At 37.1% G+C, this 268,936-nt stretch overlaps 1 protein-coding gene, 2 long non-coding RNA genes, 1 other non-coding gene and 2 pseudogenes across 12 annotated transcripts; 2 read left to right on the forward strand and 4 right to left on the reverse strand.

Moving 5' to 3' along the window:
• Positions 1-3,676: 3,676 nt before the first annotated feature.
• LOC101926519 (ATP-binding cassette sub-family A member 10) lies at positions 3,677-84,416 on the reverse strand. Its single transcript, XR_010581961.2, has 39 exons — positions 84,319-84,416; positions 82,567-82,709; positions 80,747-80,951; positions 77,980-78,144; positions 77,203-77,306; positions 74,625-74,851; positions 71,335-71,476; positions 70,942-71,127; positions 69,841-69,978; positions 58,202-58,370; positions 53,495-53,553; positions 52,312-52,422; positions 51,743-51,918; positions 51,424-51,543; positions 50,573-50,711; positions 49,681-49,771; positions 48,377-48,516; positions 48,017-48,136; positions 45,391-45,589; positions 43,187-43,353; positions 40,459-40,592; positions 39,899-40,036; positions 32,859-32,966; positions 32,057-32,227; positions 31,731-31,844; positions 22,177-22,278; positions 21,261-21,347; positions 13,726-13,817; positions 12,675-12,795; positions 11,887-12,004; positions 10,775-10,866; positions 10,371-10,549; positions 10,011-10,086; positions 9,845-9,939; positions 8,903-9,022; positions 8,583-8,723; positions 6,507-6,586; positions 5,537-5,592; positions 3,677-5,429 (listed from the first exon to the last, which is right to left on the reverse strand). It is a non-coding gene; the product is annotated as an ATP-binding cassette sub-family A member 10 (transcript).
• An 11,228-nt stretch (positions 84,417-95,644) lies between these two features.
• LOC141408850 (uncharacterized) lies at positions 95,645-99,160 on the reverse strand. Its single transcript, XR_012426077.1, has 3 exons — positions 99,096-99,160; positions 98,128-98,193; positions 95,645-95,779 (listed from the first exon to the last, which is right to left on the reverse strand). It is a non-coding gene; the product is annotated as an uncharacterized lncRNA (long non-coding RNA).
• Positions 99,161-99,322: 162 nt separating this feature from the next.
• Positions 99,323-179,204, reverse strand: ABCA5 (ATP binding cassette subfamily A member 5). 9 transcript variants are annotated; one of them, XR_012426074.1, is made up of 39 exons: positions 178,678-178,968; positions 166,251-166,367; positions 165,034-165,238; positions 161,086-161,247; positions 160,084-160,172; positions 158,535-158,764; positions 156,395-156,536; positions 154,520-154,708; positions 152,939-153,086; positions 149,187-149,355; positions 146,673-146,731; positions 142,956-143,066; positions 141,610-141,785; positions 140,915-141,034; positions 139,230-139,368; positions 137,852-137,942; positions 137,529-137,668; positions 135,605-135,724; positions 131,549-131,750; positions 127,896-128,065; positions 125,121-125,248; positions 124,578-124,715; positions 121,905-122,018; positions 118,867-119,037; positions 115,771-115,884; positions 115,252-115,386; positions 114,466-114,540; positions 113,836-113,927; positions 110,039-110,165; positions 109,609-109,730; positions 109,423-109,514; positions 107,893-108,068; positions 107,379-107,454; positions 107,156-107,250; positions 105,320-105,439; positions 104,055-104,204; positions 103,495-103,574; positions 101,810-101,865; positions 99,323-101,221 (listed from the first exon to the last, which is right to left on the reverse strand). XR_012426074.1 is itself a non-coding variant. In XM_065531907.2 (39 exons), exons 2-39 carry the CDS (start codon positions 166,350-166,352, stop codon positions 101,114-101,116), a joined length of 4,929 nt encoding a protein of 1,642 aa, XP_065387979.1. In that variant the 5' UTR covers positions 166,353-166,367; positions 179,080-179,204; the 3' UTR covers positions 99,323-101,113. The 9 variants fall into 9 exon arrangements, 6 of the variants coding, with proteins under 6 accessions (XP_065387979.1, XP_005584857.3, XP_065387981.1 ...); XM_065531907.2 differs by lacking the exon at positions 178,678-178,968 and adding an exon at positions 179,080-179,204 and having other exon boundaries at positions 109,613-109,730; XM_005584800.5 differs by having other exon boundaries at positions 109,613-109,730; positions 178,678-178,967.
• LOC135967754 (small nuclear ribonucleoprotein G pseudogene) lies at positions 170,564-170,916 on the forward strand (annotated as a pseudogene).
• Positions 179,205-182,285: 3,081 nt separating the features above from the next.
• Positions 182,286-209,618, forward strand: LOC102129388 (uncharacterized). The gene is made up of 4 exons (XR_010581962.2): positions 182,286-182,489; positions 184,203-184,265; positions 187,550-187,666; positions 209,573-209,618. It is a non-coding gene; the product is annotated as an uncharacterized lncRNA (long non-coding RNA).
• Positions 209,619-210,958: 1,340 nt separating this feature from the next.
• LOC123569631 (small nucleolar RNA SNORA40) lies at positions 210,959-211,047 on the reverse strand (annotated as a pseudogene).
• Positions 211,048-268,936: the final 57,889 nt, after the last annotated feature.

A 268,936-nucleotide genomic window follows, 5' to 3' on the forward strand; every position in this document is an offset into this window, starting at 1 on the left:
TTGTTGTTATCATTGTTTTAGACCCTTTATACTTTATTTTAGGAATCATTTTCATTCTACCATTCTTATAATTGTATTAAAATTCACAGCTACAGTATCAATGATAATTATTTAGATCAAATATATTTATTAGTTTCATTTCTTACCATTGTTTCTTGTGTATGCTTTCTCTTCCTTTTTCTTGACCTGTTTCCTCTTATTTATTTTCATTTTGGGAGGCCATTCTCCTTATGTAATGTAACAATTTCCCCACAAATAGTGACCTAATATATACTCAAGTGCCCAGCCTCCAGCTAGAAGGGCATGGAAATGGTGGATAACATAGATCCCCAAATTGAATTTCCAATATATAGTCAAATTCAAAAAAGGAAGAAAAAAGATGAAGAATGTAAACAACAATGGAAGAAACAAACAAACAAACAAACAAAGACAGAAAGACAGGTTTCCAGGTGTTAAAACTGAGAAGGAATTTAAAGTTTCCCTAAAGTTGTGAGTGGCATTTCAGATACTCCAGCAGTTGAAGGATATATTGGACTGAAAATCAAACCTCAGGTGTTTTAATGACCCTCTGTCCTGAACTTGGTCCTTGAAACGTTGGTAAGCTGGAGTTCATATTCCTGGGAATCCAGAGGGTTTATAGGACTGTCCAGTGCTAAAAACAGACTAGGAAAATTTCACCTACAACTTCAGGGAAGAGTAAAGCTGTATTCTCTGCCCAATTTCTGTAAGACAGACAGACAGACAGACAGACAGACAGACAGATAGATAGATAGATAGATAGATAGATAGATAGATAGAAGATAGATAGTAGATAGATAGATAGACAGACAGATAATTGCCCATAGAAAATGAAACCCCAAAGTATGTAGAGCATGTATCAGGTACAAGAGACAGGAGAAGAATCTGAATTTATTCTCCCAGCATAATAACATGTCCAGAGATGTATTATAGGCGTTAGTGTATACACTCTGGAGCCGAACTTGTGTTCAAATTCTGACTCTGCCATGTACTAGCTGTGTGACCTTGCACAATCCATTTAACTCTTACCCCCTCAGGTTTTTCTACCCCCAAAAAGTGGAAAAACAACAGTATTAATATATATATGTATATGGTTATTATAGGGGTTAAATTCATCTATGTAAGTACATAGAACAATGAGGGAAAATTATAAAAGCTCAAAAAATGTTATGTGCTGCTACTTCCCCTTCTCCTCCCTCCTTCTCCTCCTCTTACTATCCTGGAGTGTCACAGAGAAAACACAAAAAATTCCATAAAGATACATCCAAATTTCAGAACACAAAGCAACAGTGGTAAAATAAATATTCCTCCCACTAGATAAAGTCATAATCAAGAGTCTACCATGAAAACAAATCAGTAGGACAAACAAATGAGACTATTAGAAAACTCAAGAACTAAGGAAGAAATTATTGTGAGCTAAGCAAGCTCTCTCAAATGTGACTAATACAAAATTCTAAGTAGTAGTATTTTTAAGATCTTCCCTTTTTTTTTTTATAATTATGTGTGTTTCTTTGGGAACTTTGCTGATTGTTGCACTTGGATTTAATCATTCCATAGTCTTAAATTTTCTCATCTGGCCAATGATTTTTTCCCATTAATGACCCATATTAAAGAAGACTAGATTCATCAGAGTGCTGGTTGGACTCTGCTGGCAATTAATTAGGTCAGTAATTGTTTTCTTTTCTTTTCTTTTTTCTTTTCTTTTCTTTTCTTTCTTTCCTTCCTTCCTTTTCTTCTTTTTCCTTTTTTTTTTTTTTCCTGACAAGCTAACCCCTTTTTTTCCTTCCCCTTCATTTCTCTCTGTAAGACAGACACAAGATTCACCAGAAACAAAAGTCCTCTTCACTTCAGTTACTGCCACAGCCTGGAGATGGTGTTGGCTGTGTAGCTAGGGTTCTTGGTAAGACTTTTTTCTTTCTGGGTGACCCCCTCCGCTGGTTACAAGTGAAAAAAACACAACAACAAAATGAAACCACATGGTAGAATGATCATGAGGCTGAGCATTTTCTTCCTTGACTAAACTCTCTGTTCTGTTCAGTGATATAACAAGCTTTCCCTTAGCTGGATCATGATTTCATAAGTCCCCTAGCAAGGTCGAAGAACGTAATATGGGCTTTCAAATTTCTCTTCACTTTCCACCTTTCCCAATCTAATCACAGATGTGCTAGCTCCTGGCATCTTTCTTTCGTCTAGCAAATAATTATTTGGGATGCTAACAATATTATAATAAAAGCCTGGGACCGTTCTTGGTTCCATGTTAGCTGTATATTTCTGCCCTCTTTTTTTGTTTATGGAAATGGGCACTTCACTTGGCATTACTGCCAACAGTCTCTAATTCCTTCCTTTCTGGGTAAAATTCTGGACTGCTAGGGATGGAAAGGATTGGTACAACTCCACACAATGACCCAGATATTCTAGGAATATATTTGAAGTGATTATATAGATAATTGCTGTAATGGTTAATACAGAGTGTCAACTTGATTGGATTAAAAGACACGAAGTACTGATCCTGGGTGTGTCTGTAAGGTTGTTGCCAAAGGAGATTAACACTTGAGTCAGTGGTCTGGGAAGGGCAGACCCACTCTTAATCTGGGTAGGCACCATCTAATCAGCTGCCAGCTCGGCCAGAATAAAAAGCAGGCAGAAAAACATAAAAAGGCTAGACTGGCTTAGCCTCACAGCCTACATCTTTCTCCTGTGCTGGATGCTTCCTGCCCTCAAATATGGAACTCCAAGTTTCTTCAGCTTTGGGACTCAGACTGGCTTCCTTGCTCCTCAGCTTGAAGACAGCCTATTGTGGGACCTTGTGATTGTATGAGTTAATACTACTAAATAAACTCATATACATATATATACATATATATATGGAATTATATATATATGGAATAATGTTGCATGTATATGTTTGGCAGGGTTCTCTAGAGGGACAGAACTTCTGCAGCATTGTTTCTAACAGGAAAACTGAGAAACAATCTGTATATCTTTCAATTTATTCTTAACTAAAAAGTTTTGGTACATCCAAACACTGAAATACTAGATACGCACTGCAAAAAAAAAAAACAAAAAACAAAAAACAAACAAAAAAAAAAAACTGACTTAAACTGACATAGGTATACAATAAACTAGGAAAGTGTGATGTTCATAGTATGATGTTAAGTATTTATATAATAGTAGATATAATATTATCCTGTGTGTATATGATAGAAAAACGTATTAGCTAAGAAAGAGTATTTTCCAGTTTAGATTGTATAAACACTATAATTTTTATGGCAAAACATATAAGAATTTAAAAATTTTTATTTTTTAAAATTAAATGAATTATCCACTTTGACAATTTTTAAGTGTACAATTCAGTGACATTAATTGCATTCACAAAATTGTGCAACCATCGCCACTGTCTAGTTCTCAGATTGTTCGTCAACCCAAACAGGAATTCTGTAACCATTAAGTGATAACTCCCACTCTCTCCTCCCCCGAGCCACTAGTAATCTTTAATTTCTTTCTGCCTCAGGGAATGTGCCTAATCTATAAATAGATATTCCATATGAGTGTAAGCATACAATATTTTTCCTTCTGTGTCTGATTTATTTCAAGCAAATTTTGTTTTATTATATCTTTGCCACAATAAAAAAAATTAAATGGATTGAGACACTAAGACTTTATGGGCAAAAAATGTATATTCATTTTATTTGCAACAGGTTTTTTTTTTTTAATTTTTTTTTTTTTTTTTACCCAACACAATCCTGCTAAATTTTCTGATTCATTTGCTTCTGTATTCATCCAATCAATGTTTCTTATTGCTCTGCTGCAAACGCTGCTTGTTGGAAGCATGTGAAAGTCAGCAACCGCATGTCAGCTCTGCTTTCACCAGGCCTATCTTCTTACCGCCACTTCTGACTTCAGGGTGGTTTCTGTGGCAGTGGTCCTCCTGTCGCTTTGGAACAAGACACATTTTCCACTGAAGTTGTTGCTTGCCTTACGTCCTATCTTCCTAGGTGTTTCACAGGACACTTTTAGGCTGACTCTTTCAGTTGGGATTCTGAAACCACAGGTTGTACAAGAAGCGTGGTGCCAACATCTACATCTGGTGAGGCCTCACACTGCTTCGACTTGTCAGAGGTGAAGTGGGGCCAGCATGTGCAAAGATCACATGGTGAGAGAGACAGAGAGAGGGAGAAGGAGATGCCGGGCTCTTTTTAACTACCAGTTCCCCTGAGAACTAACAGAGTGAGAACTCACTCATAATTGCAAGGACAGCACCAAGCAATTCATGAGGGATACATTCTCCTATGACCCAAACACCTCCCACTAGGCCCCCACCTCCAACACTGGGAATCAAATTTCAACAAGAGATTCAGAGGGTCAAATACCCAAACGACAACAGATGGATAATAACTTTTTCTACAGGTCAGAGAATAATATGAATCTTACAGAAGAGAGAGAACCATCAGTTGATATCTGAACCACTTACCTTAAGACTGTAGTAAACAAAACATAAGAAAAGTCCATCAAAGTTTTATTTCTAAGAAGTAAATTTGCATATAACCCAAACTTAATAACTCTGGTATTACATCACTACAGCTCTAACATTAATGCAGCAATTATATAACACAAAAGTGTTATAATGACATGGGAAATGTTCGTGAACTGTGAGGTGAAAAGATACAGAAAATGACTATGCCTACTGATATTACCTTTGAAAAAGGACTCATAAAAAATACATTGAATATAAGTTGGCTAAATAAAATATTAACTGTGGTACTTTCTTACAGATTATGGTTATCTTCTTCCATATAATTTCAATATGTACTAAAATTCACATGTATTTATTTTATAATCAGAATATGTCATTTTAATGTTATGTTGTGCCATTTCATCAGATCTTCTTATAGTCAATGTCACATTAATTAGAATCTGAGTAACTAATGTTTAAAAATAGCTAATACATTTGAAGTTCAGGCTAAAAAAACTCATATTTTTATTTGTAAAATGTGCTCAGTGTTAGCTTTATTGATGATAACCAAAAACCAACCTAATATTACATGATTTTTAAATTATTTTTAAGCCCCAAATAGACCACGTTGGAGAGGAATAACATGTCTGATTTTGTTAATTTTTTCTACTGCTTTTCCCTATATTTCCTTGTTTCCTTCATCCTAAAACTTTTAAAAATGAAAACTTCAATCATTACTGAATGTTTAAACTATTGAATATTTTCTTTTGTTAACTGAAGTAAAAGGAAACATTCTTGTAGAATTATGGAAACTAACAATGTAGTGGGACCTAAAATGAATGTTAGGAGGTTCTTCGTTTTAAGGGTCTTCCTGTGGGAGAAGTTTCCATTGAACTGTTGTATCAATTTTATCATCAACATTTCCCATCTCCTGCTCTTTACAGAGTTCTAAGAATACCTAAGTAAGAGAAAATAAAAAAGATACAAAAAAGTCAGGGTGTTTCTGAAAGACTGATTTACACAGAGGTTATCTGGATGGTGCTCACTTGTTCAATGAAAACCCACCTGTTCCAAGGTAGCCTGAGAGAAGCTGTATTCCTCCAGGTTGAAGGTCTGTTTCACTACATTTAAAGAGACTGACATTAGTGGCTTATATATTTTTCACCAAGTGTTTGTAAAGTCATACAACAGAGACAATAACTTCAAATTGTTTAGATACTGTAAGATACAGGCCAAATAATTACATTTCCTTGAAGGATAAATTAAACAAGAGTGCTGATATGGCTAATAAAAGATAGCCATGCATGAACATATTCAGTTTCCTATAAACTCTCTCTAAAAAGCTCCTTGTGTCCTATTTTAGTATTATCCTTTTGATTCTTTACATGTATGCTTTGGACTCCAAATCAGCTGTCGAGAATAACTTATTCTATATTTATAAATCTATAGAGGAGTCTACTCCATGCTGGCTCCCTTTTAACAAACCCCACATTTGTACATTCTGCATCAATAGCCATAAATATGCAGTGTCTCTGGAACTAGTTCAGAAGCCCCGCCTCAATTGTGACTTGTTACACCTCACCCTTCTGTGTTTTCTTTTGCTGACCTTCACTCAGTCCTCCAATTGTTACCCCTGTACATTTGCTCCTGGGACCTTGGCTTTTAGAAACATAGAGACCCCAAAATCTCCTCTTGGTATTCTTTGGGACAACATTCTCATAATTATCCTTCAATTCTATGCACTGTTGTCATGGTAAGAAACAGCCCTGGTACCCCAATTCAATCCTGCAGGATGGAGTAACCTGACTGACTTGTGGCTGGGCTTCCTGGTCAGCACAGGAAGAATCAGGTGGAGCAAACCCACATCTAGGACCACCACTTCACTTCCTTTGAGACTGTTATGACTATCCTGGTAGGGATTTTTCAAGTTTTGATTGACTATTTAATTGTTCTACTTGAAATTACATAGTCTATATTTGACATAAAAATAATGCAAACAATACACAAAGTCTTATTTATATATATCCAAACTTACCTGCCTCTAATTTGAAAAAGGCCCGAGACAGAGGGTGGACATCCTCCACAGGTAACTTATACGCCATAAAAGAGGAATATCTGTCAGGAAGAAGAGTGAGATTGATCACTGAGTTCCAGTGTGATAACACTGGGGAGGAATTAACAGGCAAAGTAAAATAATTTTTCAAAGTGTTCTTTAAATAAAAATGTCTCACTTGATACAGCATGAATCGATGTGAAATAACATATTCAACCATAAAAAATGTTATAACAACAAACATCTAGTTGCTTCTAATTTTATGTTGAAGATAAATTCTGAGAAATGGCTTTGATCAAGAATCTTTCCCACTCAGCCTGCACTTTCTTATTGTGCTATATTTCTTACTCTCAAAAAGCAACCTTTCTAGAACATTTGTGTTACTTTCCCTTCTCTCATAGGAGAGATTGAGATTTAATTTTCAATCTCTCCTATAAGAATTAAAATATGTTGAACCCTCTCCTGCTAAAAAAAAATTCTTTCTTGACCTTCAGACCCCCTTTCATGTGCACAATCCAATAAACACTCTTCAATCCTCATTCTGCAGATTTCTCAAAAGCATTATATAAAATTGTACACACCCTCCTTAAAACAAACCTACTCTTTCTCTCTTAGCTTCTGAGACAACCACACTTATTATTTTCCTTCTAATTCTCTAGGCCTGCACTGCTTAATAGAGTAGCTATTAACTCCATGTGGCTATTTACATTTAAAGTAATTAAAATAAATAAAATTGAAAATTCAACTCCTCATTCACACTAGCCACATCTGAAGTACTCAGTAGCTACATATGTGTGTTGACTACCATCCTGGACAGCACAGATAGGACATTTTCATTATTCCAAAAATTCTACTGGCCAGTGCTGTTCTAGATAATCCTCAGTATTTGTTGGTATGGTTGCGGTGGTACTGTCCACACAGGAGGATTTATTTTCTTCCTCAATCCCATCTCAAAGCTGAGAGCTCCTGGGGTTCATCCTAGACCCTCTTGACTTCCTATCTCTCTTGTTGGCCTCAACATTCTCCTAGTTTAGTGGTCTTCTATATGGTTAAAAAATCCCCCACTTTGTTTGTTGCCAGGCTGGATCTCAATGACCTCTTCCTCCTCTTGTGAGCCACAGGTCTACATCTCTGTATTTTGTCATCTCCACTTGAATATCCCTTTACACATCAACTATATGAGCTTTTGTTTCATCCTTCACATTTGTAGAATTCATTCTTGACCTAAGTTCTTTAAACGAGCTGTTTCCTGGAAACAGTGTCTGTTACTCCCACTTTTCAGCTGACCGAACCCTGCTCAGTCTTAAAGCCCTACTTCAATGTCATATCCTCATTTATTTGTATCTTCATTTGCTTAATATCCTCAGCTCCAAAAGAGAAGAACCTTGTCTATTTTGTTGACTATTCAATACATAGCCTGCAGCAGATAATAGGTGTTCAATAAATATAATAAATATTATAAAAATAAATGAATAGAAATGGTATACAAGAAAATTCTGTTCATCTTTCAATTAAATTCAGCCTTATTCTGCTATTCACAAAGATTTGATTATCATTACTTGTAACCCATGGCTGACCACATACAACTTTAAAAGAAACATTGGGAGGATCAACTGATTTATAACTGAATAATATAGGATAGAGTCAATCCTTCTCAAGCATGGAAGTCTGTGTTATGGAACTTTCGATGTGATTTATATTCAGCAAAATCCTGTAGGTGAAAGCATTGTTTTCATTGTTTATTTTTTAAAAATTATTTAAAAGTTGATAGTTTAATTTGTCTGAACTTTGTTCTTAATCTCCAAGCCATTCCACCATTTACACACATACATATGAATGCACACACACACACAACATTCACCTTTTCTGAGGTCTACAACACTCACTAAAAATAACTGTTTAGTTTTTGTAATGCATCCTAGCAATCCTCAAACAGCTCGTTATGTAATGAATAAGTCCACTCTGCCTTTCTCTTCCTGTTTAGACTAGCACAAAACTAATTGATGCTAATACTGGAAAACACTCATACTTGTCACTCAAACCAAAAACATCTTTTACCTTTCCTGCCGAGCAGCCTGTGGGAAAAGCTTCAAAATCTCTGTGTGGAGAGCTTTCACCTGAGTAGGTTCTTTCATTTTTATTTCTAGCAAATAATCTTTACCAAACTTGTTTTTCAGATGTTGAATGGAACCAATACACCTAGTTCAGGGGAAATAAAGAAAAAATACTTGTCTCTTAATTTATTCCTTGGTTCTCACTGTAGAGGAAGGTGTTTAATTATAGGTTAGGGAGCTGTAGAGCATCAGCTGTTCATAGCAAACTGAAACTCTCTCTATAAGAACATGTTAGTCTCATGCTGGCTCAGGACAGGCACCCACCTTAGCGTTCCTGAAACCATGATGGCCACACGGTCACACACAGCCTCAGCCTCCGACATGTAATGGGTGGTCAAGAGGGCGCCCCTCTCCTTGTTTTTAACGGTAGCCTGAAGTATCTGCCTAAAGATAAAGTAAGGGATTGTTTACATTTAGAAAGTAATTTGGGAAAATAGATAAATAGAAAAAAGCAGGAAATCTAAAGAGAAGATGTTATGTTTGGATGCAAGAAGCCTGTGCAAAATGGTGAAACCCCATCTCCACAAAAAATTTAAAAATAAGCCAGGCATGGTGGCACATGCCTGTGGTCCCAGCTACTTGAGAGGCTGCGATGAGCGGATCGCTTAAGCCCAGAAGGTTGAGGCTGCAGTGAGCTGTGATCACACCACTGCATTCCAGCCTGGGAGATGGAGCAAGACTCTGTGTCAAGTAATACAATAAAATAACAAATAAATAAATAAATAGATAGATAAATAAGGCTACGAGAGAAAATCCTTGCCATAGAGAAAAAGAACAAAAATTGTGCTACATTACCTAATGATAGTACCATATTAATAGGCTTCATAAAAAGAAGAGTATTGGTAAAATAATGCACTATTGGAGAAGAAAAGTAGAAAAGTTGGAGTAAAAAATAGAGAAACATCACACTATGTGACTTTCAATAATTGAAAAATGAAATGGAAAAATAAAAAGATAGGGGGAAGAGGAATAAGAGAAGAAAAATCCAAACAAACATAATCAAGAGTCTATTTGGGTCTTAAAATATCTATTTTTTCCTTCCTGGAGGAATTTTGAATGCTGTATTAGGTTTCACTGAATTACAAAATAGAAGATGTGCCTGTCAAAGGTTAATGGAGCAAAATGTAACAAAGAAACATACAAAAAATAAAATAAAAACCTAGATGTATTCTATTGACTCTGACACTTAATATTCGCTCTCCTTACCACATTTGCTGCTGCCCCTCGGGGTCCATCCCAGTAAACGGCTCGTCTAGAAGCACCACTGATGGGTTCCCCAGGATGCTCAGCACAAAGCACAGCTGCAATGGGAGGAACAGCCCATGGGCACCCAGCCAAGGGTGCACAGAGCAACGCCGAGCCCGGCCCATACCTTTCTCTTTATTCCCTCTGATAGAGTTTTCACGGGAACCTTAAGTTGCTCCTGGAGCTTGAGAGCTTCCACCAATCTGACAAAAAACAGTGTGATTATACATGAAGTATATGGCAAATGGACCTATCCAAAACAACTATAGGAAACTCTAAGCACTGTTATTCTAGATAGTAAATTTAAGCTTCCTTAACATTTTCATACATGCTAAATCTTATGATTTGGTTCTTATGCAGGTAGTTCGATCATTTTATTTGCATGAAAATTTAAAGACACTGTTTATAATTTCCTTTTTATATACAATGAAGAAATGACATATTTTTCCCTTCCTCCAGCTACAGATTGTGAGACTTCTCTCTGTACCGTGAAATACTAAGAGCAGCATCTTCTTTGCCCAGTCCTTTCACGGCTGCATACAACTCCAGGTGCTCTTTCATTGTAAGCTTGGGCCACAGTGAGTTCTCCTGAGGGCAGTACCCCAAGAACTTGAGACTGTTGTCATGCTGTTGCCTTACCGATGTTCTGCTGTCTTGTAACACCACCTACAGAAGACAATGAATGTCAGATCCACCTTTGGTTTTTGCTCCAATCCCCTTTCTACTAAAGGAGATAGAAGTGGCCATTAAGCTACAATATTTTTTGAATATGCAAGAGAAATTTTATAAATTATTTCACCTATTTTTTTAAAAGATATTTGATTTACTGATAGGAATAATAGAAGGATGTCATCAATATTTAAAATAAAATTTCCTTCACATATCACATACCACTCCTGCACATGGCTTTGTATATCCAGTTATCATTTTGATGGAAGTACTTTTACCAGCTCCATTGTGTCCTAGTAATCCCAAAACTTCACCTGGAAGAAAGAGTCACCATCAATATTTGAATTTTCTCTTCTTTTTTATTTTTTAAAGGGTTTTTTTTTTTTTTTTTTTTTTAAGACAAAGTCTGGCTCTGTCGCCCAGGCTGGGAGCGCAGTGGTGCGATCTCGGCTCACTGCAACCTCCGCCTCCCGGGTTCACACCATTCTCCTGCCTCAGCCTCTCGAATAGCTGTGATCCAGTAGTCCGCCACCACACCCGGCTAATTTTTTGTATTTTTAGTAGAAAGGGGGTTTCACCGTCTTAGCCAGGATGGTCTCGATCTCCTGATCTTGTGATCTACCCGCCTCGGCCTCCCAAAGTGCAGGGATTACAGGCGTGAGCCACCGCGTCCGGCCAGTATTTGAATTTTCAAGGTTGACTAATCCAGAATTGCTTGGTTGGTTCCAAAACATTTTGAAACAAAAGGCCTTTTTTTTTTCAGAGACAGAGTCTTGCTCTTTCGCCTAGGCTGGAGTGCAGTGGTATAATCATTGCCTGCTGCACCCTCGATCTCCTGGGCTCAAGAGATCTTCCTGCATCAATCTCCCAGCTGGCTAGAACTACATGCATGCACCACCACACCCAGTTAATTTTAAAATTTTTTGTAGAGATGGAGTCTCACTATGTTACCCAGGCTGGTCTCGAAATCTTGGCCTCAAGCCTCCCGTCTCAGCCTCCCAAAGCACTGGGATTAGAGGCACAAGCCACCATGGCCACCCCAAAATAACATTTCTGAAACAAAAGCTTAGTTAGCACCTTGAAAAATCTCCTGTATTACAACATTAATACAGAGAATTGGGGTCTTCTTTATCCGAGATTGAGTTTCTTGCCATTTGAATTGGGATATGATTTTGAAGTAGAAGACTTATCTACTGACATGTGAACTTTTATAATTACACATTAACCAGGATATATGAACAGCCTCAAAGAATTAAAAAGTTGTCCCCTTCATAGTCTTAAATCTAGAGAATAAGAAACATTATAATAATAATAAAAGAAGCAATTATTCAAACCTTTTTTAACACAAAAGGAAACATTTCTGATGGCTATTTTCTTCTTTCTTGTTGAAAAGCAACTTTTCTTTGTGTCATAATATTCCTTGTGTAAACAGCTTGCAATTATGACTGGCTCCTGAAAAACATGACAAAGCATGATTTCCCTGTTAAATTTCAGATACTTTATGAATTAATGTTTTATTTTCCATTCCCTAGTCTATAAACCGAACTAAATTTTATGTCAGGCTGAAGAGCTTTAGCCTCTTTTTTCAAATGAAATGCCCAAATGTATGTTCATAAATAAGGGCTACTTAATCAACTACTAATAAAATTAATTCCTAATCAAATACATTCCCTTTGCATTATGCTAGCATCTATCCTTGCTCTTTCCACTAATTTCATTCCTACTTTATTCCTTATTGATTTCCATGCATTGTAAATTCATTTGTTCTTGTTCATATGCTATTCAGTTATTAATATTACAAGTAAACTATAATACAAAATGAAATTGCAATTCTTGAGAAACGTGCGATTTTGTTAAAATTGATTTAAAAAATCAGAGAACTTGTTGATTACACTGATGAATGAGGAGCTGGAAGATTAAGACTCACAGAAAACTGAAGAAGAAAAAATTAAAAGAATGAGAACAGGGTAGTTACTTTTAAAGAGAATAATTTGAATATAAGCTATAAATAGAAATGTTAAAGAAACAAAAGCAGCTTTTCAAAATAAAAACCAACATCTCATCCATTCTACAGCACAAACTATCTGAGCATTTTATTAAGGGTCTAATCACTGTTGTCCACCTCCGTCAAGTTTGGAGTAGTGAGTGTATTTGCTGCTTGGACTCTTTCAGCTTGAACATCTTCATCTTCTTCTTCGGGCTCTTCTGGATTGGGATGAGTTTCTCTACTCCGTGGAGAGATTCTACAGAAGAAACAAAATAACATAGAAATGCAATTTTGGCTTACAACAACTGTTAATAAAATGTAAACGCCTATAATTAAACTATTATCCTTTTTAAAAAAGATTATCACATGATTAATTTATTACCTACAAGATTCTTCTTGACAGTAATAACACCTCCAGTAGCCAAGTCTCTTGAAATCTTCTTTGACTATTTCTTCTCTTTAAAACATTGTATCCTATCTGTCAAATGGCTCTGTCCCTTCACTTCGTTCTTTTAAGTCACTCAAATGTAGACATACGAGTCTTTTAGTCTGTCACCAGCCAGATCATGACCACTTTCCTCATAAAAGATCATTCTAATTGGTTTTATATGGAACCAGTTTTTACTGTACCTTCTCCTTAGGGACCCATAAAGGCTATAACCAGGAGAAAAGCAAGCTTTGATGCTTAAACACTACTGACAGAGATGTACAGGACAAAAACTCATCTTGCCTAAAATCAGAATCTAGAATCTATGACTTAGAAACTAAATATCCCTGCATCCAATCTAATTGTTTTCTTTTTCTGAAAATAGCACTGTACAACGTGCTTAGCCAAGTGTTGGGTAGTAAATCCATTTCAATAAACTGATGTTAAATGTACTGCAATAAAGACTAAATATTTAAGATCACGACAGGAGGATTATTTGAGGCCAGGGATTTGAGACCAATCTGAGCAATATAGCAAGATCCTGTTTCTACTTTCAAAAATAAAAACAAATAAAATTATAAATTTAAAAAGATTAAATATTTAAATTACATTCAGATCTCAATTAGTATTCTCCCAACCTGAAACCCTGTCTCTATTTTCAAAAATAAAAACAAATAAATAAACAAATAAATGAAATTACAAATTTAAAAAGACTAAACATTTAAATTACATTCAGGTTTCAATTAATATTTTCCCAACCTGAAAACTGGGTCTTTATTCATTATTTCATTTCCATACTTCATTTCCAGACATCTTATGACAAAAAGGAAAATAAGACTCTGAAGGTATGGCTAAAAGAAAAGAAAAATAATTAGAATTAGCATCACGATGGCACTCATACTCAATGGTCAATATTTGTCCATTTTTTGTCACAGAAGATTCAATCATTTTCTTATAAATTTGACAAAAAACTTGTAAAATACTTCTCATGTGGAAGAAAGGTTTATTCAAACTCACCCTCCCACTGAGAAGGAATTAAAAATTCCACATTAATTTTTTTTAAACTTTAAAAAAGTATAGAAGAGCTAATAAAATAATATGGACTTTTTAAGCCAAATCTAAGTGAATACAGGAGATAGGGTTAGCCCCGAAGCTATCTTGTCCTAGAGTTACTCTTTATCCTTGAAATACTCAAACTTCCATTTTCATGCCATGTCCAGGGGCAGAAGACAGAAGAAACTGTTGAAGCACAGAGTCTTCCCCAAGCAAGGAGTAGATAGGTCACTCTTTCTCTAATAAAGGATGGACCTCAAAGGGTTATACTTTTAGTGAGGGGTGAAAAGAACCCTCAGGATATTGCTAACATCATTGCCTTGAGTGCTCATCATGAAAAGAGAAAGTGAAGGTGGAAATACAAGCCAGCTTTTACACAGACTTGGAACCCAAATTCACATCACTGGATGGTCGAAACAAAACCTCAAGCCTAGAACGTGGTTTAACGTGGTACCAGACTGGTAGTGTACCTATGAACTTGACAAAAGCAAACAAAATGGAATAGTTATCCCAGAAACAGACTCTACATATATAGATATCTGATATATGAACAGAAGTAGCTCTATCAATGGGAAAGGTACAGATTTTTCAATAAACAGTTGTCTCAACTGCTGGGACAACTGGACATCCTTAAAGATAGAAATAAAACAAGCCCACAGGAAAAAAAAATGAATTTTAGATGATTGAAGATACAAATGTGAAAGGGAAATACAAATATTTTAGAAAATAATATAAAATAATATCTTCTTGACCTTAGGGAGGCGGATTTCTTAAACATTACAGAATATAAAATAAAATTTATTAATTTTTAATGGTTTTATTTAAAATAAATTGATCATTCTTAACAGAGGCTCATAGGCTTTGAGAAGATTCTAGATTCATTCTTCATAAATACTAGAAACAAACAAAAGACAAAAGCTCTCAGTAATCCAGGAATTGAGGGATTTAGTGAGATAAATAGTTTATATTTTTAAAAGTTACTATAATGCTAATGGTTAAGCACTAAGAAAATTCTCAGTAAAATCAGAAACAATGTAAGGATGTCTTCTTGCAACAGTATTAGTGGACGATTTTTAGAGATTCAAGCCAATGTCATAAAGCAAGAATATATAATGCAGTATATATTTTCAAAATAAAAAGATAATTATTTCATGATAACATGGTTGTTTCACAAGAAAAGGCAAGATAAGCATCTGAAAAAAAAATTGGAAATAAGAAAATTCAGTAAGGTAAACTGATATAAGATAATTGTACAAGAATTTTATATTTTTGTATAGAAACCTACCTAGAATGTGCACTGGGAAAAAAAAATTTATGGCAAACAAATAAATACATAAATAAATGTAACTGAATATACACAAAACAGAAATAAAGTAAAAATATCAAATAAAATATTAAAGTATATAAAATAAACCTTAAATGCAGATAAACCTTTAAACATAAATATTTTCAACTCACAAATACTGTTCTAGCAAAATAAACATTAACAATAATGTCCATAAAAGTCTACATACCAGTTTCTGGCACTTGACTGCATTCTAATTTTCATCAATAAAATTGAGTAGGAAAATAGAAAAGTTTTGAAAAATTAATCCTATTGATGATAGGACATACGTATCATTTTGAATTGAGCAAAATATATAAACCTACTATAATTAAAACAATGTATTCCTGACACTGATGTAAACAAATGGATCAATGGGGAGAATATCAACACAATCAGTCCATAAATACAAGCAAATGTAATGCTGATAAAGATGTCATTTCATGTTAGAAGACATAAAATGGAGTATTCATAAATGGCATTGAGATAACTAAATGCCCTTTTTTGGAAAAACTTAAAAAATGAAGATTAGTCTATATCTAAAAACAAAAGATAAAATATATCCAGAGGATTAAACATTTAAGAACTTTAAGAAACAGCAAAAATTATGAAACAGAAAAGGGTAACCCACATTCAGAAAAAAAAAATCAGTTAATAGAAAGTGTTTTTGAGTGTTATCAAAGATGTACAAAAGCTACTGTACATTCACTTTGGTCATATTTCAAAAATTAAAGTAAAATATAACTCAAATACAGACTTTCTATCATATAATTGATCTGAAGAACAGACAGAAAAATGATGAACTATAAATAAACAGAGCCTCAAAGATTATCAAGCATACCAAATATATGTAATAGGAGTTCCAAAAATATAGGGGAGAGAGAAAGAACAGAAAAACGTTTTTAAGAAATGATGGCCCCAAAGCTTCCAAAATTTATTTTAAAAAATATTTATATAAGCTGGGCGCGGTGGCTCACGCCTGTAATCCCAGCACTTTGGGAGGCCGAGGCGGGCGGATTACAAGGTCAGGAGATCGAGACCACGGTGAAACCCCGTCTCTACTAAAAATACAAAAAATTAGCCAGGCGCTGTGGCGGGCCCCTGTAGTCCCAGCTAGTCAGGAGGCTGAGGCAGGAGAATGGCGTGAACCCGGGAGGCGGAGCTTGCAGTGAGCCGAGATCGCGCCGCTGCACTCCAGCCTGGGGGACAGAGCGAGACTCTGCCTAAAAAAAAAAAAAAAAAAAAAAAAAAAAAAAAAAAAAAAAAAAAAAAAAAAAAAAAAAAATTTATATATACGTTCAAGGAGCTTAACACATCATAGGTAGGATAATTATAAGTTCCATATCTAGGTAAAACAGTCAGATTGCTGAAAATCAAAGGCAGAGAAAACAGGAAGGGGGAGAGGACTCATCACTCAAAGAGAAGTAACAATACAATTTATTCTCTTCAGAAACAATGGAGGCCAGGAGAAAGTGTAATGATGTATTCAAAGAGCTGAAAGAAAAAAATTTATCCAAAAATTGTATATCCAGTAAAATAATTTTTCAAAATAAAATCACCCCCAAGTTGTTCCAAATTGACTTAGTGCGGCCATCATTACATTGAAAAGGGAGACAAGAAAATAAAGAAATAAATCAGCTATACAACTTTTATTTTAAAATAGACCAATAGAATAGAATAGAGAGCCCAGAAATAAACCCTCCCATATATGCTCAAATAATCTTCAACAAGGGTGCCAAGACCACTCAATAGCAAAAAGACAATCTCTTCAACAAATAGTGCTAAGAAAACTAATGCCAATATGTAAAAGAATGAAGTGGGGGCCTTATATTATATACAAATCAAACTTGCAGAAAAAAACTCCATAAAATTTGACTAGACAGCGATTTATTCAATACGACACTAAAAACACAAACAACAAAACTAAAAATAGGCAAATGTGTTTGCATCAAACTAAAATCTTCTGTGCATCAAAGGACACAACTGACATGGTGAAAAGATAACCTACAGAATACAAGAAAACATTTTCAAATCATATATCTGATAAGGAATTAATATTCAGAATAATTTTTAAAACTCCTACAACTCAACAACAACAAAAAATTCAAATAACCCAATTTAAAAATGGGCAAATAATGGCCGGGCACAGTGGCTCATGCCTGCAATCCCAGCACTTTGGGAGGCTGAGGCGGGTGAATCACGAAGTCAGGAGATTGAGACCATCCTGGCCAACATGGTGAAACCCCTCTCTACTAAAAACAAAACAATTAGCTGGGTGTGGTGGCGTGCACCCATAGTCCCAGCAACTCAGGAGGCTGAGGCAGGAGAATCACTTGAACCCAGGAGATGGATGTTGCAGAGACACAAGATCATGCCACTGCACTCCAGCCTGGTGACAGAGCAAGACTCCAAAAAATAAAAAAGTTTTTTAAAAAATTTAAAAAAAGCAAATAACTTGAATAAATATTTCTCCAAAGAAGATATATAAATGGGCAACTTTAAAGGTCAATGAAATGCATATGAAAACCACAATGGTATACCACCTCACATCCATTAGGATGGCTACTATATAAAAAAATACGTGTTGGCAAGGATGTGGAGAAATTGGAAATCTCGTACACTGTTGGTGAGGCTGCAAAATGGGGCAATTGCTATGGAAAACAGTATGGAGATTCCTCAAAAAATACAACTAGAACTATCATATAATTCAGCACTCCCACTTCTGGGTATATATCCAAAAGCATTGAAAGTAGCATCTTGAAGAGAGATTTACACACCCACGTTCATAGCTTGGCTTTTCACAATAGCCAAGAGGTAGAAGCAATAAAAATGTTCATTGACAGAATGAATAGATTTTTAAAATTATGGTATATATATACAATTCAATATTATTCAACCTTAAGAAGGAGTGAAATCTTGTCATACATCTCAACATGGATAAACCTTGAGAACGTTATGCAGAGGAAATAAGCTAGTCACAAAAAAGACAGATACTTTATGATTTCATGTATATAAGATATATAAAGTAGTAAAATTCATAGGAACAGAAAGTAGAATGGTGATTACTGGTTTGGGCAAAGGGGAAAAGGGAAATTGTTTAATGGCTATAGAGTTTCAGATTTACAAGATTAAAAATTCTGGAGATTCTTTTCACAACAATGTGAATATGCTTAAAAACCTGAACTATACGTTTAAAAATCATAAGGATGGTAAATTTTATGTTACTTTTTTTACTATAATTTGAAAAGCTGGAAAAACTTATATGTAAAAAATAACTGCAGTTGTTTTTTTCCACCACAGGTCACTGACTAAAAGCAAATAGGTAAGTAGCCATGAAGTAAAATGTGGTGGGATGTGACGAAAGCCGCTTCTAGGCCCGGCCCTTAAAACGAGGGGACTTCAAAAATATCATGAAAAATGCATATGATGAAAAATCTATGTGTGGATTTCAAACTTGGGGGGCAACAAAATAAACTTATCCTAACTTCTTATAACATGTTTGAACAGGATCTGGTTTGAGGTACTAAGAAGGGTACATTCATTTGAAAAGAGCCCTTATCAGAACATGAATTCTGCTAAAACTGAAGCAAGAACAAACATCAAATGTATGGAGAAGCTTGGAAGGAAGAATGGTCAAATCATCGATGATGTAAAGAAGTTTATGAGGGCAATGGCCCAAAGAAATTCGCAACTTACAAATGGTTAAGAGGTTTTAAGAAAGAACAAGACAATATTGAAAATAAGTCCTATAGCAGCAGACCATCTACATCAATTTGAGAGGAAAAAATTTATCTCGTTCATCTCCTAATTGAAGAGGACTGACAATTAACAGCAGAAACAATAGTCAACATCATAGACATCTCAACTGATTCAACTCACATAATTCTGACTGAAAAATTAAAGTTAATCAAACTTTCTACTCAGTGCGGGCCTAAACTGTTGTGCCCAGGTTAGCAGCAGACAAGAGCAGAGCATTCAATGGAGATTTTAAACACATGGGATCGATATTCTGAAGCATTTTTTTTAAAATAATTGTTTACAGGAAATAAAACATGGCTTTACCAGTATGATTCTGAAGACAAATCACAATCAAAACAATGGCTACCAAAAGGTGGAAGTGAGTCCAGTTAAAGCAAAAGTGAATTAGTCAAGAGCAAAGGTCATGGCAACAGTTTTTTGGATGCTTAGGGCATTTTGTTTGTTGATTTTCTGGAGGGACAAAGAATGATAACATCTGCTTATTATGAGAGTGTTTTGAGAAAGTTAGACAAATATCCAGGAAATCTTTACTAGAAGGTCCTTCTCCATCATGGCAACATTCCTGCTCATTTCTCATCAAACAAGGGCAATTCTGTGAGAGTTCCTTTGGGAAATTATTGAGGGGTATCCACCTACAGTTCTGATTTGGCTCCTTCTGAATTCTTTTTGTTTCCTAATCTTAAAATATATGTAAATGGCACCCATTTTTGTTCAGTTAGTAATGTAAAAAATACTTCAATGACAAGGTTAAATTCCTAGGATCCTCAATTTTGTAGGAATGGACTAAATGATTGGTATCATTGCTTACAAAAGTGTCCTGACTTTGATGGAGTTTATGTTGAAAAAATTACATATATACATATATATGTATTTATATATATGTATGTATATATGTGTATGTGTATATATGTATGTGTGTGTATATGTATGTCTGTATTTGAGACGGAGTCTTTCTCTCTTGCCCAGGCTGGAGTGCAATGGCATAATCTCAGCTCACTGCAACCTCCACCTCCTGGGCTCAAGCGATTCTCCTGCCTCAGCCTCCCGAGTAGCTGGAATTACAGGCACGTGCCACCACACCCAGCTAATTTTTGTATTTTTAGTAGAGATGGGGTTTCACCATGTTGCCCAGGCTGGTCTTGAACTCCTGGTCTCAGGTGATCCACGCTTCTCAGCTTCCCAAATTGCTGGGATTACAGGCGTGAGCCACCGCGCCTGGCCAAAATTTATATTTTTTTATTTTCAACTTTTAGTTCCATTTTTCCATGAGGTTTTTGGAGTCCCATCTTGTCTAATGTTCTAACCTTTTCTTCCACTGCAGAGGCAACCCTGAAGATTGAGGGGTTTCAAAAAGCACAGCCACCAAATGGAGGTGGGCAGCCAAATATACAATAGAATTTATTTGAAAAATCCATATTAAGTCTTGAAGGTTCCAGGGTTTGTTTGCTGTGTCAGAGTTGCATACTTAAATGAACATATTCCCCAGTTGGAGAATTGTATGCCTTTAGAATTCAATGGTCAATTAAAATGACTATATATGGGACATCTCTGCAGGTATTTACAAAACAGGAAAGATATACATTCATTATACAAAGACCCAGATAAAAATGTATAAAAATTTATGAATCAAAACAAATTTAGAGGTTTCTTCCTTGATAAACTGCTGTTCTGCTATTAAAGAGGAAACAAGAGGTGTGCAAACAAGAATATGTTTCCTCCTTCTGTCTCATTTACCATAATAGACAGAAATAACATTTATATTTTGTTTCATTATCTTTCCCCACTATAAAATTTCATTTAATTTCTCTCCTTTCCTCCTCATTATTCAAATTAGTTGTTAATACATATTTACTTGATTTTGAGCCATACACCGTATGCTGCATTTCTTACATACTGCCTCAAATTGTCTTTGGATGCATATCAACAATGTCTATCACAATAATAGCAACCAAGCCTTTAAATGTTCTAGTATGTATTATATTATCTGTGACTCTATTTTAAAAATATCTTTAGTTTTTACTACCATTATATTGGAATGGAAAATATAGGAAGAGTGGGTATTTTAAGACATTTAAATTTGGCATACCTTGAATAAGATTTCACAGGCTATGAATCTTATGCAACATATATATATATTTAGGCAGAAAATGTTTCTTACTATTAAGGTTGTTAAAAGAATGGTTTTATTGACTTCATTTATTCTACTGTCCAGACTGTCCAAGTTTCTCATATACATCAAGGAGAACTGAAAAAAAACACACCAAGAGTTAAATGCAAGTTTCTCTATAAATATAAAACTTACACATTAAATAAAACCACGTTGTAATTGTACTTGACGTTCTATGGGACAACAGTAGGTATTCCATGAATTGAGATAAGAAGAGTTGTTTTCTGATGCTAAAGTCTATTGATGACCTGACATCTTTCTTTAATTATGACTTCCAACACTGTTTATTTTCCAATTGTATGTAACAGGGATTTCCAACTTTCTTTTTAGTGGGAGTGACAAAGTACAGAACTATGAATTAGGCAAGATTTGTCCACAGTTCCCCAAAATTCTCAGTGGTCTTTAGTTTCCGTCAGAAGTGGTTAATAGAATCATGTTTTCCTTCCTTCACTTGCAAGTCATACACTCCAAAAGCAATTTATTGATGCTAAGCAGTATGCAATCAATAAGCCCAACAAGATTTTAGACATTGATCAACATTGAAATGAAAAACTTCTATCCCCTGGCAAGATTGATTCACCACAAGAGAGCATGTTTTATAGCAATGGAAAAAGTTTTAGTCTTGTCTCAGTATCTCCTCTGGAATTCATAAACCATGGTTGGGCTTCCTGCTGCATTTCTGCATGGATTGACCCTCTTCCTGCTAGTATGAGTAGTGATCTCAGCAAATTGGACAGCTTTCAATTTTATACAGCTTTAAAATCTTATTTTTAGAATTTATCAGCATTGAATAACTTCAAAATTTTATAAATGCACCTGTTCCAACAATGGGTAAGGATTTTATTAATAGGCTACAGGGTCAAGACCAGAGACACAGTAGGTATCACTGCTTACCTGGATCAAAAACATATCCCAGCAAAGTGAAGGAAGGTATGAAAATCATGCACAAAATTAAGTTGGGTGTTTCATATTGAGTTGATACCAGAATTGTGGATACACATATTAAGATCTAGAAAAAAAATCCAGAGGTATTATAATTTTCTTAGTTATATTTGATATCTTAAGATATTTCCTATGAATAACCTGTTTTCCTGGGAGATACTGCCATTTTCAACTTTCACCTCACAGATAGAAATATTCTTAGGATATCCTCTTTAGGAAGTATCAAACTTTCACTGCAACTAAAACATAGGATTACAATAAGTTCTGACATAAATGTCATAAAGATTTTGCACTACCCAGTAGGGATAAACAACAACAATAAAAGAAGGTGATATAACATTATTTATTGTGTCTATTATAATAAATCTTAATATGTTTTCAGTATAAGGATACAGTGAAGAATTAACTGATGATATGACTTGGGAACTTAAAAGGCAAAATAAACTTTGAGGTTGGTGTTTATCGTCATATCTAAGCAGTCAGAGAAATGTAGGAATTATCAGTCTTCATATCCGAGGTAGGAATATTGAACAGTTTAGAACATTCTCAGAGGTAAATTATATGGATGTCACTTTAAAGGGTAGCCCATATCCCCACTCAGACTGTTCGTAGTTTCCTAAAATGGCTCCCTGGCTCCAGTTCTTCTGCCATTCAAAATTCACACAACATTCCGAAGAGTATATACAGTTGGCGTTGAACAACATTAGTTTATTATACGTGGATTTTTTTCAATAAATATGTTAGAAATTTGGGAGCAGATTTGTGACAATTTGAAAACCTCACAGATGAACCACATGGTCTAGACATATTGAAAAAAATTAAAGAAAAGTTAAGTATATCATGAATGCATAAAATATATGTAGATATTAGTCTATTTTGTCATTTACTACTGTAACCTATAAACGAATCTATTATTAAAAGTTAAACTGTAGCAAAACACACAGAGAAACTCTTACATACCACACATGTTGCCATTAGCAATCAAGAAAAACATGAACATAAAGATGCAGAATTAAATTGTGACTGCATAAAATTAACTGTAGAACACGCTGTACTACTGTAATAATTTTGTAGTCACCTCCTGTTGCTACTGTGATGAGCTCAAGTGTTGTGAATATTCCCTTAAAATGCTGTGTGAGTCTAATCATCTCCTTACTCTCAAGCAAATGGCATATCACAGTAAAAAGTGGCCTTTCCTGGTTCTTGCAGATCTTTCACTGTGTTTAGTGCAATACCATAAACTTTGAATAATATCATAGGACCAGGCCGGGCGCGGTGGCTCACGCCTGTAATCCCAGCACTTTGGGAGGCCGAGACAGGCGGATCACGAGGTCAGGAGATCGAGACCATCCTGGCTAACACGGTGAAACCCCGTCTCTACTAAAAATACATTTTAAAAAAATGAGCCGGGCGTGGTGGTGGGTGCCTGTAGTCCCAGCTACACAGGAGGCTGAGGCAGGAGAATGGTGTGAACCCGGGAAGTGGAGCTTGCAGTGAGTGGAGATCGCGCCACTGCACTCCAGCCTGGGTGACAAAGCAAGACTCCATCTCAAAAAAAAAAAATCATAGGACCTATAGGAATTGCCACTAGTGATTCTGGAAGTTCTCCCAAGAAGCAGAGAAAAAGTCATGACATTACAAGAAAAAAGGTGAATTGTTTGATATGTACCATAGATTGGGGTCTGCAGTTGCAGCTGCCTGCATTTCAAAATAAATAAATCCAGTGAAAGGACCATTGTAAAAATAAGAAAAGGATGTTTATGCATCTGCCACTGTAGCCACACAAGCAGGCCCAAAAACCTTGCACTTTTTTTGAAATACCTTTTTATCTCCTATTGATGATCCAACTTTTATACCTATAGGCTTTAATACAATTTGAGAAAAAGTGAAGTCATTATATGACAACTTAAAGTAAAGGTTAAAGATTTAAAGCTGGAGAATGTAATGCCCTCAAAGGATGCTTTGATAATTTTAGAAAGAGGTTTAACTTTAAAAATGTCAAGATAACAGAGAAAGCAGCTTCTGCCAATCGAGAGGCAGCAGACAAGCTCCCAGTTGCTATTAATAAAATCATTGAAGAGTAAGTATATTTGCCTGAATGCGTTTTTAATACAGATGGAAGTACCCTATTCTCGGGGGAAAAAATGCCACAAAGGACAGTGATTATTAGAAAAGAGAATCAAGCACCAGGATTTAAGAGAGAAAAGGATAGGCTATTTGTGCAAATGCAGTTGGGTTGATGATCAGTACTGCCATTATCTATAAAGCTGCTAACACTGAAGCCTTGAAGGGAAAAGATAAACACCAACTGTTAGTCTTTTGGTTATACAACAAGAAGGTCTGGACAATGAGAACTCTTTTTCTGTATTGGTTCCATCGAGGCTTTGTCCCAAAAGTCAGCAAGTACCTTGCTAATAAGGAACTGCCTTTTAAAGTTATTTTGCTATTGGTCAGCACCCTTGGTAACCCAGAACAACATGAGTTCAACACTGACAGTAACAAAGTGGTCTGCTTGCTCCCAAACACAGCATCTCTAATCCAACCTCTAGATCGGGGTCATAAGAACTTTTAAGGCTCATTACACACAGTACTGTAAGGAAAGGATTGTCAAAACTATAGAAGAGAACCCCAATAGAGAGAACATCATGAAAGTCTGGAAGGATTCCACCACTGAGGACACCATTGTTATAGAAAGAGCTGTGAAAGCCATCAAGCCTGAAACAATAAATTGCTGCTGAAGAAAATTGTGTCCAGATGTTGTGCATGACTTCACAGGATTTACAATAGAACTAATCAAGGAAATAAAAAAGAGATTGTAAATAGGGCAAATAGGGTGGGGAGTGAAGGGTTTCAAGATCTGGATCTTGGAGAAATTCAATAACTAATAGATACCACACCAGAGAAATTAACAGAAGACAATTTGATGGAAAGGAGGGTTTCCATTGCCAGATGATGAGAAAGAAGATGTAGAAGAAGCAGTGCCAGAAAAAAGAACTGACAATCTGAAAATTAGACAATCTGAACGAAGGATTCTGATTATTCAAGGCTCATTTTGACTTATTTTCTGACATGGAATCTTCTATGATACAGGCACTGAAACTAAAGCAGTATAAAAAGGATTGGAGCTATATGGAGATATTTTTGGAGAAATAAAAAAGCAAAAAGACAGAAATTATAATATATTTCTGTAAAGTTACAACAGGTGTGTCTGTATGTCTCTCCCACCTCCCCTTCAACCTCTTCCACCTCCTTCACTGACATCCCTAAGACAGCAAGTCCAACTCCTGCTCTACCTTCTCTTCCTCCTTGGCCTACTTAAAATGAAGACAACAAGAATGAAGACCAAGAATGATAATCCATCTCTACTTAATGAATAGTAAATATATATTTCTTATGACTTTCTTAATAATATTTTCTTTTCTCTAGCTTACTTTATAGTGAGAATACAGTATATAATAAATATACAAAATACATGTTAAGCAACTATGTTACCAGTAAGATTTCAGTCAACAATAGGCTATAAGTTTTAGAGAGTCAAAAGTTACACATGAATTTTCAATTGCATGGGGCAGGGGGTTGGTGCCTCTTACTCCGACATTGTTCAGGGGTCAAATATATTTTTATTTGAACAGGAATCATTCTCTTTTATATTCCATTGAATGTAAGTACCCTGATTGCAGAAAATTTGCTTTGTTCATGGTTATATCCCAAGCAAAGTATCTGGCACATAGGAAGATACAATCAATATGAATGAATGAATAAATATTGGGAAGGACAAAGAATAAGGAGGATTTCTATTTTTCTGTTTTTATTCACCAAATAATCAAAAAATATGCATATTAAGAGCCCAGCTTATTCAAAACATTTTGTTAAATAGTTACTGTAGTTACAGGAATAAACTTGGAGGAAGAAAAGGAAGATGACATGGTTTGACTCTGTGTCCCCACCCAAATCTCATCTTGTAGCTCCCATAATTCCCATGTGTTATGGGAGGGACCCAGGGGGAGATGACTGAGTTATGAGGGCAGGTCTTTCTTGTGCTGTTCTCATGATAGTGGATGGGACCAACAAGATCTGATGGTTTTCAAAACAGGAGTTGCCCTGCACAAGCTCTCTCTTTGCCTACTGCCATCCATGTAAGATGGACTTGCTCCTCCTTGCCTTCTGCCATGATTGTGAGGCTTCCCCAGCCACATAGAACTGTGAGTTCTCCATTAAGTCTCTTTGTAAATTGCCTGGTCTTAGGTATATGTTTATCAGCAGTGTGAAAACAGACTAATACAGAAGAGGATAATAATTCCTCATGAACATTTACTATTTATCAAATATTTTAATGAGCAGTTTACCAGCACTGTAATAGTTTATGCTCTTTTAAAATCTCAATCCTAAAACACTAAAAGTACTACTGTTATTATACATATATTCTGATGTTTAAATAACTGAAACTCAAAAGAACTGAAATAATGTGTTCAATTTCTTATAGCTATTAAGTGCCAGACCATTAAGGATTAAAACCTGGGGCTATCTGACGCTACAGCCAAAATTCTTAATCACTATACTTTCCTAAGGAGCTATTGTATCAGTCAACTGTCCATACATCAAGTCAATATATAATGTGTTGGATACCAGGAACTTATATATACAAAACAGATGTTTTTAAAGCCTAAAATGGAGAAGCAGACAATGTTTGTGAACTGGAAGATTCACTATGTAAAGATATCATTTCTCCCTCAAAGTAATTTATAGATTCAATGCAATCCCAATTAATATCACTTCTTGTGGAATTTGACAAGCAGTTTCTAAAAAGCGCATGAAAATGCAAAGCATCAAAAATAGCTGAGATACTTCAAAATGAACAAGGTGGGAAGGTTTGCTCTCTCAAATAAAGCTACCATAATAAAGACAGCATGGTATTGATGTATAAATAGAAAAACAGATTAATGGAAGAAACCAGAAAGGCCAGAATAGTCTTGATTGATAAACCAAGGTAGCACTGCAAAGCAGTGAGATAATGGTATGAACAAGTGGATATATAAATATGATACATATCAAAAAGGCATATAAACAGTGTTTCTTCCATATTTCTGAAGGAATAAACAATATAAACTGAAATAAGTTCAGGGTTTCATCAGCTTATTTTGTAAACATTGTGTATATTTCAGAATCTCCTCAAAGATTTAAAGGCCATAGTATTTGTAATTATTGAAGTTATTGCTCTAACAAAATATATGGCAATATATCTTCAGTATTGTGTAAAAATTAAGTTAGATTTTCTGGCCGGGCGTGGTGGCTCACTCCTGTAATTCTAACTCTTCGGGAGGCCAAGGCACAGATCATCTGAGGTCAGGAGTTCGAGACCAGCTTGGCCAAGATGGTAAAACTCCATCTCTACTAAAAACAAAAAAATTAGCTGGGCGTGGTGGCACATGCCTATAGTCCCAGCTACTCGGGAAGCTGAGGCAGGAGAATCGCTTGAACCCGGGAGGTGGAGGTTGCAGTGAACCGAGATCACCCCATTGCACTCCAGCCTGGGTAACAGAGTGAGACTCCATTTCAAAAAAAAAAAAAAAAATTAAGTTAGATTTTCTAAATCTAACAATGCAAGTGAAGAATGTATCTTTGACCATCTTGCTTCTTTCATCTTTATTCCATTCCTTTTTGTCATCTTACTACACTAATTACCTCATCTATATTGTTTTACTCATCCAAAAAAAAAAAAAAAAAGAAGTCTTCATTAACCATTCCTTCTGGCAAGCAATGATAGCAACAACAATGCCTTGTAAGGAGTAATTAAACACTTCCTGTTTCTGCTTCTGCATTCTATATTTATTCTTCCATCTGTTACAAACTGTATTCTACATTCACTGCTTTATAAAACTGCAGTCTCAAAGTTAGTTTTAGACATCTGTATGTAGAGATATGGTATAACAGATACCCTAAAGGGTCTTATCCATACTATACAATTAAATTTGGGGAAATTGAAACAACTGTCCCTTAAATACACTGCTAATTTCGGGGGGGGAAAAAGTGAGGAAATTCTTTAAGGACAAAAACAAAGCCTGAAACCCAACTTGGGCCATTAAGTCAACACAATATCTGCTTGGGCTGAGGACAAGTTCCCATACCAGCCCATGGGTTAGGAAGATATGATTTGGGTTCTCTTTAAAGTCATTCCCTGCAAAGAACTTTAAGAGATTCAAATGAACCCTCTTGATGGGAGCTCCTTGTAAATCCCATATTGAAGCATGAAACTCTAAGTTGGCTTATACAATCTTAGATGGATTCTATACTGCACTTCTCACAAAAATAATTGAAAATCTTTTGAAGACGAAACATCTCTAATAGAGTCTTGGGAGTTCCACACTTTAAGGTCAACCAAGAATGAGCTCCTCTCCTTTACAAAAAAAATTATCAAACATACAAGGCAATAAGCACTAGACGACTTTTGAGACTAGAATTGTCAACAAGTAGAAATATTGTTTTCAATGAAATGTTGAAATAAATCAAATATGAAATATAAAATAATAGCAAGTAACAAAAGATTATGAGAAATAACTAAGCATATTTTAAAGAGAACCAAAAAGAGTTTTGGAAAATAAAATGGAAATTTTAAGTAGTCAATGAGTAAAGATAATTTAGATGCAGATGAATTTAAAACAAGTGAATTGAAAGAAACTTCTGAAGCTTTCCCCAGAAGGCAGCAAGGACAAGGACATGGAAAATTTGAATGAAGTGCTACCAGATGTAGAGAATAGTATGAAAAGCTAATATTATCTCAGTAGAGACTTAAAGTCAGAGAGGCAATATTTGAAGTGGTATTGGCTGAGAATTTTCCTAAACTGAAGACAGAAATGAATTCCAGGCAGCAGAATTTATACAAAAATAAAGATAAATAGAAAATCACACCTAGAAACATTGTAATGAAAGCTAAAGTCAAAGGTTAGTCAATGAGAGAGCCCCTGTGAAGGATAGCAACTGACTGATAGCAGACATCTGAACAGTTAAAATGTAAGCAATAAAAGAGTGAATTTTCAAAGTGGTAAGAGAAAAGGATTGTCAACCTAGAAATGCATAAGCAGCTAAATTATGTTTTAAGAATGAGGGTGAAAAAGTTTTTTTTAAACTACGAGAGTTTATAGCTAACTGACCTGCTTAAAAGAATATATAAATGATGCATTTTGGGAAACAAACAAAAAAATATGATCTCAAAAGGGAGGAGAAAAAGACTAAAATCCTATTATGATTAGTGAACAAATGGATTGATTTAAAATGTACACAAATCTTTTTTAAGTTCTTAAAATGTTAATAAAAATGCTTATTTGAGGGATTAAAAAAAGAAAACCAAAACACTAGACAACAGCATGTAAGTAGGGTAAGAAATTATTAATAATAAAATCCCCAAAATACGGTGTTGGAAGTAGGATATTTATTAACTTTAGGCTTTGTTAAGTTTACCATGTAAAAAAATTTTCAGGGGTGTTATGGGCTGAGTTTTGCCTCCCCAAAATATATATGTTTAAATTTTAACCCCCAGTAGCTCAGAACATGACTATATTTAGAAATAGTCTCTAAATGGGTAATTAAGTTTAAAGGATGCCATTGCAGGAGTCCCTAACCCAACATGGCTATTGTCCTTGTAAGAAGGGGAGATTAGGACAGGGACACATCTGAAGGGAAGACCATGAGAAGACACTGGAAGAAGATGGCCCTCTATAAGCCAATGGGAGAGGCCTCAGAAGAAATCGACCTTGCCGATAACTTGACCTTGGAGTTCTGACCTCTAGAATTGTGAGAAAATAATTCTGTTCCTTAAGCCTCCTAGTCTGTAGTACTTTATTTTGGCAGCCCTAGCAAATTAATACAAAGTAATAAAATATAGATTTTGACTTTCAAACCAGAAAAAAGAAAAATATGGAATAAAAACAAAATCAAATCAAACAAACAAAATCAAAAATCAAACAAAAAAGGGAAGAAAGAAGAGAAATCACACACACAAAGCAAAAAGTAAAATAGTGTAACTTCAAGAATATCAAAAATCACAATAAACTCACTAAATTAAAAGCAGGTTGTCAGACTGAATTAAAAAACAAATAAAATCCAACTATATTTCTTTTACAAGAGACAGGCATTAAAGCATAACAACAATGAAAGTTAAAAGTAAACACACGTGGCAAAAAAGATTTATCAAGCAAATACTGAACAAAAGAAATCTGGTGTACCTATATTAATATGAGATACATTTGACTTTATGACCAAAAACTGTAAGAATAAATAGGGTTGGTGTATAAGAATTCCAGACTTCAATGCACCAAACAAAATAGTCTCAAAATATACAAAGCAAAATTGGATTAAATTAAAAAGTGAAACTGACAAGCCTACCTTTATAATGGAATTAGAAGAGAAAAAAAGTAAAGATCAATGACTAATATCGATGGTTTAGAAGACATTACTCTTGGTTATGACATTTGACCATTGCAGGACAGCCACTGATAAAACTGGCCCAAGGAATTATGTGATTAGCTGTCACAGGGATGAGATTTGGAAGCTTAGAAGCAATTTAGTAGCCTTTAGGATTTCTGCTGGCATGCTGAATTCTACAACTGGTTGTATTTGTGATATTCCTGTTTATACTAAATCCAACTTTTAGATACTACTCACAAAGGTCAACCAATGTAACTGTAACAGCTCTAGTGAAGTTAAACTTTGGTCCCTTTACCCTAATCCCTCCACCCTGTCCACAGAAAGAGAAAGGAAAAATCCAGAAGAAAATAAAAAACAGAGTCAAAGTGTAGACCTTGCTTTCTCACCGCTGATCCCCAAACTAAGGGCATGCCTAAGATGAGCCTGGGGAGAGAGTTTTATACTGCTTAAGAAAGTTATGATTTGGATTGACCAATCTTTTAGATTTTTTTTTAGTTCTTTAAGTGAATTGTACTTAACAAATTGGAAAGTTTGAAATGGTCAAAAAGCTATAAGTAACTGCTCAAGAAGATATCAGCTAGTGATAGGGAAGGAGATGCAGTAGCATATGCCTGAAGTAATAAGTAAATTATTAAGAAAACAGTTTCTTATTTATTTTATTAGTCTATATAGTCACCTATAATGCTTGTTGTTTGTTTGTTTTTAAGTCAGGAGAATTATTTAAGAGAAAAACCTCACTGAGTTGAGCAGCCTGGGTTTAAGTCTGATTCTTTTCAGTTTTTCCCACTCTGTAAAATGAAGAAACCGTCCCAAATGATCTAGTCTTTCAGCTGTGACATGCCATGGTTTCTACAAATATTTTACCTCTTTCCAAACAAACAGAGTTCTGAAAGAGAAACCTCAAAGAACACATGGAAAATAAAGGAAATAAAATGAACAAAACATTCTGAACCCATAAACATGGTACAACAATAATGAAAGTACAAAAGAAAAACAAAAAACCATTCTCTTCTAGGCAAAGTATTTATACTTAAATTTGCATTTTAAAAAACTTTAAGAAAATTTAATATAAATGTGCATGTATGTATATATACTTACAATAAAAAAGCCAAAAGACCAAAAGCCATTTTTTTTTCTCCACTTGCGAAAGATGAATGAAAGCACGTATGTGAGGAATATAAGAGAAGCTGCACAACCAATTATGCATACCACCTGCAAAGAATAAGGATCAATGGCAAGATTAGAAATGGCAGGTCATAGAGGGAAAGAGGAGAGGAGAGAATCATGTCATAAAGCTGTCTAAGGCAATGTTCTTATTTTCTTGCATATTACATGCCTTTTGCTAATGAGAAAACATTCATGAAAATGAATTTTCATTTTGATTCTACTATCATAATTGGCCTGGGGAAAAAGTGATCACTTACCAAAACAAACACGAGTTCCCATGAAAGCTGGAATCCCAGAAAGATGAAGTAGTAAATTAAATGTATTGAAAGGAGAATCAAGAAGTATAATGGAATGTCCACCAGAGCCTGTCCACACTAGTATGCTGAAGGCCAGAGGCCTGAAATCCATAACTGGGATTGAACTTTTTTCTGACAAAGAAATAGAAGGGATAGAGGAAGGGATCTTAGTTTGAAAAGATTTTATGGTTATGTAAAAAAAAAAAATGTTTAATAAATTTTAGATATAGTGTGATATAGTGTCTGTGTGACAAAAAGCATCCTCCTAAGTGTCTAGCATCCCCAATGGAAATGTGTAGTTATTGGTTCAACATGAAAGTCTCAGCTATTTTTAAAGCTCATTTACCCATTGGTACAGATTAACGAAGATGACTACACTATATATTTTTAAAGTCCAGTTTATTAAAGCATAGTTAAATAATTGGAAACATTGTATGTCTGACATTTCATGCCATAGTTAAAAATCTAAATTCCCTTTGGAACTGTGAAATAACTGCATGGATCAAAAAGTACCACATCTTCATCCCTGAAGTTTATTTAGCATGGTTTCCCTTACAGCTGAGGCAATTTTATTGTGCTAAATGGTAAACTTTCTACCTCTTTGAAATCATGTGTTTACTACAATCTATAATGATATTAGATTTTAATGTATGTGTAAACACATTAACCAAAGTACAACCCTGTGTGTATAAAACAATAAAATTCCAATTACTAAAGTCAGATAAAATCAATCTCAATCTCTCTAATTTCCTCTCTCTCTTACTTTATAATCGTTGATGCTGCTCATGCCGATAAAAGGAGAAATGCAGTTTGTGATCAACAACAAAAATACGGACCCATCTATAAAACCAAGATCCAGCACTATGTCATCCTGAAAGATGAAAACACATCAGTAAGTTGTTGCAATTGTTACAAATTATACAAACATTATACGATACGCTTCTGGGAAATAATGAAAAACTCTGGAAGCATTCAACTGATTTAAGAAGCAAAGAGACAAGCAAACATGTTTTGTTAACCTTAGTGGCAGGTTCCATTCCCAGGAACAGGATGATATAAAAGAAATTCAAAATCTCAATTTTATATGTATATACGGTAGTCTTCTGTTTCCACAGGGGATATATTCTGAGACTCCAAGTGAATGTCTGAAACCTCAATAGTACCAAACCCTATACATATTATGGTTTTTTAATCTGATAACTGAAATGGCTACTAAGTGACTAATGGGTAACATATACAGTGTGGACACACCAAACAAAGGGATGATTCACTTCCTGGGTGTGAAGCAGGAAGGGCAAGATTTCATCGTGCTACTCAAAACAGCAAGCAATTTAAAACATATGAATTGTTTATTTCTGGAATTTTCCGTTTAATATTCTAGAACTACAGTTGACCAAAGGGAAATGAAACATCAGAAAGCAAAATCACTGTGAAGGGGGTCTACTGTACTTACAGGGCATGAGCAGTTTCTCTTTTACATTTGCATCTGATACTTTAGGGAGCTACAGTTATCATCTCTGAAGCACTGAGTTAAGTTGTCATTTGTTCCAGTTCCCTATTTCCAAGTTGGCCTCTAATAGTAACTGTTGTGAAGCTGGACTTATGTTTAGGCATTATGCCTACCTACGTGCAAGATGTAATTAGAAGAGAGCAAATCTTCCCTGCCTAAACAATTTGACTTCTAGAATTGTTTAAATTAAACAATTGTCAAGGCATTGAGGGGTCTTTAAGTTTTTTTCCAGATGCTGTAATTTATTATTATTATGCCAAAAAAAAGAAAAAAAACTAAAGAAAAGGAGTGCAGAAAAGATAAGTTTTTGTCATAAATGCAGGTGCAGGTGGAAGTGCAAAAAAGCAGCAATGAAAAGGTTGTTCTAAGAGTATTAGTAAAGACGTGGGAAGAACCAGATTACCAGGGGCTAAACAAATGCACAATCATCAGTGTAAGGGAAGGGGAGCACTAGAAACTCCATATCCCTGCTTCCCAGTATCACCCCTGGGAAGTGGTATTTCCCATCTTGTTGATCCTGTTGCCTGATGTCAAATGAGCCAATGTCATTGGTTGATGCACATATCTGTTTTCCTCTCTGAGAATGGGACAAGAACTCAGAACCGTGTGCAATTTAAAACTGATAAATTGTTTATTTCTAGAATTTTCTATTTAATATTTTTCAACCATGGTTGACCAACGGTAACTGAAACCACAGAAAGCAAAATCATGGATAAGGGGTCTACTGTACTTAGAGTGTACAAGCAGTTTGGGTCCAACTAAATAGATACATTTTTCCTCCTTTATATCCTGTACTCTCTACTTGGGGGTACAGCTTAATTTGCTACCCTAAATCTCTGCTTTTCTTTGCTCCCCCATCTCTCTTCTGCGTATCCTCTACTTCATCCTAATGATTCCCAAAGTATGCATCATCTCCATCTACTTCTCTGGGTTCCTTGCTTTTAAAATATTCCACATAAAGTATCTATTTGGGTATACTCTGCTTTATCTAATATACTAAGTCAAAAACTAATACTAGCATCTCCTCCAAATAAACTTTCCTCTTCCACTTCCCCATTTCTATCAGTTTTGTTACTGTTTCAATTTCCTAAGCTACAAAATTGTCTTCTTACATGCATAATTCTTTTTTACACTTCTTTCAATCTGCCATTTAATGCTACTATTCTATGAAATTCACATGAGTTTTTCTTTTGTCACTTACTCCTCTTCCTGTATGCTGGTCCAGACACTTTTGTTAGTTTCTGTTGGTCCTTGACTGGCATTTGAATATTAATATATGATAGGAAGATCAGGGGGTCCAGATACACAGAAGGTCAGAGCTAACCAATGAAAGTCATTATTAGGCAGAGTTCTAATATAGGCATTGGAATCCTTCATCATTCAGATTCCAATGCCACATTAGAACTTGACTTGTGAATGTCCAATTACATTCCTTAGTATATTTCTATTTGCAACTTAAGTATACCAACTTCAGAGGCATTAGTGAGGACTAAATGAAATAATGTATAGTGAGGCCAGATGCAGTGTCTCACACCTGTAATCCCAGCACTTTGAGAGGGTGAGGTGGGTGGATCACCTGAGGTCAGGAGTTTGAGACCAGCCTGGCCAACGTGGTGAAACCCCATCTCTACTAAAAATACAAAAAAATTAGCTGGGCGTGGTGGTGCATGCCTGTAATTCCAGCTACTTGGGAAGCTGAGGCAGGAGAATCACTTGAACCCAGGAGGCAGAGGTTTCAGTGAGCCGAGATCTTGCCACTGCATGCCAGCCTGGGTGACAGAGTGAGACTCTGTCTCAAAAATAAAATATATATATATATGTATATATATATATATATATGTATGTATATAGTGAAATAATATTTTTATTTGCTACATGTAGCATTTGCTATATGGGAGGTGTTCAATAACTAAGAAGAGTCGTTTTTAAGATGAAAGCAAGGACGAAAGCACTAGAATTGAAAACAGACCAGGAAGCAATATCAGGCAAGAACTAACAAGTAGCTAAGGAACAGATGACAGCTTAGTGAAGCACACATTTCAAAGTCTAGAAGGATAATAAGAAATAAAAATGGCATAATTTTAAAATAGTGTGAAAATGAGGTTATTAAAAGAAGTCATGACAGCTTTAGAAGAACACCTGCAGCAATCAGAGGCAATGTACAGCCAAATCGAGAGGAACGTGAGCCTCACAGAATTGTGGAGCTAGTGACTCTTCTATGCTAGTGGTTCTCTAAGTGTGGTCCCAGACCAGCAGCATCAACGTCACCTGCGTACTCACTGGAAATGCGAGTTCTCAGACCTCACTAAATCAGAATCTCTGGGGATGGTGTCCAGGAATCTGTTTTAACAAGCCCAGCAGGTGATACTAGTGTATGTTAAAGTGGAAGCACCTCCGGTCTATGATTTCTGCTGGGATATAAATCAGCCCCAAGATTCGAGGTGTCCCTGAGAAAGGAGGTTATTAAATCTGAGTAAAAGGGAAATTATGACTGAAAATAAAAATAAATTATCCTCCACAGTGGGTGAGCAATAAAATATACTATACTAATCCCTATTCTTACTATAATTGATTATTTTGTTTGGCTATGCATGAGTAAAAGAATGAATAATTATGGTTTTCTTTCAAAAGAAAATACCTGTTTCTGGCAAAAATGCAACAACTAGAAAAAGACTGAAATTCTTAACTTTCCTAAAGAAACATAATTTCCATTTGAATATTTTAAAAGTTATTCATAAGGGACTAAGAGAGAACTCAGCTTCCCTGGATCCACAGGAGACAATTTAATATCCAAATTGCTTCCTTGACAAGCCCTCCTAACATTAATTTTGTCTAGATTGATATACATTGCAAGAGAAGAAGGTTATGTATCTAAATTGTCTCCTCTGTCTTCTGATTCGGTTTAGCAAAAAAGTAAATTAAAGAGCTCTATCTGTTGAACCCCGGAAGCAGAGGTTGCAGTGAGTCGAGATCACACCATTGCACTCCAGCTTGGGTGACAAGAGCAAAACTCCATCTCAAAAAAAAATAAAAAAGAAAAAAAGAAAGAGAGAGAGCTCTACCTGAACCTCGTCAAAAGGGAAGAATAAGAACCCCATGTAAGAGACCTACCTAACATGTTGGAGCAATCAACAATGAATGTATTTGATGTCTGGAGGTAATATGCTAAGACAAATATTCTGTGAGTTCATGAGTAATAATCTTAGTAAGCACATTCGGAAACTAAACTCAGGTAACTTGTGGGTCCCTATGGGGCCCACTGGCCACTTGAGACCCATTCAGCTCTGTGCAGGGTGAAAGTCTACTTGGAAAAGATAAATGTGTGTCTCATTGCATCTGAAGCAAAAGCCTCCACAGTAACTTCCTTCCTCAGCTCCATTTCTATTTACTCCATCTAAGGATTAACATAACATTCCCCAAAACACTGGGAAAAAGAAAGGAAGAAGGAAGAAGCAGAAGCAGAAGAGTCAGAAGGAAAGGTACCCTCTATCAGACTGCAGGTGATAAGGAGGGTCAACCCAGGCTACTTTCTGCAGGAGGAGAATTTCTTTTCTTTGGAGTGCAGTGGCGCAATCTCGGTTTACTGCAAGCTCCGCCTCCCGGGTTCACGCCATTCTCCTGTCTCAGTCTCCCAAGTAGCTGGGACTACAGGCGCCCGCCACCGCTCCCGACTAATTTTTGTATTTTTAGTAGGGACGGGGTTTCACCATGGTCTCGATCTCCTGACCTCGTGATCCGCCCGCCTCGGCCTCCCAAAGTGTTGGGATTACAGGCGTGCGCCACCGCGCCCGGCCACATAATTTCTTTATCTTGATATTCTCTATGGAATTCTCTTTGGCAGCGCCCAGAGGCCCCGGCAAGCTTCCTGCTACCATTGAGGGGAAAACGCGACATACCATCTTTCTTCCTCCAGAGCTGTCTCATGCTCAGCCAGACCTACTTTCCCTACAGAAAGGGAAAGTTTTTTTATTAAATGCAGGGTGCACTACAGCGGTTTGCACTCAGTAAACCCAGAATACATTTAATTCTGAAAAATCCAAAAACTCTTTATATAATATTACTTAAAAGCTGCAAGATAATTTTTATGTCTTTACAGTAATGGAGTGAAGAGTTTGTCTGACAAAGACTAACTGTAACATGCTTCACAGTAATGATAATAATGTCTCATGGTTGTGTGATACATTAAACACTTTTGAAAATAATATCTTAGTTGAATGTTACATCTACTTTATGAGGTAGAAAAAGCAAGTATTAAAATAAAAATTTTTTTTAAATAGGACTATTACAGATTATCCGCTTGCAGTTCCCATCTTGCAGAAGAGAAAGCTGTGCCATAATGGTAATAAACGGTGCACAGCATGACTGGTTATCCAGTCTACCCACTCATTCATCCATTCAACAAACACTTATAGAGCTTCTGCTCCGTACAATGCATCATCTTTTGTGCTAGAAATAAGTCAAGTATAATTATTGCTCTCAAGAAGTTCATATTTGAAAAACAATGACAAACTCAGTCTGAACTCAGTTCCACTGAAAAATAAATTAGGAGGGTCTTTAAACATTAAAGCATCTGCTGAAAAGTCCTGGAGGAAGTTAGAAGGAGGCTGACTAAAAAATAAAAAATAAAAAAAAAAGGCGAGACAACATTGATTCTGTATTAAAAGTAAACAAGGCTAAATACAGGCACGATTAACTCTGGAAGTATTGGGAAATAGATGAAATTATATTAGATCTCACTCTTGAGGAATTACTAGAACTAAGTTTTGATTGTATTTTTCCTATTTTTGCTCTGAACTGGTAGCACATTGCTATTACCATCTAGAGAGACAGTGTATTGTTTTATATTAGATAGTTTCTCTACTTACAATTAAATCACCCTATCTCATTTGCAGAAAACTAGAGTTTGTATTATACAGTATTAATTTCTTATTATGCAATTTTCCAATAAAATTTCGTTATCTAAAACCACTATGCATATTTTCACTAACATCCACATGATTTCTATAATTTTTTCCCTTTTTTATCTATCATAATCAAACACATCAGTTAGGAATTATTTGACAATTTAGAAAGGATAACCAAATTGCATCTGATCAAAAATTGCACTTCACATCCTAAGTTGTAAAACATAAAGAAGCCAAACCCAAAAAGGCACTGCAGAATTTAAAATGATGAAAAACAATAGAACTGTCAAAAAATCATAATTTTAGGATTGGACTATATTTTATCATAAATCCCTTTGTGCTGGAGATATACATATACATATGTGGGTGTCTATACACAAATTCACACTTTTGCATTTGCATTAATCAGTGTATATGTCTTATATTCATCTAATTCTCCAGAGAAATCTGACAATCTGACATAAAATTAAGGATTTAGGTTTAAGGTATCTCTGGTATTCTTCATTTCCAGGCAAATCCATTCATTGATTTCAGTAAATATGCATTAAGTACCTAGTAAGTTGTATATGGTAAACCAAAGTCAAAATTATGAGTTTTCAACAGTCCTGTGATTTTTTTTTCTCTTTTATTTTAAATTCTGCAGTGTCCTTTTGGATCTTGGCTCTTCTAATACCATGTTGGGCTGTAATTCTTGATCAGACAAGATTTTAAACTAGAGGGTTAAGGCCAGCCATAAAACATAACTCTACAGAATACCAAGTCTTAATAAATGTAATGAAAAAAATAGATCAAGATAAGGCCTAGGAAGTGATAGGTTACATCTAATTTACTAAGTAAAGAATTACATATTTAAATTTTTCCATAAAACTTTTGAATTTTAAAAATTTAATTAGACTAAACATAAAAGTACTTGAAAGATTCTTGATCTTTCAGAATAAGTAATAGCAAACATGTATTTGAATGTTTCCTCTTTCCTTTACAGGAATGTAAGCTCCGTGTGGGTGAGATTTTTGTCTATTCTGTTCATGCTGTATTCTCAACATCCAGAAGTACCAGAAAATAGTACACTCGGGAAGTAGTTATTGAATAAATTTAAATTGGTATATATATTTATACATATATGTGTGTATATATATACACACACACATATATATATGCCATGCTATGTTCTAGGTACTCAGTAAATTCATTTAATCTTCATAATAATTCTATAAAGTAGGTACTATTACACTCCCTATTTTGCAGATGAAGACACAAAGGCAAGGAGTAGCTAACAAACTTGCTGTTAAGTGGCAGAAGCAGGATTTGAACTCACGTGGTAGACTCTAGAGCCCTCATCCTTTATCCCTCTGCTGTGTTGCCTCTAATATAAATCAATACTCTACTTACATGAGAAAATGAGGTGCTCTCCATTTGAATAAGCTCCGTGAAGTTAAAAATTCCAATAAGGGCATTGCTAACAATTCCCATAAGAACAGGAAAACAATTCAATTTCTTGGTATTACATGCAACTGAAAATCTGTAATCCTTAAAAAAAAGTACACAAATATAAGTTCTAAATTCTTAGAGTAAATATATTTATTATATACTTTGTATATAACCAGAGTGGAATTAGAGTGAGGAGACTATTAATTTTTCTTTGACGCTTCTGCCTTCTTTGAATTGGGACAAGGACGCATTATTTTTGTAATTCAAGTGACTTGTTTTGTAAATGAAATGGATTAACATTTACTAACACGAAAAGATGTCAAATATTTACATTTTATGTGACAAAGAAAGTTTCAAGCCTCCTCTAATATGATGCCAATTTGGAAAACATATTTAAATTTCCTATAGTTCAAAGTATTAGAATGTGGCAAAAAAACAAAAACAAAAACAAAACAAAAAAAACCACAAAACAACAACAAAAAAACCACTCATGATAAAACAGTGCATGGAAGCAAACATACCTTCTGGTCACCAGACACTATGATGGCCCCATTGTAGGAGGGATCATCTGAGCCATTTCTGTTTCTAAAGTCATCTATTTCCAAAACTATATCCTGACGCTTCAGTGAATGCACGAGGTCTTCAATATTCGATCCTAATGTAGTGGAAGGAAGGCAACAGGAAAAAAAAAAAAAGGCAAGAAAATCAAAGTCAAACCTTAAAATAATAATGATTTCCAATCTTGTTAAGAAAAACCCAGAATAGCTTAGTAAAGAGCCTTGCTCTTTAGGAGTACAATACTATTCATTCTGATGCTACAACATTAAGTTCCATTTACCATCTTCAGAGTGACGGGCTCCTTTATTCTTTTCAGAAATATATTCGTTTATCTTATAATTCTCACCAGGTGAAAAGAGTTTACGAAAATAAGATTGCAATTCTCACAGGAAGAAAATTTGCTAGTAGTGACTTTTATAAACTTTACCAGAACCGTGTAATGTTTGTAATTATGAATAATACATGCAAAATATACCTCACCACCCAGGCTTGTCCTAGTGATCCTATCAACCTTAAATGGCACTAACCTTGCCGTGATATTTAAAGTACTAGTAACCCATTCAAAACATCTTTGCAAAATTAAGTTAACTTGATATTTGCCATTGTGCCCATTAAGTTTTGTGACTTGACTTCCATCATAGATGGAAAGGAAGTCACATTGGTCAGAGGGAGAAGTCAAGCTATGATGCAGCCTCCACATCTGAATCAACCACCTGCCACCAAGGGAGCTCTGGATTTAAAATGACCCATCAGGGAGAGAATCCACAGACCCTTTGAAAGAGGCGGCTTGCAGCTGCAGGCTCCATGAGACAGCTGAAAAACTGAGTGTCCTAGGTGAGAAAGGGGAATGCCCACCCCCAAACACACATCCTCACTGGGGAACCTGAAGGTCCAGATCATGGGAGGATTTTACCTTACCTGGAGCTACGATAAATTTAGAAAGCCAAGCGAAATATAGCGGGAGAGGAAGCAGTGGGAAGAACCCTGTGGGCACTCTCAGTCCCCAGGGAAGCCATTTTTGACTTTGTCTCAGAAGGGTCCTTGGGGAGGGCTGCCAGTGGAATTGGGGAAAGACCACAGGGAGAAGGAAACTTCCAGCTGAATTTTGTAACAATTTCAACCAAATGCATAGTTTCCTGGACAGAATCTTGGGGGAGGGCATCATCAGGGAGTGCAGATACGAGCACAGAAGCCATGGCAGGGGGAAGGCACATAACCCGAGAGCCCTGCTTGCTTTCTCAAAGGGAGTCTTGTAGCGTGGGGTGAATTCTCAGTCCTGCTCACCAGCTACCTGGAAACAAACTCAGTTCTGTTATAGGGGCATTGAGACCACCTTGTGGGCTGTGTGGGAACTGGATGAGACTTGTCACTGCCAGCTTTCCCCCACTTCCCTGGCAACCTATACGATGCAGCAGAAGCAGCCATAATCTCCATGGGATCATAACTCCATCCGCCACGCCCCACAGGAGCTGCAGCAAGCCCCATCCAAGTATGGTCCAAGCTCAGACATGCCTAACCCTACCCTCACCTGCTGGTCTTTCTCCACCCACTCTGGTAGACATAATCTCTTGGAAGTTCTATCACCCTGACCCACCCCACCTGAGAAACCTGAATACTTATCCAGGCGACCCTAGGGGAAGCTTGCATCCTCCCTATACTACCATAGTTGATGCTCTCTTGAAATTGCCACCTCCAGGCTGGAGGCTGACCAATACCAGCACACTACACAAAACTACAACCAAGGACCCTCACAGAGTCCACTTCACTTCCCTGCTACCTCCACCAGAACAGGTGCTGGTACACACGGCTGCGAGACCTGAAGATGGATCAAAAAATAATAGATGTTGGCATGGATGTGATAAAAAGGGAACACTTTTACACTGTTGGTGGGAATGTCAACTAGTAAAACCACTATGAAAAACAATGTAGAGATTCCTTAAAGAACTACAAGTAAGTCTACCAATTGATCCAGCAATCCCACTTCTGGGTATCTATCAAGAGGAAAAGAAGTCATTATATGAAAAAGATACTTGCACACACATGTTTATAGCAGCACAATTCACAACTGTGAAAATATGGAACAAGTCCAAGTGCCTATCAATCAATAAGTGGATTTAAAAAGTTATAAACATACACACACACACCCACACACCCACACACACACCTTAGAATACTACTAATCCATAAAACGAAATGAAATAATGACATTTGCAGCAACCTGGATGGAGTTGGAGACCATCATTCTAAGTGAAGTAGCTCAGGAATTGAAAACCAAACATCGTATGTTCTCACTCATAAGTGGGAGCTAAGCTATGAAGGCACAAAGTGATAAGAATGATACAATGGATTTTGGGGACTCGGGAAAGGGTGGGACAGGGTTGAGGGATAAAAGACTACACATTGAGTACAGTGTACACTGCTCAGGTGATGAGTCCACCAAAATTTCAGAAATCACCATTAAAGAACTTATACATGTAACCAAACACCACCTGTTTCCCACAAACCTATTGAAATAAAGATAATACAAAATAAAAAATATTTTAAAAGAAAATTAACCCATCAGTTTCCTTCACTTGAAAATGGAGCAAGCTGGACAGACACCATTTTTGTTTTCAATTGTCTCTCAGGTATGTGCTTTCCAAAGATCTTTGATGATAAAAATTGACACTATATTTCAGCCCTGTTTCTCACCTGTATTATTAATGATTAATAGGCTGGTAAGAGGCGTCTTCGGGATTTGTTCCAGAGAAAGGAAATACATACTGGGTGAAAACTCCCAACAATGAGTTTCACGAATTACTTTATACATTATCTTCTCTAGAATGATGGGGATAAAAGCAACTCCAAGTACTAGTGACCTAAGTAAAACAAAATTTTATAACATGAGTCTGAAGCAATTTTCCTCTGATTATTTAAGTCACAAAGATGCTATATAAGTGCTAACTATGGAAATTCCACATGCATGTGTGGTGTTTAGTTTGATAAAATGAAACATACAGTGGCAGTAATCTGAGAATTGGCACAAAAAAATTACATAATTTGTATCACATTGGAAGATATTCAAGGGTAACAGAGCATCAAGAGAAAAGGTGGAACCCAGGGGCAATCCTCTGTCAGTATGCTGGTTTACCAGGACAACACAGGATATGATTTTATGAGATAACAGGGGACTCAAATTGCCTGCTTCGGTACTTTTGATGAGAAAGAAGCCCTATTATACACTGCAGCCTCAAGCTTGCTATGTGCACAATTGCAAGTAACATTTTAACTTTCTTCAATTGTTAGTTTACAAATATTTTAATTTTCATGAAACTAAATGCAACATTTAAAACACTATTTTTATATCTAGAAGTCATCCCACCAATTCAAATTGCAAGTGAAATGTTTCCAAGCAATCTTTGTTTCTCTAATAAGCATATGAGTCCACTCTGCAATGACTACTTTCCCATCAGACTTCAGACTCTACCTTCTTCTCCCTATCAGCCTTATATTTCATAGAAAAAAAAAAAAGGAGTCTATAGGACAGAAACTCCTTCATCTTATTGCTGCCAAAAGAAAAGAAAACATCCACAGATTCAGTCATCCTCTCATTCTTTTATTCTGTTGAAGTACATAATAGATCTTTGCTCCTAACAAAGAGGTCAGTCCTTGTCAATATTGTAACGAATCCAAACTCTCCACCCTCCGTGTATCTCTCATTCATTATAAAATCAACTTTCCTCCCGACTTCGTGTTGCCTTTTAGCTTCTGCTCTTTCTACTCCCCTCCATAGTCAAGCACTGCAAAAGAGTTGCCTACTTTCAGACCTCTTGATAAAACCTTTAATAATTTCCAATTTGCCAAATTCAATGGATGCTTTTGTTTCTCAACTGTTATTAGCCCTCCATATTTTCTAATCTTGGCTCAAATGTAACAATTTCAATAAGACCAACGCCAACAAATCTATTTAGAATTGTAATGTACCTCCAACTCCTGTCATCCCTTCCTATCCCCTTTTCTACTCTATTTTGTATAACCTGGCATATAAGTTATTTAGTTTTATATTCAGTATTTTTCATCTTTTCCACCCAACCAAATGTGAACACCATGAGAGTAGAAATCTGTGCCATCTGTATTCACTAATATAACCGAACTCCTAGAACAATGCCTAGTGTACTACAGCAGGCTTCAATAAAGATTTGTGATATAACTGAATAAGTTTAAAGGCCTTATCAATTTTGTTTACTACAGCAGTAAAACTGTGCCCCAAAGAGTTAAAGAAACCAGTGACTAGCAGAAATCATAGAGTTTGTAGGGTGTCAGATTGAAAGAACAACAACAAAAAAAAAAACAAGAAACAATTTGCTGAAACACTGAAACTCCCTCAGCTTGTAAGATAATAAAACTGGCTGAAATCCGCTGGAACCAATATGGCCAATTACAGTCTGTCCAGAATCATCCAGCTGACTTCACAGTCTGAATTTCCACCATATATTTCATACCAACTGCACTTGAATTTGCACAAGGGTACATGAGGAGGCGTGAAGAGATATCTGTGCATGCCTGAGGACTTTCCAGACCTCTCCTTTTCTTCTATCATGCTTAATTCCAGAATCCACTCTCTAAACCTTTTCTAATAAAATCACTGCCTTAAAGTCAGCACAGGGAGACAGATTTGAGCTGACCTCCTGTCTCCTTGTGAGTCAACTTGCAATAAAAATCTTTTCTCAAAAATCCAGTGTCATAGTATTGACTTCTAGCACATGAGGCAGTGACATTTTCCTGAGTAACAGTAGGATAGGTAAAGATATTTAAAAACTGTTAAATGAATGAATAAATTAATATATTTATTTTCTTAATATTTGAATGTTTTTTCATATATTGATGAAATAGATATAAAGTAATCTGATACTCACAAACACAAAAGAACTCTCCTTTCACGCCGTAACTTTAAGAAGCGAAGTGTTGCCACCGCATAGATTTGTCGTCTCCAGAGAGTTGCACTACTGACAGCCTTTCTTGTTTCAGGAAGAGAACAAAGAACCTGTTCCATTTCAGACTCATTTCCAGTATTTCTTGTCACATATATTTTCTTTTGTTTCCCAATGTCAAAATCTACAATCATGTAATAAAACATTTTAATAGGCTATGTTATCTGCACTTTCTCTTTAAAAACTTTGAAAATGATGTTCGACTATTTGAAACAGCACTTCTAACAAGTTGAGCTACTGATATCCACAATCAAAATTTACATTAAAAATCTTTCCTTCAAACATATGTAATGGATTCAATTCCAATGAGACAGTAAATTAATTTTTGAGGATGATTGAGGCTTCCTAACAAGCATTTATTCTTTCATACCAATAACAGCAGCTCTTCACTAAGGGATACTTTTGCAGAGCAAGTTTTACGCGGAAGCACAAAGACAAATTTATGTAGCTGAGTTTCCAAAAGGCCTCCTCTGTCATCTGGAATTTCCCCTGCAGGATTAGTTCAACACTGATGATTGACATCTCAGTAATGAGTTCAAGACATTGTGCTTTCAAACGATGGAAAGTTCATGGAAAGGCCTCCTGTTTGAGTCCCACATACACCACACTTTAACTGTACAATTTTGGCTAATGACACAACTTCAAATATCAGTTTTCTCATGGGCAGCTTGTTGTTATTATGGGAATTAAAAACAACATAATTCAAGAACTGAGCACAATGGCTGGTATATAGTAGTCTCCTAAATTCTTTTTGTTTTTTCTTTCCAATTTTTATTTTTGGTGCAGGCTTGTTACATGGGTAAACTGTGTGTCATGGGGATTTGGAGGTTTGGTGTACAGACAATTTTGTCATCCAGATAATCAGCATAATACCCACGAGGTCATTTTTCAATTCTCATCCTCCACACTTAAGTAGGCCCTGGTGTCTGTTTTTCTCTTCTTCGCATTCGTGTGTACTCAATGTTTACTTCTCACTTATAAGTGAGAATATATGGTATTTGGTTTTCTGTTCCTGTGTTAATTTCTTTAGGATAATGGCTTCCAGCTTACTCCATGTTGCTGCAAAGGACATGAGCACATTCTTTATGGTTGCGTGGTATTACATAGTGTACACATAACACATTTTCTTTAACCAGTCCACCACTGATGGGCATCTAGGTTGATTCTGTGTCTTTGCTATTGTGAATAGTGCTGCAATGAACATATCTGTATATGTCTTTAGGGTAGAATAATTTATATACCTTTGGCTATATACTCAGTAATGGGATTGCTGGGTCGAATGATAGTTCTATTTAAAGTTCTTTGAGAAATCTCCAGACTGCTTTCTACAGTGGCTGAACTAATTTACATTCCCACCAACAGAGCATAATCATTCCCTTTCCTCCACAACCTCATCAGCATTTGTTATTTTTTTACTTTTTAATAATAGCCATTTTGACTGGTGTGAGATAGTATCTCATGGTTTTGATCTGCATTTCCCTATTCATTCATGATATGGAGCATTTTTTCATATGCTTGTTGGTTGTATGTATGTATTCTTCTGAGAAGTATCTGTTCATGTCCTTTGTCCATTTTTTAATGGGGTTGTTTTTGGCTTATTGATTTGTTTAAGCTCCTTACTGATTCTGGATATTACACCTTTGTTGGATGCATAGTTTGCAAATAATTTCTCCCATTCTGTAGGTTATCTGTTTGCTCTATTGATAGTTTCTTTTGCTGTGCAGATGCTCTTTAGTTTAATTAGGACTCACTTGTCAATTTTTCTTTTTGTTACAATTGCTTTCGGAGTCTTCATCATGAAGTCTTTGCCAGAACCAATGTCCAGAATGGTATTTTGTAGGTTTTCTTCTCAGGTTTTTATAGTCTTAGGTTTTACATTTAAGTATTTAATCCATCTTGAGTTTATTTCTGTATAGAGTGAAAGGTAGGGCTCTGGTTTCAATCTTCTGCCTGTGGTTAGCCAGTTATCCCAGCACCATTTATTGAACAGGAAGTCATTTCCCCATTGTTTGTTTTTACTGGCTTTGTTGAATATCAGATGATTGTAGGTGTGTGACTTTATTGCTGTGTTCTCTAACTTGTTCCATTGGTCTATGTATAGTAGCCTCCTAATTCTTCTAATTATTATTACAAAGTAAACTAAGGAAATAACATTTTATTACTTCTTATTAATACATTAATTATAATTAGTTTATTAGCTAATTAAGAGCACATTTTTATAAGGAATGGCAAGTAAGAGGCAGTATCAGAACTCATCACTATAGCAGAGAGTTTTGATGATAAGGAAGAAGTGGTCATTGCAAAGAGATGTGTCTGTCACTGACATGGGAAGCAGACAGATGTTGGAAAGCAATTTGCCTAGCACCAAGACTGATTATATTCGATATAAAATGATTATAATACTTTTAAAAGTGGACAATGCTATTTTCTGTCTAATGCATATTATAGGTAGAAATCCACATAAAAATCTACAAACATGAATTAGAACATCATCTTTTTCTCTTCTCTTTTTTTTTCTTCTTAATTTTCTGCTAGACACACATTTTTATACCTGGTTCATTGATTGCTGATTTTCCTTCTAGGTTCAAGAATACTTCATTCAGAGTTGTCATTGAAACACCATAATTCCTTATGCCCTGGTCAGAACACTTATCAAGGTCACTGTAAAGATCTAAAAAGCCAATAATAATAAATCAATGCAATTAAAAGTATCAATGAGTACATCAAAATACTAATGTCTAAATGTTACTCAAAATAGATGTCTACAAATGTTTTCATATTAAAGCAATCACCATAATCCAAGGAAACCTTTTCTATAAGCTTTAGAACTCGATTCATAGAACAACAGAAAATGCAATCAGCATAATCATGAACACTTACATATATTCCATGTGATTACACAGTAAGTTACCTGGAAATCTGTTCGTTTTTTCCAAAGGCAAACTATATACAAGCTTTTCTTCACTTTCTGTTGAAACTTGGCATCAGGAATGTGCTGTTTAATAAGGGATGTGATTTTTCTCTGTGTCACACATTTCATTCCTGTGTAAACTATTATTCAAAAGAGCCATAAGTCTCTTGAATTCTTTTCCAACACCACTACTCATGAAAAGATAGTTTTTTATTAAACAGTTTGTATGTATTACAGACATATTCTACTTAACTGTAGTAACTGGTTCCTTCAAATCACATACTCCACTTCAAATTGCTAATTCAACTTCAAAGTGCTAATTGGTAGCCTATTTTGCATTATTTTAAATGGAAAAATCATAGTACATATCAACACCAATATGTATATATATATACACACATATATATGTGTATATATACATATATAAAACTATCACGATTGTGCTATGTGTGTGATACATATAAAAAAATCATGATAGGATATAAGATACATGAAACATTGCTTCTTAATAAATGGAAAATTAATAAGGTTTTTAATAAACAGTTGTTTTCTATGCAGTAAGTGGTTTCTCTTAATGTCAACAACTTCTATTTGCAGAGCTTGTTTGTGAGTATTTGATGCTTTCTAAAATGTTCCCATGTGATATTCTGCCATTCTATCAATGAGATTTGGAATATAACTACAGAATTCTAGTGCAAAGTGTTTTGCTAAAATTAATCAATGGCTTATTGAGGACATAAAGATAATTTTTTCTATACAAATATTGGCTTTAAAATGTTGTACAGGCCGGGCACGGTGGCTCCGCCTGTAATCCCAGCACTTTGGAAGGCCGAGGCGGGTGGATCACGAGGTCAGGAGATCAAAACCATCCTGGCCAACACGGTGAAACCCGGTCTCTACTAAAATTACAAAAAATTAGCTGGGTGTGGTGGTGCATGCCTGTAATCCCAACTATTCAGGAAGTTGAGGCAGGAGAATCCCTTGAACCAGGGAGAAGTTGCAGCCACTGCACTGCAGCCTGGCGACAGAGTGAAACTCCATCTTCAAAAACAAACAAACAAACAAACAAACAAACAAAAACGTTGTATTGAGAAGAAGTATACTTTGTTTTTTAATTAGCGTGCTTAAAACCAAGAGATAACCAACAAAGGAAATGTTAATGAGGGAGACATTTTGGGCTGTTTATTGCAACACAATTTCTACCAAAAGTTAACTTGCCTTTCTTACATTTCTAAAGGCTTCTATAAAATGTCACCCTCATATTAATATGCTCATTTAGAAATAAACACACCTAGAATACATACCTTAAATGATATCCAATACCCCACTTTCGCTTCAGAAACAAAGATGATCCTGCACATTTCAACTTCCCTTTAGACAGAAATACTTTCCTATCTGAGTAGAAAGGAAGATTCAAAATATTATGTGAAGAATAATTCCTTACATGGTATATTCTCTACTTTGGATACCAAAACACTGAATGAAATTTGTAAGATCAATACAACTGTAATGTCATTAAGCCCCTGGGTGCAATATCATTTCTAATCCCCATGCCTATTGTGAAACAGGCCTCAGAAATTCACTGCATTCCCCGTAGCTAATCAAGTGCCACAAAACTTTCCAAGGATGGCCTGATTCTTCACCTCTTCCTTTGTCTACATACTTTGCTATGTAACTTGGCAGGGTTACACCCCATGTGACTTGTAGTCAATGACATGTGGAGGCTTGAAATGTTTTATTTTGCAAATAAACTGCAAACAAGATTTTCTTCTTTTGAAAACAGGCTATTAAAAATAACTCTCAGCCGGGCACAGTGGCTCAAGCCTGTAATCCCAGCACTTTGGGAGGCTGAGACGGGCGGATCACAAGGTCAGGAGATCGAGACCATCCTGGCTAACACGGTGAAACCCCGTCTCTACTAAAAAATACAAAAAACTAGCCGGGCGAGGTGGCGGGCGCCTGTGGTCCCAGCTACTCCGGAGGCTGAGGCAGGAGAATGGCGTAAACCCGGGAGGCGGAGCTTGCAGTGAGCTGAGATCCGGCCACTGCACTCCAGCCTGGGCGACAGAGCCAGACTCAGTCTCAAAAAAAAAAATAAAAAAATAAAAATAAAAATAAAAATAAATAAAAAAAATAAAAATAACTCTCATGTTAAATCCTTAAATAACTAGTTGGAATAAAGAAGCCAAGAATCACCAGCCAAGATGTCAGCCTCATCCATGAATTGGGTACTAAAGAGGATAACCCGGTCTACTTTATGCTCCTTCAGGAGGCTCCACACTCAGTGCCTTGAAAAGGGATCCAATCCAGCAGTTGGTTCATCTAGTAGCAAAACCTACAGAGGAGGAAACGTATGAAAGCATCTTCCTCTTCACAGTGAGGATCTTCAGAAAGCACCATGAAAACTAGTATGATTTCTAGACTCAAATACAGTCCTCCACCAGATCCCTAATGTCAGGCCTCTGAGCCCAAGCCAAGCCATCCCATCCCCCGTGACTTGCAAGTATATACATCCAGATGGCCTGAAGTAACTGAAGAATCACAAAAGAAGTGAAAATGCCCTGCCCCGCCTTAACTGATGACATTCCACCATAAAAGAAATGAAAATGGTCAGTCCTTGCCTTAAGTGATGACATTACCTTGTGAAAGTCCTTTTCCTGGCTCATCCTGGCTCAAAAAGCTCCCCCACTGATCACCTTGTGACCCCCCCACTCCTGTCCACCAGAAAACAACCCCCCTTTGACTGGGGTTGGTAAATTTCCTTTACCTACCCAAATCCTATAAAACAGCCCCACCCTTATCTCCCTTCGCTGACTCTCTTTTCAGACTCAGCCCACCTGCACCCAGGTGATTAAAAAGCTTTATTGCTCACACAAAGCCTGTTTGGTGGTCTCTTCACATGGATGCACATGACACCTAACAAGCTTGATTGGTACTTTATTATAAATTTTCCCTCACATTTGGTAATTACACTAGAAGTTGGACTTTAATAATAGTTGTATATCCTCCAATCTAAATTAACTGTAAAAATACATTTTTTCTCTCACCTGAGGATCTCCTAAGATGGCAATCCCTAATGTTAGCTTTCTCTTCTGCCCACCACTTAATTTTTTAGCAATAATGTCTTGAATGCTTTGCATATCTAATTCTATTATAATTCTTTTTACCTATCAAAAAAAACTCTGTGTTAGCAATACCAAATATTTTACTTTAAGCAGTTTTTACTCTCTAAAAATGAAAAGAATTTATTGTAGAACTTCATTGATTAAGCTTTATCTATCAAAGAGTAAAGTAATAGCTGAACAAAAAAAATATAGTCAAAAGTAAATTATTTCCAAAGCCATCAATTTTAATGTATTCCTCTACCTCTTGTTCCACTTCCTTTGGCTGAATCCCTTTTATTTTAGCAAATACCCTGAGGTTTTCTCTCACAGTGAGGAAGTCAAATTGAAAATTGAACTGTGGACAAAATCCAATGTTCTGTCTAATTTCTTCCACGGCAGTTATTTCAGAGAGTTGGGTATTATAAATAGTGGTTGATCCTATAAATAGAAATTTAAAAGGCTTTACTGCCAGAATGTTAATTCTATGCAGAGTGATAATATATGTCAATATTTAGATTTTGTTCAAAAAACTTGTTTTTATTAAAGAAACTTCACATTTTCCAATTGCATAATTAATACAATGAATAATTCAGATTACTCTTAACATAAATATGTGTCCACAGCAATGCAAAATACACATGGAATGTCAAATAATAGTGGAATAGAGATACAAATGTTTTCATGAATTTATGTACATATGACATAAATATTTCCTGTTCTAAATTATTCAACTGTGTAACAAGTCCAATATACAGAAATAATTTTTACACAATCAAATCAATTTACAACTTGCTTTTTCAGCCAGCTTACTTTGTAAAACTATTTTCTCACCTTCTGTAGAAACAGACAATCCACTAAGAATGTTTAGCAGTGTTGATTTACCAGCTCCATTATGCCCAAGTATTGCAGTGATCTGTCCTTCATATATGTCAAAAAATATGCCTGTTTTAGAATAAAATGTGGAAATTAGATTTTGGATTATATGCAGATGGAATGGACCTTAAAATTGGAAAAGTAAAATATATGTCAGCATTTCATTTCATTGGTATCTTAATACATCCCCTATTAAATTATACATTTAATTGTATAAGTGATGTATTCATGAAGACAAAGCTTCAATTTGTCTGGAGAAATTGGATCAAGACTGGGAATATAAATTCCTACCTTCTTGCTTCCTTCAAATCCTTTGACTGTCAAAGAATCTATACATTTAATATTTAATAAAGCAAAGACTACTAGGAATAAAAACAAAACAGTTTATTTGCTTCCAAGGCAAAGGAAAGCAGTGTGGCTTAAGAAATTGTCTCCCTGAGGCTTGCAGAGCTAGAAACAGAAAGTCTGGGTGTAGAGAAAAGGGGGAGAGTTTATTTCATATTTGGAGGGAGGTAGAATTGGTAAGGAGAACATTGGTGAAGTATCTCCTGGTATTGGTCATCATTCTGTTTTATATCACAAAAGTATGGGCATGATATTTAGAAATATCTGCTGGGATCTAAGACATGTCACAGGCATTTTCACATATATGTGCCTAAGGCTTGACAACTTTTTCTTTAATGTTTGAAAACTTAACTCCATCAGAAAACAAGAATTCAGTTAGCATGCCAGAAATTTTAAGAGATTCTCTGAAGACAGAAAACAGAGGGAATTAGATTGTCAGAGAGTCACAAATCAGGCAAACCACAGCCCAAAACAGATGATGAAGAGTTCTATGAAAGTAAAACCAATTTCACTGATACTTCAAGCTTAGTTTGAGAAAGTCAGGTCAAAGATTATAAACTGGTATAAACCGTGCATTCCTATTTTTGAAAAAATATTTTATATATAAATGTATATATAGAAAAAAGATAATATATTATTGGTGATTATCCTTCATGGTACAAACATATTTTTACTTTTTTTGTTTTCTCCATATTTATTCTCTAATGTTCCACAATAATTATTTATATTTTCAGATCACAAAAATGTCTGTGTTTTAATTTAAAACATTATCAAGCAATGAGGTTTTTCTTTTTACCTTGCAATGCTTCTACTTTTCCAGTCTTTCCATTATATTCTTTTCTAACATTTCTGATTCTGAAAGAAGATGAAGTAATTTGGAGGTAAATGCATTTTCTAATATTAATAACATAGATTACAGTTCATAACTAAGTCGGGGAACTTCACAGTAAAGGGTATCACTCTCATTGGGACCTAAGGAGGGCAGTAGAAAAAGCCCTCCCCTCACCACTCCCAAAAGAGATTTACACAGACTTGCTAATACTCTTACAAAGCTTGGCATTTCATATATTCCAGCTATTTCTCTAAGTTATCAAATGAATAAGGGAAAGCTAAAATTGAAAAAAAAAAAAAAAAGAAGAAGAAGAAGGCAAGAAGGGAGAGAAAGAAAAAAAGGGAGAGAGGCTTTCCCTCAATCTTGAAACCCTCTCAATCATTATCTTTCACAGGTAAATTTGTCAAAATAATAATCTTTACTCCCTATTTCCATTTCTTTATCCCACATTTATTTCCAAGCCTAAGACAATATAGCTTCTCACCTTACCACTCCACAAAAAACTATTCTCAATGAAATTCATCAATGACCATTCTAGTTATCAAATCTAATGAACACTTTTTAGTCCTTATTTGATATCCCTCATCACTGTTTTAAACTATTACTCACTCTTTTCGTAAGTCTCTACTTCCCTGGCTTCTACACTTTGGCTTCCACATCTTCCTCTTACTATTCCGTTTTGGCATACTTTATGGACTCCTTAAATTGGATTCTATACTTGACCAATTATTTTTCTTATTCTCAAACTTTTGCCATACAATCTTACCCATTCTCATGGCTTCAACTGCTACCTAAATTCTGATGATTCCCAAATTTGTGTTTTAGAGATTTCTTCAAAGTTTCAGATATTCTGCTTTTTACTATATATGTGCACTTGGATATCAAACTGAATGCATTGTATTTTCCTCTAAACCGGCCCACTTCCATTCTCTATCTCAGTTAGCATTTCTACTATCTACCCAGGAACTCAAGCTAAGAGCCTGAGAGGCATCCTTAACTCTCTCTCTCCCTTTTTCACCCCATCCTGTGACCTACAAAATTATTACAATTTAACTTCAAGAATTTATGAATTTAATTTTATCTCTTTACCACTTTTCTTTTACCTTCTTGCCCAGGCTCTTTTCATCTTTCACCTCAACCAGGGCTATGACCTCTGTGCTGGATTTTTAATTATCCCCTGAGACGGAGTCTCGCTTTGTCGCCCAGGCTGGAGTGCGGTGGCGCGATCTCGGCTCACTGCAAGCTCCGCCTCCCGGGTTCACGCCATTCTCCTGCCTCAGCCTCCCAAGCAGCTGGGACTACAGGCGCCCGCCACCTCGCCCGGCTAGTTTTTTGTATTTTTAGTAGAGACGGGTTTTCACCGTGTTAGCCAGGATGGTCTTGATCTCCTAACCTCGTGATCCGCCCGCCTCGGCCTCCCAAAGTGCTGGGATTACAGGCGTGAGCCACCGCGCCTGGCCAATTATCCCTTTTCTATCAGCAACAATCTCTTTTCTTCTGCAATGCAGAGGACATACCAGGGACTAGATTTCACAGAACCCTCTTTTCAGTATCAGATTTTGCTAATGAGAAGGACATGGGCAAGATTTGGAGAGAAGAAATAAAGCAAGGTCATTATTCTCGGTTCAAGTGAGCCAAGCATATTTGCAGGTTCAAGGTTTGCAACAGCTTCTCAGATTTCTTGACAAGTACTGTTTTGCTACTGCAGATTAAGATAACTGGTGAGAGATTTCCCAGAAAATCCCTGACATTTGCGGCAGTATACCGACAAACTTCTTGAAAAACACCCATTTCTGTGCATCAGGGTAAGGTCCTCAGTGGCTATTTCCCGACTTTCTGGCTGTAACTCAACCTTCTCTCCTCTAACTCTTGTATATTTGTGAATCCCTAGTCCCTGTATTAAACCACTTTGCTCCCACAATATTTTCAGCAACTCACTTTTCCTGACCAGACCTAGACTGATAAAATACCCTAAATATTTCTATTTCTTCAGTTGCATCACCCTCAAATCCATTCTTCATAAAGCTGCCAAAGTGATCTATCAAAGTTCTGGTTACCTAATTTGCCTCCTTAAAAATCATTCAGTGATTCCCCACACTATACAGGATAGCCTAATCTCCTTACCTTGGCAAGCAAAATCTTCCATGATCTGATTTGATCCCTACATCTTAAAGTTTACCTCTCTCTTTTCTTGTACTTTAAGGTCAGAAATGTCAGTTCCTTGTGTTCCCTAGACATACACACTGTCTCTTGCTCTACTAGGTGGCTTATGCCATATTCTATGTATGGAAGGACCTTCACATACTTTATATGACCAAGACCCTTCTCTTTCATAAGACTCACCTTAAGAGTCACCTCCTTTTGACCTTCCCCACTATACTACACTGGGTTGGATGATCCTTCTTTATTTCTTCTAATTATCTGTGTCCATCTCTACTACTTCTTTTATCAGTTATCTATTTTAGTGTCTATTTCCCTAGACTCTGCACTTCCTGAGGCTAAAGACTATCATTAATCTCTGTATCCTAATTCTAGGAGAGGGGTTGATTAATGATGAATAAATTAACAAAGTAATTAATTTGTCAGCAGTAACAGTCTGGTCCAGAATGATCAAAGAGTTGCTGGCTTCAGGTATGTTAGGCCACTTCCTATAGGATGTTCCCTGTATCTCTAGGTACAGACAGGGGGAACATCAAGGTAGATGACACTGTATGCAGGTTTAGACAGGCTAGAACTGTCACATTTACCTGGAAGTATACTCAATTCACATTAACGTCATAAGGGCAAATTAGACCTAAGACCACTGAATAGGATGGCTAACATCAACCACTTAGGAGACCCAAATAACCTCTCTTCACACCATACAACCACACCATCTCCATTGTTCACTGGATGAATATGGATCAAACTCATGATTCTGGGTATTTATTGAACCATGCCCTAAAAGATGAGCTTTTGGCCTGACAAAGGAGGAAATAATATAATTTAGTCCTAATTTAATTTGTTATGTGCAACAACACTAAATTTTCTGTTGTCAATGTAATTACTATCAGAATTAATAGCAAAGAAAGTGATAAACTATAGCTACAGAATAACTATAAAAGTCTTCATGCAGGAGATAGGACTTGAAAGACTACTAAAAATTATAGAATTTGAGAAATTTCCTCAACTCCGGGGAATAGAGAACTTTCACCTTGATCTTTTCATGTTAGGTTATAGTATTCTCCTTCTCCTGTTGTCTCCTTCCTCATTTCCCACTGCTCCCAGATACTTTCACCAATCACCTACATATCTGTTTCAAAATAAGGTGAATTGATATTGGTCTAACTGATTTAGTATATTTGGGATATTCCTAATAGCTAATATTTATTGAATACCTAGCAATGAGCCATGTAAAAGCTTTACATGTGATAGCTCATTGACTTTATGACAAATTGTGTATTATTGTTATGCTCATTTTTAAGATGAAGAAACTGATGCAAAGGAGGTTAATACTTTAGCTGAAATTAATAAGGGGCAAAGCCAGGATTCAAACCAGTTGGTTTAAATCTACAGACTACATCATAATCACTATGATCTACTGTCTCCTGAAAAAATACTTTTAAAAAGATACCTTTACATAAATAGAATGCCACTTAAGAATATTGCCCAAAAATCTTGAATAAAATATGCAAACACCTAGGGAAGTATGCACTAAATTATAGCAGAATCTTTTACTGATGGTTCTCCCTGCATTATTTCTTATTTGTATACTTTCAGTCAATCAAACCAGTTTGAATGTACAACTAACATTTATGCAATCCCTATTATGTAACAGGCATATATGCTAAATTGTCTTATTATTTATATTATTAAAGATGAAAGAGAGGCATTATATTTTATTTATTTATTTATTTATTTATTATTTTTGAGACAGGGTCTGGGTCTGTCGCCCAGGCTGGAGCGCAAGTGGTACCATATTGGCTCAAACTCCACCTCTTAGGCTCAAGCCATCCTCCCACGGTCAGCCTCCCCAGTAGCTGGGACTACAGGCACGCACCACCATACCTGGCTAATTTTTGTATTTTTTGTAAAGACAGAGTTTCGTCATGTTGCTCAGACTTGTCTCAAACTCCTGAGTTCAAGTGATCCGCCCACCTGGGTCTACCAAAGTACTGGGATTATAGGTGTGAGCCACTGCACCTGGCCATATATTCTTAGAAATGAATGAAAAAGAAGCTTAGATGGCTCATATAGTTTAACTGAAAGTCACAAAGCTATTAAATTGTGAAGAGACCTTTTGACTTCAAATTTCAGTCCCTATACTCCCTAAAGGAAGATAGCCTAAGTTTGAAACACATGTATAATATATACTTATATACTGCATATGTATACATATACATAACAGAGATGTGTGTGTTAGAAGACAAAGCAGAGAGGGAGTATAAGTGGTGGGAGATGATAAGATGGAAGACAGAAGATGAGAGGCAAGAAAATGATAGGTCTCTTAAATTTTACTGTTGATAGTATCAACAGTTTTTACTTTGAAAATGGTGAATGAGAGGAATTTAAGATGATGGCAGAGAATAATAAAAAGAAAAGAACACATCATCTGTATCAACATTTGACCTGCAGCTTCATTTATTAAGCTTTTACCAATAAGTGTACATGGTCACATAATTTCTTAGTTACCTTATGGCTTCTTTTCCATGGAACTCTGGAGAAACCGGTTCAAAAGAGTCATCAGAGGAATGCTCAGAATTTATTTCATTCTCAAAGATTTCATGATGAGTATTTTGATGTTTGGACCAAAAGGAAGACTTAAGGAAAAATAATGGAGAATCCCCATGGCCATCTTTATCTAATAAATAAAGATACAATTACATATTGCATCAATTAAACCACACTAATAAAAAGGAACATCTGTCCTTTACTTGCTATCAATTTTGAACTTAATTTATTACCTTGGGCATTTACATTTATAATGTTCAAAATAAACCATTACAGGTGCATTAAAGTTAAGACAGAGCTGTGGCTTTCAATAAGTTATCAGCGGTGATTGAGAAAAGTAAAAGCGCTCATGAGAGGGAATACAGTTCTAGCTGTAGGGAATCATATCAAACATCAAGAACATCATTTTTTGGATTTCCAGACATTTGGATGCTAAAAAAAGAGATGTGTAAGCTGATCCTGCCATAGCATATGCAGACATATTATTTTGATAATATAGAAAAAATATTGAAAATAGTGAGTATATAATTCATCGTAAATTAAAAGAGACCTTTTTTCCGAGTCCTAAGAATACAACAAAAGCACAAAAATGAACATCTTAAGAATGTAAAGGTAGACATATGGCTGGAGAACTTTTGTCAAATAGGAAAAAGACATAGAAAGGAAGAAAATTAAAATTAAAGGATCATATGTAAGAGGCATGGGAAATATTTTTAATTCATTAGAAAAATTAAACACAGATTAAATTGTTTCTGCCATAAGTCTTCTTATGTTTTATTTTATATAAATTTTTTCAACCAGATACATAGATAATTCTTTGACTTTTTATGACCTGGAATTATACAGGGATCTGTATCAAGAGATAGTTCATATCATTCCCCAGTAGAAGGGGCTCTACGTATAATCAAGTAAAAATGGCTTGACAGTTAAATGGACTTTTATCTATTAGAGTAGAAACTACAGCTGCAGATCTAAAGAAGGAAAGAGAATAATATGAGATGGTGTTTTAATGATATATCCACAAAATAGGAATTTATTGGTGGTAAGAGGAGGAAATTTAAAAGATTTTTCAGAAACTATAGGATAATTAAAAGAATACAGAATTTTCAAAGGTAATATTTTACTGCAAGCTGTTACTGAAAGTTAATATAATGTAGGGGGATGAAGCTGAGCAAAAGAAGAGCTAAAGAAGAGACAGAACATATAAACTTCTTGATATATGAAAGCAAAAGATGCTGATGACATGTAGAAAAATGTATGGGAAAGAATGGACAAGTTATAGATAGAAATTCTTTGACAAGAGAAATGAAAATAGTATTGTGGTTTTAGAGATATTATGTGGGAGAGAAGAAATGTTCAAAAACGAAAATATGGGCCGGGCGCGGTGGCTCAAGCCTGTAATCCCAGCACTTTGGGAGGCGGAGATGGGTGGATCACGAGGTCAGGAGATCGAGACCATCCTGGCTAACACGGTGAAACCCCGTCTCTACTAAGAAATACAAAAAACTAGCCGGGCGCAGTGGCGGCGCCTGTAGTCCCAGCTACTCGGGAGGCTGAGGCAGGAGAATGGCGGGAACCCGGGAGGCGGAGCTTGCAGTGAGCTGAGATCTGGCCACTGCACTCCAGCCTGGGCGACAGAGCGAGACTCCGTCTCAAAAAAACAAACAAACAAACAAACAAAAAAAAAACGAAAATATGTAAACACATCTAGAGTTGAACTAGCCAAAAAGAGAAATTATACTATGAAAAAACAAAGCAAAAATTTTAGAAGGGGAAACAAATTAAAATTCAAAAATGAATTCATTTTATTCATAGAAACTATAGTATTTTTAAAAACATATCAAAAATCAAACTAATGTTTTATATTCTTGTTTTGCTACTACTGTAGTTGTTGCCTGTCCTCGTTAGTGCCTCACCTCTAGTAGCCAAAGCCAGAAACCAGTGAGCCATCCTCACCTCTTTTCCCTCTCTCTCACTTCCCCCAACTTCTATATAATTAACCACCAAATCAGATTGTTTCTATTACCTAAGAATTTCGTGAATCTGTTCTCCCCTCTACATTACAATGACATCTTAATTTGATACTCTCAAACAGATTAGTATCCACCTGCTTTCAGCCCATTCTTCATGCAGCTGCCAGAGAGAGCTTCCTAAAATGCAAATCTCACCAGTGAAAGAGCCTACATACACTACTACTTCAGTCTCTCTCCATTTTTTGCATCAGTTGTTCTAACGTTTTTGGATTTTGTATACAAACAATATTTCAAGACACAAATACATTGTGTTAAGGATAGTTTAAAAGCCTATCTGTTATGCTATAACCATCACTGCAAAAATGAAATATTTTCACTACAAAATACAGATAGAGAAAAGCTATGATCTCACAATAGAGAAGACAACTTCAAATTAAAGAATTAAGATATATAAATAAATTTCACATTCTTTCTCTTATCTGACAAGGTGAAAATTTTGTCAGAGATCATCACCAATACTTGAGTTGCCCAAGTGGACACAATCCAAAATTCTGTACATGCCATATCAAGTGAAAATTATGACCAGGTACCTATAGAGGGGCTTATTGGAGATAAGCCTCAGAATCTCAGGGATCTTTACATGCTATAGTGTAATGTGCACAAGCATGTGCATCTGGAAAAATCTCCCAGTAATTCTTGTACACTGGTTAATAATTTTTACATCACAGACTCCTACTATGCACGAACTCTGCCAAACAATTTTTAATTTCCCTTATGATATACTATTTCACATTGCTGAGCATACTTGCTGTTGACTCTATGGCTGGATAACTGCTGTCAAATAGGAAAGGATATAGAAAGGAAGAAAATTAAAATGCATTGCTGAGCATACATGCTGTTGACAATATGACTGTAGACAAAATGTGTTTTCAAGATTCTTTCAGATGATTTGTTTTTAAGACTCTTCTCCACAAGATAAACTTACTTATCCTCTAAATGCAATTTGAGGTGTTTCCTCCATGCCTTTTCTAATTTGACAACCCTAGAACTTACCCTCTCATGGAACCCTGTGGTATCCTCTCTTATTACACTTCTTACACTACATTTAACTACTAATTTACATAAGTATTTCCAATGCTAACTGCAAAAGCCTTGAAGACTCAGACTGTTAACCCATCGTAGGCTTCAATAAGCATTACATTTTAAATGGATAAGTAGATTAAATCTGATGTCTAATTGGTATAGATATCATTAGCAATTCTTGGCTTGTTTTGGTTCAGTAAAAGAATTATAAATGTAAAAACATTTACATATAACCTCATCTAAAAATAAAGATTTGAAAGATGCTTATAAAAATTTAGATTGACCAGGCACAGTGGCTCACGCCTGTAATCCCAGCACTTTGGGAGGCCAAGGCAGCTAAATGGCTTGAGGCCAGGAGTTTGAGACCAGCCTGGATAACATGAGCATTAGGTCAGAGTTTCAAAGTTCTAGTCCAAATTCTGCTAAATGTATTCTTGGCCAGTCATATAACTTCTCTAGATCACTGTTTCGGCACCTCTAAGATGCGTGTTCTGGATTAAATAATGAACTGAAAGTTGATTATTAAAAGCATAGATTATACAAACAGGAATTGAAAGGAAAAAGTCAAATTCAGTTTTCCCAGGTTTAAAGATTACTTGTGCTTCTGGGCAGTGAGGCTGGGGGAATATTGGAAAAGAAAAACAAGATGACTATGAATAAGTGAAGGACTTAAAGAAACATGAAAATGTTGCCTATTAAAATGCTAATTAAATTCTAGAGATGAGGAATTTGTGTTACCATATTAATGATCAAAAAGCTCTCAGTTGCATGTAAAACTTGTAATTCTAATCACAACAGAAGATCATGAAGGGGAAATGGTAAAAGCACAAATGTAATATTGCTAGAATTATAAGTCTGGAGTTTCTATCTTTATATCTAACTGTTATAACTGAGCTTCATAGTAGATGGGATTTGAGCATACAATGTCTGTGAACAAAGAACATTATTGTTTTTATTAAAGCTTAAAAACCCATCATCGTGTTGTAGAAACTTACCTTAAATTTAGGACCTCCAGACATTAGGTAGATACAAATGATACAGAAAATGTGATTCTAGAATAATACTTTTCTTTTAAACAAAACATCCTATGTAAAATTTGTCCCCTGACATGCTCAGAGGTATCATTTAAATGAAAAAAAAAATGAAGTTGGTATAGCAGACATCAACAAGGTGTGTAATGGGACTTCCCAGCACTTGTTCCCTAGCAGAAACATTAACTTGAAACAACTATCCACTCAAAAATACCTTCACAAGTGCTAAGAAAACCAGGTGACCGAGTACAGCACCTGAGTGTAGTAACTCAGAAATAAGAAAAGGTACATTGAAGAGGGCAGAAAAGACAGTTTTGCAAAACCTGTGCCACCCCTTCCCAACCTGTCAGGCAGCACAACGTGAAAACAGATACCTGCCACTTGAGGAAATGAGAGATTGTTTCGTGTCTGTGTAAAAGCATTTTAGTTTGATGTAGACTCTGTCTCACACCATATACAAATTGATCCCAACTTGTAAAGCTTCAGCTTATAATTTTTCAACTTTACAATGGGTTTATTGGGATGAAATCCCATTGTAAGTTGAGGAATATCTGTACAAAAATCAATTCAAAATGAAGTAAAGACTTAAAAGTAAAACCCTAAACTGTAAAACTACTAGAAGGAAATGGGGATGGGGGTGGGGGAGGAGGCGGAGCTTCATGACATTAGTCTGGGCAATGATTTTTTTTGGATAGGACCCCAGAAATGAATAACAAAACAAAAGTAGACACATGAGATTACATCAAACTAAAAAGCTTTTGCATAGCCAGGAAAGCAATCAACAGAGTAAATAGAAAATATTTGCAAATGATACATCTGATAAGAGGTTAATATACAAAATATGCAGCAAACTCAACAGTAAGAAAAAAATAACCCAATTTGAAAATGAGCAAAGGACCTGAATAAACATTTCTGAAAAGAAGACTTACAAATGGCCAACAAGAATATGAAAAAGTACTCAACATCACTAATCATCAAGGAAATGCAAATTAAAACCACAATGTGATAGCACCTCTCATCTGTTAGAAAGGATGCTATGGAAAAGATGAAAGGTAGAAAGTGTTGGCAAGGATGTGGAGAAAAGGGAAGCCTTGCCACTGTTGGTGAAAATGTAAATTAGTACAACCGTTATGAAAAACATGATAGAGGTTCCCAAAAAGGTAAAAATAGAACTACCATATGATTGAGCAATTACACTTCTGGTACACATCCTAAGGAAATGAAAGCATTACATTGAAGAGATATCTGCACTCCCATATTCATTGCAGCATTATTCACAATAGTCAAGATATGAAAAAACAAACTGAGTGTCCATCAAAGGATAAATGGAGAAATAAATTGTGGTATATATATATACACACACACAATAGAATACTATTTAGCTTGTAAAAGGAAGGAAATTTTGTCATTTGTGACAACATGCATGAATCTGGAGATACATCATGTTAAGTAAAATAAGCCAGATACAGAAATATAAATACCACATAACCTCACTTATATGTAGAATCTAAAATGTGGAACGAACTGAAATAGAGAATAGAATCTTGGCTACCAGCGCCTGGCAGGGGGTGGGGAGAGGGCAGGGGTTGGAGAGGTTGGAAAGATGTTTGTTAGTCAAAGGATATAAAATTTTAGTTAGGTAGGAGGAATAAATTCAAGAGACCCATTGTACAACATGGTGACTATACTTAATAACAATGTATTTTGAAAACTGCTAAGAGAGTAGATTTTAAGTGTTCTCACCACAAAAAATAAGTATATGAGGTAATGGATATGTTAATTAGATATGGCTAAGTTCACAATGTATATTATTTCAAAACATCATGTGTACATGGTAAATATATCAAGTTTTTGGCAATTAAATTAATTATTTTTAAAAAGGTTTTGTGGTCAGTAAAGTATAGAGACAGTGAATTACTAATTAAATTTTATAAGAATGTATTAGGAAAAACATTATGTTTACTACAGAAAACCAAAAATTTAGTAAAGGGGAAATATGGAATATGGCACAGAATTGTAAAACAGAAAAAATTTTAACCTTGGCAATAATACAGCTTATTTCTTCCTCTACCTACTACAAAGAATTCCAATTTTGTCTGCTAGGTTCCCGGGTTTTGGGGGATAAAGAAAATTAATTTGATTTATATTACAAAGGGTAACGAATGATGGACAAAGGCTAAAACAAGAGATTCCAAAAGGAAGAAAGCAATGAGAAAATAGAGCAGAGCCTAAACCAATTAGTTAAAGGACACTTTTAAGAATTTAGATGCCAGGCACAGTGGCTCACATTTGTAATCCCAGCACTTTAGGTGGCCAAGGTGGGAGGATCGCTTGAGGCCAGGAGTTTGAGACCAGCCTGGGCAATACAGCAAGACCCAACCTCTACGAAAAAATTAAAAAAAAATAATTAGTCTGGTGTGGTGGCAATGTCTGTGGTCCCAGCTACGGAGGAGGCTGAGGTGGAAGGATAGTTTGAACCTGGGAGGTTAAGGCTGCACTGAGCTATGATGGCACCACTCCACTTCAGCCTGGGTAACAGGGAGACCCTGTCTTCAAAAAAAAAAAAGAATTTAGAGAACAGGGTGTTTTTAATGCTCTTGCCATATGTATAAGTGACAGAATGAGTGCATACAGAAGTAGACAAGCTTTAGGATTTGAAGTTCCATTTTGCCTGTTTGAAAAATAACAATAAAGTAATTTTTAAAATTATCAAATATGAGAGTGCTTTCACTGTGACCTGTATCAAGTTAGGGCAACATGTTAAGATAGTTTTATATGGGTTATGTATGCTACATGCTGCTCTTTAGTCAAAAGAAGAAACTTTATCTAATTAGAGAATTCATTTCTTCACAGGAATAATTTTTCAAAGTAATTTTGAAGCCAATTTGCTACATACATAAGAAATTACTCACATGAAAATGATACATCATGAAATTGAAAAAGAAAATTGTATTATTTGCCAGGAAGAAACATAGGGACTAAACTGTAAATGATAGTATAATAAAGATTAACCTAACAAAACAAGTCTAGAAGAAAGCCATAAATATTTTTCAAATAAAATACCTGATTTAGAAACCAGATGAATATACTAAAATAAGTAGCGTTTGAAATGACAGTAATAGATTCTGACATGTAAGAAATTATGTGTGAGGAAAACATGGATTTTTTATAGAGCTAAATAAGTACAGTCATGTGTCCTGAATGATGGGGATACCTTCTGAGAAATGTGTGATTTTGTCATTGTGCAAACACCATAGAGTGTACTCTATAAACCTAAATGATATAGTCTACTACACACCTAGGCTATATGGTGGTAGTCCACGGCTCCTAGACTACAAACCTGTACAGCATGTTACTGTACTGTATACTGTAGGAAATTGTAACACAATGGTATCTCTATCTTATCACATCTAAACATAGAAAAGGTACAGTAAAAATATGGGATTATGATCTTATGTGACCACTGTGGTACCTGTAACTCCATCACTGACCAAAACATCATTATGCAGCACATGACTGTACGTTAGTTTTTAGGATTATATGTGTACACACTATCTACAAATTTTATAGTCATTTAAAAGCCATCTGTAGAGCTTATGCTATTACTTTATTATTATTATTATTATTATTGTTTCAATATTTTGGGGGAACAGGTGATGTTTGGTTACATGGATAAGTTATTTAGTGGTTATTTCTGAGATTTCGGTGTACACATCACCCGAGCAGTGTACACTGCATCCAATGTGTAGTCTTTTATCCTTCAACCCCTCATCCTTCCCTCCAAGTCCCCAAAGTTCATTATATTATTCACATGCTTTTGCATCCTCATAGCTTAGCTCCCACTTATAAGCAAGAGCATATGATGTTTGGTTTTCCATTCCTGAGTTAACTTCACTTAGAATAATGGTCTCTGACTCCATCCAGGTTGCTGCAAATGCCATTATTTCATTCCTTCTATGGCTGAGTAGTATTTTATTTATATATATATAAAATAAATATTTAATAAATACATATATACACACACTCATATAATGATACATATATATGCCACATTTTCTTTACCCACTCATTGATTGATGGGCATTTGGGCTCGTCCCATATTTTTGCAATACCACCTTACTCCTGCAAAATGGCCATAATTTAAAAAATAAAAAAAGAATAGATGTTGGCACAGATGTCATGAGAAGGGAACACATTTACATGGCTCGTGGGAACGTAAACTTGTACAACCACTATGGAGATTCCTTAAAGAGCTAAAAGTGGAACTACCCTTTGATCCAGCAGTCCCACTACTAGTTATCTACCCAGAGGAAAAGAAATCACTACATGAAAAAGACACTTGCATATGAATGTTTATTGCAGCACAATTTGCAATTGCAAAAATAGGGAACCAGCCTTAAATAATGCCATTATTTTATTCCTCTTTAATGGCTGAGTAGTATCCTATGGTATATATATATCATATATATATACACATCATATATATCAAATATATGTATGATCTATATATATACACACACCGCATTTTCTTTATCCACTTGTTGGTTGAGAGCATCTAATGTTCATCAGAGATATTGGTCTGTAGTTTTCTTTTTTTGTTATGTCCTTTCCTGGTTTTGGTATTAGGGTGATCCTGGCTTCACAGAATGATTTAGGGAGGATTCCCTCTTTCTCTATCTTTTGAAATAGTGTCAATAGGATAGGTACCAAGTCTTCTTTGAGTGTCTGACAGAATTCAGCTATGAATTCATCTTTTTGAGGGGGGAATATTTTAATTACCACTTCAATCTCACTGCTTGTTATTGATCTGTTCAGAGTTTCTATTTCTTCCTGGTTTAATCTAGAAGGGTTGTATATTTCCAGGAATTTATCCATCTCCTCTAGGTTTCATAGTTTTTGCACATAAAGGTGTCCATAGTGGCCTTGAATGATCTTTTGTACTTCTGTGTTATCAGTTGTAATATCTCTCATTTCATTCCAAATTGAGCATATTTGGATCTTCTCTCTTGGTGAATCTTGCTAGTGGTCTATCGATTTTGTTAAACTTTTCAAATAACCAGCTTTTTGTTTCATTTATTTTTTGTATTTTTTGTTTCAATTTCATTTAGTTCTGCCCTGATCTTGGTGATTTCTTTTCTTCTGCTGGGTTTGGGTTTGGTTTGTTTTTGTTTCTCTGGTTCCTTGAGGTGTGACCTTAGATTGTCTATTTGTGCTCTTTCAGACTTTTTGATGTAGGTATATTATGCTATGAACTTTCTTATTAGCACTGCTTTCGCTGTATCGCAGGGGTTTTGATAGGTTGTGTCACTATTATCATTAGGTTGAAATAATTTTTAAATTTCTGTTTTTATTTCATTGTTGACCCAACAATCATTCAGGAGCAGGTTATTTAATTTCCATGTATTTGCATGGTTCTGAGGATTCCTTTTGGAGTTGATTTTCAATTTTGTTCCATTGTGGTCTGAGACAGTACTTGATATAGTGTTGATTTATTGAGACTTGTTTTGTTGCTTATCATATGGTTTACCTTGGAGAAGGTTCCATGTGCTGATGAACAGAATGTATATTCTGCAGTTGTTGGGTAGAATATTCTGTAAATATTTGTTAAGTTCGTTTGTTCTAGGGTATACCTTAAGACCATTGTTTCTTTGTTAACTTTCTATCTTGATGACCTGTTTAGTGCTATTGGTGGAGTACTGAAGTCCCCCACTATCATCATGTTGCCATTTATCTCATTTCTTAGGTCTAGTAATAATTGTTTTTATAAATTTGGGAGCTCCAGTATTAGGTGCACATAGATTTAGGATTGTGATATTTTCCTGTTGGACTAGTCCTTTTATTATTATATAATGTCCCTCTTTGTCTTTTTTTTTTTTTTTTTTTTTGAGACGGAGTCTCACTCTGTCGCCGGGGCTGGAGTACAGTGGCCGGATCTCAGCTCACTGCAAGCTCCGCCTCCCGGGTTCACGCCATTCTCCTGCCTCAGCCTCCCGAGTAGCTGGGACTACAGGCGCCCGCCACCTCGCCCGGCTAGTTTTTTGTATTTTTTTAGTAGAGACGGGGTTTCACTGTGTTAGCCAGGATGGTCTCAATCTCCTGGCCTCGTAATCCGCCCGTCTCGGCCTCCCAAAGTGCTGGGATTACAGGCTTGAGCCACCGCGCCCGGCCCCTCTTTGTCTTTTTTAACAGTTGTTGCTTTAAAGTCTGTTTTGTCTGATATAAGAATAGCTACTCCTGTGTCCATTTGTATGGAATATCTATTCCCACCACTTTACCTTAAGTTTATGTGAGTCCTTATGTGTTGGGTGAGTCTCCTGAAGAGAGACCAGTGGGGTAAAAGAAAAACCATCAGGTGGGGGCAGGGTTAGGCATGTCTGAGCTCAGACTTTCCTTGGGTGGGGTTTGCTTTGACCACTGTGGGGGACAGGTTTGCCGGGGGTGGTTCTCAGACCAATGGAATTATGTTCCCAGGGAAATTATGGCTACTTCTTCTGTATCATACAGATAGCCAGGAAAGTGGGGGAAAGCCAGGAGTGACAGGCCTCACCCAGATCCCACACAGTCAGCAAGGCCAGTCTCACTCCCGCTGTGCCCCCACAACAGCACTGAGTTTATATTCAGGCAGCCAGTGAGCTAGGCTGAGATCTTGCCCCAGGCTATAAGCCTCCCCGCTGAGAAAGCAAGCAGGGCTCTCAGGCCTGGCTGGGCCCTCCCCACCTGCCCACATCTTTGGCTGTGGCTTCTGTGCTAGTGTTGACACTTTCTGTTCAACCCCCTAACCAACTCCCACCCTGGCCCCTTCCGATTCTGCTCAAGATAATTCATGCTCAGTCAAAGTTACTACAAAGTTCGGCTAGGAGTTTCCTTCACTCTGTGGTCCCTCCCCTATTTTATTACTTTTAATAACACTATAGAAAGCACTCTTATTGGGCTGATGTTTCCACAAAAGGGAGAGACTTGCTTTAAAGTCTGTTTTGTCTGATATAAGAATAGCTACTCCTGTGTCCATTTGCATGGAATATCTATTCCCACCCGTTTACAGACCACAGTGGAACAAAATCAAATCCACTAACTTCATATTGTGTTTCCTTCTTCATAGTTTTGAGATTCAGAAGAACAAGTATACTTGAGCCAAATATTAGCAAGAACCAATTAATGAACTATTTTACATAAGTGAGTTCAACTGAAGCACTCAAAAGCATCATTATTCCATAGCTGATTTAAGTGTTTCCCTCCCTCTCTCCAACCAAAACACACACCGACACATATATCCTACCTTTACGAAAGACAAAAACCAAAATAAACACAGTTCTTTTTAATTAAAATTATGTTTAAAAATAATTCAGTTCATACCATTACACAGTAAAATGGAAATGAGGAAATTCTATTGTTTTGAAAATTTTTCTTCTCTACTATCAGAAATGCTTCTTAAATTACAAATAAACAGGTATTAATATATGTTTTAAGAAAGAGAATTGCTTTAAATTTAACTTTAACCACACTATTAACTTACCAGGTAAAACTCGCTCAAAATACAATGTTAATATCAAATAGAAAAGAGCATCAAATGCCAAAATGAAGAAAGTGGCTATCATTATGTACGAATCCCCAGAGGGATAACACCACTTAAGTAATTATCCAGGTGTGTAATCTGAGATTTAAAAGAAAAAATAAAATGTTAGATGAACTTATAAAACTATATAAAACAATGTATTTTTTTAAAAAGGTGGTACCTAGACATATGTAATTAATATTTTAATACCTTTTCAAATATGCATAGTAAAGGTGCTACTAGTATTGCTGCTTTTTAAAAATAGAAGTATTCTCACAAAACTGTAAAATGCTATATATGAAAGTAAAACAAAAAAGAGAAGTGTAACTGTATCATTAATCATGGGTATTTTGACAAAGAAAATATGGAGAAGTGGACAAGAAACCAAATATAACATACTTTGGAAGGAAAACTTGAAGTGGGCAACATAATTGGAGCCCATTTAAAGAAACATAAAAATTCTAAGTATAAGATATTACAGAAACATTCAATTATTAAATAAATATTGAAGACTTGAAGAAAAAACTAGAAAGATAATAATGATAATAGTTAACACTTAGATAGTATGTATCTGACACTGTACTAGTGCTATATGTATATAATAGCACAATTAATCTTAAAAATTTACCCCCATGAGGTGGGTTCTACTGACATCCTCATTCTGCAGAAGACAGGCTAAAGGGATTAAGTGACTTGCCCAATGTCACCAGCTGGTAGGCAACAGAGATGAGACCCTCATCCATGCCATCTGGCTTCACTCGTTATTCATAACCTCACATTTTACTGCCTCTTTAAATGGTGATGCAAACCAGAAATTTCTCAGTGGTCAGATAATGGGCAATTATTTTTCTTCTTTAAATTTGCTAGGATTTTACAAATGATCTGCCTGCTTTGTTTATCCATTTGATAAAATTTTGTTGTTGTTCTTATTTAGTTTCTCAACAGCAGAATTTCTTAAAACGCAGAGTGGCTGAGTATTAAATTTCATGAGGCACCAAATTCTTGAATAAGAACATATTTTGAAAATCTAATAATAAAATCTTGAAATAATTATGTTCTTACCTGGGCCATTCCAGCAATGAAGGCAAAAGGGCTAAGAAGACTTAATACCCATCCCAAAGACAAAGGAAGTTGTCTATATAACACAGTGAATCCCAGACATCCCCAAAATACAGTGAAGAGAAATCCAGCCAAACCAGCGAGCATAGGTTTCCTTATTAACACACTCATGAGGAAAGCCAATGCTATCTGAAGGAAGAAAGAGTTCCAATTGGTATACTTTTTCTTGAAGAGTCATGAATTCATCAATTTCTCACATTGTCAAAAATTTTCTCAAAACATATAGAAAATAGGATAGAAAATATAGTGACTACACTAATATCCCAAAGAAACATTATTTGCTCATATATTTGTAATCTGAAACAAGTTAAGAGGTAATATGTTTTACCAACTCACCAAAGAAAGGCCGTATAAGCTAAAGAGTGTGAATATCACCATGAAGCCAGTATGAAATATAATTGGGATTGATGTTATGATCAGAGCCATAAAAATGGACATAACAAAGATGAAGCAAACATAGGTCAATCCCCAGGAGAGCCTATGGTAGAAACAAGGTGTTAGTTCAACATGTCACACACATAAATGTTTGGAGAGGTAATATGCAAAATGGTTAAGAGCACAAGCTCTAAAATCAGGGCTAAATTTATTCTAAACGGGTAGCCATGCACATTTTCTGACTATTGGCAAGTTACTTATCTTCTCTCACTCTCATCTGTAAAATGGAGTTTTTCATGGTATTCATATGGTTGTTCTGAGAAATAAATGAGATAATGCTTTTGAAGATGTTAGTTTAGCATGTGGCATAGAAAGTAGCCATTATTATAATTATCTTTATAGCTGTAGAACAAATTTTATATTTAATATAATTAAATATACTTTTATTCTTTCAGTTAAATGACTACATAAAATGTCAGTGGAAAAACAGTGACAGTCTCCCCTTTAAAAATACTAAAGCTTTCTAAGGTATACAATTCTTCTGAATGTTTAACAGAAATCTTTCCAATTTAAGTAAAGCTCATTTCATTTTTTATCCTTGTATGTCTGTGGACATTAGACAATGTATTATTTTTAAGAATCAGAATACCATAGTGCTACTACAAAATGTGAAACCAAAATAAAGTGAAAGGTATCATGATGCCGGGCACGGTGGCTCACGCCTATAATCCCAGCACTTTGGGAGGCTGAGGCAGGTGGATCGCCTGAGTCAGGAGTTTGAGATCAGCCTGGCCAACATAGTAAAACCCCATCTCTACTAAAAATACAAAAAATTAGCTGGGTGTGGTGGTGGGCGCCTGTAATACCAACTACTTTGGAGGCTGAAGCAGGAAGATCGCCACCCCGGAGGTGGAGGTTGCAGTGAGAAGAGACCATGCCATTGCACTCCAACCTGGGCAACAAGAGTGAAACTCCATCTCAAAAACAAAAAACAAGGTATCATGATGATTATAGTTGTACAACTGTGATTGAATGTCAAAGTAGCCAAAACATTGTTGCTTTTGAAAATCTCTGGAAGTAGATGGAAAGGTACATTTTAAACAACCACCATATGATCCAGCAAATATACCACTGAGTATTTTTCCCAGAAAAATTAAAACTTATGTTCATACAAAAACTGTATGAACATGAATGTTCATAACAGCTTTGTTCATAAGCGCCAAAAACTAGAAACAACCTGTATCTCCTCCAAAGGCTGAAGAATTAAACAAACTGAAATACATCCATACCATGGATTTTATTACTCAATAATAAAACAAACAAACAAACAAACAAAAAACCAAGCTATTGATAAATGAGAATTTGGCATACTTGAGCCTTATTTGGGCAAAGTAGTATCATCTACTGAGCTAAGTAGTAAATTTGTGCCTGATCAGATAGAAAGTAGAAGAAGGGATAATATAGAAGAAGTGTGAGGGCTTTACAAGAAATATAGCAGTTTTACCTCAATACCTGGGATACTTGCATTTGGCAATGGGTTCTTATAAAAATTTAAAGAACAAAATTTGCAAAGCTATATTTTTTTAAGAAAATTATATCATTTTATTATTTAAAAATCTATTTTCCTTGTCTTTGAAAAGAGGACAAAGAGCTTGTCCAAGACACCCTCTCCAATAACAGATGCAACATATCAACTAATAAAAAAAATTATATCCAACACAAAATCTGGTATCTTGTACCCTTGTACAGTTTTATATCAGGGAAGAATCATTCAGAAATTTAGATCCAATGTTTGAGGTGATGGATATCCCAATTATTCTGATTTGATCATTATACACTGTATATATGTATCAAGATGCCACACATACCCCACAGTATATACAATTATGATGCATCAATTCAAAATAGCAAAAAAATGACCAAAAAATCTGAATCCAAACTTAATACTTATCTACTGTAAAGCTAATAATATGGTAGGGATTTCTGTAGTCCAGTTTCACAAAAGGCTTTTTCTATCTCCTTTTCCCCCTTGTCATTAAATTCATTTTATTAATATTTTTGAGTTTTGTAGCACAGTCTCTGAAAGAGTGCTGTTTTCTTAGGCTTGATTCCTGGCTTTATTGCTTATAAGTTACAGGTTTTAGGGAAAAATCTTAACTTTTCTCTACTTTAGTTCTCTTACCTGTAAAATGTGGATAACAGTTCTATCATCCCTAGAACATGGTAAAGTACTTAAACAATATTATTATTTCTATAATTATTAGACTATAATACCTCATTATTATTAAATATTTACTTTATTACTATAATTGTATACTATCTCAAAGTCTAGGGGGAAAAGGACATGGATGAATGAATGCATAGATTCATCTATGGATGAATGCATAGATACATACATAAATGCATAGGCTAGATAGATGGAGAGAGATGCCTTTCACCAGGCACTAACAAGCACCGAACATTCTGCTGTGTGATTTAAACATATTGCTTCATTTAATCCTGAGACTGTTTGATCAATTCCACCCAAATAACATTTTTACAGACTGTGACCTGGCCCCAGTGACACTGTGGTAAATTCATTTATTGTCCAAAATTTTTTGAACCTTTTTCTGCTCCTCACTGTTACGAAAAGCAGCATAATTTCCCATGTCACTAAATGTGAGACTGTCACTTTGACTTGCTTTGATCTCATGGTGGGCAGAACATACTTCTTTCCCTCTTGACTTTAGTTTTGTCCATGTGACTTACTTTAATGAGATTTTATTATATATTATGTGAGCAGGAGCTTGAAATGTGCTTGCACAGAGACTTGCCCCCTTGTGTTTCTGTGGTTGAATGAGAAGACCATGACCAGCTAGCCTACTGGCCCAAGAAGGAAGTGAGTCACAGGAATAACACGTGGATCTAATCTGTACCTTGAATCCAAGTCTGGCCAAGCCCAGACTAGATCTGCCATACTGCAGACAAATGAGAAAGAATAAATAATTGTTGCTTGAGGTTGCGGGGTTTGGGGTGGTTTTTATGCAGCATTTTTCTGGCAATATGTAATGATCATACATTTTTCTTCAACTCAGGGAAACATAAACACAATCCTTACTTATTTTCTACTGCAAGCATCTTAAACTCTAATGCAAGTAAGGTGATTAAATTGAATACATGCAAGAAAACTTGTGAGTACATTCAATTTTTTAAGAACCTAGTTTCTTTAATGATTAATGTATGATATACAATAAAGTAGCAACTTAACTTACCAGAATGCTGACTCTCGGAGACCCATTACTGTCATCAGTTTCTTAAACTCTCCTCTTTCCCTTGCAACATTTAATGATGCAAAATATATAAAAGAAGAGAAAGAAACTAAGCAAGTAAAAAGAAACCATTCATTCATAATTTCTCCCTTAGAAATGAAAGGTAGCATCTTCATATTTATTCCAATAACTGATGTCAACTCCTCCATTACAGAATGATTTGTTGTGACCTAAATTGGGACATTAACAAATTTATTATGTTAACTATAGACAAAATGTATTAGAAAACCACATACTTTTTATTTTCAATTTCAGTATTTACATATTCTCATCATTTTAAAGTATGGTGAACTATTAATATCAGAACAATCTTAATAACTTCTGGTACCAACTGACATGAATTATAAGAATCATTTGAGAAATTACTGAAGGTCTATCATGCATAATATGCTGTGCTAGGTGATGGGGAAATAGCAGCAATTCAGACAGAAACACTCTTCATTCTCATAGAGCTTTACATTTTGTAGCACAGCAGCAGAAGAAAGGAGAGGTATTAAATAAATCGTTGTATGATAAATTGTTTAGTTACAATTGAGCAACTATGTTAAACGAAAAGTAAAGGAAAATCAAGAAAGGCTTCCCGGCCGGGCGCGGTGGCTCAAGCCTGTAATCCCAGCACTTTGGGAGGCCGAGACGGGCGGATCACGAGGTCAGGAGATCGAGACCATCCTGGCTAACAAGGTGAAACCCCACCTCAACTAAAAAATACAAAAAATAACTAGCCGGGCGAGGTGGCGGGCGCCTGTAGTCCCAGCTACTCGGGAGGCTGAGGCAGGAGAATGGCGTAAACCCGGGAGGCGGAGCTTGCAGTGAGCTGAGATCCGGCCACTGCATCCCAGCCTGGGCGACAGAGCGAGACTCCCTCTCAAAAAAAAAAAAAAAAAGAAAGAAAGGCTTCCCTAAAAAAGTGACATTTTTACTGAGTGTTGAAGGTTGTGATCTTTCCTAAACAAAGACTGTGCGGAGAGGATTGAGGATGGAGAAGAAAACTCTGAGCAGAGTAAACAGTATATGAAAAGGAAAGAAGGTATATAGTGCATTGGAGCACATAAAAGAGGCTCCTGCCACAAAAAAAAAAATAAATAAATAGACTGTAGATAAGGCTAAAGAAATGAACCACTCCCATAGTTTAGGCAAGATATGATAATGATGTGGCCTTGTGCAGGTGGCAGAACTGAAGTACATAGATTTGAGCTTAGAAATAAGAGGCCAGGTAAAAGATTGGATATGATGAGTGAGACAGAGAAAATTTTCTCTGATAATTCCCCAGTCCCTTTTGGTCAACTAGGTGGTTTTAGCATTCACTGAGATAGGGAAAATTTTATAAGACTCAGTCATATTCACAGAAAAACATTCACATTCAGTTTTCAGCATACTAAGTTTGAATTGCTTGAGACATCAAAGTAGAGGTATCCAGCAGACAGTCAGATACATGGAGCTAGAGCAGAGGTCTAGCTCTTTTAGTCCCTAGCTCCTTTAGAAGTCAGCAAACTTCAGTTCCCAGACCAAATCTGACCCACCACATGTCTTGTATATAACATTTTATTGAACACAGGCACACTCATTTGTTTGTGTTATCTATAGCAGCTTTCATACTAACAGCAGAGGTGAATAGTCACAACACATTTGGCTCCCAGAGCCTAAAATATTTACTGTGCGGTCCTTTATAGAAAAATGTTGCTATTCTACAAGTTAGAGTTCTTGGAGTTATCAGCATATAAATTATAATTAGAAGTATGGGGATGAATGAGACCATCCAGAGAAAACATATAGGATAGAAAGAGATGCCTGGGATAGAACTTTGTGGAACTACAGATAGAAAGATGTAGGAGTGTAAGGGGAGATAAGTTGGTAAGAAGACTGAGAGGGAAAGGCTAGAAACAGAGAAGGAAAATCAGGTGAGTCCTATGTTATTTAGTTGAGAAATCAAGTAAGATGAGGAATGAAAAAGTTGTTAATTGACATGGGAGTTGTTATTTACCTTAGAAAAAGCTTTTTTGATGGTATGGTAGGGATAGATAATATTGACTTGAGTTGAGTCAAAGGAGGACAACCCTTTCAAGAAACTTATCCCTTAATAGAAGGAAGTTAAGGTAGTCGTGTGAAGAGGAAAGTGGATAAAGGAGGGTCTCAACCATAAGTGAAGAACTTAATTTTAAATCCTGAAGAGACGAATCTAGCAGAAAGGCAGAGATTGAAAAGAGGAGACAGAAACAAAAGTCCACAGTTGAACTTTGCTGATGAAGTTGGGAGGAATGGGATCCAGACTACGAACTGAGGAAAGACATTAGGGATGAAGACAGAGAAGGAAAAGAATGGGTGTAGAGGGTTGTAGGTCTGCAGTTTTATAGGGTTTATGTTAGTTAAGAGACATTCCCGTCTGACAGCTTTTATTTTCTCTGAGGATGAGAGGCAAAGTATTACCTCCTAAGAGTGTATGAGTAGGGTAGGGGATGAGGCAGATATTTAAAAAGAGAGAAAAATACAGATTTAAAATATAGCTTTGAAGTTAGGCACTTACTTCTATAATTGCAGCATTAATTGCAGCTTGAAAAGCTACAAACCCATTTAGCCAGTACTTTGCCAAGTAACAAAAAATTTCACCATGCATGGCCCAACAGTGTTCTTTAAGGAAGAAGAAAAACATGTCCATAGTTATATAATGGAGTCAATTGCTGGAATCAAAACTTTAACTTTGGCTCAAAAATAAAAATATCTAAATGTTAGCTCAAAGCCTATGATTATATGATATAGAGGATTTTTAAAGTACTCTACAAAATTGGAGAAAAAAGAATATATGATGCCAGGCGCAGTGGCTCATGCCTGTAATCCCACCACTTTGGGAGGCCAAGGCAGGTGGATCATTTGAGATCAGGAGTTCGAGACCAGCCTGACCAACATGGTGAAACCCCATCTCTACCAAAAATACAAAAAAATTAGCTGAGTGTGGTGGTGTGTGCCTGTACTCCCAGCTACTTCAGAGGCTTAGACAGGAGAATCACTTGAACTAGGGAGGCAGAGGTTCCAGTGAGCCAAGATTGCACCACTGCACTCCAGCCAGGGTGACAGAGGGAGACTCCGTCTCAAAAAAAAAAAAAAAAAGGGACATATGAATAGTTGCCAAAATAATGAGACTCATCCTAAGTTAAAGACTGATGATTAAGTTCAGGGGGAAATGTATATTAATTATTTACATGGTTGTATTAATATGGTTGTATTAATATTCCTAGCAGCCATTCCAAACAGGGGATTCTGTGAAGTACCAAAAAAAAATTATAATCAGTTTTCATACAGTTACCTGTGTTTTCAGTGTGTTCCTTTATAGCTGGGATTCTATATCCCCAATTAAACTTCAGCTGATATGAGAAAGTATCACGAAATATAACTCCCACTACTTCATGGTACTTTTTTGGAAGTACTATATCCATGGTCTCTTCGTCTGGTGTCCCAATGACTGTTCTTCCTACCATGTATGAAAAATATAAATAAATAATCATGTAAACTTATTACTGGAGGACACAAAAACAAAATACAATTGCTTATTTTATATAAAATTAGTGGTATTACATATTATTTCCGGATAGTTGCCTCTTAGTAAAAGGCTGAGTGAAACTCAATTGTTTTAATTTCAGTGTAAATACATGAAAAGACACAAAGGATATATTGTCTTTTAAAAATTTGTAGCATATTGTTTTTAGTGTGATCTCATTTTGGTAAAGAAAAACTGAATTTGTGTGCCTATGTAAGCATAGAAACATATTCTATATATGACCATGTGCATATTTGCCTTAAAAGATACACACAATTTGAATGAGAGGTAGGGGAGGAGAGGAAGCAGTGGTGAAGACGAAAGGAAAAGCTCTCATATTTTTGCTTCATACAAGTTTGTACTATTCAACTTTTTTTAAAAGTAGATATTACTTTAGTAACTAAAATAATTTAGGAATTAAAAGGAAAAATATTTAAGGTAAGCAATACAAATACTAAGAATTTCCTGTTTTCTTTTTTTCTGCCGAGATTATAAACTGGTATCTATCACATGAAAATAGTATACTAGAAGTAAATTGTATACAAAGAATCAGAGTACAAAAACCAAAAAGTATAGTCTACCTACAGATTCTCTGAGGTCAAGAACACTCTCTAGGAATTAAGTTTATAGTAATCAGTGCATAATGAATGAGTTTACCATCTGCAGGAGTAATCCACCCAATAAGTGTTTAATCTATTACTAACAGAAGCTTTGAAAAATCACTGAAGTCCAGTTAGTGTCTCCTTTTTTACATGTTTATGTATTATGTTCTCAAAATTTTATTAATTTTAAATTTCACTCAGGGTGAAGTCTACATTAAGATGAAAAAGCTGTTTATTTTATGCTGTAGCCATACCTTTCAAAACTCCTCATCCTTCCAAATATAGAGTCAGGTGGTAAAACTTTTATGAGGACAATGCTAACATCACTGATTTTTTTCTAGAGGTATAAAAAATACTGTCAAGGCCAAACCATGAATACTTATGCTAAAAAGCAAGAGTTAGATAAATGTAGAGTAAGACAGTGAGAGAGGAGCTGTGGTTGGAACAGGCCAGCATGGTAGCTGGAATGAAGTACTTTATATAAGAAAGAGGCAGAGTCCAATGGTCCATAAGGCTAAGACAGAAAGTGGCAATTAGCTTACACTGTGCATACAGTAAGAATAGTCCCTGAGGGTTCAGTAAATGCTTCATGAGTTCAGAACAAATGAGTTAAATGACAACACAAAGGAAGTGAGTAGAGACAGATCAGGGCAGAATCAACACTGTGGTGAGGCAGAACATGTAAACAATGCAAGTAAGGGAGGCCGACCGAAGTCAAAGCTCCAGAAACTGCAATGAAGAATTACAAAACAGGGTAAAGCAGCCAGGGATAACAATACCCATTCCAAAGCTTGCATAAAATAATTAAAATTCAGAATTTGGAGGTGTCCCTTGGCATGGCAATCCAGACACCAAAAAACTAAAGAAAAGTTTCAGAAAGACAAGAAAAAGCAGTGATTAGAGCTGAGATATTAACAGATTGGATAAAATATACAAAAGGATGAAATGGTCAATGTTCAGAACACTAGCAGAATGAGAGTTAACAACAAGAGAAATTTGATGGTAGGCTAAGATTACTGAAGAAAAGAACATTTTATCCTGATACCTTCTCTATGCAGGAGCAAAGGCCTCTATGGAGCAGGCCAGAGACCACAGCTGACAGCCCGTAGTTACTCCTAATGGCAGTAGAGATATAAAGGATGGTAGGCAAAGGTCTCACACAGTAAGTATGACTCTCAGATGTTCTTATTTCTTTATAAGATGCATACATCAAATTAATGCAGCAGCCTACATAACATAGAGACATCTATTTTCTGAGTCCAGATATCCAGAAAAAGTCTTATGGGGGAAAAAAAAAAAAAGCCTCACTACTCTATGATCAAGGGCCGTGAATTTGTTGACGTTCAGTAGCCAATACCTGATTTGATTTTAAATAGATTTTACATGCCCTGAGCTATACATTTTAACTATTTTTATACACCAAACAGTAATGCTTTTTTAATGCCACTGCTAAGCTTGAGTTTGAATTTCAAACATCTTTGATTTATAATTCCTATATACTGGGAACTATATTTATTTCAATCTCAATTGAAAATAATTAAAAATCCTTTAAAATTTTTGAAACTCTTTAAATTATAGAATACCAACCCAAATAGAAAGTTTTTTAAGTTAAGTTTGGGAAAAGTGAAATCATCTAAAATGGGTCAAATATATTTTTTTTTCTTCCTACTGCAACAGCATGTTCTAGTATAAAGGGCAAACGGCATGTATGTCATTAAAAAAAGAAAAAAAGAAAAAAAAACCCAAGTAAATCTATTTCATGTCTTACCTACCTACCCTTAGCCTCACACCAACCCCTGTACTGTATATGTAATGAGAATCTTTGCCTCAGTTGAGAATGATTGACTCATAGCTAGGTAAGTAAATTCAACCTGCAAAAAGAACTTGCAAATTAAGTCACATAATACTGAAACATTGGTTATTGGACAACACACCTTTCATAAAGGAAGCCGAGGCCATCTTATTCATTATCCTTCGTGTTACGTTACTGACTGGTGTATATGCCACTACCAGGCCAGAGTCATTAAACTGATCCACACTTCCCAGGACTTTAGGAGGTTGTTCAGGAAAACGGGTAGCTCTGAAGTGTTCCGAAAAGATGCACAAATATAGCCCTAGAAACAATGTTATTGTCCATTCCTCCAGCACACAAAAGAGAAATGAGCCATGTTATAACGTGGTCCAGACCAGTGAGAAACATCCAAACACATTTTTAAGGCAAAATGTATTGTCATTGAGCATAGCTTCATTTCAGTCTGTAATTTTTTTCTGTCCCAATTAATATCTATCCTTTAAAAAAACAACACCTTTTCAAAAATACACAACTTTTGAGATAATATCAACAATTGTAATCAATCTTAACCCAGTGATTTAGCATTCCTATTAGTGGGACTGCCACTGATTTTATGTCCTCATATTTGAGCCAACGTAAGTATACGGCAGCACATAGAACACATTCTTGCCAAAAATATTTAGCCAGAATTGGATCCTGCTTTTAGAGCCAACTCACTGCTTACAAAAAATATAGATGATAAAGGGATGACTTAAATGACAACATGGACAGGCAATCAGATAAAAAGACAACATGGAATATTCAACAGGAAAACTAGTTTTGTCTCATTGGTTACTGAAGAAATCAACCTTAAAAGACATTTTGGGGGAAATCTGGAAAATTGAATTTGGCCATGGAACTAGATGATATGGAATTATTTTTAATTTTGTGTAGTGGGATAGTGGTGATGTAGGGAACCAGGTTCTTAATTTTTGGAGACACTAGCTAAAATATTTAGCCATTACATATATTTTGGGGAAGAAGAGGAGACAGAGAGATGAAGCAAAGCTGGCAAGATGTTAACAGCTGTCAAATCTGGATGGTGGATGTATAGGTGTTTATTGTACCAATATTTCCACATTTCTGGATTCATATTTTTTTTAATTCTAGTGAGTGATAAATATAGATGTAACCTTCTTCAGTATATGAACCAAAATGTTTGACTGAACTGCTTCAGAAGCTATTGCAGAGATTTAAAAGGACGATATGAATCCTGTTAGTTCCCACTGAAATGGTATTGACTATTTCTGAACAGACTGCAATCTCTACATGGTCAAGGCAGATCCAGTTATGTCTCATATTCATGTCAGCATACAATGTCTTAATATTCATGTCAGCATACAAGAAACTCAACAGAATGCAAAGGTATTGACAATCTGTGATCTTGTTCCATGAAACCACTCCATGTTGACAAAAAGCATGGCTTTGAAGAGATTCCAAAAATAGTTTGCAAATTTTTACTCAAAGATATTTTCCCAGTCTTACCAAATAACATGACATTAATCGAAATGTTCCCAAATAGTATCAGGGTTTGCCCATTTAAAAATCTATTTTATTTTGCCTAGCTTATCTTTCCCCTGGCTGTCCCTGCCCCCAACACAGAAGTTAGCTAAAGGGGTAAATCAGAATGACTCTGAGATTTGAATGCATTAATTATGTGGAAAACAGCTGGTTCTATTCTGCAACAGATTATTTTTCAGGAGCTGTCAGATGAGCTCTTTAGTTAATTTCACCTTTGACACAAATAGTATCCTATTTTGCAAAATATATCATTTTGCAGTATTTAGAATCTCAACTCAACTAGCCAGTATGATAATTAAAAATCAGAATTTATAAACAAGAAAAGTAATAAAAATGACATAATACTATATTATGGATTTTCACTTATTAACCACGAAAAAATATATATATAGTGAATCATACCAATAAAGTCTCTCTTTTTATTCTCCATTTTTTAAGAAAATTCTTGTACAGAAGAGCCTGAATTTGTTGACATACACTTATCTCTTTTTTAACCATTTTGTCCTGTTCATTAACAGGGTAAAGTAAATATTGTAGAGCAATAACTAGGGGAAAAAAGAAAAAAAGGAAAGTTCAGTTACAGAAAGCCTTTGAACATTTTGAAAGCATAATTTTCAGATGCACCAACTAAATGCCTTATATGACATTGTAGTAACATATTCAATCAGGATTTTAAAAAAGAATATAAAGTATTAGTGATTGTAAAATGTCTTCTCAGTTGCTATTTCTCTCCAGGCTTTTATGGCTATGAGGGAGATAAAGGCGATAGTATATAAGTCTTTTCTCCTTTTGTCTCAGGAGTCACTTTTTTTCTGTGAAATCTTTTTTTTTTTTTTTTTTTTTTTTTTTTGAGACAGTCTCTCGCTCTGTCGCCCAGGCTGGAGTGCCGTGGCCGGATCTCAGCTCACTGCAAGCTCCGCCTCCCGGGTTTTTACGCCATTCTCCTGCCTCAGCCTCCCGAGTAGCTGGGACTACAGGCGCCCGCCACCTCGCCCGGCTAGTTTTTTTGTATTTTTTAGTAGAGACAGGGTTTCACCTTATTAGCCAGGATAGTCTCGATCTCCTGACCTCGTGATCCGCCCGTCTCGGCCTCCCAAAGTGCTGGGATTACAGGCTTGAGCCACCGTGCCCGGCTCTGTGAAATCTTAACATTACATCCACCTAAAGTAAATCCCTCAATAAGATCTTAGCAATGTTTAGAATCCAAAAACCACTTTCTCTTTACTTGTTAAGAAAAATAAGTTTAACAGGAAGAAATCACTTTCTGTTCCTTGTCAGTCAGCAATTTGACCACAAGCAGTCTTATTTTGAATTGCACATTTGGCACATTTATTTGATATCTTGTTAACCACTGGGCAAAGCAAAGTCAAAAACACTATGGTCATTCTTAGAATCCCAAAAAGCTAATTCATTAAATCTCCATTTATGAAGTAAATATGTAAGATACATACAGATTAAAATCAAAAACATCAGCTAATATGACTAGAGTAATTGATTTGTAATAATGATTCTTATTCTTTGTTTTCAGTTTGAAAATCCAGAACTGATCATTTAGTATCACAACTACGACTATTGAAGTCCATTTGAATAAATGTTGATGTTATATACAAATTATAATGTTCGGAGAGAACTTGCTATATTTCCCTTTTTTCATAAAATAAAATGCAAAGCCAGCAAAACCCAATATAATCTCTACATTCTAACTTAAGAAAGTAGAAACATTAAGACACCAATCTTCACTTTATGGATGCAGAGGTCTACTTAAATAGCTCCATAAGCAAACCACAAAAACATTTTAAAAGAACAAAAGAACACAGAAAAAAGGAACTTGCTGTAATGCTCACACATTCTAAAGAAGTAAAACCTTACAAATTCTCCAAAGGATATTCAGAGCAGTGTCAGAGAGAGAATTTATTGTCTGATAATATTTATATACACCTCTGAATCCATCCATCTTTCATTTATCACACTAAAATGTTACATAAGTTTTTAAAATAAAATAATTCACTAGTACTATAACATAAAGCATAAAATAATTTAGAACATCTGAATAATATAATTTTAAAAATTTCAATCAATGTTTGGCATTGGCTATATACTTTATATCTTAATAATCTTCTGCAAAGTGAAAATGTAAAACAAATTTTAACTTACAGTTAAGAAAATAAGAGACAAGTATTTAGAAGCACTTGGATCCACTCGTCTCTTTTTGTCCAAGAAAACAATGAAGAATCCTTCAAGGACTCCTCTACAAATGGTTGTCTCTTTTAAAACTGTTTTTATTCAGTTTGGCTTCTGAAAAGCCATGGTCTGTGTGTAGAACATGCCAACAAATTCTGTTGGGTTTTTTTCCTATGTTTTTCTTCTTGTCCAGTTACTCTTCAGAGACCTGAATGAATTGTTGGCTGAGTGTGTCATGTGGTATTTGTTTATTGCTCTATCTTTTTGGCATACACACAAAAAAAGAGATCAAATTCAAAAAGAAAAACCCACATATTTACAATTGCATAGATAACTACATATTTACAATTGCATGACTTTTAATAATTAAAAATTTGATAGCCAAGCTAAAAAAGGAGCAAATTAAAGAGAAAGTTGAACAGAGAGAGAGAAAATGAGGATTACTCATCTTAGAAATCTGAATCATTCCAATGAGAAAGTTTTATCTGAAAGTTAACTACATTTCAGTTAAATGGTTCCTTGTATTCACTAATTCCTATGTACTAGAAAGTGTTCTAAGGGTTTAAATGAATTCTCCCATTTGATACTTAAAGCAAACCTACAAAGTTGGTACTCTATTTATATTTGTTAAACAAATTTGAAAGGTGGGGTTAACAGGTGAAGTTATTTGCAGATGTTTAAATAAGTGTGAAGCCAACAGATGAGTCCAGAATAGTGTTTGGACTCCAAGATCCCTTACTCTCAACTACCACTATGAAAATGGTACTAATCAAGACAATGATATCTAATACCCATTTTAAAAGTGTAGTGGTATAGACTAGACAGGCATAACTTCAATGATTTTGTTACTTTTTTTTCAGCTACAACTAAATTGGATATTCTCAGAATGGCAAATAACCCCTCTTTATCAACGCTGAAAATCTTATTATGTGATTTTAACTATAATAACATATTTCTTGGTATGGATACAGAAGCTAATGACCATTCATGAACATGACAAAGACAGAAAGGGTAAAGGACTCAGAGACTCTTCAAATTTTCATTAGGAATACAGAAATAAATGGTTCCTTTAATTGTAAATGTCACTAACAACAAAGGAAGCATACTTTAATTGCTTTCCTTTGTTGTTAGTGACATTTCTCTTCCTATTCAGGCAAAATCATTACTAGAAGTAAAAGTTCATGAAACAGACAACACGAAACTTAACCTGGTTCCAATCCCAGACATTAATGGTAATATTCAGTTAAATGGGTGGGAAAAACAACTACAATCATACTATGATACAGACATACACCCTTTCTAATCACCAAATTTTTAAAATATTTTTTATTTCCATAATTGCTGTGATTTGAATGTCTCCTCTAAAATTCATGTTAAAATTTAATTACCAATGAAACAGTATTGAGAAGTGTAGCCTTTAGAAGTGGTGATTAGGTCATGGGGGCTCCACCTTCATGAATAGATTAATACATTATCTTGGGAATGGACTCCTGATAAAAAGGATGAGTTAGGCCCAATTCTCTCTCTCTGCTTCATTCACCTTTCACCTTTCCACCGTGGGATGACCCTCACCAGAAACCAGTGCCATGCTCTTGGACTTCTCAGCTTCCAAAATTGTGAGAAATAAGTTTCTTTTCTTTATAAATTGCCCAGTCTGCTGGGTACAACTAAATCTGTGGTGTTCTATTGTAGCAATAAAAAACATGCTAAGACAATAATTTCAGGGATTTCAATCTCCAATATGGTACAGTCAGGAGTCTGAGACCTGCATTGCAGACCTGTCACTCATTGTCTGTGTCCCTTGGAGAGGTCATATAAAATCCTCAGGTCTCTGTTACACATTTATAATAGGATTTGGATCCTTTTCATTCTAAGCCTTTGTATATTTATAATTATACAGTTCTGCTACAGAGTCAGAATGTTGAAATACTCCAGATTTAGGCTTATGCACATCCACATAATATAATACCAACTAGCGCCTCCTCATCAAACTCTTCCTTACTCTTGAGTCCTTGACCCCTGAAAGCATGATAGCTTTCAGCAGGTAAATGTACTAATTAATGAACAATCAGAGGCAATTTAGCAGAAGTTGTCCTCCACATATCTCTACTTCATTCTAATTTCCCAGAGGAAACTGAGCCAATTTTTCTCTAAACTCAACACCGCTGCATAATCCTTCAATCAAATTCTATTACCTAATCTAAAAATCTGGCTCTCTTGGTTATCTCTTTTTATTTTATTGTTAACTTCTATTATAATCTCTCCTCTCCTTCAGCAGATTATAGCAGGGACTGCTCTAATCTCTTCTCTCCTTCCATCTTTCTTTAGATATGTCTGGCAATTACATATGAGAAAATATTGTCACTGCCAGCTTTCTTAAGCTACCTTATCTTATAAAGTATCTTATACATTAGCTCATCTTCTCACAATTACTGCCAAAATTTCCATTGTATTAATTTCCTAGGGCTGCCATAACAAAGTACCACAAACTGGGTACCTTAGAAATTGATTCGCTCAAAGTGTTAAAGTCTAGATGTCCAAAAATCATTGTCCTATCTGAAAAGCCATGCTCTCTCTCCCAGCTTCTGGTGATTGCCAGCAACCCTTGTCATTCCTTGACTTGCAGATATATAACTCTAATATCTGTGTTGTCATTACATGGCATTCTCTCTTCTGTGTGCCTGTGTCTTCAAATGGCATTCTCCTGTGCATTTGTCTCTTTCATTCTACCAATTTTGAGTTAGTTTGCTCCTGTTATTCTAGTTTCTCGAGTTGCCATTTTAGGTTATTTGAGATCTTTCTACTTTTTTGATGTAGGCAAATATTGCTATAAACTTCCCTCTTAAAACTGCTTTTGCTATATCCCATTGGTTCTAGTATATTGTGTTCCCCCTTTTTGACTCAAGAATTTTCTTAAAAATTTCCTTTTTAATTGCTCCATTGATCCATTAGTGGCTCACAAGGATGTTGTTTAACGTCCATGTATTTGTACCATTTCCAAAGTTCCTCCTGTTACTGATTTCTAGTTTTATTCCACTGTGGTCAGAAAAGCTACTTGATAAAATTTTGATTCTTTTAAACTTGTTGAGACTTGTTCTGTGGCCTAACATATGACCTTTCCTGGAGAATATTCCATGTGCTATTGAGAAGGATGTATATTCTGCTGCTGTTGGACAGAATGTTTTGTAAATGTCTGTTATGTCCATCTGGTCTAATGTGTGGTTTAATTATAATGTTTCCTTGTGGATTTTATGTCTGGATGATCTGTCTATTCCAGTTCCTTACAATTATTTATTGCAGTATATTTGTCCTTTTAGATCTATTTATATTTGCTTTATATATTTCAGTACTCTTGTGTTGGGTACATATGTATATATAATTATTATATCCCATTGCTGTACTGGCCTCTTTATCATTATATAATGGCTTCATCTCATTTTACAGTTTTGGTTATTTCATCAGATGTAAGTATAGTTACTCCTACTCCTTTTTTATTTCCACGTGCATAAAATATCTTTTTCCATCTCTTCACTTTCAATATGTGTGTGTCTTTACAAGTGTAGTGAGTCTTTTGTGGGCAGCAGATAGTTGGGTTTTGTTTTTTATTCAATCAGCCACTACTTTATGTCTTTTGATTGAAGAATTTATTTCATTTACATTCAAGTTAATTATTGATAGATAAGGGCTTACTGCTGCCATTTTGATACCTGCTTTCTAGTTGTTTTGTGGACGCTTTCTTCTCTTACAATCTTCCTTTGTGTGTAAATGATTTTCCCTAGTAGTATTTTGATTCCTTGCCTTTTATTTTTAATATATCTATTATAGGTTTTTGCTCTGTGGTTACCATAAGGCTGACAAAAAACATCTGATAGTTATGACATGTTATTATAAAATAACTTCTTAACTTTGATAGTAAAGACATAACAAAAAACTGTACACTTAATTGAATTCTCCTCCCATATTTTGAATTTTTGATGTCACAATTTTTATATTTTACATTTTATATTGCCTATTTCTTAACAAATAATTTCACTTATTTTTAATAGTTTTGTCTTTTATTCTTCATACTAAGGATATAAGTGGTTTATGCTCCACAATTACAGTATTAGAATAACAATCATGTTAGCATTCTTGTCTTTAGATTAGAACTCCCTTCAGCATTTCTTACGGGACAGGTCTGATAGTAATGAATTCCCCTCAGCTTTTGTGTGTCTAGTAAAGCCTTTATCTCTCCATTGCTGAAGGACAGCTTTGCTGGATACAGTATTCTTGGTTGGCAGTTTTATTGTCCTTCAGTACTCTGAATACATCATGCCCCACTCCATCCTGGCCTGTAAGGTTTCTGCTGGCAAAGTCTGTTGTCAGGTGTATTGGAGTTTCCTTATATGCTATTTGCTTCTTTTATTTCTCTATTTTCAGGGTGCTCTATTTGTCTTTGAACTTCCAAAGTTTGATTATAATATATTTTGGGGTATTTTTATTTGGGTTGAATCTGATTGATGAGCTTTCATCTCCAAGTTCCTGTATATTTATATCTTTCTCCAGGTTTGGAAACTTCTGTTATCATTTCTTTGAATAAACTTCACACTGCTTTGTCTTTCTCAACTCTCTCTTTAACTCCAACAACCAGAATATTTTCTCTTTTAATGTTGCCCCATCAATTCCATAAGCCTTTGTCACTGTCTTTTCATTCTTTTTTTTCCTCCTCTGATTATTTCCAAATAGCCTGTCTTTGAGTTCACTAATGTTTTTATTCTATTTGATCAGTTCTGCTCTTGATGGTCTCTATTTCATTTTTCATTATGTTCCCTGTATTTTTCAGCTCCAGCATGTTTGTGGTTTTTTAAATTATTATTTCAATCTTCATTACATTATCTGACAAATTTCTGAATTGTTTTTCTGTATATTCTTGAAGTTCATTGATCTTCCTTAAAACAGCTATTTTACATTTTTTGTCTGAAAGATCACAATCTCCATCACTTTAGGGTCAGTCCCTGCTGCCTCATTTTGTCCACTTGGTAAGGTCATATTTTCCTAAATGTTCCTGATGCTTGTGGATGTGTGACAATGTCTGCACATTGAAGGATTAGGCATTTATTCTAGTTTCCCCAATCTGGCTTTGTTTATGTCCATTCTTCTTCAGGAGATCTTCCACAGACTCTAAGGAGACTGACTGTTGTCTTTCCTGAGCCCAAGACCAGTATAGCTATCTCAGTATTAGAGCATTAAGGGGCATGCTAAACCCAGGTTTGCTGTGAGTCTTGTGAGAGCTCTGAGATTTATGCAGCTTTCTAGCCCAGATAGACCTGAGGAAGACCCAAGGAGGGTACCCAAGTTGTATGAAAAATCTGGCCAGAAACCCAAACCAAGAAGACTGTTCTGGTAGCTAAGATGGATGCCCATCTCCTACAGTCCCTGGACAGGTGAGGTAGTTCCTTGATTGCAGCAGGAGAGGCCAGGGCTGAGACTGGGGACCCTTGGATCTCCTGTAGAATGGCAGCTGGCAAGCCTATCTTATTGGCTCAGATGAGTGTGCATCTCCCAGCAGGTCTCTGCACAGATGGGCTAGTTCCCTGACGGCAGAGGGATCAGAACTGAGGCTGGTTTCCCTCAGGATCTATTATGGGACAGAGGCTGGAGAGTACGACATGGAAGTTCAGGCTCCCAGGATGCAAGATATGGGTGAGTCTCACTCTAGGTCCTTGTGTGAGCAGTTCTGAGCTGGGACTTCAGCAGAGATGGGCTGAAGTCAAGTCACAGGGCAACTTTCAGATTCATTGTCTGCAGTCAGATGAGGCTCTCTTTTGAGGCACTAGTGTACATGATTCTTTCTGGACTCCTTGGCAGATGGTTTTGGTTGCAGGCTCAAGACCAAATGGGTTTTTAGCCAAGCTCCTTGGGGAATGGAGCCATTTCCAGGCTTCAATCCAGAAGCAAAATCAGCAGATCAGCCACTAGGGTGCTAGTCTGCACTCTCAAAACAACTTCTAGGTTGTGGGATCCACTGGGGTTTCACAATCTTATACCTGAATCATGAGGCTCCTGCATAGAGACTTTGGTCTGTGGTGTTGCAGAATTACTGTTGTTATGCAGGGTGGAGGGGTAATGAGTGGGTTACCTTCTATTACGCCATCTTGCTGGCATCATTCTCCCCAGTTAATTTTGATGCTGCTCGTCAATGAAACAGTAGTCTACAAAATGTGCATAGAGCAATGAAACAATGGCTTTCACAGAGTAAACCTTCAATTAATGTTAATTACCATTTTTAATGCTTAGTTATTATACATCAAGTCTCTTTTAACAGTTGGAATTGTTTTACTTCTTAAATATCCCAATTAAAATGCCTCTTGTTTTTTGCTCATCTTGATGCTTTCTCCCAGTGGGAATTACCAATGAAATTCTTAAGTAATGATTTAAGGAAAAAAAATTACCTAATTTTTCTGAAGGATGTGACTATCACTGGTTTTACTTTTTGAAGCAAAAGAAGTGAGAAGTAAAAAATTAGATTTGAGACTATGGTTATACCTTTATTTAAAAAGAAGATACTCAAACAACACCATTTCTGGAGGTTTCCTTTAACCATCTCTGCCCATCTCCCTCCAAGTTATCCCAGTTAGAATAAAATTTACTTTCAATATTAGAGATAAGAAGATTCTGTGCCATTTGGAGAGTGCCTGAAACGTTTCCTATTTTGTGGCTCCTCAAAAAGACCAAAGGAAGGATTTATAACTGATGGTTACTATCTAACTCCAGGTTCTTGTCCTGTCCTTTCTAAGGACCATTCCTGTCCTTTTCAACCTCTAGCCGTTCTGCCTTCTTTAAGTTTGGTGAATGGCTAGGACTATCTTCTGGCTCACCCCTCTTACTCTTTGTTCTGACCTCTTGAACTCTGTTACTGCCTCACCAGTTCTCAAATGAACTAGCACTTGGGTGACTGGCTCAGAAGAGTTCAGTTCTGGCTTCTTAGTTCATTCAGCTCTGGCTTCTTAGACTGCCTTGCTGTCACTGCCACTGCTCAAGCGGCCTTACCCCACCCCTTTCTGGGACCAGAAACGTATCCCTTTGGCACAAGCCTCTGCTGCCATCTGGTGGTCACAGTTTCACTCTTTTTCTGCCCCATTTCTACTAGACATACTAACTAGGCACCCACCCACACCTTGCATTGTGCTGCTTCCACCTGGCAGGATTAGAAACTGTGTATCTCATGGTTACTGAGATTTAAACAAACAAACAAAAAACATTTAATTTTAAAGTGAGAGATACAATATTTTTAAATAATCTTGACATTGTCACATTTCAGTGTAAAATTCATTGTCCCCCAGCAGAGTTACAACTCTGAATTTAAATTGTACATTATAAATTCTTTTGAGCTTTAACTAGGCAAAAGAAAACTTTCAGTGGCTTTCTATATAATTCGGTTCTCAACTTCTGTCTCAGTTGTCTGCTGTATAGGTTTTACATCCTCAGCTGCATGAAAATAACCATGAGGACAAAGATAAGATCCTGGGTTTGCATCTTACAATAACTAGATAGGTAGATAGATAGATAGATAGATAGATAGATAGATAGATAGATAGATAGTAATAACTATATATAGTTATATATAATAGTAATATATAGTAGTAACTATATATAAAGTTATTGTAATAACTATATATATAATTATAACTTACAATAACTATATTCCCCATGGCCACAAGTCAAATAGTAATAGGATTTCTTGAAAAGATTATTTCTTTGAACTTCAAAATGTAAGCAAAGCTATTCAAACTTGTGGATCTGTCAAACTGTCTTCATAAACAGTTTATTTTTATCCAGGGCACCTACTTCTAATATTTATAATGCAGGCTTGTAAACAGTGATCCCCCCTGCCCAAAGTGAGTAGTCCCAAACTGGGAACCCCATTGAGAAATGACTTAAGAATAGCAAATAAATAACTTCACATGTAAGAAGACAGTTCAAAAAATATTCAAAGATAACCTAAGATTAACTCAAAACAGAACTTAAAGAAGACATGCATTCAAATATGCACAAAGACCTTGAGAATAAGTCTGCAGATAGAGCCTATAAAACTCTGATAGAAAGCATTTATTACAAGATTAGAATTGAAATTTTCTATCTACTACCTCAATCTGAGTGAACCAGAATCAAGAATCTACCTGCTTTGAGCACTGAGTATAAAACATTACTTGTGTATGGAAAAACTACAGAAAATCGTTAGAACTAACTTTTCCACTGACACCTCTGGATAAATGAATCTTTTTCCAACCCAAATCAATGCATTATATCAGTATTTTCAAATGGGAGTAATTTTGTCTTCCTCCCCGTACCCCCACCCCAACCCTCCCTCAGGAAATATTTGGCAAAGTGTGGAGACATTTTTGGTTGTCACTTGGGAGAGGGTGCTACTGGCATCTGGTGGGAAGAGGCTAGGAATGTTCCAAATGCCCTATTACACACAGGACAGCCTCTCACAACAAAAAAGTATCCAGCCCAAAATGTCAATAGTGCCAAGGTTAACATACCCTGTATTAAACAATAGCAAATCACTTTGGTGCAAAACACGTTTCCTAAGGAGAAATCCAGTATATTTTGGACAAAGGGGAGATGGCAAAAGTTATTATTTTCTGGTCAAATATTAATGGCACTGGATTTTGATATACTCCTTCTATAGCACAATGTTTAACCAAGGCTTTCAATGTACTAGCCACTTCTTACTCATTTAATCCACGATGTCATCAATGGAGTGGACAAGTGTCATGTTCTATGAAATGTCCAGCTGATCCGGGTCTCTTTTGGAATTTATTGGCAGAAAGAAGGAAACCCCTAAACAGAACCTAAGGCAAAGCAAAATGTATACTTTTGTACACTCCAGGTTAATTCAAAATGTTTCTGATTGGAATGGAAAATGAGCCATTTGCCAAATCAGTGGTTGTACACCATGTGACAGAAACTCTTCTTAATCAGCTCTGGCAAACATAGCACATCTGCTTAAGCTACGCAACTGAAGCCAACAGTTGTCTGAATTTGCTCTAGACTAATATCCTCCTCTAGAATTGAATTTTTGCAGGAGCAAGATTAGTGTACTAACATGGAAATATTATAAAGACCATCTCCCTCCCACTTGCATCTTTAGGTCTTTAAGGGTGGCACTAATTTCTTCCATTCCTTTCCCATTCCCTCTCCCAAATGGAAGGAAGTTAGGAGCAGATCCTGGAATGGGGCTTGTATTAGTTTGCTAAGGCTGCCCTAGGGAGTTGAAAACTGTGACCTGTTTTATGGTAGCACTCTCAGAGGCCAGAGAAATAAGTTCTGTATTTCTGAAGGGGAATACAGGCAGTTCATTTCAGCATCCACAGGAACCTGGAACAATGGCCCGTTCTATGGTCCTGGAATAGAAGAAATGAAGGGTTTGGAGTGGCTAACCTGGTTTCCAAACTAACACACTCTTCTGTGGGTACAGTGAAATGCAATTTAGCAAAAAGTACCATGTAGGGAGATTTTGGTGGTCTGTCTTCTGACTGTGATATTAACTTGTTTCTGTAGAACTCTTCAGCTGCCTGACTTCTCTACATCATCAAGCCTCCAAGGGATGGGCCCCTTCCAAAGTTGTCTTCCTCTTTCCCAGCAGTGCTTTCCCAAGAAATCAATCACAAACTCAATTTCACTTTACAATTTCCTCTTTTCAGTTATTCAGTAGCTAAGATTTGTGCCACTGGGTCTCAAATCTGTTCTCAGAATTTCCTTACTGTGGTCTAGGTAAGACCCCTTGCCTTCTGGCAGTGTGCCTCAGTTAACATTACCTATGTTTCACTATTGCTAGGGTCTTGCTGTACCATTCCATACCCCTTGACTCTCAGCTTGTGAGTGGGCTCCAAAACTAACCCTGCTCCCAATATTTATTTCCTTTGCTTACTGGACATCTCCACTTGGATGTCTAATGAGCATCTCAAACTTAACAAGTACAAAACTGACCTTTCCCTCAAATCCTCAAACCTGAACCTCCATGGTCTTCTTCATCCACTTGATGATACTAGTAGAAGACAGGTTCAGAGACATAACTGTTGATAATTCTACTCTTCCAGAGGCTCAGACAAAACAAAAAACAAAAACCCGGGTGTCATTGACTCTCTTTCTCCCATACCCCATGTACTATAATCTCCGCCCTCACAATATTCAGAATTAGACCACTTCTCATCACCTTCCTGATTCAACTCACCATGTCTTGCCTAATCAAATGCAACGGCCTCCTAACAGGTCTCTTGTGCTCTGCCCCCTCATATTTGATTTATTTTCAACACAGCAGCTAAATTGTTCCTTTCAAATATGCCTAATGTTGTCACGTCTCTACTCAAAACCCTCTAATGACTTCTGATCTCATTGAAGGTCAATAAAATGTCTATAAGGGCCCTTTGGTGTCTCTCCGATCCCGTCTTCCACTAGCGCCCCCTTGATCGGTTAGCTAAAGCTTCACTGGTCCCGTTTCTCTCTCAAATATGTCACTCACATCTTGCCTCAGAGCCTTTGTACTTTCAGTACCAACTCACCTTCTCAGTATAGTCTTGCCTACATGAGATCAGTGTGCTTTCATCTGCAGCACCAAGAGTCCTTATCTCCCTCCCCATCATCTAACATGTCATGCATTTTTTAAAGTAGGTAATTTGTCTTACTATAATAAAAGCTCAGTGAGGGCAGAGACTTTTCTCTATTGTTTCAATAATGTATATGTCTAGTACTTAGAAAAGGCTTGATTCTTAACTGACATACAATAAAACATTTGTGAATACTGAATAATACTGAAAAGCAGTCTTTCTTTGAACCTTAAAGACTTTATGCACCATCATAGATGGCTCTAAAAAGTATCTGGTGTCTTAATTTGGTGAAGGTAAATTCAAAGGCTACATACTTACTGAAGAATTAGAAGATACACATAAGGTCTTTCAAAATTAGCAGACAAGATAACACTAGAAGTTGAGATTTCTTACCAATTTGTAAAGCTTGATGTATAATTTTAATGTCATTCTATCACAAACTTGATTTCATGTACACTTATGTATGAGAATTTAAATGTAGTCAACAGAAAACAAATATCAACTACATATTAATCACATAACAATATCAATAGTATAATTTGGCCAAAGAAATTACTAGCCAAGGCCAGGCGCGGTGGCTCAAGCCTGTAATCCCAGCACTTTGGGAGGCCGAGACGGGCGGATCACGAGGTCAGGAGATCAAGACCATCCTGGCTAAAATGGTGAAACCCCGTCTCTACTAAAAAATACAAAAAACTAGCCGGGCGAGGTGGCGGGCGCCTGTAGTCCCAGCTACTCGGGAGGCTGAGGCAGGAGAATGGCGTAAACTTGGGCGGCGGAGCTTGCTGTGAGCTGAGATCCGGCCACTGCACTCCAGCCTGGGCGACAGAGCGAGACTCCGTCTCAAAAAAAAAAAAAAAAAAAAAAAGAAATTACTAGCCAATACATACACATCACAACTAGCACTCAACATCTTTTCCTACAACTATATGACAAAGATATATTAATAAACAAAAATTAGATAAGGTGAACCAAAATAATAATGGTATCATTCTGTCGGTAAAATGACCATAGTATTATGGTTAATTAGACACATAAGAATTACAAAACAGAAAGGAAAGTAAAATTGCAACCCAGGTGAGGAATTCATTTCCTTTCTTTCCTTTTTTCTTTTTTTTTTTCTTGAGACAGAGTCTCACTCTGCCGCCCAGGCTGGAGTGCAGCAGCACAATCTTGGCTCACTGCAAACTCTGCCTCCTGAGTTCAAGCAATCCTCCTACCTCAGCCTCCCAACTAACTGGGATTACAGACAGGCATGTGCCACCACATCCAGCTAATTTTATGTCTTTAGTAGAGACAGGGTTTCACCATGTTGGCCAGACTGGTCTCAAACTACTGACGCTAATCATCCACCCATCTCAGCCTCCCAAAGTGCTGGGATTACAGGGGTGGCCCACTGTACCCAGCCTGAGGAATTCATTTTCGTTAATTAAGCACATTATACTATAGTCACAACACAGAAATTGGAAAGTCCTATTATCATGAATTTGGATGAAACGTAATAATAAAACCTAAATAACATCTTGTTTTAAGGGAAAATACCGGGTTGCAAAAACCTGAAACTTAGATTGAGTGAACTCACAACTTAAAAGCTCAAAAATCAAAGCTTGAACATAAAAAAAGGGCCACCTCAACAGTTGCCGGCATAGTCTTAGAAGGCAGATCCAGGTTCTATGCTTATATCATTATTGAGTTTAGTTGATAGATACCCCTTGATCAGTCCCAATCATTAACTGAGAAACCTAATTAGCATCCATCTCTTGGTCTGAAATTATCAAAGGGATAAATTTTGACAGTGTGAACTCTTTTACTGACAAATGTGTAACTCTGCAAAGGTATATATGTAGACATGGTGAAAAAATTACTTCGGATTAGTGTACTGATACTGTATTTATTTGAGAATCTTGTACAGACATCATGTAACAACAGGAATATGTTCTGGGAAATGCATCATTAGGCAATTTTGTCACTGTGCTAAGGCAATAGCCTACTACACATCTAGGCTATATGATATAGCCTGCTGTTTCCTAGGCTGCAAACCTGGGCAGCATGCTACTATACTTAATACTGTAGGCAATTGTAACACAACAGTTAAGTATTTGTGTACACAGAAAAGACACAAGAAAAATACAGTATTATATTTTATAATCTTACTGGCCCATTTTTGACCAAATGTTGTTATGCAACACATTACTATATTTATCCAAGTGTGGTTGCAAGCCTTATAACCAGGAAGTTTTGTGTATATTGCCTATTTTTAAGATTCCTGAAGGCCAGGTACAGTGGTTCACACCTGTAATTCCAACACTTTGGGAGGCCAAGGCAGGTGGATCCCCTGAGCCCAGGAGTTAGAGACCAGCCTGGGCAACAGGGCAAAACCCCATTTCTACAAAAAATATGAAAATTAGCTGAGCGCAGTGGTGCATGCCTGTAGTCCCAGCTATTCAGGAGGCTGAGGTGGGAGGATCACCTGAGCCTGAGAGCTTGAGGCTGCAGTGAGCCGGGATTGTGCCACTGCACTCCAGCCTAGGCAGCAAAGTGAGACCTTATCTCAAAAATGAAAGAAACACCAAATGATGCTTGAAATTCTTGAGAACTTGATTTTCTTAATTTAAAAAGGTAATTTGATTTGCAAGAGTTGTTTAGGCACTTGGGAAGAATCTGTTCATTAAATTTAAAATATTGCCTAAGTGTTTGTATGAATCAATTTATTCAAAAATTCTAAGGAAAGTGATAAATATGTAAGTAGTGTTAAATATTTGAGAATAATTTAACCTGTTATATGTAATAACATGTAAGTTAAAGTGATTGCTTTCTATTTACAAAAAAATACATTCAAGACAAAAAGATCTATAAACATACCTAATTTATGTTTAAAATCTGAATGTAAATTAAAACACAAAGTAATTGTCAGTGTTCCTTCTGCACTTGAAAACTAGCCTCAGATACTTAAAAAAATTACTAACAATTTTAGTGCCAGGTTTTTGCATCATTTTTAATATGAGCTACTCATTATTCAATTATTAGCACTAAATAACAAAGAACTCACTTCAGTATACAAAATGATTTGTCTTAAATTTTCAACTCTTAAAGCTTATTATTAATATAATCATATTTATTTTTCGTAAAAAGCAGCATTGAGAATTGCTTACATACAACACATTATAAATAAAAATAATTAAACTTTTACCTTATAAGAATAGCTGATACAAAAATTATTCATCTGAGAATAAATTCTTTCATTTTAGGTAATATGCTATTTCAGGAAAGAAATTAAAAAATAAATGTTAGCAAATTAAAAATACATTAAGGATAAACATTTCTATTTCCCAAAAATTAATGCCTATTTACAAGTTACACAAAAATACGCTATGGTATTTTAACAAACTCAGGGCACAATTAGAATGAAATTTTGAGTGACCAACAGAACAACAATAAAAACAATGATAACAACACTTATTCTAAGTAAAATTAATTGTGCTCCTATAAAACATTGTTAGTACTACTAGCAAAGGATTTGTCATATTACAGCTAGTTATATAAAATAATAGCTAGTTATATAAGTTATATAATATATGTATTTTATGTAAGTTATATAAGTATCTATCTTATAGATCTCCAAGACCTTACAGGGCCAAAACTGATAGTCATCCTTCTCTCCAAAGAATCCATTTCTGGAAACATAATCACTTAAAATAGTTGAATTACATTACTCTAAACATGTTTTAATGATTAAAATGAAAATACTGACCTAAGATAATTTGTGCCAATTTAAAAGAAAAAAATATTTTAAAGAAAACCCACAGTCTTTACTGAGAACAAACTGGAAAAAAAAATTAAGAGCCCACAAAAGTAAGATGTAAACTACACTCATCATGTTTTTTCTTGCCTTATTAGTCAGCAAACACTCACTCAGTAAAGCTCAGCTTTTACTCTCCTTTTAAAATTTGGCCATGGATGGGAAATACAAGGTTGGTGAAGTTGCTTTTGCCTAACATGTATATTTATTTATTTATTTATCTGTATTTATATAGAAAAAAGTTTTGAGATCAGTAATTTAAGACATTTTAAAATTAATATGTTCAGAAACATGAACTATACACTGTAAATAAATATCATATTTGACTTTTTGTCTCCTTTGCTTTCCAGCTCACTTACCCTTGTTTTCCTAAGAATTAAGTTATATTACTCCTGAGTCAGATTTTGTTACTGTGAAAAAGGGAACATATAATTTAATTAATAACCAAAATATATTCTGAGTATATAAAAACTAAAAAAAAAAAAATTGAAAGTCTTTTAAAATTGTTTACAAGAGCATGTATTCATATACATTAAAAGCAAAGTAACTAAATGAACAAAATTAATAACATGATTGTGACTATCACTTTGCAGGAAAAAAATTTTACTTTGCACCAATTACACATTCACAAATGTAAAGTAAAAGTTACCAAATCTACATGCAAAAGCAGATAATTTTCTACATTAGTCATGCTCTATCTTCATTCTTAGGATGGTCAGGTTCTAAAAACACCTATATTTTTTCGTGACTGCCTTAGTAAACAATAGATATCATTTTGTGGCTTTTATTAAACTTAAGTATTCAAGGTTACACATAATTTCAAAAGCACATCCCAAAAAAGAGGTCCCTGGGTACTTATGCGAACATTATATATACTTTAGGAAAGTGTATAGCAACTGCCCCAGCAATGGGGGAAAATATCAGTCATGTACTTTGTACCAAGAAAGAACACTTTTAAATCCGCTGCTAGAGCCTAAAATCACAGATGTCTTATTACACAATAAAGCTAAAAGTTCATTAAATTTTGCCTGTATTAAAGAATTAATAATGCCATTGAAAGGGCTTGCTTATTTAAAGTAACTCAGTCCTTAATCCTTCTGTCATTGATGTTGTTGTTAAGTCTCTCTATACAATAATCACACTCCCAATATATTTGTTTTATGAAGTTAATACTTCCATTTGGTTGAAATGTAATGCCAACTAGCATTATTTACACTATTTTATACCTTTAGCCAATACATGGGTTCTACAAGGAAGTATTTCTAAGAAAATATTAGCCATGCCTTCAACTCTATCAAATAATGAAATTCTGGTTCTTATTAAAAAGAATTAGGTGCACTGCACTTACAATTCTTAATTTAACCCTTGAAAGAGTTTATTCATATCCCAACATGTTCCAAAGTCAATTAGGTAAGTTACTAAATAAATCTATACACTGATCTACTTAAAACTCTATAAAAGAGAAAGATATTCACTAAAGTTTATCAATAAAAATATCCAATAAAATATTTTATTGAAGAACAAAATTAAATGTGCCCTTTGCAAGGAAGATGACAAAAAATTTATATGTTCCAAGAGTGATGAGGGAAAAGGTATGGCTTAATTCTTCCACCTCCATAGATAACTGTCATTCTAGCCACAGAGTCAGAGTCAGACTATTACATAAGATTCTACACAGTCTTCCTTTAATTATAATAACTAAAACCTTCTGAATTTTACTTTAAATAAAAGAAATGTAGTTTCACATACCTAATTACCTATGTCTAAAATCATCTTAATAGAACAAGGTCTCATTTCATTTACTATGATCAATGACTGCCCCCTAGTGGATATCACTTTCCTCAAACCTCTATATCGAGATTTCCTAGTGCTTACTCTTTAGCTTTTACGGATGACAACCTCCATTCAGAGTGGGTATTTTAGAAATTAAAAAGGAGAAGCAAGAAACTTTCACATTGCTTTACGTATCTTTTCTATGCATTATTTATGAATTAGTTTTTTATTTAGATTGGAACATTACATACTTATTTAAGAAGATGGCATAAACTTAAAATAACTTCAAAACAAAACTATTCTATTACTATTCCTTTAAATCATAAATTCAGAAGCACTGTTTTTGAAAAGTGAAAAAGATGACATAAAAACTATATAGTTCAATATGCTTCAATACAAACATGCAGTTTCACTTAATTATACATAAGTTTTATTTAAAGAAAAGCAAAACACACAACCACAGCATTTCAGTGAAGGAGCTTAGAAAAATTTCAAGTGCGTTCATGGTTCTCCAGTTACCATTCCAAGAAAAAACTTTTTAAACCAAAGTTAAAATTAAGTGAAGAAGAAATAAGTCCCAGTAAGCAGACTGAACAACACACATTCAAAATACTACTCTGTCTTCTTGTGTTCGTTCCCACCAAAGTGTACTGTTTAAAGTTCCACAACTATTATCTTCCTCCTCTTGTTCTTTAGTGAGCTCTACAAAAACCTAGGTGAAAAGAAATAAATGAATACAGTATTCTATATCTCAAGTATCTCAAAGAACTTTTAGCTAAATCAGAAATGGTACACGGCTATATCTAGTTATTTTAACAAGTATCAAGAAATTTATTAACATTATTCAAACACAGTAAGTTATTTCCAAAAGTTACATGAAAAGATGAATACTACTTTAGATTAATAGATTTTTTAAAAAAATAATTCATAACTACTTAAACAGTGTAATTTCAAATACACTAATGTGAAATACCACCATCATGACACTTTCTTTACAAAACGAAAAAACAGATATTCAAAATAAGCAAATGGAAGTTAGCTTGATTTATCAAAACATCACACTGTACCTGATGAACGGTGTGATTTGCCAATTTAAAATAATATCAATTTAGAAAATAAAATTCAAAAAATTAGTAAGTGAAGAACCTATGGTTGATTAAAATTATACCAAGTTTAAGATTATCCTGTAACAATTTGTCGCTGGTTTACAATATCTCTCCCTCTCCAATATAAACCAAAACAATCAATATCAGATACTTTCTTCTATAAAATAATTTTTAAAAATTTAACTTTATAGTACCTGCTCCAGTGTTGCTTGAGAAAAGCTATATTCTTCAATGGCAAAAGCATGTTTAGCTATTAAAATACAAAAATGGTATTTTACTTATCAGTATTTGAAAAAATGGCCATACATACCAAAGTAGCTAACTATCTATTTTAAAATATCTCTGTCATCAACTCACTTAAAGTTGAAGCTGCCAAAACAAGTTATTTTTCCCTCTTACTTCCTTTCTCTTCCCCACACCTATAATTCCTCTATAGCCCTAATTACTATATGTTTAATGTTACTTGTCTTATTTCACTTTTTCTAAGTTCTCCTCCATTATCTTTTTCCTGGTGATTCTTTTCATGTCTTCTTTTGATCCCTGCTCTCTTATCTTCCATTCTCCAACTCCACTGTAGCCTATCCTGGCTTCTTGAACTAGATTCTGGATATTGGTCCTATCTCCATAAACCGTTTTTTGTTTGTTTGGTTTTGTTTTTAAGACAAGGTCTTGCTCTGCTGCCCAGGCTGGTATACAGTGGTCTGGGCAACAGAGCAAGTATACAGTCATGGCTCACTGCAGCCTCGACCTCCCAGGCTCAAACAATCCTCCCACCTCAGCCTCCTGAGTAGCTGGGCTGCAGGCACAAGCCACTATACCTGGGTAATTTTAAAAATTATTTTGTAAAAACAGGCTCTCACTATGTTGTTCAGGCTGGTCTCAAACCATGGGCTTAGGGGATCCTCCCACCTCAGCCTCCCAAAGTGCTGAGATTATAGGTGTGAACCATCATGCCCGGCCCATAAATTTTTCTGTATTTATTTCAGATTCCTTTGCAATATAAGTTAATACCAAATTTCTGTTATTCTATTCATTCCTTTAATTCTCCATAAGTAGTTCAGGTGTTCTCTTTGGTCATAAAGAAATCGCCAGGAAAGCAGAACTTTACCTGACTATGTGAATACATATATTACAGATACAAAAATAATTAGTGTTCTTTGCAAAAGAACACCCATTAATCCATAGCTGTGACAAGAATATATACAGTATCAGGAAATCGTTCTATATTCAGCAATCACATAAAGAATAATCATAAAAATCCTGTAGTTATTTTGACAATTATTAATAATAAACCTTACACATAAATATATGTTGTTTGACAGTTTACAAATGCCATAAAATAATCTGCATATGAATACCTGATTCTTCCAGGAGGTGATCTCCTTCAACTGTCACCAGCATATATATATTTATCCTACATACCACTAATTTTTAAAATGCCAAGATTCTATAAGCTTCCTTAAAATTTTGGGGACTGCCCACCCCTCCTACACTCGGAATTCTCTTTGCCACTGGAGTATTGATAGTGTGGCTACTTCTATGGGCCAGTATGAAGTAAAGATTCAAGAAACTCAGAGCTCTTGATGCTGGACTAATTCCGAAGACTCGATAATTAGGCTGACCCTTCTCATAGATGTAACGTGATAAACTGTGTCAATGCTCTCTAAAGATTGTAAAAGGGTTACATTACAACAGAGTTTATCAGCAAAATCCCTATGACATTAGTGTTTACCTGTGTCTTAGATTAAATGAATAAAAGGTTATCTTCTTATCTGCCATAGTTTCTAAAATAAACTGAGTCCCCAGTTTTAAACTTTTAAAATAAAATTCTTTCATAATTTGAAAGCTACAACATAAATGTTTTTCAAATACTACTTACCTTCTTCCAGCTTAAAAAAAGATTGTGAAAGGGACTGAACATCTTCCTTAGGAATTTTATAAGCCAAAATAGAAGAAAAACTGAAAACAAAGATAAAATATGGAAAAAAATTAAAAATTACTACTATTGTGTTCTAAAGCTAAAGTTCAACATGTTTAAAATTCAAAATTAAATGTAATAATTTATTTTGATATTTATTTGGATGAAAATTGTTTAAAATAACATATTTTCAAGCAAAACAACTCTCATTGCTACTAAAAATGTTAAAAAAATTTAAATACTACTGAATATTGAAAAGTCTAATACTAAGGCAGATATAAAACACCAGCCATCAGACTTCATTAGTCCAGTATTGGTGATAATACAGATACATATATATATATATAAATTATCTACAGACATATATTTCATATATATGAAATATATATATATATTCACACACACAGATATACATATATGGTCTATGAATAAAAAGATGATTTTTCACTTAATCCTTAATGTAAAAACTTTTTATAATCTTTGCTCTATAAAGAAATATAACCACATTTTTAAAATTTTACCTTTCCTGACGGCTTGCATTTGGGAAAATATACTGAATTTCTCTTTGAAGGCGGTCTACTTCTAGGTTTTCTATCCAGTCCTTCAATTTAATTTCCAAAAAGTAGCCTTTTCCAAATTTACTCTTTAGATGTTGTACTGTTCCAATACATCTGAAGTAATTTTTTAAAAGAAAGCTCAGATATAAAATGACAGCTTCAAACAATAATTTCTCACACATATGACTACATTTTTAAAAAATATACCTTTACATTTAGAGAAAAATTACAAAGAAAATACAGCATTCCCATACACTCTTCATCCAGTTTCAGTTTCCCTAATCTTATCATCTTATATTTCCATGGTAAATTCGTCACAACTGAGACACCAACATTGGTATATTCCTTGTCGCTGAACTCCATACTTTATTTAGATTTCACCAATTTTCTACTAGTGTCCTTTGTTTATTCCAGGTCTATCCGTATACCATAGTGTTCTTAGCTATCGTGTCACCTTAGTCTCTAACTGTGGGTGACAGTTTCTTATTCTTTCTTTCTTTTTCATTATTTTGACAGTTTTGAGAAGTACTGGTGTGGTAGAAGGTCCCTCAGTTTGGGTTAGTCTGATATTTTTCTCATGACTAGACTTGGGTTATGGGTTTTGGAGAGAATACCACACAGCTGTAGTACTTTTTCCATCATATCATATCAGTGAATACATGATATCTGCACAACATTGTTTAGTTAAGGTAGTATTTGCCAGCTTTCTCAACTATGAAGTTACTATTTTCCTTCTTCTGTAGTTTATTTTTTACAAGAAACTGGCTAAGTCCCATCCAGACCTGGGGGATAGGAGATTAAGCCCCCTCCCTTGAAGTGGTTATTATCTACATATATTATTTGGAGTTGTTCTGTAAGGAAGATACACCTCTTCTCTCACATTTATTTCTTTACTCAATTATTTATTTATGTAAGTAGAAACTCACATATTTATTCCACATTTGTGTTATATAATTAATCCAATATATAACAACTTTTTAAAATAACAAGTACTATGCCTAAAAATAATATTCCAAGTTATTGAAATATTAAGTAAATTCAAATTCAAAGTAGATAGCCACATTTTAAACAAATTCAACATACTTCCAAGTCAACCTATAAAAAGCTAACTCAAAAACTAAAATATTTAACATTTAAATTACTAACTATTGCCATGTTTTTGAAATGATGACATTCAAAATCCAGCCCCCACCCTCTTCCCCTAAATGGCATGCTATTTAGACATCGACCTTAACTGCCCAGACACCATGATAGCTACTCGATCACAGACAGCCTCTGCCTCCTCCATATAATGAGTGGTCAGAATAGCAGCCCGCTTTTTGTTTTTAAATGCAGTTCGAATCGCTCGCCTATAAAACATAAATGAAATAAAAAGAGAGGAACACATCTGCTTATTAAAAAACATGGGTTTTTAAAAATCCAACTGGTTGGTTAATTAAGTTAATTAAAACTTACCAAACATCAATTGCTATGGATATTACATTCTGCCCAACTGTGACTTTTATATTCTTTTTTTTCTTTTTGAGATCGAGTCTCGCTCTGTCCCCCAGGCTGGAGTGCAGTGGCACTACCTCGGCTCACTGCAAGCTCCACCTCCCGGATTCATACCATTCTCCTGCCTCAGCCTCCCAAGTAGCTGGGATTACAGGTGCCTGTCACCATGCCTGGCTAATTTTTATATTTTTAGTAGAGATGGGGTTTCACCATGTTGGCCAGGATGGTCTCTATCTCCTGACCTCGTGATCTGCCTGCCTTGGCCTCCCAAAGTGCTGGGATTACAGGCGTGAGCTACCGCGCCCAGCCATGACTTTTATATTCTAATTTATTTTCCCTTCATTTTGAAAGCCTATCAAATGGAAAAAAACTCTATGATTCCAAATGTTAATATGGGCTAAAAGTATGACAATAAATAAATTTTAAAATTGATGCCTTTTCTTGGTATAACCAAAACAGGCTTTGAATCATAAGAAAACTTTAACATGCATCCAAACCAAACCTTACAATTTATAGACATGGAAGTCGAGGCTTAAAGAGTTGTTCAAGACCAGGTGCTGTGGCTCATACCTGTAATCCCAGCACTTTGGGAGGATGAAGGGGCGGATCACCTGAGGTCAGGAGTTCAGGAACAGCCTGGCCAACATGGTGAAACCCTGTCTTTACTAAAAATACAAAAAGTTAGCTGGGCGTGGTGGCTCTTGCCTGTAGTCCCAGCTACTCGGAAGGCTGAGGCAGGAGAATTGCTTGAGCCGGGGAAGCAGAGGTTGCAGTGAGCCAAGATGGCACCACTGCACTCCAGCTTGGGCAACAGAACAACACTCTGTCTCAAAAAAAGTAAAAAGAAAAAAGAGTTGTTCAACTAATTAGTAATTTACATGCACTGCATAAATGACATTTCAGTCAATGATGAAACACATTTCCAACCACGATCCCGTAAGATTATAATACTGTATTTTTACTGTATCTTTTCCATGTTTAGATATGTCTAGATACACAAATACTTACCATTGTGTTACAACTGCCTACAATATTCAGTGCAGTGACATGCTCTACAGATTTATAGCCTAGGAGTAACAGGCTGTACCATATAGTCTAGGTGTGTAGTAGGTTATAACCACCCAGAGATTTATATAAGTACACTCTATTATGTTTGCACAATGACAAAAATGCCTTTCTCAGAATGTATCTCTGTCATTAGGCAATGTACGACTGTACTAGAAAGAGTCCCAACTTAAATTCAAGACACCATTATTATGGGAAAGATCATTTGTATGCTAAATGACCAGAAAAAAACTTAAAAACTATTCAGAACACTAGAACTCTTTATTTTAATAATGATTCATATGCTTATTTCTGTTTCGGAATATGTAAAATATTATGAACACTTCATGAAAAATACGGCAAAGTTTCAAAAGCTTAAGGAAATCTCTAAATCTAATTTTTAATTACTATTGTATCCTTTGAATAGGATTTAAAATCAAGATGTACATACAACATAAAACTAATATAATAAAAGAAACTGTTCTTTTCTGAAGTATGATGTACTGTGTCACAAGCACCATACTCACCACATATGTTGTTTGGCTTTGGGATCCATACCTGTAGATGGTTCATCTAGCAAAGTAATCTGAGGATTCCCTAGCATACTTAGAGCAAAACACAACTACATGGAAAGAAAAAGACGGGTGGGGAATTAACAAAGGTTCACTATAAGGAATCTATCAAGACAGTATCAGGTACTAAACTATCAATAAAAAAATACAGACATTATTTGGTGTTTAATGAAAGTACCTTTCGTTTGATTCCTGCAGGTAGTTTCTTTACAGTTTTCTGAAGATGTTCTTTTAAATCAAGTGCATTTGTTATTCTGCAAAATGAACATTACAAAATGAGAGCACCATGACATATATAAACACAAATATCAACTGGGTGTGATCCCTGATGTTGTTTTCTCTAGAATAGTTACTCAGTTGAAGCTTATTATAAGTAGGTAAGGGCAAAAGTCTCCAATTTACGTCATTTTAAATAAATTAATATCTTGATAAAATGGTTCACTTTCAATTAAAGTAAGTTTCATGACATCTACAGGTATATTCATCCTGTAACTAGAAATAGAAAAATGACCTTTTTATAACTATCATAATTTATAGCTATCAATATATTTTCATATATCATAAAGAATATATGAAAAATAAACATTTTCTATAAAAATCATTGTCCACAGAAATGCTTGTTATGAAATTTTAAAAATATGAAACGTAAACCTTTCTAAGTAACGAAAGGAATCTAAAGACAATTATTTTACCGACTTATGACTTCTTTCATGTCACTTGCACTCATTCCTTTTACAGCTCCATAAATTTCAAAATGTTCCTGCAATGTAGTATCTGGCCACAAAGGGTTTATCTGAGGACAGTAACCCATACACTTCAGTGAACCATCATCTTCATTTGTCTCTGAAGAATAATCTCCTAAAAATACCTATAGAAACACAAACCAATTTTTACTATTTTGCTTAATTTGCATTGTGAAGGGAGTGGCAAGTACATTAATTAAAACCCCTTCCTACAGCCAGAGTAATATCAAGTCAGATTTGTACTCCTTTATCATTATTATTATTATTATTATTATTGTTGTTGTTGTTGCTAAGTAACTGAGACTACAAACAAGTGCCACCATGCCAGGCTATTTTGTTTTCTTTTTTGAATTTAGCAGAGACAAGGTCTCACTGTGTTTCCCAGGCTAGTCTTGAATTCCTGAGCTCAAGCAATCCTCCTGCCTCAGCCTCCCGAAGTGCTGGGATTAAGTGAACCACAGAACCCAGTCAGATTTTTTACTCCTTTTTGATGTTTGATGATGGGAGGACATATATAGGTAAGTCAGAGTTCAGAGACATGGTCAGAAAGAGTAATACAGAGTTGGATGAAAAAGCAAAATGTAATTCTTTTTTTTTTTGAGACGGAGTCTCACTCAGTCGCCCAGGTTGGAGTGCAGTGGCGCGATCTCGGCTCACTGCAAGCTCCACCTCCCGGGTTCACATCATTCTCCTGCCTCAGCCTCCCGAGTAGGTGGGACTACAGGCGCCCGCCGCCACGCCCGGCTAATTTTTTTGCATTTTTAGTAGAGACGGGGTTTCACCATGTTAGCCAAGGATGGTCTTGATCTCCTGACCTTGTGACCCGCCCACCTTGGCCTCCCAAAGTGCTGGGATTACAGGCGTGAGCCCCGCGCCTGGCCTCAGCAAGATGTAATTCTAATGATCAGGGAGCTTCACTGGAAAGTGACAGTTGAGCCAAAGAGATAAGTGAATTTAGTATATATATTTCTAGGGTATAAGGAGGTATAGCCAAACAAAGGAAACATCTTGGGCAATATGCCGGGCATTTTCCAGGAAAGCAATGAGTTAGTGTGGCTGACACAAAGTAAGCAAGGGGAGAGAAGCAGGAAATGGGATCAAGGTAGTTTTTTGAAGTATCCACAAAGTGGTGAGTGACATGCTTATAATAAAAGACTAGCTGATGGCAGGTCAAAACAAGCTCCCACATCTCCTGCAGCTAATAAAATTGTTTTCCATTAAGTTGGCAAATAACTCATGCATATAAGCACTGCAAAAGCAGAAATACTGTATATATGTGTGTGTCTACATGTGTCTGAAAATTTCACCATGCACATTATTTTTACAGATAACCCAAAAGATCATAATTTGATCAAGCTGTATAAAAAATACTAAAAATATACATAAAAATTAAATATCAAATCCTAATTTGTCATTAAAGGTTTGTTAATTAAAAAGATAAATCACATTCAACATATCCTATACTCTTACATATCATACCTGGCCTGAAGTTGGTTCAGTATCACCAACCAGAATATTAATAATTGTGCTTTTGCCAGCACCATTTGGACCCAGCAGTCCTAAGATCTCTCCTAAAGGAATTGAAAGAAAAACAACTCATAATCCAATCATACTAAAAGTGGAAATTACTCTTCCAGAAAAGTTATGTAATAAAAAATTAAATACCAGCCTTTTTTCACACAGAAAGAGATGTATTTAGTTGCCACTTTCTTTACTTTTCTTGAAAGAAGAAAATCTTTCTTGTCATCATATTCTTTATGCAAATTGCTGACCATAATGGATGGTTTCTAATAAGAAAAATTGTATTTAAAAAGAAAGTTATAAAACCTATCATGAAATGACAGGCAGCACATACCTCATGTCCATATTACAAAAATTATATTGGCTAATAAGGGGATACTGTACAAATAAATATCCATTTGTGACTGAAATCCTGACTTATTCAAAAGTAAGTAAACAAAGTATTTTTTTTTCCAAGAAAGATTTTTTTCAGATTGCTTCATATGCAAAGAAAAATATTTTTCAGATTAATTTCTACATACTGGGAATTGATCATTTCATATTTACTATGACTTAGCCATAAAGAATAAATTACCTCCTCACAACACTGGCAACTCATCAGCTCTTTGACCTTTAGTCTTTCAGCTTTGACATCTTCATCTTCATCCTCATTGTTTGGTGGTTCTGGAAGCTTCCTATTTTTGGACTTCGTTGAAAGGTTTCTACATATATATAATAAATATATAAAGACAGTAGGTTTTCAAATAATTAAAATAGTAAGAAATTCAGATACTAGGTAGAGAAAAGACTGAAAAAATACACTAACATAAGATCTAGGATTATCTCTGAAAGGTGGAATTACAAGTGATATTTTTCCTTTTCTTTTTTTTTTTTTTTTTTTGAGACACGGTCTCACTCTGTTGCCCAGGCTGGAGTGAAGTGGTGAGATCTCAGCTCACTATAACCTCTGTCTCCTGGGTTCAGGCGATTCTCCTGCCTCAGCCTCCTGAGTAGCTAGGATTACAGGCATGCGCCACCACGCCCAGCTCATTTTTGTATTTTTAGTAGAGACAGGGTTTTACCATGTTGCCCAGGCTGGTCTCAAACTCCTGGCCTCAGGTGATCCACCTGCCTCGGCCTCCCAAAGTGCTGGGATTACAGGTTCAAGCCACCATGCCCAGCCACAAGCATTATTTTTGAATGACTGATAGCATTTGGATGATATTACCTAAACTCATTCATTTATTCAACAATATTATTTATGACTAGTAGGTGTCAGGTATTATTACACAGAAAGAAAGATGAAAAAACATGAACCTTGCCCTCAAAAAATTTACAACCCGAGTATAAATGAAATTGCCCAGAAAGGGTAGATGTAGAGGGTTGATGGCAGAACCCACAGTAACACCATCTTTAGGGATAGACAGTGTATGAAGTGCTTGCAAAGGCAATGTTGAAGTATAGAGGCAAACAGGAGAAGACATAATGGAAAACAAAGAATAAGAAAAATGTGGCTCCTGCCTGTAATCCAGGCACTTTAAGAGGCCAAGGCATGCAGATCAGTTGAGGTCAGGAGTTTGAGACCAGCCTAGCCACCATGGAGAAACCCTGTCTGTACTAAAAAAGAAAATAAAAAAGTAACCGGGTTTGGTGGCACATGCCTGTAATCCCAGCTACTTGGAAGGCTGAGGCAGGAGAATCGTTTGAACCTGGGAGGTGAAGGCTGCAGTGAGCTGAGATCACGACACTGCACTCCAGCCTGGATGACAGATTGAGATTCCATCTCAAAAAAAAAGAAAAGAAAAATGTGTAAGGAGAACAATGTCAATCATATTAAAGGCTGCAGATTAGTTAAATAAGTTGAGCCTATTAAACAATTAAAAGACAAAATCTTTAGTTATCTTATTGAAAATAGTATCAATGGAAAGGTAAGGGAAAATTCAGATTGCAGGGAGTTATAGGAGTAGATGGAAGGTGAGTAACTGGAAATAGAAGGATTTGGGCTATGAAAAGAGAGAGAGATATAGAATAGGAATTAGAGATGGATTCATGTTCAAATGAGATCCATGGGTTCTTTCATATATGGAAGAAAGGTGACCCTCCCCAACCCCACAAAAAATACACCATTGAGATCCAGAAAGGAAAGAGAAAAAGAGAAAAGGAAAATTGAGCAATATTCCAAGTATATAGAATAAATGAAGACCTGGATAACAGGATGGGCTGCTACTTCCTCTAGGATGGGGAAAAGGCAAAAATGATGGAAGATGTGAGTAAGTTTGTAGAAATTTATAACTTATAATTAAGTGCTTCTATTTTCTGAGATAAATGACAAGATTATTTACTGAGATGCAGGAAGGTGATTTGAGGAATATGAGGAATAAAGAGAAAGCTTTGGATAACTACTGAAAAGAAAGAGATAAGAAGGCACTAACTAGGAAAATGTGATATATTTCCAAACAGTATTAAAATATAACTACCATTCAACCCAGCAATCTTACTACTGAGTACATACCCAAAGGAAAAAAAAATCATTACATAAAAAAGACACCTGCACTCATATGTTCATCATGGTACTATTCACAATAGCAAAGTCATAGAACCAACCTAAGAGTCCATCAACAGTTGACTGGACAAAAAACATATGGTATATATACACCGTGGAATACTATACAGCCATAAAAAGAATGAAATTATGTTCTTTACAGCAACATAGATGGAACTGGAGGCCATTATCCTAAGTGAGGTAATTTGGAAACAGACAATCAAATACTACATGTTTTCACTTATAAGTAATCACTTATAAAAAGACAATCAAATACAACATGTTCTCACTTATCAGTGGATACACATGAACATAAACATGGAAACATCACAACTATGGACTTCAAAAGCGGGCAGGGATGAGGGTTGAAAAACTAACTATGAGGTACAATGTTCACTATTTGGGTAATGTTACACTAGAAGCCCAATTCCCATCAGTATGCAATATACCCAGCTAACAAACATGCACATTTACCCCCAGATCTAAAATCATTTTTTAAAAAAACCAGCTGAATTTATATGGAATAAATATGTAGTATTATTAAATGGAACTTTTATGTTATTTTTTCCAGCATATAATTAAATTCACCAATAATTATAATTTTTAGTGGACAGGTCAAAAAGACAAAAGTTGAGGATGCTGAAATGATAATAAAGTGATGAATCATATAAGCAAGGCTGGACAGAAGAAAAAGTAAAAACAAATTAGCTAATATATTTGGAAGAATATGTAAAAAAGACAAACAATAACAAGCATTGGCAAGGATGTGGAAAAAACAGAACCCTAAAACTTTCCTAGCGGCAGTGTAAAATGATATTACCACTTTAGAAACAGTCTGGCAATTCCTCAAATGACACAGCAATCCCATTTCTAGGTATCCACCCAAGAGAAATGAAAATATATGTCCAGGCCGGGCACGGTGGCTCACGCCTGTAATCCCAGCACTTTGGGAGGCAGAGGCGGGCGGATCACAAGGTCAGGAGATCAAGACCACGGTGAAACCCCGTCTCTACTAAAAATACAAAAAATTAGCCGGGCGCGGTTGTGGGCGCCTGTAGTCCCAGCTACTCGGGAGGCTGAGGCAGGAGAATGGCGTGAACCCGGGAGGCAGAGCTTGCAGTGAGCCGAGATCGCGCCACTGCACTCCAGCCTGGGCGACAGAGCGAGACTCCGTCTCAAAAAAAAAAAAGAAAATATATGTCCATACAAAAAGTTGTATACAAATGTTCATAGCAACATAGTTCATAATAGCTGAAAAGTAAAAGCAACTCATTGATATAAAGTGCAGTATTGACATATATAAAGTGCAGTGTACAATGTACATGCAATGTAATATTACTCAGAAAAAAATAAAAAGGTAATGAAGTACTGCTACACGCGACTACATGATGAACCTTCCAAACATTATACTAAGTGTAAAACCATATGCTAGATACTAATTATAGAGCCCAAATCCCAGCAATTTTTAAAAGATGTTATCTGGCAAATCTGATGATTTTCCAACATTAAAATAACATGCCAACCAACTATGGTAAAAAGCAAACAGATATAAAAGTTAAATGTAAGGATTTAAGAGTATCATTGGTCTTTTGACTGAAGTTTTCCAAAGCATATTTCCATAGTCCAGTTATATAAAGTGTTCAGAATAGGCCAATCTGACAGAAACAGAAAGTAGATTAGTAGTTACCTAAGTCTGGGGGCTATGGAAGTAGGGATAAGAAAGTGACTGTAAATGGGTACAAAGTTTCTTTTTGGAGTGCTGGAAATGTTCCAAAATTATGTTATGGTGATGATTACACAGTTCTGTAAATACACTAAAAACATTTAAAACTTTTAAAAAATCAACTGACCTGAAAAAGGGATCTTTTCTTATTGATCTGCCTCCATATTTTTTCTCATAGTATTGTAAGAGGAAAATCCACAGTACACACTGCAGGTAAGGCTAAAAGAAAAACACGTAGCAGCTCATGACTAAAAGATTTGTTGTAGTTTTTTCCTTTGCCAATGGAACTAAGACTATATACGTCAAGTTCCTTGCCATTACCAAAAGAAATAATCACAACCTTTTTCATACTTGACATGATAAAGATAATTAAAAATAAATTTTAATACAAACCAAAGCAGAATTATTTTTTAGCAAATTCTTCACTTATTTTCTATCTCTGTATCATTCATTTATTGTCAGCTTCATAAAATATAATCAAACACAAAAACTTTGTTTTTGCTTCTAAGAAAGACACAACTGTAATTAAATAGAATTAATAACATGTAAAAGGCTAAGTATATTAAAGTGAACACATTCAGTAAATGAAAGGTACTCCCCATTGAAATACAGATTAGCTAGCGTTAAGTAACATGCTTAACTTTTTATGCACCTTCTTTTTCATGCAACAGGATAAAAAACTAAACATAGTTAAAACCATAGGACCAAACTATTCTTAAGGTAACATGCTAACTCACAAAAACACTTTATTTCTTACCGATATAACAGCTACTGAAAGCCTATCCCATGGATTATAGGTGTCCACATTTTTTCGTACATTCTTCCAAGAAATCTAAGACAAAAAGTTTTGAAAATATGTAAGCTGCAATATGTAGAAATATTTGAATTAAAATGAAAAAATGTATTTTGTTTAGCAAACGTGTACTTTCTATAAATAAGTTAGCTATTCATATTAGTAAGTTATATTTTTTACTTAAAATCTTCCCTGTCCCAAAATATTTCTGAAGATCAATATAAATTAAACACATTGAACTGAGACCTAAAAAGGGAAGCAGGGGTAGTAAGATTAGTAAGTAGAATTAATTAGCAATTCTAAATCAAGAATTTATAACAATATTTTTCTAATCACATGGAAAGTTTTTCCAATTATCCAGCCTTAATAAAATGAATCTGGCTTTTGTCTCCATTTTTTCTTGTAGAAAATCTCTTACACTTTATTCTTTCTCATCCCTTTATAGTAAAATACATTATTTAATCACCGATAAACTCCTAAAAACAAATACTGACTGAAATCATGTCACACTTCTAATTATATACATCATTTTGAGCATCAGAGAACCTGTAATGAACATAGCCCTTTTCCTTTGAGAATTTACAGTTTAGCAAGAGCTTACAATAATTTATGTTGCATTAATAATATCTAAATCAAGCAGTAGCCATTAGCCTGATGCATTTTACTATTTTCTGTACAAGAACTAACATCCCCAATTCAGACCATATTTATTTATGTTTTTTAACATATTAAAATATTTAGCAGAATTACCTTTATGAAAGAAATCAGGCAACCTAGAAGTGGATAGATTGGAATGATGATACAAAAGGCATAATGAAGAATAGTTGCAATTGTGTATCCCATAAAGAAAGTTATTTCAGTGATTGCAACACAAGCCAACGCTGTCTAAAGAAAAAAATAAACAAGTGACGAAGTGCTTACAAACTTCATACAAACTGACTTACAAATTGGTGTCTAAGCATTAAACTATTTTTTCAATCCTCTAATAAAACATGAAACTAGAGACGATATTTAGCCAGCAAGCAACAAGAGTATCACTTGTTTGTAGCTAGTGTCCTTGATACACTAGTTGCTAAATGTCTTCCATATTGTTCCTAGGTGGAAAGGATGATTCAGAAGACAAATGTACACACAAAAAGAAGCTCCCAATTATCTACCTAAATTCTGCACTTACAAAAGACATGTAACATTTTTAGTATAATCAGGAAGAATTCGTGACTTTTAATTAAACTGCTATGGAAAGTTGAAATAATGTAAAATGTGACTTACCACAGAATAGACAAATGACCAAAATTCTTTGGTATTTAAAATTTTCTTAAAGGTGAAAGAAGCAATATAAGTGAACAGAATAAGTGATGGAACATAACCAATAAGGCAAAAAACCTGTAAATCAGAAATATGTTTCTATAAAAATATGAATAGCTTGCAATACACACGACATGAAATACTAGTCATATTAAAATATTAAGAAATAATTATTAATACAATCCTAAATAAATCATTTAAACTGAACACTATTTGTAGTTTTTTATACCAAGTAAAATACTATCTCTCATTATTACAAAAAGCAAGTATAGCTAGCTACAACTTACTCTCTCTCAAATATTAGCTACTATTTTAATATACAGCACTTTATTTTTTAAAGTTTAAGAAAAACATTATTTTATATGGCAGAAACTAACATATAAGGTCATTACGATCTCTGACAAAATCGGTAAGTTTAGTTTCAGCCTCACCTGAAACTAACCTTGATGATGAGGTTTAGTCATCAACCTCACCTAACTCTGTTTTCCCTTTTTCCTAATAAAGTATTCAATGAAAGGGCCTACTGTCCGTCATTTACATGTGAATCAGTCTCTTCTTTGATATTTTAAGCTATATTTTATTTTATTTTAAATAATTTCTAGTTTTACTTTACATTCAGGAGATACACGTGCAGGTTTGTTACACAGGTATACTGCCTGATGCTGAGGTTTGGGGTATGATTGGTTCTGTCACCTAAGTACTGGACATAGTACACAACAGTTAGTTTTTCAACCCTTGCTCCCCTTTCTCCTGCCCCCATCTAACAGTACCCAGCGTCTATTGTTGCCATTTTTATGTCCATGTTTACCCAATTGAGCTCCCACTTATAAGTGGGAACATGCAATAGTTGGTTTTCTGTTCCTTTGTTAATTCACTTAGAATAATGGCCTCCAACTGCATCTGTGCTGCCGCAACAGACATAATTTCATTCTTTTTTATGGCTGCACAGTATTCCGTGGTGTACATGTACCACACTTTCTTTATTCAATCACTGGTTGATGGGCTCCTAGGTTGATTCCATGTCTTTGCTATTGTGAAAAGTGCTGCAATGAACATACCAGCTCATGAGTCTTTTTGGTAGAATGATTTATTTTCTTTTGGATATATACTCAGTGATAGGGTTTCTGAGTTGTAAGGTAGTTTTAAGTTTTTTGAGAACTTTCCAAACTGCTTTCCATGGTTGCTGAAGTTTACATTCCCACCAAAAGTATATAAGCATTTCATTTTCTCTGCAGCCTTGCCAGCATCTGTTGGTTTTTGACTTTTTAATCATAGCCATTCTAACTGATGTGAGATGGTATCTCACTGTGGTTTTGATTTGCATTTCTCTGATGATTAGTGATGTAGAGCATTTTTTCATACATTTGTTGTCCACTTGCATGTCTTCTTTTGAGAAGTGTCTGTTCGTATCTTTTGCCCACTTTTTAATGGAGTTCGTTGTTTTTTGACTGTTGAATTGTTCAAGTGCCTTATAGATTATGGATACTAGGCCTTTGTTGGATGCATAGTTTGTATCTTCTCCCATTCTGTATGTTGTCCATTTACTCTGGTTATAGTTTCTTTTGCTGTGCAGAAGCTTTTTAGTTTAATTAGGTGCCACTTGTCAATTTTTATTTCTGTTGCAATTGCTTTTGAAGACTTATTTAGTCATAAATTCTTTCCCAATGTCTAGAATGTCCCAATATTTCCTAGGTTTTCTTGTAGAATTCTTAAAGTTTGATGTCTTACCTTAAATCTTTAATCCATCTTGAATTACTTTTTATATATGGTAAAAGGTGGAGGCCCAATTTCATTCTTCGGCATTTGGCTAGCCAGCTATCCCAGGACCATTTATTGAACACAGAGTCCTTTCCAATTGCTTATTTTTGTCAACTTTGTTGAAGATCAGATGGCTATAGATGTGTGGCTTTATTTCTGGGTCCTCTATTCTGTTTCATTGGTCTACATGTCTGTTTTCGTACCAGTATCATGCTGTTTTGGTCACTGGAACCTTATAGTATAGTTTGAAGTCAGGAAATGAAATGCCTCTGGCTTTGTTCTTTTTAGGTAGGATTCTTTTTTTTTTTTTCTTTTTCTTTTGAAATGGAGTCTCTCTCTGTTGCCCAGGCTGGAGTGCAGTGGCATGATCTCAGCTCACTGCAACCTCCACTTCCTGGGTTCAAGCGATTCTCCTGCCTCAGTCTCCTAAGTAGCTGGGACTACAGGCACATGCCACCACGCCCAGCTAATTTATTGTATTTTTAGTACAGATGGGGTTTCGCCATGTCAGCCAGGATGGTCTTGATTTCTTGACCTTGTGATCCACCCGCCTCGGCCTCCCAAAGTGCTGGGATTACAGGTGTGAGCCACTGCGCTCGGCTTACGTAAGATTCCTTCAGCCATTTGGGTTCTTTTGGGGTTCCATATGAATTTTAGAATAGCTATTTTAAATTCTGTGATGAATAATGTTGGTAGATTGATAGGAACAGTGTCGAATCTGTAGATTGCTTTGGGCAGTATGGCCAGTTTAACATATTGAGTCTTCTAATCATCTCTGAATTCCTTCAGCAATGTTTTATAGTTCTCCCTGTAGAGATCTTTCATCTCCTTTGTTAGATGTATTCCTAGGTATTTTAATTTTTTTGTGGCTATTATAAACGGGATTGTGTTCTTCATCTGGCTCACAGCTTGCCCATTATTGAGATATAGAAATATTAAGCTATGTTTTAAACTATGGAATAAAAGAGCTTATCCTTTGTGAAATTATTTTCAGGCATAAGTAAAATCAAGAAAGGCATTTTAAGGAAGGAATATATTAAAGCGTTCCTGATTACACCCAAGTAGGTGGTCTACATGAAAGATCATTTTAGTTTCAAGAAATTATTTTAAAATGGTGGTAAATTATTGTTTTAAAAGTCACTTATTATCATATAAAATGATTACATGTATTAAATACAATAGATACTTGCTCAATTTTCTTTAAAAAATAACCAAATTATTCAATAAGTCAATTGTTATGTTTATAAATAGTTTTTAAATAACATTGTATCTATAAATAGCATGAGTACAACACTAACTTACCACAGCAAGGAACTTTACAGTATAAAAATACAATCCATAATGAAATGCCAATAAGCTTCCTAGCATCAAAATAAGAATGATAAAAAATAAGGGGATATCAACAACAGCTTGTCCAATCCAATATGCAGATGGCAAAAGACCTGAAAGTTTAAGTTGAGTATAAGCTTTGATCTAAAAAAAAAGAAAAAAATTATAACTTTAGACACTTTAGAAACACACAAATAAATTAGTAAATTATCGCAGATCTCTTAATACTACATCAGCGAAACCAAAAAGGTCACATTCCAGGCTATAGGTAATAAAAGTCCCCCTCACACTAAATAAAAATTCCATTTAGCCTTTAATTTGGCTCACTATTTCTAAGTAGTAATAATTTCAACAAAATTTTTAAGAATCAGAAAACAGTAGTGCTAAGAAACTGAGATTAAAATAAAACAAAAAGTGTCACGGCAGTTGGGGTTAACAGCCATACAAAGAATAAATAGCCAAAACATTACAGCTTTTGAAATACTGTGGAAACAGATGGGAAGATAATGTTTACACAGAAAAAGAATTCTCATTTTTAAAAATGAACCTTTCATAAATAAAAACACTAATAAATTGCCAAGTATCCTTTGGATTTACATAAGGCTTTCAGCTTAAGTGAAAGCTTCTGAAATGTTCAAAGCCTTTTATGTACACTGGCATAGTATATAAATCCAAGGTGTTACTTATGTCACAGGTTTGTTAATCATAAACTTAAATGATCATAGTTTTCCTATCTCATGTTCTCATTTAATTTGAAATTTCTAAAATATTTCACAAATCCAAATACCTAACAACTTTATTTAGTTGATTTTTGTCATCTGTAAAAATATCTACTCCTAATAACTAAAGGTATTATATGAAAGAGCTGTCCACAGAGTGAGATAAAGGAAGCATGAAATATAAAGATTAGTTAAGAAGAGGAGAAATGAACAAAATTGGCAAGTTTTCTGTTCAATGAATTATGAGAACATGAGACACATGTAAATTCTAATACAAGAATAAAAACATAAGCCAAGGCAAATGCAATTATTTTGGATAATTCAAACTTCTGTCATTCACACATTGCTGGGAGGGATAATATAAAATGGAATATTCATCCTGGAAAATAATTTGGCAATTTCTTATAAAACTAAACATGTATGATTCAGCAATTACACTCTTGGGCATTTATCCCAGAGAAATGAAAACTTATGTTTACACAAAACCTGTATGCAAATGTTCACAGCAACTTTTTCACAATAGCCAAAAATGGAAAACAATCCAAATGTTTTTCAGCAGGCAAACGGTTAGAGAAAGTGTGATGTATCCATACCATTGAATATTACTCAGCAATAAAAAGGAATGGCTTATAGATACATACGAATTGGATGAATTTCAAAAAAAATGCTAGTTGATAAAAGCTAATCCCAAAAGAAAACTTATTGTGATGCCATTTTACATTTTTGAACTATCAAAATTCTAGAAATAAGAGAACAGAGTAGTGGTTGCCACAGGTCGGAGAGGCTAGGAAAGGGCAAAAAATGGGAATATTTTTGGTGACAGAAATGTTCTGTATCTTGACTGTATCAATGCCAATATCCTGTTATATTTTTCTATAATTTTACAAGATGTTATCATTGGGATAATGTGTAAAGAGTACACTGGCTCTGTCATTTCTAACAAACATGAGTATACAACTATCTCAAAATAAAAAGTTTAATTAAAAATGTTTCAGTTGAAACAAGAAAGAAAAATGCAAATGTCCAGTAAATTTTATTATCGTGCAGTAGGTTATGGATTTCTATATTCCTTATGCTTTTCTATAATTTATATATTACTATAATGAGTATATTTATGACAAAAATTGAATATTATTTTAAAAATAGAGATATGTGTTACTTTTATACTAAACAAATTAATAACAAAATTTCTATTAGAATTTATTTTATTTATTTATTCATTTATTTATTTATTTATGAGATAGAGATTTTGCTCTTGTTGCCCAGGCTGGAGTGCAATGGCATGATCTCGGCTCACTTCAACCTCTGCCTCTCAGATTTAAGTGATTCTCCTGCCTCAGCCTCCCGAGTAGCTGGTATTACAGGCATGCGCCACCACACCTGGCTAATATTTTTTGTAGTTTTAGTAGAGATGGGGTTTCTCCATGTTGGTCATGCTGGTCTCAAATTCCCAACCTCAGGTGATCCACCCACCTCGGCCTCCCAAAGTGCTGGGATTACAGGCATGGGCCACCATGCCTGGCCTAGAATTTACCTTTCTAGAATTTATTAAAATAATGAGTTCATTATTCATCACAGTCTGTAAGTTAATTTAGACAAATTGGTTTTTACTTAATTAAGATCATCTGTGAAAAAGATCAGAAGTTTTATTAGAGGAGTAAGATACAATCTCAGCAGAGTGAAAGAGTGGGAGACTTTGAACAGCCAAAGACTGTACAAGATCACTATATGCCTGAAGGAAAACAAAAGGGAAAGGCGCAAAAAGAAAGTGAAAGAATACCAAAGAACCTCTGTATACTTAGCAATTTCTCCAAGGCCCTAATGATGACAATCACTTTCACCTTTTTTTTTCCCCGTTAATAAGAATTTAGCACCTTGACTACTTAATACCCCTGTTAAAGGATAAAAGGGACAGGCATGTTAGTGTGCCAGTTAAGGACATAAAGATCATAGTCAGTTCCCAAGTCCACAATTTAAACAAGTTGAGTCAACCTGAGCAAGTCATATGAACAATCCCATCTTTGATTTCCTGATCTATAAGAAATCGGTAACAAAAAACTTACCTCACAATGTCGTGAGAATTAGAGAACATAATTTTTAAGGCATGTAGCAAGTCTCAAGTAATAAATATTAATTATCACTACTATTACAATAAGAAACTATAATAAATGTATTTATATTTCATTTACTTATTTCTAAAATAACAATTATAGTAAGCCTTGCAATCATGCAAATAGGTTATTTTTATACAACACTTATTAGCAAATTATATATTTTTAACTGAGTCATTACCTTATGATTCTCTGCATTTTCCATGGCAAAGTAAGGTGGCATTGCAGTAACAATGATTCCAAGCAAAGCTGCTTGAAAATACAGCTCAATTTTAAAAACTATGTCGGTAATTTCCTGAAAGACAACCACAGAATAACAAATGAAACTGAGAATCATTTTATGTCTTAAGATATATCTTAGGATATTTCTTATATCCTAAAAAAAAAAATCAAAACCTCAGAAAGAACATATTAGCATATCTAACCCAGGCATAGTCTACATGAAAGAATGAGTGGCAGACATATTAACAGGTGGTGGTGGACAATGTTACAAACTCTGCCACTTATTAATAACTATCTGATCCTGAGCAAATAATTTTACTTTCATTTTCCTGTCCAGAACACAGAATAATCTGGCATATAAACTAAACTTCGCAATTTAATAAAAATGAATGATGTATTTGAAAAGCAATTAGTATGGCCACCATAGTGGTCCTAAGCAATAATAATAAATATCTAAGAATGATATTTGTGGCTCTTTATTGTCTTTTCAATTGGCAAAATCTATATCCAAGCTCAGCTTCCTATGGAACCCGAACTTCTCCCAAGCAGAAGAGGACTTAACTCCCACAGGCCCCAATGTCGTTAGCTTCCCCAGGGATCCAGGTGCAGTCAGCTAACTTTCCCAGACAATCAATAAACAGCTAACACTTCAAATGCAGAATACCCAGGTCCAAGGATACTATATTATCATCCACCCTCACCAAGGTCAGTTTCCTCCCCTTGTTCTATAAGAATATGTACCCATGGGACAGAGAAGGTACTCTGCACTGGAATAAAATCCACAGTGCCTAGCAGATACCCTGGCACTGGCACAACCCTCCATGGGATGACACAGAGACAGAGTACATCACTGTCTTGTTGAAACCTAGCCTTCTGAGTTTTCCTATTTAGCAATAAAGTCAATTCCATAGTTTAGGTCATATGACACTGCAGAATTTGTCTGAAATTCTGGTAATATGACAGTGGAGGCCAAGAAAGAACCCACAAATATGTAGACTAGTAGTGCAAGAAGTGGAAATGAACGAGACTAGTTGGATCCAATCATACAGAATCTAATGAAGGAAGAAACAAATTTGAAATATTAATATGACTATACATATGAATAGTTAGCTTTAAAAACTCCCATTTATTTCTTTCAAAATATAATATGATTATATGTCAGTGTCTGATGAAAATTATAACTTGTAAAATCTTGTGTAATAGTTATGGATACAGACATATGTAGTAACATCATAAAAACATGTATGGGAATTACAAATTGTGAAACTGAATTGTGGTTACTTCTATGGGAGAGAAGGAAACAAGATTGGAGAAGGGTAACATGAGTTTTCACCTGTATCTTTAAAGTTTTATTAAAAACAAATATTATGCAATATTAGCATCTGAAATATTTGGATAGTAGGTGGTTCATTTTCTGTAGGTTTGAAATATTTCATAATAAGAGATACTTCTCCACAGACACTGTTGCTGGAAATGGAAAATGATGCAACCATTTTGGAAGGCAGTTTGGCAGTTCTTCAAGTGTTAAACATAGAGTTACTAGATGATCTAGCAATTCCACTCCTAGCTATACATTCAAGAGAAATAAAAACATATGCTCATACAAAATCTCGTACTAAAATATTCATAGCATTACTCATAATAGCCAAAAGGTGGAACTAACCCAAATGCCATCAACTGATGAATGGATAAACAGAATGTGGTATTTCACATAAACATTCCATACATTCCTCACAATGATTTAGTAGTAAAAATAAATGAAGCACTGATATGTGTTACAACATGGATGAATCTTCAAAGCAGTATGTTAAGAAAGCAGACAAAAAAGACTACATACTGTATGATTCCCCATTTATATAAAATGTCTAAAATAAGGAAATCCATAGACACAGAAAGTACATTAGTGGTTGCCTAGGGTTGGGAGTGGGTATGAGAGGAAATGAGTGATTACTAATGAGTATAAGGGTTATTTTTTGGGGGGCGGGGTGATGGTATATCTAAAACTGACTGTAGTAAGGACTGCACAACTCTACCAGCATAATAAAAAACACTGAAGTGTATACTTTAAATACTTTAAATAATGGTCAGGTTGATTGGGTATTATATTTCAATGAAGCTGTTTTTAAAAGTATGACAAGAGAAAATAGAAAATATTATTCCAGATATTTGTCCATTTATTTTTAGCATATGAAAATCAAAAGGATTAAGAGAAAAAATGTTGAATACTTTTCTGTAATCTTAAGTTGATTATGATATGCACAATCCAACAGTTCTATCTAGAGGAAAAATGGTTGTGTGGGTGACTTCTCGAGTTTTTTTCAATACCCCAATATCTGGATTTTGGGTAAAAAACATTCATTTAAAAATTATATTATATTCTATGATCAATACAGAACACACTTATTCCTTATACAAATATCAATACCAAAACAGAATCTCCTGTACCCTGACACACACACATACTGGGGAATCCTAAACCTTAATGTAAACCATTTCTCACTTGAGTTTTAAGAAGACTAAGAGGTCTCACAAGATAAACTTCTACATATTTAGTTACTTTTGCTTGTTTTTTTAACAGTTATTACATATATGACATGCATATAGAAATTTATTTGTATATACATTGGCTTACTTGAAAGAATGGGGTACTCCAGATCTGGATGGTTTCAGTCACATTTAAATGATAAAGATAGTAGTTACTAATGATATTCACTAATATAGGTAAAGAATAAACCATAGTACTGTTGAAAACAGCTGCAAAAACATAGTCCTACAATTAAAATAAAAGACACTTATTACATACTGTACATAAGTGGATATATTATTGCTATGTACCAAGCTTTTCTCACCAACAAAGCTAATTCTCATACTGAAAAACTGCTTCAACAACTCACAGAAATAATACTCAATGATAGATAAAGACATCTGGTTTGGAATGTACAGATATTTTAATATTTTAAACAAGCATATAATTTTTTAAAAAAACTAAATTTCTGTAACTTTATATATTGGTCATCTGTGAGGGAATGAAATGTATCAAGACAGCTAGTTATTTCCAAAAGTAAAATCTAATTTCTAACTCATAAGGTCAAATCAACAAATAATTAATTTTAGAAGAAATGTTTTAATCTTGCATAACTCCCAAATGGATATTCATTCACAGGATTCATCTTACCTTTTCTAAACGCATCACATTTAAAGCCGCACTATGGGGAGCCACGGATACATAGTCACTGTCATTAATCATGGTCACCATTATGTTCTGGCTTGTGAAAAAGCTAATAAGATCACTGATATCTGAGTCTGGTGTTAGAAAATAAGCAAATAATAAAGAATGAGTTTAAACGAGGCTTTTAGTAACATTGGGAAGATAATTCTAGTTTTAAAGAAATATTTTATTTTCATTAGCGAATACACAAGTAAGTACATTGGCTCTGAAGCCAGTCAGCCTGGTTTTAAAGCTGAGTTGTAACATTAAACTATTCGTCCTTCAAGCAAGTTACCTAGATGCTCTGGACCTTAAGTTTCCTCTTTTGTAAAGTGGGTAAAATAAGTATATCTGCCTTATAGGTAGAGTGATCATGAAGATTGAATGACTGAATATATACACAGAGTTTAGAACCTGACACATAGTAACTGTGCATATTTTAGCTGCTGCCGCTGCTGCTGCTGCTACAACTATTATTAACATTGAAAAGTTAACCTATAATACATGAAATTTCATTAAATAATAAGAATAAAAATTGGACAATTTTAGGTAACAAGATAACCTGCTAAGCTTGGAAAGGTATAGGCGTGGTAACATCATTCCCTAGAGGATTTTTTTGTAGGCTCTGGGCAGACACGTCAATTGCCTTAACTACCTTAAAATATTCAAACAAATAATCACATCCCTATCTACATTCTCTAAAGTACCTGGAGCCAAGAGTAAGATTTTAAATCCTGTCAGGATTTAAATCTATACCAACATGTCTGCCGAATAGATGCAGTTTCCCCTCTATCATAACAAAAACCAGGATTCAGGGAAGGACAAATGTCACTTTGAGAGAAATTTAAATCAAACAAAGCAAAACATTACTAGTAACTGAATAGTATGGCAGGGTGGATCAGACACAGCACCAAATCTCAGTGTCACAGAGAATGGTGACACTACTTTACTCCCAATCAAGTACCTTAACTGATCTCTTATCTCTAACTTGTAAGAACAGCTATGTACCCTGAGAAGAGAGACACATTATAAGTGAAGGAACCACAGCACAAGAGATACAAAAAGCTCTGCAAGGTGGGCAAGATACTACCTAATATATATACACAGAGAGGCCAGTGGTTCAAAAAAAAAGTGGTTTTATTCTGGAACACACATGAGGCTTAGGAAAATATGGCATGCATAAGCAAGCAACTCTAAGAATAAAAAATAAAGAGAAACTGAAAATACTAGAATTTCTAAAGCTTAATGAGAATTAACTCAAAGCAAAAAGATTTTGTTTGAAGCCAAGGTCCTCTTTTTAAAAAAAGAAATATTTGAGATACATGTACAATTCCCTGGACACATATAAAAAATGTCAAGATTATCATAGTGTAAGGATTATATGTTAGCAATATCAAATGTATTTTAAAACCAAAATGAGAATTCCTAATGAAAGAAAAAAATTGCAAAACCTAACATTTTCCATTCGAGTAATTTTCCATTAATTTTCCATGCTCCAAGTAATTTTCCATGTTCTCACTCATTTATCCATCAATAAATGGATCTTTTCCCCAAAGAATGAAGGTTATGTAATATAACAAGCATCAGATTTTAACAGTGATGATTTTAATAGTAATTTATAATCATTCCTAGCCAGGCTTATTACTTTAATATTTGGCAAAGTCTTTTTTGAATCAGTTAGTGAATCAAAAAGGAATGATACTAGAATGTAGGTGAAGTGTTAGAAAGGTTAAACCCCACAGAGTTTGTTACAGAATAGGAGATGTTTTAGGAACAACTGATCACATACGAATCAAGTTTGTATTAGCTTTTAACATTTTGAAAATGAGAACACTATGTCAGTTTTTTGTTTTGAGCTTTGCTCAAGTCTGTATGTCTAAATTTTTTTCATATTTAACAACTATGTGGTAAGAATACAAATAGCAAAGCCAAAAATATCCATTACAAATCTAATGTATTCAATTAGAGAGATTTATATCTGTCTTATTTTTCTTAGTTTTAACTAATTCTTCAGACTGTCCTTGAAGAATTAAACACTTCTATGCAGACACATACTTCTATAAATATTATGTACTATAACTCTTTGTAAAGAGGGTTTTTCAACTTTTGAAGTATATTTTGCTCATCATGAACTTATCAGCATAAAACATGCTGGTAAGAATAACATTATTAAAAAAAGAAATTTTACTATTATACCAAGTATAAATTAGAGTATTTTAAAAAACTATTTATTTATTTTTACCTTATTTTATTTTATTTTTTGAGGCAGAGTCTCCCTCTGTTGCCCAGACTGGAATGCAGTGGTATGATCTTGGCTCACTGCAACCTCTGCCTCCCGGGTTCAAGCGATTCTCCTGCCCAGCCTCCCGAGTAGCTGGGACTACAGGTGCGTGTCACCATGCCTGGCTAATTTTTATAGTTTTAGTAGAGATGGGGTTTCACCATGTTGCCCAGGCTGGTCTCAAACTCCTGACCTCAGGTGATCCACCTGCCTCGGCCTCCGAAAGTGCTGGGATTACAGGTGTGAGCCATCACACCTGGCCAAAACTGTCATTTATTTGTAAACCAAAATTTACTGTAATATATTCTTCAGCATCAATAAGAGATGTATTGAACTATAGATTTCATGCAGATAGACCACGCCTTTACCTTAAATATATTTCTAAATTCTAGACCTTTATCCACCCCTCAACCCCACGCTCCATGCCCAACACTCATTCACAGACCTTCACACACTCTCACCAGTAGAATTTTGAAGAAGCAGACTTGTTTTGTACTTATGAGGTTTCTCTCCAGGTTTTAGAAAATATAAGTCTGGAACAAGTTTGATGGGAACCACAGCATTTTTAAAAGAGTGATGCACCAAAAACATAAAAATCTGAACTGTGAAAAAAATTAAAAGCAGAAGCAACCTGAAAAGAAAAAAATAACACAGCTCATGGTACATATTACATTAATATGAAAATCAATTAAAACTCTCCCTTCACATTGATAATCAGGACTTTGTTTTTATTTGAGACAGGGTCTGGTTCTGTCACCCAGGCTGGAGTGTAACGGGCGTGATCTCAGCTCACTGTAACCTCCGCCTCCCGGACTCAAGCAATCTTCTCCCCTTAGCCTCCTGAATAGCTGGGACTACAGGCACACACCACCATACACAACTAATTTTTGTTATTTTTTGTAGCGGTGGGGTTTCGCCATGTTGCTGAGGCTGCTCTCGAACTCCTGAGCTCAAACAAGGAGCTTGCCTGCCTCAGCCTCCCAAAGTGCTGGGATTACAGGTGTGAGCCACCTTGCCCAGCCCACATTGGTATAGATTTAAACTCTAGATAGTTAAAAGATAACAACTGAAAAAACAAAGGAAAAAAACTAAAAAAAAAGAAAAGAAATCCTATTTCCCAAAATGATTTTATGACAATACTGGAGAGAAAGTCAATACCATATGACAAAAATTAAAAGTTATAAAAGTATATTTTAGATCAGTGACGCCCTTAAATTTTCATAAGAGTATGTAAACACGTAGTTATAACTGTTAAAGCACAAGACGTTATGTCTCAAATATTTGTCTCTACTCCTGAAGGAATTACTTCCTGTCCTGTCTCTATCTTAACCTTTTTTTTTTTTTTTTTTTGAGACAGAGTCTTGCTCTGTCACCCAGGCTGGAGTGCAGTGGTGAGATCTCAGCTCACTGCAACCTCTGCCTCCCAGGTTCAAACGATTCTCATGCCTCAGTCTCCCAAGTAGGTGGGACGGCTGGCCTGTGCCACTGTACCCAGCTAATTTTTGTACTTTACTAAAAACAGGGTTTTGCCATGTTGGCCAGACTGGTCTTAAACTCCTGGCCTCAAGTGATTCACTTGCCGCAGCCTTCCACAGTGCTGGGATTTCAGGCGTGAGCCACCGCAAGAGGGCCCATTTACTTTTCACATAAGAACAAAAATATTTTAGATATAGAGAAGCAAATAAAAATACAATTAAACTCTGAATGGCTGATATCTTTGAAATCTCATCCTAATCGCAATTTTATCATATTAATTGCCATTGCTGCTCTCAGTAGGCAAAGCAAGGTATACTACAATGCCCTTTTATCTGGAAGGCAGCTACTTATCTGATAAAATACCTCTGTATTACATGTAGTAAGTGTCCTAACAAGTGGTTGGAGAGCTTAGATCATCATACTTTATTTAGCCATTTATAATTTTCACATATTCCATAATTTTAAAAAAATATTTCTTAAATTGTTATATCTGACAAGATTTCAAAAGCATATGGCATGGATCCAGTTCCACAATAAGTTAAGAAGTGATTTAGGTTAAAAAATATTCACAATTAAATAATATTTGGAACATGAGGTTAAACAAAGTTGAAGGAATTTCTTTACCACAGAACATCTCATGTGTTTTTCTATGCTAATGAATAACTCTTTAATATAGGGAATAAAAGAGTAATATTTTCTAAATGTATTTGACTATGGAACACATTTTGTTGTGGATTGAATGTTTGTGCCTCCCCAAATTTGTATGTTGAAGTTCTAACTCCGATATAATGGTGTTTGGAAATGGGACTTCAGAAAGGTAATCTGCATAAGTTGGCATCATGAGGGTGGGGTCCCCATGATGGGATTAGTACATTTATAAAAAGAGACACCAGAGGGTACATGCCAGTGTACACAAAGAGGTCATATGGGCACACAGTGAGATGGTGGCCTTCCACAAGCCAGGAAGACAGCCCTCACCATGCTGGCACTCTGATCTCAGACCTGTAGCCATCAGAATTGTGAAAAAATATATTCTGTTTAAGCCACCCAGTAAATGGTATTTTGTTATGGCAGTCAAAGCTGACTGAAGTATTTTATTTTATTTTATTTTGAGACAGAGTCTCGCTCTGTTGTCAGGCTGGAGCGCAGTGGCACGATCTCGGCTCACTGCAACCTCCACCTCCTGGGTTCAGGCAATTCTCCTGCCTTAGCCTCCCGAGTAGCTGGGACTACAGGCGTACACCACCACACCCAGCTAATTTTTTTTGTATTTTTAGTAGAGATGGAGTTTCACCATGTTGGTCAAGATGGTCTTGATCTCCTGACCTCAAGATCTGCCTGCCTTGGCCTCCCAAAGTGTTGAGATTACAAGTGTAAGCCACTGAGCCCAGCCAGTATTTTAATTATTTTTCTGAGTGCATTTTATGAGAATGGTATTTAGAAAACGTAGCACATATACACCATGGAATACTATGCAGCCATAAAAAGGATGAGTTCTTGTCCTTTGCAGGGACATGGATGAAGCTGGAAACCATCATTCTCAGAAAACTAACACAGGAACAGAAAACCAAACACTTCGTGTTCTCACTCATAAGTGGGAGCTGAACAATGAGAACACATGGACACAAGGAGGGGAACATCACATACCGGGGCCTGTCAGGGTGGGGTCTAGGGGAGGGATAGCATTAGGATAAATACCTAATGTAGATGATGGGTTGATGAGTGCAGCAAACCACCATGGCACGTGTATACCTATGTAACAAACCTGCAAGTTCTGTACATATATCCCAGAACTTAAAGTATAAAAAATAAAATAAAATAAAATACATTGAAACATGCTGATTTAAATAAACATTTTTCTTTCAGTAATGCCGACCCAGGAATAAATCAGATACATGACTGACATTTGTTTGACAATGAATTTGGTCAAAGAAGAGCATATAAATTTAGCATATTCCAAACATATAACTATATTCTTATTCTTAATTATTAAGCCTTATTACTACTGCCATTTTGGACTTAAGATAGGTGTGTGGTATATGAAAGTGGTTAACGTTATCTCCAAATAATTCAGTTCCTAGTACCCTAGAGAAAGGCTAAAGCTAACTTGAAAAGATGTCATTTTGATCCCAGATCTACTAGCTATGTAGCCTTCTTTATTTTTCAGTTTCCTCATATGATAAATAGAGGTAAAACTCATTTTTCCTGCTATTTACAAAAAGTAGTTATAAAAACTAACTATAGATGCAAAAAATAGTGAAAAAATAGAAACACAAAATAAAATTTAAGATACAATGGGGAGTGTATTAACATATTCAAGGAAACTTGAATCTGTGCTCCCAGGTGAAAGAAAGAAAAAGATACAATCACAGTAATTCAAAAATTATACAATTAGGGAATATTTGTTATTTCCTCACTTTATAGATGAGACAATAAATGCTAGTTTAAAAAGTGTAAGACAGGGTATTTGATGAACTCGTTGTAATTTTTTTCTCTAACATTGTGAAATTATAGTGGTAATCTTTCAAAACTATATAAATTATTTACATATGTTAAAATTTTAAAAATTAAGATGGTAAAACCAATTTGTATCCTTAAAAAACAATCCATCAGGTATAAGGGTGATAATTATACTTACACTGATCTCACTGATTTACTTTCACGTTTCAAGGTAAAGAAATGAAACTTTGCTATTGTATACATCTGTTGTTTCCAAAGGCTCATGGTGCTCACTAGAGAAGCCTTGGTTTCAGAAAGAATAAGTAAGCTCTGTTCCATTTCATCAAAAGATTTTGAATCCATTTCTTCCTCCAGTGGCTGCTGAGTAAATACACTATAATCTATTTGCCAAAACAAAACAAACATTTCAGTATATTCATTAAAAAAGATAAAATCTTTCTGAAGCAGGGAAATTTAAAGAAGCATAGGTCTGGCAGTTATGTGGAACAAATGAAACTCTCGTATATTCTGGCAGTATCTATTAAAGCTGAACATACGTATATCTTTTGATCCAAGAGATCCCCAACAGGTATAAACCCAACGGAGGTATGAATATAGGTTTCACCAAAACACATGTATAAGAACATTCTTAGTAGAGCCCTATCTAGAAAACCCATATCCTGGAAAGAACCCAAATGTCTACTGACAGGTGAATGGATGAATAGTTGTAACATATGAATATAAGAGAACAGTGTAAACCAATGAAAATGAACCAACTACTGTACCCACAACAACATGGTTGAACTTCACAAATGTCATATTGAGTAAAAGAGGACAGATGCAAAGGAGACACATGGTATAATTCCACTAGTTCAAAATCTAACTGGACGCATGTGCATATTTAAGATCTTATTATCTCTGTATCTGTACAATATCCAACTTTTATGTCAACTTTTCCTCTCTGACTACAACCTAACATCATGTCCTGACCATATACGCGACTTCTCTCTTATCTCCATGTTTGAGAGTCCTCTCCTGGCTTTACACTAGTTCTCAATTAAAATTTAGCCTCAGGCTCAGTTTTCAGGCAAATTCTGCCCTTCAACTTCATCTTTAGTCTTTGGAAGGTTTAAGAGCCAAATGCCTACTTCAATGTAATTTCCTGGCATTACTGAGGTTGTACATGATCAGTGACAGTGTGATCATACAGATTATTAGCACAACACTTAAAAGGTATAACAAATTCAGTAGTGTGAATAAGGTATGTCATTCAGATTTCATTTTAATATTTAATATTCATTTAAATTACAGTTAAACATTCCAAATGTATTTGGAATAAAAATGTATTTATGTACTTTATGTTAAAATTCTACCAATGAAACCATAAACATATATTTATTTAATGGCAAGAATAAAATATTACACAATTGAGGTTTATTTTAAACTCAAAAACAGACATTCAGAACTTTAGATGCAGAAAAATATTGACAGTTAGTGCAAATATTAAAGAGAATGTACTAGTTAGATAACTTTAGGAAGCACATTGTAACTTTTGGGCCAATACATGTATTTTTTAATTTAGATAATAATATAAAAAGAAATAAGATTATATAATATTAATTTTATATAGTGGTTCTGTACACTAGTACTCAAAGTATTAAAACAAATTTGGGAGACTTACTTCTTTTTTTAGTTATTTAATTCCATTAAGGCCATACACTTTCAATACAAAAGTTTTATTTTGGATTCTTCCACAATTTGTGAGGGTGAACTAAAAGCAGAACACCAACTTCATCATTTAAAAATTTCAAAAGAAGGAGAAACTACAAAATCACATACATTAATTTTCAGATAAATCTTCATTGATCCAGACATAATAACAAAAGAAAAATTAAGAACTCAAAAACATATGGCTTCTCCTCACTGCATTTGAAAGTGAGCATCTAGGATGATAAATGTAGGACTACAGGAGCAACTTTACAGTTAGTGATGCTGACAAATTATTGTTCCCACACAGTAAGGCCAATCTTTTAAAATTTGACTACCAAATCATGAATAATTAAATTCTAGGAAGATTTTTTTAAGTTTCAGATTTATTTTAGCATAATATAATGCAAGTTTACTCCATGATGATATATTCAGCTTGATTCTTGACTTTGGTATCACAATGATTTTAATCATCGGCCACTCGACATTCACGCAAAATGTGTATTTGCAGCATCTCAACTCTTTTAACAACTGTGAACTAACATCCTGGTTTCCTTTGCTCTCCTCACCTGCCACTACAGATATTTTGCTAACCTTCAATCATAAAGATTCCTCAACTCATGTTCTCACTGTAAACTAAATAGATCCACTTTGCTCCTTACTGCATCGTGAAATTGATCTGTCAAGATCAACACTCTTACACTCTGCCAAATCCCTCACCATCTTTTACGTTACCAAAACTACCCTTTTTGTCCTCATCTTATTCTTCACAGCAATCGACAAATAACTGACCACTTCCTCTTTCCTAAAACACCATTTTTCTAGGTTTTTCCATTTTCACTCTTTCATGAAAAAGTAGAGTAATAATTGCTCATTCATGGTCAGCCCTTTTGGCTCCTTCTCCACTGCTCACCCAGGGGGCTTGCCCCTCAATTCTTATCTATACTCCTTACCCAACTAAAAGATTTCATCCAATGCCATAGCACCATCTATCTATGAGTAACTTCGAAATCTGCATCTTCAGCCCTAACGTCTTCATTTAGCTCCAGATGCATCTCAAACAATATACTCAAAATTCATGCCTGGGCTGGGAGCGGTGGTTCATGCCTGTAATCCTAGCACTTTGGGAGGCCAAGGTGGGCGGATCACCTGAGGTCAGTTCAAGACCAGCCTGGCCAACATGGTAAAACACTGTCTTTACTAAAAAATACAACAATTAGCCGGGCATGGTGGCAGGCGCCTGTAATCCCAGCTACTTGGGAGACTGAGGCAGAAGAATCGCTTGAACTTGGGAGGCGGAGGTTGCAGTGAGCCAGGATTGCGCCACTGCACTCCAGCCTGGGTGACAGAGCAAGACTCCATCTCAAAAAAACAAAAAAAAAAAAAGGAAAAAACTTGTGCCTGCATTCCTTCTTTCCACATACCTACTCTTTCCCTATTTTCAGGAAATGGCAATCTCATTCCCAGTTATCAAGCCAAAAGCTTAGGAATTATTCTTCATTCCACCATCTCCTGAACCTCTAACACTCAATCTATCAGCAACTCATCACCACTACCACCAATATAACCCAAACCTGTTCTTTCCCCCTTTTATTTTTTTAACAGGGTCTCCTTCTGATGCCCAGGCTAGAGTGCAGTGGTGTCATCATGGCTCACTGCAGCCTTGATTTCCTGGGCTCAGGTGATTCTCCCACTTCAGCCTCTAGAGTAGTTGGAACTACAGGCACACACTACCACACCAGGCTATTTTGTGTTTTTTGTAGCAACAAGGTTTTGCCATGTTGCCAAGGCTGGTCTGGAACTCCTGGGCTCAAGCGATCTCCCTGCCTTGGCCTCCCAAAGTGCTGGGATTATAGGCATCAGTCACTGCACCTGGCCTCCCTATTTTCACTGACACCCTAGTTCAAGGTAGTATTAACTATAATAGTTTCCTAACTGGTCTTCCTACTTCCGCACTTCATTTCTAATCCTCTCATTCAACAACCAGAACGTGTTTTTTAAAAATTCAAATCAGATCATAGTACCTATTTGCTTTAAAACTCTCTGATAGCTTCACACTACAGTAAGAAAACAAATGAAATTGTTTTCCAGATGTTCAAAGGCAAAACATGATCTATCCCTTTGAGTATCCTCCTGACTTTGCTGTGTAATATCTTCACCATGGCTCCGGCCATGGTAGCCTTTTTTTTAATTCCTCAAAGACATCCAACTCATTCCTCAGTTAATATCTTTGCAGTTGCAGTTCTTTATCTGAAAATTTCTACCCTAAAATCTTCACCTACTTGATTTTTCTTGTTATACAGGCCTCGGGTCAAGTATCATCTCAACAAAGTCCTTCCTGATGATATAACCTAAATTCGCTGCCTTCTAAGACCACCCCGTTATTTCCTGCATAACTCCTATCACTAAGTATCTCATTACTTATTTACTTGTATACTTTTACCCTTTCTTCCAAAAAATAATATAAAATTCACATTTATATAATTTTTGTCTTATTCACCATCTGTCTGGTCCATTGCCTAAAATGTTTTGTTAGTTCTGTTTTTACCTGCTTGGTCAATTTCCGCTTCAACTTCTAGCTTCAAAAATACATCTTCCAAAGTCGTCATGGAAACACCATAAGAAATGACACCCAAATTTGAATGACTGTCTAGGGCGGAAAACAAACCTAAAAGAAAGAAAATGAAAGAACAGTATATCGTTAAGCATATTATCATAAATTATTGTAAAATATCCTTTAAAAATAAGTTCATGAACAGCCCGTACAACATACCATGACCCATCTCTAAAAAAATAAAATAAATTATCTAGGCATACTGATGCAAGCCTGTAGTCTTAGCTACTCAGGAGACTCAGGTGGGAGGATCACTTGAGCCCAAGAGTTTGAGGCTGTAGTGAGCTGTGATCATGGCACTGAACTCCAGCCTAAGTAACAGGCTTAACATTCTTATAAATTAAGGACCTCAAAGAAATTTTATTTACAGGAATATATCTATTATCATATTATATCTATATCATATTATAAACTAACAAAAATTTTACAGTATTTGAAATTAAAACTGAGAATGTTACTATATTGAACAATAACATAAATATGTATATTAGAAAATATACAAAAACCATTTGAATACTTATTCATCTTTTTAAAAATAATAAAAAATAAACCTATTACAGATTAACACAATTTTATCTTTAAAAACTGCATCTTTTAAAACAAAAATAATGAGAAGAGAATGTTGTTTTATATTTCTGCAAATCTCATTAATGTTTGTCTTAACAGAGGACAGACGGGTTCTCATATTTGTTTCTGCATTCGACCTGTTGTGATAGCACATATTATGGAGTCTCTAGAAAACACTGTATAATCATGAGAAGCTGAGGGTCAATAAGGCAAATAACATTTTGGTATTATTAGAAAAAGTGCTGACATTATGAATTCCTTTAAGAGGTCTTACGGTCCATCCTACAGGAGATCCCAGAAGACATTGTGAAATCCAGTGAAATACCGTGACAATTTATCAAATAAATATAAGAGACAACAAAGAAAGTATGGTGGTGAAAACCAAGAGTTCCGGAACTGATTTGCCTGGGTTCAAAACTCAGCTCCACCACTTTCTACTTGTGTTACCTTGGGCAAGTTCCTTAAATCTTTTTATGCCTCAGTTCTTCATTTGTAAAATGAAAGCAATAATAGTATTTATCTCATGTATTTCTTGAAATATTGGGATAATGAAATAAACTAATAATTGCAAAAGGCACAGACCAGCATCTGGTAGAAAATAAGCCTACATAAATGTTACTAAAGAATAGGAGATAGGTAGGTATAAGTAGATAGAATGATAGGCAAAGTGCGTTAAGTTGGCAAGTGTACTTCAGTCCACTTAATTTGTGATTTCTTTCTTTAAAAAAAAAGTATTTTTCTGATTATGAGATAAATACTATGAAAATTCTGTACAATGTACTTACATCAATAACATCCTTTTGGCTATCAAGAAATTCCTAAACAGAGGAAGGAGACTGAGTTTGAGTTCCTCGTTAAAAACTTAAAAAATAATGCCTCGATTAAAAGAATTCAAGGATTTGTCATATAATTCATTATGAAATCATGAAACTAAAAAAGAACCTGAGAATGTATACAAACTATATACATACATGCCTCACTCTCAGGAGGCCTACAAGCAATTTCTTTTTTTTCTTGACAATAAAGTAAACACAATTATTTTTACATTTTTTAAACATTTTCTTAAGTATTTAATGTATTAGTTACAGTTTCTTGCATGGTTTGTAAAAAAAATTTTTTTTCCTGAATTTTTTCTGGCTTTCAAAAACAAAGCAGAAACAGAATATTAACTCTGGCCACCTGGGAGCATGGCAATACTACATGGAGAAGGAAACAAAAAGGAAATCAATGAAACCTATTCCCAATATAAGATCCCAGTTCAAACACCAAGAAACTTAAAAGTAAGTAATACCTGAAAATTTGTCCATGTCCTTGAAAGGCAAGCTATACACAAGTTGTTGGTCATTCTGTTGTAATAAAGTAGCTGCAGGTATATGTTGTTTAACCAGTGAAGAAAGAGATTCTGTGGCACAATATTTGTCTATGTACATGCTACAGAATACCAAAAATCATAATTAATGATTATACAATAAACAGCCAAAAGTAAATTAAGATGGCTTTAAATTAAATTTAGTACCATAAATGATGGTCAAAGCATACGACAGCAAGCCTCTAAAATAATAACAGTATAGCAAGAGTATAATATAGAATAATGTCAATAAAAATGAATGATACCTCAGGCGGTAGCCAATCCCCCATTTACTTTTGAGGAACATTGAAGAACCAACACATTTCAGCATTCCTTGTGATATCACAGCTTTCCTATCTGCAGATAAATATTTATATTTCAATTTCTAAGTTATCAACAGCATTAATAATTGGCATTTATATTTTATGGTTTATCATATGACAGTCATCCATGTTACATCATTAATCATCACAACAATCTTATGAGGATGGTGCCAGATTATCATCAACTATTTTTCAGATATGAATACTAAGGCAAAAAGAAAATACATTCCTTCTACATGTTTCATACAGCTATTAAGTAACAAAGCCAGGAACTCTACTCAAGGAGTCTGACTCTAGAGTCCACTTTCCATATATTATTCCAAATATCTGATTTTTCCTAAAAGGCTTACCAATACAAGCACTTTCACAATTTCCTTTATAACCAAATGTAGAAACAACTCCAAAAATCGACAGAAGTAATAAGAAGAACAAATGTTAGTTTGTTGGGTTTTTAAAAACAAAGGTACTACTGAAGACATGAATGACTTGCCCAATTTTATTAGATTATATTATAAGCAGACAGAAGTTGCTCTAGAACTTCAAACTTCTGTATCTTGTCATTAAAAGTCATTGTTGACTTAAACTTGGATTCTTTATATGTATGTACATGAATAAAATTGTGCAGAAAAGAGTTAACATAGCAGGTCAGGTTCTATCCTTAGAAAGGCCTGCTTACAAGGTTGGCCCTTGGCCGTTGAGAACTTGGATTTGGGAGGGTTCCTACTATTCTCAAAACAGATAAGAGTGGTTCAGTGCCTAACCTGTACAAACAATGTGGTTTATGCTGAACAACTTCTTTCCTTCGGAGAGTCTGGAACTTTGGTATGTGCTAGGCAGAAGATGTTTATATGATCAGCAGCCAGTAAGAATCTTGAACACTGAGTATATACTAACTTTCCCAAGTAGATATTTCACACATGTTGTTACAACTCAATGCTGAAGAAATTAAAGCATATCTCTCTACTCCACTGGGAGAGGACTCTTGGAAAGAGTTTCCACTCTGGTTTCCTCTAGACTTTGCCTCATATACCTTTTCCCTTTGCTAATTTAGCTTTGTATCCTTTTGCTGTAATAAATCATAGTCATGAGTATGACTACGTGCTGAGTCCTATGAGTTCTAGGACATCACTAAACCTGGGATGGTCTTGGAGACTCTCAATGCAAAAATATATCATTTTAAATTTTTTTAAAACTTTTTTTGTGAAGGAAACATACCACGAGGTAAAAGCTTCTCTATTTGTACCTCAGGAATTAGCATCTCTATGTCCATCTTCCTTTTGGCCCATGACCTCAGCCTTCGAAAATAAAGCAAAAATCTCACCTGCAAGAATGTCAGCTTCATCCATGAAATGAGTACTGAACACTGTCACCCGATTGGCTTTTCTGTATTTTAAAAGATTCCAAACAATATGGCGAGAACAAGGGTCCATTCCAGCTGTTGGTTCATCTAGCAGCAGTATCTGTGAGAAAAGAGGTGAAGAAGGGCAGGGAATCCTCAGAAAAACTAAATATTAAAAATACATATGGACACTAAAAAAATGCCCCATTTCAAATTATTATTTTCAATCAGAAATATATTAGACCAGATTTTTTCATTCATAGTTGAGTTCACATAAATTTTTTAAATTATAAATTTGACATGTGAATATTTTCCCTGGTTTAATTCTAAAAGGCTGCCTGTAATACATAACACAAAAGTATAACAACAGTCAGACAAATAAACTAAAAAACAAAACATTAAGTATATTGCTATTATCCTTAACAATTAAATTTGCAGATGTAACACTTGCTTTTTTGGAGAAGAATATATGGTTTTATATTAGTTCAAGGGAAGCAATTTGTTTCACGACTATTTTTAATATTAAAAAAAACATGGTGGTGGAGACTAAGAGGAAGACTAATGAACATAAAGCCAGGATCCAGAATCACTCCCCAGCTGCAACAGCAGGGGGAATGTGGCAGGATGGTGGGGATCCATAGGAGATCATCCTAGCTGCATGCATGCACCTGTCAGTTTTTATGCCTTGTGTAAAGTAGTACATCAGTTTGTTTCTCTGTTTCTACAACACAGAACAGCATAAAACAAATACATACAAAATCAAAGCAGGACAGTGACAAACTGAATTACTCCTTTGATTTTGTTCTATTTAACTTTTGTTATTAACTATAACAAATTTTTTTTAACTATAGAGAACAAGAGAGTAATATTATTATAGCTACCATTCCAAATCAGCAGTGTTATTTTTTGGCCACATTTTCTTCAGATCATTTTTTAAAGAAATAAAACATGGAGGCCAGGCATGGTGGCTCATGCCTGTAATCCCAAGACTTTGGAAGGCAAAGGCGGGAGGATAGCTTGAGGCCAGTTCAAGACCAGCCTGGGCAACATAGCAAGGTCTCATCTCTACGAAAGAAGAAAGAAAGAAAGAAAGAACGAAAGAATGAAAGAAAGAGAGAAAGAAAAGAAGGAAAGAAAGGAAAGAAAAGGAAGGAAGGAAGGAAGGAAGGAAGGAAGGAAGGAAGGAAGGAAGGGAGGGAGGGAGGGAGGGAGGGAGGGAGGGAGGGAGGGAGGGAGGGAGGGACGTGGTAGTCATAACTAAAGTCTAATCTTCCATTCTCCTTCCTATAAGTAACCAGTTATCATAAAGATGTTATAACTCAGAAGGGGAAGGGTGGAAGAGGGGTGAGAAATAAAAAAAACTACATATTGAGTACAATGTATACTACTCAGGAGATGGGTGCACTAAAATCTCAGAAGTCACCACTATATAATTCATCCATGTAACCAAAAACCTCTAGTACCTTGAAAGGTACTAAAATTAAAAAACAGTTACACATCTTTCTGACTTCAGTTTTAAAATCTCATTACTATGATTGCATCCATAACAACATATAGTATTTTATGTATACTTAACCTTTATATAATGTATTATATCTTTCTACAACCTGCTTTTTAATTCGACATAATTTAAAATGAGCTCATTTGTAAAAGTAATACTTATTTACCTTTGGGTTCCCAAGAACAGCAATTCCTAATGACAGCTTTCTTTTTTGACCACCACTTAATTTTTTAGCTTGGTTATCTTTGATAGTCTGCATGTCTAAATCTAGTAAAACCTTCTGCACCTGTAAAAGTAAAGCATGAACAATGTTATTTTAAAAATCATACTATTTACATAATTATCAATATTACTTTTTAAATGTTTTAAGTTTTAATGTGTTAAATATTTAAGTAGTATAAGTTTTTAAATAATTTTAATATCAACTTTAAAAGTGTTCCTTTAGCATGGAAATTCCTTTGACATATATTCATATATAATTATGAAAACAACAGGTAACAAGATTCTTGAGGGAAAGATTTTACTTTTGTGCCTTCTTGGGTGGTAGGGAAGGAGTAAGAAGAGATCACTGTGATGGCTCTTAGTGTATGTGTGGAAGTGGGAGCGGGTAGAGGAGATGAGAGGAAGAGAAGCGAGGAATAAGGCAGGCAAGCATCCTCTAGATGAAACAAACTTTTATGTATGCTAAAACATTTACTCCAAATTCTGTCTAATTCTTTGTAATAGCTTTCTGTTTATTGGCTCAGAACAAGTGTTATATTTAGATTTTAGATTTTCAAGCATATTTTTATTGCACAAGTCATTACAAAAGGTTATTGATTACAGAAAATAAAAGTAAAGATTTCTATATGAATAGCATACTTCTTGTATTATATTGTTGGCTGGTATCCCTTTGATTGAAGCCAAAATTGATAAATTTTCTTCTACTGTCAAAACATCAAAGTGTATATCTAACTGTGGACAAATGCCAATCATTTTTCTTGCTTCAAACATTTCATCTATTTCTGAGACTCTGTGTCCATATACAGATGCAAACCCTAAAAGCAAAATATATATTTAAATGTACATTAATTATTTTATAATGTGTATGTTTTGAAGTATCCTGACAACTTACTTATTTGGTTATAACAGACATATCAGGTAAAAATTAATAAAAATTTACAAGGCACAACACACCCTCATTTCCATATTATTGGTGATCTGCATCCACTTATATTTCAGTCTCATTTTCCATCACTTACAGGTCATATAACACAGTGGAAAAATCAAGAAACTAAAAGCTTGTCACTAAATATAAACATCTATTGATGTATTATTTACACTTGTATTCCAGTAACAATTTTCTAGACATTATGCAATAGGGGAGGGATTAAAGAACTATAAATTTTATCCTAACTAGTTGTGTGGTTGTGGCCAAATCACTTAATCTCTTTAAATTCCAGCTCTCCTTTTTTATAAAGTGAACACTAATATATCCCACTAAAGAACTATTAAAGCAAAACAATCATACATTATGAAGAATCATGAGAAAAATCATAAATTCTTATACAAATGTATTATGACTACAATCAAAGAGTGATACAACTAAGGACAAACAACAAAATCAAACTAATTTTAAAAGTTAAATAACATTTAAAGAGTTGAAATGCAGATTCAATACAATTCAGCCCTTTTGTAAAGTAAAATATTTATTGTACTGCCACTCTATTTAGTTACTGTCAAAATATGGAGCTACTATAATGAATTCTCACCTACCGAACAATCACATATCAAAATAATACTTTTGAGGTATGCTTTTAAAATTCTATTTTAGAAGATAGTATGAACATTTATGATTATTGCCTTTTGAACTACTGCTGTATATTTAGATATCTATATTTATTTTCTCAACTTCAAATAGTCATTCATTTATCCTTTATTGGTTATTCATTTATCCTTTCTTGAAAATGATTGATAAAAACACATACACAACATCTATGTGTGTATATGCATAGAAATATGTATAATATTAGATCCCTTTTACTTTATTAAACATGATACAATCATTTTTATTTTCTACTAAAAACAACCAAATGTGTATAGTCAAGAAAAAGAGAAAACAACTTTACAGATACGGAAGGTGGTCCCAATCATTGACAAAAATTATTCAATACACATTTAAATAATATATACAATGAATTTTTTTTTCTTTGAGACAGAAAACTCACCATCAGAAGGTGGGCAGAGTCCACAAAGAATATTCATCAATGTGCTCTTTCCGGTTCCACTGTGGCCAAGTAAGGCAGTAATCTGACCCTCGTATATGTCAAACGACAAATCTAATTCAGGAAAAAAGAAGACTCAAATGTGATTTTTATGTCTGTTCAGCAATGTATGATAATTTATATTGGAGCAATCTTTAAGGCAATATATCTATAAATACATATTTAAAGTACCAGCATATTTGATAGCAGGTAAAATAGCTTCTTTGTTACAGTCAATGATATAAACAGTAAGGAAAGTAAATAAAAATAAACGGCCAGGTGCGGTGGCTCAAGCCTGTAATCCCAGCACTTTGGGAGGCCGAGACAGGCGGATCACGAGGTCAGGCGATAGAGACCATCCTGGTTAACACGGTGAAACTCCGTCTCTACTAAAAAATATGAAAAACTAGCCGGGCGAGGTGGCGGGCGCCTGGAGTCCCAGCTACTCGGGAGGCTGAGGCAGGAGAATGGCATAAACCCGGGAGGCGGAGCTTGTAGTGAGCCGAGATCGCGCCACTGCACTCCAGCCTGGGCAACAGAGCAAGACTCCGTCTCAAAAATAAAAATAAAAATAAAAATTAAAAAGATAAACTTTATTTGTTCATACAGTAAGATTTAGGAGTATACGAAATATTTGGGAGTTTTCTATGTTCCAATTTTTGGGAATTACCAAGGGAATTAAACAAAAATTTGTTCTCGAGGATATTTGGGCATTTAAATAAACTAGCAAAAACAAAACAAGAAATTAACTAACAGTATAGAAATGGCTTGAAAGGTTAGATTTAATGAAGCAATATCACTGAATGGATATGTAAAGGAATGAAGGAAGACAGGAGATGGGGATCTGAAATGATGAAGCAGAAATGGCTTATCAAAAAACTAGGCTGGCCAGGCACAGTGGCTCATGCCTGTAATCCCAACACTTTGAGAGGCTGAGGCAGGAGGATCACTTGGGCCCAGGAGTTCGAGACTAGCCTGGGCAACATGGTGAAACCCCATCTCTACAAAAAATATAAAAATTAGCTGGGCTTCGTGGCACCTGTAGTCCCAGCTACTCGTGAGGTTGAGGTGGGAGAATCACTTGAGCCTGGGAAGTCAGGGCTATGATAAGCCAAGACTGTGCCACTGCCCTCCAGCCTGGGGGACAGAGCAAGACCCTGTCTCAAAAACAAACAAACAACAACAACAAAAACTAGACTAAGAAGGCTAAAATATAAAACAAGAAGGAAAAAGTCTCAGATCCTAAGGCCAGTAATCTAAGTTAAAAGAAGAAAGGGAACTCAACAACCAAATGTTAAGTGTTCTGCCTCATGAACGTGGTATTTCTATTTATTTAAATCTTCTTTAATTTCTCTCAGCAATGTTTTGTACTTTTCAGGATATGTCTTTTACATCTTTTGTCTTATTTACCTGTAAGCATATTTTTGATGCTAAATGCTATTTTTAATTTTAATTTCCAATTATGTGTTGGTAACATATAGAAATACAATTAATTTTTCCATTATTTATCATGTATCCTATCATCTTGCAAAACTCACTGTTTAGTTCCACTATTATTTTTTGTCAATCTAAAAGATTTTAAAAATAGATTATTGTGTCAACTGCAAATAATTTTACTGCATTCTTTCCAATCTGGATGCCTTTTATTTCATTCTCTTGCTTCTTTGCATTAGAAACAATTACTTGTAATTGTTACTACAATTATAATTAATTAGTTATTCCAATAACTTACATTGGAGGTTATATATAATCTCCAATGTTGAATAAAAAGATGTGAAAAGCACTATAACCATAAAAGAACAGATTCATAAATTGGACTTCATTCAAATTAAGAACTTGTGTTTGTCAAAAGATACTACTAGTAGAATTAAAAGGCAAGTCTCAGACTGAGATCAAATATTTAAATACCTGTATCTAACAAAGGTCTTGAAACAAAAATGTGAAAAGAACTTAAATAGGCATTTCATAAAGGAAAACCTCCAAATGCCAATAATCATATAAAAAGGTGATTAATAACATTAGTTATTAGGCAAATGCAAACTAAAGCCCTATTAATATACCACTATACCTACTTTCTTCTTAATTAATTAATTTGCCTCCTAGAAGACGTTTGGCAAAGCCTGGAGACATCTTTGGTTGTTACAACTGGGAGAGGATGTTTAGCAGTGTGCAAGGGATGTTTAGCAATGTGCAAGGGATGTTTAGCAGTGTGTCAGTCTCCAGAACCAATAGAATACACACACACACACACACACACACACACAATGGAGCAAGTATGAGTGTGGGGTTGGAGGATTAGGGAAGGTTTATTTTAAGAAATTGCTTGAGAAGATTGTGGGGTCTAGTAAGTCCCAAAAATTTGTAGGGCAGGTTGAAAACTCAGGCAAGAGTTAAAGTTGCAGTCTTGGGTCCAAAATTCACAGGCTGACAGGCTGGAAACTCATGCAATAATTAGTTACATTCTTGAGACAGAACTCCTCTCTTCAGTGATCAAAGCCAGGGATGTTGCCTGTGAAGGTCAATTTCATGGGTCCCCCTGGCTAGGCTATGGTGCCCAGTTATTTGGTCAAATACTGATGTAGATGTTGTTGTAGATGTCGTTAACTTTTATAATCATCTGACTTAAACTTGATTAGTCTTGATAATAATGGTAAACCTTATTCAATCAGTTGAAGGCCTTAAGAGAAAAAACTGAAGTTCCTTGGAAGAGTCCTGCCTCAAGAATGTAACAGACTCCTACATGAGTTTGCAGCCTGTGAGCCTGTCTACAAATTTTGGACTCAAGACTGAAACTTCAACTCTTGCCTGAGTTTCCAAGCTGCCTTACAGATGTCTACATTTACCAGGCCCCACGATTTCATGAAGTAATTACTTAAAAGAAACCTCCCCTAATCCCCCACCCTACACTCATACCGGTGTGTGTGTATTGTATTGGTTCTGGGGACTGACTAACACATTGACACAATGCTAAACATTCTACAATAAAGAACAGTTCTTCACAACAAAGAATTATCAAGACCAAAATGTCAGTAGTGCTGAGGTTGAAAAACCCTATGATAGGCCAAATGAATTTTAAAAAAACTAACATGTATATACATGCAAAATAATAAAGAGAAACAAGGACATAGCCTTATTCAAATAATTAAGTATTTTTCATTTTAATAGATATTACATTTTACTTTTACAAATTTCATGTTGTCAGTTTTATTTTTAATATTAATCACATAAATGAAAGTATCTCAAAAAGCAAGACAGGCTGGGCACAGTGGCTCATGCCTATAATTCCAGCACTTTGGGAGCCTGAGGTGGGCGAATCACCTGAGGTCAGGAGTTCGAGACCAGCCTGGCCAACATGGTGAAACCCTGTCTCTACAAAAATACAAAAAATAGCTGGGCATGGCAGCATGCACCTGTAATCCCAGCTACTCAAGAGGCTAAGGCAGGAGAATCACTTGAACCCAGGAGGCAGAGGTTGCAATGAGCCAAGAGAATGTCATTGCACTACAACCTGGGCGACAGAGTGAGACTCCATCTCAAAACATAAAATAAAATAAAATAAAACAAAATAAAAGCAAGACAGAAAATCATGGTAGAGAAGTTTAAATTTCCCACAAGCTATGCAAATTATTTTTCTATTTGTACTTTAAATACTATGGCCTGAATACTAGGAAAACTACTTACTTCTCAAAGCCTCCACATTTTCACCTTTCTTTCTGTATGTTTTCTGAATACCGCTAATTCTGAAATATAAAGTTTTATATTTTAAGTATTTAAAGCAATTTATGTTTGTTTACATGTATATTTTTATCAAAGCTATATTTTATAATAAAAATAAAATAATAAAGTACTTTCCTACTAAAACAATGAACCAAATAAAGTTGATAATAACTATACAATTGATGCTTGAAAACACAGGTTAGGAGTGCCAATTCCCACACACAGTTGAAAATTCACATATAACATTTTTACTCCCCTAAAACTAATCTATTAATAGCCTACCATTGATAGGAAGTCTTGCAGATAACATAAACAGTTGGTTAGCATATATTTCAGAGGTTTTACATGTTAAATACTGTATTTTTTTATAAAGTATACTAGAGGAAAGAAAATGTTAAGAACATTATAAGGAAAATATATATATTTACAGTATTATACTGTATTTATCGATGCCATCAATTCACATCATCTATTTATAAGATTAACAAGATGCATACTCTATCCAAAATGACAGGCAACCACACCCACAGACCTCAATCTATGGTAAATATCAAGCAATTCAATGTTTTCTTATAATGTCATGACCTTTCTCTGCTTCTTGAGAGCACTTCCAGCATCACTAGTGGCAATTCCTATGGATCCCATGATGCTATTCAAGGCTTATGGTACTGCACTAAACATGATAAAAAATAAGCAAGAACCCTGAGACATTACTTTTCATCATGATATGCAATTTACTGGAGAGATGAACGGCTCACAAGGAGATAATCTGAGTCACATGGCATTTGAAGTATATACTTGGAGCACATAAGCTCACCATAACAGCAAAAGAAAGTGCTACAAAATTATTGCAGTGGTACAGTAATACTGTGGTTAATATTATGCAGCTATGATTTAATACTGCATCTTCACATTTGTTTATATTTCTCTCAACTGTGCATTGGCATATAATGTATGGTCTGTCAGTATTGTGTACATTAAGCTTTGATAAAGTATAACGTATATTTTATGGTAGTAAATGTTAAAATAGACTAATATCTATAAATATGTTATGCATTCATGACATACTTAACTTATTTGTTTTTGGTATTTCTAGGCTAATAGTTCACCTGTGAGTTTTTTCAAATTGTTGCAAATCTCCAAAAAAATTTCCAATATATTTACTGAAAAAATTCCATGTGTAAGTGAACTGGTGTAGTTCAAACTTGTGTTTTTCAGGGATCAACTATAAAATTATTTTAAAGAAGGTACAAGAGAAAAGCATAGTATTCCTTTCCATTGTAAGTGCCATTGATTCATTTTTCATGCCAACCCAACTTCTAAAACTAAGTGAAGCATTTGATTTAAGCAATTTATGGATTGTTTTTTCATTTCTGATTATCAAACACTTGTTACATCAGTGAAGGGGGATATAAATCAGATGTCATTTCATGTCAGCACAAATTTCAAACCATTAACAAATGTGAAGTGATTTTCTTATTCTACCTTATTTTTTCATATTGTGTTAAGGAAATGATTTGTTAATCAGTTAAAATTTACCCTTGAGAAAGCAGGCCACTGGCCAACAAATTACATCTTAAGTATTTTGACTCTCTCTGGAATTTTTATATTTTTCTTAAATTTAAAAAATATTATGCTTCACTTTTTAATTTCATTTTATTTCTTTTACCTAATTTTATTTCTAAATTTGGTACTGACTGACCTAACAAGGAATAGTAATGAATTTCTTTGGTTCTTAAAAGTTAAAGTAATGAAATGTTCTAATTATGTCAAAAAACCCTAAAAGTCTATGAAATTAACAGATGACAATTTAATATGCTATATAAGACAATGTAGCATGAATAAAATTATAGAGTTAATATTTATCATGTTTCCATCTACAAAATGGGAAAAGCTTTAAACATTAATTGTATAAACATCGGGTTTTATTACTTTTAAAATTTTCCATTCAAACATAAAATTTCAGGAAACAGGTGTGGTGGCTCATGCCTGTAATCCCAGCACTTTGGGAGGCCAAGGCAGGTGGATCACTTGAGGCTAGGAATTCGAGACCAGTCTGGCCAACATGGTGAAACCCTGTTTCTACCAAAAATATAAAAATTAGCCAGGCATGGTGGCGCATGCCTGTAGACCCAACTACTTGAGAGGCTGAGGCACAAGAATTGTTTGAATCTGGGAGGCGGAGGTTACAGTGAACCGAGATTGTGCCACTGTGCTCCAGGCTGGGCAACAGAGTGAGATTCCGTCTCAAAAAACAGAAAGAAAGAAACATAAAATTTCAAACCTAGCACCAACTTTATTCTAAATGGTTGCAAAGAAAAAAAGAAAAAGAGAAAAGTAGCCCTTATTAACGTTTTAAAATCATGGTGTACGTACCAAATCTAAGATACTATACATACATATTTAAAGAACAGGATTTAAAAGTGGCAGATTCCATCAGCAGTTCTTATACATAAATTGCCAAAGATTGAACCATACCTTATGGCTTCTTTTCCTACAAATTCTGAAGAAATAGGCTCAATAATTTCACTAAAACTAATATTCCCGTTAACATTGCCCTCTGATAACTCCTCATAATTTCTTTTGCTCTTTGACCAATATGAAGGCTTCAGAAAATATAAAGATGATCTCCGTAAACCAAATTCCCCTGAAAAATAAACATGAAAAAACTGAGTTATCATGATTAGTTTTTAAATCATAAAGACAGCATTTGAAACATATGACAACCTGCATCTAAAGTTTAGGTACCATTCTGCAACATACATATATTTCCAAACATCATGTTATACACAATAAATATATACAATTTTCATTTGTCATTAGAAAGTAATAAGTAAATAAAGTTTAGGAGTAAAGTATTAAATCAATCTTGTATGAATCACAGTTTTATTGATAAATAATTCCAGTCCATAAATAGTTTCAGAATTGCTGAGTGGGATGTAAAAGTGAATAAAGCACATTTTCTATGCTAACGGAACTAAAACCTTTATGAGTACAAGCAGATGGCAAATGGCAAGAACACAACGCAGGCTGAATGCGTTGAAGACATGAATGGGCACCATCTTAAATGGTCTTTGAAAACACGTAGTATCTAGAAAAGTGGATATGCTTCATGGAAAAGACTACAGAATTAGGGAGAGTAACAAGGCAACAGGATAGAAATATGAGACTTAGAAATGGTAAACAGTGAGGCTAGGCATGGTGGCTCTCACCTATAATCCCAACACTTTGGAAGGCAGAGGCTGGTATATTGCTTGAGCCCAGGAGTTTGAGACCAGCCTGGGCAACATGGCAAAATTTTGTCTCTACAAAAAATATAAAAAATTAGTCAGATGTGGTGGTGCACACCTGTAGCCCCAGCTACTTGGGAGGCTGAGGCAAGGGGATCACTTGAGCCCAGAAGGCTGAGGCTGCAGTGAGCTGTGATCATATATATCGCTGCACTCCAGCCTGGAAGACGCAGCAAGACCCTGTATCAAAAAAGACACAGCAAGACCCCGTTTGAAAGAAAGAAAAGGAAAGAAAAGAAAAGAAAATAGTATACAGTGGTAACTGCCCACACAACATGTTCCATTTTCTCCCTTTTCCCCCTCAAAATACCTACACTCCTCATTGTTTTCAAATATCTACTCTTCTTCTAGATTGGCCACATTTCAAAGGGATCTGATGCCAAGTACAGAGGATTCCAGTTGATTTTATCAGTACTTGGCATTCCTCTGGGAACTGTTACTGCTCCAACAGTAAGCAAACGAAAACATAAAAGTAGGGAAAGGACACCCCACTCAACAAATGGTGCTGGGATAATTGGCAAGCCACATGTAGAAGAATGAAACTGGATCCTCATCTCTCACCCTATACAAAAATCAACTCAAGATAGATCAAAGACTTAAATCTAAGACCTGAAACCATAAAAATTTGAGAAGATAACACCAGAAAAAAGGGCAAAGACGTCATGACCAAGAACCCAAAAACAAATGCAACAACAACAAAAAAAGATAAATAGATGGGACTTAATTAAACCAAAAAGCTTCTCCATAGCAAAAGAAATAATTAGCAGTTAACAGACAACCCACAGAGTGGGAGAAAGATTTCATAATATATACATTGACAAAGGACTAATACCTAGAATCTATGAGTAACTCAAATCAGCAAGAACAAAACGAACAATCCCATTAAGAAGTAGGCTAAGGACAAGAATAGATAACTCTAAGAAGATATACAAATGGCCAACAAACATGAAAAAATGCTCAACATCACTAATGATCAGGGAAATGCAGATCAAAATCACAATGTGATACCACCTTACTCCTGCAAGAATGGCCATTATCGAAACATCAAAAAATGATAGATGTTGGCATGGATGTGGTGAAAAGGGAACACTTTTACACTGTTGGTGGGCATGTAAACTAGTAAAACCACTATGGAAAACAGTGTGGAGATTCCTTAAAGAACTAAAAGTAAGTCTACCGATTGATCCAGCAATCCCACTCCTGGGCATCTACCCAGAGGAAAAGAAATCATTATGTGAAAAATATACTTCCCCACACATGTTTATAACAGTATAATTCACAATTGCAAAAACATGGAACCAGCCTAAATGCCCATCCCAACAACTGGATAATGAAAATGGGATACACACACACACACACACACACACACACACTATGGAATACTACTCATCCATAAAAAGGAACAAAATAATGCCATTTGCAGCAACCTGGATGGAAATGGAGACCATTATTCTAAGTTCTCGAGGACGCAAAGACATAGCAACAATACAATGGATTATGGGGGCTCAGGGAAAAGGTGGGAGGGGGGTGAGGGATAAAAGACTAAACACTGGGTACAGTGTACATTGCTAGGGTGATAGGTGCACCAACATCTCAGAAATTAACACTAAAGAACTTATTCATGTAACGAAACACCACCTGTTCCCCAAAAATCTATTAAAAAATAAAACCTCAAAAAAAGAGGGGTGAAGTGCTCAGACAGACTTGAGGTATGTAACTAGATGAGAGGTACTGCAATGGTCTAGACTAGTGATCCCCAGCCTTTTTGGCACCAGGGACCGGTTTTGTGATAGACAATTTTTCCACAGACAGGGGTCAAGGATAGTTTCAGGATGATTCAAATGCATTACATTTACTGTGGATTTTATTTCTATTATTATTACATTGTAATATATAATGAAATAATTATACAACTTACTATAATGTAGAATCAGTGGGAGCCCTGAGCTTGCTTTTCTGCAACTAGGCGGTCCCATCTGGGGGTGATGGGAGATAGTGATAGATCACCAGATATTAGATTCTCATAAGAAGCATGCAACCTAGATCCTTCACACGCGCAGTTCACAACAGGGTTCACACTCCTATGAGAATCGAATGCTGCCACTGATCTGACAGGAGGCAGGGCTCAGGTGGTAAAGCGAGCAGCTGTGAATACAGAGGAAGCTTCACTCACTTGCCTCCTGCAGTGCAGCTCAGTTTCTCACAGGCAACTAGTAAGGTCCGTGTCCTGGGGGTTGGAAACCCCTAGTCTAGACTAGTATTATACAATGCAACTTTCATAATGGTCAAAATGTTCTACAGACAACCTAGATTGCACCATGCAATTTAGTAACTAACACCCATATATGGCTACTGAGCACTTGGAATGTGGCTTGTGCTACTGAAAAAAATAGATTGTTAATTGATTTAATTGTAATCAATTTAAATTTTAAAAGCCACACGTGGCTAGTAGTTACCATATAAGATCGTACAGGTGTAGAATACAGACACAGGTAATGAGGAAAACAAGGGGAAAAGGAAAGATGCTCGATATTTAATATTACTATTGAATCTATAGGAGTTTGCTGATTGGCTATAGATGTGGACAGGAGATAAAGAAAATGGTAGGAGTTACAAGATCACTTCATAGTTTTAGACCTTAGAGGGTAAAATAAAATACTTCAGTTAAAAGACTGATATAAAGAAGGACCAAGTTAAGATCAACTAGAGACTTAAGGCTTTCAAAACAAACTGCTCTCTTTTTACACAATCTCTTTATGTTCACTAGTGGCAACAGCCTAAGGTACAAAATATACTTATTTAAAGTCAAATTAAAAGCTTTAACAATGAATATGACTTAGGGTACCCTGGCTAGGAAAAAAATCTTAAAATTAAGCTGAACCTACGTGGGCAAAAAAGCCTAAACATCTTTAAAGTAAAATTCAAAAACCATCTGCATACCTGGAATGACTTGATCAAGATAGACAGCCAAGAGGACATAGAATATACTATTAAGTGTGAGCATGATAATTGTAATAATTAGAGGATATGGGCCTGCAGTCAAATTTGAAAATAAAGCACCTTCATTAAAATCTTCTAAATGCATGACCTGAAAAACAGAAACACTAACTTTATTACATAAAAATGACAAAAACAAGCAAAAGCTAACACTACTTAGAGTTATTTAGCATATCCAGAGTGACAGTAACCAATTGGGCCTTTTAATAGATTAAACAGTTTACCAAATTAATAATATAAATTTATAAGGAAAACAATAAAGACTTTACAAAAATACAAGTTTATCAAACCAATTCCTTTCAATCATGTTTTTAATGCTGTGCTTCTTTAACTAGGATATATTCACTCTAGGGGTATTTAATTATAATGTAATTACTAGCAAATGAAATAAAAATAAACTGCAATAATAATAATAACAAATGCAAACAAAAGGGTTATGATCCATATGGAAGCCAAACAAATTAAGTATTAGAGAATAAAATTATGGTTAGCATCTTTCCAATAGTGAAAAGAAAGCAAATATTTTGATTAATTAACACAATTATTAAAGTATTCATAGTAGATATTTGTGATAGCATGAAAAGAGAAATGTACTGGAGGATGAAGCCTCATTGAGGTCCTAGCCCTGCCATTAAGTGAATATGTTTTAATTATACTATTCTAGGCTTCAGGTCCCTCACCTATAAAAATGAAGAAGATAAATTCAATGACACTGAAAGGCCATCCCACTCACAACACAAACCTACGAATCTATAATTCTATGTTCCTAGAGAACGTGGACTTGGGGACTCAATCAACTCTCAAAATGTATAACAATCACTCTTAGGTCTCAAACAAGTAAAATGATTAACTCAATATTTAATTATATCTCATAAATCAGAATTTCTATCCAACCAACATGAGTAATTTCTTATATTTAGTAATTATATTTTTATTTGTACATTAGCCAAATTTATGTTCCACTATAAAGTCGTTTCTTATAAGGCTTATTCCATTTAGAACCTGACTACCTCTGTAAGGACTAATAAAAATAATATTTATAAGTCTGAATGTTATTTAGAATGACAATTCCTGAAGCCTAGGCCAACAAAATCCACCAGACCTACTTATTCCACCACTACACTCACAGTAAATTTGTTCTGCTCCACACACAATTTTCTCCCACACATTCTTCTGAGATAAATGTACAAATGATAGCAATATAACCAGGCCATAGGCAATAAGAACTACTTGATATTTAAACACGTTACTATCAAACTGAGTTTCTGCAATGAAATAAATTACTGAGATACACTGAAGTAAAAAGTGAAAAATTTATAAAGAGAACATTTAACTAAAAACTTAAAATTGGACAAACATAAATAAAACTAGATGTAAAATATACTCTAGAAATCATTTCTTTATCATGCTAAAATTTTAAAATAATTTTTTTGGTAAATCAAAGGTAGTATCCATGTCAGTATAAGAAGCTACATAAAACAGAAAGAAAATATTTAGTGAATGTAAGATTAATATATTACCTACCTGTGCGATACCAATCACAAAAGTACAGTGACAGAAAGGACTGAAAAGCCACACTAACGATTTGGGAAAACTTTCTATGAGGATTATCATAAGGCCAATAAATCCAAAAGCCACAGTGATAAAAAATTCAACTATTCCCACATGTTTTGATTTTTTAAAAAGAGGTGTCAGCATTAAAGCAAAAAATACCTATAAAATACAAATATTAAGGTTAGTGCAATATTCATATACACTGGTATGAAAACAAAATTAAAGTTTGCTTCTGAAAGAACAAGTTATTTTCATGAAAAACACATTCATTAAAATACAACTATAATTTCTAAATGCTGTAGTAAGGTATTTTATTTTCATACAAATAGTGATATACCTCTTAAAAATTTAAACTAACAAATATTTTTGTGTTTGTTTTTTGTTTCTGTTTTTGAGACAGGGTCTTGCTCTGTCACCCTAGCTGAAGTTCAGTGGTGCGATCTTGGATCACTGCAACCTCTACCTCCTGGGTTCAGGTGATCCTCCCACCTCAGCCTCCCGTGTAGCTGGGATTACAGATGTGGGGCACCATGTCCAGCATTTTAGTATTTTTTTTGTAGAGACAGGGTTTCACCATGTTGCCCAGGCTGGTCTCAAACTCCTTGCCTCAAGCAATCCTCCTGTCTTGGCCTCCCAAAGTGCTGGGATTACAGGTGTGAGCCACTACACCTGGCCTTAAATTAACAAATATTAAAGACTGTATTTTTATCTGTATCACAGGCAAACATGACCACTTCTACATTATAGAAACCATAAATAGCCATGTGTTTCTGCAATAAGCTGCATAAAATATGTGAACAAAATAATAAATCAACAAAAACTTTAAGTACAAGACCCATCTTTTAAACTTAATTTATTCATAAGATAAACAGTCAGTTTAAAAAGAAAAAAAAAAAAACAAAAAAAAACAGAAGGCCTGGTGCAGTGGCTCACTCATGTAATTCCAGCACTTTGGGAGGCCAAGGCAAGTGGATCACTTGAGCCCAGAGTTCAAGACCAATCTTGGACACATAGGAATATCTCAACTCTACAAATTTTAAAAATAATAATACAAAAATTAGCGAGGTGTGGTGGCACACAACTGTAGTCCCAGCTACTCAGGAAGCTGAGGTTGAAGGATTGCTTGACCCTGGGAGGTCAAGGCTGCAATGAGCCATGAGGGTGCCACTGCACTCCAGCCTGGGCCACAGAGCAAGACCCTGTCTCAAAAAAGTAAAATTAAACATTAAAAAAAAAAACAGGCAATTACATATAGAATTATGTTAGTTATCTGCAATTTATTATTTTAAAGAGCAGAAATGATAGCCAAAAATTTAACAACTGATACAGGGTGGGCACATAAACCAATCAGAATGGAAGATGGAACCACTTAAAATAAAGGCTCGCTGTTAAAACCCATCATTCAGCCAATATACCAAATGAATATCAAGACTGCTAAAGAGTTACATTTGCAAAGACATATCTTTAAAAATCATCATCCTGGAGCATAAATTAACTTGAAAGAGTAAGGATTTCATGAAGATTAACAAAAGTAGTCCAATACTCGACAGTCTTAATTATATACATCATTATATAAAGACAATAACAGATAGACTCAGAGGAGTTGTATGTGAAATACATCATATGACAAAAGCTAAATCTAAACCTAACACTATTTTGTAACGTTCCTAAAAATACAGGGATACAGTGATGCTACATCATTTATTTATTAAGTCACTTATCAATCACTTAGTAAAATCTGTCTTTCATGGCAAATTGACTATAAGTAAACTGAAGAAAAAGACTTTGCTATATTATCAAACACTTTGACAGCTCTTTATTCCTATCACAAGTTAAAATACTTACAGATGATAATCCATAAAGGAAAAAAAGCAGAAATATCACAATGCTGCTACTTTGAGGAAATAACAAAGAAGCTGTTGCAATGACTGCCATAAGAAGGGACATAAGAAAAATTAAACTTGTATATAGAAGAACCCAGGAAAGCCTAAAATGAGAATACAGATATATTTATGGTCAAATGCATAGGCTTAGACAGTTAAAAAATCATTTTAAACAAAATTTTAGATTTTAGTCATTTTATTCTTAAAATTAAGTCACTGTTCATTTCTGTGTATGCTTATGTATTGAAAATTAATAGTCATAAGTAATTTAAAATATAGTATTGGTTAAGTGATAGGTAAAAGTGTAATCTGGTAAAAAAAAAAAAAAATGCTATCTTCCAGTGTTTAAAAAAAGCTTTCAAAATGAATAGTAATTCATAATTAATTTAAATCTAATATTCTCAAAAGTTCAATAGCATAGAACATCTCTGATTTTCTTAAAATGTAAGAGTTTAGTGAATCAAGATAACAATTTTCTTTATGGCATGTGCTACAATTAAACCTCTGATGGCTTCTGTAACTATAAACAATAAAGGCTACCTTACCTCACTAATCAATGACATAATTACTACAATTACACAACGTGAAATAAACAAGATCAGTAATGAATTCACTATTTTTACTCAAGACTTCTTTACAAATCAGAGCTCAACGGAACTGCTGCAGTATTTTTATTTCACACATTTTTTCAAGTTAGCTCAGGATTTGATGATGTCATAAAATCACTGAGTGAAGGCTAAAAAGGTAGCGAAATTATCAAAATTGAATCCATCATTTTACTGAGGCAAAACTGAGACCCTGAGAGAATGATTTGCCTAAATTCTTCCAGCTACCGGTTCTCCATAAAATACTTTAATAACCCAATAAATGTTAAAAACCAATCCATTGCCCAGGCACAGTGGCTCTTGCCTGTAACCCCAGCACTTTGGGAGGCCAAGGTGAGAGGATCACTTCAGGCCAAGACTTTGAGACCAGCCTGCACAACATGGCAAGACCCCTGCCCCTACAAAAAATTTAAAAATTACTTGGGCATGGCAGCATGCACCTGTAGTCCCAATTACTTGTCAGACTGAGGTGGGAGAATCTCTTGAGACTGGGAGTTGGAGGCCACAGTGACCCATGATCATGCTACTGTACTCCAGCCTAGGTGACAGAGCAAGATCCTGTCTCAAAAAAAAAAATCCAAAACCAACAATTTCTAAAATAACAAATGAAAGAAAAACAAGCAAAGGACATATGTTATATACAATAATCCCATTATGTAAAGTGTGTAATTAATTGTTATATTGTAATTGTTATATTGTAATTGTTATAATTTAAAATGTGAAGTGTAAAAAAGTGAAAAAAGTGTAAAAAAGTAAAAAAAAAAAGTATAAAAAAAGTGTATAATTAATTGTTATATTGTAATTGTTATATAACCTTCCCCCCAGAACAAACTTCACTACATAGTGAAAAGAGTAAGGAAACTACACTTAGAATTATTTATAAAAATGCAAGCCTTTATAAAATTATCACTGTATAAAAATGCTGATACATTAAAGGTCACTAGTGAAAACATGTTTTACTCATTTCTTTCTCTAACATTATTTCAATATTCATCTTAATTCACCCAAGTAACTAAAACTTTCAAGGGAATAAAGTCCATATACCACATACATAGACTTTAATCACTGTAACTAAATGTTTAATACTATATATATGCTATATTATGGAAAAACTGTAACAGGCAATTATTAATTTCTAATGTTTCAAGATTTCACATTTCCTGAACTCTGAAATACACAGAAAATATACATGGAGTATATTGAAATACTCTGAAATATACACGGAGTGTGCCCATGATTCAAACAAAATGTGAAATAAAATTTAAACACATATTGTCAACATAAGCTTTTGACATTCTTCATCCCTTATGTTAAATGAAGCCAATTAGTTGTTGAAACTTGTTGACTAATCTCAAATTCCAAGACTAAGGTGATCATTGTAAGAAAACAGGATAAGCACTTCATCAACTTAGGTAAATATCAAAATTACACTTTTGAAAATCTGTATATTTAATACAATTTTTAATTACATTAAGTAATAAACATTTAATAACATACCAAAAGGCAGTATCATGAAGTCCCATTATCTTTAAAAATTCTTTTATTTTTTTTTCTTTTTCTGCTACGATATGAATTGCCAAAAAGTATCCAAAAGGTGAAAATGCTATAACTAGGTATATTAAAATTACTCCTCGGGGAAAGGTATCTATTTCTACAACAGCAGTTTCTCCCATAATAACAGCTTTAGTTGACTCCAGCTCCTTCCAAAGAGAAACATTGGTCTTCAACTATAATTAGAAAATATAAATACATTAAATTAATTTAGTTATGATAGTAGCCCCTAGTAAAACGGGACAGCTATATCCCTAAATTTTGTCAATAACCTAGTACAAATACAATCCCCAAAAACTACATACCTGAAATAAAGGGAGTGACCCCAATATCATAATTCAGAGTAGAATATTGCTTTAAATGTATTCTAAAAGTATACCATAAAATTTAAAGTTTAAAGTTGGTAAGTGTATAAATTTTGATTAAATAATTTGTCAAATAAAAATTGCACAATTATCATCTTAAGCAGACAATTGTATGTATCTTAGGAAAAATATACATCTTCAAAATTTAGGAATTTAGGAGTGATTATTAGTGCCATCATTCCTATGATTGTTTAAAAAATGTTCTTCTAAATACCATGCCCTTCTATTGCTTTAAAGTCTACATATGCAGCACATATAGCTCAAATAATAAAACTATTTATGCCACATAATACTTCTAACATCCCAGTTAATGCCTAAATTGAAATCTGTCCTGCCTATTCATCCAATGTGGTCTCGGCTGTGGATGGCTAAAAACTTTGGCAAAATACAAACAGGTGATATAACAACATAAATGTAATAGATCTGTATTTCACTATCTTTACCTTAAATTTCTATATTATTGAATTTGTGCAACATTACATGTCCCTAATATGTTTACACTATACTGCAAAAGTTTACAAAACAATTCTACATAAATCATCTCATTTAGTTATTACGACAATGCTGTCAAGTAAAGTATTATTATTATAGTCATTTTACTACATAGCAGTGTAACAACAAAGACAAGACTCCTGTTCAGATTTTGATTCCAGTTCTATCATTATTTATACATACTTTAAACATATAGTTTAGTAGAGAAGATGGTTGATATCGATCTTGACTTTATAATATTTTGCAGCACAGTAAATTTTGTAGCATAGTAAGTTCAATTAGAAAGAGCAAATGGAAAAAAAAAGCCACAGATCCATACAGAACATGGAAGAATGAAATACGGTTAATCTGAATAGTTTGAATTCTAAGGTAACTTCATCTACTGCTATCTAGCCCAGACACAAAAGTAAGATTTTTAAAAATAAATTTCATGGCTAGTTTTTCTGCTAAAATATGAAACACAACAAAAAGTACCAAATCAGAAAATATGACTTCTTATCTTTTATCTTAAAGGAGTTGCAGTAAGTTACATATTTTGTACATTTGACAGTAGTCAAACCAAATACTACTGTAAAGAATTAGGAAATATTTATTTTAAAATGGTGTAGTTTTTGTATTTCTTCCTTTATCATATTTACCTGTATAATGGCAGCATCTATGGATGCTTGTAAAACTGTGAAACCTGAGGACCAGTACTGAGCAGCCTCACATGATTTTGAACAGCCAGCTATGGGGGGAAGAATATGAGATCTAAGACGCTGTACAACATTCAAGTGCATTGTTTTAAAGATATTATATGGAGAGTTACCAAAATAATATAATCAATCAATCTCTACAGGACCAAAGAAATAAGCTATTGACTTTCAAAGGTAAATAATACCTATAAGATTTCTGATCATTTACTTGAAATTTTGAAATAAAAGTTACATGTGTTAGAATACTAAATAGTGAATGAATAAAAACGTAAAGAAAGAAATTAATTGTAGTTATTTAAAACAAGTTACTTTTTTGTTTTAAAGTAAATCATTCTACATGACTTAGCTTCAAAGCACTTTCAGAAGCAAGGAAAAGTCAAAGTTAAGCAAACAGGAAAAAAGAATTTTCAGAAGGGCTTTTTGAAATAAAGTCACAAATTCAGTATTTAGCATAGTGACTTTAACATTGCTCAATATATGTTTGTGGTTGATAACATTTCTTCATAGGTTTAAACAACCAAAGGTTGTTTCCCATGTTTCAAATATAAAACTAATAAAGTTCACTAGTAGAAGACCTTAAGATTTTAAAGATTTGTACATAACAAAGATTTTAAAATATTTTTACATAAGTAAAAACAATTACATGAAAACCTAGAGATTTAGAAAGTCATATAACCCAAAATGCAATTTTGCTTTATGCTATTGTTTTTAATATATATAAGTGTATTAAATCAAAATGGATATTATATAAAAATTTTTTATGTGTAGAAGTAGATACATATTTATAAATAAATATTTTTATGCTATACTTCTCAGTTTTCCTATTGGAACAAGTAAGAATAGCTGAAAATGCCAATATTGAACTATATCAAATTTCGACTATGAACTGCAAGCAGCAAAGATATGAATTTAATTGATCTTCAATGATTATATAGGGCTATTTACCTCTTGAATCCATATAAATAGAAGATACTGGAATCATATCAGGAAAAAAACGAAGTTCATAGGACATGGAGTCTTTGAAAACCACACCTACAAAGCTGCTGTGCTTAGAAAGACTGGATGTTAACATTTCTTTTTCATTTGTATATTCTTCAGTAATTATAACTGTAAGATATCATAACAATATAGTTAGCTCACAAATTAAAATACCATACTACAGTAGATCAAGTTTACAATTATTTTGATGAATGGAACATTTTATAAACACTTTTGCTATATTTGCCTCTTAAAAAATGAAGACAGGCCAGGCACAGTGGCTCAACCTGTAATCCCAACATTTTGGGAGACCAAGACGGGAGGACTGCTTGAGCTCAGAAGTTGAAGTCCAACCTGGGCAACATTGTGAGCTTCTGTCTCTCCAAAAAATAAAAAAATTAGTCAGGTGTAGTGATGTGTGCCTGTACTTCCAGCACTACTTGGGAGGCAGAGGTGGCAGGATCATTTGAGCTGGGAGGTCAAGGCTGCCGTGTGCCATAATTGAGCAACTGCACTCCAGTTTAGTGAGACCATGTCTCTCACTCCAGAGTGAGACCATGTCTCAACAAAAAAAAGAAAAGAAAAAGAAAAAAAGACATCGGGGCTGGGCGCGGTGGCTCACGCCTGTAATCCCAGCACTTTGAGAGGCCAAGGCAGGTGGATCACGAGGTCAGGAGTTCGACACCAGCCCAGCCAAGATGGTGAAACCCCGTCTCTACTAAAAATACAAAAGAAAAAAAGACAATTCTTCCAACAAAACAATAATAAATAATAAAATGGTACAAAGATGCAGACACTACTTAGCTGTCATTTTATTACAGAAATGTGTCAGTGTTACACTTATGTTATAAACATATGAAATACAGTATAAAATGTGCAGAACTCATATTTCTGAAAGAAATTGCTGTTTCTCAAAACCTTAATGAATCATACTAATTTCAGGCAGCAATGAAATTATAAAAATTATTAGTAATGCAGTTCATTTATCTATCTTGAAGTAAAACTAAAAAATAACTTCGTTATTTTATTTTATATTTTTTTAGAGACAGGGCCTTGTTCTGTTGTCCGGGCTGTAGTGCATGGGATCTTGCACTCCAACTTCAGGGGTCAAGAGATCCTCCCACCTCAGCCTCTGGAGTAGAGCTGGGTCTATAGACACTCATCCCCATGCCTGGCTAATTTTTTGTTTTTAATTTTTGTAGAAATGAGGTGTCACTATGTTGCCCAAGCTGGTTTTGAACTCCTGGCCTCAAGTGATCCTCCCACCTCAGCCTCCTGACTAGCTGGGATTATAGGCATGAGCCACCGCACCTGTACAAAAATGACTTTTTAGGAAATATATGAATTGCTTATTTTTAAATATTTCTTATAAAGAAAATGCCACAATCCTCAGAAACCAAATAGGCATTTTAGTAACTATGAAACAACTCCTCCTTAAATAAAAATTGTCATTCAAATCCAATATTGCTTGTTCCTTTCTTAGGAGATAAGTGGAAGAAATATTGTAATCACTCTTTCTCATCAGATAAGACTAATTTTTAAATGTTTTCTTGTAAGTTTTGTTTACAAGCAACCAATTTTCACTACAGAAGCTTCAAATATGTGGTGAAATGGAAAGAATATAGAATTAGTACTTAACTTCTTCATTTATTAACTGTGTGAGCAGATAGGCGATTTAAACCCTCAGACTTCAGTGTCCTCATCTACAATGCCTAGCTGATGACACTGGGTTGTTGTAAAGAACAAGTGAAGTAACATCAAAATGCTTTGTAGGCTGGATGTGGTGCTTCACACCTATAATGCCAGTACTTTGGAAGGTGGAGGCAGGTAGATTGCTTGAGTCCAGGAGTACGAGACCAGCCTGGGTAGCATAGCGAAACCCCGTCTCTACAAAAAATACGAAAATTATCCAGGTGTGGTGGTGTAAACCTGTACTCCCAGCTACTCAGGAGGCTGAAGCAGGAGTATCATTTGAGCCCAGGAGGCAGAGGCTGCAGTGAGCTGAGATCATGGCACTGCACACTAGCTTGACAGTGAGATCCTATCTCAAAAAAAAGAAGAAAAAGAAGAAAAAAAATGCTTTGTAAAGTATTACTTAAATGTTAATTAATAGATTTTCCAGGCCTTTTAAGAGGGACAGGGAATTCCAGGATTTACATGAATAAACAGGGTGTTAGTTCAACATCCTACCAGTCAAGCTACGTATGTATGCATAACCCATTTTCAGATAGCTCTGTTGTTAAAAACACAGAAGTCTAAAAAAATGTATGTATATGTATACACTATTTTGGCATCTAAGTTAATATACACTGACTTATTTATTTATTTTTGAGATAGAGTTTGCTCTGTTGCCACGCTTGAGTGCAGTGGCACAATCTCAGCTCACTGCAACCAACCTCCATCTTCCAGGTTCAAGCAATTCTCTTGCCTCAACCTCCCAAGTAGCTGGGACTACAGGCACCCACCACCACGCCTGGCTAATTTTTTTGTGTTTTTAGTAGAGACAGGGTTTTACCATGTTGGCCAGTCTGGTCTCGAACTCCTGACCTCAGGTGATCCGCTTACCTTGGCCTCCTAAAGTGCTGGGATTACAGGTGTGGGTCACCACGCCCGACCTCTTATTTCTTTGGTTTATATTCTTTCCTCCTACTCAGAATTACCAATGAATTTCATTTCAACATTTTTAATCAGCTTTTTGAGCTTATACACTAAATTCTCATGGTAATCTATACTACTTGTGCCTAATGTGATACACTAACATATAACAATAAGAAGTATATTTAATCAAAATATTAAATAGAAATAACCAAAGAAAGAAACCAATGGAATAGGTTACTTGGCTTCTGACTGTATAATTAACACTTTCCATTCAATGATGTACTATCCAAAAATGTGATGATATATAAGCTAATTACAACTATCCCATATAGCAAAAAATAACATGTTAATCTGCTATGTTCTATAATTCGGCACTTCATTGTTTAATCATTAATAGTATAAGAATTTCTGTCACTTTTTCCAGTTTTTGCTTTAGGTTCTCTCACAGCCACTTTAAGTTCACTGGAACTTCACTGCTTACACTATTTTCTAGTTCATTTCTTTGTGAGAAGTGCACATTGAGAAAAAAGACTTAGGTGGCACTTTAGGTGGAGGCCAAGGGAGGAAGATCATTTGAGCCCAGGAGTTGAGACCAACCTGGGCAACACAGCAACATCCCATCTCTACAAAAAAATACATATATAAATAAATAAAACAGAGTTAGGGACTTTACCATAGTCATAGTTGTAGTCTCCAAAGTTAGGTACTTCTTCAGTTTAACCACATACTTCTATAAACAAGCATGGTAAGCTGAAAAGGTGACTGCTTTACAATCTTTACCACATATTTCTAGCTTCTTTTAAAATTTTTTATTTTTAGAGATGGGGGTCCCATTCTGTTGCCCAGAGTAAGGAGTGCTGGAATGAAGTGGCATGATCATAGTTCACTGCAGTCCCAAACTTCTGGGCTTATGGGATCCCCCCACCTCAACCTCTTGAGTAGCTGGGACTACAGGCAAATGCCACCACATTCAGCTAAACATTGCTAGCTTCATAATTATATGAAAGTCAGAATCAAAATGAAATAGCCCATCAAAGCTTGTATCTTAAACAAGTATACTTAAACTATTTTATAAATGGTCTAAGAATTAAATATAAAAGTACATAAAATATGCTTTCTACCACTAAGAATATAAAATAATTTTTCACAAGAAAAATAAGGCAACAGAATTAAATAACTTTAGTATTTTTATAAAACTATACTTTGGTGGAGCAACACATCTCTAAGTGTTAAGACTGCTATTTATTCAATAAAGCAAGTTGATAAATATTGAACAGGCTTAATATTATAAATAGAATATATATAAGCTCACAATACCATCAGGTAGATGATCAGCAGACACTTTTTGCATGATGCTGCTTGTAACATTAGTCACTGGAGTATATCCAAGAATTAGATTAGAAAGAGTAAGTTTGTCCATAGGATTAAGTTCTATATTAGGCACTTCTTCATATTTCTTATTTGGATGCATCATGCTAATTAATATTAACCAAAATAAAAAAAATAGTGGAAAAAGAATTTCCTACAATAAAAGAAACAAAGTGATTACAAAGTATAACGGCAGCAAAAATCACCAAGATTTATTTGCAGATAATATAATACTAAGGAAAAACAAGAAATTTGGTTGTCCTTTCTTATGAATAAGAAGTAAAAGCAATTCTATCCCAAAAGAATGATTGTGTTGAACACCTCATCAAACCCAACATGCATTTAATATGATTTTTTCCTTCGCATTTAGTTTTTCCGAAATATTTTAAAATTCAAGTCACATAATAAATTAAGGTAACATAAAAGATAATATTTAAACATCTTAGATTACTGACATAAAACACAATAAATTTACTCATATAATTTTATCTAAAGCAATTTACCAAACATCCCTATATGGATTCACCATAAAAATGCCCTCATTCAATTCTGAATTAGAAATCATACTTTAATTATACCTAAATGTACACTATTAAAACCATACTTAATTAAATTCTATGGTCAGTTTTAGGAGAAATGAGCTATTATATCATCTTGCTGTTTAATTATTTTACCAGTTTCAGGAGAAGATGAATAATATATTTTCATCCTTTGAAATTATTACTAGCTGGTTAGCCAAAGTTCTTCCTTTCTTTTACCTTTACCAAAAGTAATGTATGCTGTGGGTACAAATTTGTGTCATAATATTAATACTCATGGGCAACTCAATCTAGACTCCAAAAAATATGAGGTTGTGGGGAATAAAACTCTGGAATCAAAGTTATTTTGGAACGTTAGTTCATGAAACTCAGGAAACACATGCCTAAAAGCTCAAAATGAAGCACAGATGTTAGAAATTAACTAAATGTAGAAATTATTATTAAAATTTTTAACATTTAGAAAGCATTAGGTAATTCAGCTATTTTTCTGTGGCTAACATGGCAAGCTTTTACTTTACAAGCGAAGAAAATAAATTATAATAAAAATATATTTAGCAAAATAAATCATCGCTTCAAGATAGAACATATCAAGCAAAATAAACTGCAAGAAAGAGTTATTTAACTTACCTGAACACTACTCTTTTTCGTTCTGCATTTAATTAAGTAATTCTTCAATAAGAGTGTTCTGGTCTGTCTCCAAACTCCCACCTCCCTAATTGCAGTGGACATGTTTTCTGAATAAACCTATTAAAGAGGAAAAACAAACAAACCTGGAGCCATGCAGTAAACTGCATGTAATTTTTAATGGCAAAACAAGCAGATGTTTCAGTCCCAGGTAAGATGGATTAAGCATACTCCAAGTTGTCTCTCCTAGGAAACTGGACAGAACGCATGGAGCGCAATCTGTGGACTCCGAAAAGTAAACAAGGCATGTGAAATAGGGGAGACCACAACTTGAAATACCACCATATCAACAGTGGCACTTTTTCTCCTTTGGTATCTCCCGAACTGCCCACAGAGGCAGCTCCAGAAGAAGACTTAACTTTGAATTGAGGAATGGGCAAGGGAAGTCTTAATGCTCTGGGAGAACGAAGAAATAGCAAATCTTTTTTTCTTTTCTGAGTTCTCCTATATCCCCACACGCAAGCAATCCCATGGTAACAGGGCCAGACTACAGTAACGAAAGCCTACCACAGCCAACACTCTGAGGCAGGAAAACCTTTCTCTCTATTCAATGGAGCTATGGTTGTAAGAGGATGAGGCCAATCCCTTTTGCTTTTCTTCTCTACCTCCTACCATTGGGCCCTGGATATGGTGGTTGCAGTTGCACAAGTGTGTAACACAATGGAGAAAATAAACACTAGCCCTCTGGCTGGAGGATGGAAAGAGCAGCCACGGGGAAGCAAAAAGTAGAAGGGGGAATAAATAGAAAGAGAGCTCAGGAAAGCACCCTAAAAAGTTGTTTTGAATTCCTGTAATAACTCTTCAAGCTGGACATACATAAATACAATCCTATTCGTGTGATAAAGACTTGAGAAACTGAACTAACAGACAGACCACTGTCCAAATCCAGACTGTTCACTGCAAGGCACACACAAGACAGACCAAAAAGGTACTGCAAAAGCTTTTGAAAAATAAACTAAAATGACGACTACAGTTCAAAGAATGTGGGTAGAAACATATGACCTGAACCTAACCTGGTTGACAGCCTGTTAAGAGAAAATATCAACATTTCCCATAGGTATTAACACAAAACTCAAAGTCTCATACAATCCAAAATTACATGGCAAATGAAGCAAGTAGAAAATAGCTGGCCAGGTGCGGTGCCTCATGCCTGTAATCCCAGCACTTTGGGAGGCCGAGGCGGGCAGATCAAGAAGTCAGGAGTTCGAGATCAGCCTGACCAACATAGTGAAATCCCATCTCTATTAAAAATATAAAAATTAGCTGGGTGTGGTGGCATGCACCTATAATCCCAGCTACTCAGGAGGCTGAGGCAGGAGAATTGCTTGAAGCCGGGAGGCGGAGTTTGCAGTGAGCCAAGATTGTGCCACTTCACGCCAGCCTGGGCGACAGAGCAAGACTTCATCTCAAAAAAAAAAAAAAAAAAGCAACTCTACTAAGAAAATAAAATCAAAGATACCAATGCTGAAATAACGCAGACTTTGAAATTATCTGATAAAACTTTTAAAGCAGCTATTTAAGGGCTTCAGCAAACAATCGGAAGTACTCTTGAAAGCAATGAAAAATAGAAAATCTTAGCAAAGAAACAAGACATAAAGCAGAACCAAATGGAAACTTTAGAACACAAAACCATAATAAGAAATAAATACAAATGGAAACTTTAGAACAGAAAAACACAATAACAAAACTCATGGAGTGGCTCAAAAGCAGAATGACACAACCGAAAGAGAGTAAACTTGAAGATTATCAATAGGCATTATCCAATCTGAACAACACAGAGAAAAAAGGTATTTAAAAAATTAACAGTGCTTCAGAAAACTGTGAGTCAGGCTGGGCACGCTGGCTTACGCCCATAATCCCAACACTTTGGGAGGCCAAGGCAGGCAGATCACCTGAGGTCAGGAGTTCAAGACCAGCCTGGCCAACATGGTGAAATCCCTCTCTACTAAAAATACAAAAGTTAGACAGGCGTGGTGGTGGGCACCTGTAATCCCAGCTACTGGGGAAGCAAGAGAATCTCTTGAACCCTGTAGGAGGAGGCTGTAGTGAGCCAAGATTGTTCCACTGCACCCCAGCCTGGGTGACAAAGCGAGACCCTGTCTCAAAGAAAAAAAAAAGAAGAAGAAAAAAGAAAACTATGGGACAATAACAAAAAGTCTAACTTTCATATTATCTGATTTATAAAAGAAGAGGAGAATGCTAAAAAAAAAAAAAAAAAAAAAAAAAATTAAAGACTTAATGGCTGGAAACTTCCAATTTAGCAAGGGATATAAACACATAAGTTTAAAGAAGGTTGGTGAAGTCCAGAAAACATAAAGAAAATACATGCCCATACACATTATAATTAGACTGCTGAAAATTAAGATGATAAAAAATCTTAGAAGCAGTCAGAGAACAATGATGTGCTACCTATGGAGAATAATAATTTGAATGAGAGCAGAGTTCTCATGAGAAACTGGAGAAACTGGAATACATTGCTGGTGGGAAAGCAAACGGTCCAGATGCTGAGAAAAACAATTTGGCAGTTCCTCAAAAAGTTAAACATAGAATTACCATATGACCTCACAATTCCACTCCTAGGTATACACCCAAAAGAAATGAACATAAGGACTCAATTGAGTACATGTTCACACATGTTCACAGTAGCACTATTCAGAATAGTAGAAAGGTGAAACAGCCCAAATACTTATCAAGAGATAAATGAACAAATTGTGGCATATACATACACATATTATTCAGCCATAAAAAGGAATGAAGTGGCCAGGTGCAGTGGCTGATGCCTGTAATCCTAGCACTTTGGGAAGCCAAGGCGGTGATCACTTGAGGTCAAGAATTTGAGACCAGCTTGGCCAACATGGCAAAACCCCGTCTCCACTAAAAAAAAAAAAAATACAAAAATTAGCTGGGCATGGTGGCACGTTCCTGTAACCCCAGTTACAGAAGGCTGAGGCAGAACTGCTTAAACCCGGGAAGCAGAGGTTGCAGTAGCTGAGATCGCACCACTGCATTCCAGCCTGGGCATCAGAGCAAGACTCTGTCTCAAAAAAAAAAAGGAATGAAGTACTGCTATATGCTACAATTTAAATCAGTGTACAAAATGTTATGTTGAGTGAAAGACTAAAAAGGTAAAATATTATATGATTCCATTTATATGAAACTTCCAGAAAAGATAAATGTAGGGACAGAATGCCAACTGGTGATTGTCAGAGGCCAGGGAGAGTAAAGAATGAGGAGAAAGTGCTTACAAGGTAAGGAGTTTTACTTTGGAAATAAATTTTATCTTAATAAATTACTTGAAAAAGGAAAACTGAATGATCTAAATCATTGTAACTATCACAGGTCCAGCATTCCTCCTCCAGGGTACTTTTACCCTTTGAAGATCCTTGAAATCCTTTCTGCCTGTGTACCTCTGCTGGAGCTATCTCGATTCTTCAAAGAGGTTTCATTTCCGCTGAACTCAAAATAGAAGTGGTCAGAGCCTCAACTGCAATGTCCACGGCGCCTATTCAAATACACTCGACCCAGTAACCTAGGATCTCTGCATACTAAGAATTACTGAGAAGGTAGCTTGGGGGAAATAACAACAACAACAAAAATCCTGTTAAACCTTCCAGAGAAATTGCTGTGCCTTGTTTTAAATAAACCTACCTAGTGGGGCCACTGATATAACTCTCCTCCAAAACAAGGACCATCTGTTCCAAGCTGGCGGACTGTCTACACCTAGATAAAGAAAACTCACAGGTTTTTTTTTTCTTTTTTTGAGATAGAATCTGACTCTTTTATCCAGGCTGGAGTGCAGTGGCACGGTCTCGGCTCACTGCAACCTCCACCTCCTGGGTTCAAGCAATTCTCCTACCTCAGCCTCCCGAGTAACTGGGATTACAGGCGCCCGCCACCATGCTCAGCAAATTTTTGTATTTTTGGTAGAGACAGCGTTTCACCATGTTGGTCAGGCTGGTCTCAAACTCCTGACCTCAAGTGATCCACCCACCTTGGCCTCCCAAAGTGCTGGGATTACAGGTGTGAGCCACCGTGCCTGGCCCACAATTTTTAAGAGGCAGTTTGTCTTTTCCAGTAAATATATATAATTAAAGTTTGGCTTAAATGAGCATCTTCTTCATATGCACAGAAGGAAGACTAGAAAGTATTTTTAAATTAGCAATGAAATTAAAGACAATGTTTATTTTCTTCATGCTTTTTTTCTATGTATTACTTACATAGTAAAAAAAAGTCATTAAACAATTAGACATACTGTAAAAATATTAAATGAGTAAATTAAAAACAGCAAAACAAAAGCAGTCAAGAATAGAAGATATATTAAAATAAATTATTCCAGCATTCTGTTCCAAGGCATCTGTAACCTGTGGAGTAGACACCATGAGCAAAGCTTACCCTCCCGAATTGAAAAAATGTATGGGCAAGAAGTTATCACTGAAAATTAAGTGGTGGCAGACATGCCCAAGGAATATTGCAGGAATCTGATCCCTTTATGAATCTTGTGATAGATGAATGTGTGGAAATGGCAACTAGTGGGCAACAGAACAACACTGGAATGGTGGTAATGTGAGGTAATAGCATCATCATGTTAGAAGCCTTGGTGCGAATATAAATAATGGCTGTTCATCAGAAAAACCCATGTCCCCCTCTCCAAAGGGCCTGTTTTACTATGATGTAAAAATTAGGTCATGTACATTTTCATATTAGACTCTTTGTTAAATCAACTTCTGTAATAGTCAATAAATTCTTCTAACAGACTCAACTTACATCACATTTGGTAAAGAATTGATAATAGGAAGGAAGGAAGGAAGGAAGGAAGGAAGGAAGGAAGGAAGGAAGGAAGGAAAGGAAACTGTACTCATTCAAAAATTATTTGCTACAATACAAACAGAAATACTAACCTAATGCAGCATGAACATTCTCAAGTTACCTGCCAAAACACATTGATTTCGTGAATGCTACTAAATTATTAATCCAATTTGAATGCTGGATGCTTAACTCTTCATTTTTATATAACAGACTCATAGAGTAGATGGATTCACAACATTTTTCCTTTTTTGACAACTGCTTCCTGAACTCAAGGTTGAGTCTCTCAGGGCCTTGTCTAAAGAACCTGCCCACCCACTCCACCTCTCATCAGAACTTTTTAAAGCAAAACTAAACCAACTCCCCAAACACCATCCTAACACACACAAACTATCACCACCACCACCACCACCACCACCAACACTACTAGTACTCTTGAGCTGTGTCAGTTAAAATTTCTCTTGGCAGAATTAACTAAAAGACCCACAGACTGGATGGAAGTCAAGGAAACTGAATTACATGAATGGCAACATTTAAGAAACAAAGTTTATACATTCTTACTCAAAGCTTTCTTCTAATGTACCACACCTACTATGCTCAAAACTTGATTTTTCTTCCTTGGAGTATGTGAAATGCTCTATTATCTTCCCAATATATTTTCATTTTCACTTAAGCTAACTAGTCTCAGATTTTATTTCTTGCAAAAATCATCTTCATCAATATTACAAAGGCACCAAAATTAACAAACACAAGAACTAATAATGCACAAAGTAGTATAGGTTAAGAGTATGACCTCTGAGGCCAAACCAACTAAACATGAATTCTGCCTCTGCTACACACTAACTTTGAGACCTTGGGCAAGTTATTTAATGTTTTTGTGCCTAAGGTTTATTATCTGTAAAATACAGCAATAACAGTACCTACCTCTTCGGGCTGTTAAAATGACTAAAAGAATTAATACATGTAAAGCTGAAAATGGTGCCTTGTACATGGCAACTAATTATACACGTTGATCATGACTGTGTATAAAAGTATAACTAACATCCTTAAAAGAGTAATAGAGAATATCATATTCTTGGAACAAGAGCAAGACAATTAAGAAAAAAGCAATTACAGAACTTAGAAATGAAATAAATTGATAGAAATAAAAAAGCACTAAAAGATGGGATGAACTTCATTTAAAGATAAATTAGTGAGCTAAATTGAAGACCGAGTCAAAGAAATCCTACAGAATGAACTGTAAAATGACAAAGAGAAAAAAATGATGAAAATATAAACTGTCATCAAATTATACCAATGACTTAGTATTATGACTGACCTCAACAATCTGATTTTTCTTATACTCAAAAGCTTTAGTCTAATCATATGAAAATATTAAATTTCAATAATCTTGAGCTTCAATTCAAGTTATTGAAACAAACAAACAAAAATCCTTCCAAACCCATCTGATTGCTGGTTTTCTTCACAGTATGAAATACATGGTTTAGCTGTTTGATTGAAAAGAATGAAACATTCTTAACATTAATTCTGCATAAACCTTTAAACTTTATTGTTGATCTAAAACAGAAACTTCAAAGCTATAGTCAGGTCTTTGTAAACTGACCCAACAATGTACCTATTCACCCTCCTCTTTGCCTGCTGCATCTTCCAACCCCTGAGTCCACAGTGCCTAGGCAGGCCCAATTTGAAAAGGGATATGGGGAATAAATAGTAAGCACTGGTCTGTATAATAATGTAAACACTAACTCTACCCTATAAATTCTTTGCAAATGATGAGATGCTGGGGAAAATATTTGGCTTCCTTTTCAAGTGTCGAGACCACAACGTCTCTGAGAATTAATACCTGTCCTTTGGGAAGAAGAAAGAGAAACAAGATAGAATAAAAAAAGGGGTGACTACAACCCTCACTGATATGGTAATCACAAAGACCCTTCTCTTCACCCCATCCTCCACTGTTTTGCAGGGTCTGGAATCCCAAAGGACAATACTGACTAGCCTAACAGGGAGTTAGGGTAGGAAAACTGGGATGAAGGAAGCATGTCAGAAGGCAGTACTCTTCTGTAGTGACAAACACCCGAAAATAAAGGGTTAATACCTTGAGATGGGAGCAACTCTTGTGGATGAAAGAATGAGGTTTCCAGAAAGAAAGGTGGAGATCCACAGAGCAGAGGTGACATGAAAGTGGTGTTCCTGACAGAAGCGTATATCTGAAAACAGGGCTGCAAAGTTACAAATGAGGCATGACCAAAAAGGGGACCTTAGGAAGGGTCTGACTTATCAGGTGCCTTTTCTTGGGATACAAGAAACCCCATATTTAGCATGGAGCTATACATTTCCTCTTTCTATACTAAAATTCCAAAATTTTATAGCTTTATGTGATGGTTTTGGAAGAATAAAAGAAAAAGGCAGTAAAAAGATGCTTGGCCTGCCTCAAGTTTAACTGTTCAAGTTTAATTGCCTCTAAATGGGAACAATCCTACAGACAATATCTAGGAGTGCACTCACTAGCACCTGAGTTAACACAAGACCAAAGCAGAATTTATATGGTTCCAACTCAAAATCGTACCAATGAAATACTTTAAAAACTCTTTAACAAAGGCAGTGCTTAGCTGTTAAAGAACAATGGCACAAAGAGAAATAAGGGTTCAAAATTTAAAAAAAAAAAAAGTTATTTTCCATAGTTCCACAGCATACCTGAGAATGTGCTAAGTTTGTTGTAGGCCTTTAAATAATAATTAGGTGAGTTTTAAACACCTAATATTTCTAAAGATTTAATCAAATTTAACTTTCCTAGATAAATAATTTCCTATATAAAATAATTTATACTAAATCCAATAAATTGCAAGAAAATTGAAAGCCCACTAAAGCCCATCTTCCTCTTCTAATGTATTAATTGACTTAAAGACCAGGAGTTGCAAAATCCAAATTTCAATATCAAAAATTCACTTCTTAATTTATCTTAAAACTACTGGTTACTATGGCCAGGCATGGTGGCTCACGCCTGTAATCCCAGCACTTTGGGAGGCCGAAGTGGGAAGATCACGAGGTCAGGAGATCAAGACCATCCTGGCCAACATGGTGAAACCCTGTCTCTACTAAAAATACAAAAATTAGCTGGGTGGGGTGGCGGGCACCTGTAATGCCAGCTACTCAGGAGGCTGAGGCAGAGGAATCGCTCAAACCCAGGAAGCGAAAGACATTATGCCACTGCACTCCAGCCTGGCAACAGAGCGAGACTCCATCTCAAAAAAAAAAAAAAAAAAAAGTACTGGGTTACTACATTCCAAGTCCTATGGAACATATTTCACATCACTAAAAGTAATAAAAATGTACATAACCTTTAGAAATAATTGTTAGAGAAAAATTATTTAGGATGCATGAGTTTAATTAAAATAAGAAATTTGAAAGCTATAAAGTATTTTTAAAAATTACTTAAAATTTTAAGGTAGTCCTACTATTATACTTACTGCCTTTGTTAAAAGCAGTGCTTTCCTCTCTCTTCCCCTGCCTCCCCCGGAAAATCCATCACTTATCTAATGATACCATTATCTCCAAATATTTTTAGTTAGCAAAACAACTCACTGCACAGCAGAGGAGGTACTAAATATCTGTGGAATAAACAATCCATTTATTATGTAGCAGGTAAAATAACTTTAAAATTTTTAAATTATTTTCTTAGAGACATAATTTAAAAACATATCCATGTTTATTTCTGTGAGAAATGAATTAAGATTATACCCTAAAAAATAAATAAGTTGAGTCATCCTGATGTTTAGGGCCATCCTGATAAGAAACGTGGTCAGTCACCTTCATAGTATCCTTAAAAGATTTCCAGAAAGGCCAGCTGAAAAGACATTCCCTACCTCCAACAAATGACTGTTAGAGGTTACTTCACATCCACCTAAGCAGATGTAACAGAAAATGGATAGTCTGTCTACGTGGGGGTTCTAAATGTTGTGTGGCACTGAGGAAGGCTGACTTTAGAGACTGGGTCTTGAAGCTTGACCTCTTAATTACTGACCTTTTGTTATATATGAAATTCCTTCCTTATTTTCTTGTTCCTGGCTCAGACAAGATGGTGCCAGGGATAAAAGACCCCTCGACTGTGATAAAAGACCCTTTGATCATTACATCCTTAATGTGAAATGTTAAATATACCCTTCCCCAAAACAGAAACACTGCCTATAACTAATTGAATTGCTCTAACTATGCACTAACCTTGTATGAAAAACGATGTAACCCTGTTAAGCATCCCCAGGCCTTGCCTATATAAAGGACCCTCAAATCTCTCCACTTTGGAGCATTTACCCCATCCTTTAGGAGTCTGTGTCCTCCTGTGTGACCATCCTCAAATTTTATGCTCAACTAAGCTCAATTTTTAATCACATTGCCTAAATGTCATTATTAAATTGACATGGAGCTGATTATCACTCCTTTGTTTTACCTCTATACCCAGTAAATATAACTGTAGTAACTATACCCTGTCACCATTATTTATGTACATATTTTCATCTTGAACTTGACCATGAGCTCCTCGATGAAAAAAACAACACTGTCTTATTTATCTTTGCTTCTCTACCACCAATGGAAATATCATAACCAGGATCATCTTACCACAGATTCCTTTATTAAGGCTTCCTGAGAGTCTTTAAAGATCAAGGATGTGCAAACTATGATGAAAGAGGTGGGGGCTAAATCCAATCCTCAGTCTGTTTGGCACAGCCCAGGAGGAACACTGTTTCTACATTTTTAAATGGTTGAAAAAAAAAAGAATAATACCCTGTGACATGCAAAAATTATGTGAAATTCAAATTTCAATGTCTATAAATATAGTGTTATTGGAATACAGCCATGCTCATTCATTTATGTATTATCTATCACTGCTTTTGTGCTACAACAGTAAAGTTACTGAGACAGAGACCATACTGTCTGCAAAGCTAAAATATTTACTATGTGGCACTTTACAAAAAGAGTTGGCCAACTCCTGCAGAAAGGAAGAAGGGGGGAAGTGAGAAAAGTGGCATATTCACTTAACATTTACCGAAGGATTTATGCATCCAACATTACGAGGCAAAAAAAATAAAGTTAGACACTGTCACTAACATTGCAGAGAGATAAAATTTAATGTAATGTGATAAGAGAGAAAGAGCTTGGAAAGGAGTGGAATGGAATGTCCAGGCAGAAAGAAAAGAAGGGTAAAGCTAGACTCCCAAACAAAAGGACTTGCCTTTTGTGAAGAACAGGGATACCTGCCATATGGCAGAGGCATAAGGCAAAGTGAACTGGAGCAAGAGATGCGAATGTATGTTCTAGATAACACGGTAAAGGCAGGCATTGGGAATGGATTATGAAGTTTCTGATATCCAAAATTAGACACCCTAATTTGTGCACTCATATCTGTCCTCTACTGTAGTTTTCACACCTACGGGTCATGTTTAATTTCCTAGCAATCACATATTTCACTAGTCCATCACTCTCTCAGTCCCCAAATCTCCAAAGCTTCCATCTGTAGGAACACCCTCAGATTATGACCTTGAATCCTACTTTACTGTGAAAACTGAAGCAATTAAGAGATTTCCAAAATCCACCACAAAGTAATATTATACATTTCAACAATGTGCCATTTCAGCTTAAACTGGAAGACTGATTTCATTACAACTCTGAGCCACAAGAACTTAAATGCCATCTGGTATTAGCTATACTTTAAAACTAAGATTTTTTTGGAATGAGAAATTAGAAACATATCCGGCACATGAAATAAACGCCTGCCTAGCTACATCATTTGCTTCTCAATCAATAAAATAAAAGCACTATAAAATATGCCTTTTAACTTAAAAAGGGATAAATTATAAATGCTCTCATCTTCTCTATCGCTTTAAAATTTACTGAAAGGTGGTGCAATAATAAAACAAAATGCAGTCAGGTGTAGTGGCTCACGTGGCAATCCCAGTGGGAGGATGGCCTGAGCCCAAGAGTTCAAGATCTACCTTGGCAACATAGAGAAACACTGTCTCTACGGAAAAAAAAAAAAAAAAAAAAAAAAGCCAGGTGTAGGGGCACAGAACTGCGGTCCCAGCTACTCAGGAGGCTGAGATGGGAGGATCACTTGAACCTGGGAAGTTGAGGCTGCAGTGAGCCAAGATCCTGCCACTGCACTTCATCCTCGGTGACAGAATGAGACCCTGTCTCAAAAAAAAAAAAAAAAAATGCTAGTTGTCAACATAATTTAACCTAAATTTTATGACAGTGTTTCTTGCTAAAGGAGAAAATAACAATGCAATGGTACACAGAGGACAAGTCATCCAATAAATTTTCTTATACATAATAGGTTCCTAAAAGCTTGCCCTTAAAACTATTTTTAATCCAACTAATTTACGTACTAGAAAAGTTATGACTTAGTACGGTATCATAAAATTCTTTTATACAATCACCTTCTCAACTAAACTCAAGGACAGAGATTATAAATTATATTCCTATCAGTACGGTACTCTTGGCACATAATATAGTATCTGGAATGTAAAAGACATGCAACAAACCAGCCTGGGCAATATAGCAAGACTTCATCTCTGAAAAACAAATAAAAAATTAGCTGGGCACATGACACACGCCTATAGCCCCAGTTATTCAGCAGGATCCCTTGAGCCCAGACGTTCAGGGCTGCAGTGAACTTTGATCGCACCATGGCACTCCAGCCCAAGACCCTGTCTCTTTAAAAATAAAAGACATGCAATAAACATGGAACATACTAATAAATTTGCTCTTATAGTGAATGTAAGATTTCCTTACACTAAATCTGTTTGAAAGGAAATACACTCAAACAGGGCATATTCAAAGATTAACACCTCTTTAGTTTGATTTTAACACAAATACCCACAAAGCCCTAACTGCCCTAATAATGTTCCCTCCTATGGAGTCTTCCCTAAAACACATACAATATTGCTCTTCGGGCAAACACAAAATATAGTGGATAAAGCACCAGAATTAGAGTCTGGCATCTCAACTCCATCCTTTACTAGTTGAGACCTTAATAAGTGGCTTAGCCTCTTTGAGGCCCATTCTCCACATCTGCCTAACTGGAATAACCCCCTCCAACCCTACAGGGATGCTGTCAGAATTAAAAGAGCTAACACCCAGCCTGGCTCAAAGCTTTAGTCCAGTAAATACTGTTCTTCCCTTAGATTCCTTCAGAACGCCCTCGTAGAAAGTAAACGTGGTTATTATCTTCATTATTTTCGGACTTATTTATCTAAAACGTAAATCAAAGCCTAAGGAGCCCAGGGGAAAGAAACCCTCCTTCAGCTTAATAGCTCCAGCCTGCCCAGCTTTCCGATCCAATTAAGTATTTCCATGCCTGGAGCTCCTATTTCCACGCCTGGAGCTCCTATTTCCATGCCTGGAGCTCCTATTTGTGTTTTAGGATCAGGGAACTTCCCTCCCAAACTGTGTCATGAGATCTGCGCATTTTCTTCTCACCGAAACTCCTTTTAACACACAAGGTAATGATCCGCGCGTAACCTCGCGGGGAAGAGCAAGCGCTCATTACCCAGCTGTTCAGAAGGAAATTTACATCAATATTTGTTTTCTTTCTCTCCCTGACGCCGCTGAGGGTGGAACGACAGCGTCCAGGCAAAGGCAGTGTCCCGATGTCCCACGGCCGGACCCGGTCCCGGGTGAGCCTCGCGGAGCCCCCGCCCCAGGGCCCCGACCCCTCACGTCCGAATCCTGGGCGCTCCCACCGCATCCCCGAGGTTGGCAACCCGCGCTTCTCGGGAGCCGAGAGAGGTCCGTTTCCCTCAGCTCGCCGCCTCTGCCCGCTTCCGAGCCCGCTTCACCCCACACCTCAGACGCCGAACTCCCCTTCCCTCCCCGCCGCCCCTCGCTGGCCAGCCCCTCCTCGACCCCACAACTCCCCAAGGGACGGCTGTCCCAGGCTTGCCTCAAGCGCCGACGCCCGCTACGCTCTCCTCACCTCAGGGCGGGATCCGCAGCGCTGTCAGGCCTGGACGCGCTCAGTCTGTTGACTCAGCGCGGGTGACCCAGCTGGGATCTGTGCGAGGGCGCGGCCGCGCGCACCCGCGCGCTCCTGGCGCAGGCAGAGCAGGCAGCGCGCCGGCCAGCTAGGGAAGCTCGCGGCGCGGAGTCGCGCCCCGCCTCCTGCAGAGCGCACCTGAGGGCGGGGCTCCTAGAAAACGGCGCTCCTCGTACGGGCGCGTCTCAGACGCTCGGCCCTGCGCGTCCCGGCGCACGCAGGCAAGCATCGCGCCCGGAAGAGGAGCGCGCCTGAGGGTGGGGCGAGCGGTAGTGAGCGGGGGCGCGCGGCTGCCCAGGGCCCCTGAGCTACAAGAGTCGGGCCTCGTGCCTGTTCCCCAGGGCCTTCCACGCCTGGGATCGGGGATTTCGCCACGCTCTTTCTAGAGGCGCGGGCAGAAACCATGGGCTCGAGTCTCAGTGGTAAACCTGCCGCCTCTTAGCGGATGACCTTGGCCCACTGCCCTCTCCTCATCTGCCTCGCCCAGTCACGTCTCCTCTTAAGCATCCTTGCGATCTGTCTCCTGGCATTTGGATGGGCCTCTCTGAGCGCGTTTTGAGTCCTCCGTAGCCCCTCTTCCTCCCGCCGCAGCATCTGGAGTTGTGTGGCCCCGTTTCCCTAACTCTTGCCTCCCCTCCCCAGCCTCCTCATTCGCCCTCACACCCCGACCTGGGACGTCCTCCTACTTAGGGTGCCTGTAGTTCGCGGAGTGTTCTCATCAAAGTCTGGGAATGCGGCAGATGCTGAATTTGCCAAATGGCCTGAGACACATGGCATCTGTGAGAGACTGGATACTGCACTTACTTTGCTAAAAATATCTAGTGTTTTAGGCCGGGCGCAGTGGCTCAAGCCTGTAATCCCAGCACTTTGGGAGGCCGAGACGGGCGGATCACGAGGTCAGGAGATCGAGACCATCCTGGCTAACACGGTGAAACCCCGTCTCTACTAAAAAATACAAAAAAAAAAACTAGCTGGGCGAGGTGGCGGGCGCCTGTGGTCCCAGCTACTCGGGAGGCTGAGGCAGGAGAATGGCGTGAACCCGGGAGGCGGAGCTTGCAGTGAGCCGAGATCCGGCCACTGCACTCCAGCCCCGGCGACAGAGCAAGACTCCGTCTCAAAAAAAAAAAAAAAAAAAAAAATCTAGTGTTTTGAGTTTCGTTACTCAAAGTGACCTAAATGGGGTCAAAAGTTATTAACACTGACATTACGTATTTTCCTCTCCAGATTTCTGTATAGTCACATTCCCTTGCAGACTTTTTTTTTATTCTGTCAATCCTGTGTACATCACGTTTTTTTTTTTTTTTTTACTTGTCTTTGTTTTCTCTGCTTCTCGAATTTAAACCAGATCTCCCCAACATACATTCTGCTTTCTAAATTCTTAGGGGGGGGGGGGGAACAAGGAATCAAGTGTTACTTATGGAATATGAATTAAATAGAAAATTCAAAGAGGTTCGTCAGAATCCTTGATGGTTAAAACAGCGGTCCCCAACCTTTTCAGCACCAGGGACCAGTTTCATGGAAGACAGTTTTTTCGGGGGGAGGGAGGATGGTTTGGGGATGATTCAAGCACGTTATGTTTACTGTGCACTTTATTGCTACTATTACTACCTTGTAATATATAATGAAATAATTATACAACTCACCGTAATGTAGAATCAGTGGGAGCTGTGAGCTTGTTTTCTTGCAACTAGGCAGTCTCATCTGGGGCTGATGGGAGACAGTGACAGATCATCGGGCATTAGATTCTCCTAAGGAGCACACAACCTAGATCCCTCACGTGCAGTTCACAATAGGGTTCTCACTCCTATGACAATCTAATGCCACTGCTGATCTGACAGGAGACGGAGTTCAGGCCCTAATACCAGCCATGGGGGGCAGCTGTAAATACAGATAAAGCTTCACTCACTTGCCCTCCACTCACCTCCTGCTGTGCTGCTTGGTTCCTCACAGGCCACAGATCCCAGAAGCAGTCCCTGGCCTGGGGAATGAGGACCCCTGGATTAAAAAGTCTAGCAGTGGGGGTTGGAGAAAGGGAGATAAGAATGTTCAAGAAACTACACTAGGAAACTAAAGAAGCCATGTAATGAAAACTATTCATGATATATTCTGTCCCTTTTTGGAATATCTAGAACGTTTTAGTTACAAATTCTCAATGGCCTAGGATTTGTGGCCAAGTAAAGAAAGATAAACTTGGTTAAAATGTTACTGAACCATACTTTCACCCCAACACTTCTCACTAGTACCCTTAACCTGCCTTAACTTCAGAAGTCTACTCATTTCTACGACTATTCTAGGCATTTGTTTCTTACATTTCTTATCCTTGTAATGTTCTCTATCATTCATTCTGTCTGCTTATGCTTTTACTCTCTTCAAAACGACATGACCAAAACCCAATTCTCTAAAAATCTCATCACCCCGGACAAAATGATCTCACTCTCCTCCCAACTGCATACATACTACCATCTTGTTCACATAATTTTGTTTATGTACCATCTCTTCAATTAAATTGTAAATAGTCTGAGGTTAAGAACTTTTTCTTGTCTTGTCTTTTTCTTTTCTTTTCTTTTTTTTTTTTTTTTTTTTTGGCTCTGTCACCCAGCCTGGAGTGCAGTGCTGTGATCGCAGCTCACCGCAACGTCTACCTCCCAGGCTCAAGCGATCCTTCCACCTCCGCCTCCTAAGTAGCCGGAACTACAGGTGCATGCCACCACACAGACTAGTTTTTCTATTTTGTTGTAGAGACAGGGTTTTGCCATGTTGCCCAGGCTGGTATCAAGCTCCTGGGCTCAAGTGATTCTCTGTCCTTGGCCTCCAAAAGTACTGGGATTACGGGCCTGAGCCACAGCACCCAGCCAAAAGCTGCTTCTTATACCAATTTAAATTTCCAAGTCCTATGCATCATAGTAAACAGTAAATATGATTAATGCTACCAATGAGAAAACATATGTAATAAGCAAGAATATGCAAATATTTTCATTTCCCCTACAAAATGTCACCACCCACTCAACAAAGTCTACCTACTCATAAAAGGGAAGATATCAATTCCCCTTATAGGATGAATGACAAAATTATGATGGTGATATTGTTTGGCTCTGTGTCCCCAACCAAATCTCACCTTGAATTGTAATATTTCCCACATGTCAAAGGTGACCAGGTGGAGACAATTTAATCCTGGGGACAGTTTTCCTCATGCTGTTCTCATGATAGTGGGTGAGTTCTCACAGAATCTGATGGTTTTATAAGGGGCTTCCCCCTTCACTCAGCAGTCATTCTCTCTCCTGCTGCCCTGTGAAGAGGTGCCTTCCACCATGATTGTAAGTTTCCTGAGGCTTCCGTCACCATGTGAAACTGTGAGTCAATTAAACCTCTTTTCTTTATAAATTACCTAGTCTTGGGTATGTCCTGATAGCTGTGTGAGAACAGACTAATACAAATGTAATGCAGTTGTAAGAATAATTTAACAGAGAGAAACTAAATAAGACCTATTAATTTAAAAAATTGCTACAAATTGATGTATGGACCCTGACGTATTTTACTGTCTGTTTGAACAGGTTATTTATCAAACTATTTGTACCTTGTAAACAATGTAGCCATATGATCTCAATCTAAATTTCCATAGTTACCAGGTCCCAGTACTAAGTAAGCAGCTTCAGGGAAGATGTTCCTTTCTGAGCTTCCGTATCTAGGAAAGAGAACAAGCCATACTGATGGGTTGCCATGGTGGCAACCCTAATCCCCAAATCTCATTAATACGTTTCTTAGACAAATAAATCAGATGGGAATACATCAATCATGAGAGTTGTAGATTGAGATTTAACAAGTTGCCTAGCTGTGCAAAAATAACGGTGAACCAGAATTTTGACAGAATTTAATGTAGAGTAAGAGAATAAGACTTGCTACCCTAGATACGAACCTACAACCTACCCTCCTCCTGCTGGTGAACAGTGAATTCTATTTGTGCTACTTTTGAATTTGCTAGACATCAAAGCCTTATTTAATGGAGTCTTTATGCTATTTTTGCCAAAATTAAGAGCAAAATTGTTAAATTGTTACAGCTTTTTTACTGTCAACTTAGTACATTAATTTGCATGATTATAATACATTGAAAATTACATGACTTTTTAAAAAATCTATGATTATTAAACACTTATTATTTGTTTTTAAACATTTAACATTTCTACAAGGATAAAAAAAGGTTTCAAGGGAAATGATGTGGTTCGTATATTCAGAGTTTAGATTCAGTATTTGGTATTTCAGATTGGTATGTTTGTCTAGAATGAGTTAAAACAGATAAAGAAATTTAGGCTTGCTTGACAAAGTAGGCAGGGAATCAAGCAGCTTTACCAATAAATAGAGTTCCAAACTAACATATCAAATGTGGCTGAAATTGTTACTAAATAGCTCAGTAATATGATTAATTGATAATTGTTGGAGGGTTACAGGGGAAGGGTTGGAGAAGAGAATGACTTCTAAAGGTAGTTTTAGTTTGATTTTTATTATTACTACTAATATTATTATTATTACTATTGTTTTTATTACAGCAAAAAGAATTTTAAGTATTTTACCCTTTTTGTTTCTCCAAACAGAAAAATTAGTCAAAGAGACTGATATATGAAGAATGTATAGCCAAATTTGATATTTAAAACTTAACTAACCAACAAGTATTTATTCAGTGTCCAGTATTCTTGTTTGGTAAAATCTCCCAACTTTCTAGGTTAATCAAGTGAAAAAAGGTAAAGAAATGAACAATTGTTCTGAGAGTTTTTTTTAAAAAAAACTATAAAAGCATTAAACAAGGAAGATAATATTTCTTCCACTGTTAAATTATGTGGTGCAAATTATAAAATGCTATAGAGAAATCATTGAGAACTAGAGTTACCTGGTAACTTCAGGAGGGAAAAATGGAAAGACTGGTTTAATTAGAGTGAAGAATTATAATAGAGGGCAGAAAGAAATAAACCTTCATAAATTTTTATAAACACAAAGTTTGTAATTTACCTAAGAGAATAATGTAAACATTAAAGAGAAACTTGACTCAATTTTTCTTTTATTTCCCTTTTCAGTAAAGAAAATGGACTTTACATTGGTAAAGGTGAAACAACATACAAAGAGAACTGAAACTTGAGGTAGGTGAGGAGGTAATAAGAAAACACCTATCTGTTTCAAATAAGTTCATGTTTCCAGGGACAAATTACATCCCACAGCTGTTTACAAGTAACCTAAGATCCGTTGCTGATGAGTTCTGAAAAACTGTAAAAAATGAAAAAGATGATAGATCACTTGCTTAAAAAATGGTAAAAAGGTAGACACTGAAAACTGTAGAACAGAAAAGTAAAATTCCAGAGTCCATAGTTTAATGTATTAGAATTTGGTAGTCACTTGGAACCAGACTGACTAAGAAAAATCACACCACACTTCTTTATTTGATCTTTGAGAGAAGATGGAATTTTATAGCCATGATATAAATTAATTTCAGGAAAGCATTTAATCCAATCTTTCATATCTTTGTGGATAAGCCTAAAATAGGGGTCTGATTTAATTATGATTAGGTAAAATCAAAATTAGTTGGATAACTCTACCCCGATTTTTGTTCATATTTTTCATAAATTACATAGGTGAAGAAATCATTCTGGTCAAATCAACAGGTAAAACAAAAACTACATAGCATAGAAGATATGACTGAAGACAGAACCAGGAAACAAAATTATTTTAACAATTTGAACTGTGAGCTAAAACCTGAAAGACAAAATTTAACAGAAATATATGAAAATTTCTACATTCAAGTTGAAAAATGCAATAGTACAAGTACAAAGTGGGATGGGTTCTAGCTTAGCCATGTGAAAATCATCCAGAGGTTTTAGTGTCTGCCAAGATCAATGTGAGGATAGCCTGAAGTCACACTTCTAACACTTCCATTTGAAAATACTGCCCTACCTTCCTCCTCCCTTTCATCCCCTTGCCACTATTCCCCTGGAATAGACAGAATAATGACCCCCACCCCCGCTCGTCCTAATCCCTGGAACCTGTGAATATTTATGTGGAGAAATGGATTTAAGATTGGAGATGGAATTAAGGTTGCTAATTAGCTGATCTTAAAATAGGGAGATTTTCCTTGATTATCTCATTGGATGCAATATAATCACAAAGGTTCTTAAAAGTAGAAAAGAGAGGCAGAAGAGGAGACTGGAGTTATGTGATGGGAGTGCTCAATCCACCACTGTTGGCAGTGAAGATGGAGGAAGGGATGTGGATGGCCTCTAGAAGTTGGAAAAGGCCGGGAAACAGATTATCCCCTAGAACCTCCAGGAAGGAACAGAGAGCCCTGGGAACATCTTGATCTTATTGCAGAGAGATCTGTGTGTTGGACTTCTGTTTGTTTGTTTGTTTGTTTGTTTGTTTTTGAGACAGGTTCTCACTCTGTCACCTAGGCTGGAGTGCAGTGAGGAAATCATAGCTCACTGCAGCCCCAATTTTCTGGGTTCAAGCGATTCTCCTACCTCAGCATCCTGAGTAGCTGGGACTATAGGTGCATGCCACCCACCCAGCTAATTTTTAAATTTTCTGTAGAGATGGGGGTCTTACTGTGTTGTCCAGGCTGGTGTTGAATGCCTGGGTTCAAGCCATTCTCCTGCATCAGCCTCCCAAAGTTCTGGGATTACAGACATGAGCCACTGTGCCCCGCCTGTGTTGGACTTCTAACTTACAGAACTGTAATAATACATTTGTGTTGTTTTAAATCACTGAAGACTGTGGCAATTTGTTAGGGAAGCAAGAGAAAAGCTAGTACACTTTTTATAATTTATTTTCCTTCTCTGCATTGCAATGCTGTGCTTATTTAGCATCCACATGTCCTTTCTTCTCTCCTGTCTCTCTAAGCAAGCAACATGATGCCATAGAAGGGACAATAAACTATAACTTAGATGTTGTGGATTTAGAAACTTAGTAACTGATGTGACTCCATGATCATATATCCCTCATGGTTAGTTTCCATAATCACTAGTTTCCTAATTTGTAAAACAGAAATCTAAAATAGCTTCCTTCTTTGACTCTGTGCTGCTTCAAGGAACTTATGAGATGAGGTATAGGAAATAATCAAATCCAACTGTTGAGCATATAATATGTGCTGCGTATTCTTCTCTATGCTTTATGTGTAACCTTTTATTTGATCTCTGTAATGATACGTGAGCTGTGAACTATTATTTTTTCTTCACCAGGATAAAGAGAAGTACTCTGAAAACTATAAAGTACCAGAAATTATAAATAAATGGATGTCCTGTAGGGAATCAATGTACAAGAAAATAGTTTTTTCAACTAATAATTTTCTGAAAACTTTTTGTTTTCTTATTTAAACTTTACTGATACTAGCTTTCGATATTTGTACCTTGAACATTTTCATCACAGTTATTCTCTTTCTTCATTAATCTGTCCATTCATTCTATAAATATTTGTGAATTACCTATGATGTGTCAGGTACTATCCTAAGCCTTTGGGATAGAACAGTGGATGAAACAGACATGGCATCAGCTATTTAGGATCATCGATTGTAATGAGGGCTATAAAATGGGAAGTGACAAAGAAGTGTGGTCAGTAGCATCATGGGAATAGTGGTCCATAGAAGGATATTAGTCATTCATGTAATACAGAGCTGGGGTGTCAAGGAACATTGTTTAGAGGAAGACATATCTAAAGATTTGAAGGCTAAGCAGGAGTTAGGCAAAGTGAAAGCAGAGAAAATTGCAAAAGAATAGTTACCTTCGCCAGGCGCAGTGGCTCACGCCTGTAATCCCCGCACTTTGGAAGGCCGAAGAGGGTGGATCACCTGAGGTCAGGAAGTCGAGACCAGCCTGACCAACATGGGGAAACCCCGTCTCTACCAAAAATACAAAATTACCTGGGTGTGGTGGCGCATGCCTGTAATCCCAGCTACTCCAGAGGCTGAGACTGGAGAATTGCTTGAAACTGGGAGGCGGAGGTTGGGGTGAGCGGAGATAGCGCCATTGCACTCTAGCCTGGGCAACAAGAGTGAAACTCCATCTCAAAAAAAAAGAGAAATAGTTAGCTTCAGTATTTCTGTCTCTTCCTCATTTACATGGACTTTCTTTCTCTCTCTCTCTCTCTTTAAACTCAAGTAGATCCTTATGTTTCATTCCCAAAATATAATTTGATATTAAGTTCTTGTAAAATTTTCAAACATTTCATATTTAATAAGCTCTTTATAATCCATTTTTATCTGATCTCACATTCTTTTAAACTAATAACCAAGCAATGTTTGATTAAAGGGTACTTTATTTCCCTATTGAAGTAGAACATGGCCTTCTGTTATTAATCATAATATAAATAAAATTCAAAATAAACAAGCAAATGTTTCCTGTATAATTTCATTCTTGTGGTTGCCTTCCTTTGCCACTAGATGGTACTTGTATGCCTGAGAGACCAAAATGCTGATTCAGTTTACCTTCCTGGAAACTGTAAAACCAACCAATCAGAGGATCAGGTTATTGAGAAGAAGAAACTTGTCCAACTCCCTGTAAGTGATCCTGGTTTTTAAATTTATCCTTAAAAATTAACCCAACATTATCTGTTCTCTTTAGATAACTATGACAGTAAAAATTTTTTAATTAAATTAGCTTTAATTTATGCCCATCTTGTACCAACCCCCATACCCCATTGTTTTTTTACATTTCTTTATTTTTACTTTCTAATAATACTGCTTTTCTAACATCCAAACCTGGAAAATTTGGTTACTTGTTCCTTATTGGAGGCCCTCCACCCTCCTAGCTCCTTGTCTAAGCTAATGCTTTTCTTCCTACTTGGAAAAGTCACTACCTCCCTTCCAACCCCTCCCTCATAGTTTTTATTTTCAGAAATCCTAGTCATTCTTCAAGGCACATTTCAACTAGTACCACTGTCATGAAGTTTTTCCTGTTACTATTACTTGAAAATACCTTCTTCTGATTCCTTTTTCAATCTTCTAACAATTTTAGTAATTTGTTTGATAATACATGTAATGTATTATTCTAAAGAGCTATATGCATCTCCATAGCAATTAGGCTTCCTGCATTGTGATTATTTATGAAATTTAATCTCTGTACTACACAATGTTTGCCTCTTGAATGCAGAGACTATCTTAGTAATCTGTATATCCTGAAATATTTTGCACATTATTATTTATTGAATTGGGTTTAATGGTAATATCCATAAGACTATTGCAAAAAACTCTAAGAATAACAAAATGATATGGTGATTCTTAATCATAGTCTCATGTGTAAGTTGGATGAAATTCATTAGCAAAACCTGTGAAATCAAATCATCTTTTTCACATTTTCCTTTTTTTCCCATGGCATGAGACTCCTGCCTTCTTCAAATATATAGAAATAATGAATAGAGTATAAGTATTTTAAAATATAAAGCTGAGTTTAAAACAGAGACAGCAAAGACTTCAGATACCAGAACTGAAGAAGAAATTCAAAGCCACAAAGGTCCAGGAGCTGAGGTTTTAACCCCATTTGGGACTAAAAGATGTGGTCCTGAAGCCACTTATGAGGATCTGGAGCTAACATTCCTGCATAAACTAGAACCCTAAAGAGGTTTTCACTTTTTGAAGCCTTAGAAGTCTAGGATGAGTAGGGGTGAGAGTAATGGTTCCTGTGAATATTGAAAGCCTCTGCCAATGGAAATCCAGTTTTACCTTATCATTTGAAAAGAGAATCCTAAGCTTAAAAACAGAGAAACAGCCAGGCCCTATTGAAGCAAATATAAGAATCCTTGATGAGGACATATGCACAACTCAGGAAACAAAAGAATCCCACAGAATAAATGGCCTTCAATAAAGGTGAGCTCTCAATAAAATTTGCACACCACACAAAGAAACAATCTACCAAAAGGCAGATGAGAAGACACAAGAAATAGAAAAATCTGTGCCCAAAGAACTTAAGTTAATAAAGCAACCTGACCACTAGGAATAGTGACTCACACTTATAATCCCACCACTTTGGGGGTCCAAGGCAGGAGGATTGCTTGAGGCCTAGAGTTGAGACCAGCCTGGGCAACATAGTGAGACCCTATCTATACCAAAAAATTTAAAAAAAAAAACAAAAAACTGGAAGTGACTATCAAAGAAAAATCCATAAAATGATTAAAAACATAAAGGAAAATAAAAATCAAATGAAAGAAAAAGATAAGATAAAATAAAAATATTTTTAAAAAGAATTTATTGGCCGGGCGCGGTGGCTCAAGCCTGTAATCCCAGCACTTTGGGAGGCCGAGACAGGCGGATCACGAGGTCGGGAGATCGAGACCATCCTGGCTAACACGGTGAAACCCCGTCTCTACTAAAAAAATACAAAAAACTAGCCGGGCGAGGTGGCGGGCGCCTGTAGTCCCAGCTACTCGGGAGGCTGAGGCAGGAGAATGGCAGGAACCCGGGAGGCGGAGCTTGCAGTGAGCTGAGATCCGGCCACTGCACTCCAGCCTGGGAGACAGAGTGAGACTCCGTCGCAAAAAAAAAAAAAAAAAAAAAAGAATTTATTGATCTATTAATAATTTTGATACTTATTGAACATCTGCAGAGTTCTAGCAGTGTTCTGGGTACTAAAGATAAAATAGTGAATAAGATACACAAATTTCCTACTGTCATAGAGCTTTTTCTATTAAAAATAAAAAGCTCATCAGATGGGTTAAATAGATGAACTAGATACAGTGAAAGATATAATTATTAAATTGGAAAATAAATCTGAGGAAATTATACTGAGGTTTAAAAAATGGAGAGTATGAAAGTGAAGTTATATCCTTATAATACAATAACAAGACCTAACACATATTTAATAGAAGCTCTAAAAAGAAAGAAAAGAAAGAAAATGGAGGGTAGGCCTGATTCAAAGAGAAGATAGCAGAGAATGTGTGAGATATGAAGATAGACTTGAACCAGAATGCAGTAAGTCCTTAACAGGATACATGTTTTAAAAGAAATCAATATCAGAACACTTCTAGTTAAAATTAAAGAGCACCAAAACAAGAAAAACAATTCCTAAGAGCAAAACAAGAAAGAAAACACAGCTACAGGCTGGGCATAGTACCTCACACCTGTAATCCAACACTTTGGAAGGCTGAGGCAGGAGTATTACTTGAGCCCAGGAGTTCAAGACCAGCCTGAGCAACACGGTGTCTCCAAAATGAATAATTTAAAAAATTAGCTGGGCTTGGTGGCCCATGTCTGTCATCCCAGTTACTTGGGAGGCTGAACGGGAGGATCACTTGAGTCTGGGAAATCAAGGCTACAGTGAGCCATGATCATGCCACTGCACACCAGCCTGAGTGACAGAGTAAGACCCTGTCTCAAACAACAACAGTAGTCTACCTATGAGGAAACAAAAATAAAATTGACAATAGAACTGCCACTAGTAAAAAGAAAGATTAAAATACAATTTTTAAAGGGCTATGGGAAATTCTATTCTCAACTAAACTGTCAAAATGAGGATGAGAAAGGTTGTCAGATAAAGACCACTAAAGTTTACCATTCACAGACGTAGGCTAAAACAACGACTGACAGATGTACTTCGATAAGAAGGAAATTGAATCCGAAAGGAAGAAACAAGATGTAAGAAGAAATATTGAACAAGGAAACTGAATAAAATTTTGGAGAAACTAAGTATTGACATATAAATAATGTATTATAACCAAGAAAATTAAGATGCTATAACATGAAAGAAGAGGAAGTCAGGGTAGAACATACTCTGTTTCTAAATTCCATTTTTTGAGAGGAGGCTACAGTTATTATTAATTTTGGAAATTGTAAAATGATGTATGCATGTTAAAAATTTCAAGACACCTGTCATGTGTATTTGCTACATCATTTGAGAATATTCAATTCAGGGACTAGAAAATGAAAGAAAGGAAAAATTAATTAAGAGATACATAGATATGTTAGATATAAGATAAGTAGAGTATATGTGTACTGACTGCATAAACAAGAAGATATGGAAGGACTGGGTAAGCACCAAATATTCATGAAACACCCAAGGCACCAAATATTCATGAGGCCCCATTTTGGCTCCATGTATCCTCTGCTCAAGACAGATAAAATCCATGGGTGCTCACCAGGTAACAGTGGTGAGTCACAATTATAGCCAGGCGGACCAGTCCCTGAGTCTTTCTTGCAGAGAAAATATAAATTGGCTGTAGGCACCCTCATCTGCCGAGTCTTCTTTGTTTATATGCAATTCTGGTCCTTATAATAACAGTATTAGCAGGAAGAATTAATATAGAAAAACAGAAGAGAGGACATATAAACATTTTATAGAATAGGCTTCAGTTAATTCAATCCTATACTAATTGCACCCTTTCCTAAGTACATTATTAACCTACTTTCTCCCTTTCCCCTTGATTCTTGCTGTATCCTTTAAATTGACTCAATAAACTGTGATCTCAGCATCTTACTTTGGTCTGTGAGCCTGTCTGGGCCAGTCCTTTGGTAAAGGACTTGGAGACATCATTGTGTCAAGATAATCTCCCAGTAACATACCACTAAAAGGTAGAAATATATAACTTGTAAATTAGTAAAAGAAAAAAGGGGAAGAAAAAGATCACTCAAATGGAAGACAAGAAAGGCCTAAAAAATTAAGAAATGGCATCTTAAAATCAAACTTGAGGCTGGGCGCGGTGGCTCAAGCCTGTAATCCCAGAACTTTGGGAGGCCGAGACGGGCGGATCACGAGGTCAGGAGATCGAGACCATCCTGGCTAACACGGTGAAACCCCGTCTCTACTAAAAATACAAAAAACTAGCCGGGCGAGGTGGCGGGCGCCTGTAGTCCCAGCTACTCGGGAGGCTGAGGCAGGAGAATGGCGCAAACCCGGGAGGTGGAGCTTGCAGTGAGCTGAGATCCGGCCACTGCACTGCAGCCCGGACTACAGAGCAAGACTCCGTCTCAAAAAAAAAAAAAAAAAAAAAAAAAAAAAAAAAAATCAAACTTGATTACCTCTTCTTTTATTTCAAAGATAGACAACTCATTTTTAATTCACCTACCTTATCACGTAATTTATTATTGGTTGTATAAATACGTGGTTAAGAAGGATTCTAAAGTGAAATCCCATTTTAATAAAAAAAGAGTGCCTTCATCTATTAGCAATGTCTGCCCAAAGGCACTGGAAATGAGCTGAAATAATATGAGGAGTACATATGTGTCTTTATTAATCCAAGTTTTCTAAGCTTAAAAAATCACCACCAATTCCCAAAGCCCTCAAAACGTCAGTTATATTTTCTTTTAGTTTTTGTAAATTTGAGGCTTTTATGCCTAATGTTTTTATATGTTTGAGAGAAGTTACTTCATATACTACTAATTCAAATAAGAATATTTGTAGTATCTATAACAGCATGAAAATCATAAGATAGTATTTTTAGTTACTACACAGGAAAGAAAGTCTGTCAATATGCCTATAACTGGCAAGAAATTTCAGCCATTATTCAATTGGATTCTACAAATGGTCATTGCACTCTTACTGTGACATGCACAAGGAACTCTACTAAAGGATGCAAAATTTAAAAACATAGTCCCTGCCATCCTGCCATCAAGAAATTTAATAGTGAAGGAGATATCCATTACACACTCAACTGTAAAACAGTATTATGTCAGTAGATTCTACATCTAGCTGGGTACTAGGATCATCCAAGAAGCTTTTGTTTGTGTATTTATTATTTTTGACTGTCAGAACCTGTCCAAGATCTGAAAAAAAAATCTCTAAGATATGAAATCTTGAAATTTATAGATTTAAAAGGGCTTCCACATGATTCTGATACTTAGCCATATTTATGAACAGCCATGATAAATTTATGCTATTAATACTTAGAAGAATGTGGCTTATGTTACTTTATTGCAATTGTTTTATGACCCTAGTTCTCAAGGAAAGGGAACATAATATGAGTACATTTCCTTAGGAGGATAAACTTACAAGGATAAACTTGCAAAATAGAATATTAATATGGGTTCAACCCTGGAGTGCCAGAGAACACCATGAAAGCATTTGATGACAAGAAGGAATAGAGGTACAAACTCACTCAACATGTTGGGGGAAGGGACAGGATAGGAAATGTAAACATAACCTATGTCCAAATTGTGCCATGAGGCCAGGCCTGTTTTTTTAACTTTCTCTGTATCTACACTTCAGCCTGAGGACTGCCTTGGAAGAGCTCTTATTAAATTGGAAATTTTAACTAAAAAAAAAAAAAAAAAAAAAAAAAAAAAAAATCGTATTTGTACACTTCTGGTTCCTAGATTGTCAAATATTTTCAAGTCCCTCAACTGTTATTTTTGGCATATTTTTGTGTCATTTTCTAAAAAGACAGTCTATCTAGTCAGATAAGTTTTCTAAGTAGGATTGCTTGACTTTACATATTTTTGTGTAGAACTTTTATTTTCTTGTGAAGATTTTTATTTTTCAAATAATTTTTTATTTTTATTTTTACTGTTGTTTCTTGATGTTAAAATGGCTTGTATTCATTCTTTTACAAACTAAGGAAAAGAAGAAAATTATGAATTAAAATAAAGGAAACATTTTAACTCTAGTTGTTCTGATATACATTATATAACATATGGCTTAGGATAGACTGATAGACCAAATAGACCAGTTGAACCAAAAATGTGCAACAGGCCAAATACCACTGATATTTACTTCTTACTCACATAGTAATTCAAAAGGATGCCCTAGGCATTGTCATCCAGTTGGGGGATAGTGGATTGAAAAGGCACAAAGGAACAAAAGGCCCTCTTCTTTACAGTCCAGACCCTGAAGCGACAGTTATCACTTAAGCCTACATTTGTTTTATGAGAAACAGCTATGTGGCTCTATCTAGTTGCCAGACAAGTGCCAGTCTTGGCTGTGTGGCCACTTTCCAGCTATAGTTCCATATTATGGAAGGATTACAAATACTCAGTGACAACTAGCCATATGCATTCTCTTTCTTGAAAATGTAAGAGAATCTACTTTTCAAAGTGTCTAAGCCTGGCACTTCATAGGGATTATTTATTGACAACACTATTTTTACTCCATTGTTATTGGTCTTCATAAAAATTTGTGGAAATTCAGCTGGGCGCGGTGGCTTACGCCTGTAATTCCAGCACTTTGGGAGGCCTAGGCGGGTGGATCACGAGGTCAGGAGATCGAGACCATCCTGGCCAACACAGTAAAACCCTGTCTCTACTAAAAATACAAAAATTAGCCAGGCGTGGTGGTGGGTGCCTGTAGTCCCAGCTACTCAAGAGGCTACTCGAAAGGTGGAGGCAGGAGAATCGCTTGAACATGGAGCACAGAGGTTGCAGTGAGCCGAGATCGCACCACTGCACTCCAGCCTGGGCAACAGAGAGAGACTTCATCTCAAAAAAAAAAAAAATTGGAAATGTATATTTTCCCCCAAAATTATTCATCTAAATTTTCTAATGTAATAGCTTAGATTTGTGCAATAGATTCTCAAATAAGTATTTTAAATTTATTTGAATCACTGGTTACATCTATGCATCTATGTATTCCTTTAATCCTGACTCAGACAATAAACTGTTTATCTAATTTGTTAGTGTTTTTAAGGAAAAATAATTGAGTCTACTTATGAATTCTATTATTTATCTGCGTAGAATTTTTTGAGTATTAAATCTTGCATTTGTATTCGGATAGTGTTTGTTTGTTTGTTTGAGACATTGTCTCACTTCATCACCTAGGCTGGAGTCTTGGCTCGCTGCAAACTCCGCCTCCCAGGTTCAAGTGATTCTCGTACTTCAGCCTCTAGAGTAGCTGGGATTACAGGCGTGGGCCACCACCTCCAGCTAATTTTTGTATTGTCAGTAGAGACAGGGTTTCACCATGTTGGCCAGGCTGGTCTCGAACTCCTGACCTTAGGTGAGCCACCTGCCTTGGCCTCCCAAAGTGCTGGGATTATAGGCATGAGACACCATGCCCAGCCATGTATTCAGATAGATTTTTAAAGCAATAGTGTAGGAGCGATGTAATTCCTAAGCCCTTGTGTATTTAAAAATTATTCTTTTACCTTAACACATGAATCACAATTTAGCAGCTGGGAACAGAATTCTTGGGTAATATCCTTTTCTTCTCAGAACTTTGTATACACACACACACACATGCACACAGACAGACAGAGAGAGAGAGAGAGAGAGAGTTTTTATTTTCTGAACCGTTTGAGGTAAATAATATACCCTCATTGGGGCTGGATTTGGCCCCTGAACTGCAGTTTGTCAACCCCTGCAACAGATGCTGAAATGGAATGAAGAAATAAAGAAGAGTTAAAGGAACTTTTTTAATTGGCAAAATCATGAGTCATATACAAATACAAAATGAACATATATAAAAAATTTTATTTTGTTCCTTAAATAATGGGAGAATCAGTAAGATGTTACCACTGGTTCAAAGGTGAAATTCAAACAACCCTCCCACACAGACACATGCAGGCACACATGCACACACACACACACACAAAATCAAGGGTGCTGAAATAAATTTACTAATGGATGCAAAATTGGTCAATATCCATGGGCAATGATCAATTGTATTCCTCTGGACAAAATTCATTTGCATTTCTAGAGACAATAATCATCTGCTTTATCCTTTTTTCAACTTTCAACGTTATAAAACAGCTCAAAGATAATGAGAGGCTCAAGCTCCTACATTCATGGCCACATTAGGGAAACTGAGACCCTGATGAGGCTTTTCAGCTATCAAATCAAGCATAATGACATCTTAGCATGTACTGATTTCAAAATATCCAATTCAGACCTTAATGCTGCTTTATAGGGAATGCTAAAAATTAATTTGTATCATTTGTTTATAAAATGTAATAACATTTTTATAATACGTTATAAAAGAAACATTCCAACTCCTCTATTGCAAGAGTAGGTGCTGTCTTAGCCAAGAGGACTTGAAACCACCTTTGCAAAAATCGTATCAGTGAAAAAATTATGGCAGTGGAGGAGATCTGATCTAGCCCACATCCCTCTTGTCTTTAGCTTTCAAGCTGCCTTTAATTATTCCTGACCTAACTTTGGAAGATGCTTAGGTTGTAGTTTAAATGGTAATAGCCCTTTCTCCAAAACTCAGCCACCCTTGTAAAGCTAGTGAGAGACCACCAAACTAGGTAGGGGGAGAAGAGGAGCTGAATTCTGCAAAGATATAGACTGACCACAAGATATGAAACTTCCCTAACTACCTGCAGATAACATCACAATTGTAGATTGGCCTTTTGAGATATCTTTTCAGGTTTTTTTTGCATGTCTGACACTGATGGCTCCACTTGGACCCATCAAACCACTCCTGTGCCCACCATCCCAGGAATGACTCAGTTAAAGAGGACAGCTTTAACCCTCTATGATTTTATCTCTGACCCAACTAATCAGTAGCAAGCATCAACTTCTTAACCACTCCTATTCCTTCCTCCAAACTGCCTTTGGCAAAACCCGTAATTTGGGATCCTTCCATGAGACTGATTTGAGTAATAACTCTGTCTCCCATGTGGTGTGGCTGGACTCATATCAATTAAACTCTTTCTTTACTGCAATGCTGTGGTCTTTATTTGTGCAGCGGGCGGGATGAACCCATTGGGTGGTTACAGAATTTGCACAGGGACAGAAACATTAAAGTGGCTTTCAAGATGCAGACTGAAATCACAGCTCCAACACATACTGACTATATAGTCATGGGGAGATAAATTAACATCTACCAGTCTCAGTTTCTTCATCTGTAGCATGATAATAGTAACTACTTCATTGGGCTGTTATACAAGTATAACAGCCTAATGTATTATATTGAGGTAATACAAGTGACACACTTAGTATATAGGCTGGTACAAAGTAATCACTCAATATTGTTATTTTATTTTATTTATTTGTTTGTTTGTTTGTTTGTTTTCGAGACAGAGCCTTGCTTTGTTGCGCAGGCTGGAGTGCAGTGGCGTGATCTCTGCTCACTGCAACCTCTGCCTCCTGGGTTCAAGCAATTATTGCATCTCAGTCTCCCAAGTAGCTAGGATTACAGGCACCTGCCACCATGCCCGGCTAATTTTTTTATTTATAGTAGAGACAAGATTTTACTATATTGACCAGGCTGGTCTCAAACAACCGACCTCAAGTAATCCACCTGCCTCGGCCTCCCAAAGTGTTGGAATTACAGACATGAGCCATCACACCCAGCCCTGTTATTTTTCTTTTAGATAGGGACTTGATAACATCTAATTTATCTAAAATTTGCCAAGATATGATTTTGGACACTCTTGACAAAGCTGTGAGTTACTATATTTATGTCACATTTGTGTTTTATTAGAGAACGTTATTATATCTTGGTGGGAAATACCAATACATTGAATTTTCTAGAAACTTGCTGAAGTGTAGGGGCACGGAATTGCCACATCTCTCCTAAGGTATCCTCTGATACCATTTATCCTGGGGTGTACATTTAGGTTAGTAGAAAGAAGAGGAACACCATCTAATTTTCTATAGGAATCAAAAAGTTCTTTGAATTACATTCAGTCTTCTCTAAAAGTCTCAACTGACACTATGGAAATTAATCTTTCCAGCATGGATTCAATTTTATTAGAACCTAATATAAGGAAACATCTTGTTCTATACAATTTTTTTTTTTTAAAAAGCAGACATTTTCCACACTAAAATGAACACAGAGGAAGAATTATTTTGAACCTAATTTTATTTGAAGTAAATTATAGACAGTTGCATCTTTTCTGTTCAATTTATAGCACACATTAGACATTTAAGAAACTAGAATTGTTATACCCTGCTACTAGAAAGGAGTCCTGATCCAGACCCCAAGAGAGGTTCTTGGATCTCGTGCAAGAAAGAATTCAAGGTGAGTCCATAGAGCAAAGTGAAAGCAAGTTTGTTAAGAAGGTAAAGAAATAAAGCGGCACCATGGGCTGCAGGTTGCCCATTTTCATGGTTATTTCTTGATTATATGCTAAACAAGAAGTGGACTATTTATACCTCTCCTTTTTAAACCATGTAGAGTCTAAAACTTCCTGATGTTGCCATGGCATTTATAAACTGTTATGGTGCTGTTGGGAGTGTAGCAGTGAGGACCACCAGCGGTCACTGTCATCGCCATCTTGGTTTTAGTGGGTTTTAGCGGCTTCTTTATGCAACCTGTTTTATCAGCAAGGTCTTCATGACCTGTATCATATACTGACCTCCTGTTTCATTCTATGACTAAGAATGCTTTAATGAATGCAACCTAGTAGGTCTCAGCCTTATTTTACCAACCCCCTATTCAAGATGGAGTTTGCTCTGGTTCAAACACCTCTGACCCCTGCACTTCTACATTGAAAAAAAAAAAATTATCACTGAAGTGACTTTATTTTTAGAACCATGAAGATTTTTTTTTCTTAAATGTAACATTTTTCTATATGAAGAACTGTCATTTTAATTCCATACCCTACTCACTCATCACTCTGCTCAAATTATCATTCCAATTCTCAACTCAGTGGTTTGTTGTTGCTGTGGGTTTTTTTTTTTTTTCTATTTATGGTAGATGAAAACTAACATTGATGTTATAAAAATAACATTAAGATGCACACTCAAAGCCCATAAGAAAATCTTTCTGGGTTGAGGACATTTCTGGCTGGGTTTTCAAACAACAAAAGTCTGTTGACTTTTGAAATATCCTTTATTTGACATTGGATTGTTCTCTTTTGCCTGCTCGATCAGAACAGGTGAATTTAATTTTCTCTTTTCTTTGTGCTGTTATCAACTGCAGACACCTCTTTAAGAGGACCCAGTAGGAGAGAACTGCCCTTGAAATGCTAAAATGGGGAAAACAGCTTGAGAATGTTATGAGGCAAGACAGACTGACGTGAAAGATATTTTCATCTCTGTGCACTTGGTGCCAACTCAAGGCCAAGTTAGGAAAACAGTCCACGATGTACTGTAAAGTAATACTGAATGGAACAGGTGAGTTAAGAATGGAGTAAGAATGGAAAAGTGAGTCAGACATAAAGTCACAACACCCTGAATTTGTCCTCAAGATAATTATCAGTGGCATTAATTGGCAAATTTCTGTTACTATTTAATAGTAAACTAATTAATACTAGAAATATTTGCATTTTGTGGAGAGAACATTACAATGTTCTCAGTATAAAACTAAATGGGGAAGTGGAATTTAGTTTCAAACTCTGACCTATCTCTTAAATCACTCATTTCTATTTCAAGCTGAAGGAGAGAAAAAATATTGTGCATGAAACCTGTAAGAATTTAGAGTGCTTATCAGGAAAAGGAGAGTATTCTGCTAGTAAGGGCTTTATTTAAATTTACTAAGGGAAAGTATATTTTGTGCTTCTATGGCAATTTTTCTGTATGACTACTTTCTAACAAAAATGAAATCTTTCTGTCCAAAATAGGTGAGTGCCTTAAATGAGAGAGCCTATATCATAGTCTTTGATTGTTGATCCTGTTTTTACATGACCTTGGAACCATCTCAGGTTCTTAATTCTTAGCTTTTCCTTTACATAACTATAAAAATGGAGATGATAAAATGCTGAAAAGTTTTAAATGTTTGTATGTGTTTGTTTGCTTTGTTCTGGGATTCCCAAGTGAGCATTTTTATCTCTATGAAATATTACTACACTGGAAACTTAAAAATACAGGGGCAGATTCAGGGGGCAATGCCATAAAAATGAAGACAATTTTGAAGAAACAGAACTTTAAAAGTATGAACTTTTAAACACTTTAAAGATACATATCTTAGAATTAAGCTAAAAAACATTTTTCTGAATGTTGATGAGGGTACAGAGCAATAGAGCTTCTTATATACTGCCAGAGTGGTGTGTAGTGGTAACATCTTTCTCGAAAGTAATTTATCAACATGTGTCAAGAACTTTAAAAATGTTTTTAAGCCAGGTGTGGTGGCTCATGCCTGAATTCTAGCACTTCAGGAGGCTAAGGCAGGTGGATCACTTGAGACCAGGAGTTCAAGACCAGTCTGGCCAACATGGTGAAACCCCGTCTCTACTAAAAATACAAAAATTGGCAGGGGGCAGTGGCTCATGCCTGTAATCCCAGCACTTTGGGAGGCCAAGGTGGGCGGATCGCCTGAGGTCGGAGGTTCAAGACCAGCCTGACCAACATGGAGAAACTCCGTCTCTACTAAAAATACAAAATTAGCCAGGCATGGTGATGCATGCCTGTAATCCCAGCTACTCGGGAGACTGAGACACCAGAATTGCTTGAACCCAGGAGGTGGAGTTTGCAGTGAGCCGAGATCATGCCCCTGCACTCCAACCTGGGTGACAGTGGGAGACTCTGTCTAAAAAAAAAAAAAAAAAAAAAAAAAAAAGTGCTTTTACTAATTTGCTTAGGCTGCCATAACAAAATACCGTAGACTCAGTGGCTTAAACCACAGAAATGTATTTCTCACAGTTCTGGAGGCTGGTGTCCAAGATAAGGTGCCAGCTGATTTGATTTCTGGTGAGGACTCTCTCTCTGACTTGTAGAGGGCTGCCTTCTTGCTGTGTTCTCACAGAGCAGGGCTGCAGGAGAGAGAAATATCTTTCTTTTCCTATAAGACTATAGTCCCTCCTGTTGGTTAAGGTCCTATCCTTGTGACCTTATTTCCTAATGACCTCTTTCCAGATATAGTCACATTGGAGATTAGGCCTAACATATGAATTTGGGTGGGGAACATAATTCAGTAATGTTCTTACCATTAGATCAAGTAATTCAACTTCTAGCAATCTATCCTGTGTGCATAGTGTAAGGTATGGGTGGGGAGGAAGGGGAGGGAACTGAAATGTAGCCCTATATGTGAGCTTATTTATATTCATCACATTCTTTATTTACAATTTAAAATAGAAAAACAACACAATGTTCAAAAGATATTTTGTTTGACCACAACACACAAGTGTGTGTTTGTACCCTAACACACTCAAAAAATTGTTGAGTGTGTTATGGCACAACATAGACAGAAAATTAGACAGCCAAAACTTTTAATTTTTTTTAATCATGGGAAAATGATTATGTTTTATTTTAAAATATAGGCTAATGGCCAGGTGCGGTAGCTTATGCCTGTAATCCCAGCCCTTTGGGAGGCTGAGGTGGGCAGATCACCTGAGGTCAGGAGTTTGAGACCATCCTGGCCAACATGGTGAAACCCTGTCTCTACTAAAAATACAAAAATTAGCTGGGCGCGGCAGCACACGTCTGTAATCCCAGCTACTCAGGAGGCTGAAGCACGAGAATGACTTGAACCCAGGAGGTGGAGATTGCAGTGAGCCGAGATCGAGCTACTGCATGCCAGCCTGGGCAACAGAGTGAGACTCCATCTCAAAAAAAGAAAAAAAAAGAAAAAAAATGTAGAATAAAAAGTTATTTATGTACTGTGATATCCACAATGTAAAATATATGGATAGATGCATAGAGAAAAGCCTTAGGAAATATGTTACAAAAGATTAACAACGATTATGTCTGGGTAGCAGGATTATACGAATTTTTATCACATTTTTTGCAATAAGCATATAGTGTATTGATAACATAAAAAATATTTTTTCAAAGTGAACATATATGTAAATGTGCGGTAAAGTCAAAATAGGAAAGCTAAATGTGTCTGATTATCTAGGAAACCCACCAAGTATCTTAATGATGAGATGACATGAAGAATTTTTAAATAAAATCTCGGGTAAATAAATTTAGGCTTTATTTATTTGTTTGTTTGTTTATTTTAGCTCTATTGTTCTTTGTAATCCCCAAAGCGTTTCCTTCCTTGTTCTGCCCATGTTTACGGGTTGGAGATAGAAAAATAAGGAGAATGTGTCTGTTTCTGATTTAATCCCTTATATTGCGTTATTTTAATTACAGTATGTAAATTGAATTTATTGTTCTTTTAGATAGGGCTGCTGAATGGAACACACAAAAAGCCTTTTTTTTTTTTTTTTGTATGTAACTTTTTTTATGCCTTGCCTTATTTCCAACATAGGGGTCCTCAGATTTTCTCTACAACAGAGTTGAATTTCAGGCGTCAGTGGAAGTAACGATGAAACCTGATCTTGTGCTATTAAAGAATCTCCTACTGCTGCTCTCTATCCTTAAGCTTGATGAGATCCCTTTTGAAAATAAATGTTCAGGCTGGGCACGGTGGTTCATGCCTGTAATCCCAGCACTTTGGGAGGCTAAGGCGAGCAGATCACCTGAGGTCAGGGGTTTGAGACCAGCCTGGCTAACATGGTGAAACCCCATCTCTACTAAAAATACAAAAATTAGCCGGGCATATTGACGCATGCCTGTAGTCCCAGCTACTTGGGAGGGTGAGGTGGGAGAATTGCTTCAACCCAGGAGGTAAATGTTGCAGTGAGCTGAGATAGCACCGCTACACTCCAGCCCTATTGACAGAGCGAGACTCTGTCTCAAAAAAAAAGAGAAAGAAAAGAAAAGAAATGTTCGTTATTACAAACAATTCTACCTGACACTGAAACATGACTTTTGTTATTGTGGATTGGTTTGTCTTTCTTTTTTCTTTTCCTTTTTTTTTTTTTCCAGATGGAGTCTTGCTCTGTTCAGGCTGGAGTGCAATGGCACGATCTCGGCTCACTGCAACCTCTGCCTCCCAGGTTCAAGCGATTCTCCTGCCTCAGCTTCCTGAGTAGCTGGGATTACAGGCGCGCACCACCACACCTGGCTAATTTTTTTTTCTATTTTTGGTAGAGACGGGGTTTCATCATGTTGGCCAGGCTGGTCTCGAACTCCTGATCCCATGATCCACCTGAGTCAGCCTCCCAAAGTGCTAGGATTACAGGCGTGAGCTACTGCAACCAGCATCAGGTTTACTTTATATGTTTTTATTTTTATTTGACTTAAAGTGTCACTCTGTCACCCAGGCTGGAATGCAGTGGCATGATCTCGGCTCACTGCAACCTCTACCTTCCAAGTTCAAGTGATTCTCCTGCCTCAGCCTCCCAACTAGCTGGGATTACAGGCATGTGCCACCACGCCCAGCTAATTTTTCTATTTGTCATAGAGATGGGGTTTCACCATGTTGGCCAGGCTGGTCTCAAACGCCTCACCTCAGGTGATTTCCCCACCTCGACCTCCCAAAGTGCCGGGATTACAGGCGTGAGCCACCATGCCCGGCCCAGGTTTACTTTAGAATGTCCTTGGACAACAGCCTAACCGCCTAATGAATTCTTCCTACCCATTGCACAGACAAAACCAATTCACTGAGACCATAGCACTGCAATAAAAAAAAAAGTTTAATTGACGTGAGGTTGGTCACACCACATGGCAGACTAATTTATTACTCCAATCAATTTCCCTGAAAATGTGAGCCTGGGCAACATGGCAAAACCCATCTCTACAAAAAAATACAAAAATTAGCCAGGTGTGGTGGTGTGCACCTGGAGTCCCAGCTACTTGGGAGGCTTAGCCCAGAACGTCAAGGCTGCTGTGAGCCAGGATCACACCACTGCACTCCAGCCTGGCAACAGAGTGAGACCCTGTCTCTAAATAAATAAACTATAAACTAAATGTCTCTCAAAGTTAGCTTGGCCCAAGCCCAAGAATAATTAAGGGCAGTTTGGAGATTAAAGGCAAGATGCGGGTTGGTTAGATCTCTCACTGTCATAATTTTCTCACTTTTATAATTTTTGTGAAGGCTATTTCAAGAAGTGGAGTCTATTCAGTTAGTTGGGGTATTTAGAATTTAATTTTGGTTTACACTTTCCATAAAGCCCAGCTCTGAGAAGTGAAACTCTAGGCTTTCAAATATATGTGTGTGTGTGTGTGTGTGTGTGTGTGTGTGTGTGTGTGTATGTGTGTACATATATATATGTATTCAGACAGGGTCTTGCTCTGTCACCCAGGCTAGAGTACAGTGGCATGATCCCAGCTTACTGCAGCCTCAAACTCCTAGGCTCCAGAGATCCTACTGTTACAGTAGGTAATTAGTCTGATATGAGCAGAGCAGGAGAGGCTCCTCCCCCATCAGGAATGTCAGGTGACCATCAGGTAGTGGTCAGTGAGTGGTTACACTGTCTCTTTAAAAGAATAATTAGTCGCAGCTGGCGGCAGGGAAAGACAGTCTCCCAATAGATAGAAATGCCTGAAACTGGTGATCAGCATCTTCCCGATAAGATCTCAGGAGTTGAGCAACTGGGCTCAAGCATGTGCACTAAGAGGCAAAATAGCAGAGTTTAACTGGTATATGAACTTTCTCTGGAAATGCTTGACTGGTAAGGGAAGAACGCCTCAAGTGAGCATGTGTACAACTTCAGTAAACACACTTCAAGTGCAGCCCCACCAAGTGCTAGGAGGCCACTGTGCATGCAGACAGCCCACCCCAAAGGAAGAATCAGGGGAGAAGTAATGCGACCCTGGAAGCATGCCAGTGTATAAGATCCCAAGTCAAAGGCCAGACTGCACACTTGAATCTCTCAGGTTTCCTCCTTGGCCATCTTCCAGTGTGTTTTACTTCCTTTCATTCCTGATCTAAAACTTTTTAATAAACTTTCATTCCTGCTCTAAAACTTGCCTCAGACTCTCACTCTGCCTTATGCCCCTTGGTCAAATTCTTTCTTCTAAGGAAGCAATAATTGAGGTAGCTGCAGACCTGTATGGATTCGCCACTGCCAACACTCCCACCTCAGCCCTCTGAGTGAGTGGGACAACAGGTGTGCATCATCATGCTCCGCTATATGTGTGTGTGTGTGTGTGTGTGTGTGTGTGTGTGTGTGTGTGAAGATGAGTTCTCACTATGTTGCCCGGACTGGTCTCAAACTCCCAGACTCAAGTGATCCTCCCTCCTTGGCCTCCCAAAGAGCTGGGATTACAGGCATGAGCCACCATACCCAGCCCCTCAAAAATATTTTCTTATTTGTGTTTTTCAAAAGCTTATTTTAGAGTACAAATGCCACCAATTTGACTATTCCATCTCTATGTTAAGTATACTGAGTAGTTCAAATTTCATAATATAATTTACAGAAGGTGGGAACAACCTCAGTAAATAACTCAAAATTTATCTGTGTATTCAAGACCACACTCATTTATTCACCTCTATTTGTTGAGCACTAACTATGTGCTAGACATTGTCCTAAACACTGATGGGCATACTTCAAAAGATAGAAATACAATTGGTTTTCACAGCATGTAATAAGTTCCCTGAAACATTTTGAAAGAAAAGTGGTGACCCAGATATATGTTGTACTAGAATAATTCATTGGTGGGTGAACACCAGGTAATGTACTCTGGGGACCTAGGCAAATGAGCATATCACCACCTGAATAAAACCATGAGTTAGTTACAACAGCAGAATCCCAATAGATTTCCAGATTGGCATCAAGGTAAACTGAACAGTGTTACAAATCCAACTCAGGCAAACAGAGTTTATTATTAATGAGCTAATAAAAAAAAAATCAAGTAAGTTACAGACTAAGAGAAAACCAATGCATAAAAAAGTTCAAAATAGGGCCGGGCGCAGTGGCTCATACCTGTAATCCCAGCACTTTGGGAGGCCAAGGCGGGTGGATCACGAGGTCAGGAGTTCGAGACCAGCCTGGCCAACATGGTGAAACCCCATCTCTTCTAAAAATACAAAAATTAGCCAGGCGTGGTGGTGGGCACCTGTAATTCTAGCTACTCGGGAGGCTGAGGCAGGAGAATCACTTGAACCTGGGAGGTGGAGTGAGGTTCACTCCACCTGAAGTGGAGTGAGCCAAGATGGTGCCACTGCACTCCAGCCTGGGCGACAGAACGATACTCTGTCTAAAAAAATAAATAAATAAATAAATAAATAAATAAATAAATAAATAAGTTCAAAATAGAAGGGAGGTGAAACTGGCATAATTCTCTGAGTGTGGATTTAAAGTATTCATCAAAATTGATGAATACTTAAATATAATGTTTGACACTGTGTCAGTGGCCTCAAGCCTAATCATGCTAGTGTGATAATCTTTTTTGGCTTTTGCATTTTCTTTCTTTCTTTTTTATTTTTATTTTTTGAGACAGAGTCTCATTCTGTTGCCCAGGCTGGAGTGCCGTGGCACAATCTCGGCTCATTGCAACCTCTGCCTTTCGACTTCAAGTGATTCTCCTGCCTCAGCCTCCCGAGTAGCTAGAACTACAGGCGTGCTCCACCATGCCCAGCTAATTTTTGTATTTTTAGTAGAGATGGAGTTTCACTATGTTGGCCAGGCTGGTCTCAAACTCCTGGGCTCAAGTGATCTGCCCTGCTCAGCCTCCCAGTGTGTTGGGATCATAGGCGTGAGCCACTGTGCCTGGCTGTTTTTGCACTTTCAAGACAGTTATAACCAACACTATTTTAGAACAAATTAAGCAATAGTTACACGCAGTCTGAATAACAACGAAGTTCTAAGTCACTTTTTTTTTCTCTTTATTTTCTCTTGGCTTTCTTCTATTTGCATGGCCTCAAGTATCACCTCAATACTCAAATCTGTAACCCGTAAGAGCAGCCCAAACAAATGACTTGGCATATTTTCCAAATTCTACTGATACACCGCCAAATGCTTGCTGGCCATTTTCCCCAATTGTTTTGACATCTCAAACTCATGATGTCCCAGACATCACCTTCCTGGAAACATATCTATCCTACTGTGATCATATGCAACCCCCTCACGATGCGATGCGTGTGATCACCATGGCACCACCCCCATCCCTCTTCTAAATTCCTTCCTCTTCCAAGTCACCCAAATTCAAAGCCTCGAAGCTGTCTTTGATGTTTGTGTCTCAATCATCATCCTTCTAGCAAATTCCCATCCAGGCTCAGATTCATATTAAATCGAGGTAATCAGTGAGGTAGTCTTTACATATGTTTGATTTTTATTTGTATATGCTATTGAGAGGCATATCTCTGGGTCTATTCATGACCTCTTTTTAATGCCTCTTTTACTTTTTTTTTTTGGCCACTTTAAGAAGATGTAAAAGAGATGTATGTAGTTGCAGCAAGTTGTTTTACTTGTATTCATGAGTGCTGCCAGTCTGCTGAAAAATGCTTGTCTGTGAGACTGTTCTTAGTTATCCATTCCCTAGTTTTCTCTGTGAAAGAGAAATTAGTCACTTTTCACTCCAGCCTGGGCAACAGAGCAGGACCCTGTCTTAAAAATAAAATTGATTACTTTTATTGAACAGTATAAAAAAAGAGGATGACATTCCATCAAGTGTAATAGTGACAGAAAAATAAAACTGTGCTTGCCTTTTCCAAAAAAAAAAAAACAGTATGTATTGTCCTAAAGTAGCAATCCTTTGTGATGTAGACTGAATATTTGTGTTCTGCCAAAATTCATATGTTAAAATCTATTGCCCAAATGTGATGTTATTACAAGGTGAGGTCGTTGGAAAGTGATTTGGTCAAGAGGTTGGAGCCCTTATAAAAGAAACTCCAGGCTGGGGGCAGTAGCTCACACCTATAATCCCAGCACTTTGGGAGACTGAGGCGGGTGGATCACTTGAGCCCAGGAGTTCTGATATCAGCCTGGCCAACATGGCAAAACCCCATCCCTACTAAAATGACAAAAATTAAGCAGGTGTGATGACGTGCTTGTAGTCCCAGCTGCTTTGGAGGCTGAAGCAGGAGAATCGCTTAAACCTGGAGGCAGAGGTTGCAGTGAGCTGAGATCATGCCAGCACACTCCAGTTTGGGTGACAGAGTGAGACTGAAAAAAAAAGAAGAAAGAAAGAAAGAAAGAGAGAAAGAGAGAGAGAGAGAGAGGGAGGGAAGAAAGGAGGGAAGGAAGGAGGGAAGGAGGGAAGGAAGGAAGGAAGGAAGGAAGGAAGGAAGGAAGGAAGGAAGGAAGGAAGGAAGGAAGGAAGGAAGGAAGGAAAGAAGGAAAGAAGGAAAGAAGGAAAGAAGGAAAGAAGGAAGGAAGGAAGGAAGGAAGGAAGGAAGGAAGGAAGGAAGGAAGGAAAGAAGGAAAGAAAGAAGACTCCGGAGATCCCTTCCTCTTCTGCTCTTCCACCATATGAGGACACAGTGAAAGGACAGCTGCCTGTGAAACAGCAAACTAGCCCTGATCAGACACTGAAATCTGCCAGTATCTTGATTGTGGACTTCCCAGCCTCCAGAACTGTGAAAAATACATGCTGATTGTTTATAAGCCACTCAGTTTATGATATTGTGTTGTAGCAGCATGAACTAAGACAGTACTTAATTATGCTTTTTGATATTCTGGAAACAACTAACATTTTAAGACAGTGATTCTCTTTCAGGGTATCTGTAACATCCAAGTGATACAAATATAATAATACTGAAGGAAACCAGAATATGCCACCCCAAAATTTGCTGCTTTGACATAAAAATTATTTTCAGGCTGACGGCAATTACGAAGCAGCAAACAGAAGAAAAGCTATCTCTATCCAACCCCTTTTCTCCCTTAATTTTTCTTTACTGGAGACAATCTTAGACTCTTATAAGCCCAGACATGGCACCAGAGGAATCTGCAAACAAACCTTACTGCTCTAGTTTCCTCCCATATATTTTACCTTCCCACAGTTTCTAAGCCACTGCTTTGAATTACTTTTCATTGAGATTTCTCTGCATGATGTGTGCAATATTCATCAATAACTTAATTTTTCTCTTGTTAATCTATCTTTCATTATAGAAGTCCCAGCTAAGAACTAGGAGGAGTTTAGGAAAAAATTAATTATTTTTCCTCCTGAAAATACCAAGATAGAATGTTAATATGCAACATATTCATCATTGCTATTTTCAAATCAATCAATATTTAAAATTTTCTTTTTTTCAATTACCAAAACATTAAGTGTTGATAGTTATAACCCACATAGACAAAAGTTATTTGAGATATTCAGTAAGTCCTACAAGTACAAAGTGGTACAGAAACCAACAAGCCCAAGTATATTGATATCGTTATATTATATTAGTATTATACTATAGTATTATATTAGTAGACTTTGAAATGGGTATAAAAGGGTACCAGGTGTCGTGTCATGCACATCTTTCTGGGTTATCTCTACCTATCATTATCTATGAGATATTTTATGGCTCTGTAAATTGTAGAGAACTAAGAATAATACACATGCTTTCTGACCATAGAAATGCAGATGAATTGTGTGCTGGCAGAAAGCAACTGATTATTGCCCTGTGGATATTGACAACTTTCACCAGTTTTGCAGCTATTTTTAAATGTATTTCAGCATTCCTGATTGCCTATGTATCACTAGCATTTTAGATTTTCCTTTGAACCACATGTCTCTTGATAAACTAGGAATTCTTCATTGTTAAGAGTTATGTATTCTTTATTCCCTTATCATCTAATTGATGCTATAATCATTGGGGGCTTGCAGCTAAATAAGGTCAATCTAACTGGTATTTGATATGAGAATGTTAATACTTGCCTTCTTTTTTTATAGGGTTTCCTTTATTTTAGTAATTTACTTTCCTGCAGTATTTGTCTTTAATTCTGTATAAATTTCTTACAGATTATACAATTAATTAACTGAAGTGAAACAACAAAAGGAAGAAAAAGCAAAGCAAGAAGCCTGTACCCAAAATAGAGCAAGGGAAAAAAATGTATAAGGGGAGCAGGCAGATGGGGAGAGGGCCTTCAGTGTTTCAAGCCTAAAGCATACCACAAATGAAACTGTTAAATTTAATTTTTATTCCCTCTACAGAAAACACTAGCGAAACTTTGAGCCAAAAATACATGCTGACTTTATACAGTGTAAAGAGTTTTTAAAATTATGTGTAATACTAGACAAAATTATTTAAAGTCAATAAATTTTTCTTCAAGGAATTTCACATCTTGTGATTCCTTCACTGCTCATCAAGGTTATCTTAGTTTCTCTAAAGATTGAGTCAAGATTTATCTTCAAGATAGCACTTTTCAAAAGAATTGATGCATAATCCACAGTTGTCCTGTCTGCCCACAGTTCTTTTATTTTGGTTCATTTTATCTCCACTTGAATATGGACATACTGACGCCACTTTCAAAAATTCTCTACATTTTTTTAAAGTAAACGGCTCTCAATTTCTGACATCCTCTCTAAACCCAAATGAGTTCAAATCATATTTGTTCCTAAGTTATCACACTGAAGAACAGCATGGGATATACCATGACCTTCAAATCCAGAGGTTATGTCCTCAAGATAAAAACCTTAACTAAAAAAAAAAAAGTCCATCTCGATGTATTATGTCAACATGAAACTGGAATAGTAAATCAACATAGCAGAAAATTTCCCCATGTCCTATGCTTTTTATTTTTTATTTTTGTTATTTGTTTTTTGAGACAGAGTCTCACTGTGTCACCCAGGCTGGAGTACAGTGGCATGATCATGGCTCACTGCAGCCTCAACCTCCTGGGCTCAGGCGATCCTTCCACCTCAGCCTACTGAGTAGCTGGGACTACAGGCACATGCCTCCATGCGTGGCTAATATTTGTATTTTTTATAGAGGCAGTTTCATCATGTTGCCCAGGCTGGTTTTATGCTTTTAAATGATCAATTCTACAGGCTTGGAGCCAACCTTTATGGTTATCAATACCCCCATCACTTTAACCTGTCTTAGGTATCAGACTATTCCTTTTTTGGTTTTTCCTTGGTCTGTTGCCCAGGTTGGAGAGCAGTGGTGTGATAACAGCTCACTGCAGCCTTGACCTCCTAGGCTCAGTTGATCCTCCCACCTCAGCCTTCTGAGTAGCTGGTATCACAGGTGTGAGCCACCATGACTGGCTAATTTTTGCTTTTCTTGTAGAGACGAGGGTCTCACTATGTTACTCAGGCTGGTCTTGAACTCTTGGTCTCAAGCACTCCCCCCACTTGGCCTCCCGAAGTGCTGGGATTACAGGCGGGAGCCACCATACCCAGCCCAGTACTCCTTCTTATATGTATCAAAAATCATACTAAACAATTAGTTCCAGGTTGCAAATGAGGATATGTTTTCTGCATCTGTTCATACATATTTGTTAATATTTGTCCTCTTTTGGGAGTTTTAATTCCTTTATTCATCAAATGGGTGCAACCCATAACAGACCTCCTGTATTAGTTATTTCCTTCCCAAACGTTTCTTTCTTTTTTCCTTTTCTTGTGTTATTCATCAATTCCACCCCCAAGATTCAATGAATTGAGTTAGGCAGGGAGTGTATTTGTGTGTGCACAGAAAGAGATTGTGACAAAGGTCATATATCATACTCCTTTTTTTTTTTTTTTTTCTGAGACAGAGTCTCACTTTATTGCCCAGGCTGGAGTGCAGGGGCGCGATCTTGGTTCACTGGAACCTCGGCCTCCCAGGTTCTGGAGTAACTGGGATTACAGGCATGCGCCACCATGCCCGGCTAATTTTTGTATTTTTAGTAGAGATGGGGTTTTACCATGTTGGCCAGGCTGGTCTCAAACTCCTGACCTCAGGTGATCCACCCTTCTTGGCCTCCCAAAGTGCCGGGATTACAGGTGTGAGCCACCACGCTTGGCCATGATATTACTATTAAGCATACAAAACGGTATGGAGTATACTCTTCTAGTGGATAAAAGGTATACAGACATAGAATGCAGAACTTCTGCCCCCAGAGTTATTATTACCTGGAAGAGGAAAAATGACATTTACAGAAATAATGCGTTGCAAGGAGGAAATTCTAGAAAAGTGATACTGATAGAATGACACAGGCCTTCTGAAGAGGAAGAGAATCCTTCCTGCTTGGGAGGTAAGAATACATTCAGGGTGAACTGTTTCATTACAAAGTTCTCATCTTGAGACTCTAATTAAGTTTTTTTAAAAAACAAACAAACAAAACACAACTAGCCCAGGCACGGTAGCTCCCACCTGTAATCTCAGCATTTTGGGAAGCTGAGGCAGGAGGATCCCTTGAGCCCAGGAGTTCCGGTTGCAGTGAGCTATGATTGTGTCACTGCACTCCAGCCTGGGCAACAGAGCAACAGACTCAAAAAAACCTCTCTGTCTCAGACACACACACACACACACACACACACACACACACACACACTAAAAAGGATGGAAGTTTTCTTCACTGGGGAGATCTTATACCTTACCAAAGGTTTTCAGTTGGGAGAATATTTTTTCAATGAGCATAATAAAGTGGTTTTAATAAGAAATGTGCAGTAAAATATATATGTATCTCTCCACTTAAGTTTTGTCGAGTTTTAATGAAATGGTTAAGAGTATCTGGTGTGGAAACAAACTCCTGAGTTTTCATTTTAATTCTACCCACTTCTGGCAACGTGACTGAGGGCAGATAACTGTTCAATATCTGCAAAATGCAGATTATTATGGTGTTGTTATTCAGTTGTGTGCACTGGATGTGATAACAGTGCATTCAAAGCAGACTTGAAGGCCGGGCATGGTGGCTCATGCCTGTCATTCCAGCACTTTGGGAGGCTGAGGCGGGCTGATTGCTTGAACTTGGGAGTTCGAGACCAGCCTGGCTACCATGGCAAAAACCCATCTCTACAAAAAAAAGAAAAAGATTGGCTGAGCACAGTGGCATACACCTGTGGTTCCAGCTATTCGGGAGGCTGAGGTGGGAGGATTGCTTGTGCTTGGGAGGATTGCTTGAGCCTGGGAGACAGAGGTTGCAGTGAGCCAAGATCACACCACTGCACTCCAGCCTGAGCAACAGAGCAAGTCTAAAAAATAACAATAATACAGTTAAATTAAAAAATAAAGAAAAACTCAAAACAGACTCAAAGAAAAATGTCATTTTAGAGTCAATAAGAGTAGTAGCAGCGGGAATACAAAGACTTGAATAAAAAACTAGAAGGTGGCAGATTTTTTGATCTTCTAACTTATTAGAAAATACACTTGATTGGTTAAACATTGGAATAAACAATTACCTTTTTACTAACTAGATACCTGTTAACTTTCTGCTCAAAATTCATGACAAGCCAATAAAGTTCTCCACTGGAAAACAAACAAAAAGCAAACATAAAAGGGCTAACCAAACTCATTTTAAAAACATACATGCGGCCGGGCGCGGTGGCTCAAGCCTGTAATCCCAGCACTTTGGGAGGCCGAGATGGGCGGATCATGAGTTCAGGAGATCGAGACCATCCTGGCTAACACAGTGAAACCCCGTCTCTACTAAAATACAAAAAAAATTAGCCGGGCGAGGTGGCGGGCGCCTGTACTCCCAGCTACTCGGGAGGCTGAGGCAGGAGAATGGCGTGAACCCGGGAGGCGGGGCTTGCAGTGAGCTGAGATCCGGCCACTGCACTCCAGCCTGGGCAACAGAGCTAGACTCCGTCTCAAAAAAAAAAAAAAAAAAAATACATGCAAATTTAGATGATAATGCATAAGAGCCAAACCAGTTTAATTCAAATTGCATAACAATTTCAATAAACATGATGTTTCATGTATATAAAATAAAATACATATTAATTGCCATTAGATGTCATTACTAGCTTACCCCATGATGTATTAAGTTCATATAACAAATGTAAAACTTTTAGAGAAATCCACCCTTTGACTTCCTTCTTGGTTCTGTAAACAAGACTGCTATATAAATAGTTGTTTTGAATAAATATTATAAATACACAACTTTCCCTGCTGACATTTTTTTCTAGAATTTTTAGCATAGTAAGTCATTATTTTGTATCATAGCACAATAAAAGTTTCTGAATAAAACCTGAGGTTAATTTTCCCACCTTTGCTTAGAAATTACATTGTATACTTGGTTGTGCCGTTCTCCGCTGTGAAGGTGAACTATGCTGTAAAACTAACAGAGTCTAGTTTAGTGAAAACCAGACAGGCTTCCTGGCCCACCTGTGCTGACTGTATAAAAGCACATCCTAAGCTGAGAACACAGATTACTCAATGGTTCATTCAGGAATAAGAACTCAGCAGCCACACTGGAGCAATATTTTGGCATAGCCTAGAAAAGCACTGCCCTCTGTGGGTAGTTATAGGAGGGTTTGTTAGGATGTGTTGGAGCCAGATACTATGAACTCCCAAAGCTGATAGCCAGCTGAACTGATTGCCTAGTGTGTTTGGTTGAAAGAGACTAGCCACCTGGCCACATTTGTTGTTAGCATCTACAGTGAAATGAGTGCCACTAAGGCTTACATTCAACCCATGGTTGCAAGAGAAAAGAACCAATGCTCTTGGGTGAACCATCTTTGTGTTCTTCAGGATGCTGGTGATGGCCCTGGCTTGATTGGAAATTCATGATCCCTGGATAATTCAGAACATCTAAGCCACATAAAACTACCAACTACATTGCTTGCAGGTATTATAAATGACAGGGCAGACCATCCTACCTATGCCTAGGTGGTCTGCAAAAAATGGAGCCTTCACAGCAGTGTTCGCAGAGCCAGCCCACATTCATAGATTCATAGAAGTCTAAGTCTGGGCAGATGTGGCTGCTCTGTTTCTGAGTCAAGTATCTCTGTTTAGAATATCATAGCTTCATACTGTGGGACACCATTCCCTCTGTACTGTCCACACTGTTCATCAATCAGGGAACTTAAGGTCTGCCAGCAGTATCCAGATTCATTTCAATTCAATTTATTCATTTATCTAACAAGTATTTATTAAGTGCCTACTATGTGCAAAGCACTGTACTAGGTGCTAAAGATAGAGCAATGAACAAAACACACATACACAAATAATACGCGCGCACACACACACACACATACACAGAGTTTCAGTGGAGGAGGGAAAAAAAAAACAAGATAAAAAGTAAAGCAAATGAAATGTTACCCCATGTGAAGGAGAAAAATAATTAAGTTGGCAAGAGAGATGCTGTGGTTTCAATGTCTCCCCAAATTCATGTGTTGAAACTTAATCCTCATTGTGGTAGTAGTGAGAAGCAGGGCCTTTTGGGAAGTGGTTGACTCATGAATGGATTATCACCTTAGAAAAGGGCTGGAGGGAACTAGCTGAGACCCTTTTGCTCTTCCTCTCTTCACCAGGCGAGGGCACAGCATTCATGTCCTGTTGCCCTTCCCCCCTCTGTCATGTGAGGATGTTGTTGCAAGAAGATGCCTTGCTGGAACAGACCCTCACAGAAGCTGCCAGTGCTTTGATCTTGGACTTGCTTACCTCCAGAAGTGTGAGGAAAAAAAAAAATTCTATTATTTATGAATTACTCAGTCTGTGTTATTTTGCTCTTGCAGTACAAACCAGGCAGATCAACCTTCACAGCAGTGTTCGCAGAGCCAGCCCACGTTCATGGACTCATAGAAGTCTAAGTTCTGGCAAACTGAAACAAGAGACATGGCATTGGGAGAGTGGGAATCTAAATTTTAGATGAGATAGAACTAAGGATACCTCAGTTAAAATGTGACATTGTAGGCAAAGATTTCATGGCTAAGACTTCGGAAGCATAGACAACAAAAACAAAAATAGACAAATGGGACTCTACTAAGCTAAAAAGTTTCTGTACAGCAAATAAAACAATCAACAGAGTGAAAAGATAACCTGTTGAATGGGAGAAAATGTTTGCAAACTATTCATCCTACGAGGGACGAATATCCAGACTATACAAGGAACTGAAACAACTCAACAGTAAAAAAGCAAGTAATCCCATCAAAAATTGGGCAGAGGACATCAACAGACATTTCTCAAAAGAACACATACAAATAGTTAACTGGCAAATTTTTTTAAAAAGTGCAACATTACTAATCATCAGGGAAATGCAAATCAAACCCACAATGACATATCTTTCCCCAGTTAGAACGGCTTTTTTAAAATTAATTAATTTTTTTTTTGAGATGGAGTTTCGCTCTTGTTGCCCAGGCTGGAGTGCAATGGCATAATCTTAGCTCACTGCAACCTCCATCTCCTGGGTTCAAGTGATTCTCCTGCCTCAGCCTCCCAAGTAGCTGGGATTACCAGCATGCGCCACCACACCCAGCTAATTTTTGTATTTTTAGTAGAGACGGGATTTCTCCATGTTGGTCAGGCTGGTCTCGAACTCCCGACCTCAGGTGATCCACCTGCCTCGGCCTCCCAAAGTGCTGGGATTACAGGCCTGAGCCACCGCACCCCGGCCATAGGATGGCTATTACTAAAAAGACAAAAAAATAACAGATATTGGTGAGGATGCAGAGAAGAGCAAACTCTTATACACTGTTAGCGAAAATGTAAATTAGTACAGCCACTATGGAAAACAGTATTGAGGTTTCTCAAAAAAATAAAAACCTGAACTACCATAGGACCTGGCAATCCCACTGCTGGACATTTGGGAAAAGACATCAGTATATCAGAGGGATACCTGCATTCATGTTTATTGCAGCAGTATTCACAAAAGCAAAGATACGGAATCGACTAAGTGATCATCGTTGGATGAATGGATAAATAAAATGTAACATATACACACAATGTAATACTTTTCAACCATAAAAATATAAAATCATGTCATTTGCCTCCAACATGGATGGAACTGGAGGTCACTATGTTGAGTGAAGTAAGTCAGACACAGAGAGACAAATTTTTTATGTTTTCACCCATATATGGAAGCTAAAAAAGTTGATCTCATGGATGTAGAGGACAGATAGATAGATACCAGAGGCTGGGAAGGATGTACGAGTTGAGGGGAGGGGACGAAGAGAGGTTGGTCAATAAGTACAGTTGATAGAAGGTATAAGTTCTAATATTATATAGCAGAGTAGGATGATAATATTAATAGTTAGCAACAACTTATTGTATATTTCAAAGTAGCTAGAAGAGAGGCTGGGCACTGTGGCTCAGGCTTGTGATCTCAACACTTTGGAAGGTTGAGGCAGGCAGATCACTTGAGGTCAGGAGTTCAAGACCAGTCTGGCCAACATGTGAAATCCCATCTCTACTAAAAAGAACATACAAAACTAGCCAGGCATGGTGGTGGGCACCTGTAATCCCAGCTACTTGGGAGGCTGAAGCAGGAGAAGCACTTAAACCCTGGAGACTGAGGTTGCAGTAAGCTGAGGTCGCTGCCACTGCATTCTAGCCTGGGTGACAGAGCGGGACCCCATCTCAAAAAAACAAAACAAAACAAAACAAAAACCTGTAGCTAGAAGAGAAAACTTGAAATGTTTCTAACACATAGAAATGATAAATACTCAAGGCGATGGGTACCCCCAAATACCCTGACTTGATCATTACACATTTGCTGCAACAAAGTATCACATGTACCCTGAAAATATGTAAAATATTATGTATAAAATTTAAAAATGTGACTTTGGAGTTGAAACTTGAAGAAGGTGGGGAAGCCAGCTGCGTGAATTTCAAGCCAGCCAGCTGTCTTTCCTGGTAGGGAGAATAGTAAGTGCAAAGGCCCTGAGGAGGGTGCATGTCCATTTTGTTCTAGGAACAGCAAGCAGGGCAGAGGAAGTGGGAAAGAGAGACTGATGGAAAGAATGAGAATGAGGTCAGAGAGGTAATGAAGTGAGGGCAAGATAGGGCTTTGTATCAGACCCCATTAGAGCTGCACCTTATATGCTATCGGCCATCCTTTAACTCCAGCTACTACTTAGGCAACTAGCGGCACAGATGTAATCCCACAGCACCTCTTCTGATGGCTACTTACCTATTGCTTCTTCCCCACTGCGGCATGGAACACTTGCATGAACCCCTTAGCCCTGTCCATGCCAAAAGTCCTTATGGGGGATGGGAGCCAACGGATAAATATATCCTTTGCAGGACCATTGAGGGATCCAGCTCCAATTTTGCCCATTGTGGAGGTCAGCTCAATAACACACACTTGGATTTCCTTTCTTTCCTTCCTTGTTTCACTTTTCAAACAGTCTTCATTTGGGGAATCTTTTTTAACCCATAAGCTACCCTCACACAGCCCCTATACCAGGCTCTACTTTGGGTGGGGAGGAAACCAGGGCTAATACAACTAGTAGATCATAGTAAGAACTTCGGCTTTTTTTTTTCTTTTCTTTTTCTCTTTTTTTTTTTTTTTTTTTTTTTTTTGAGGCAGAGTCTAGCTCTGTCACCCAGGCTGGAGTGCAGTGGTGCCATCTTGGCTTACTGCAAACTTCAAGGGATTCTCCTGCCTCAGTCTCCCAAGACGCTGGGATTACAGGCGTGCACCACCACACCCAGCTAATTTTTGTATTTTTAGTAGAGGCAGGGTTTGGCCGTGTTGGCTAGGCTGGTCTCAAACTCCTGGCCTCAGGTGATTCACCCACCTTGGCCTCCCAAAGTACTGGGATTACAGGCATGAGCCACCGCGCCCAGCCAGAACTTTGGCTTTTACTCAGAGTGAGATGGGAGCCATTGGAGAATATTTGAGCAGAGACATAAGGTGATCTGAATTCTACTTGAAAAGGATCACTCACTCTTACCTGCTGGGTTGAGAACAGACCGCCTTAGAAATGGCACGGTCAGGAAGACAAGTTAAGCTTCTGCAATAACCCAAGTAAGAGATGATGATGTCCTGGACTAAGATGGTGGCTGTGGAGGTGGTGATCAAAGTTAACTTCTGAATAAATGTTGAAGGTGGAGCCTAGGGATTTGCTCATGAGTTGGATGTGAGTTATACCATAGACAAAATGTCTGTGTTCCCTAGTTTCTAATTCATATGCTGCAACCCTAACCCCCCAGTGTGACGGTATACAGAGGCAGGGCCTTTGAAAGGTAATTACATTATGATGGTGGAGTCTTCGTGAATGCGATTAATGCTTTTAAGAGAACTCCGAAATGGTCAGAATTCTTTCCTTCTGCTGTGTGAGTGCACAAGGAGAAGATGGCTGTCTATGAACAAGAAAGTGGCCCTCACTAGACACAGAATCTGCCAGCATCTCGATCTTGGACTTTCCAGCCTTCAGAAGAAATATTAATAAATGTCTATTGTTGAAGCCCTGCAGCCTATGGTATTTTGTTATAGCAGCCTGAGCAGACTAAGACACTCCATATTCTCAAGGTCCACTTCGGAATTTTATTTTATTTTATGAAATGAGATAAGATGAAATGAGACAGGGTCTCACTCTCTTGCCCAGGCTGGAATACAGTGGCACCATCTCACCTCACTGTAGCTTCCATCTCTCAGATTCAAGCTCCCATCTCAGCCTCCCAAGTAGTTGAGACTACAGGCATGCACCGCCACACCCGGCTAAGTTTTTGTTAATTTTTGTTGGACACAAGTTCTCACCATGTTGCCCAGGCCAGTCTTGAACCCCTGAGCTCAAACGATCTGCCCGCCTTGGCTCCCCTCTCCCCAAAAAAGTGCTGGGATTACAGGTGAGAGCCACCATGCCCGGCCCACCTTGCAATTTTAATGACAGTTTTTCTTTTTCTACAGACCCAAAGTTTTCAATATAAAATTCAAATTGTGGTGTCTAAAATTCAGTTTGGTACTAGAGAGGTCAATCAAAATCACAAAGTACAGTGAAAAGCCTTCACAGCAGTCCTTCCTACGTGTGTGTTTTCTCCAAATGCAAGATGTACCTGGAAAGAAAATCTCACTATGTTGGAAAAGCCTATGCCCTTGCCAACAGAAATAATTTTTAAGCCAAACATGTATTAGCACAAAAGCAGGCAATCTCTATTCCAAAGGAAGGTTGCAACACTCCTTTTCTTTGTACAATAGATGTGTGCCAGTCTTTAGGTCATAGAATAGTTAAACAATCTTTCTCCGAAACTACTGCTGATGGTTCATTGACTAATCGAAGAAGAAATGCTTCCTCCAAGTTAGAGCGATTATTTCACTCCAACTTAAGGGTTATAACTGTAGGGACATAGATCGGATAAGTCCAAAGAACGGAGCTCTATGGCTCAGGAGCCTTTGCGTATTTTCCACAGTAATAAGTTATGGTATCTATTTATTGTATTATTATATTGATAACATTGTTATTTATTGTATATATTATTATTAATTGTATATATTATTATTATATTGGTATTATATATTATTTATGTATATATTACTATGTATAATTATTGTATACCACATACTATATATATTATTGTATATTATATAGTATATGTTTATTGTATATATTATTATTATTGGTATTTACTGTATTGTTATATTGGTAATGCTAATCTGAACAAGCAGATCCATGAGTCTCCAGTATTTGCACACTTGTTAAAGTGTCTGAATGTTAAATGCAGATGCATTGATTGTCTATATTTGTGTTTCAGCAGCCCAAATACCTGAGAAAAATGACTCAACTCTAATAAAAATTTTTTACTTATTATTATTATTATTATTTTTTATCGAGACAGAGTCTTGCTCTGTCACACAGACTGGAGAGCAGTGGTGTGATTTTGGCTCAGTGCAATCTCCACCTCCCAGGCTCAAGCGATTCTCATGCCTTAGTCTCCTGAGTAGCTAGGATTACAGGCATGCCTCACCACACTTCGCTAAATGACTTAATTTTCAAGTTAAATATTGTAGAACTCAGTTTAGCTGTCTGTTGGATTAAATGTCAGGCACACTGGCCAGGCATGGTGGCTCATGCCTGAAATCCCAACACTTTGGGAGGCTGAGGCGGGCGGATCACCTGAGGTTGGGAGTTCTAGACCAGCCTGACCAACATGGAGAAACCCCGTCCCTGCTAAAAATACAAAATTAGCTGGGCATGGTAGTGCATGCCTGTAATCCCCCGCTTCTCAGGAGGCTGGGGCAGGAGAATCACTTGAGCCCGGGAGGCAGAGGTTGCAGTGAGGAGAGTTTGTGCCGTTTCATTCCAGTCTGGGCAAAAAGAGCGAAACTCCATCTCGGAAAAAAAAAAAAAAAAAAAGTCAGGCACATCCTTAATTTACTAAATCAGCCTTCACATCTGTAATTGAAGTAACAATCTCTTTGATAATGTTATCTATAAGGCAAGGGAATACTTTGACTTAATTAAAAAGAAAATGTCTGTGAATGAGCATATCTTCTCAGGAAAAGCTTCCTTGCTTATGCTGCAATTGAATCAAAGAAACACTGAGTTTGTCAGTAAAACCTAATAGAGAGCATATCTGTAATTTAAAAATGATTATAATTGTACAAATGTAAAAATGATTATTATGTAATTAAGCAATATGAGTTCGTCACATTTGCCCTGACAGAAAAAAATAGGTTTTCTCTTTTTTTTTTTGAGACGGACTCTCAGTCAATCACCCAGGCTGGAGTGCACTGGCGCAGTCTTGGCTCACTGCAACCTCCGCCTCCCAGGTTCAAGCGATTCTCCCGCCTCAGCCTCCTGAGTAGCTGGGATTACAGGCACGTGCCACCACACACAGCTAATTTTTGTATTTTTAGTAGAGATGAGGTTGCACCATGTTGGCCAGGCTGGTCTTGAACTCCTGACCTCAAGTGATCCTCCAACCTCGACCTCCCAAAGTGCTGGGATTATAGGCATGAGCAACCGTGCCCGGTCAAAAACAGATTTTCTGATACCAAAACAATCTCCGGTTTTATCCTGCCCTATGACCTTGGGAATTTTCCTAACGGATGTTTGCTTCAGTTTGTTCTTATCTTAGATGGGTAATTCATTAAGTGTAAAATATTTAAAGGTAATTTTAATGCACAATGTTTTTAATTTATTGTTTCTGTTTATTTTGATAATTCTCTAGAAAGCCTGAGTTTCCCTGTTCTTCTCTTAGCCCTGCCAGCAGCCAGCTTTCTGATTTGGGGCAAATTATTTAACCTTGGATGCTTTCATCTATAAAATGAGAGGACTGATCTTCATCTATAAATTGTGAAGATCGATTTGTAATATTTGGTTGAGATCTAATTTCTGTGATTTTTTTTTTATTATTATTTGATTTTATGTTTTTGAGATGGAGTCTCGCTCTGTCATCCAGGCTGAAGTGCAGTGGCATGATCTCAGCTCACTGCAACCTCTGCCTCGCCGGTTCAAGCGATCCTCATGCCTCAGCCAGCCTCCCAAGTACCTGGGATTATAGGCATGTGCCACCACACCCAGCGAATTTTTGTATTTTTTGTAGAGACGAGGTTTCTCCATGTTGGCCGGGCTGGTCTCAGACTCTTGAACTCAAGTGATAACCTGCCTCGGCCTCTCCATGCCCGGCCTGTTTGCTTTATTTAAAGATTATCATTTGTTTTCCAAAAATTAAAGATCTTGTTTATATTAAATTGATCTTTTATTTTTATGTATTGAGTTTCTTTCTTTCTCTCCCTCCCTCCCTCCTCTCTCTCTTTCTCTCTTCTCTTTCTCTCCCTTTCTTTTTCTTTCTTTCTTTCTTTCTTTCTTTCTTTCTTTCTTTCTTTCTTTCTTTCTTTCTTTCTTTCTTTCTTTCTTTCTCTTTCTTTCTTTCCTTCCTTCCTTCCTCTCTCTCCCTCTTTCTCTCTTTATAAAAAGACAGGGTCTGACTCTGTTGCCAAGGTTGAAATGCAATGGTGTAATCATGGTTCAGTGTAGCCTTCACCTCCAGAGATCAAGACATTCTCCCACCACAGCATCCTGAGTAGCTGGGATCACAGGCATATGCCACCATGCCCAGCTAATTTTTTGGGGGGGTGGGGCATTGGGGTAACGGAGTTTCGCTCTTGTTGCCCAGGCTGGAGTCCAATGGTGCAATCTCAGCTCATCACAACCTTCACCTTCTGGGTTCAAGCAATTCTCCTGCCTCAACCTCCCAAGTAGCTGGGATTACAGGCTCCTGTCACCATGTCTGGCTAATTTTGTATTTTTAGTAGAGACAGGGTTTCTCCATGTTGGTCAGGCTGGTCTCGAACTCCCTACCTCAGGTGATCCGCCCGCCTCAGCCTCCCCAAGTGCTAGGATTACAGGTGTGAGCCACCGTGCCTGGCCTTCCGGCTAATTTTTTTTTTATTTTTTGTAGAGATGAGGTCTTGCCATTGTGGCCAGGCTGGGTATTGAGTTCTAAAATCTATAAAGCTGGAATAACAGTGAAAGACTTCTTTTGTCATATGGTGAACGCCAGCATTGGGGTTCAGCCTGGGAGGCTGCGTGGGTTCTTGGCTTTGCACAGAAAGGAATTCAAGAGTGAGCTTACGAAATAAAGTGAAAGCAACTTTATTAGGAAAGTAAAGGAATAAAAGGTGGCTAATCTACAGGCAGAGCAACCCTGAAGGCTGCTGGTTGGCTATTTTTATGATTATTTCTGATCATACACTAAATTAGGGGTGGATTTTTCATGAGTTTTCCAGGAAAGGGGTGGGGAATTCCTAGAACTGAGGGTTCCTCCCCCTTTCAGACCATGTAAGGTAACTTCTGGATGTTGTCATGGCATTTGTAAGCTGTCATGGGGCTGGTGGGAGTTTCCTTTAGTAGGCTAATGTATTATAATTAGCATATAATGAGCAGTGAGGAGGACTAGAGGTTGCTTTCATTGCCATCTAGGTTTTGGCTGCCTTCTTTACCGCATCCTGTTTTATCAGCAGAGCCTTTGTGACCTGTACTTTGTGAAACCGATCTTGCTGAACTGCTTTCTTACTTTGAAATAGACAAAGAGTACTGAGGGTCCTGTCTAGAACAACCTTTGGGCTATCTCCACCTTTCATTGTCTTTGAGCTATTTTATAACTCCATGAGATATGAAATGCTGATAGTAATACAAATGACTCTTATCCGCAGCAATGCAAATTGTGTTCACTGATACGCAATTGAACATTACCTTTGGATATTAACTTGTTTTACATTTATTTGCAAATTCATTCCTGCATTCCTAATTACTATGCATGTGTAGTCTTTGAATTCTCCTTTGACTCGGTTCTAACATCTTATTGATTGCCTCATTAATTAATAAGTTAAATAAAACCTTACACATGTTCATTTAATGTTTGTATTTGAGTCATGATTTTAACCTTTTAAAAATTATCTTTTATATACACACAATCTGAGAGGAAAATAAAAAAATTATCCTTTTTTTTTGAGACAAGGTATTGCTCTGTTGTCACCCAGGCTGGAATGCAGTGGCACGATCATGGCTCACTGCAACCTCCACCTCCTGGGCTCAAGCAATCCTCCCACCTCGGCATCCAGAGTAGCTGGGACCACAGGCACATGCCACCACATCTGGCTAATGTTTGTATTTTTTGTAGAGACAAAGTTCTAGCCATGTTGCCCAGGCTGGTCTCAAACTCCTTGGCTCAAAGGATCCCCCCTGCCTCGGCCTCCCAAAGTGCTGGGATTACAGGTATGAACCACTGCACCCAGCCAGAAATTATCCTTCAATTTACCTAAATCAGATTACTGTAAGGATAAAATAAGATGACACATAATAATCACTTATAGCACAGTGCCTGAGACATAATGATAGAATTATTATTTGTATTTAATCTACTGGCCAAACGAGCTTTCATTCTGGTTAGCAAATATCATCTTCACAGTTCACTGGTAAGAATTAAAACTACAATAACATAAAGGATTTAGCTGAAATGGTTTAAAAATAGTGAAGACCACAGTAGACTTGAGAGACAGACTTATAGTTCATTAAAGTACATATATTGTGTTATAAATGTTCAAGTATTGATATCTCACTTAAAACCATGTTTTGATTTCATATTAAATGCTTTTGAAATCCGTGAAGGGGCTAGCAGAGATTTCTTACTACCCGAAGTGCCTAGGGGTGCAGAGGCTCAGGAAAAACTCCTGGAAACATTTGCAGTGGAGTTTGAGGGGAACCGTCTTCCCACTGTTCACAGTTCTGTCACCAACAGATATCACTCACTTGTTGCAGATTAATTAATAATATGGCTTTTGTCACCATGGGGGAAAATATAAGGGGAAAGGTCAATTAAGTGTCAAAGTAAGGGAGTAAAAATTAACTTCCAGTCTGGGTGCAATGGCTCACACCTGTAATCCCAGCACTTTGGAAGGCCTGGGAAGGCAAATTGCTTGAGTTCAGGAGTTTGAGACTAGCCTAGGCAATGTGGCAAAACACACCAAAAAAAAAAAAAAAAAAAATCAGCTGGGCGTGGTGGCACGCGCCTGTAGTCCCAGCTACTCAGGAGGCTGAGATGGAAGGATCGCCTGAGCCCTGGAGGTTGAGGCTGCAGTGAGCCGTGATTGTGCCACTGCACTCCAGCCTGGAAGATGGAGTGAGACCCTGTCTCAAAATAAATAAATAAATAGATATAAAAATAAATGTCCAACTGTCATGTTTTTTAAAATCTCCAAGCCTAACATCACAAAAATAAACAGACCTTGCAGTGCAGATAAGTGAAGAATATTTTCTTTCTGTATGTATTCCTATATTATTCCATTGAACAAAGAAATCTGAGCCGGCTAGCTTTCAAAATAGGGTTTGGATAAACAGGAAGTCTTCCTGATTACAAGCTTATTACACACTTGAACAGGTTTTCTAGGAACAAGACCGGCCTTCATTGAAATCGATTAAATAGGTTGTGAGATGAAATGAGAAGGGTGAATAGAAATGTCCTCAAAGAACGTCTCTCCTCAATGTTAGGATGAGCAAAATAAACATGCAAACTGCCGACAAAAAGAGTTGAACTCTATAAAATATTTGAAGAGATTTATTTTGAGCCAAATTTGAGAGACCATGGCCCATGACAGCCCTCAGGAGGGCCTAAGAACATGCGCCCAAGGTGTCGGGGCGCAGCTTGGTTTTATACATTTTAGAGAGGCTTGAGACATCAATCAAACACATTTAAGAAATACACTGAGCAGGGTGTGGTGGCTCATGCCTGTAATCCCAGCACTTTGGGAGGCCGAGGCGGGCGGATTACCTGAGGTCGGGAGTTTGAGACCAGCCTGACCAACATGGAGAAACTCTGTCTGTACTAAAAGTACAAAAAATTAGCTGGACGTGGTGGTTCATGCCTGTAATCCCAGCTACTCAGGAGGCTGAGGCAGGAAAATTACTTGAACCTGGCAGGCAGAGATTGCAGTGAGCCGACATCGCGCCATTGCACTCCAGCCTGGGCAACAAGAGCGAAACTCTGTCTCAAAACAAAACAAAACAAACAAAACAAAACGAACAGAAAAGGAAGTACATTGGTTTAGTCCAGAAGGTGGGACCACTCACAGCAGTGGGGGGCTTCCAGGCAACAGGTGAATTTAAACATTTTCTGGCTGACAATTGGTTGCGTTTGTCTAAACACCTGGGATAGACAGAAAGGGAATGTTCAAGTTAAGATAAAGATTGTGGAGACCAAAGTTCTTTTGAAGTTTTATTATAGTGGCTGCCCTTAGAGACAATAGATGACAAATGTTTCCTACTGGGATCTTAGTTAATCTCCTTAGGACTGGGAGGATCTGGAAGAAAATGATCTAGCTATGTTAATAGAGATTCTTTACAGATACAAATTTTCCCCCACAAAGAACAGCTTTGCGGGTCTCTTTTCCTTTCTTTTCTTTTCTTTTCTCTTATCTCCTCTCCTCTCCTCGCCTCGCCTCGCCTCGCCTCTCCTTCCTTCCTTCCTGCCTTCCTTCCTTCCTTCTTCCTTCTTTCTTCTCTTTCTCTTTTTTTTTTGTTTTTGAGATGGAGTCTCGCTGTGTCGCCCAGGCTGGAGTGCAGTGGCACTATCTCGGCCCACTGCAAACTCTGCCTCCCAGGTTCAAGCAATTCTTCTGTGATTCTCCTGCCTCAGCCTCTGGAGTAGCTGGGACTACAGGCGCACCCCACCACACCCGGCTAATTTTTGTATTTTTAGTAGAGACGGGATTTCACCATATTGACCAGGCTGGTCTCGAACTCCTGACCTCGTGATCCACCTGCCTCAGCCTCCCAAAGTACTGGGATTACAGATGTGAGCCACTGCACCTGGCCAGGGCCGTTTCAAAATATGGCAAAGAAACATGTTTTGGGGTAAAATATTTTGATTTTTTTCTTTGTCTTTTAATGTTATGCCAGAGTCAAGTTGGAAAGTAAATCATGATATATAGGATTAACTAAAATCCATCTGAATTTATGACTTGTTAGGGCATGACTCCCCAGACTCCTTAGAAAAGAACTTGGGTAAGATAAAATTTTGTTTTTATTTTTTGTCCCAAAAATCTTTTGAGTTTAGTTCTCAAAACAAATAAAGAAATGCAACCAACATTTATTAAATGCTGATTAGGTGCCAGGTACTATTACAGCCAGGAAATTCTCTGTCCTTGGGAAGCTCACCTTGGGAGGTAATGAAGATCAGAGCAGGAGAGGGGAACAGGGAATGAAATGAAGTAAATGACATGTTGTGTTAGAAAGTGGTAGGTGCTCTAGATCCTTGAGGAATCGCCATACCGTTTTCCACAATGGTTGAACCAGTTTACAATCCCACCAACAGTGTAAAAGTGTTCCTATTTCTCCACATCCTCTCCAGCACCTGTTGTTTCCTGACTTTTTAATGATTGCCATTCTAACTGGTGTGAAATGGTATCTCATTGTGGTTTTGATTTGCATTTCTCTGATGGCCAGTGATAACGAGCATTTTTTCATGTGCCTGTTGGCTGTATGCATGTCTTCTTTTGAGAAATGTCTATACCATATGACCCAGCCATCCCATTACTGGGTATATACCCAAAGGATTATAAATCATGCTGTTATAAAGACACATGCACACGTATGTTTATTGCGGCACTATTCACAATAGCAAAGACTTGGAATCAACCCAAATGTCTGTCAGTGACAGACTGGATTAAGAAAATGTGGCACATATACACCATGGAATACTACACAGCCCTAAAAAAGGATGAGTTCGTGTTCTTTGTAGGGACATGGATGCAGCTGGAAACCATCATTCTCAGCATACTATTGCAAGAACAGAAAACCAAACATCGCATGTTCTCACTCATAGGTGGGAATTGAACAATGAGAACACTTGGACTCTGAAAGGGGAACATCACACACTGGGGCCTATTATGGGGGGGGAGGGGGGAGGGATGGCATTGGGAGTTATACCTGATGTAAATGACGAGTTGATGGGTGCTGATGAGTTGATGGGTACAGCACACCAACATGGCACAAGTATACATATGTAACAAACCTGCATGTTTTGCACATGTACCCTAGAACTTAAAGTATGATTAAAAAAAAAAAGAAAGAAAGTGGTGGGTGCTATGGAGAAAAATGAAAACATCAAGCAGGGAAAGGGCTGAGGGCTGCAGTTTTAAATAGCTTAGTCAGAGGTCACTTTGAGGTGATGTTTGAACAAAGACTTAAAGGAGGAGAAGGAGCAAGCCCTGAGCATGTGGGGTGGGGTAGGCGGAGGAGAGAATGTTTCAGGTAGAAAACCTTGAGGCAAGTAAACGTCCCTGCTTGAAGAATAGGAGGTCAGTTGGCCTCAGCAGAATAAGCAAGGTCAAGAAAAGTGGACAAAGGCAGAAAAGTAATGGTGTGAGGATGGAGGCAGATCCTCGTAGGCCCAGTGAGCCTGTCAGAAGTCTTTGATTTTCACTCTCAATGAAATAGGGAGCTACTGGAGAATTTGAAACCATGGGGCGATGATCTCACCTGCCTATAGGTATCCTATGGGCGAAGAGGGAATGTAGCATGAAAGAGGCAAACAGCCACCTTGAAGGAAATCATAGATCAACAACAACATAAAAAGGGATAATATTCATCCAAGGAAAAACATTACAAGATTCAAAGCAACATAATTAACACCACTAAATTTTAAAAATCTGAAATAACAATTAAAAATATATGGCCGGGCGCGGTGGCTCAAGCCTGTAATCCCAGCACTTTGGGAGGCCGAGGCGGGTGGATCACGAGGTCAGGAGATCGAGACTATCCTGGCTAACATGGTAAAACCCCGTCTCTACTAAAAATACAAAAAACTAGCCGGGCGTGGTGGCGGGCGCCTGTAGTCTCAGCTACTTGGGAGGCTGAGGCGGGAGAATGGCGTGAACCCGGGAGACGGAGCTTGCAGTGAGCCGAGATCAGGCCACTGCACTCCAGCCTGGGAGACACAGCGAGACTCCGTCTCAAAAAAAAAAAAAAATATATATATATATATATATATATACTATTGAGAATTGAATTACTGACATAGAGGAAAGGCTTTAGATAATCAATGTAAATGAAGGTAAAGAATATAGAGAATAAAACAATACATGAAGCTAAGAAGATTCAGGACACATGGCTGGGCACTATGGCTCACACCTGTAATCCCAACACTTTGGAAGGCTGAGGCCAGAGGATTGCTTGAGGCCAGGAGTTTGAGAATAGCCTGGGCAACATAGTGAGACCCAGTCTCTACAAAATTTTTTTTTTTTAAGAGAGATCCAGGACACAGACTAAAATAATCCAATGAAAATAATTTCTTTCCCTGAAATAGAGACCCCATCAGATGGTACCAAAGATGTATTTAAAAATAGGTTTCCAGAGAATATCCTATACATGTGGAAAAAACTTCATCTCTCAATTTACAAGAACACACTTCCTAGGAAAGTCTGATAAAGAATGCTCAAATTCAATATGATGACTGAATCTCAATGATAGAAGAATTTTCTAGGCATCCAGGTAGAAAAAGCAAATCACCTTCAAGAGGAGAGAAAAAAAGTTGGTGTTAGACTTCTCTGCAACAGGCTTTGGAGTCCAAAGATGACAAAGCAAAGTCCACAAACAAGCCACTCAACGTGGAGTCTGCAGATCAGTAGCATGAACATTACCTGGAAGCTTGTTAAAAATGTGGAATCTCAGGCCCAATGCCAGACCTACAGAATCTACATTTTCAGCAAGTCCCCAGAAAATTCCCTTTGCATATCGAAGTCTGAGAATATTAGCCTACAAAGCTTTTATGGAACGAAGGTGTTGCCAGGAATATTCAATTGCAGTTACTGTCATTCCACTTATAAGATCATATTTTCAAACATGAAATGACTTAGGGAATTAGCCCTTCTGAATGCTTGACAACAAACATTCATGTCTCAAAAAAGAATTCAAAAACAAAAAGCAAGAAGTGAAAATGCTGTGATAACATTGAGTTCATCTGAATATATAGCAAAAACAGCCATGACAATTGTAGTCAAGGAATTTAATGTGAATGCAATAATCTGGATGATGTAAAAATGATATAACTCATAAGAAGGAAGAGGAGAGAAAGAATATTTTACTCTTTCATAGAAGACAGACTATACAAGATCGAAGCATATTATGTTTTCTAAAAAGCATAATGACTCCAATATCTTAATGTTTCTATTGTTTACACTCGTTCCTTAAAAAAAAATTAACCTACAGACATATTTTAGGAAATGAGTTCATCTGTGGTGAAAAGACACATGAAATTCAACAATTTCACTTCCTTTTATTTTTGTTATACTAAATTCAAGAAAATTTAACATTTTAGTTACATTTTTATAGTTTTTTTATTTTTTATTTTTTTGAGACAGAGTCTTGCTCTGTCACCCAGGCTGGATTGCAGTGGCGCGATCTCAGCTCACTGCAGTCTCTACCTCCCGGGTTCAAGCAATTCTGCCTCAACCTCCCAAGTAGCTGGGATTACAGACATGTGCCACCACGCCCGGCTACTTTTTTTGTACTTTTAGTAGAGACTGGGTTTCACCATGTTGGCCAGGCTGGTTTCAATCTCCTGAACTAAGGTGATCCACCCACCTCGGCCTCCCAAAGTGCTAGGATTACAGGTGTGAGTGACCGCGCCCGGCCCATTTTTATAGTTATAGCATTTATAGTTATTTTTACAAAAGCATTTTGATCTTTCTCTTTTTATCTCTCCATCCATCATTGATCTTTTACCAACACATATGCACAAAGAGTTGCATGTGCATTCGTGGTGTCTAGAATGATGTTTAATGTTGACAACATAAGTATTTAATTGTTCATATTTTTATATTTCTTCCTTTTCTAACTTATTTCAAAAGAGCATGTACAATTTAAGAAATAATATAGCAAAACAAATATGAGAAGACATAAATAGTAGTTAATTAGCCAGGTGAGGTGGTTTGCATCTGTAATCCTGGCTACTTGGAAAACTGGGTGGGAGGATCCCTTGGGGCCAGGAGTTCAAGGCCAGCCTGGGCAACATAGCAAGAAACTGCCTTGAGAGAAAGGAAGGAAGGAAGGAAGGAAGGAAGGAAGGAAGGAAGGAAGGAAGAAGGAAGGAAGGAAGGAAGGAAGGAAAGAAAGAAAGAAAGAAAGAAAGAAAGAAAGAAAGAAAGAAAGAAAGAAAGAAAGAAAGAAAGAAAGAAAGAAAGAACTAAAAAAAATTAGCCAGATGTTGTGGCATGTGGTCAAGGCTGCAATGATCTATGATTGTACCACTGTACTCCAGCCTAGAAGACAGAGTGATACCCCATCTCTAAATAAATAAATAAACAAAAATAAGCAAATAAATAGTAGCGGGGTTTTTTGGGGGGTTTATTTTTGCTGTTTTTGTTTGTTTGTTTGAGACAGGGTCTCACTCTGGCTCTCAGGCTGGAGTGCAGTGGTGCGATCATGGTTCACTGCAGTCTCGACCTGCTGGGGCTCAGGTGATCTTCTCACTTCAGCCTCCTAAGTAGTTGGGACTACAGGCCCTCTCCACCATGCCCAGCTAATTTTTTTTTTTTCTTTTTCTTTTTTTGTAGAGATGGGGTTTTGCCGTGTTGGTCAGGCTGGTCTCAAACTCCTGGGCTCAAGTGATCTGCCCATCTCGGCCTCCCAAAGTGCTGGGATTACAGGGGTGAGCCACGGTGCCCAACCAACAAATAGCAGTTAATTGTAAGTGGCAGAAGAAAAAAGAAAAGTTGATTCTCTTATTTGATTTTTTATCTATTTTTTATTTTTAAAAACTCTAGCCAAACTTTATGTCAGAGATGGGTTTCAGTCCCATGGCCTTAAGTAGGGGAATGGAGAGGCAGAAGTCAAGGCCAAAGTACATCTAAAGTAGGGGGTCTTAGAAGTCTCTGTCTCTCTCCATATAATAGCCAGGATTCCCAAAGGATACACTCTCGGGGTAAATTAAACTACGACTGACCTATCCAGCATCCCAGCCACAGAGTTGCATTGGCATAAATGTTCCCTTGGTATGGAAGAGAAGAAAATGGGTTAAAAAAATGAGATAATTTTTGTTTGTTTGTTTTTGAGATGGAATCTCACATTGTCTCCAGGCTGGAGTGCAGTGGCATGATCTCAGCTCAGTGCAACCTCCACCTTCCATTTTCAAATGATTCTCCTGCCTCAGCCTTCCAAGTAGCTGGGACTACACCTGCTAATTTTTGTATTTTGCACACCCTGCTAATTTTTGTATTTTTAGTAGAGACAGGGTTTCGCCATGTTGGCCAGGATGGTCTCGATCTCTTGACCTCGTGATCTGCCCTCCTTGGCCTCCCAAATTATTGGGATTACAGGTGTGAGCCACCGCGCCTGGCCAAAATTATGATGCTTGACACGATAAGGCTGCAAAACAGCAGATCTGCATGCTAGATATGACCAGCTGAGATGGGATGGGGACTCCGAAGCCTTGAAGTTGGTTTGAGATGGTCCCCAATTGGTAATTCACTCAAGTACTTGCAGATACGAATAACAGATCTCTCAGGAAGAGGCTGCCATCATCACAAGCACTGAAGAATCCTCACAGAGTTTTTCAAGGACAATGGCCAGCGCTCCATCAATGATGATAACCCAGATACAGGTAACAAGTCAACATGAACTCAAACCAGCAGAAACAGAGACGGCAGAAACAGTCCCACAAATGACCACATACAGATTATAAAACAAATATCCTCAATGTGCTTAAAGGAATAAGTGACAAAAGCTTGGGCGTATTTGTAGGCAGCATGAACCTACAAGACTGACCTTGCAGATCTGAAAAATAACCAAACAGATCCAGACTGTCTCAAAATGAAAAATATTAATAGCTAAAATGAAAACTCAGCAGATATGTTAGGAAACAGACACAACAAGGTAGTGGAATTAGTTAACGGGAAGATTGAAGTAATTACTCAGAATTTCAGCTCAGAAGAAAAAAATATGAAAAATACAGAAGACAGCTTAAGAGACGTGGAGAAGTCTAACACATTTGATCAATTATAGAAGGAAAAGGGAAAAGAAATAGAGGAATATTTGAAGAGATAATGACAGAAAAAGTTCCAAAATTGGTGAAGGTACCAATCCACAGACTTGAGTGGCTTGATAAATCCCAAGAGGGCAAATAAGAAGATAAGTACGATCATATGCATCAGATTGTTTTAACCACAATGAAGTTGGGGTAGCCATATCAATATCAGGGAAAGTTGACTTTAAGACGGAAAGGGTTAGCACACCAGGGATAAAGTGGGCTGGTTCATTAGGATAAAGCACTCAATTTAAAAGGAAGGTAATCATTCTATATTTTATGTGCACCTAATAATACAGCCTAAAAACAAAAAGAGCTGAGTACGGTGGCTTACGCCTATAATCCCAGCACTTTGGGAGGCTGGGATTACAGCCGAGGTGAGCAGATCATCTGAGGTCGGGAGTTCGAGACCAGCCTGACCAAAATGGAGAAATCCCATCTCTCCTAAAAATACAAAATTAGCCGGGCGTGGTGGCGCATACCTGTAATCCCAGCTACACAGGAGGCTAAGGCAGGAGAATCGCTTGAACCCAGGAGGTGGAGGTTGCGGACAGCCGAGATTGCACCATTGCACTCCAGCCTGGGCAACAAGAGCGAAACTCTGTCTCAAAAAACAAACAAACAAACAAAAAAATATATATATATAGAAAAAAAAAGAACCACAAGAAGAAGAAAAAAAATCTGTAAATTACATTGTAAAAACAAAACGAAAACAACCATTTCAGTAATTGATGGAACAAACACATTAAAATGTCAGAACAGAGAGATACAGAAGATTTAAACAGCAGGATTCACAAAACTTGAGCCAATGGACATTTATAGACCATGGCTAGCAACCACAGTGGAATGCATATTCTTTTCAAGAATTTACATAGACATACATGTACCCAAGATGCTCCTATATAATTTGGAACAAGGCATGGACATAACACCATACACATATACAATGATGCTCATAGTGGAATTATTTATAAGAGCCAAAATCTGGACACAACCCAACTACTTATCAATAGTAGACTGGATAAACAACTTGGGGTAGATCCATAAAAAGAATATTATTAAAAAAACAAAATGGGCCAGGCATGGTGGCTCACGCCTGTAATCCCAGAATTCTGGGAGGCCTAGCCGGGTGAATCACCTGACGTAGGAGTTTGAGACCAGCTTGATTAATATGGTGAAACGCTGTCTCCACTAAAAATACAAAAATTAGCCAGGCATGGTGGTGGGCAACTGTAATCCCAGCTACTCGGGAGGCTGAGGCAGAAGAATCGCTTGAACTGGGGAGGCGGAGGTTGCAGTGAGCTGAGATTGCGCCACTGCACTCCAGTTTAGGTCACAGAAGAAGACTCTGTCTCAAAAAGAAAACAAAAAACAAAATGAACTATAGTCACACATGCCAACACAGAAGTATTATGCAAACATAATCTTGATTAAAAGACACAAAAGCAAGATACATAAAAAGAGATATAGCATACTTTCATTTATATAAAATATGATAAAGGGCAAAACTCAACAGTTGTGTTTAGACTCTTAGAGACATAAAGAAATCCAAGAAAGTGATTTTCGTAGAAGTCAGAATATCGTAGACTGGGCGTGGTGGCTCACGCCTGTAATCCCAGAACTTTGGGAGGCTGAGGCGGGTGGATCGCTTGAGTACAGGAGTTTGAGATCAGCCTGGGCAACATGGCGAAACCCCATCTTGACTAAAAATACAAAAATTAGCTGGGCGTGGTGGCACATGCCTACAATCCCAGCCACTCTGGGGGCTGAGGTGGGACGATGGCTTGAGTCCTGGAGGTAGAGGTTGCAGTGAGCCGAAATAGTGCCATTGCACTCCAGCCTGGGCAACAGAGTGAGACCCCGTCATAAAAGAAAGGAAGGAAGGAAGGAAGGAAGGGAGGGAGGGAGGGAGGGAGGGAGGGAGGGAGGGAGGGAGGAAGGAAGGAAGGAAGGAAGGAAATAAAGATCAGAACATTAGGATAATGAGTACCTATGGAGTGAGGGAAAGGGTTGTAATTAGAAAGGTACCACAGGGGAGAACCTTCTGTAGTGAGAGCAATAATGTGGATAGTAGGTGTTCATTATGCTTTATAAAGTTCATATGCTTTATATGTTGAACAAAAATTTGTGTATGTATATTATGTTTCTTTTTTGCATTTAAATAGCTGATCTATTTCTTATTTATTCTAAAGTATGTCTGAAGAATGGGCCCAACTTTTAACTTTTTTTATGTAGCTATCCACATATCACTGTAATTGGTACTTAAAAGTTGATCTTTCCCCCACACATTTGCAATGTGCCTTTTTTTTTTTTTCTCTGAAATGGAGTCTTGCTCTGTCGCCCAGGCTGGAGTGCTGTGGCATGATTTCAGCTCACTGCAGCCTCAGGTTCAAGCAATTCTCCTGTCTCAGCCTCCCAAGTAACTGGGACTACAGGCGCCCGCCACCATGCCAGGCTAATTTTTAAAATTTAAAAATAATTTGTATTTTTAGTAGAGAGGGGGTTTCACCATATTGGTCAGGCTGGTCTTGAACTTCTGACCTCAGGTGATATGCCCGTCTCGGCCTCCCAAAGTGCTGGGATTACACGTGTGAGCCACTGCACCTGGCACAATGTGCCTTTATTGTATACTAAATTAAAAATACAAGTGGATCTAATTCTGGATTTTCTATTCTGTTCCACTGACCCGTCTACTCATGCACCAATACCAAGATGGCTTAATTAGAGAAGATTTAGCACCTAGATTCTCAACCGCAACACCATTGACATTTTGGACCAGATAATTCTTTGTTGTTGAGGGCTGGTCTACGTAATCCTTGGCCTCTACCTACTAAAATCCAGTAGTTCCCCTTGTCTCTACCCTTACTCCCACTCCTGGCTCCGACAATGAAAAATGTCTCCAAACACTGCTGAATGTTTGCAAACACTGGGGGGCAAAATAGTCCCTGGTTGAGAATTACTGCTTTGGAGTATATTTTAATATTTGGCACTGCCATCTCTACCCCTCGCTCTTTTTGTCTTCTTGGTTGTTTAATTCTGCCAAATGCATTTTATACACCACATGTCTAGTTCCAGAAGAAAACATAATAGAATTTTTAATGAGATTGCATTGAATTGATAAGTTAATGAAGCGAAAAGTTCTTTATGATATTAAGTATTCCTATCCAAGAACATGAGTATGTATATTTATTTAAGTTCATCTTTGTGTCTTCCAGGAAGGTTTTATAGTTTTTCTTATGTAAGCTTTGGATGTTTCTTGTTAGTTTTGCTATTACTGGGTAATTTTGCATTGTATTCTGGACATTATGGATTCTGCTATTTTCCTCCAAGTGTTGATATTTATGTTTTAGTTGGCAATTAACTTGGTTCAACTCACTGACTGTGTGGGAGGCACCTCAGATCTCAGTTTGGGCTGCCTTCAGCTGGTTCTGTTCGTGCATGGTGCCAAGGTGAGCCAGAGACTTGGCAGAGTTTTCACACAGATTTTGGGATCCTCCATCTCTCATTTTCTCTTTTCTGGGATTCTCCCTTCTCTCTCTGGAAACTCTGATTTTCCTGAGCTCTTTGCTTGATTCCTCTGACCAGAAAGAGCTCAAAGCAGGGATCTTTGGTGTACCTCACTCTGTCGCCCAGGTTGGAGTGCAGTGATGCGATCTTGGCTCACTGCAACCTCCTCCTCCCGGGTTCAAGCAATCCTCCTACCTCAGCCTCCTGAGTAGCTGGGATTGTAGATGTGAGCCACCATGCCCGGCTAATTTTCGTATTTTTAGTAGACACAGGGTTTCACCCTGTTGGCCAGGATGGTCTTGAACTCCCGACCTCAGGTGATCCACTTGTCTTGGCCTCCCAAAGTGCTGGGATTACAGGCATGAGCCACCATGCCTGGCCCGGTGACTAGCTTTATGCAGGTTGGATTTCTCAAGTATCATTAGACATTATTAGACCATATCCTATCATGACCTCTTGCACATAGTCATAAACTAGACACAGCAGAATCCTTCCTAGTTTGGTTGATGTTCTCAGTGAGTACCTGTCGGCGATTTAGGGATCCTTTTGTTACCCACCAGAGTTGTCAGATACCACATTCTTTTCCTCACTTCACCCAAATAAATGATGATTCCACACAGACCTTGTAGGTTTGAGTGGTATATTAGTTTCCTAGGTCTATTGTAACAAGTTTCCACAAGCTGCATGGCTTAAAATAACAGAAATTTGTTGTCTCACAGTTCTGGAGCTAAGGAGTCTGCAGGGTCATGCTCTCTCTGAAGGTTCCAGGGGAGGACCCCTCCTTGCCTCTCTTCTAGTGATGCCAGCAACCCTGAGCATCACTTGGCTTGAAGATGCATCACTCCAGCATCACTCGAATTTCTGCCGCCATTGTTACATGGCATTCTCCATATGTCTTCTGTGTGCTCAGATTTCTCTTGTCTTAAAAGGACACTAATCACTGGATTAAGGCCCAGCCTCTCCTTCATGATCTCATCTTAACTTGATTGCACCCATAAAGATCCTGTTTCCAAATAAGGTCACATTCAAAGACACTGAGTAGGAGTTGAACATACCTCCTTGAAGATACAACTCAACCCACAATAGGTGGTTTCCCTCAATGGAACCTACTGGAGGAAGAGGGCATGGGGATAATGTGTAGAGTTTTGTTACAGAGGTCATTCAGGGATTTTTGGTCTATTTTTCTAGGTGTTCTTTTTTTTTTTTTGTCAGGAGTGGGGAGATTTCTAAAAGGTGAAAGCACTGGATACCTAAGGAATAGAGTGGGTTGAATACGGTTTGTAGTGGAAGAAGGGGGTGTTGTTTTAAGGGAATAAAAAAAAAAAAAAAGAATACAGGATGGTGGACTGAAAACAAGTTTGCTTTAGACATTAGTATCACCCAAGACATCCGAATTGTAGTTCTACCCTAAAACAAGCTGGAAAATACCTATTTTAAAATTAACGAAAAATCTAGAGAAAAACTTTTTTTTTTTTTTTCAATTTCTTGATCGTGTAGTGGCGTGATTTTGGCTCACTGCAACCTCTGCCTCCCGTGTTCAAGCAATTCTCTCGCCTCAGTCTCTGGTGAAGCTGAGACTACAGGCGTGTGCCACCACACCTGGCTAATTTTTGTATTTTTATTAGAGATGGGATTTCACCATGTTAGACAAGCAGGTCTTGAACTCCTGACCTCAGGTGATCTGCCTGCCTTGGCCTCCCAAAGTGTTGGAATTATAGGTGTGAACCACCACGCCTGGCCGAATTTAGAGGAAAAAATTTCAAATATACATCTTAGATTCCATATTTCTAACTATAATATTTACTTTACACACAGGAAAAATATTTTACTTGTATGTAGAGAATTAAATGGCTTGTATAACATCACATAAACTATAAATTAGAATATAATTCACTATGCTCTTTTGTGCAGTAAATACATCACATTATCTCAGAACAGTGCTACTTATTTTACATTTATTTCTTTTAAAAAATGGAAAACTGTCAGGTGTGGTGGCTTAGCCTACAATCCCAGCACTTTGGGAGGCCCAGGCAGGTGGCTTGCTTGAGCCCAGGAGTTTGAGACCAGCCTAAGCAACATGATGAAACCTTGTCTCTATGAAAAATACAAAAGTTAGCCAGGCAGGATAGTGCATGCCTGTAATCCCAGCTACTTGGGAGGCTGAGGTGCGAGGATCACTTGAGCCTGAGGAAGTGGAAGCACTCCAGCCTGAGTGACAGAGAGAGACTCTGTCTCAAAAAAAAAAAAAAAAAAAAGAAAAAGCAAGCAAGCAAGCAAGCAAGCAAGCAAGAAAGAAAGAAAAAGAAAGGTAAAGAAAAACTAAAATTATATGAAATTTTTAATAAATGGAAAAAACTCATCCTATTTTTTGTACTATTCTTGAAGCAAAAAAATACATAGTTTTTTTGCCTATCATCTTCCAGTGTTTCTTCCATTTTCACTAGTATTTTTGTATAGTTGCAAGAAATCATTGTTCTTAACTTTTAAGTAAAAAGTAAATAAGCGTAACAATTATGTATAATTAAGGAATTCAGTTAAAAGAAACTTAATCGCTTTGCATTTTCACTTAAAGTCCGTAATACCCAGGGAAATTTTGTTTTCTTTTATCCTTTTTTTTTTTTTTTTTGAGATGGAGTCTTGCTCTGTCGCCCAGGCTGGAGTATAGTGGCGCGATCTCGGCTCACTGCAAACTCTGCCTCCCGGGTTCACGCCATTCTTCTGCCTCAGCTTCCCGAGTTGCTGGGACTACAGGTGCCTGCCACCACGCCCAGCTAAATTTTTTGTATTTTTAATAGAAATGGAATTTCACCATGTTAGCCAGGATGGTCTCGATCTCCTGACCTCGTGATCCACCCGCCTCGGCCTCCCAAAGTGCTGGGATTACAGGCTTGAACCACTGTGCCTGGCTACCCAGGTTTAAGTCTTGTCAGCTCCTTCTTGGAATCTTCCCTCATGAGTTGCTGATAATGGTCTTACAACTGGTCTGTTTCCACAAAAACATGTTATATAATTAAACACCAGTCTGCTGTACACCTGCTCAAGCTAGCAACTTGAACTCAAATATTGTTATCAGTCAATGTATTAAACTCAATAAGTTAACAATTATAAATGAACTAGATAATTTCTGTGACTAACCATGATTCCTGATATATAGATTACCATCAAAAAACATATATATGTGGTGAAAAAGAGCACCCTCAATTCAGCTATAAATGCCTGTGAAATGAAATCATCTAGACACATAGCACAAAAGCAAAAGTGCAGAGTAAAGAATGAGGTCTGGCTTTGGAAAGAACTGGATTCAGATCTTAAGTCCTCCATGTTGACTCGTGAAGGTACTTAAACCTCCCTAAAGCTTCAGCTTCATGGGTGAAGAAAACACAGTTTATTTCATAGGGGTCTGTTTTTTGGAGACAGGGTCTTGCTATGTTGTCCAGGGTGGTCTTGAACTCCTGGCTCAAGCGATCTTCCTGCTTCAGTCTCCTGAGTCATAGGGTTCTTGAGAATGTGATAACATTAATACAGTGGCCAGGAGCAGTGGCTCATGCCTGTAATCCCAGCATTTTGGGAGGCTGAGGTGGGTGGATTACTTGAGCTCCAGAGTTCAAGGCCAGCCTGGGCAACATAGTGAGAATTTATCTCCCATTTCTGCAAAAAAATACAAAATTAGCCAGGCATGATGGTATTAGCCTCTAGTCCTAGCTACCTGGGAGGCTGAGGTGGGAGGATTGCTCAATTGAGTATTGAATTATTCAATTGTTGAATAAATATTCAAGGAATAATAGGTCGTATAGAGATACTATTCTATAAAGTATGCTTCTAATTCAACTGGCCTGACTAAGGTCAATTGAATTCTTTTTTTTTTAAGACAGAGTCTTGCTCTGTCATCGAGGCTGGAGTGCAGTGGCGGTGATCTTGGCTCACTGCAACCTCTGCCTCATGTGTTCAAGCAATTCTTGTGCCTCAACCTCCCAAGTAGCTAGGACCACCAGCATCCGCCACCATGCCCAGGTAATTTTTGTTTTATTTTGAGACTGAGATTAGCTCTTTTTGCCCAGGCTGGAGTGCAATGGTGCCATCTCTTTTCACCGCAAACTCCGCCTCTGGGGTTCAAGCGAATCTCCTGCCTCAGCTTCCCAAATAGCTGGGATTAGGGATTACAGGCAAGTGCCACCATGCCAGACTAATTTTGTATTTTCAGTAGAGACAGGGTTTCATATTGCCAGGCTGGTCTTGAACCACTAGCCTCAAATGATCTGCCCACCTCAGCCCCCTAAAGTGTTGAGATTATAGGCATGAGCCACCATGCCTGGTCTTGAATCTTGATTGTAACCATCACTGTGGTCTATTTGATTGTGGTATTTACCTTTAAAAATACTTGAATGGAACATTCAACTCATGGCTTCATCAGGATAATAGAAATTAGTGGTTACAAATGATACGACTTTATATAGTTTAGTACACATTTAATTTACGCATATAGGCTGAGCGCGAGGGCTCACACCTGTAATCCCAGCACTTTGTGAGACTGAGACGGGTGGATCGTTTGAGGTCAGGAGTTCCAGACCAGCCTGGCCAACATGGTGAAATCCCATCTCTACTAAAAATATAAAAATTAGCCAGGTGGTAGTGGCGTGCACCTGTAATCCCAGCTACTCAGGAGGCTAAGGCAGGAGAATCGCTTGAGCCTGGGAGGCAGAGGCTGTAGTGAGCTGAGATTGTGCCACTGCACTCCAGCCTGGGCATGAGAGTGAGATCCTGCCTCAGAAGAAAAAAAAGAAAGAAAGAAAGAAAGAAAGAAAGAAAGAAAGAAAGAAAGAAAGAAAGAAAAGAAAGAAAGAAAGAAAGGAAGGAAGGAAGGAAGGAAGGAAGGAAGGAAGGAAGGAAGGAAGGAAGGAAGGAAGGAAGGAAGGAAGGAAGCGTTTAGTAGAATTGATTCTCTTGAAACATGTCAGACCATTGTGTGGGGGACGACATTCAAGGAACAAAGAAAAGCTAAAAATGTTAAGAATACATTTTGTTCCCAACAGTCTAGTTAGAGGGAAAGGCTCTTTGGAGGAGAATGGCAATAAACAGATTTGGACAGGAAGTCAGATTGTGACAAGTCTTACATACCATGCTGAAGAGTTTGAATTCTTACTGCAGGTGTAGGTGTGTAAGATAATGAGCCACTGGAACACAGCTTTACATCGCCATTTATAGTACGTTTGCATTGCAGCAGCTACACAGATAATAGATGGGGACTGGGTGACAAGAAAGGGCCCCTGAAGTAGTATCCTTTCACTTCCTCTAATTCCTCTCAATCTGCAATGCAGTCCTTGAGCCTCACAAATCAGTTCCTCTGTACTACAGCCATGCATTCTCTTTGTGGCCTGCATCGTACGCTACTGTGCTTATTTATGTATGCACTTGCGTCCTTAGATAGATTGTAAATTTTTGAAGGCAGATGCCATATTGCACTCACTTTTGTACACTCAGGGTCTAGCCTGATCTCTAGAAGATAGTAAGTATTCAATAAATTCATTATTGCATGCATCCAGTGATCATTTGGTGAGTTTCTACTACATGTTTCCTAGGAACTGTTATAAGCACTGAGTGTATGACGGTGAACAAAAGAAAGAAAAATCCTTACCCTGTGGCGTTTGCATACTAATTCAGAGAGACACACAATAAATAAGCAGGTAAATAAATAAACAAGTAAAATTTTACTATATCAGATAGTAATAAGGGTAACACAGTAAAAAGGAAATGAGGGAGGAGAGCAGAGAGTGCAATTTGAAATAGGATGGCCAGAGAAAGCTTCACTGTGAAGGAGGCATTAGAAAACAGACTTGAAAATTGAGAGCTCAAGTTTTACGGTATCTTGGGGGAAAGACTGTACGCCGAAGGAATTGAAAAAGGAAAGCCCTGAAAGAGGACAGTGCTGGCTGGGTGCAGTGGTTCATGCCTGTAATCCCAGCACTTTGGGAGGCTGAGGCAGGCAGATCACGAGGTCAGGAGCTCGAGACCAGCCTGACCAACACAGTGAAACCTCGTATCTACTAAAAATACAAAAATTAGCCGGGCATGGTGGCGCACGCCTATAGTCCCAGCTACTCGGGAGGCTAAGGCAGGAGAATTGCTTGAACCCGGGAGCTGCAGTGAGCTGAGATTGCCCCACTACACACCAGCCCAGGTGACAGTGTGAGACTTCATCTCAAAAAAATAAAATAAAATAAAAAGAAAGAGGACAGTGCCAGGTTTTCAAGGAGTAGCAAAGAGGCCAGTGTGGCTGCAACAGCGAGTCCTGTAAGGCTGCTTTGAAGATCTTGTAATGATTTTGGCTTTTATTCGGAGTGGAATGGGAAGCCATTGGAGAGTTTTGAGCAGAGGAGTGCATAATCCAAATGACTAATTCAAGATAATAACTTTGGCAGCCGTTCAGGAAGAGTCTGAAGAGGGACACATATTCTTCTGGGCAAGAAGAGGTTGTTTGGACCAGTGTGGATGTGGAGACACGTGCTGGATAGTTTATATAGTGTGAAAGTGATTTTAACAGGATTTCTGGCCAGGTGTGGTGGCTCACACCTGTAATCTCAGTACTTCAGGAGGCCGAGATGGGCGAATCATGAGATCAGGAGATCGAGACCATCCTGGCTAACATGGTGAAACACCATCTCTACTAAAAATACAAAAAAATTAGCCGGGCACCTGTAGTCCCAGCTACTTGGGAGGCTGAGGCAAGAGAATGGCGTGAACCCGAGAGGCAGAGCTTGCAGTGAGCTGAGATTGCACCACTGTACTCCAACCTGGGCGACAGAGTGAGACTCCATCTCAAAAACAAACAAACAAAAACAGATTTCTAATAGCTAAATGGGAAACTGAGAGGTGAGAGGGGTGAAGAATGTCTCTAAGTTTTAGCATGAGCAACTAGAAACATGGAGTTGCTGTTTACTGAGATAAATTGGGTGACCATTTAATTCACTGTCAAATTACAACACTGTTGATAACGAAAACGGATGTCATACGCTTGGGAAAACAATGGTAATCCAGGACTATCTTAGAAAACTTCTTCACCTTTGGGCTGGGTACTCAATCAGGGGTGACTTTGCCCGAAATGGGACATTTAGCAACATCTGAAGATATTTTTGGTTGCCATGACTAGAGGACTGCAAAGCCCAGTCCTCTAAAACAAAGAATTATCTGGCACAAAATGTCAACAGCGCTGATGCTGAGAAACTCTGCCCTAGAACTAGGAAAGAGAATGAAAAGTCTAGATTTGCTTAAATGAATGGAGATAAAGATCATTAAAATTGAAGAGAGAAATTACAAGGATGCTTATTCTTTATTCATTGATCATTTCTACCCAGCATACTTCCAAAAAGATATGAAAGGCATCTAGTCATGAATGTAGCAAAGTATTGATTAAGCAATTATACATTTGGAAGAATGTATAGAGCCAATCAGCCTTAAGATTACAACTAGGGAAGGCTAGGTGCAGTGGCTCACAACTGTAATCCCAGCCCTTTGGGAGGCCAAGGTGGGTGGATCACGAGGTCAGGAGATCGAGACCATCCTGGCTAACACGGTGAAACCCCGTCTCCAGTAAAAATACAAAAATTAGCCGGATGTGGTGACATGTGCCTATAGTCCCAGCTACTCGGGAGGCTGAGGCAGGAGAATTGCTTGAACCCAGGAGGCGGAGGTTGCAGTGAGCTGAGACTGCACCACTGCACTCCAGCCTGGGCGACAGGGCGAGACTCCATCTCAAAAAAAAAAAAAAAAAAAAAAGATTACAACTGGAGTTTTACTGGGACCCTCACTCACTTTCTTCTTTCTTTCCTTCTTTTTTATTGCATAAAAATCACATAACATAAAATTTACCACCTTAGCCATTTTTTAGTATACAGTACAGTAGTGTTAACTATATGCACACTGTTGTACAATGCATGTCTAGAAGTTTTTCGTCTTGCAGAACCAAAACTCTACATTCATTGAACAATTCCCTGTTTTTCCTACGCCTAGTCTCTGTAAACAACCATTATACTTCTGATGTCTATGAATTTAACTACTTTAGATATCTCATATAAGTGAAATCATACTGTATTTGTCTTTTTGTGACTGGTTTATTTCACTTAGTGTCCTCACAGTTCATTCATGTTGAGACATGTGACAGGATTTCATTCCTTTTTAAGGCTGAATCAAATCCCAATTGTATGTATATATGCTTTCTTTATCTATTCATCTCTAGATGGACATTTAGGTTGCTTCCAGCTCTTGGCTCTCCGGGGTAATGTGGCAATGAATATGGGCGTGCAATTATCTCTTTGACATCTGGTTTCAATTCTTTTGAATATATACCCAGAAGTGGAATTGCTGAATCATATGGCAATTCTATTTTTAATTTTCGAAGGAAACTCCACACTGTTTTCCATAGTGGCTACACCCTTTTACATTCTCATCAACAGTAGACACGAGATCCAACTGGTCTACATCATCACTAACAATGATTATTATTTTTTTTTTTATAGCGGCCATCCTAATAGGTGTGAGCTGGTATCTCATTGTGGTTTTGTTTTGCATCAGCTGTCTTTTCTTTTGTCCAAGGCTCAGTTCAGCTACAACATCATTGGTTCTGATAGCTTCTTGGATTTCCAAAGTATAGACAAGGGGGCTAAGGGTAACTTTAAGCAAAATGATTGCCATGATTGCCATGCTTCTAAATAGAGTGATCTGAAATTGGTTTTACAATCAAAGTTTTTCCTACCAGTGACAAGTGGGTAAACCTCTCAGGAAGAATAAGATCATCAAGTCAGATGCCCAAACTCCTTTTTTTTTTTTGAGACAGAGTCTTACTCTGTCGCTCAGTCTGGAGTGCAATGGTGCGATCTTGGCTCACTGCAATGTCTGGCTCCTGGGTTCAAATGATTCTCTTGCCTCAGCCTCCCGACTAGCTGGAATTACAGGCATACACCACCACACCTGGCTAGTTTTTGTATTTTTAGTAGAGACGGGGTTTCACCATGTTGGCCAGGCTGGTCTTGAACTCCTAACCTCAGGTGATCTGCCTGCCACCTCGGCTTCCCAAAGTGCTGGGATTACAGGCATGAGCCACCATGCCCAGCGCCCAAACTCATTCTTATCCCCACTTCATCTTTCCTGCAAAGCACAATGAACGAATGGATGTGTGAATGAATAAGTAAGTGAATACATGAATGAATAAACAAATGAAAACACCATTAGCATTGGTAGCAGAACTCAAGAGACTGACCACCACATCTCTGAAACTATCCTTTCTTCTTTATCTACTCAGACCTTCTGTGAAGTTATAACTGAAACCTCACAATAGCTGACATCAAAGCTCTCTTTTAGTCTCAGTTTAGGTCTTCGTTTTTGTTGTTGTTGTTTTTGTTTTTGTGTTTATTTGTCTTTGTGTTTTTTGTTTTTTGTTTTTTGTTTTTTGAGATGGAGTCTTGCTCTGTCGTCCAGGCTGGAGTGCAATGGTACGATCTCAGCTCACTGCAACCTCTGCCTCCTGGGTTCAAGCAATTCTCCTGCCTCAGTCTCCTGAGTAGCTGGGATTACAGGTGCCCACCACCATGCCTGGCTAATTTTTGTGTTTCTAGTAGAGATGGGGTTTCACCATGTTGGCCAGGCTGGTCTTGAACTCCTGACCTCAGGTGATCCACCTGCCTCAGCCTCCCAAAGTGCTGGGATTACAGACATGAGCCGCTGCACCAGGCCAGGTCCTCGTGTTTTTATTCCCCTCTCCTTTGTTTTCTCCAACCAAATTTAGTCATTGAAGAAGACAACTCCATCAGCTGTATATACTTGATTAAACATGGTAGTCCGTTAGCTGCTGGAATCTGAGATTGGCATGCCAACTAACTATTATTTATTTTATTATTTATTTTATTTATTTATTTTTTTGAGACAGAGTTTCATTCTTGTTGCCCAGGCTGGAGTGCAGTGGTGTGATCTCAGCTCACTGCAACCTCCACCTCCTGGATTCAAGGGATTCTCCTGCCTCAGCCTCTGGAGTAGCTGGGATTATAGGCACATGCCACCATGCACAGCTAATTTTTATATTTTTAGTAAAGACAGGGTTTCACCATGTTGGTCAGGCTGGTTTCGAACTCCTGACCTCAGGTGATCCACCCACCTCAGCATCCCAAAGTGCTGGGATTACAGACATGAGCCACTGTGTCTGGCCTAAAGCAAATTATTAAAACCACTGAACCTAGCACTAATTTTCTGCATTCGAGATGAATAGACAAAAGTTTGTAAATTCAGATCCTTTCCTGTCTTGATCTTCCTCTGCGATCTTATAAGGTGATCACAAGCTTTAGTAAAGTGAGTGTAAGTGTCTTTCTGTTGTGCCTAAATACTGACAGGGTACCCACAGGTTTTTGGGTTTTGTTGTTGTTGTTTTCTTTGAGATGGGGTCTCACTCTGTCACCCAGGCTAGAGTGCAGTGATGCAATCTTGGCTCACTACAACCTCCGTTTCTTGGGTTCAAGGAGTTCTCCTGCCCCAGCTTCCCCAGTAGCTGGGATTACAGGCATGTGCCACCACACCAGACTGATTTTTGTATTTTTAGTAGAGACGGGGTTCCACCATGTTGGTCAGGCTGGTCTCGAACTCCTGAGCTCAGGTGATCGGCCCACCTCAGCCTCCCAACGTGCTGCAATTATAGGCATGAGCCACTGCACCCGGCCAGGTTTTTTTCTGGTAGAAATTTTATGAAGGCTTAGATCGGCACTTGCCCCTTCCTCCTCCTAGTTTATGCTCAGGCACACGAGAGCATTTATGGTCATTACATAACACGGTACAAAGCAGGGGTAGGGTGTTTAGGCACGCAGCATTCTGCCACGTGTCTGGAATGTGACAGAGACGCGTTTAGGCAGAACTGTGCTCCCAGAGAGAGGAGAACTTCAGAGGAAGTTGGTGGAGAGAGTAATCAACCAAGATCTGTGTTCTGTTCATTCAGGTTAGATTTTATGAAAAAGAAGGGGAGCTATAAAATATCTATGCTTCTTAGCAATACATGAGTTTCTGTATTTATTAGTCAGGTAGCTCTGAAAATGTTACCATGAATACTACTTCTACATATGTTGCATGTGTTCTACAGTACAACACCATTGGCACAATTACAGAGCAAACAACTCCATGTAAACATTAAAGGGAAAAACAGAAGGAACAAAGATAATGCGGCTACTTTTGAACTGTGAAATCTCCTACGTTGCTACTGCATGCTTAACAGCTTGTAATCATCTTGCGTAGAATCATGAGGGTCCAAATGTGTGGCAATTCTACCCTGAGCCCGACACATCCACTCAAAGTAAAACAAAATAAGCAAAATGGCTATCATGTGCCAAAAGGATTAATATGTCATCCTTACTGGACCCTTTTCCTTACTTCCATTTGAAGAAATCAAGTGGCTCATTGCAGTCACACACTGATTCATGTTCCCATCCTGAAACGCGACGACAGATAAGAAATGGATCAACTGAATACCTGTTTTTCCAAGAATGAAAGATACTCATGTTCAGAAGCTGAGGTCCAGATCCTGCTTTCCCTCCATCTTCCCCAACACTCACTGTTGATTACTGTTTGTCAATGCTCGTTAGGAACTGCCTTCATCCACTTTTGGAATCTCAGAATAAAATTCACATACACCGTGGGCATACTTCCTGAGACTCACCGTGGAGATGCTGTAAACCTAGCACATTTCATTATCTAAATGTGACAACATGAAAATAATATTTTTTTTTTTTTGCATTTGTAACGTTCAAGAATGCTCACAACATTCAGGGAAATAGGTCTTTGTTCCTGAGTATTACAAATGCATCACATAAATTGTCTGTTCCGATGAATACAGAAATAGAACTAAGAGTGTGTACATATAGCATCTTGAAAAATGATTTCATATTACTTGTTATTCTGCTTCCAAAGCATTATACAAAATTGATTGAAGAGGAAGCTGTAATATAATTATCATCCAGCATGGATGAAGGTTTCTGCTTAGTTCTTCATCCCACTCATGACGTTTCTAAAGTGCAGTTATTATTATTATGTATTATTACTTTTATTTCAATAGATTTTCAGGGGAACAGGTGGTATTTGGTTACATGGATAAGTTCTGCAGTGCTGATTTCTGAGATTTGGATGTACCCATCACCCAAGCAGTGTACACTACCCAGTATGCAGTCTTTTATCCATCACCCGCCTCTCACCCTTTCCCCTGAGTCCCCAAAGTCCATTTTATCATTCTTATGCCTTTGTGTCCTCATAGCTTAGCCCCCACTTATGAGTGAGAACATACAACGTTTGGTTTTCCATTCCTGAGTTACTTCACTTAGAATAATGGTCTCCAATTCCATCCCAGTTGCTGCAAGTAAACAGCTGTTTTTAAGACACAAGGTTCAGTTCATTTTCTGGAAAGCACCCCAGTAGATATTTGCTCAGCTCTTGCTGCAGAAACTTTTATTTTTCTTTGAAAGAATTTCAGTCACTGTGAACATGAAATCTTAAAAATACTTAATTTTCGGCTGGGCGCGGTGGCTCACGCCTGTAATCCCAGCACTTTGGGAGGTGGAGGTGGACAGATCACGAGGTCAGGAGTTCGAGAACAGCCTGGCTAGCATAGTGAAATCCCGTCTCTACTAAAAATACAAAAAATTAGCCAGGCGTGGTGGCGGGCACCTGTAATCCTAGCTACTTGAGAGGCTGAGGCAGGAGAATCGCTTGAACCAGGGAGGCGGAGGTTGCAGTGAGCAGAGATCATGCTACTGCACACCAGCCAGGGCGACAGTGCAAGACTCCGTCTAAAAAACAAAAAAAACCCCAACGAAACAAAAAATTAGTTTTCTTCACTTATGATTTACTCAAAACTAGCATTGATCATAAATTTCTTAAAAAAGTACTATTTGAAAGTTAAAGTTAGATTAGAATTAAAATAGTTAAAATGGGTTAAATGTATACATTTTTAGTCAAGTCAAAAATTTAACTTTAGAATCCATAATAACCCAAGAATATGATAAAAATATTATGGAAAGAAAACAACAGACCATGCTACCTGTAGGTTGGGCTTTAAAGTCTTTTTGAATATATTAAAGCTTCAATATAAGTTTATCAATATCTTTTTGAAATCCTGCAGATTTTTACAGGATGGCTTTCACATCTGGATTTCTCTTAATATTGATAAAGGAAGAAGAGTTATTTTCTATGTATTTTTTTAACTCATTATGACAGAAGGTAAATATTTCAGCTAATACAAAATTATCTAAGTTTTCTTTGTTTTTTGGTTCTTCCTACCTCTAATCCCAAACAATCCATGTGGATCATTCTGGATAGATAATAAACAATTATTTTAAACACAAATTCAATGAATAAATCTTTAATAAGAATTTCTCCATTTTAAACAATAATAAAATATCTTTAATACATGCCTAAACCCCTCTGTTATTTATTCATCAGGTAACAAGGCCACTAGGGAAAACATATTTTGATGATTTTAAAAATATGCCTAACAGCTAGGTGCAATGGCACACACCTGTAGTTCCAGTTACTCTGGAGGCTGAGGCTGGAGGATTGCTTGAGCCTAGGCATGTGAGACAGCCTGGCCTACATAGCAAGACCCCCATCTCTAAAAAATAAATACATACAATGCCTAACATAAATTTTTTAATTGAACTAATTGGTTAATTAACAAGTTAACTATAAAAAGGCAGCAGCCACTAGTAATGGTTACAAGGAAAAAATTAATAAAAAGGTAATGAGGTAGCGCACGGTGGTTCATGCCTGTAATCCCAGCACTTTGGGAGACCAAGGCAGGCGGATCACTTGAGGTCAGGAGTTCAAGACCAGCCTAGCCAACATGGCAAAACTCCGTCTCTACTAAAAATACAAAAAATTAGCCAGCAGTGGTGGCGGGCACCTGTAGTACTAGCTGCTCAGGAGGCTGAGGCAGGAGAATCACTTGAACCTGGGAGGTGAAGGTTGCAGTGAGCCAAGATCATGTCACTGCACTCTAGCCTGGGTGACTCTGTCTCAAAAGAAAAAAAAAAAAGTTAATGGGTGTAAGAAATATATAGCCAGAATAAATAAAATGGAAGAATGTTGAATCTTAAGGTCCTAATGTACTCAAAGGGTTAGAAAGATCAAAATAATGTGATCTATATCTGTATCTATCTATCTACTATATATATATAGAGAGAGAGTTTTTTGAGACGGAGTCATGCTCTGTCGCCCAGGCTGGAGTGCAGTGGTGCAATCTCAGCTCACTACAACCTCCGTCTCCCGGGTTCAAGCAATTCTCCCTCCTTAGCCTCCCAGGTAGCTGAGATTACAGGCACCCGCTATCATGCTCCGCTAATTTTTGTATTTTTGTAGAGACGGGTGTCAGCATGTTGGCCAGGCTGGTCTTGAACTCCTGACCTCAGGTCATCCGCCCGCCTCGGTCTCCCAAAGTGCTGGGATTACAAGCGTGAGCCACCACGCCTGGCCAGTATATTTTTTTAATAGGGGAAACCATGTCGTAAACACCGATCCTTGAAGCTGGACAACTCTTAACCATCTCTCATTAACCACCACTACGCCCCCTGCTGTTCACTTGGTTAATCTACGACATTGTATAGCCAAGGGCCTATATAATGCATGCCCGGGCTATTCAGCTGTCCTTCAAATCCATTCCACACCGTGGAATGGAATTGTTTTCTCCAGATGGCCTCCATTTCCTCTTCACAAGCATCCAACAGTGTTTTGATTTTCCTCAATAAAAAAAAAAAAAATTCTTCTCCCTTTTCCTTTCATTAGACTAAGCGTTTCTATTAATATTTCCTCACATTGGTGTTAACAGTCCTCTAATTTCAGAGCTTTCTTATCTCTGGTCTTAAAACATTTTCTTTTATCGGCCGGGCACGGTGGCTGGTGCCTGTAATCCCAGCACTTTGGGAGGCCGAGGCAGGCGGATCACTTGAGGTCAGCAGTTTGAGACCAGCCTGACCAAGATGGTGAAACCCTGTCTCTACCACAATTACAAAAATTAAGCTGTGTGTGGGGTGGTGCACACCTGCAATCCCAGGTACTCAGGAGGCTGAGGCGGGAGAATCGCTTGAACCTGGGAGGCGGAGGTTGCAGTGAGCCAAGATCAGGTCACTGCACTCCAGCGTGAGCGAGACAGTGAGACTCCGTCTCAAAAAAAAAAAAAAAGATTTTCTTTTATCATTTGGTAGGACACATGTTCTTACATCCCAGTTTTCTTCCATATCAAATACTATATCTTTGTTCTTGAGAAAGGAGCCAATGCCTGGAAATTTAATAGCAATAATAATAATCAAAACCTCAATAGCTAATTGCTCTTGAGCACATATGCACCAGGCACTATTTTGTACCCAGCCCTCTTTTTAGTGTTTTAAGTGTAATTAATTCACTTAATCTTCTCAACTACCCCATGGGGTAGGTACTATTAACAGCAACTTTTTGCAGGTGGGGAAACTGAGGCATAGAAAGTGATTTGTTTAGCTTGACATGACAGAACTAGCAATGTGGGAGCTGGGAGTCCAACCCAGGCAGCGTGGCTTCAGAGCCTGTGCTTTCATCCCCTCACAACTATGGCCAAACTGTATAGCTATAGTGTAGTCAAATTACATCTATGGACAACTGAAGAAGATGAAGGAAACCAGAATGCATGATGGAAGCAAGTGCCAGCATTGTGTCAATTTGTCTGCCTCTGTGGAGTACAGTACAGGAAAACAAAATCTTCCAAGCATATATTCTTGGTATTTGACACTTTACTATATCTCTACCATAAAGTCTTCAAAATGGAAAAGCAGGGCTCCAAATTCACATTCACTTGAATTTTTATTGTATATAATGCTTCGCAGTATTTAGAGCCTCAGTCACAAGGAATAGTATCCCATCAGCTGAACCGTCTTAAGTCTTAACCATCATCTAACTGTTCGGTTGAATGAAGGCAATGATGATCATAGGTGGAGCTGAAATGACAGAGAAGCTCATTTACTCTGAGATATGAGGCAGGGACGATTATTTCCCATGAAATGAACCTAATTTTTTCCCTTAATCTGAAATTGATTACTTTGCATTTTTGGTATATTAACTTGGTGTTTAAGGTGTAAATTACAAGAAGATCAAATACACTTTAAACTCTCTGAGACTCTTATTTTTCTTTGTTAATATCTGACCATATCTAGTAATTCACATGAAATAGTTGCTTGTAATTTAATATGATGTACTGTCATCTGGATATCTGCTACTTTTTCCAGCCTAAACTGGTTTCAATAAAGCACTTGACTTTAAGAAATACTCACCATATCTAATCTTCTAATTTTTTTTTTTTTTTTTTTTTTTTTTTGAGATGGAGTCTAGTTCTGTTCCCTGGCCTGGAGTGCAGTGGCACAATATGGCTCACTGTAACCTCCTCCTCCTGGATTCAAGAGATTCTTCTGCCTCAGCGTCCTGAGTAGCTGAGACTACAGGCACACACCACGACACCTGGCTAATTTTTGTATTTTTGGTATAGATGGGTTTTGCCATGTTGACCAGGCTGGTCTTGAACTCCTGACCTCAAGTGATTCTCAGCCTCAACCTCCCAGAGTGCTGGGGTTACAGGCGTGAACCATCGTGCATGACCTGACTCTTCTATTTACATAAACTTTAAAAAAGATTTTATTTGTAATTGGCACATAGTAATAGTACGTGTTTATGGGAAACAGTGTGATGTTTCAATACATGTGTACATTGTATAATGGTCAAATCAGGGTAGTTAGCATGTCAAGCACCTCAAATTTTTATCATTTCTTTATGGTGATAACTTTCAAGATCCTATTTTATAGCTATCTTGAAATATATACTATATTAACCTTAAAGATATGTAGGATAGGTATTAAATACTAAAATCCCTTCCCAAATCATATGTGAATGAGAGAAAAAACTAGCAGTTATCCTTAGAAATTTTTTTTTATGCAACATTTGTAACAAATGGTGTTGTAACATTTGTTATAATAAATGGGTTTCAAACATAACATATGAAACATTTTATTTAGAAGGATACTTGAAAATCACTATCAGTCAATAAATTCCATATTTTAGAGTTACCCACTGCCCTTCAAAAAACCATGGCTATTGGTTATGTAAAGACTTGAATGTAAAATAACTAAACTTCTTTGTAGAACACAAGATTTATGTGTATGGGTTGTGAGCTGTACTAATATGTTGATAACTTCCAAATAGCTTAATCCTATTTCAATCATATTTTTAAAACACTTTTCTCTCTGATACTTAATTTTAAAAATAACAGAGAATAGTCAGTAATGATTTTAGTTTCATTTTACCTTGACATTATTTCTAGATCAACATTATATAAAATCAGGCCACTTAAAACTGTGACAGTGAGGATTCTCAGTCTGCAAACTAAAACAGTGCCTTTAGCCTACCAAATGAAAATCCAAATCAACTTGACTCCTCCAGTGTTGACGAACACATCAACAGGTATCTATAGATAAAGGAATAAATAAGGTAATGTAATTTACATTGAGGGTGCCATTTTGCTTACATTTTGTGAGTTTTAGTAATTTTATTTTACTTATTTACTTATTTTTTTGAGATGGAGTCTTGCTCTGTCGCCCAGGCTGGAGTGCAGTGGTGCAGTCTCAGCTCACTGCAACCTTTGCCTCCTGGGTTCAAACAATTCTCCTGCCTCAGCCTCCCAAGTAGCTGGGATTACAGGTGCCCACCACCACGCCTGGCTAATTTTTGTATTTTTAGTAGAGACGGGGTTTCACCATGTTGGCCAGGCTGGTCTCAAACTCCTGACCTCGTGATCCACCTGCCTCAGCCTCCCAAAATGCTGGGATTACAGGCATGAGCCACTGCGTCTGGCCGAGTTTTAGTAATTTTTAAAGTCCTAGCTAAGTAAGTAGTTAGATGTCATAAGCAATGTATATTTGCTATTTGATACTTTACTATCTCTATCAAAGTCTTAACTGGGACCTAAAATTAGTAGTACCCTACTTTCTTTCTTGATTCTATAAGAATCAAATATATATTGTGGACTGACTTCAGTTTCCTTAGCTTCAAACTGGGAGGCACTTTGGTTAGCTACCTCATTAAGATGGGGTCAGAAGGAACACAGGCATGCCTTGTTTTATTGTGCTTTGCTTTGTGGCACTTTGAATTTATGGCATATTCTTACAAATTAAGGTTTGTGGCAACCCTGAGTGGAGCAAACCTATTGGTCTCATTCCTCCAACAGCATATGCTCACTTCGTGTCCCTACGTCCCAGTTTGGTAACTCTTGCAATGTTTCAAGCTTTCTATTCTTGTATCTGTTACAGTTATCTGTGACCAGTGATTTTTGATGCTATCATTGTAATTTTGGAGAGACATCATGAACCACCCCGGTATAAGACAGTGAACTTAATCATAGAAGTTACGTGTGTTCTGACGGCTCCACCAACCCACTGGCTATTGCAGTCTCCTCTCGCTTTCCCTGAGACATGACAATATTCAAATTTGGTCAGTTAAGAACCCTATCATAGCCTCTAAGTGTTCAAATGAAATGAAGAGTTGCAGATCTGTCATTTTAAATCAAAACCTAGGGGCTGGACACTGTGGCTCATGCCTGTAATCCCAGCACTTTGGGAGGCCAAGGCGGGTGGATCATCTGAGGTCAGGAGTTCAAGACCAGCCTGGCCAACATGGCAAAACCCTGTCTCTACTAAAAATATAAAAAATTAGCTGGGTATGGTGGAGCGTGCCTGTAATCCTAGCTACTTGGGAGGCTGAGGCAGGAGAATCACTTGAACCAGGGAAGCAGAGGTTGCAGTGAACCCAGATCGCACCATTGCACTCCAGCCTGGGCAACAAGAGCGAAACTCCATCTCAAAAAACAAAACAAAACAAAATAAAATAATAAATACATAAATCAAAACCTAGAAATAATTAAACGTAGTAAGGAAGGCATGTTGAAAGCTGAAGTAGGCCAAAAGCTAGTCTTCCTGCACCAAACAGTTATCCAAGTTGTAAATGCAAAGGTAAAGTTCTCAAAGCACATTCAAAATGCTACCTACTCCAGTTCCAGTGAACACACGAATGATAAAAAAGTGAAACAGGCTGGGCACAGTGGCTCATACCTGTAATCTTGGCACTTTGAGAGGCTGAGGTGGGCAGATCACTTGAGGTCAGGAGTTCGAGACCAGCCTGACCAACATGGTGAAACCCTATCTCTACTAAAAATACACACACACACACACACACACACAAAAAGCCAGGCGTGGTGGTGTGTGCCGAACCAAGATCGTGCCACTGCACTCCAGCTTGGGCAACAGAGTGAGACTCTATCTCAAAACAATAAAAATAAAAAAAGGTGAAACAGCCTGATTGATGATGTGAAGACAGTCTCTGAGTGATCTAGATAGAAGATCAAACCAGCTGTAGCACTCCCTTAAGGCAAAGCCCAATCCAGAGCAAGGCACTAACTCTCTTGGATTCTATAAAGGCTGAGACAGGTGAGGAAGCTGAAGAAGAACACTTTGAAGCTTTAAGAGGTTGGTCCATAAGGTTTAAGGAAAGGAGCCATCTCCATAACACAAAACTGCAAGATGAAACAGCAAGGGCTGATACAGAAGCTGCAGTAAGTTATCCAGACCATCTAGCTAAGATCATTGATGAAGATGGCTACACCAAACAACAGACTTTTTGCATAAATGAAACAGCCTTCTATTGGAAGAAGATGCCATCTAAGACTTTCATGGCAAGAAAGGTGAAGTCAATACCTGACTTCAAAGCTTCAAAGAACAGGCTGACACTCTTGTTAGGGACTAAAGCAGCTGGTGACTTAGGTTGATGCCAGTGCTTAGTTACCATTCTGAAAACCCTAGGGCCTTAAGAATTATGCTAGGGTTGGGCGTGGTGGCTCATGCCTGTAATTCTAACAATTTGGGAGGCTGAGGTGGGTGGATCACTTGAGCCCAGGAGTTTGAGACCAGCTTGGGTAACATGTTGAAACCCTGCCTCTCCATAAAAACAACAAAAATTAACCAGGCATGGGTGGTGGCATGCACCTGTAGTCCCAGCTACTTGGGAGGCTGAGGTAAGAGGATCACTTGAGCCCAAGAGGTAGAGGCTGCAGTGAGTTGTGATCACACCAGAATGAGGCTGTCTCAGAGAGACAGACAGAGAGAGAGAGAGAATTATGCTAACTTTACTCGGCTTGGACTCTATTAATGGAACAACAAAGCCTCGATGACAGACAGCACATCTGTTTATGGCATGGATTACTGAATATTTTAAACCCACTGTTGAGACCTACCGCTCAAAAAAATATTTTTTCAAAATATTACTGCTCATTGACAACACACCTGGTCACCCAAGAGTGCTGATGGAGATGCACTGAGATGAGTGTTGCTTGCATGCCTGCTAACACAACATGCATTTTGCAGCCCATGGATCAAAAAGTAATTTTGACTTTTTAGTCTTATTATTTAAATAATACATTTTGTACGGCTATAGGTGCTATAGATAGTGATTCTTCTGATAAATCTGCACAAAGTAAGTACATTGAAATCCCTCCAGAAAAGCTTCATCATTGTAGATGGCATTAAGAACATTCATGAGCCATGGGAGGAGGTGACAACATCAACATGAACAGGAGTTTGGAAGAAGTTGATTCCGACCCTCGTGGATGACTTTGAGGGGTTCAAGACTTCAGTAGAGGGAATAATTTCAGGTGTACTGGAAATATGAAGAGAACTAGAATGAGATGTGAACTCTGAAGATGGGACTGAATTTCTGCAATCTCATGATCAAACTTGGAGAAGGAGTTACTTCCTCTGAAGGAGCAAAGAAAGTGTTTTATTGAGATGCAATCTATTGTTAGTGAAGATGCTGTGAACATTGTTGAAATGACAACAAAGGATTTAGAATATTACATCAACTTAGTTAAAGCAGCAACAGGGCTTGAGGGGATTGACTTCAATTTCGAAAGAAGTTTCACTGTGGGTAAAATGCTATCAAACAGCATCGCATGCTACAGACGAATCTTTCATCAAAAGAAGCCTATTGAGGTGACACATTTCACTGTTGTCTTATTTTAAGAAATTGCCACAGCCACCTCGACCTTCAGCAGCGACTACTCTGATCAGTAAGCAGCCATCAACATCAAGGCAAGACTGTCCAGCAGCAAAAAACATTATGACTTGATGAAGACTCATTAGCATTTTTCAGCACCAAAGTATTTTTTTTGCGCTAGGCATGGTGGCTCACTCCTGTAATCCAAGCCAGTCTAGAGGCTGAAGTGGGAGGATTGCTTGAGCCCAGGAGTTTGAAGCTGCAGTGAGCTATGACCATGCCACTGCACTCCAGCCTGGGTAACAGAGCGAAAGCCCATCTCTAAAGAAAAAAAGAGCTGGGTGCGGTGGCTCACACCTGTAATCCTAGCACTTTGGGAGGTCCAAGTGGGTGGATCATCTGAGGTCAGGAGTTCGAGACCAGCCTGGCCAACATAGTGATATCCCATCTCTATTAAAAAATACAAAAATTAACTGGGCATGGTGGCACATGCATGTAGTCCCAGCTACTCAGGAGGCTGAAGCGGGAGAATCTCTTGAACCTGGGAGGCGGAGTTACAGTGAGCCAAGATCACACCATTGTACTCTAGCCTGGGCAACAGAGTAAGACTCTGTCTGAAGAAAAAAAAAAAAGAAAATTTTTTTTTTTTTTTTTTTTTTGAGACGGAGTCTCACGCTGTTGCCCAGGCTGGAGTGCAGTGGCGCGATCTCGGCTCACTGCAAGCTCCGCCTCCCGGGTTCACGCCATTCTCCTGCCTCAGCCTCCTGAGTAGCTGGGACTACAGGCGCCCGCCACCGCGCCCGGCTAATTTTTTGTATTTTTAGTAGAGACGGGGTTTCACTGTGGTCTCGATCTCCTGACCTTGTGATCCGCCCGCCTCGGCCTCCCAAAGTGCTGGGATTACAGGCTTGAGCCACCGCGCCCGGCCAGAAATCTTTTTTTAAAAAAAGAAAAAGTATTTTAAAATTAATGTATATACTTTTTTATGAACACAATTCTATTGTACACTTAATAGACTACAGTATAGTGTCAACATAACTTTTATATGCACTGGGAAACCAAAAAACTTGTGTGACTCACTTTATTGCAAAATTTGCTTTACTACAGTGGTCTGAAACCAAACCCTCAATAACTCTGAGGTATGCTGCATTACAATGCTCATAAATCCTTTAAAAATATTTTACATAGCACATTTTAAATAACTACTGTTAGAAGCCCCTATTGTACAAAACAATGAATTTTATTTATTTTATTTTTGTTATGGAGTCTCACTCTATTGCCCAGGCTGGAGTACGTGGTGTGATCTCGGCTCACTGCAACCTCTGCCACCTGGGTCCAAGTTATTCTCTTGCTTCAGCCTCCCGAGTAACTGGGATTACAGGCACCCGCCACCATGCCCGGCTATTTTTTCTATTTTTAGTAGAGACGGGGTTTCACCATCTTGGCCAAGCTGGTTTTGAACTCCTGACCTTATGATCCACCTGCCTCAGCCTCCCAAAGTGCTGGAATTACAGGCATTAGCCACCGCACCCGGCCCCAAAACAATGCATTTTTAAAAATAAAAGCCAGGCATTATATTTTTCCTAAAGGATTATCTGGGTATTAACAAAAATCATCCAAATGTCTATTGAAAACCTGTATAATCCTAGATCTCATAAAAATAAGTTTAAGAAAATTATGCACAAAATTTCCTACATTTTTCTTTGAAAATTCCACAAGCATCCCAAAATTTATTCATCGTGCCAGATGGTGTTACCATACTCCACACAGTTTCTTTATATATAGTAGCATCCGATTTGGCAATATGCCCCCAAAAATGTTTAATAAATTCATTTTGATATTTATTTGGGTCAAAAAACAAACCAGAACCAAAAGAACAAATAAAGACCTATAAAATGGACATCTTCAGTTATCTTTAGCCAACGTACAGGGTTTCTAGGTTCTCTCCATTTTCCATCTAAATGCCAGTAAGGTAAGGCTGCCAGAAAGAGGTTCTAGGACACACTTCCAAATAATTCTGGTGGCCATAGAGTATAATCTAATGTCTCTGCCATTTTACTTCTTATACTGTCTGATACAGAATAATTAACAAATGTATAGCGTGTAGCTCACGCTGCCGCGCTACAAGGTTAGACATAATCTTTATGGATAATAGGAAGCCCAATTTATAAAATGCCATTAGTGTTCATTATACTCTCAAATAGCTACTTTTCAATACTATACAGCCACATAATACTGATAAAATACTATTCAATTGTGTGATATGTTAATTTTAAAACATTTAGAACTAGACTGGGTACAGTGGCTCATGGCTGTAATCTCAGCACTTTGGGAGGCTGAGGCGGGCAGATTGCTTGAGCCCAGGAGTTTGAGACCTGCCTGAGCAACATGATGAAACTCTGATTCTACAAAATATATATGTAAAAATTAGCCAGGTTTGGTAATGTACATCTGTAGTCCCAGCTACTTGGGAGGCTGAGGTGGGAGGATCACCTGAGCTCAGGAGGTCAAGGCCGCAGTTAGCTATGATTGCACCACTGCATTCCAGCCTGGGTGATAAAAGTGAGACCGGGTCTCAAACAAAACAAAAAAAGAAACAAAAAGCCCAAGAGATAAAACTCATTGGTTTTTTGACTTTGGTCTATAGATACAATTAGTAGTCTATCAATCTCAAAAGGGAATAAATATTTAAAAATCAGTAGTATTTTCTACTTATCTGCCATATGTTGTTAATTATAAAACGTTCCCTCTAGATGCAAATCCAAATGGAACAGTTTAAGAACAAGTTTATTTGTTATATTGACTATCTGATTATTTCTACACAACTGTAGTTCAGACAACTTCATTTTCTGTGGACTTTTAAACTTTTTCTATAACTTGCATATGTCACTTACCTAAAAAATTTCCCAGAATATTTTACAGTTTTCTAAAAAGTGCAGTAGTTCAGTATGACCTGAATTATTCAGGTCTGCGACTGAAGTCTAGGACCATCTATTAATATCAATGTAAACATACCAAGGAGCCTTGAAGGGCACAACACTTTGTCCTATATCAGTGTTTCTAACTCATCCTCAAATAGTACAGCATTTATTGAATTGTCTCAGTGTATTGGCCAAGGTACAGAGTGTTAGGGAGATATACAGATTTGCTGTGGACTTTGTAAGTCCTGAATTGAGCTTGTCCTATTAACAACTAATATAAAATGAGCCAGAATGTTGCTAGATGACTCTTAGCCTGAAAAGGACACATTTCCAGGGCACTTAGGAAAAGTTACCTAGCTTAATACTAGATTAGATCGTTTACAGTAAGGAAGTAGGAATTACAAGACACATTTTTACTTCTGCGGTCAAGACGGTTTCAAATCACAGATTTTTCCATCTTGCGAAAGCAAAGCACCCTGAGGTGATGATGACAAACTGGGGTGCTGGAACAACCCATTTCACAGTGTCATTGTAAGGATAAAATGATATGGTGTGTGTGGAAAGAGACTGTAAACTGTAAAATATTACAAAAATGTTATTAACATTACTCATGGTGTATAACAGGGTTTCTCAGAATTTTAAGCGTCTCTGACCAGAAATCATACTATAACGCTTTTGTAAACTATACCCTGTCATTATTGTAAGTCTTAAGAAAAGACTTAAGACTTAAGACTTAAAAAATGAAATATAATAAACTGAGGTGCTTCCCTCTTATTTCTTTTGGTCTCTGAGATTAAAAAGAAGATTTGTGAGATATGTCTTTTACAGTGGGCATTTCTTAGGCTGTATTCTATATTTTGCTTTTTCTAGTCCCTCTCTAAATACATAGACCTACTACTTAAATGTACCAGGACTTGGACATCCTGAGAGATATGAAAGAAAAGTAAAATAGGTGGAAAATCAGATATATACTCGAGAAAAACTGAGAAATCCTTTTGTCTGTTTATAAAATTTTATTTATTTATTTTATTAACTTTTTTTTTTTTTTTTTTTTTTAATAGAGACAAGGTCTAGCCACGTTGCCCAGGCTCAAGCAATTCTTCCATCTCGATCTCCCAAAGTGTTGGGATCACAGGCATGAGCTACCACACCTGGCCAATCCTTTTTTCTTACATTGCAAGATTCATGACTTATAATGCATTTATCAGTAACTGGAGTTTATGGAAACATGTAGTCAAGACCAGTTTGTAAAGCAGGGATCTACACATTTATCCTGTAAAGGACCAGACGGTAAATATTTTAGACTTTAGGGGCCGGATGCTCTCTGTTGCTAATATTCATCTCTGGGGAAATACAAAAACAGCCATAGACAATACTTAAATGGATGGGCATGGCTGTGGTTCAATAAAACTTTACTTGTGGCAGGGCATGGTGGCTCATGCCTATAATCCCAGCACTTTGGGAGGCCAAGGCGGGTAGATCAGCTGAGGTCAGGAGATTGAGGCCAGCCTGGCCAAGATGGTGAAACCCTGTCTCTACTAAAAAATACAACAATTAGCTGGGCATGATGGTGGGCACCTGTAATCCCAGCTACTTAGGAGGCTGAGGCAGGAGAATCGCTTGAACCTGGGAAGCCGAGGTTGCAGTGAGCTAAGATCGCACCATTGCACTCCAGCCTGTGTGACAGAGCAAGACTAAAACAAAAGCAAAAACAAACAAACAAAAAACAAAACAAAACAAAACAAAACCCTTTACTTATAATAAGAAAGCCAGCAGGCTGGATTTGGACCATAGGTCACAATTTGACAACCCCTATTTTAAAGGAATTCTCTCTGCTCTCTCTATAACTTTTTTTTTTTTTTTTTTTTTGAGACGGAGTCTAGCTCTGTCACCCAGGCTGGAGTGCAGTGGCGCCATCTTGGTTCACTGCAAGCTCCTCTTCCCGGGTTGACACCATTTTCCTGCCTCAGCCTCCTGAGTAGCTGGGACTACAGGCGCCTGCCACCATGCCCGGCTAATTTTTTTGTATTTTTAGTAGAGACGGGGTTTCACCATGTTAGACAGGATAGACTCCATCTCTTGACCTCATAATCCGCCTACCTCGGCCTCCCAAAGTGCTGGGATTACAGGCGTGAGCCACCGCACCCGGCTCTATAACTTAATAAATGTTCACTACACACCCCTCATGTCACTGGGCATCCATCAATCACCCTGAGCCCTCTGTAGTATATTACCTTTGAAAGCTGAAGCGGTAGCCACAGTGAGATTCTTCAATTCTTTAAGTTTGAAAAACAAGGTACAGTATAAACATGAGCTTATGAAGACATCTTCTCTGGGAGAAGTGGTAAAGTGAGAAACTAGGACTCTGGGTGACCAATGTGCAATGCTTTCTCAATCAACCCATATAAGACAAGCCAGTAATTAGTTAAATATGAAATTGATTAGGTGAGTTACAAAGGAGTTCCAAATCTAAGCGTAACTGAAACTTTACAGAGAGAGCGCTGCCATTTATTTGGCTTTCTGTAGAGCTCTGGTGTCTTCAGATTTTCTGAAGCCAGGCAGGGCAGGACCGGCAGAAAATGAGTGAGTGTGGTAAGAGAGAGCAAAATATACACAGATGTGTGATATGTGTATATATATTCATATATATATAGTTGGCTCTCCATATACAAGGATTCAACCAACTGTGGATCAAAAATACTCAGAAAAATATTCCGTCTGTACTGAACATATACAGACTTTTTTTTCATGTCAGTATTCTCTAAACAATATAGTCTGACAACTATTAACATAGCATTTATATTGTATTAGGTACTATACATAATCTAGAGGTGATTTAATGTATATGGGAATATGTGTATAGGTTCTATGCAAATACTATGTCATTTTGCATCAGAGATCAATGGATTTTGGTATTTGAGGAAGGCCATGGAACCAAACCCATGGATACCAAGGGACAACTGTATAAGGAATGAAAGATTGATTGATTAGGGTAGAAGAGAAAAAGTATACGCTGTTTGTTAGATTAGACAACATTCCAAGTTTCTCTCTTAACAGAACTTGAAATGTTTTGCGTGCCCTGTATTACTCAATCTAATGATTCAGAGTAGTTCACTACTTGCCAGTGCTTTAACACACAGATGATATGCTGACACTTTTGAAGGGTGAATGCTAGGCTGGAATAATGTCTATTCTTACTTTCCCAGAACCTACATCTTGTTTCCAGTTGGCTCACGCTAACATGCCCGTCCAAGATGCAATGTGGTTTTGAGGAAAAGGTTGTAACAGCATCACACTGGGGCTCTAAATGGCTATTTAATTACTAAGAAATGTTGAACGTTCAGTTTATACATTTTTTAATTCAATGAGAATGTCATCCAATAAGGACTCTAGATAGTTCGTTGGCATTTCCATAAGATACATTAGGCACCGTTAATTATAAAGATTTGTTGACAGTGATTTGAAAATCTAGAATCTTAGTAGGAGTTTCAAGAAAGTATTAGCCAAAATGCTTTTAATAAGATATTATAATTAAATAAAAATTCTTAGGCTGGGTGTGGTGGCTCATGCATGTAATCCAGCACTTTGGGAGGCCGAGGCAGGTGGATCACAAGGTCAAGAGATCTAGACCATCCTGGTCAACATGGTGAAACACTGTCTCTACTAAAAATGCAAAAAAATTAGCTGGGCGTGATGGCGCGTGCCTGTAGTCCCAGCTACTTGGGAGGCTGAGGCAGGAAAATTGCTTGAATCCAGGAGGCGGGGTTGCAGTGAGCCCAGATCGCGCTACTGCACTCCAGCCTAATGACAGAGTGAAACTCCGTCTCAAAAAGAAAAAAAAAAAAAAATTCTTCTTCTTAGCAAATCTTTATGTTGGTGTTTCTTTAACTTTTAACAAAGAAGGCTAAGATAACAGATAATCAACCTATTTTAGATGAATTCATTCAGTAGATAATAAATCCATGCAAACATCAGATAAACAAATATTGGTTGAGCACATATTATCTGCATGACAAATGCCAGACCTGGGGCTACATAATGTTGATGAAACTGTCCCTGCTTAAGCTTAGAGTCAAGGGCCAAATACAGACAGGCAAGGTCTTCCCAAAGGAGTAGGTTAGGAGGGTGCAGGGAACATACCATTTTGTAGAAAAGGTAAAATTAGTAGTTAAGTAATGTTACTGAGAGATAATATCAGATATATGGCACATAAGAGCTAATAGATGCCACCAGAATTTAAAAGGGTGGATACTCTCTTACAGGACAGAGGGATGTGATCAAGGACATCTTCATGGAAGACATGACCTAGAACCTCAAATGAAGAATAGAGGTTAGAAAATAAAGATGGCAGTGGAGGCCAGCAAAAGGCAAAGTCATAGAACGAAATCACAGGACAATATGCACTAAGGTATAGAAGTGCTGCCGTGTCAATTCATGGCTCAATGGGATAGGTAATCCTGTTTGGACTGGATTGCTTAAACAAAGGAATCCTATAGTGGATGAAAGGGAGATAAGGCTAAACAGATATAGCCAGCCATATAGTAAGTTGAATCATACTGAGATTTCTAGAATTTCTGCTGGTAATCATAGTTTATTGTGAGACTTCAGTGCAGTTAAATAAAAGAACGGTACTTAAAAATATTTTACCATCACAACTTGCCATCCAGTCCCTTAAATGAATCCTCCACCTGCTTCTCCCCCATATACTTCACTATATGTAACACACCTGTATATGCAATGATTTTCTTGAGTCTGGAAAAGTAGAAATTTAGACTTGAGTTCTTAGCTTGAACTTTGGTATCTTCCTTTCTCTTGTTTCTGACATCTAGTAGACACTGTTGGAAAACATTCATAAACGTCATGGGCAGATTTGTATTACTACCTAGAAGGCAGTATTTCAAATGGTAGTATGAGTATTTCTTGTCTCATCTCTTTTTTTTTTTTTTTTTGAGACGGAGTCTCGCTCTGTTGCCCAGACTGGAGTGCAGTGGCACGATCTTGGCTCACTGCAAACTCCGCCTCCCAAGTTCAAGTAATTCTCCTGCCTCAGCCTCCCGAGTAGCTGGGATTATAGGTGTGCACCACCACACCCAGCTCATTTTGTATTTTTAGTAGAGACGGCGTTTCACTATGTTGACCAGGGCTAGTCTCGAACTCCTGACCTCAGGTGATCCACCTGCCTCAGCCTCCCAAAGTGCTGGGATTACAGGCTTGAGCCACCGCGCCCGGCCTGTCTCATCTCTTAAGAGACGTTATTATGAGAGTCATCAGTGGCTTGCCAAAACAAGGGATCAGAAAGATGTTTAGCCAGTGTACAAAATAGAATGTGTGATCACAATTCTCTTCTCTCTTTAAATCATTAGTGGTTTCAATCAAACAGGTGAGTTGGGTTTAGAGACATGGAATGCTAGAACTGGAAGAGGCCTTAGTCTGAGTCTCCTTATTTTATAGTGGAACTAAAAGAGGCCCAGAAAGGTAAAATGATGTGCCTTAGGAGACACAGCTAACTTTTTCTACAGCCAGAATTAGAATCCAAATCTCTTAGATTCTAGTGTTTCTCCCATGTTAAAATATCCCATCACTAAATCTCATTAGCTTTAAATTAACTTAAAAGTATAGCGTTTAGGCCGGGCAAGGTGGTTCATGCCTGTAATCCCAGCCCTTTGAGAGGCCGAGGCAGGTGGATCACCTGGGGTCAGGAGCTCAAGACTAGCCCTGGCCAACATGGTAAAACCCCGTCTCTACTAAAAATACAAAATAAACTGGGCGTGGTGGTGCACACCTGTAGTCCCAGCTACTCAGGAGGCTGAGGCAGGAGAATTACTTGAACTTGGGAGGCGGAGGTTGCAGTGAGCTGAGATCGCACCACTGCACTCCAACCTGGGCAAAAAGAGTGAAACTCCATCTCAAAAAAAAAAAAAAAAAAAAAAAAGTAGAGCGTCTAGTAACTTCTCATGATATGCAGCAGAGTTTCTCAAACTCAGCACTATTGACATCTGGACCAGATAATTCTTTGTTGTGGGGGCTTTCTGTACGCTACAGTGTGATTACCAGTATCCCTGTATACCAGTATACCCATTAGATCCCAGTATCATACTCTCTCCCCCTATTGCGATAACCCACAAGATTTCCAGACTTACCAAACGTCGCTTGGGAGGCAAGATTACCCCCAGTTTAGAAACACTGATAGTCAGATATTAAGTCGCAGGTACTGTTCCTGGCCTGTGGAATATACGTGACACCTCCTTGACCTCCTCCTCCCTGCATATGCCTCTAGAATAATTCCTTCAGATGCCAGTCTGACCTAACCTAAGGGCCTCCTTCCAAGGATCTCATACCTCGAACCTGACAGCACAAGGCTCTTTCCAGGTGAGGTGCTCAAGTTTCCCTGCTAGTGATAACTCCCTTGTTGGAATTCAGGGTGATGTGTTACAGAGGGTGGCTGAGAAGACAGCCCAAAGGACGTGCCTGTTGAGTCTTCAAGGACAAGTCAGAAGGAACTAGGTAGAAAATGGAAAAGACTTGCTAGACAGAGAGAATGTACCAGGCTGAGTGTGGTGGCTCATGCCTGCAATCCCAGCAGTTTGGGAGGCCAAGGTGGGTGGATCTCTTGAGGTCAGGAGTTCACGACCAGCCTGGCCAACTGGTGAAACCCTTTCTCTACTAAAAATACAAAAATTAGCTGGATGTGGTGGTGCACACCTGTAATCCCAGCTACTCGGGAGGTTGAGGTAGGAGAGTTGCTTGAATCTGGGAGGTGGAGGTTGTAGTCAGCAAAGATCGTGCTACTGCGACAGAGTGAGATTCTGTCTCCAAAAAAAAAAAAAAAAAAAGGAGAGAGCATGTACCTAACAGCAAGGAGGGAGAAAACCTGCCTTCTCCTGACTCTAATGTCAACATACGATGAGAAATGAAGCTGGAGAGAAAGCAGAGCCCAGGTCTTGAGGAACCAACTATACCATGCCATGGAGTTTGGAACAGATCCTGAGGATATTTACAAGCTGAGAGTGCATCTGACTTGTATTTTAGAAAGATCTGAAGTGCAGAAAATTACAAAGATTGGTGCCTGTAATCCCAGCACTTTTGGAGGTTGAGGCAGAAGGATTGCTTGAAGCCAGGACTTTGAGACCAGTCTGGGCAATGTAGCAACTCTGTTTCTACAATAAAAAATAACAAAAATTAGCTGGGCATGGTAGCTCACGCTTGCAGTCCCAGCTACTTGGGAGGCTGAAGCGGGAGAATCTCTTGAGCCCAGGAGTTTGAGGCTGCAGTGATCTATGATCAGGCCACTGCAGTCCAGCTTGGAAGACAAAGCAAGACTCTTGTCCCTAAAAACAAACAAACATAGTCAGGCTTGGTGGCATGCACCTGTAACCCCAGCTACTCTGGAGGCTGAGGTGGGAGAATCTGGGAGGCAGAGGCTGCAGTGAGCTGAGATCACACCACTGCACTCCAGGCTGGGCAACAGAGTGAGACTCTGTCTCAAAAAATTAAAAAAAAATAAAACAAACAAACAAACAATTAAAAAGATGGGGGAGGCCAGGCACGGTGGTTCACGCCTGTAATCCCAGCACTTTGGGAAGCCAAGGTGGATGGATCACTTGAGGTCAGGAGTTTGAGACCAGCCTGACCAACACGGTGAAACCCTATCTCTATTAAAAATGCAAAAATTAGCTGGGTGTGGTGGCGGGCGCCTGTAATCTCAGCTATTCGGGAGGCTAAGGCGGAGAACCGCTTGAACCTGGGAGGTGGAGGTTGTAGGGAGCCGAGATCGTGCCACTGCACTCCAGCCTGGGTGACAGAGCGAGGACTCTTGTCTCAAAAAAAAAAAAAAAAAAAAAGATGGGGGATTTAAAACAGAAGCATGGACCACCTGAAGATAAATACTTGATGTGCACATAAAAGAAGAGTCCTGAAGGGAATTCGCTCTTGCCTTCTTACGCCACAATGGGGGGGATTCTCCTCCTGGTACCAGTGATACCATGAAGATTGGCAAGAAGAGGAGCACAGGTACCTCCTCTTCCACCACCTAGGTATATGGGAGAGGAAACCTCTGAACACCAAGGCAGGAAGAAGAACTTTTTCTTCTGGGAACTAAGACTTCACAGAGAGGTTGAGTTCCCCGTCATCCCAATTTCCCACTTGAAATTCAGGATATATTTTTCCCAGAAAGAAATATGATATAAAATTTGGCTATCTTTAAATAGATGATTCAGCCAATTTATGGATGAGAGGTGTTTTGTGTATGCATGTGTGCTTGTGTGTGTATATAAGCTGTTGAACATATTGTTTGGTGCTATGGGAAAATGAATTGCAGACTGACTTTCAAGATACAATCCATTTGTCAGCTGTGGACTCTGCACGCCTATGCAGAGAAAGTAAGAGCAGTAATGACAGTGGCAAAATGCACCAGGCAAGTTGTGATTAGAACTCTTCCATAAAAAAGGGAGTCCAGGGCTATTTAAGAGCAATGCAGCTGACCACATAAAATGCAAA

This window comes from Macaca fascicularis, chromosome 16 (assembly GCF_037993035.2).
Source record: "Macaca fascicularis isolate 582-1 chromosome 16, T2T-MFA8v1.1".
Classification (NCBI taxonomy): Eukaryota; Metazoa; Chordata; class Mammalia; order Primates; family Cercopithecidae; genus Macaca; species Macaca fascicularis.

Excerpts from the sequence above, each read along its gene's own strand:
- ABCA5 (XM_005584800.5), bottom strand. The coding sequence starts at position 178,851 with ATGCGGTGGGAGCGCCCAGGATTCGGACGTGAGGGGTCGGGGCCCTGG. Across the intron at positions 113,928-114,465 it reads TTTCAGTAGCTGTTATATCG|CCTTACCTGCAGTGTGTACT; the intron begins GTAAGAAATAAA and ends TTTTTCTTTTAG. Across the intron at positions 101,222-101,809 it reads CTCAAGCAACACTGGAGCAG|GTTTTTGTAGAGCTCACTAA; the intron begins GTACTATAAAGT and ends CTTTTCACCTAG.